The 288,358-nt window shown below is 37.7% G+C and overlaps 1 protein-coding gene across 10 annotated transcripts; it reads right to left on the minus strand.

Moving 5' to 3' along the window:
* Positions 1 to 6,988: 6,988 nt before the first annotated feature.
* On the minus strand, positions 6,989 to 241,550 carry GPHN (gephyrin). 10 transcript variants are annotated; one of them, XM_081937712.1, is made up of 26 exons: positions 241,394 to 241,550; positions 213,103 to 213,181; positions 173,787 to 173,844; positions 142,456 to 142,548; positions 124,871 to 124,909; positions 111,699 to 111,793; positions 108,233 to 108,299; positions 103,662 to 103,934; positions 101,879 to 101,986; positions 93,327 to 93,461; positions 68,547 to 68,603; positions 60,429 to 60,470; positions 42,068 to 42,110; positions 37,448 to 37,585; positions 34,681 to 34,773; positions 33,039 to 33,094; positions 31,256 to 31,375; positions 28,600 to 28,658; positions 28,302 to 28,455; positions 25,893 to 26,014; positions 17,849 to 17,936; positions 16,684 to 16,757; positions 12,732 to 12,796; positions 12,109 to 12,212; positions 10,815 to 10,911; positions 6,989 to 7,991 (listed from the first exon to the last, which is right to left on the minus strand). In XM_081937712.1, exons 1-26 carry the CDS (start codon positions 241,455 to 241,457, stop codon positions 7,858 to 7,860), a joined length of 2,457 nt encoding a protein of 818 aa, XP_081793838.1. In that variant the 5' UTR covers positions 241,458 to 241,550; the 3' UTR covers positions 6,989 to 7,857. The 10 variants fall into 10 exon arrangements, with proteins under 10 accessions (XP_081793838.1, XP_081793840.1, XP_081793843.1 ...); XM_081937714.1 differs by lacking the exon at positions 124,871 to 124,909; XM_081937717.1 differs by lacking the exon at positions 101,879 to 101,986.
* Between the last annotated feature and the right edge of the window lie 46,808 nt (positions 241,551 to 288,358).

The raw sequence follows: 288,358 nt of genomic DNA on the forward strand, positions 1-288,358 counted from the left end.
GTAGGAAAAGCAACTGAAACCATATGATCAAAACTTTGACATTTTTAACCATGTGTCCCAAATGCAATGCACAAAAAAGAGACTATTGCAAATGCCATCTTAAATTTTTGGAACTCCACACAGTGGATGGCTTGGCTACTAAATCTTATTTTTCTCAAGATGAACAGTTAAAAAAAAAACCAATAACACCCTCCCCTCAACAGTTTGTAGTGGTCCATTAAAGGTCCAATGATCCAATAAAGGTCAAGAAGCAAGTGCTCCCTTATAGAATTTTCTAAACAATCATTGGCATTCAGAAGTGAGATAAAGTTGTGTCACAATAGGAGCATATGCAAAACAGGAGAGCTTACCTGATATCATGCAGTAAGGTGTAGCTAGAAATGATAGGTATTGGTAAATATAAGAATCATGGAACTGGTTGTTAGGAAATGGCTACATGTAACCTCTTTTTGGTGCAGTTGCTTTCTTGGTCGATGGCTTTTTAAAATTTGTGTGTGAGAAACTCCAAAAAAGCAACCTCACTGTTATCTGATATTATTCATTAGCCTTGACACAATATTTAATACAATGGTGAAATTCAAAATTTTTAACTAACGGGTCTGTGGGCTTCGCTTGATGGGCATGGCAGGGGAAGGATACTGCCAAATCTCCATTCCCACCCCCTCCAGGGGAAAGATACTGCAAAGTCTCCATTCCCACTCCACTCAAGGGGAAGGATATTGCAAAATCTCCACTCCCATCCCACTCTGCAACCAGCCAGAGGTGGTATTTGCCAGTTCTCTGAACTATTCAAAATTTCCGCTACTGGTTTTCCAGAACCTGTCAGAACTTGCTGAATTTCACCCCTGATTTAATACTAATTCTTTATACATTCTGTTTCAGAACATACACATTTAGTTCAGAGTGAAATACGTTGAAGAGCAGAATGAACCAAAATATCGACATTATCAGTTGTTTTTGATAAATGCTAGAAATGAAGAAAATAAATACTGAAATCCTTGAGACAGCACATAATGTGGTCAGTAACGCATAATAAGCATTATCCCTGCACGTTATCATACTTGGATTGCATTGTGGAATTCTTAGAAGTATACCAAATCCATTGCACAGTTCAGAAATTATTACCAGATACAATTCAATAAAATGATCTGAATAGGGATGTGAGAAAGAGCAGCTGAGGACATTTAATCTCTGGACTATCTTCAGTGTTGAAGATTACAGGCAACTTATCTTGGCCCAAACTGATGATAGTATTATTTAGTGGCAACCTTTTAATGATTAATGGTGAAGAACACAATGAAAAATTGTGTATCTTACCAAGTCATTCAGGGTTCTAAGTCCTAAATATGCTTGTAGAATTAAAATAGCTTGTATTCAAGCTATTTTGTTAAAGACGGACCATAATCAAAAATCTAAAAGTTCACAATATTAAGATTAACAACATTTAGAATGTGTCATAGTAAAATTATTCAATATACAACAAAATTCTTACATAAAACTGTATAGGTTGTCTGCATGTTCCTGGATTTTTCTCTGGACAGGAGCAAACAGTGGATACAAGGAAAAAAAGATTTGAAAAATAAACCAACCTATCCAGTCCCAGCATGTTCTGAGACAATAATGCCTTATTAGCATATTTGTGTCAGACAAAGGAATCACTACAATGTTTGCTTAACCTTTTCATGGTGAGAGAAGCAAGTGTTTTCTCCAAGAATCATAGCAAAAATTAAGTTCCTGAGTATGTTTGGAAAGGTAAACATTTCTGTGTACTAGGCACAGAGTCAGCATCATTTGGCTGGGTAAACTGCAGCCCCCCCCCAAAAGTATCTTTAAAAGCAAATCTGTAAAGTAACAAAGCAGTTTGGTTCTTATTAAATTCATGCTATATAAAAATAGCTTGTTAGATATTAAAATGCATGCTCGAAAAACAGTCTGCTGTAATTGTGTGTTCATCACATCCTTAATTTCAGACTTTCTATTTTCAATAGAAAGTTAGCTCAATTGTTTTTTTAATATGATTTTGTTAAGGATAGTTAAGATTTCCTAGATGAGCACAGAGTATATAGTAATTATAGTGAGTTGTGGGGTGGTCGGTATTGTCCAGAATTCCTAGTAGTGTCTTCCAATCCCAGATCGCTACTGCAAGTTTTTGCAAGAGCTCTGTGGTTTCATTGATGTAAAATATAACTTTACAATTCTTCAACAACACAGCTAATGGAAAATGTCTTGTTCTTGTAAGAAAGTTTCTTGTTCTTGTAAGAAAGACTTAGGTGAGAAATAAAAAAAAACCCTGATTATATCTTCAGTTAGCGTGAATTCCTGGGGAGAGTGGCAAGCAAAAGAGCAGCAGAAACATTAAGATGGTTTTCTGAAGGAATCTCATTGAGGGAACTTCAGTTTGCAGGTCGCAGATTGGCTGCTTGGAGTACATATATTGCTAATTTCTGTTCTTCAATCTCACCTCCTCCACCATCCAATCCTGCAAATAATAGTAATTTCATTTAAACAGAGTTGCTTACTCTGCTTTTCCCCAGTGCTATTGTTTGCTTCCACCTAACAGCACAACTGTTGGTGTGAAAATGGGAGTGGACAGTGACATTCAGTACAATCTTCATCCTGTATCTTATGGATAACATACTACTTCCATCCAGCCATTTCAAGTGTTATAGAATTGACAAGATAATTTGTATTGTTGACTCTTCACGTTTCCTTTTCAATGGTTAAAAAAATATGTCTCTTGCAAATATTGATAGTTATTGATTATATCCAAAAGTTGTAGCTCTAAAAGTAAGCCAATGGTTCTAAAAGTTTGCAGTCCCAGCTTCCTTTCCATCTTTCATTATTTTCCAAGACCCCAAAGCACTGCATAGAATACATCTACTTTTTAAAAAATCTGTTGTTCTTCTTTTCTATTTGTCTTAGAAAGGTTGCGCTAATAATTCTGATTCAAAGTTGTACAGATTAATATGTTGGATCTCATGAGTGCTACTTTGTTTCTTTAGGTAAAAGGTGAATGAGAGCTATGCTGACCGAAATTCAAAATTCATGACTAAATGGTTTTCTTGGTGCAAAAAAAGCTCCAAATGAAGGAAATTTCCCACAAAGCATAGATGACTAACTTTGGTCATGTTTGCCTGGACTTACAACCTCCTCATTTTTCAGAGGAAAGTAGCAATAGTTAGCTTTGTAAATCATTGGCATTCAGGTGTGATGATGGAAGTCAGAATTGATGGAGGAGGACACTGTTCTGCACATTAATATTGGAGGTGTTATACTCATCAAAACTATAGAAGATTAGTGAATATGATCCATAACAAAGAGAAGTGAAATCTTTAATCTCATCAAGAAATAAAATAAAGATTTCAAAGGCAGAATTTAATCACGTTTATAACACATCTTTTAATATTCCATTCAAGATTATGCGTTTTCTTAAGAATAAATGGCTAAGAGCTTGGCTTTCAAATGCAATCAGCCACATTCTATTTTCACTTTTCTCTGACAGATGAGTTGAAGAGTTTATTATGTTAGTAATTTTCACAAAGAGCACTAAACCACTTTCAGATGATAATTTTCAGTTCTAGTCAGTTCCCATAAGGGTTGAACTGGTGACATATGAAAGACTGGCATATAATAGCAAAATTCTTGCCATCCAGTTATCTGAAAATGAAGTATTACTTCTTTTAAATATGACATAAAGGATGACAAAATTTAATATCCTTTTGCAAGAGAAAATGAGAAATATAATTGTTATAATAATGCCTTAGAAATAGGTCTGGGGAAAAAAGTGATTATTCATTCTGTTCACACACAACATATTTATTTTTTCATACATAGGTGACTTCTTTGATCTAGAAAGGATTTTGATACCAACTGATCCATACACAGAGAGAAGGCAGAGTTAAATTTCAGAACTGAACAAGGGATGCTGAAAAAGAACTCTTAAGAGAATGTAAAGACAAAAAAAATGTATGAAAGGACATGTTAGAATTACATTATATTATTTAAAACAATAACAATATACTTTATTACCCTAATAGCACATCATCTAGAAAATGGGTGGAGGACCAATGGTTCCCTACATATTGGACTACCATTCTGTTAAAATTGAACTATTATCAAAGTGTACAAAGGATAGCAGTATTTGAACATTAGTTATATAGTAGTCCTTGATGTATGACTAATTGAGCCCAGAATTGCGGTTGTGAATTTTTGTGATTATAAGTCAAGGCATCATGTGATTGGACTTGATTTCCCCCTCCACTTTTTTTGTGGCAGTTGTTAAGCAAATTCCACAGTCATTAAGTGAATGCCATAGTCATTAAGCAAATCAGCTGTCCCCAATACTTCCAGCAACCATTTTGCTGGAAATTGGAAGTGAATGCCCAAAACCAGCCAAAAAATTACAACAAATTTCAGTAACGTGGTCATGGGATGCTGCAAACAGCTGTAAAGATGAGTCAGTTACCAAATACCCAAAACGTGTTCACATGACTGATGGTAGTCTTGATGGTGGTGATGCAGCTATTGTAACTGAACAATTGTTAATTGACCAGTTGTAAGTCAAGGACTAGAATAGCAATAGCACTATACCGCTTAATAGTGCTTTTACAGCCCTCTCTAAGCGGTTTACAGAGTCAGCATATGGCCCCCAACAGTCTGGGTCCTCATTTTATCCACCTCGGAAAGATGGAAGGCTGAGTCAACTTTGAGCCGGTGAGAATCGAACTGCCAAACTGCAGTAGCCCACAATACTGCATTCTTAATCACTGTGCCACTTTGTATGTACTACCTATATTGACCTGTAGCTATTAAGAAATAACAAAGTCTTTCAGGACCATTAGCTTGTTTGGCATCTGGACCTTCTGCAAACTATTGTTTTCTTCCAGAAATAATTTCTCTTGCTTGATTATATCAGTATTTCTTAACCTCTGTAACTTCAAGATGAGTTAACTTCAACTCACAGAAGTATCCAGCCAGAATAGATTATTATCAGCTAACTATTTTGCTCCTCTCCCTCAATGTTACATCTTTCCTTCCATTCATATACAGTGTTTCCCTATATAGTTTCTCTGTATAATTTCTTTGTATGGAGTAATTGGCCAGTACATAGCTCAACATTATTTCATCAAATTTTTACTATTTTTTGATTTTCCTGATGGCAGTTGAAATATCAAAGCTAATGTGAAGTTAATAAATAGTTGTTTAATATAATTAAGATATTAGTGATAGATGTCTCAAAGGTACTGTTTTTTTTTTAAAGGCAACTGGACTGTTTTTCGTTGAGCAAGGAGAAGACGTTTTGCTTCTCATTCAAGAAGCTTCATCAATTGTGACTGTGTGGTGGGGGGGGGGATGGAAGGATAGCTTCTGACAGGATGGTAGGGCGGAGTGGAAGGATTACAGTCATCTGGTCATTAGCACTCTCTCTGAGAGCCGTTGAGCTACTTGGGAGTTTATCTTTGCTGTGAATATGTTCCCTTAGAACACAATACTCTATATATCTATTCAGAAGTGAAGGAAAGGTTAAAAAAACTGCAGAGAAAGTATAACTGTAGAATATAGATATAAGGTGAAATATAAGCTAAGTTTCAGAGAAGAGATATTAGTAAGCATAAGGAAGAGACCTGTCAACAGGTATAGAATAGCAAAAAACTTACTTTAGCACAGGAAACAGTGAATGAACATGACAGTGTTGGCAAATAATCTTAGAACACTGAAGTGTGAGAACTACAAAATACAAACAGAAAGGAATTTTTGATGGAGAGCAGAAATTTATAGATATACACAGGAAAAAATCAGACTCAGCAGTATCGATGACTGCCCAAAGAATCAATCTGGATTAAAGCCATTTGTAAAATAAGATTTTTGAAATACAAAATGAGATTAAATAGTGATTTCTTTCCAAGAGTTATACAATATCTTTGTGCTATTATCAACAAGTTGTGATATTATCTTCATTCGTAAAAAGATGTTTTACCTAATTTAAACAAAAATGAAAAGCAATGCATTTTCTCTAAATCTGCATTTTTTGTAAGTGTCCTAAGAAAGCACACTTTTATTTCTAATCTGGTTATGATGTTCAGTGAAGAGGGCAGATAAATCAAAGGAGTTATTAGAGGGCAATTATCTAACTCTAACTATTGACATTAAGCTAAACAGTGTTAAACTTTCATTACTCTACTTATTATTCTTCTAGATAAGAAATATTCACAGTCATTGCTTGGCTTATTCCCAAATGGAAATAGGAATGCGGTCAGTCATGAAGTGCCATGGTCAATATCAAATCAGTTTTAAGTTCTACATTCTACATTGCATAGTATTTCTACCAGCCTTAATTCTAGTCTAGAATAAAATGTATTTCTCATTTCACCAGATTTTTACAGCTTATTAGCAACAAATGTTAAGGCAAACTATAATTTATGTACCTCTTTATGGAATTTTAAAAAACAAGTGTCTTAAGCAGTCATGAGAGCAATAATGCTATATGGGGGGAAGACCTAAACTCAAAATATTTTTTCACTATGCAGCATCCTGAAAGCAATCTTGCAGGTTATCTCATTAGTTATTCATACTGAATTTATTTCCTTCACTTCTTACTTAACACCTAGAAGTGTCACATTATGCAAATGACTATGGGTCAATTATACTTAACTGCAATAGTGTTCCTGAGGCATATAATTTTTAAAACATAGAAATATTCCATACAGTTGTTAAACATTTTCGTTCACTTATGTCAGTTTCTTAGATGATTTACATCCTATATTTTAAGTTAATCGGTATTGGTGATGTTCATAAATTGTACTGTTAAAGTATCTTCCAAGAATTGGAGTTTTAATATTACTCAAAAAAATAACACAACCTTATTAAAACCTTTTAAATTCAAATTTTATGCATCAGCAATTTTTCCTTTCCAATATATTTGTGCTCATTTAATTTTTGAACCCTGTGTCCTTTCCCCAAGACTGAAAACAGGCTTAACACAATCACCTTTTAAATAATGATTCAGGATTTTTTTTTATTCATTTAAATTTCAGTATCATTACAGAAAATGTTATGGTACAGAGTTGTTTAACATTAGTTTTTATTTCTTATTTAATTTCCACATGAATGCTGGTAACACTAATATCTGTACAAGATCAGTCTTTGATTTTTTTTTAAAGATTTTAATTCTGTACATTTTAAATGTATTGGTTAAAAAGGCTGTCAGCACTTAAGGAAGCAATTTTTGTTTTGTTTGTTTGTTTAAACAAAAGGTATCCAGTTACTGCCCAATAGTACTGAGCTGGGTGGCTGCTGGGATGACAGGTATCCCTGAACGCGCAGCAAGGAGGAAAACCTTGGGGCTTGATCGGGTTCCCAGGGCAGCCACTCTGCTTTTGGCACTGTGCACATCAACACGAGATACGATAAAGAACAAGCAGAAGCTCTCGGTGAAGCAGTTATGAAGCATACTAATAAGGGAAAATCCAAGTGTTGTCTACACTAGTATAAATAAGCAGACAGCCTTGTTTTAAGAGCATAAGTAGTTGAATCTTAAAGATGAGAAAAAACACAAGTTCTGCAGGCACCTACCGCTGTCTACTAAAAGCTACTGCTATTGGAACTAGCATTGAACACACAAAGCAATTGCAAGAAATGAAAAAGTTGCTTTGATATAATCAGAATAAATTCTTTTAAGATTTGTTTTTGAAGTTTTTTTTAAAAGGTATTTATTTAAATCCATTTGAAATATAGTTCAAGGTGTTTATACTGATCAACTTTTATCCAATTCAGAAAAACTAGCTGTGCCGTTGCATATTACAGGATACAGTCAATGATATGTGGACATGCATCAAAACTTTTCTCCTGCTGGTAACATCATAGTCTTCCAATGACCATGACGTCAACCACCTCTCCCTTATGAAGTTCCACATACTGCTCTGTCTTTGGAGGTAGCATCAACAGTCCATTGGCACTGCGCATACTCATCAGACGACTGCTCATCTGATTCCCTATGGAAAGCAAAAAAAAAAAAAAATCATTAGCAGGGCAAAAGCTATAGAACAAGAAATGAATGGTCAGCCTTCCCCCATAATTCTTACAGTGCAATATTAATTTTCATTATCAAATAGCCTTATAATATGGGGTTGAACTATCCCAATATTTCTTTCATAAAAAAAAGTCTTTTTAATCTTAATGGTTTTATCATCTGAGAATTGCATACTGGCCATCGATATGATAAACCCAGAAGTTAATAGGGCCAAACTACAAACCACCTTTTCAAAGAAGTCTTCTGCAATAAAGCAAATGGCTTAAAAAGTACCAATTGTGGTTAACACAGTCCTGTATTACTACAACTCTACTGCTGCAGCATGGAGTTTATTGGGGATCAGATAAGTATTCTTTCTCATTACGGCTGCTTAGATTTGATAGGAAACCAAAGCACAGTGCTTAACATCAGAACTACTTCTCTCCTTTTAGGGATATGCAATTTTTAAAAATTTTGTAAGCAGCCTACAGATGTTACTGGTAGCCACTGAGAAGCTTACATTATTTTATTTTGGTAACCCAACCTGGATTAGGTTTCATGATTTAGTCTATTGAAAGCTAAACTGATACTTATCTCTTCACCTTGTGGTAATACATTCAAAGGATTAATTATTAATTATTATATTACAGAATTTAAAACCAGATGGTGAATAATAATACTGAAAGTTGTTATAATAAAATGAATGGAATGACATTTCTAAAATAATACTATCACAATAAACTTCTTGGAACATAAATCAACATTTAGATATTTATCTGATTTATTTCTAGGATGCACTGGTGGTAATCTGACTTTTGCATTGGGCAACACATGTCCAGTTTGTCAAGGCGCAGCTCTTCTCTTTTCGCAATACAGTAATGTTACTGCAAAATCATCTCTTCATCATTTTCAATTAAAGACTTTTCAGCTAGGCTTTTCTCTTTGAGAGACACTTGGAAAAATAAGGAAGCAAAACATGATTAAACCATTTTTCTTTTACATGGGAATATAGGAAACTTGTTTATTGGATCAGACCCTTGGTCTGTCTTGTCTAATGCTGTCAATGCTAATGCATTTTTCTAGAATATTATGAGGATTCTTTTCAATTAATGGCAGGTGATGCTGGGATTGAATCTGAGAACTTTTGCAAAATGTGTGTGTTCTACGCTAAACCACACATCCTTTAAGTACAAACTCATTTAAAAGTATTCAAGGGCTGATGGTTAAAGTGCCGTTTTCTTAACATAAATGATCCATTACAGTAATTATAATTTCATATGCCCCTAACAAGACTACTGAAACAGCTTTCCAGAGAAGAACTAGCAACAATCTTTTTGACTGCAAAACAGATTCCATAAATGCACAAAGAATAATTTATTATGTTTTATGGTGGAGGCCTAATTAAAGCTTTAAAAGGTTTACTGCAATGTTTGAGACTTTTAGTCCTTCTGAAGAATCTTCTAACATAAATATGGGTGGAGAAGGTTAATATTGACAGTAAGTCTGGCAATGTGAACATGCACACATTACATTGTTCTTACTTGAAGTTGCATTCTATACATACAAACATACATACATGTATATTTCTAGTGTATATAAATTAAAAACTGACTGTGTCTTATTTTCTTTTGGTCCCCGAAATAAATGCTTGGCCTTATTTTTGGGGAGGTCTTATTATTTTTGAGGTGCAGGAGGCGAGAGCGTGGTCACCTCATGGCTGCTGCTGTGTTGCAATATTTTCGGGGAGGACTTGTTTGAGCGCACATGCTCAAAAGCCCGATTGGGCTTATTATCTGGGGAAGTCTTATTTTCAGGGAAACAGGGTAGCATTTTTATTTCAGAGGGGGAATTTTGGGTGAGGGTGTTAAATAGGAAGTTATGACAGCTATGAAGTCAACCACTTGAAACTATTTCTGCGAGATTCTTACTGTATGGTAAAGCTGTGCAAATCATTCAATGAGGTGCTTTGCTTGTGGAAAAAATGTTCCCCTGCATCTACTACCTAACCCTGTAAAGTAGCCAGGCTCAACTTTTGACTGCCTGTAGGATAGTCTCAAGGAATGGATACAGAAAGATGTTTTCTTCAGAAGCTAAGGGTCTTGATGAATTATTTGCAATACCTACTAATAGTGATTGGAAAAGGAAAATATGGGATATAATAATATAATTGAAGGGTTTGCACCACTCCTCACAGCAAGTTAAGCTTGTTTTAGTTTTCAAAATGAACATTTTCTCCAAGTAAATAATCCAGATGCAAAATTAAAATACCCATTTCATTCCCTAGCCAGACATCTGGTTCATGAATTTTCGTATCAGGAAGCACCAATTTTGTTAATTACTTAGTACTTAAAGGAAATGATGTTTCTGACAGTCAAATAAATCTTTCAATTTTATATATGTAAATAAAATATGTTCTCCTCTCCCCACCTAGATATTTTCTATATACAATGAAATATTTGATGTCAAGACTTCAAAAGGCAAATAGAAGACACTAGATCTAAGTTGCATCAAGCATACAGTATAATTATATATGCATGTAATGGAGACTGAAACAATCAGAAGATGTTCGTGCTTCTTGCTTATTTTATAACTGGGTGAGATTCATGAGCCTAATTTGAAGCACAAAAGGATAAAGGTTGGAGAGGGGAATTCCTTAATAGTTACATGTTTTGTTTATGGTTTTAAATATTGCATGCTATTCAAAATTAGAGAAAATACCAATCATTGTGTTTCATTACATTTCATGTTTCAAACTTGTGAACTCGACAAAAACTGCCAAAAGCAGAAAGAGATTGTAAGCACTAACCTGTACTTTGTGCCCAAGGCAGTGGTTCTTGGTGATGCCAAGTCAGTATGCACCGATGGTATTCTGGACGAGGGTCCAATTTTACATCACATGATAACTGTATAAAACACACAAATTGAATATAATGACATTAAGAAATTTAAAATGCCCCTCTCCAAGGGCACATATTTAGCTCACAGATGCAAATAACGTGTATGAAATAAAAGAGATTAATTTGATTGGAGTAGACCAAATACATGTATGTTGGTTTTGCCCCAAACTTCACTCTTAGTATCTCTATGAATTTATCCTATCATACGTCCTTGCCCTTTCCCCAAACAATATTGTTGCCAAAGCAACTTTTGACATTATAAGCTAAGGAAGGTTTGAGATAGAAAGGCAATGGAATAGATGCATTTACATTTAAAAAGGTCTTAAATATTTACCTATGATCAGTAAAAAAAGCTATGCAATCTGAAATAGTACATTAAACTGATAACTGTAAAATACAGAAAAAAGGAATTTAGGAAGATTATAAGGCACTGGAATAAATGAATAGTTTTTCTGTCTCATTAAAAATCTGTATTTTTTTGGGTGAAATTTGGATTTGTAGTAACTGTATAAATCTTTATAAACTAAGTTCAAATTGCAATGCTATTATCACTTTGCAAACTAAATATTTTTATACTACAGATTCCTGTAAAGAAAGTTAGATAGGCCATAGGTTTTAAAAGGGTTGTTGGGGAGGAAACAGCTGCCCATTACTGACATTCTTTGGGCAAGAGATGTTCAGGGATGAGCTGTTCTTTGCTTTTTATCAGCTGTTCCAGGCCCACAGGGACTTTAATCTTCCTCTTGGCCTAAAGAGAGAAGATTAGGACAGGCAGGAAGGGACTCTTACTTTAAGTCTATGTAAAATTCACTAATGCCTTATGTGGACTTGAAAATGGTATCTAATAATGATTTGAAGGTGTAGAGATTAGCTGCATGACCAAGACTTTTAACTGAGCATCTTTCCTTAGAGGCAAATTTTTTATCCTATCCTTATTTTACTGACAAAATAGAAGCATCCACATTTCATTAAAAATAATACAAAAACCAATAGTAAGATCAATGGTTTACTGATCAAATACTGTCTACTCTCAATAGTTATGATTCATCTTAAATGCCTTTCTGTAGTGCTTTCTCTTTTTACAATACCTCACCTGAATTCTTTGAACTCTAGGCTATTTTAAGGTTATTTCTTCAGCTCTGAGATACTAGTGCAACTAAGCAGAGTACCTCAAAAACTCACCTTTCATTTGAAAACTCTTACCCTGGCTTTTATAATAGTTGGACGAGGATCCAGAATTCCTTGCATCTTCCTCAGTGCTGGGACAACAAAAAGATTGCAGGTAACAACTGCGGACACAGGGTTCCCTAAAGATTAAGAAACAGTTGTTTGATAAATTACTTGAGAATTGTTTCAAGAATAAGAACATTTGTTACTTTTGAAAGAAATTGTGCTTTGTAGCAAGAGTCTTTTCAAACCGTTTTTAAAGGAATATTTGATGAATTGAAGAGCAAGAATGATTAATAGCAGTCGATTAAAAAAAACTTGATTCAGAAAATACAATACAATACAGTAATACAATTCAATAGTAGAGTTGGAAGGGACCTTGGAGGTCTTCTAGTCCAACCCCCTGCCTAGGCAGGAAACCCTATACCGTTTCAGACAAATAGCTATCCAACATCTTCTTAAAGACTTCCAGTGTTGGGGCATTCACAAAAATAAAAAATAAGACCATTGTGATTGTTACATGTGGAAGATATAATGATACACAGCATGACTAAGATATTTGCAGTTAAGGAACATGACGATTTGCACAACATTTGGTTTAAAATTTATTTGGTATGGATGAACATAAATGAAAAGATTTATAATTTAATATATCTTACCTGGGAGCGCGAAGATGATTTTTCTTACCCCGTCAATATCCAAGGTTGCAAAGGTTGTAGGTAACCTAGGAAGTGATGCCAATTGTTAAAATTATGAACTAAATCCTTAATTATAAAATTTGTCAATAACTAAATATTTTTATTGCCTCATTTCTGCTATCTTCAACATTCTTGGAAAATGCAATGATTCTCATAAAATACTACACAGGAAATAAAAATGTGAATTAATAGTATTTCACATGGAATTCAAAATTCCATCATTTTTCCCATTAGAAAGCCAGAGTTTAGCTAATAAATCCCACCAAATTAGCAATATCTTGTTAATTGCATGACTGATTTTTTTCAACATGAATTCATCTTTGTTATATTAAATTGTATATCGAGATAACTATTTTCATTTGTAACCCAATTATATACCAGATGATTAAAGTGTATTAATAATAATGTTCCAAATAGCTTGTTTGCTACATCCTCCAACTTCACTTTCCAATGTTTAAGAATTACGCTCCATTGTTCAATGAGATGCAATTAACATTCCAAAGATGAAGCACTTTCAAAGTATTTTACCTTTTTAAAAATAAAAATGAAGTGCAGCTGTATAATTTGGAAATAAATCAATGGGATGAACTCACAAAAACAATTTACTGCAAAGGGATTTAGTTTTCAGTGGTTTTCGTATGTACAATTAAGAGAGAGATTTATTATAGATCAAAAAGTAATTGGAACTGAAAAACAAAAGGAATTTGAAAATGAATTGTGTACACACAAACATGTGATTGTTAAAATGTATAAACTTTTGCTGAGGTTTGAAGCAAAAGAACAAATTCAAGAATGCACGATAAAATGGGCTAAGAATTCTGGTTTGGACTAATGGGAGAGAACGTGGTGGAAAGAACTGAAATCCAAATGGTGTTACAATTTAAGAGAGAATTTTTACAAAATGATGCACTGTTGGGATATGACATCAGAAAAATAACTAAGATGTATAAAGGTACTTCTTATCAATGCTGCAACTGTGGAAAACATAAAGGATCTTTTTACCATGCATGGTGGACGCGTGAAAAAGCAAAAAGGTATTGGATACTAATACATATAATGATACAAAGAATTCTAAAGATTAACCATTCAGATAAAATAAGAAATATTAGTACTGGGACTTATAATAATTAATTAGAAAACATCTATGGAGGATTGGCTTTGCATATAGTAATTGTAATAAAAATACTACATGCACAAAGATGGAAAAATACTGAAACATCCACATACTGAAACCCCATACATCCCTGCGACCAATCTGCTCTCACAGAGAGGGACTCCTCCGGGTACCTTCCGCTAAGCAATGTGGGCGGGCGGTGCCCAGGAGTAGGGCCTTCTCTGTGATGGGCCCAACCCTCTGGAACGACCTCCCCCCCGATATTAGAACTACCGTTGACCTCCGCTCCTTCCGTAAGAAACTCAAGACCCACCTGTTCCGACTAGCCGGCCTGGCCCATTTGTAATCATAAGTAACATCTATTACTCACCTTCCTGGATGGCTTTTTAAATTTTAAATTTTGGGGTTTTAAATTGGTTTTTAGATTGTTTTAACTATTAATTAGTTTGGGTTAATATACAGACTGTATGTTTACGTTGTTTGTCTGGGTTTTCGTGTGCTTTGTTGTCTTTATATATGCGTTGTCTGTACACCGCCCCGAGTGCCTGCGGGGAGAGGGGGCGGTTTATAAATGTAATAAACTCAAACTCAAACTCAAACTCAATGGAGGAATGGACTGTAAATAGGATAGAATGGTAACATTGACCTGTTTGATCTGGGGTAAGTTAGCAAATACTTTAATTAAAGACTGGACATTTTTTTATGGATGTTTTGGTGTAAATGAAAATAAATGAACTGGTGATTTATGGATCTGCTGATTAAAAAGGGTTGATTATGGGAAAAAAGAATAATGATGAAATTTTAATGAAGAAGAGTATACGTTTGCAACTGCTGCACAGAAGATCAAAAGCCATTTCTTTATCTATTTTGTATTTCTTTTTACACTTATCTTATTTTTTCACTTCAGTAAAATTATTTTTAAAAAAGTAAATAAGTTAATGGGAGCATCTTACTCTGTGTACATGATTAAGATAACAGCCTGACTTCCTAAGTTGCAATCATGTGGTTAATGGAAAAGTGAAACCAAGATCTTCCTGCCCACTTTAAGGAAACAAGACCACCATACCAGCTATCTTTTGAGAGGCCAGAGACATGTGGATTCTTACATCAAACATTAATATGAACTCTGAATAATGGCAGTTTGTTTTGGATTAGTATGTTTAGCATTTGGATATTTAATATATGAGAACACTATATGAAAAAATGCTACCTGTTGAAATTAATTACAGTAGTGTATAATTTCAACAGGTAGCAATATGGCTCTGCTTACTTTATGTATTTATTTATTCAATTTCTATAACCACCCATCTTAATCAATGACTATTTTAGTGGCATCCATTCATTTTCTCCTCTATATTATTAAAGTTTGTTTTATTTAGTGGTTTCCAGTCATCACTGAATGTGTGTTAGCACTAGTAAATGAAGTTATAAAAATATTTGAGGAATCCCTGAAATGTCAATTTATATAAATTAGTACATCATAATACTTGATAAGCCTGAATGAGTAAGAAAAATAGGGGAAGAGAGAGAAGCTGGAGGTAATGTTGCAAGAGGACGAGAAGAAAATATCTTTTCCCACAACTAAACAGGTTATTATATTTAAAACAAATATGCAATGCAAAGCATACTTTGAAAAGAAAAGAAAATGATATCTTTGCACCACTGTGTAGCTCTAAAATGCTCTATTTTTGGGCTGAGGCTACAAGTATTTGCTCTAATTTAAGAACACAAAACCCTTATATTTAGGTAAGATCATCATTCCTCCCAAGGGTGTGCAGTCCAGACATTTTCATATCATCAATCATCTGAATGTTTTAATGAAGGGAAAGAGTGGGGGAGTCAAGTCCTTCCTGCTTCTTGTTTTGTTAAATAAATCTGATTCCAGATTGAAGTTTGTTTCTCCCATGATAAATTTTGAGCTTCCTTTGCTCCTTTCAGTTTTTCCTATTGCTGTCATCTGACATAGGCCAGAACCACCTTGATAAACTTTCGGTATTTACAATATTTACTTAAAAGGAAGACAACTCTGAATTTAAAATGATCCCGCAAAGAAAAAGATACCAAAAAAATTTACAAACATAAGCACACATCATGTATGTATAGTGTGTATGTGTATTTACCTTAACTGAATCATTGCTCATTAAAATGAATTGCCTATAAAAATATCCTGTTTACAAAGCTGACTTATCCCTGTCTGCGTATACCAATCATTCTCTCAATTAAACAATTCCCAATTGTCAGTTGCAAGGAAACAAATAAATGCATCTCTTCCCACTGCTTTCTTTTGGCGTGAACAGCAAAAAAGAAGCAAAACAGGCTGTATAGAACATAGAAACAGAAATGAATGAAAAAAAGAGGATTGGGGCACAAAATTAAATGAAGATGAACTGGGAAAGACTGAGAAAGCCTTGTTGAGGTATTAAAAATGCTGAGCAGGCAGGAAGCCCTCTCAAACAATCTAAGTTAACATTCAAAAGCATCCATGCTTTTTAACAAGGAGATCCTATCTGACTGGTGCTACTTCTTCATTCTTTTGTTTTCAACAGGTTCTTCTATCTTAACAGGAGACGTAGAATTTTCTTCTTCTGCACCATTTACAGTGAATTATATGAAGATATCTTACTAGTAATTAGCATGATTATTTAGCAGCACTTGTAGTGGAATAATTTTGGAGAATAAAGTGGCAATGTAATATTTCTTATTAGAACTTGGTTTCTTGGGTTATTAGGCAAGGCATTAAGCTCTCAATACTGTCCAGATTATATGCAAGGTTAATGCTACATAAGAAATATTACTTACCCTGGCTTCATAAAAACCCTGCCAAAATGTATCTGGGCATGAAGATCAATATCCAGCACCTGTTTAAGATAGTCCTATTTGGAAAAAAAGAACCAAAAGGGGATTGTAAGGTATTAATTAAGATATTTGTAAGATGAACCATCATCCAGTCCTAGAAGCTAAGGAGGCATAGATCAAAGACATAGATAATATATTTGTTTCAAGAATAGGCAACCAGAATTTGCAGGCTAAGATAATGTACTTGTAAATTCAAATTTCAAACCATCTATGCAAAAAACCACATCAAACATCTAATAAATGCTGTTTTCCCTACAGTTTGAGAGAGGGCAAAGTATCATAAAGTTTTTTTTAATTAAAAAAAAACCCAACCTCACCAACTTCCCAATTTTGGTTCTCATTCCACTCAAGACTTCTTTGAACCCTACCAACAGATTATTCAAATCCTTGCAAATCTTGGCAAAAAGAGATTGCGCACCCTAGTTTATTGAATTTGTATATAATTTCCTCCTCAAATGGTGTTAAATGATGTCAATATAAATGTCTCCATATAACAACATAATAAAACTGGTAACAACATGAAAGGGCAGCACAAAAGTGTAATTTTGCATAGACGATAGAATGCTATTGTTCCTTTATTAAGAGGAGTATCAACAGCTCAGATGTTTCAGAACTGATTAGTATATCTGAGTCTTTTTTTATTTTTGAGGTTTATCCAACATATTATTCCTCTAACAACAAATGACAGGTAACATCACGATCCAGAGCATTTAGACTTTGCACAGATGTTGATAGTGTTTGAAGCAGGAAAGACTGCTTTGAATTTGGCATTACCAGCACTCTGTACCTGCCAGATGCTCCTTAAAGAAGCCACATCTTTCCCAAAGCTTGTAGATATTTCTATGGGCTCAGAAAAGTTTGCATTTGAGATAAGGAGATGGCAATAAGCTGTTCTGTAAGGAGAATCAATGACAAGACAAAGGGTACTCATGCTGAATACTGGCAGCGCTACAAGATTGCTCTCTTTTTGATGGCCTTAATATCAGGTCCTTAAGTTCAGTGCCTGAAGATTTCCCTCTATTACTTATTTCTAAAAGAGTTTTCATCCCACTACTTTATTTTAAACTTAAACCATCTGCTTTGATCCAATACCATCCACCACACATACCTTTTCTCCCATTGACACCCCCCCTGATGTGATGATGACATCAGCACGGCTGATTCCTTCATTCAAGGCGTTAAGTAAATCATCTGGGCTGTAGAATGACAATATGAAAATAGATTAATGGTAACATATGTGTAGATTTTTATGTACTTCAAAGGAAGAAATACAAAAAGTTACAACTTTTATTTTCATCAGCAGGAAGACTATAAATTACAAGCGCAAGACAACCGAGAATCATAATAGGAGGCACAGAATTTTGTATGTTTACTGGGAATATTAATTGAATGCAGAAGAGATTTCTGTGGCCTGCAATAAGCTATTCCAGGCTGAATCCCAAGAGGGAAATATAGCTACTTCAAGGTTACTATACTACTATAAATTAAATTGATGGGATATAGCAGAAAGTTAAGCAGCATTCAGAAAAGGAGGAAAAGAAGAAATATTTTTTTTTAAAAAATGGTCTCCAAAAATCTCAGAATTCATACAGAGGCCATGAAATGAGATATATCCATGGTATTTGTGGCTTCTCATTCCTACTCCAGAGCTGTTACAAGATACAAGTATTCTGCTCAGACTGAATTATTCATGAAGTTCTTCTTACTTATGGCTGCAGATTGGTTTTATCAGCACTTGACAAGATCCAATCCACAGCAAAAGTCTGCTGCTGATCTACTAAATCTCATAGTCCAATTTCTTCTCACTTGTTACTCTTAAATTATTAATCTTAAACTTAATATATAAATTTAATTCACTGTAATAGGCGCAATATACCTTAAGAGCTGTTTTGGTTATAATACATACTACTGCAGCTAATTAACAATAGGCCCTGCATTATGGAGGGGCCCCTTTAGGCAGACCATTTTGTATTTTCAGCCTTATGCACCGCATAACTGTCCTTTTTATACCATAACTGCCGCACATAGTCTTTTCATTATGAGATGGATGACAAATTAATTAATTAATTAAATAAAAAAATAAAAATAAATACATTTGTTAGAATAGTTTTATTCTTGCCATGTTAATAGTGTAAAAGCAACAAAGAAAATGAAAAACAAATCTGTTAACCCTGATAAAAAAATATGCTGAGATCCCACAATTTAACATTTTAATTCTTATCATAGCACTACCGGGACTACTGGATTAAAATGGGATTTGCTTTTGCTGTTCTGTTAATTGAACACATTTCCTTGAGAATGAGCACAATTTGATACAAAGAAAGTAACATTTTCTTTTAATGTTATGGACATTAAATAAATGAGCCCATTTAATCATTTAGATTAAATCCATGTAAACTTTTTAAAAATAAAAATCCTGTGATAACTGTCTCCTTCCATTAAAAATATTCAGGAACTAATGCTGACCTTATTTGCCACTGCCCCATCATAAGCAGTCCTCTGGGTGGTCATTTGTCCTTCCTCCTGAATTACTGAAACCTGGATGCCAAGATCCAGATCAATAGTCTCCAATGACCTTTTCTTCATTCCATACATAATGTCAGGCTTCTTCTATCAGCCAGGACTGAAACTAGTTTATTACAAGAAACAACTGTCTCAGAGATCTGATTAATAAGATTTATTAAGAAGACCATAGTAATAGCTCAGCCATTGCTCTCGGGCATTGCTCTGCTTCTACTTCTCTAAGATTCCTTTTTAGGCTGGAAGAAGCTTCACTACTATCTCAAGAGTATAACTTCAGTATTTATTGGTTTTTATTTTGCTTTTGCTTTTCTTCAGGTTGCTCTCAGCTATTTCTGCTTCTCTTTATTTGGTTCCCTGATGTCTCAGCTAATGCTCTTTGCTGTCATCTTCTCAGACTTGTGTTTTCTTCCTTCCTGATAAAATTATAGTCTCCAGCCACCTACCTCAATTTCTGCAATAACTCCCAAACATGCCTACTTTATAGGGATAGGATTTTGACAATTCTGGTGATAATAACATGAAAAAGTAAGTATTCTGTCATATAAGTTAGTACCTGACAACTAGAGAATCTTCTGATTAGATTTTTTTAAAATGTGAAGGAAGGGGAGAAAGAAACTTTATTTCAAACATCTTCCTGGAAAGTCCTATTCAAAGACTGGGGCATTCCAGAATGCAGCGCACATGTGGCAATCTGAGTTACAAGGGAAAGGACTGCATACTGCAGGTGTGTCAAAAAAAATTACATATAATGCTAGCTTTTTCTTTCTGTCATCACTGCCTCATCACATTTACTTCTGAATAAGAAAAATCAGTAGATAGTTTGTGAATCTAAATGGGAAAGTCTGCTAGTACAAACTTTAACCTTACAGATATTGTTGCAAATGTTGCATGGTGTTCAGCTTACATACTTTTTATCATCCTTTACCCAAAATAAAACTATACTGATGAAGAGGGAAAGTAGGCAGCCAACTCAAAAGGTCACCTTAGAAATGTACTGAATTTCCAAACAGCAACATTAGTGATTGCTCCGCATAGCACAAAGCAAATAAAACAGATTGCTAATACAGATCGACATTTAATCCTTCGGTGGCTCAATTCTTCATTTAGTTAAAGTAGTGCTAGAAAGAATTATTTTATATGAAATATTATTTCTTATATTATGTACTATTCATAAAACAGATTTCCAAGACCAAACTGTGATACCTCTAGACAGACTATATCTGAATCAACAGTGATGTCATCACACCTAATCAAAGAGACATCATGTTTATTTAATTATTCTATTGTTCCTTCCCTTAATTTATAAATAAGACTACCAAGCAACACATAGTGAATTATAAATCAGCAATATTATGAACAAGCAATATAGATCAAAACAAACAACAAACTCTGAGACAATGATACAACACCAGAATTAGATTAGAGAAGCTGGTTGTTATTTTCAGGTATCCAGAAGGCTGCAAAAGCAGAATAACAAGCCATCTTGTTCTCTACAGTTTCTAGCCTTCTCTCGTGAAGCATAAGATAACATGCAATCTGCTGTAGATGGGGCTACCTTGAAATGTATTCGGAAGCGTTTAAGCGTTTAATGGTGCAAAATGAGGCTGCACAAAGGAAGCTTAAGCTGGTGCAAAAGGAGGATGGGCACATGGATCATCTCTACTCCATGAATGCCAATGGGCGCCAGTTTGCTTCTGGATCCAATTCAAGGTGTTGGTTGTAGCCTATAAAGCTGTACATGGCATGGAGCCAAGCTACCTACAGAACCAGCTTTGCCTCATTACATTAGCCCATCACATCTGATCAGGTAGGGAAGTTGTGTTGCAGATCTTGTCAATTAAAGAACTCCAACTTTTCTGACAGCCTTATCTGCCATTGCCCCTGTCCTGTGGAATATTCTCCCTATGGAGGAGAGGCAGATGCCCTCACTGTCCTGACTTTCTAAAGAGGAGTTAAAACAAAGCTCTGAAGCCTCATTTGAGGAGCCCAAAGAAGCATAAAGTTAGTTGGTGCCTTGAGAGCTCCCCCTTCCCACTTTTCACAAGGTTTAATTGTTATTCTTGTCTCCTTCCAAAATTTTAATTCTAACATTCTAACATTTATATACTGTTTTCGTATTTCAATATTTAATTGTACCCTGCCCAGAGTCTTTTCGAAGAGATGGGTGATTCAAAAATGTGAAAAACAAACAAACAAACAAACAAATTAGGGATCCAATCTGGGTCAGTCACCGGGACCAGAGATTTTGTCTTCTGAGCTTTCAGATTTGTGCTGGAAACCATCTTCAGGGAACTTCTTTCTAACCGCAGTTTGTTTTCATTCGTGAAATAAAATTTAAGTATCAGCTAAGAACTTCCTCTGTGTGGCAAGGATGTCAGGGAACAAAGTGTTGGCTTGGCCTTTTCTTTGAACTTTAAGTTTCCAACATGGCCATACTGTTTCAAACATTACATGTTTAACAAATCAAGTACCATATTTTTCAGAGATAAGAAGCAACTTTTTCCCTCAAAAAGGGGGCTGAAAATTTGGGTGTGTCTTATACACTGAATACAGCATTTTTGGCCTCCTGACCCTCCCTTTGCAAAAATGGTCGTGCAGAGCCTTTAGGAGGCTTCCAGGTGCTCTTGGGGGCTGGGGAGGGCATAAATGAGCGGAAAATGGGACATTTTTTGCCCCCCAGTCCCCAGGACCATTCTATAAGCCTCCTAAAGGCTATGCATGCCCTTTTTTGACAACAAATGGGCCATTTTTGCAAAAAAAGTGGGCCATTTTGGGAGGTCTGCAGAGTGCAAAAACTTTTTAAAAATTTTTGCCTCTTCAAAATATTGGTGCGTCTTATACTCAGAAAAATACAGTAAGTTTAGTCCACACAAATCTTAATTCAATAAAGCCAAAGTAGAACAGATCTTTACTTGACCTTCATTTAAAATCTCTCTTGGTTAGATTACTTATTTCTGCTGATGTGTTTAATCCCATATGAAAAATTTTCAGTAACTTGCTTATTAAATTTGGCAATCACCCATATTAACCTGATTATATCACTAGTTTAAAAGACATAGCTATTACGAAACAATATGGCATGAGAGGATGTGGGCATTGGGAGCTAAATCACAGTACAGTTCCAATTTATTTCTCTACAGATCATTAACAAATTCCACAGATCACTCCTATAATATCTTCTTGCCTTAATCTTTTTTCTTCAGTTGATTTGGCCAACTGCTGAAATTAGTTTTTAATCATTCAAAAATACAATTCTCACTAAACGAGGAGCCAGTAATCATAAAAGAGCTTTGGAAACTCTGTCTCCAACTGTAACAAGAGTGCTATAATGCCCCCAACCCTTTCTGGCTCTGTGGACTGGCAGTGAGGGCAGTGGGAGATGCTTTTGCGTGCACGGCTGCTGCTTACACAAATGGAGCTTCCCTTGCATGCTCACCTGCGGCTTGTGTGGCCTGGTTCCAAGTGGGTTATAGCCTGGTACTGGGAAATGGACCAGGAATTGGGGACCCCTGCTACAATGAATTGTTTTACAACAATGGTATCATGATGTTATACAAATCATACCCAGAAAAGATGGAAAATAATAGAAATCTGTAATCTATCTGAAAGTGAACAAAACAAAACAAAACAAAACAAAACAAAACCAAAAACAACCCTACGCTGTGGATTCAAGAAAGTTATCTAGGCATGAAAGCATTCTTCCTGCTTATAGTTTTGCAGTCAAGCTCTTATTGTACAGCTGTCATAAGTAAGCTCTGAGTTCCGTGGTGTGGAGGCAAGATTTTATATATGTGGGAAGAAACCTGATCCTGTTTTTGACAGAGATTTAAAGAACTAGAAAGATCAGGTTTACTGATCAAATTGCGTATGTAACCTGCTAGGGAATCTTGAGTTCTAGCACCAAGAGACAGAGTGAATCAAGATTATGAGTAAGTAGGTTGCTCATAAGCCCACAAAAACTCCAGTGTTGCAAACTGCAAAGCAGATGTATGGGACTTGAGCTGTACTTCAGCTTAGCCAACAGAGAAAGAGACAGAGGCAGAATGCAATAAACTACAGACTTGATTTACTGCTTTGAAAACAATCTGGTTTCTGCATATAACAGATTACCCCTTCCTTTTTATAATCAAGATGAGAAATGAATAATGCAATATTCTCTCAGAGAAAATGCTGATAGTGTCTTAAACAAGTCTGATGAATGCAGTGAAAAAGAGAAGTGGTGGAGTTGAATTTATGCCCTGCTACATTCAGTTTCCATCCCTACTTGTTCATCCAAACTGTGCAGATTTGATTCCCAGATTTATGTTGAGGCATGTCAATCAATAGTAAATAAGGAGCCCTCTTGTTTTAGTTTACATTTTTTATCCTTCCAACTATAAATAAACCCTACTAAATTCAGTGGCTTCCATGCCTTAATATGTATACACCGTAGTTTTAGACATATAAACTGGAATGATGGCATATGGCTATAATTCCTAGCATGTATTTTTATATCTTGTACTGGGAGACAACCCCACAGCACTCGATTCTTAATCTGATTTTAATATTAATGTTTTTGTTTGCTTGCTTAGAAAATATAATCTGATTTCAAACTTATATCTGACTTTAAATAAACTAGACAGTGGACAAATATTTAGCATAACTATTTAATTCAGGGATGTCAAACTGGATTTCTTCAAGGGCCGGATCAGCACTGTAGTTGTCCTCCACAAGCTGGGGGAGAGACGGGATGGATGGCAGATGGGACGGACGCCTCCTGCAGCACCCTGCCAGCCAAAATGGGGTGCGGGGGGCCATGTGCAGCCCCCTGTGCCCATTTTCACTAGCAGAGGCACAGTCCTTTGCTATTTCCAGGCTGGCTCCGCAGGCCAAATCTAAGCACCCAGCAGGCCGGATCTGGCTCATGGGCCTTGAGTTTGACACCCCTGATTTAATTGATTAAAATCATATGAATAACATTCGACTTACAACCATTCATTTAGTGATCGTTCAAAGTTACAATGCCACTGAAAAAAGTGACTTACAACCATTTTCACACTTATGACCAGCATCCCCAGGGTCATAGGGTCAACATTTGGACACTTGGCAACTGGTCTGTGTTTATAACATATGCAGTGTCCCGAGGTCATATGATTACATTTCACAACCTTCTGATCAGCAAAGTCAATGGGGAAGCCAGATTCACTTAACCTGTGTTACTAACTGAAGAACCACAGTGATTCACTTACTGAGTGGCAAGAAAGGTAATAAAATGGAGCAAACTCACTTAACAACTGTCTTACTTAGCAACAGAGATTTGGGGCTCACTTGTACCTGTATATCTTGATGTCTTTCCATAAACCATAGGTTTCTTTTCAAATTGTAGGAGATCACCAGGCTGAGCCCAAGGAAGAGGTCAAACGATTTTGAAATTTTAACTTTAAAAGTTTATAAACACTCAGATTGCATTAATAAGTTCACATAATTAATGTAAAATTAATTGTCTTTAAAATAAGTAAAACTCCCACTGACTCATCATTTATATGTTAACATAAGAAAAAGTAGACCTCCACAAAAGTTGTCTATTTAAATGAAGTTCATTGCAGTTCAAGGGAATGTCCTAAACAAAAGCGATGACTATAATGAAGATGAGAAAAATTCCTGCTTCTAAAAATTGGGAAATTGAAGGGGACACATTTTCATATATAATCAAAGAAGACACAACGGAAATAGAAAAAATATTACAATAAATGATATAAGACATTCACCAGATTGAAATCTTTAATCAGAGAAATTAATCTAGTCTACCCCATGTATATCTAAAAGCATTATTTAAAAAATAATATGTTTTGACAGGGCATAATGTCACAGAAACCTTTTTAACAAACAGGTAGCCCTTTATTTAACATCACAATTGGGACTGCTAATCAATGCTTTGATAAGCGAGTCCCACCCAATTTCACTACCTCTTTTGTCATCGTTTATAAGCGAATCTGGCTCCCCCCCCATTGATTTTGTTTTTTAGAAACCCCCCTGGACAGGTTGCAAATGATGTTCACATGATCTCATCACATTGCTGCCATTGTAAATACATGCTGGTTGCCCAAAATTTGTTCACATGGCTGCGGAACACTGTATCAGTCGTAAGTGCAAGGACCAATCATAAAGCACTATTTTCAGTGCTGTTGTATGTTCAAAGAGTTGTTAAATGAATGATAATAAGTTGATGATTACCCTGTACTGATATTTAGCCAATCCAGTTATTCATGCTAGAGATGGCCATTCTTGTAGTCACTGCTTTATTTCTGCTTAGGTTGTAGAGATGGCCAAAATGCTTTTTGCAAAGCAATGCATTAATGCAATAATAGAATTTTAACCAAATCTCGTTCTGGCCATCCAGCGCTACGTTCCTCAAAAGAAGCTAGTTTTGGAAAATTGAAGGATAAGAAATAAGATTCTTCCCATTAGAAGGATGAAATGATTGGTAATAGTGTAACTCTCAGCAGTATACTGGTATGTCTTTCAAAGCAAATTAACAAAAATAACAGTTAAATAAACTTTGGTCCAAGAGATAAAAGGTGGCACAATTTAACAAGATATAAAAATAATAATATTGCGGTAGAAAAAGCAAAGAGTTATTTTGCACATACTTATCTCCTACAATCCCCAGGTTGATTGTCGGATATCCATGCTCTTGAATTGTTGCTAAAAGAGTTGAACGATTACTATCTCTAATCTTTCCTGGTAACAAGTCATCTTCAGGATTCAATAGCTATAAAAATAGTAATAGTATTAGGTGGGAAATGGGTCAAATAACTAATTAGGAATAGATTATAGTCAAATTAATTGCACCGTGAAACCACATTGTTACATATAATAATCTTAAGACTGTGAACAGGTACTCACTTATAATATTTGTGTGCACCACTACTGTGAACAAACAATTTCTTGAAAATTTGTAAAAGTCTAAATTCAAGCACTTTCCCAGATATTAAAAGAAGTTGCTAAGATCTTATTTGAAGTTGTTGAGGAGAAATGTGTAGATGGAATTTTATTAGCAACATTTTGCATGGTTGGGATGCATATAGCCTTGCATGATGCTTTCCTAAATTAAAAATGTCACTCTTATCTCAATTATTCTTCTGCTACTTCTCTTTCGCATCACCATCCATTCTTCTTTAATTTCCTACTGAGATTTTATCTCTGAAAGTATGCACATAGCTTCAGTGGTGATTTTACCTAATTTGGATAATGAAACATCTGCAAGCAAACAACCAAGCTCAGAGAGCACCAAGGACCCCTGATCTCAACCTTGAGCTTCAAATATTCTCCTTTATTGGCACATAGTTTCAAATCTGCATATACTAGATTGCATCCAACTATGTTTATCAGTCATGTGATCTTGCTGATGGAAAGTCATTTTATATCTTTCTGCACATTGTAGGCCTGCAAAGTGGCCTCGTGTGAGTTAAAGGACCTTTTGAAGCAGATTTGTAGAGGGCATGATGGAGAGAAAATTCTACCACAGGGGCATAAAAACCATTTATGCAACATGAAATAAAAGTCATTCCGATTTTGTACTGCTTAACTGTTTGATGAACTGAATGCCATCTCTGGCCAGTATCACTGCCATTTCTGTTTTCCCACTTCATAATTCACACACTTGTGAGATTCATACAGTGATACATAAAAAACTGTAATTCTTTTTGAGTTTCTAATATTTCAGCATAAGTATTATCTAAACTTTAATTTGTCTTCCATAGAAGTTCTACAACTAAATAAATTAAATAAATAAATGTATAAAAACATTGCACTTGTTCATTTGTTTGTGGATGAAAATTATCCAAACCTAATATCTGTGTGGGGCAAAAGTATGTGAACCTTTGCTTTATGTAACTGTTTCCCTACCCCTCTCCTTGGGCAACAGTAACTGCAACAAAATGTTTCCTCCAACTGTTGATCAGTCTTGCACATGGGTTTGGAGTATTTTAGCCCATTCCTACTTTCACAATAATTCAACTTGGGGATGTTGGTAGCATTCCTCTCATATGCTCACATCAGGCACTTCTACAATTTTTCCAGAGGTTTAAGGTCAAGACTTTAACTTGGCCGTTCCAAAACATTAACTTTGTTCTGCTTTAGCAATTCCTTAGTCATAATACTTGTGAATTTTGGGTCTTTGTCCTGATGCATGATTCACTTTTTCTTGAGCATCAGGGCACAGACAGATGTTCTGATGTCTTCTTATAGAGTTACTGACACGATTCAGAATTCATAGTTCCATTAGTGGAGGTAAGCTATCCTGGTCCATAGGCGGAAGAGCAGGCCCAAATGGCAATACTGCTACCATTATGTTTTACAAACTCTTTGGAATTATTTTTTTAACCTTTTCCTGCCTGATGAGGATCAATCCTTTTTATTATTGGAGGTCCTCAGAAATCTCATGTATTCAAGCACGGCATACTTCCCCATACCTGTGTTGTAAAGATAAGACTTTGATAGTGAATATACAGAATTCTTTTCTTTAAATAAGGCAGGATACCCAATCTGACACCTAAGAATCATTCAATTGATTGAAACAATTGACTTTTATTTCCTCTTCAAATGAATTGATAAAGCTACTTTAAGATACTCATATTTTTTATATCTTTAGATCATTTTCCTCCATAAATAAACTAAAAGGAAAGTTTTCTTTATCTAGTTCTTTTCTTTATCTAGTTTTCTTTATCTAGTTCTAAGAGGTGTGGAAAACAGATACATTTTTAGGACGAATGCAGGAATTTTATGCAGGAATATTGAAAATTCAAAAGGGTTCACAAACTTTAAACTCCACTATACATACAATGTAAATATACTTTCTACTGTTCTGAAACCAGATATTTTAAAGCAGTATATTACATCTTTAAAATGTCTATTTTACCAATAAAGAGGCTGCAAAAACTGCAATCAAAGAGATTGCAAAACTATAATCAAAATAGAACTACCGGTATAGTACCATTCTTTATAAAGAATTCTATCATGCTTTTTTGACAATTTATAAATATTAGACATTTTCTTACTTCATTCCCTGTAGACATTACAGCAACTACTGGAAACTTGTTAACTTCAACTTCGGTTACTCCAACAGTTGCTAGTAGACCTATCTCTGATGGGCCCATATGGGTTCCCTTGGCCAATACACATTCACCTCTTTTAATGTCGTGTCCTATAGGTCTGAATATGCCCCCAAAAGAATAAGAGAGAAACTGTTATTAACAAAAAGAACACTTCCTTTATAACATTTCAAAAGCTATTAATATTACAGGTATTGAGTAGTTATTTTTCATTTTAAAATGTAAAGATAAATCATTCACTAACCTGATATCTTGACCCGGTCGAGCCTGCACCAGAATGCGTACCTCGAGTTCTTCAGTGCCCTGTATTTATGGAAATAAGAGAGATTTCAGCTTATATAACAGTATGGTATGAACACATCAGACTTGTTAATGTGGGCTAGAAGTTTAAATCTGTTAAAGGCAATGACTAGCTTTCCATGAAACAGTAAACCATAATATGGTTGAATTCTTTCTAGCTTAAAATGTTATACTGGGTCCCTTTTGCCGTATTTATCAAATACTGATTAAAATCCCAAGTCAGTGTTATTTGTGAATCGCATTAGCATTCAATTACAACCCTGAATATATTATAATCTCACACACACACACACACACACACACACACACACACAATAGATAGATGGATATATATATAGAGAGAGAGATATTCAACAACCTTAAATTAAATTAATAAGTACATTAATCTTAATACATTTCTATATTTCTATATTTCTAAATCTTATAGTAAAGATAGTTTATATGAGTTAGAAGTACAACAGTATTTCTCAAACTTGTTTAATAGACTTTATACTGTACTTTTTCTATATATCAAGCATAAGAAAAGATTGCAAATTTCATTTCTAGTATTTCTCTGAATGTAGCCATCAGTCTTTTCATTCCTCTTTCAAACCAATCAAGGCACCACTAAAATAGATTCTATATTCAATGGAGTTTTCTAGGTGGATGCACACTTTTTGTGGGAACAAAAAATTCCAAATATGATCCAATGTTCCAAATTTGAAACAAAGCACATGTGATTTGAGAGTTTTATTTCATGCTCTTTTGCTCAATGCTCAAAACAAAATATAACCAGCATGAACAGCATTATTATTGGGCATTGTGATTGGGCTTTCTAGTGCTTGAATTTTTCTTTATTTTCTAGTTTTCTCCATTGTACTATTATATTTATTCTGTTAATGCTTTATACTGATTGGGATAAGGTAGGAACAGTAAGTAGGCACACAACTCAGAGCTAAAGAGCCATTGTTGATTCAGTTTTATTGCCTCATTCTGTCAGTTAAAATTTTTTGTTCCTATAGGGAAATCAGAACTTATGTAGGGGGTTACATATCTGATTGGTTTTCTGCTGCTATTTGCAGAAAAGTTGCCCATAACAGAAAGTAAGTAAATAAAACTAACACTAGGTAACTAAATGTAAAGATGTCTGGCTATATTTAATACAGTTTCACATATATAGTGCTAATGCTGCTGAGGTTTTAGATTATAAATATATAAAGACAAAGTACTATGTTGATGTTTTGACTTGAGTTTTGATGCGTATGCACTTTATGTTCTGTTGCTATTAGAATTCAGGGTGTGTCTTAATGCAAATCTTGATTATTTGTAGAACTTGAGCAGTATAGGGCATTGTTTTACTATTGGAATGTAATTATTTCATGAATGGAATGTAATTATTTCATGCGAAGGTAAAAGAGCAACTTATTTTTTTTGCAGCCACAAAACACAAGCAGCCAAATAAGACTAGCAAAGAGCAATAAAATAATTGTTCTTCACTAGACCTATTATGAAGCAGGATGACTAAGTATAGTACTTTAATTTGCCTGCTAAATACTGTAGATAGGATAAAGTGTTAGTCCATAATAAGTGCTAATTTCCACTGAATTCACAAAAACCTCCCAAGGAGATGATTTTTAATTTGTTAGGAAATCATTAAAAATCCCTTTTCTTTAATGCTTTTCAAACAATTTTAAAAAATATCACCTTGTTCAAATATTCTGTACATTTAATGGGAGTCAGCATGAGCTGCCACCCCATCGTTTCTTGTGTGCTGGGAGGGGGAGATAAGGGAAGAGAGGAATCACTTCTTTACCTTTTGTCTAAGACCAATTCCAATGTACGGAACTAGCCGTTGTTTCTGAATTCCCGTTATTTTCTATGGTTGGAATTTAAGCCATTTTAATGTTTGTTCCATTAAAATACAGCCAACTGAAAATGTTCTGAAGGAAGTGGGAAATGTTTTTCCTTTATCTCAAAAATAAACTTTGTGCATATTTATTTATTTACGATTATTTATATGCAGTTTCTTCTTATATGTATGCAGCTTCTTGTCATATATGGTCTATAGCAGGGGTGCCAAAATGGATTTCTTTGAGGGCCGGATTAGCATTGTAGTTCTTCTCCGCAGGCCGGCTTGGGGGGGGGGGGAAGGGATGGATGCCTCCTGTAGCACCCTGCTGGCCAAAACTGGGTGCTGGAAGGTGTGCGCAGCCCCCCCTCCCACTTCATGTTTGGCCTGGATGGCCTCCTGCAGCACTCTCCCAGCCAAAACTGTGCACAGGTGTCCCCTGTGCCCCATTTTGGCAGGCAGTGTGGCAGAAGGCCATTCAGGCTGAAAACATTTTTACTGCCGGAGGAACTGTGGGCTGATCCTTTGCTATTTCCAGGACGGCCCTGCAGGCCAGATTTAAGCAGCCTGCGGACCGCATCAGGGCTGTGGGTCTTGAGTTTGACACCCCTGGTCTACAGTCTCTAGAATGTACACCTGCTGACACTGTTCCTCATTTCAAATGTGTGAATCCAAGTTTGTATTTATGTCGTGGGATTACAGATTGATGGATGATTCCTTGCAGATGCCTTGCTGCAGATATAGCAAAAAAGAATGTTTTGGTAGCACTCACATCATCAGATTCCCTGATAAGCTCTGTGTCTTCCACTTGCACCACAGCATCAGCACCACAGGGTATTGGAGCACCAGTTGTAACTCGCATTACTTGACCAGGCATTACAGTTTGAGTTGGCTAAAAAAATACCAAAAAATGTCAATTTATTTTTTAAAAACTGTAACAAAATTTTATTACACTTTGCAGTTTAATTCAGGATGTTAATGAATAAATATACTACCCCGAATTATGAGATTATAAGGTTGTATCAAGGGGGTTTGTTTGAAGGAGGAACTAAGAGAAGAAGTTTCTTTTGAGTCCAGCACTTTATTTCTGAGAAACACATATACAAAGCATTGTTAATTTATTCTTCTCTTCTATTTCATCTTTTTTTTTAAAAAAATTGACTGCAATAGAAATTTTCAAATACAGTGCATAGAAAATAAACTTCAAACCCCTTTTATCCCCTGAAAAAATATCTCTGAATGATCAAGAACTGCCTAACTGTTGTCTCACAACAGTTCCAGTTCCTTGATCTCAAACCCAATTCCCTGTGAATGGATCTGCAGTGATCCTGTCCTCTGGTTGCTGCTACTGACGGCCAGGTCAGTGTGTAATAGCCCTCCCCCACATCTAAAATTTGATTGTGGATGAGATGCTGACCTATCATTATTAGCAAGATCTGGATATGATCTGTCCTTTCTGAAATTTGCTAAGCTGTATTTTGAGTGTGGCACCAACCAAGACTTGAGTCGGGGTGGAGAATGGCATTTTTCAACAGGAAATCTTTATGGCTTTCAGAGGTCCTGCCTCTGAAAGGTCCCTGGTGGTGAGCGCCTGTTCATTAAGTTGACCTCTAAGGCTCAGTTGGGAATTGTTGCTGTTGCACCAACCTCCTTGCTGCATAGACCTCCCTGTCTGAGTTCCATTTCTGGGTTGGCAGTGGAGTTTTGGAGAAACTTCATGGTTCTAGGACTAAATCTACCCTCCCTAGGAATGGCCTCTGAGGTGCTTGGGAGTTCATGGGTTCCATGACAGCCATGGATCTTTCCCAGATCATCCAGAGTCTGACTTGAGACCGTGATCACACTTGGGATTTGGTCTTCCTATTGGAGCAGTGGCAACGTGATCTGACATTGGGGATCCTCTCTGTGTTTCCTTTGCCTTGATTTCTATGGAATTCTCTAATACTACTATCTACTGGAAGAGAGGAGGACCCATTAGAGTGATTTGCTTGGCAACAATTTAAACTTGTTGTACTTTAAGAAATGGAACGTTAAAAGAGCTTAATGTTTACATGACAAGAGAATGTTCATGCTATAGATCTCTCAAGAACTTAAGACTCTTCTTTTCTTACACTTCTAGTGAAGCCATAAATAAATATCCTATTTATTTGAAAGAATAGGTGTTGATTTTATTAACTTTTAATCTAGAGGCTCCTTATTTTGTTGTGTAATTTTATAATTGCTTTTTATTATTTAATTGCTTTGTTTATTTAAATTTTGGAATTTGTGTCAATGACTGGATTAAACATGCTAATTGCCTTTTTATTTCATGTGCATAGGAACGTAGTTATAGGCAAATGATAAATAACTTTTCTATTAACTACTATTGCTAGATTTTATATGCATGGAGGAAACTATCATCACATTAAAATATGTAATTATAAAAATACAATAATTCATATAGCCTTTGTGTTATTTACAATAGTCATTAGAATGGTTTCATGTTATTTTACGAGATTATTCTAGTTCATAATGAACAAAGAATAGAAAAGGGAAGCAAAATATATTGTACCTACCTGCTCACCAGCTTGGGATTCCCCAATAATGAAACGATCCCCTGGTCCATCAGCAGCTGAAAGTTAATATATAATATTAATATATATATATAATATAATATGACAATTACAGTTATCAATAAAATATGCATTATCAGGCTCTTTATTTTTGCTATGGCTATTTCTGACATATAATTCCTTCTCCCACATATATTTTTGCATAACAATTTTGATTTGACCACTTTCCTAATATACAACGTAACTGTACAAATTAAGTTACTACGTAACATACATTATACATTCTGCTTTATGTAAACACCTTAGTGTCACACTCTAATAATATTTCTTACAGAAATATTCCTTGGGTTTACTTTCTGGGAGCAAAATTACAATTTTTACTTATGGCAAAAGGCAATGAATTATTTTATTGTGCCATTTATGTTTTAAAAAATAATATATATGTAAAAATCTTGTTAGGGTATTATCAGTTATGCCATATTCCTATTGATATGTCCAGCCAATAAATCAGAAATGATCTGGGGTGAGGCTGCCATGGAACGGAGCATATGCTGAAAATCTGATTCTTGCTCATTTCCCCTTTTACAGTACCTGAACCACATCCAATCTTTTCATGAGGATTTCTTATGTCTATGGAGAATGCTTTAGGAAAGCAAAAGGAGGTGGTGGGAGATGAAAACTGTGCCCAGAATGCTTCACTGAGAACAAGTCAGGGTGAAAGGTCTATTGGTCATAGAGTTCTATTCTGCACAGGATATACTAGATATTTTTATTCAGCAACATATTTTTATCTGAATAAAATTATCCTGAAATCTTTAAAAAAAAACAACCAAAGGCCATATTACTACAATAATAGCTAAAATCCTTTATTGGGATGGATGGATATTTTCTTTTATAGCACTGAAAATTAACTTTATTATAAATAAAAAACATATACCGTATATACTTGAGTATAAGCCGACTCGAGTATAAGCCGAGACCCCTAATTTTACCCCCAAAAACTGGAAAAGCTATTGACTCGAGTATAAGCCGAGGCTGGGAAATGCAGCAGCTCACGGTAAATTTCAAAAATAAAAATACAGGTAGATAACAATAAAATTGCTTTAATTGAGGCATGTGGAAAAGAGGGTCAACAAAAACAATATATTATCAGTATATCCAACAAAAACAATATATAACATTAAAGTATTAACAATAACTTTAAATGTACAAAAACCTTAACTCAATAAGCAACCAAGCTTATTGTGAATGGCGATCCCGGAAGCACCGAAGCCTCGGCCGCGCGCAAGTCCTCGGTAAGTTCTTTTTTTTTTTTTTGTTCACTGGAGTATAAGCCGAAGTGGATTTTTCAGCCCAAAAAGTGGGCTGAAAAATTCGGCTTATACTCAAGTATATACGGTACATAAGCAAACTAACTGATTTGTAATATCACTTCCAATTTATATTGTGTAATGATAAATGAAGCTTACTTTAAATACAGTATATATACTCTGTTAGTATGAATGAATGTCATTAAGATAAGGACTAAAATGCTGTTGAGGACTATTGAGCCTGCTTTTCCAGGCAACATACAGAAACCAGCACTCTGCTGTGATACTAAACTGGAGAAAAGTATCCTGGCATATTCAAAATTGTTAACATTCACCTCTGACAGCGTAGCCATCTTTTACTGAAGCTGGAAAAGGTGGAAGGTTATCTTTTGCATAAACATCTTGGGCAAGGACTCTGCCCATTCCATCTAATACATAAACACAGGGAGAAAAAAGAGAGCATACATGAAATTCTGATAGCAAAAACTTTATTTTCAAAAAAGCTATTTCAAGCTATATCAAAATTGATAAGGGAGCATTTAGAAAAATTTCCAAAGTTTGCCAGCCAAATTTCCAAAGTTTGCCAGATTAAGGGAGATGCATGGAACTAAATGCACAGTGCTAAAAATAGTAACTTTAATATAAAATGAGTTCTGACTTCTCTATTTAAGTGTGCCCATATTCCTTTCAAGGACATTTTGAATACTTCTCTTTTTAATTTTATTCTCGATAATCTGTGAAGAGGCACGGAGACATACCACAATAAAAAAAAATAATAATTGAAAAAGCCATTTACAAAGAGGAATATTGGCTATTGTAACTAGACTAAGAATAGAACAGTAATATAATAATGTAGATTTTAGGGGTGATGATGTATTTGCAAAATATTTTGATCTCAAAAAATCCTGATCCTGAGTCAGTTATTTCATACGTTCAAAGACCAAAATATAACATGCATCCTGAGAACTACCATTCTGTTGGAAGATTCTGTCCACTTCCCTCCTGGAAGGCTTGGGCCTTCTCCCTGCCCAACTATGCAGGCCTACTTTCCTTCCCTTTTTGTGCAGCTACTGAGAACTGCAGTGAGGTGCAGCTACTGGAGAAAGCTAGTAAATGTCATATTTCTGCAGAACATTGTGAGGTCTGGTGCTTATCTTGAGAAGTTTCTGAGGCTCTTTCTAGTCTTTGAAAACATTGTGAGGGATGGTGCTCACCTTGCAATGTTCTAAGGTTCTTTCTACCTTTGAAACTTTGCAAGCACCAGTTGGGGAACAATTGCTAGTGGTGGGGCAGGAGATGAAGACCAGCTGTGAAGTGCTCCAATAGTGAATTGGAGAGAAGACCCAGATCTTCTAGGAATGGTTGGGAGAGGGGAAAGCCCAAATATTCCAGTAGATGGTGGGGCAGGGAGAAGACCTAATTCTTCTGGGTATGGTGCAGAGGGGGGAAAAATCTGTGAATCAGTGTGTCTATTGAAAGTCTTGAGGAAGCATATGTGCCAATGTCACCATTGCCTCTACAGACCTTCAAGGTCATGGAAATTTCCTCAGGAAACACCCAAAGTCCCTAAGATGACATCCAGTGTCCTCGGAGGAACTCCAAGGGCAGTAGATGACTATTTCTGTACTTCTTTATCTTATTTAGAGTGTGCCAGCTTGTCTGGGTGGTGTGTGCCAGTGCTTCTGGGTGGAGAAGTGGACAATGTAGCAAACATATAAATATGAGTATCAAAGTGTGTTCAGCGTTCTTCCTTGCTAAGGGAGGCCGGTCTTTATTTAGCTGAATAAACGCATAAAGCTTATGAACGTAAATATCTGGACCTAGTCTTTCAAACCTGAAATCGGCAAAACACTGGGACTGTGATTATTGAGCGAGGCACTCATATGGGCATCTTGTATAGTAACTGCAATGATGTATGACCCAAATTGTGGTCTCAATTGTGGTTGTAAATTAAGGACTACTTGTGCAGCCTTTCAAAATTGTTTGTTTACATTGATTTAGGCTGCTTTCTTGAGTTTAGGGGATGTGTGAGTGGGATACAGTACCTGATATATAGTTGCAATGTTATGTAAAGTTATGTATGCAGTTCTGTACTGATAATCTGTATGTGCACAATATTGTTTCATTTTTTTGGTAAATATTATTACACAGATTGTTGGGAAGCGATTTCCTATAACACAATCATGGACGCCAAATAAATGTACAACTTACTCTCTTTTTTACTTGACATGCAGCAGGGAAAGAAACTGATGGTAAATATGATTAATAACTCTGTTATTGTGATTATTCTTCAATCTGGACTTATTTTTCTGTGAAAGTACTATTACTACACACTTCTGCTGACAAAAGCAAATGTTTTAGCTAAAACTTTACCAAGCAGCAACTAGATAATATATGTAGCTCAGTTCTCATAATACAAATATAATAAATTACTGCTGCTTCTGTTGTTCTTTAGGTTACAAAGAATTCTTTGTTCCAGATTTTAGTTTTTATTTCCCTATCTTTTTTTTAACGCTAGCCATTTTCCTGCTAGAATGAAAATCTAAAGTAAGCTACATTTTTGCAATGAATTTATTAGGTAAATTCCAGGCATTCTACAAGCCATTATCTCTTGGATTCAGCTCTTTTATAAGTAGTAGAAAAATACCCAGCCAAGAGAACTGTTGCTGTAAACAGTCAAATAAGTTATGCATAACTTAAAATATAAAAACTATGGCTGTGCAAATCCTTTCAAACAGCTACTTTGCAATATATAAGTTTATGCATAAAATACCTTTCTCCAAATCATTAAAGCAGCTACATTTTTTTCTAGATGCATGCAGCGGCTTTGTAAACTACTCTTGGCTGTTTCAATATAGAGGGCTGTGCCTGCAGATGGATAGTAAGCAGACAAACAGAAACAGTTGACATTACAGCTATGCAGGTCTAGAAAAAAACATGGCTGCTTTAATGTTTGAGAGAGAGGTACTTTGTATGCATTTCTGTGCATTGTGAAGCACACCTTTCCAAGTATTTGCTCAGTCCTAATAAAGAAAATGTAAATGAAACTTAAACAGTTCTTCCTTTATTCTTCTTCTGGATGCCAGAACTGATACTAAATACCTCGATAATTGATTATTTCTGTTCCAAGCACTGGAGTCATCTCCAGAACTGTAATGAAGGCTTTGTCCATAGATGTTAATGGAAATGGAGACATACGATGTCTTCTTGCTACTTTTGTAATGTCTACGGCACTGTGACCTGCAAAAAAGCATTAAAGTTATAATTAATTTTTAATAAATAATATAATTAATATTTTCCTGGAAAGATTGATAAATTATAGATATAGGTAATCCTCGATTTACAACTGCTTGAAATTATGATGGCCTTGGAAAAAGCGAGTTACAACTTGTAACCGTACTTATGACTGTCACCATCTTCCTATGGTCACATGATTGCTATTCGGGCCCTTGGCAACCAGCTTGAATTTACAACTGGTTGCAGTGTCCTGAGGTCACCTGATCATGATATGTGACTGCAATATGCTTGATTATTATTTTTTTTCACAGAAAATGTTACCCTACTTAGAAAAGTTCTTAGGCTATGCATCAAACAGTTGTAGAACTCATTAGAAACCATGGTTAGCACATCAAACTAAAACACAAATTAAAACAATATTTTTTACAAAATGAATTTTCTTAAGTGTCCATTCTTATTTTACTATTGAGCTGAAAATACTTTCCAACTCTATGAGAAAAAACTCTGCTTCCTTGGAATTATATATTATTCACATAAGATTGTTCTAAGATAACTTCCCAAATCTTGCTTAAATGAAACATCTTCCATTTATTTAAACTCTATACAGCCTTCTTGGTGTTTTTGCTTTTTTTTGTTTGTTAGATTTTTAAGATCAAACTCAAAGAAGCAAACATACTTAACACTGCTTTCTCATTCTATTTTTCACACACCAACAACCCTGTGAGATTAATTGTGCCTGGCACAAAGTCACCCAACCTAAAACAGGAATAAAACTCATAGTCTGCTTTGGTGCCTTAATTGCTAGACCAAACTGCTAATGTGATTGTGAGTTTCAGTAGCTTTATATAAGGCCGTGGTGACAAACCTACGGCACGTGTGCCACAGCTGGCACGCGAAGCCCTCTCTGCGGGCATGTGAGCTGTCACCCCAGAGAAGCTCCACTGCGCATGCACTCGTGCTTCCCACCGGCCAACTAATTTTTGGGTCTCTGCCACGCATGTGCAGGGGGAAAGGCATATGCAGGAGATTCATGTACATGCACGGGGGAAGGAGTGCGTGGTGGTTGTGCCCCCCTTGCACCCCATTTTTGGTCCCAGGAGGCTTCAGGGAGACCTGCTAGGCCCAAAACAGGCTGCGGGAATGTATGGTGCAGCCCCCCCATCCCGTTTTTGGTCCCAGAAGGCTTCAGGGAGGCCTGTTAGGCCAAAATGGGGCACGGGGGGGTTGCATGCACATGTGCAGGGGGCGGGTGGAGCACGGGGGGTGTCACATCAAATTGCATTATGGGTGTGGGCAGACACATGTGCACTGTCACGCACGTGCACATGTTTTGGCACATGATGACAAAAAGGTTAGCCATCACTGATCTAAGTATCTATTTTCTTCCACTTTAGGGCACTCTGGAACGACCTTCTCCTGTGTTTATTTATCATATAAATAAAAGCAATTAAAATCTGAGAGAGTGGCACTTAGGAGACATGCTTACTCTATTGTTGTGCCTGCCCTATGGAGTTGCTTCCCTTCCCCCCATTCCAGGTACTCTGACCCTGCTTGCATTTTGGAAAAGGCTCTAAAGAACAAAATTATTGAAACTTTAAGGACATAATTTCTTTGATATTAACAAAATCAATAAACATATAAAACATTCATTATTAAAAATACAGAAGCAGGAGAGGATGATGTAAGCTACAATAATTGGGTCATCACAAGATCTCCTTGGTCTTCTGAGGCCTGAAGACATAGCCAGGTTTTGAGGAGCCTGCAGAATGGTAAGGGGGATGGAGTTAACCTTACTTCTGGGAGGAGTTTCCTTAAGACAGATGCTACAGCAGAGAAGTGATATTCCCTGACTGATGAGACACACAGCATGCCTTCTTTGTCAGATGTGGTGCGATGGGCAGATGTAATCAGGATAAGGCAGTATATAGCAACAGCACTTAGACTTATATAAAGCTTCATAGTGCTTTTGCAGCCCTCTCTAAGCAACTTACAGAGTCAGCCTATTGCCCCCAACAATCTGGCTCCTCATTTTACCCACCTTGGAAGGATGGGAGGCTGAGTCAACCTTCAGCCTGGTGAGATTTGATCTGCCAAATTGCAGGCAGCTGGCAATCAGCAGCAGTAGCCTACAGTACTGCATTCTAACCATTGCGCCACCATGGCTCTAATAAAACATTGTTACATATAACTCATATACTAAGAATAACACGTTTTGATAAGAGTTCTTGAAAGTTAAAAAAACCCAGGAAGTTAATTTAGGACTTAACATTATTGACCTTCACCTCCATGTTTAGCAACATAAAATTGTACTTATCAATTCTGGTAGGCCACCATGAAGATAATCCATACTGAATTATACTCCAGAAAAATTGTACTTCATGGATTGTAATCTTTTGAGTTCACATGGATTTTAATCAACATGTAAGTTGGGCATGTATTACATTTTTTTTCATAGTAAAAAAGCAGCCTTTTTGGTTTAAATTTTTACATTTCATTTAAAATTAAATTTAATTATTAATTAAATTTAAATTTAAATTTTTGAAGACATTGACAGAATTATTCAATTTATCCAGCTGAGCAACTAATACATTCATTAAAGAATAACTGATAATTATACTGGTGCATGCTATTTGTTGGACAGTGTTGGACTTCAGGGTTTAGTGATTGTGGCAAGGGACAAATCAGAAACTTGTTTGGACAAGAAACTAATCAGACTCAATAGTTCAGATTAATCAACTTGACCCAGGACAAATTAAAAAAAACCCAATCAGGAATCAGGATTCAAAAAATGACCAACCAGAAACTGGAATGAACAAAGAACCAATCTGAAAACAAGACCACCAAAATGACCAATCAAGATTAGGCACAAAAAATAATCAGAGAGCAGCACTCATCAATCTACACCAATTGCAAATCAGTGCAGCTAAAGACAAAAGAGAAGCCAGGACGCTTGGCTATAAAGACAGTATAAAATTAATCAGACAGTGCCTGCTCAGTTGCTAGATCTGTGTACCAAAACATCTTGCCTTTGAATATATCAGTCACAGTTGCTGATGAAAAATCAAGCAATTTATTTCTTAGACCATGATCACTAAAATTTGAAGCCCAACACTGCTCAATAATAATTAACTTTTATAGAAATCCTGTTCTTAGTTTTTTGCAATATTTCTTAAGATATTAGCTATTTCTATATCTAATATTAATGTAACATAAGCAATTGATTCAATTCTTGTGAGGCAATGATTGCTGGGTTTGTTATACTAAAACACTGAAAATTAAACTACATTTTCATTACATGCATGATATCCAAATTTGGGAAATAGCTCTGTCTAAAAAAAACATAAGAAAGAAGTTTGAAAAACTTCTGTGGTGAAATTACTCAAATTTGGTTTCATAAATATTTTGAATATTGTACCTACTTTATTGAAATTATATTTCATTGATTATTTGTGACTACTTTCTTGCATTTATTGTATTAACATAAAAGATACCTCATTGTGTTGGTGCATCTGGTCATTACATTTCACTCTGTCAGCTAGGTTTAAACTTATAACACTCAGATAATAATTTTAACTTTAAGAATTCTATTCCTAAATATTTAACTTTCCCTTTTTTTTTACAGTCAGTCACTATATCTTTTATTATAGCGATTCAGTGGTCCAAGCTTCAACCATTTCATTCATGATATTTATTATAAACTGATTTAATAAAAATAGAACTAAAATAACAAATTATAAAACAACATAGTGAAAACAGAAGCATTAACTAATAAGAATTAATAAAGCTAAAAAGATAATTATCTTATATAAATTATTTAATTCAATAATCTGGATTACATGACTGTTTCATGGGTGCATTCTGATGTGTTCACACACATATATAACTTTGTCATAGTTTATCATTCCAGTCACAGTTTATCATTATTGACAACCTGTTTTAATGACTGCATTAAATGCAATAATAAAACAACAGTCCAGTAATTAAAATTAATCATTGTTAATACATATAATTAATATGCAGTTTACTGAATATAAATGTCAGTTTCTGGTTTGCGTGTCCAAGTTTTCTGCATGTAACCTAAATCTGTATTTCTCCAGTTGTCTCTAGCCTGAAAGCAGAAAACTGTTAACTGACTTCCTTTCCCTGCTTCCAGAAATTTCTGCTACATATCCCGATGGGAGGAGATGTCTTTACAAAATATTTATTTTACATTTTACTATATATATTTATTCATGGCTTTACAAATGTCATAGAACATCTGTCCATGACCACTGGATACAGTATTTTGGATATCTTTCAGTTTGTCTACTAAGATCTCCTCACATATACCCATGTGTACACTGCAGACACAAAAGCCTAGAAAAATAGCTTTAAAAGAAGTTCAGTTGCATCACTTTCTATGGTGACACCAAAATCATTCCAGCAAAACTATACCTTATCATGAAGGTATTATATTCCAGAAGAATACAAAGATGCAACACTTACTTGCTCGGAGGATGTTCTCCTTACTGCTGCACCTGGATTGGACCTGTAGAGAGAAGGACAGAACTGATAAAGCAGAACAAACATTATAAAGTGACTACAGGAATATAGTGGACAAGCTCCTAGGACCTGGAGACAGAGGCTACATTCATTTTTAAAAATCTTCTTACACAACTTATATTTAACAAACTGTTGCTTAACAGTTTGAATTAAATATAAACAAGAGAAACTAAACCAATGTACAAATTTTGTTTAAAGCTGAACCATTATATATATATATATATATATATATATATATATATATATATATATATATATATATATATATATATATATATATATATATATATATATATATATATATATATATATATATATATATTCAATTTCAGTTATGCTTTATCTTTACTACAAATATATTAATGAGAAAATATAATGAAAATTATATTTTACTTCAAATATGAAATACAGAAATAAAATACTGTTGGAAGAACTTGAAGCGAATTGTAATAGATCATTTAAAACAGGACAAGATAAAAACACTGTACTTAGCATTTCTAGCTGTTTCATAATTTGATCAAATATTTCCTAAGCACAAATTTCTTCAAAAGTTTGATGTTATTGTTTTGTCTTAAACATGATATCTCATTATACTATACAGGTGGCTCTTGGTTAATGACCACTTGTTCAGCGACTGTTTGAATTTATGACAATGGTGAATGAATGGTACTTACGAGTGGTCCTCAAAATTCTGGGCAACGCAATAACCGTGCAATCACATGATCCAGACACTTGGCAACTGGCCCAGATTTTTTTTACTATCATGGTGTCCCAGAATCAGGATTATGATTTGTGACCTTCCCTTCTGGCTTCCCACAAGCAAAGTCATTGAAGAAGCCAATAGGAAGTCAGAAGTCATGATCACATGAAGTACTCACTTAACAACCCACAGTAATTTACTTAATGATGTAACTGGGGGTCTGCCGGAACTACTGTTCCTAAGCAACATGGTCACATAACATCATGCTTTATGACTGCATCACTTAGCAATAGAAATTCTATTCATAATTATTACCCTTAAGTGAAGACTATTGTATTATTATTTATCAGAGGGCCTGTTGTAGGGAAATCAATCAGAATGTTTTTACAGAGGACTTTTGAGAAACATAACATCTTTTTGTTTCTTATTTGATATACTGGTTGCACTCCTGGAAACAACGTTTGAGTGGTTTTCAGAGGCGCTAGCCTAATGAATAATAAAAGAATGCGGGGACTTGATTTATTCTGTTTCCAAGATTCTGCATATTATATTATCTATTCTATACCATGTATATAGTATGCATGAATATTAACCTAAACATATTCTAAACTGGGTATGTTTAGCTTAAAGAAAGCATATTAGCAAATACAAAGTACTATCATCAGGAAAAGGGTTTGGATTTATTTGAGAACAGGATAAGGATCAAGGTGTAGAAGTTTTGCAGAGGGGGATCCAAACTTGAAATCAAGAGCAATGTTCTGACTGTGAGAGCTCTTTTAACAGTGAAGAACCTGATTTTTAAGTTGTGGGTACTCTACCATTGGACTTGGTGAAACAAAGATTGGGTAATAATTTGTCTAGGGCAGGGGAGTCAAACTCAAGGCCCAGGGACCAAATCTGGCACATGGAGCTACCATGGAAACAGCAAAGGGCTGGCCCGCAGTGCCTCAGGAGCCCTTGGGAGAGGGTTGTAGGAGGCCGTTGCAGCAGAAAATGGAGCTTGGGAACCCACTTTTGCTGGCAGAGTGCTCGGGCCACCAGAGGCACCTCCAACATGAGTGATGTTGAGCTGTGCCCCCTGCCCCCCATGGTCAAACCCTGAAGCAGCCCTCAATGAAATTGACTTTGACACCCCTGGTCTAGGGTGATATGAGGGATTGCATTAGAAGACCAATGTCCCTTCTAACTTTATGATTCTATGAATCTCTTAGTTCCTTGACAATAAATCTAAATAGTGGTACACAGTGGGATTGTTTCTTGGTAGGTTGTATTTTGTTGAGAGGAGATGAAATATCACATTTTTCATAGATCTCTGAATGAGGGAATAAAATTTTTGCATGCAATATTAATCGCACAACCTACATTTCCAAATACTTGTTTCTTCTAAAAAGAAAAGAAGCAACTTATACTATGATTCTAGTTTTCAGATTCCAGATTCTAGTTTTATTTTGTTATGGCCCACCAGAGGCCAGCGGAGCTGACAGCAGATTCGGACAGTGAGGAGTTTGGGGAGGAACATAGGCCAGTCCTGGAGTCTGGGGAAAGCTCTGATGAGGACTCTGTGTCAGAGGCAGAGAGGGGACCAGAGCTGTATGTCAGTTATCAGCTGCCTTCTGAGTCAGACATCAGTGAGGCAGATGAACAGCTGGAGCCTGTTCTCAGTGTGTGCGTGCTCAAGTTGCCAGACAAAGGAAACAGCTAAAGAACAGGGGTCAGCTTGGGACTAAGGCCACAGGTGGATGAATGGCCCCTCCCAGAGGAAATAAAAGAGGGGCAAAAGGGGAGTGGAATTTGCAGGAGACAATTGGTTCACCTAATTGGCTCATGACTCTCCAAGACTCCTTGCCAAGTTTTGCAGATATCAGCCTGGCAGCTCTCTACGCCAGATAAATCCTCCCTTGAAAGACTTTGCAATATGTGAATGAGCAGAATTCACAGTAAATTAATAAAAGGGTTTTTTGTTGGGATCAGGAGTTTGCTTCATGCTCTTGGGAAGCCTAGGTCAGAACATACTTGCAAATAAAGAACATTTAATATGAAAAGTAATGAGGGAGCAAACAATTATTGAGGTTAAAATAAAGAGACCCGTGTAGTTCTGCAGCTACTTCTGAGTACAAAATTGTACCTTATATAATGTCTGTGGAGATCCTCAGTCATTCAAGACATAGCCGTCTCAAAGGTACTTTTTCAAAAGGCAAATGGACTTTTTTTCTTGAGAAAGAAGAACAAAATGTTTTGCTTCTGATCCAAGAAGCTTCATCAGTTGTGATAACGGGGGGAGGGAGTGATGGAAGGATAGGTTCTGACCAGATGATTGGGGACAGATAGACAATAGAAGGATTATATTTCTTTGCAATCATGTAGTCATTAGCACTTTCTTTGAGAGCTCTTAGAGGCCACTTGGAGGTTTATCTTTGCCCAGGGTCAGGGTCACCTGAATCAGAGTGCGATTGGTTGTGAAATCTTCTTGAAACTGCTGCAACCTTGCAGCAGTTTGAAGAAAATTCCACAACCAATCACACTCTGATTCAGGTGAACCTGAGGGCAAAGATAAACCCCCAAGTGGCCTCAAGAACTCTCAGGGAGAGTGTTAATGACCAGATGACTGCAAAGAAATGTAATCCTTCCATTCTCCCATCACCACCATCTGGTCAGAACCTACAGTTCCACCCCACCCCCACCATCCAATCTCAACTGTCATACCTATTCTTCCATTCCCCCACCCCACTCCACCATCACAACTGATGAAGCATGTGGATGAGAAGCAAAAGGTTTTCTTCTTCTTCCTCAAGGAAAAACCAGTCCAGTTGCCTTTTGAAAAAGCACCTTTGAGGCACTTATATAATGATGAAACAATTATGGGTTTAAAAAACGCAAACATCCCTCTTTCTTCGGTTCCACAGCAGCTTGCCCAAAGAGACATCTACCTCAGGCTGAATTTATGCCTTTAACATAAATCTACTTATTGCAATTAAATAACTTAAGCCAATGTTCCAACCTATGGTGGCTTATGGTTGTCCTTTCCTGGAGAAAAGTTACATTAAAAAAATAAAACAACAACTGAAAACAACACAAACTTTCCTACCATAATTACACAGTAATAATTTCAATTTAAAAAGTGGCTCAGATTTCTTGCTCCCCTCACCTCCAACTTTCCCAGGATGATTAAAATCAAAGTAATAATAAAAGCTAACAGGTTAGTTTTTGTATCCTAGATCTACTATAAACAAAATTCTTAAATAATACATGTCTGCTGTATATGACTGTGTTTGTTTGTGTCTGTGAAGCATGAGAGAGAATGAAGATGGGTTGTTTGGGATGGATAGTGTCATTTTTTAAAAAATGGCTTCATTGCAGAAGTGAAAAAAATAATTGAGCAATATCAAAAGTGTTTAAGCCAAAGACCTATCAGGAAAATATAAGGATAAAACATGGAGTAATCTGGGAAATGATAAAAGAAGAAACAAGTATGATCATACAACACAGAAAATGAGATGATGTTAATGACAATAACAAAGTGAAAACCAAGAGTTTTGAACATAATATAAAAACAGAAGGATCCCCATACCCTAGAACAGATGTTTGTGAATGGAAACAATCCCTTAGAATAGTAATAGTTAAATTAAGTTGCATTCTCTAGTCTGACTGATTATTGGAATTGCCCAGCTAAGCAGGGGAGGAATCAAGCGGGGTGTTAGCTTTGAGTCATTGAACAGCTGCAAGAAAGCAAGGACTGATAAACCGCCACCCTGCCCCAAGTTCCAAGGAACCTTATCTATCTGTTACCAAGTGAAGGCAAGCAGTCTGCAGTAATCAACTTGTAGTCAATTTGAACTCTTCACATGTTGACCTATTGCTTGTATCTAACATTAAATTCACCATTAAGCCCATTCATAGTGAAGCGACTGCAGGGACAAATTAAAAAATGTATAATAACAATGCAGCTGAAACTTGTATAATTCAGCTATTGTTAAAATGACAAATCTGTCGACTGTTTGGAAGAACCTTATTGTAGAACTGAATTATCAGTTTATCACTCATAAAATTATTAGATTAATATTATGAAATTTTACCTTCTGTCCATAGAAGCAGTGATGAAAACTGTATGGGATAAAATGAGTTTCATGGATTTTTTTTAGTGGAAACCCATCTAATAAGAAGCTGTTACTAGTTAGCAGTTCCATTTTAATATATTGTATACCATTATCTTTGAATTTAGCATGGGCTTTATATCAAAATAGTTACACATATATAAGAAACTTCGGGTACAGGAAAAATAAGTGCCTGCCTCCCATGTATTTCCAAATGTAATACATGAAAGAACTTTTTCCATTCTTTTTCTATCCTCATGGACATCCTAGGCATCTTACTGCAAAGCAACTGGCAAAACTTTATTTTTAAAAGTATATATTAAAGCACAAGAGGCAGAATATAAGCAAAGAAAGTCTTTTATTTCCTATGCTTTTCTAAATATCCAAAACATTATGAATCCTATATTAGCAAAATGGTGCATGAACAACAATATGGCTGCCACTTATGTTATTCTACATATCTAAAGAAAAGTGATTATACAGATAACTGATATGATTATTTTTGTCTACATCGCAATGGTTTCTATTTTGAGACATGGCTGAATATAATAGAGCTTTCTTTAAAACAAATATGTACAGGATTCTGCTGGCGCAACCCATTTTTCTATGTAAGTCTCTCCACAGAAAACAACATGTGCATGTTATTGTATTATGATTTCAAATATAATCTTTTCTTTCCTTTGTTCTGAGTTCCAATTAGAAAAAGAGGTTTAGGCAAATTGTAGCTACGTTCTGTTGTTTAGTAAAATATTTTTTTAAAAAAATGATCAACTGTTTTCATGGTTTTGAAGTTACATTTGTCCAGTTTTGAAAATACTAATAACAACTCTATAAAAATGAATATTAAGTCACAGGTGAAATTAAGAAATTGAAGGAGATGGAAAATAATGCATATATGATACTTATTAACAAGAAGGTCAATTATGGTACAGCTGAATTCTGCAACAGTGATAAATGTTAAGTTTTAAAAATCCATTTTCATCTTTCATTTAAAATCAAAGACCCTCTGAGTGCATAGTCATGAAATATTCATGTTAAACATAAAAATTAAAATAAAAAGTTTTACCAGATCAAAACCACAGTATAAGGAAGCTGAGGAAAAATGCTGAACGCGTGCCTATAATCTTTAGGAAAGTTTCAAGAAATTACTTACCTTTACTATATCATAACAAGATTAGCACAGAGAAGTATAGTTAGAAGCTAAGAAGTCAAATAAAGTGCTCTACAAAGATGCATTTTTTAAAACTTAACATAAAAAGCTAATTCTTATAAATAACTTTTAAGTTCATACAATATATGGAACACTAATAACAAAACAAACCTCCCCACTGATTGAAAGCTATTTTTTAAGAACATTAGAAAAAATTAATTTACAGAAAGGGTTACTATTCATCATCAAAATACATGCAATATGTAGAAGCATCACTAGAACTCTTAACTGAAAGGGCCACTACATACATATTATATATACATACATAGAATATTAGCCAAGACAGAGGAAAATGTCATGGATTAGGTAAGCTATAATGAAGGAAGCAAGATAAACCAAGCACAGAAGCAAATATGATGTGAGAGTTATTTTCTTCTAACTAACATCAAACCATTAGATTTACTTTATAAACAGGCAATTCATCTATATATATCTCTCTTTCCAGGTTTGCATTAACCCAGAACAGTTACTGCCTCTATCATTTTGCCTGCGCTGAGAAATTATTAAGGGTCAGCTGTCATTAGTACAGGATGGAATACCACTAGGAAATTCTAGCATTATAGAATAAATTCAGAGGTCAAAAACTATCTTGGAAGAAGGAATGACTATCTTAAGGACTGTGGTAAAGAATATTTTATCACATTAAAAAGAATCGTGAATACTGAACTTAAGAAAAATATAAAATACCTGCTAAAATTATAATATTTTTTCCTTCAGCTTAAAATTGTTAATTTTAATATAAGAGTTTCCTTTTGCAATGACCACATTCATGCTTCAACATATTAATATTTGGGACCACAAAGGACAGCTGTTACAGGAAATGTTCCTGGAGAACTACCAGCTGAAATTAACAGTCCTGAATTCATTCAGCAATGATCTTTGCAAAGCACTCAATGTATTGAAGAAACATTTCTCTAGATCTATTGTCTATGTATATCATGTTTGCAAATTTTGCAAAAAACTTTAAAACAAACTGCTGCCAGTTAATTGGATAATTGATACAAATCAGTCTGTGACATTGCTTTGGTAATGCCCAAAGAGCATTAAGTATAAATTTCAATAATGAATCAGAAATATAACATATATCACATTGTTTACATATATATATATATATATATATATATATATATATATATATATATATATATATATATATATATATATATATATATATATATATATATATATATATATATATATATATATATATACACACACACACACACACATATATATATATATATACACATATATATACATATATATACATATATATACATATATACATATATACATATATACATACATATATATATACATATATACATATATACATATATACATATATACATATATACATATATACATATATACATATATACATATATACATATATACATATATACATATATACATATATACATATATACATATATATATATATATATATATATATATATATATATACACATATATACATATATACATACATATATACATATATACATATATACATATGCTGGTTTTGTTGTATTCGGGTCTTTTCCCATGTAACACGGGAAAAGACCCGAATACAACAAAACCAGCATACCTACACCCGTGAAAATCTACGAAAACATATATACATATACATCATATACATACATATACATATACATATACATATACATATACATATACATATATATATATATATATATATAATACTATAAATATATCTGGTGTGGAGAAACTCATGAGAAACATGTTACAGTTGCTATTGAACAAGATAATCTGTAATTTCTGCAAAAAAAATAAAAAAGTAAGACCCATTGTTTCTTTTTTGTGAAATTCTACCCAAGAAAACATATACTGAAATTATTGGTTGTCTTCCAAAATTATCTCATATGGATGATAAACCAATTTTATACCCATCATCCACTGGACTAATGACAGCATTGCAGTCAGTGGCTGTTTTATATAGAGAATTCTTGCTGATTAATTATAACAAGACCAAGAATATGATCTTTAAAAATAAAGTCTAAGAAGACAAACTGGGTCATTAAAGAACATACGATCAAACAAGTGGCATTTTTAAAGCATTTCTACATGATTTATTAAGCTTCACGTAGGTGGCCTGAAACTGACGGTTACACAAAATGCTCAGGCAAAGTGCTGAGTCTGCTGTCCTATGAGGGACATACTGTAGTTTATTCTAAGTTTCTGAGAAAGGTAGTTCTCAGTGATCCTTCATATGAAGTAGTGATTACTTCCAATCAAAACTGTAATCAAGCATACAATATGACTAATTTCTGTTGTTAGATAATAGATAGAAAACACATGCTTCAGATTTAATCTATAGTTAAACATCTTCTATTTAGTTAATTGTTCATTTTGATTTGATGTTAGACTAACTCTTCTATGCCATCAATGCTTTAGACACTACTGCTTTTTGTTATGCAGTATTTGCTATATACCATGAGATAAAAGTTAATTACTTGATTTTAATGGTTGTTTTATGTGTGTTTTCTCGTGTGTATATCTATCTATCTATCTATCTATCTATCTATCATCTATCTATCTATCTATCTATCTATCTATCTATCATCTATCATCTATCATCTATCTATCATCTCTCTCTCTCTCTGAGTCACGGTGGTGCAGTGGTTAGAATGCAGTACTGTAGGCTACTTCTGCTGCCTGCTGCCTGCCTGCAATTTGGCAGTTTGAATCTCATCAGGCTCAAAGTTGACTCAGCCTTCCATCCGTCTGAGGTGGGTAAAATGAGGACCCAGATTGTTGGGAGCAATATGCTGACTCTGTAGAGAGGGCTATAAAAGCACAATGAAGCGGTATATAAGCCTAAAGTCTAAGTCAGTGATGGCGAACCTTTTTTGGCTCACGTGCCATAAGTGGGGGGGAGCGCAGGGGGGGTCGTGTGTGGGCATGCCACACCCATAATGCAATGCGAGACATCCAGTGCGCATGCGCACACTACAGTTGCGACCCCCATTTTTGCAAGCTTTTTTCGCCCTACCCAGGCTTCAGAGGCTTTATAGGAGCATGGGGAGGGTGAAAACAGCCTCCCCTGCCCCCCTGGAAGCCCTACGGAGGCTTCAGGGACTTTCAGGGGGCTTCCCGGAAGCCTTCGGAGTGCACTTCTGGTTTGCTCGGAGGGTCGTTTTAAACGCTCCGAAGGCTTCAGGGACCTTCCCTGAAGCCTCCGGGGCAGTCAAAACAACCCTCCGAGCAACAACCCTCTGAGCAAACAGGAAGTCCGTTCCCGAACTTCCGGTTTGCCCATAGGGCCGTTTTTTTGCGCACCAGAGGCTTTAGGGAAGCTCATGAAGCCTCCGGAGGGCCTCGGGGGGACGGGACGGGGGAGGCTCTTTTCGCCCTCCCCAGGCTCCTATAAAGCCTCTGGAGCCTGGGGAGGGTGAAAAACGGCTTTAAAAAAGGGTGAACTCAGCTGGCCAGAGCACGCATGCGCGCTGGCCAGCTGACAGGGCAGCGCCTTGCGTGCCCTGACAAATGGCTCCATGTGCCACCTGTGGCACGCGTGCCATAGGTTCGCCATCACTGGTCTAAGTGCTACTGCTATCGTTAAGTGCCAGATCTGAGAATTTTTGTCTTACAAATCTGCTTATATGATGTTAAGTAAATAAATTATAAACTCATCACAAGGACATAAATCAGTAGTGACTCTTATTTTGAGATGCAGACATTTTCACATGTCCGCATGCAGAATATGATATAGACATGTTAGTGTTTAAGCCACAGTGTAACTTAAAGTATGTAAACTGTTGATGGAAACAACTTTCTTCCACATAGAAATTTCAAGCATAGATTTATTTAAATAACTGTAAGAAGTTTCAAGAACTTCCTGCTTTGAATCTGAAAGGGCTTAACAGGCCAAACACAGACTCATGGACCACCCCTCAAATGTAAACTCTGCATCAGTCATAGGATTATAATGTACCCTTTGGAGGGAAAATAAATATATTTTACTTTTTAAAGTGTCAAATGATTCGTACGTGTACCTTCTTTAGTAAGTTGAAATATAAAAAGGATTTCAGAAAGAGAGATATTCACAGAAAGGACTATGCAGAGCAAATAATTGACAGAAAAAAATGATCAAAGACAAATAGTTGCTTTAAAAAATGAAACTAAAGTAAGTTGCATAGTTATTTTTCTTTTTAACAACTTATGGCATCTCCTTCCGCAAGAGAAATAAGGCATCACCTTCTTCATTTTATCGTACTGTTACTATATCCTTCCGAAGAAAACTAGCAGACACATGATTTAATAGCAAAAGAAATGACAGATAAGGAAGTTCAACTTTTACCCTGTATTAGACATGTTTGTAGATGAAATATTTGAATTCTGTTCAAGCAGCTGGAGAAAAGGTTTGATAACTTGTATTCTCCTTGTTTTCTTGTAACAGAGGTCTGCTAAAAAGTAATATAAGATGTTACAGAAAAATGTATTCTCTTTTGGGTTTCATCCTGGGTGCATTCAAACTATCTACTACAGAAGAAAATTTTTAATTGATACTATGAAAAATTAATTGATGAATAACATGAAAAATGAGCTTGTATGCGAAACAATTCTGCCACTTTACCAATGTATTTCTTTAGAAACAGTTTTCAGATTGAAGCTTTAGTCGCTATTAGTACTTCCAAATGATATCAAAATTTAACTGGCATTATCAATGATTAGTGAATGATTCATCTTCAATATAAATAGATATAAAGTTAATGTTTGATCTCAAAAAGAATAACTTTTGAGATATGGACAGAAGTGAGACCAAATCTACCATAAAGCATAATTAAGATACGTCTTGGATTAGATGAACTGGCTAACATATATGCTAGATTTTTGAAGTAATGTATTTTGAGAAGGGATGTGATATGCTAAACTTGCCTAAAATATATACCTGAAAGAATTTGTGATATAGAAAATAAATGTCAGTACAGTATTCCATAAATAGTATTAAAATAAAGTTAAGGAGAAACAACATACAATTTGTTTGCTTCCGATCAAGCAAACCTAGGTTAAAGGCCCAAGCATGGAAAGACAGAGTAAAAAGTGCTTCTTTTTTTAAAAAAAGATTTTTAATTCGTAAAAACAGTCTGCAAATAGTCAAATGTGTTTTAATTAAAAATCTGTAAAATTCATTTTGTACCTTGCTGAAATGTTAATCAGTGAGATTAACAAAATCTCACTACAATCCCTTGTTTCTCATTGAAAAAATATTGGCCAAGTTCAAAGAACTGTACAATAGTTCCATTTGTCTAAGATAGTTAATTTTGGTTAATACCACAGAGCAATGTTCCATCCTCATGAGCTCATTAAAAAAAGCAAATTCCTTTGAAACCAGGAGATGTTCAAAAGCATTTTACATGACACAAGGATGTGTTGCCCAAGGAATAAGCGCCACAAGGTTAAAAATAACCTCACATTAGATGTTTTTGTTCCCATACTGATTAAATATCAAATTAAAAATTTGTACAAAACAATAATGTATTTTTCTAAAAGAGAAATCTTAGTCATTCCTTTCAATTAAAATCATGTTAGTTTAGTTTAGTTTAGTTTAGTTTAGTTTATTTAATTTATAGACCGCCCCCTCTCCCTGTAGGGACTCGGGGCGGTGTACAGACCATTCGTAATCAAAACAATAAAATGACATAAGACATGCAACATAAACAACTCACACACACGGTCTGTTATAAAATCCCAAAACCATTTAAATATTAAGAACAATTTTAAAACCCATTAAAACCCCAATATAAAATTTAAAAAGCCATCCAGGAAGGTTTGAATAGATGTTAAATGCAGTTATGATTATGGTTGTAATTAAGCCAGACCTGCTACTCGAAACAGGTGGGTCTTGAGTTTCTTGCGGAAGGAGCGGAGATCAGAGGTGGTTCTAATATCGGGGGGGAGGTCGTTCCAGAGGGTTGGGCCCATCACAGAGAAGGCCCTACTCCTAGGCACCGCCCGCCCGCACTGTTTAGCGGATGGTACCCGGAGGAGGCCCTCTCTGTGAGAGCGGATTGGTCGCAGGGATGTATGGGGTAGAATGCGATCCCGCAAATAACTAGGTCCCGAGCCATGGAGCGCTTTGAAGATGACAATCAACACCTTGAAACGCACCCGAAAGGCCACAGGTAGCCAGTGCAGCTCGCGCAGGAGAGGTGTTACATGGGAGTACTTAGTACTCCCCATAATAACCCGCGCGGCTGCATTCTGGACCGGCTGGAGCCTTCGGGTGCATCTCAAGGGGAGCCCCATGTAGAGAGCGTTACAGTAATCAAGGCGAGAAGTCACTAGGGCATGAGTGACTGTGCAAAGGGCGTCCTGCTCCAGTAAAGGACGCAATTGGCGCATCAGGCGAACCTGATGGAACGCCCCCCTAGCCACGGCCGTCACATGATCATCTAGCGACAGCCGGGAATCTAGGAGGATGCCCAAATTGCGTACCCTATCCACCAGGGGCAGTTGTACCCCCCCAATGGCCAGAGATGGAACACATTGGCTAAAGCGGGGCGCCGGTAGCCACAGCCACTCCGTCTTGGAAGGGTTGAGTCTGAGTCTGTTGTCGCCCATCCAGACCCGCACGGCTTCCAGACACCGGGACATCACCTCGACGGCTTCGTTGGGGTGGTTCGGGGTAGAAATGTATAACTGAGTGTCATCTGCATACAGATGGCACTCAACCCCGAATCCTCGAATGATCTCACCCAGCGGTTTCATGTATGTGTTGAACAGGAGAGGGGAGAGGACCGACCCCTGTGGCACTCCACACGTGAGCGGCCTCAGGGTCGATCTCTGCTCTCCCGCCAACACACATTGCGTCCGACCGGAGAGGAAGGAGAACCACCGCAAAACGGTGCCCCTCACCCCCATCCCCTCCAGCCGACGCAACAGGATACCATGGTCGATGGTATCGAAAGCCGCTGAGAGGTCTAACAGGACTAAGATGGAGGAACAACCCCCATCTTTCGCCCTCCAGAGATCATCCACCAACGCGACCAAAGCCATCTCTGTGCTGTGGCCCGGCCAGAAACCGGACTGGCGCGGGTCTAGATAAGTAATTTCCTCCAGGTGTCGAGGGAACTGCTGCGCCACCACACTCTCAACAACCTTCGCTAAAAAGGGAAGGTTGGAGACAGGACGATAATTGGCTAACTCAACTGGGTCTAGGGAAGGTCTCTTAAGTAGGGGCCTCACCACCGCCTCCTTCAAGGAGGCTGGCAGGAACCCCTCCTCCAGCGAGGCGTTCACCAGACCCAGGAGCCAGTCACGTGTAACCTCCCAGGTTGCCAGTACAAGCCAGGAGGGACACGGGTCCAATAAACATGTGGTGGCCCGCAGTCACCCGCGTAGCCTGTCCATATCCTCGGCGGCAACAGAGTCAAACTCCTCCCAGATAGGTACCTCAAGACTCGCCTCCGGTGTCTCCTCACGATCACTGAAGGGGACCCATTCGCTCCGGATCTGAGCGATTTTGTCCTGCAGATATTCCCCAAATTCCTCTGCCCTCCCCTGTAAAGGGGCTTCCCGCGACCTCTGTGATAGGAGGGAGCGGGTCACCCGAAACAGGGCGGCAGGGCGGTTTTCTGCAGACGCAATAAGGGTGGCATAATATCGACGTTTAGCCACCCTTAGTGCCACAAGGTAGGTCCGTAAATGGGCTCTTACCTGTGTTCGGTCAGATTCGGCCCGAGAGGATCTCCATCTGCTCTCTAGGCGTCTCTTGTGGCGCTTCATCACCCTCAGCTCCTCGGAAAACCAAGGGGCCAGGGTGGTTCGCTGCCACCGGAGAGGCCGCAAGGGTGCTACCCGGTCCAAGGCCCCGGCCGCCGCACTGTTCCATGCAGCCGCCAGGTCCTCCATCCGGGAGCGGGTCAGGGCAACAGGAGGTGGCCCAAGCTCTGTCTGGAACCTGTCTGGTTCCATCAGACGCCTGGGGCGGAACCATCTAAGATCCTCTGGTTCCGCCTCCCCGCGATGGGGTGTGGTGTCAGGGAAGTCCAGCCGGAGAAGCGAGTGATCTGACCATGACAGGGGAGTGATCACCTGATCCCCTATTCCCAGATCACTCTTCCATCGACCAGAGATAAAAACAAGGTCCAGCATGTGTCCTCCATCGTGTGTGGGGCCCTGAATTATTTGGGTCAGGTCCAAGGCTGTCATGGAAGCCATGAACTCCTGAACTCCTGTTATTGATTGCAGTTATAATCTTAAATTTCATTACACTTATGGAAGCATTCTTCAGAAAAAAGTTGCATTATTAAGATGATGTTGAAAAGTCCACATATTGGTTTTAGATAAATACAATTGCTTTGCACTGCAAGAACAAGATGAAACACTGGATTATAAGGATCTTCATTTTTGGATCTTGCTTATTGTTTCACAAGGCCTCTTTTATAATGTGCTATACTTCACAATATTTGAAAAATATGTATTACCTTTTCAGTGAAAGTTTTAGAAATATAGATCTAACTCCAAATTTTAAGGGCTGTCTGAATAAGAGGTATTAGCACTTTTTAAAAAAAAGGTTGTATGCTCTTTATAATGTATTGTAATTAACATTCTTTATAAATGCCGTACTTAGGAATTGATGCACAGTGCCTACAATTTCTTTTGGTTTGCCTCTTTAATATGACTTTGAAAGAAACATTTACACTATGTATAATTTTGACAGAAGTCCCTTTTTTCTATGCATTTAGGGAACTACTAAATTATTCAAGCATTGATACATGTCTATAAAAAATTATAATAACTACATAACACTCATACCCTTAAGTCCAAATGTTTTTATATAATTTATTATAGTATCCTACAATCTAAACTACAAAATGTTTAATTATGTAGATTAAATGAGCAACCAAGAACTTTTAATAATACAGCTTCTTATGCATTTGCATAAGAAAGTTACATTTCCAAGAATCTGAAAGAACTAATGAGGAAAAAGATCTAAGAAAAATATTAAAAAGTAAGAATAAAGAGAAGTATATGAAAATATAAGAAAAACTAGATGCAAAAGGTATGTATCTAATAATGCAATATTTTTTAAATAATTTTTTAAAATATAAATTTATCGTTCTGTACAAGTCGTGTATCTAAAATGTAACCCATTCTCTATAGACATCTGATGATGCATATGTTCTTTCTTTGGTCTATCTAATGAATATTATTTGAGGAATTTCTCTTACAGAACGATAAATTTATATTTTAAAAAATTATTTAAAAAATATTTTTCTGTTCTAGTTCAAACAAAGCATGAAACTCATTTGAAATGCTTCTTTTCTTCCCAGAACTTCAGTTTCCAGGAAAATCATATTAAAAGATTTATATTCCAAATGTCAGGAAGAGAGAGGAGGGGGAGGGAGGCAGGGAGAGCTGGATTCAAATATTCACTCAAGATGGAACTCAGGTTATTTCTGGCTACTATTGTTTTTCAATGCCTAATTAATTAGGTAAGCTACTGGTCTGGGCACAAAATGAGGGGATATATTAAATATGTCAACTTGAGCCCTCTGAGGAAAAGCAGGATGAATATGTAATTTTTGTTTATTGATACTGACAGATCTGACATTGACTCTTGTGTCCTTTTTAAAATACTGATCTGTCATATACTATTAAGCTCACTCAAACAATGTGTGAAGATTATGGTTTTCCTGTGTTTGTCTTTGGCTTCTATTATTTAGACATATATGGGCAATCACAACTATAAATCCACTAGAGCAGAATGAAATACAACATCATAACCCTAGCTAAATTAATAATAAACTTCCTTTAATCTCCTCATATATTAGGCAACCTATTATTAAGGCTCTTAAGAGATTTTAGGAGATATTTAAAAAGAAAAATAAAGTTTCAGAGTGACAAGATTCAAGTCTACTTTATGAATAAAAGCTGCATGGTATACTATATAGCTCTCCAATGATAGTTCCATTAAAACCAATACCTGCCCATCAAAATAAAAAAAGGGTATTATGTGGCTTCTGCTCTCTACTAGCTGGATGCCAATAATGGATATTTTTATTTACTTAATGTTATGGTCAAAGACTAAAGCAAATATAGCAAAGACAGGAAGAAACTATAGAATGAGACCAAAATATACAATCAAAGTTATTAAGATAGCTGAACAGATGCCTAAGTTATTCAGTAATTTTCATAGAAATTAGCCATCTTCTGATCTCAGGAGGAACTTACAACAGAAAATAATTAATTATTTCAATTGTTCACTGCAAGCAATGGACAATATGCATGTGATGTATGACTAAGCAGTGCATTCCCAGCCATGTAGATGTGTGTATAATGAGGTAAGGGTGTAAGTAGGACATTGGTGACAGAGGCTAAAATATTTTCCAAACAGACTTTTACATTGTTTATGGGCCACTATTCTATACTTTGAGAAGAATGGTATAATGACTTTTTGTATTACAATTTGGTACATCTGCTATATCTTCAAGTAAAAAAAAAAAACAGTATGCCACAATATATAACTAAAACTCAAGAAAGCTAAGGGGAGGTGTTTTATTCTTCCCAAACTATTTATTATATAACACCATTAAACTTTTTCATAATGGTTGGGTTAAGCATCCAACATATTTATTTTTATTTTATTTATTTATATCCCACTTTTATTATTTTTACAAATAACTCAAAATATCCAATACACCTTCATTCTAATTTTCCACACAGCAACAATCTTGAAATGAGGTTTCAACTGAGAGAGGGTGATTGGCTGTAACATGTATCACTGCTAATCTTATGATGCATACACCAGATATAATAGTAAAATTCAAGCACTGTAATAACTGTTGCTTTTATATGAGCATTGTGAATTTCTATGTTGGAATTGGCAGCAAAAGCACTCAAGATATAAAGTGCTATACCATGTTAAATGAAGAGGAGTTAACATAAATTGCCTGGTATTGAACACTGTTTTAATATATTCACTTATGATAGGAACAAATAAACTCATTAACAAAAGATTGCTATTACATCTACAATTAAGAGTTCTAAAATTAGTAGTGTCTGGATAGATGGGTTAAGTTTCATCTCAGTGGGGTCCCAAAATGGTACCTTCTATTGACTCCTATGGACTACTACTAAGTCATACTGGTAGACAATCCAGACATCTTTTTCTAGAGATTTTCTAATTCACTGGAATTTTATATATTATAATGTATCTGTTTTCCATCCTATGGCCCTTCCTGATAATATGAAACCCCACATTTTCAATTCATCGTTACCCGGTGCATCTCCTGACCTTCTCTGTCTCCATAAAGAAATGAATAAGTGAGCAGATATTTAAACACAGGGTAGATTGATGGATAATTTATTGTGACATGGCTAAATATCTTGCAAGATGTCGAGCACGGCAGCAGGCTTTGTTAGAATGAAAAAAAAAAAGACTTGAGAATAATAACTTTGGAAATGTTCTCTGTGTTTGCAAAATTGCATGCAGAAAGTATTTGTATACCTGAAAGGAAAAATGCAGCGAGATCTTCGACATTATTTTTATAGTAATCATTTTGTGACGATGTTGGATGCATGATAAATTTGTTAGTACAAAACTCTTCCAGAACAGTATTAAATAAAAGAAATCTTTCCATTCTTTTCACTCCAATAATAGTTATCCCTATCCCTTCTGGGAGAGGGGGCGGTCTATAAGCGCTAAAATAAATAAATCAGGGAAGCATGATTTATGGATCCTTCTAGAAAATTCCAGTTATTGAAAAGCTTCTTCCAATATTTGCATTCCACTGAATAAGTGTAAATGAAAGAGCAATTCTTTCACTTTTACTCCACTCTCATTTATGAAACAGATAAAACTTCAAACTCATACATGGAAATATAATTATTGAACTCTGTGATCTATTTCTGAAAGACCTGACTATTAAAAAATCCAACAAACAAACATTTAATTAATTAATTTCAGTGAATTATGTGGCCACCCATCTCACAGCAGTGACTGTGGATGGGTTACAAAATGATATAGTACTTATTGACTTTCTGCATAAAAACTTTTCTTTTAAAAAACTGCACAGAATTTTGGTTTGTACGTAATTATACAATATTATTATAAACTATAAAAATGCTGCAATTAAAAATTGTTCTGTGATTAAGTGGTTGATTGGTATTTAGGCTGGACATGGTTGCAAGGTGAGCATGCATAATAAATCCCACAAGGTGATTTTTCTCTCTCTCACTTCTGCATGGGGAAGACCAAATGAAATAAATTAATTAAATCAAAGGGTGATGAATGAAGAAACTGTACTATGAAAGAACACGTGCAAAGTATACCTCAGAAACACTATAGGTGGATGAGCACGAAGGGAGCCGAGCCTGGTTATGCAGTGGGGAAAAGAAAACATTGTTAAAAAAGAGGTGATGACATAGTAAGGGTCTTAAAATGTTTTCTGTTTAGGTGGTTCCTAGATTTCGGATATAAAAATATTTTGAAGACTAAGCCATTTAAGATAGTGAAAAGTCAGGAGTCTGGTAGCAGTTTTTCTGACAAACAATTGTATTAAAAGGCATACATTTTCATGAGCGGCAGCTCACTTAATCAAATACATAAAGTGGTTAATTGGTGCAATTTAGAGTGTTTTTTTTAAATCACAGACTAAGATGGCTTTCCATCTACAATGGCATTTAAAGTAGAATATTTAAATATGAATATTTTAGAACTGTAATTATATATAATTCAATTGTTAATTCATAATTGTAACAAATACGGACTTTCAAAATGTGTGCTAAATTCCATAAAATTTACTTTAAATTTTATTTGAACAAGTTGTGTGAACTAATCCGAATTTTTTAAAGAAGTGAGCTATTAGAAAACGATAAATGAATCTCATTTTTGCAAAAGCAAATCCCACTTATTTGACAGAAAGCATTTTTGGTAAATAGAACAGCAGTTCTAATTTCTCCATAAACTCCTCTTTATGAATCAACCAAAGCATTTTATGTCTTCTTATGTTCAGTTCAGGACAAGGTTCACATAATCCAAAATATTTTTTCCAATAATCCAAGCAACTTGGTTATATCATTGGCTGATGTTTTCTTCTATCTATTTGTGGAGCTAAACAAGTATATTCCAGTGCATACAAACTCAATTCATATATAATCACTGCTTACTATGACATGCCTGGAATTACCATGGTCACATTTTCTTACATGCACACTCGCACTCAAACAAATGCTTTCGGGTACTTTGTGCTAGTTTGTTGATAAAGTTAGAAATAATTGAGTTATCACAATAAGGTTTCTCACAGAAAGAAAGGATGGGCTGGCTTTATAGATGGTGTGTTAAAGGATTCAGTAAGGACTCTGGGCAGAAGAAAGGTAGAGAAAGATTGGAGGGTTGGAATGGAGATAATAGTGAGTAACTAAATCAGATTAGACAACTCTGATTGTTGAAGTTGGGTTACTGATTTTTGTGAAGAACAATGAGCAACACTATTTTGTACTCCTGAGAGTTCTTGTTTGAAAGCAGTTCTGGAAACAACTGCTGAAGGGAGCTGCTGGGCACTGTGTGGAGAATCATGTAGAAGACCAGAAAGGGAAGAACTTCATAGGGACATGTCCACCCAATGCAGGAAACTCTTGATGGAGGTAAAAATGATGGACACAAGGAAGTACAAATGTTTTACTAGGCAGAGAAAAGATAGCTACATGACGGAGAGACAGAAAAATTCCACCTATCTCTGGAAACCCTCCCTTTTTATTATTATTAGAAAGGAGTTAAGGCTCATATTTGTTTTATTTATTTGTCAATTTCAGGTATTTCCCATCTCACCCTTATTATCATGTTAAACTGATACTATAGCTGGTAGTGTGTGTGTGTGTACGTGTGTACGTGTGTGTTTTGAGTTACTTTAGGCTCCAATCTTGAATACAGACAAAAACTTACAATTTAAAAGGCTTTGTTGTTTCATTTTTTCTAAGACTTGAATGAAAGGGAAGAATTCACAGTGGAATGCAATTCTGTTAGATTGTTATCAGGTGAGACTAAGAAAATGAAACTTCTTGCCGCGTATTTAGGCTAAAAACCTCAAAGAGATTTCTTGTATTGAATTTTGTCAAATCCTATAAACCCAAAAGCTGTTCCAGCTGTTTCCAAATATGGAAAGGGAAGAATCATAATGACTAAAATTTACAAACATTGTTCTGTGTATAATTTAATTAGGCAATATAGGAATATTATTTTGTGAAGTCTGACAAAGTTTGAAGCCAGGCTTTGTGAAGTTTGTACAATTGGTGTGACATATAAAACTACATACCAATTTCTGCACCTTTGATTAAATTTTGAGTAATTATATGTTATTTATTTGATCTATAAAAATGTTAGGTGACTAATATGTGATGACATACTTGAATCGAAAAGGAAACATTTTAAGGGATAAGGGCAAAATGTAAAACTCACTACTAGAATAGAAAGGAGACGTGCTCACAGTAATGCCTATCTATTCAGAAGGTATGTGTTTACAAGATAGTGCTGGGATGCTACGGCATTATTGGCTATCTTTCATGCTTGTGAATATCTCAATGTAGTCAGCAATGGATCAATGTTTGATTACATTGGGGACGGGGAGTGGTTGCAAGATCCTTCTGTAAAGATTATTTGAAGCCTCAGTGGGATGAGAAATATACTGTAGGCTTTAAGTTGTGTGGGGGAGATGTATTTCTATTCTAAGGAGGATAAGAGTGTTTTCTTTTTTTTAAGCGAAGTAGCTGCAACTAACTGACAGTTTGGATATGCTTAGCAATCTGACTACTTTTCTATTCGTACATCTGACCAAAATTATATAGGAAAATTATTAAATAATGAAAGAGAAGGTAGTGATAACCAACTCCAGAGATGATTCTGATGAACTCATCCCTCTCCTGTCCACCCCACTCCACAAGATTACTACTACAATCCTGTGGGAAGGATCCCTAAAGACAGAAGGGAAAAGGTAATTTCCCTGACCAAGGTATCTGCTCAGATAAACTCTTCCCATAACTACAGTAAGGAGTTTTCTTATGGGAAGAATTCTATATTTTTTTAAAAAAAACATTTACTCGATTTATAATTTTTATATTGAATGTTAGCTGTCTTGAGAGCTAAGAGTATCGTTATCCTGGAAATTGGAAGATAATATCAATCTACTGAAACTTCTGGGAATTTTGCTTAACCCCTCAAATTATTATTCCCGCACTCCTCTATCTGTGAGGTATAAAGCTGCAGTGAATCTCTATAGGGAATAGCTGAGAGAGTTCATTTTGAGAACTGGATAGAGACTTACCAACAGGCAAACAACATAAATATTCTAAATTCCATTAAAGTAAGGAAATTTATAACACTAAAGTTGACATTTTGGAATGAATTAGGTCAAACAACCTGGATAACAACCTGAATGAAGTGAGGATGGCTCATATACAGTTCATATGATTCCTGAATACAGTGTTGTTTATAAAAGTTATCTCAATAGGCAGAAGCATTCATTCATTCATTCATTTTACCCCATAGTTCTGTTGAACCTTGGAAGCAAACATAATAATAATAATAAAATCTTGGTTAAGGATTAAAAGAAAAGAAAAAAAAGGAAAGAATAGATGGTAAACTAAAAAATCTCTCCAGTGAATGAGATACATCTCACTTCCATTATCATTTCAGTCAGTCAACAAGATAGTAAATTGAGATGATGCCTTCTCAATTTATAAGTGCTCTTGGAAGGGCATGGATTTAAACTACTCTCGAAAGATCATCAGCACATCTAATTTCAACTGGGAAGCTGCTTCAAATGATAAGTGCTGGAAACCTAAGGTAGTGCCTCCTAGTTCATCTCCTCTCATTTTCCAAGAAGGGCATTTTTAACTATATTCTTAATTGTTGGTAGGCAACTTTCTAGTTGAGGAATGCAATTCCAGGATACCTAACTGCCAAATCATATAGAAATCTGGAGTTATCTTAGCTTTATGCCTTAGGCATAAAAAGGAGGCCTCAGCTATACAGAAGTGAGGAACCTTTTCAGACAATTCATAAGTGTTAAAATTTAGTGCAATTTTGCAATCATGAAGAATTCCATTTTTTAGAGGCATTTTTATTTATTTTGTGGGGCTACAGGCACTATTAAAGATACAAAATATGTCCTGGATCCAGATTGTCATTTCAGGACTATTGTGATGCTCTCTTCGATTATTTTTTCTTGAAATAATCTCCAAGTGTAACCAAATAGATAGGCTTCTGTTACAAGTTTCTTCACAATACTCGCAGACCTCTTACTGCCTGGTGATGATGATGTGCTTTAAAGTTGGTCTTAACTCTTAGCCACTTCATAATCTTTTTCAGGATCTAAATGCCTATACATTGTATAAAATTGTGATTTATAACTCTATAAGTATTTTATTTATTCATTCATCAAATTTATATGGCCATGCATTTCACAAACAAGGGATTTTGGCCAGCGTATTGCTGAACTACAATTCCTAGCTTCCTTGACCGCTGGCTGTAACTGTAGTTTTGTTTCCAAATTACCTTAATTGTAGGGAGATGGTTTGCCACCATGTTTTTTCAAAAATTTAAATATACCTTTAAATCTCAAATCTCTGATCAAAATGTGGAGTAGCTTAATATCATTATTTTTATAATTGTTGCTATATACTCCTACCAGATATAAGATTTTGGAGAAGTTCTAACATCAAAATAACATATGCCAAAAATCAGGATCAATACTAAAATTTTCTGTTTGTGTTTATCAATACTATAAATATTAGAAAAATAATTTGGAAATTATATTTCACAGAAGAAATTTCTGACAGAGACTTTTATGATCACATAGAGTTAGTTCAATGTTAAATTAACAAATAAAATTATCTAACACTCACATATTTTCATTACGTTGCTATTCTAGACACAAATCTGTGATGTGATCAATAAATACACAATGAATAAATTGAATGAATGAATAAGATGGGCTTTTTTGTAAAATAGGAGGCATATAATTAGAGGAAATATGGTCCTGATTAAACTAGTTCTGTCCCAGTTTATTTCATCTATGAAGTTAAAATTTTAACTTGTAAGATTTGGGCCACAATGGTAATTACATAGAGGTATGTGTTTCCTTCAGCCAGTATTATTTTTCCAATTGATTGACGAATGGTAAACATAATAGACTCAAACTGCTTTTCCATTGAATAGGAAAAACCTATATAAAGGCTGGGGGGCAATAAAGAGAAATAAAATAATATAGTAGACATAATGTGTAGTAATCAGGCATGACATACTTATTAAATTGTAAAGCTCTAGATGTGAAACATGAAATATCACAAAAGTGCATATGATTTAAGTTTACTTCTGAGATGTTATATATTATCTAGTATTCACATAATCTACTTACTGTCTTAGTCCCATTCAATTATTCTCCAGATATCTTATAATTTATAACTTCAGGGGACATGACTACTGCCACTCCCAGTTAGATATTGGTTTTGGTGCAACGAAGCTGAAGGAAAGCAGCTTCAAAAAAACTGGGCTAGCTTATTTATTTTTGAATTAGGAAATGATTGCACACCACAGTTGAATTTGGAGACAAAAAGTGATTTTTTAAAATAGCAGTGAGCCCAGAAAGTAACTAACGGTCAATCATTTAGGGAAAAAAAATCATTTTATGGTATAAAACCCGAATTAGAAAAGGAAACAGAAAAGGGGAAAGAAAAAGTGGAAGAATGATGGGATGAGAAAACAAACTAATCACATTTGGTATTACCAGCCAGCAAAAGTTTATTAAAAATAATTCACCGAGTGAAATCGTACATTTACTCGGAGAGAGCATCCTTTGACATTCCCATCTAGGTGATCTCTGAGCTCCTCCAGCTTTCGATGGAGCTATATGTAAACATCAGAAAATGAATTGAAAAAGCCACCTATTGCCTTTTCATTTTCTTTCTTTCCATTTTTTTAAAAAAAAGTGATGATACAGGGCAACACATTTCCCATAATGTAATTTGTAATACATGTAGCATAATACAAAAAGATTAGCCTTTTGTTAAGATAAAAATCATTTGGTTAAAATAGCAGCTATTTTTAAAAGTGTAGACGTTAGTAAATACATATATTTATAGCTACTGATACACTTCACAATAATCATATATTGATTTCTAACCATCAGAGTGCTAAACATTTTCAGAACATTTTAAAAATAGAGTCCTCATACAATTTCTATAATAATAAGATTTCTGAGTAATTATCTTTATTTCATCCTTGTGTTTTGGATCTATGCCAATAAATTCAAAAACAAAAATATGAACTTTAAAATACTTCATTCATATTTTAGCAAGAATGTATACATGTCTAAAAATGCAATTTGGAGACTGAGTTCTCATTGGTTGTTTAATGTGGATTTATTTATAATGGCTAACCTATTAAATACACTGTTTGGCATTGTTTATTTATTTATATAAAGCATCAATTAATGTACACAATGTATACCTCAATTGCATTACAGTTTTAATTCTTTGAAAGAAGAATCCCTAGAGAAAGACATAGAGGAATGTAATATTATCATTAGTAAAAGTATAATAGCATTTTTATATTCATTTTCATTTGATTATTTTTTGGAATTGAATATGGGAAACAAATACATAATTACAACTTTGTCTTCCCCCTCCTTATGCTCAGTGCAATGACACTTTTACAGAGAGCAACTCTATTGAGCAGTATTAAGAGAAATAGTAAGATGGCTTGTCTTGGAATAAAGGCGATACACACACACCACACACACAAAATAAAATAATTTTCAAGACAGAAAGCTGAGATGGCAAGAAAGTGCAAAAAACAACAGAAAGAACTTAGTGATCCATGTGGTGCAAAACACAGTTGAAGTAATAAAGTGAAACGCTTCAAAGTTTATAAATAATAATTACCTATTTATACTGCTGAATATTGTCAAGAAAACTATGCTGTGAGCTTTCAGCATTTTTATAATCCAAGATATTAAACATTTTTCCATTACATTCACTGATTTGTTAGCCAGCTCTATAAGAATGTATAAGTTAACATATCTTAATATGATATACCACACAATACAATACAATAGCAGAGTTGGAAGGGACCTTGGAGGTCTTCTAGTCCAACACCCTGCCTCGGCAGGAAACCCTATACCGTTTCAGGCAAATGGCTATCCAACATCTTCTTAAAGACTTCCAGTGTTGGGGCATTCACAACTTCTGGAGGCAAGCTGTTCCACTGATTAATTGTTCTGTCAGGAAATTTCTCCTCAGTTCTAAGTTGCTTCTCTCCTTGATTAGTTTCCACCCATTGCTTCTTGTTCTACCCTCAGGTGCCTTGGAGAATAGTTTGACTCCCTCTTCTTTGTGGCAACCACTGAGATATTGGAACACTGCTATCATGTCTCCCCTAGTCCTTCTTTCTAATAAACTAGACATACCCAGTTCCTGCAACCGTTCTTCATATGTTTTAGTCTCCAGTCCCCTAATCATCTTTGTTGCTCTTCTCTGCACTCTTTATAGAGTCTCCACATCTTTTCTCCATCATGGTGACCAAAACTGAATGCAGTATTCCAAGTGTGGCCTTACCAAGGCATTATAAAGTGGTATTAACACTTCACGTGATCTTGATTCTATCCCTGTTTATGCAGTGTAGAACTGTGTTGGCTTTTTTGGCAACTGCTGCACACTGCTGGCTCATATTCAAATGGTTGTCCACTAGGACTCCAAGATCCCTCTCAAGATGGAGATTAGTTTAGTAATGTCTAATATTTAATTTAAAAGGGAATTCATTCAAAGAAATATCACAAAATCTTTATTTTTCATTTAAATGAATGTAGAAAAATGTGTCCGAGTTTGTCTAATTTATTAATACATAAGTACTTTTGAAGAATAAAACCTAAGGACACTAATAGAAAACAACTGAGTTGACTTTCGAACTGAAGAAAAAATCTTGTGTCCATTTAGATACACTTGAAAGTGCATCCATTTAAACTATCTGTTTCCACTTAAAAGGAATCAGAGTAACTCCTTTACTGCAATTAAATAAATTTAAGAAGATGGTAGATTATGCCTCAGAATCCTTCTCAACCTAGGATGAATAGAATTTGCTACTTTGCTATCTGAAGTGTTCATGATTCTAATCCAAAAATAGGTTAAGGAAGCTAATTACTTTTGCAGAGGTACAGTATGATTCAGAAATAATAGTTTGGCAACTTTCCTTTAGCTAACTGAGTTATGATGGCTCTTGTATAGCACAGAAACAAATAAAAAGTGATCCCATAGTGATTAAAAAAAGTGAAATAAAAATAAGTGGAATGGTGAGAAATATCGAAGCCCCTCCCTCTTCCTTCCCTCCCCACTCCCTGTAAAAAAAATGTGTAGGCTATAGAAGAAAACTTGCAAAATAAAATTTAGAAACATATTTACTTTGAGGGATCCAACTCTACTAGCAACTCCTTTGCTTTCATCCGGGCGTCTAATTTGCTACAATGAGGGAAGATGGATAAAAGAGACAGAAGAATAAAGAAAAAGTAAACTTAAAAAAATTTCCACACAGTCAGTTAGCAGTGCATGCAAGACATTACTTTGACTTTCTGACAAACTTCTAGGGAACAAGGACACAGACTCTTATTTCTGGATCACATGATGACTCGTTTGCTGAGTTCTTTCTTTTTTCTAACGATACAGGTACTGAAATTGTACACACTGTACTTACTAATTATTGTTTTAATAACACATAGAATGCCGCAAGAGTCTGGATTTGATTCATGAAGCATTGACAGAAATGTAGCTGAAATGTATGAAATTGTGCCATATGCTATATAATTTAAGCACAGACCCGAGAAACCTGCTATTGTAGATTGAACACTTAGCCCTGTTAAATATCATGTGTGATAATTGACAGAATAATATACAGCTGCCCCATGTTAAAAAAAAAAAGAAAATATCAGCCACTTAGTTCCCAGTTGAATAATTTTGCTGCCCAGCCAGAAAATTTTAATGCCATACCAAATGCCAAGACACATCTATTTTTTTACTACTAGCCTCATTGTATCCTACACTGTGCAAAGCAATTAAGAAATGTTTATCAAGAAGTTGGATTTTTAACAAGAAAGTTGAAAACTAAATAGAAAAATATGCATACATACATCTATACATCCATCCATACATACATACACACACACACACACACACAGAGCATAGAATTTTTATTGCATTTGTTTTGATAACATTTTGGAAACAACCCTCCCCCTGCAAAGTCTAAAGGCTAACATTTTGTATGGTATATCACAACTTGACGAAGTTAAGCCTACATAAAAATGTTGAAACATTCCCACTGGAATGAGATGGTTAACTAATAAGGTAGCATAATACCAAAACCATAAGTTGATCTTGAATTCTAGAATTTCTGAGAATATTTTGACAAAGTAGAAAATTACAATCAAAAATGAAGTTCATATTTCATAAGAGGATAAAAAGAAAGCTGAACCAGTTTTGCTCACTAATAATAAATAGGGAGATAGGGACTCCAATCATTCAACTAAACAACTTATGAGGGATTTTTTCTGATTTAGTATTTCTGTGCCTTAATTCCTCATTTATAAAACTGAAGTATTTAATCATGTATATCTTGATTACATACTAATAGACTATGGATATATGCAAGGAATAAGATGAAAAAGAAATTCAGAAGTGAAAAGCTTCATTGTTTTATTTCAATACTACTTCCTTAATTTCTCTTGTTCAAGGATAATTATATTAAAGAATATAGAATGGATGTAATTCAATATTTATTTACAAAGAACTATACACTACAATTATACATGTACACAATGGGACTCATATTGAAAGAATATCAGTTTTTAAATAAAAAAATTCCACTTGCGATAAAGCGATAAAAATATATAGGTATTTGCACTGAAGCCTCAAAATATGAAAAGGCTGAAGATTGTATTCCAAAAGTAAATTGATCCATTAATGTACTATTTTTCATTACTAATTTGGATGTATGTCAAGTTAAAAGAAATAACACACCACTGTTTTGATAACACCAAGTTACAGGGCCTCAGATCTTGCAAATGAATGAAAGGCACATGGCCTCTGCCATCTAAAATAGAAAATAAAGACTTCAGTAAAAGATGATTTGGAAAGCAGAGGATGAATTTCCCTAAATTAGGGATAGAAAATGTATTCATAATTTTCTAGAGTTCTGCACTTAAAATGTTACTAACTGCAAATGTACATGAAAACATGAAACTCAGTGAAAGCATAGGGACAAGACAGATAGAGGAAAAATAATGTAAGAATTACTTACCTTTAAGATAAAATTTTATGTTACATCTACTTCTGCATACCGTAGCACTCCTTCATTTTGTATCCTGTTAACTGGTTAGTCTCCTTTATTAGAGTTGTAAACCATTGATTACCATTGTTTTGCTAGCTATGGTCATTTGCTGCTAATTTATTCCAGATGCCACCAAAAGACCGAAAACGATAGAAAAAGTTCAACCACTCTTTTCCTTCTCTGTTGCATCATCAGTGATGAAAATGGCAGTAAATCATCATCTTTCTCTCCAAGGCAATGGATGAGGGTTTAAGAATGATTAATGCCCCAATTGCTTCTTTTCAAATGTCAGTCAATACTAAAATGTATGCAGTTCAGAACAGGAAATCTCAACTAGAAAAACATGGGATTCTGACACATTCATAACATTGGAAAAAGCTAATAAGGTCTTGTAGACTTAGAAACTTATTCTTGTCATTTTAATTTGTTCATTCATAGATTAGTAGAATGTACTTAACATGGTTGTCTGATCTGTTAGAGAAAATCTATAACAGGGAATATTAACCCGAGAGAGAAAGGCAAAATTAAACATGATTAATCTTGAATGACTCTTCTAGATGACCAAAAATACATGTATAAAATAGGATGTTTTCTCATGAAAAAAAGGAACCTATAATTTTAGGATTTTTTTGGTCTTAGATTAAACAAAAATCTAATACAGATAGTTCTCGCTTACTAACCTCTTATTCACCACCATTTGAGATTATAACTGTGCTGAAAAAGAAGATTTATGGGTCCTCAAAGTTGATGCCATTGGAGCATCCCCATGGTCACATGATTGTGATTTGGATGCTTGGCAACTGGCACACATTTACGATAGTTGCAGCATCCCAGTGTCATGCGATTGCCATTGCAAATTTTCACAGGCAATGGAGAAACTAGGAAGAAGTTGCAAGTTGCGGTCATGTGATCTTGCATTATTGACCCAGGTGATTCACTTAATGACTACAGCCAGAAATGATGTAATAAATTGGCATGGTCACATTTCACTTAAGGAACATGATAGTAACAAAGTTGCCAATCGCAATTGCAGTGAATGAGTACTACCTGTATGAGATTAGATAGACACAAGATATTTAAGATTCTATTCATAGTCTGGGATGACTATATTTTTTACTGTCCATTAATTGTTGACATCTCTTGAAATCTTATATTATTATATCATTTTCAACAGAGCGATAGCAACTCTTAGCTCTTATTAATAGTGTGCTTTTGCTTACTTTGCAATTGAGCTTTTTAGAATATAGGATAGTCCCATTTTTTAAATGATATTTTTATACCGGTAGTGCTTCTTTTTTGTAAGATTATAAATACACATTTTTATTATAAAAATAATATGACAAATCTTTTCTTTTTATTTATCAATGGATGTTTTATATTAATCTATATAGCTGAATGGTCAGAAAAATAAACAGATTTCTTTTTACCTAATGTATGACATTCAGATTGGTTATGTGCCATCAAGCTGTCATCAACCCTTAGCAATCACAGAGATAAATTTTGTCCTTGACAATCTATCTATAACCTAGTCATGATCCTTAGTGATGTCGCATCACAAACTTTCTAACCTTCTTTCATCTTGCTCCAAGAAACACTAACCACAATTATATCTAATACATTTCCAGTAGACTAATATAAAAGCATGTCTATTTATTTATTTCCCACTTTATCGAGTATATATCATTTAAAATGGATCTCTTGCCATAATTCTATGAGACCTATGTAACAGTTTTTACTAATCTAGAAAAAGATCTGGTGTTTCGTTAGAATTACACTTACTGCCTTGATATATTTATGCTAAAATTTGACACCACGTTCAAAAACTCTGTTGAGTTTGCACTTCCCATTATTGTCCATCCAGTTAAGTCACATTTTACATGGACATATCAAAGACCTGATAATATTAGATTTTTAAATAATATAATAGTGTTGTTTAAGTTTCAAGCTGTTATTATTTCCTTGGATGAGAAAGCTTTATTTTAATATAAGTTTTTTATTTTTTATTCTTATACATCTCATTTCGTGAATGGTTTGGTTCCTGGGTTTCATACATTTCAATACATCTAGTCATAACAATATTATTCTTAATAATTACAATTCATTTTCATTTTTTATTCTACTAACACATAGTTTCTACTGTCATCTTTCATTTCTAAACCTTCTCATAATTCTACCATACTTCGTATCCTCTTAATATTAATTTTTGCTATTCCCCCCCCATTTTTCTACCTCTATTTTAGCCCTCTTCCCCCCCACACTTCCCTTGTCATTCCAGTAATCAAAGTGATCTTTCCTTTTCTTTTAGCTCATTTATTCCATCTACTTTTAGATCTGTATTTTGACTATGGCCTCCAACTTTCAATTCCCCCATCCTTTCCCCCCATTGTTTTATTCTATAATTGCTTATTATAACCTCTTTTTCTCTCCCCCAACTATCTTCCTGTTTCTCCCATTGTCTTTTCACATCTTCTAAAATATTTTTCTTACTCTAATCCTCTTTTCACCATCAATTTTACTAATATCTTTTTGTTGTTATCTTCTTGTTGATTTTCCAATTCTGCTATCTCCTCCATTCTTTCAGGTACTTCCATTCTTTCTTCATTGTCCTGAAGAGTTGTTATTCTTTCTATTATTTTTTCCAGTTTTTGCTCTATACAAACCATAGAGCCAGATATTTCCATCACCTCCTTACGCTGTTCTTTTGTGCAATCCTTAATGTCTTGGTATGTCAGCTCCATATCATTATCTCCACTTATTTCCATTTTAGTCAATCCAATTTTAAAAGAAAAATCCAGGGGGTTATATACCTTTTCAATGTCACCTCTTCACTTTGAGAGTTCAATTTTTAGACTTAGTTTTCTTTGACAAGTTTCTCTTCTTACATATTAGGCCTTTTATAAAAATGCAGTTATTCCTCTGCTAGCAAATACTTCAATTATGCTTCCCCTTTGTATTTCTTGGAGATACTTTCAAGACAAATTATTCTTTTGCCCAGTTCACAAGCCACTTACTTCCTCTACTCCTGCTCCGTCTTGAGTATTCTGGTCATGTTTAGCTTCATGGCAGCCATGTTTGCTGCTGCTGCTCGTCGTCTGCTGAGGGTGCTTTCCAAGTCAGGGAGGGGAGATGCGGCACCCCTCTACCTGATAGGCAGTCCCCTTTGCTTCACCTCCCCTCAGAGTGGCTATGGTCCAAATTCGAACCCTCCGACAGGCTGCTGAGGTCGCACACCAGGCTTCCGATATCGCCGGAAGTCCAATTGGAAGTCAGAAGAGAAAGCTGTTGAAGGGCCACTGGGAGTTTGAGAGTAAATTATGGATGATTCCTCTGCAAGCTGCTACCTCTTTCTATACTTTGAGTAGTGAAACATAAATGAAGCTTAGTATTTGTATTCTCTCTCTGCAAGACAGCAAATGGGATGAGTCAAAAGAAAAAAAGAAGCTAAGTATTGGGGAATGGCTGATGGAGCAAAATATGAAGAAAAGACAACTGCAAAATAAGGCTGATAGGGAAATAGGAAAATATTATAACATTTATTAATGATAGTACATTTTTTAGGAAACTTAAACTGGATATCATCTACCTGCTTTCTCTCTGATTAAAGAACAGTTTGGCTGTAGAATCTAAGAGTTTGGGAAAAGGTCAGCAGTGATGGGATTTGATTAATTATGGATTTTTCCAAAGTACATGTTTTATAGTGTTAAAGCATCAGGATAGAAACTGGTATCCTCTTGGGTTCTACTAGTCCCTGGGAACAAAGTCAGCTGGGTGGTCTTGGGCAGTCACTTTTTCCAGCCCTAAAATGGAGGCAATGGCAAACCATTTGTGAAAAGTCTTGCCAAGAAAACTGCAGGCTCTTCCACCTAAATATTATTTAATTTTATGGTATCTTATTTCATAGATGTTGAATGTTATGCTATGTTCCAAAAGCTGCAGTGGCTGAAAGTTTGTTTCTGGGTGCAATTCAATGTATTGGTTATCACATTTAAATACCATAGCATGGGTCTTGACTATCTAAGGAACTATCTCACTCATGCCAGCAGAAGGAGCATACTGCAGACACTGTTGGTCAAAGTGAGGAAAGCTAAGGCTCACAATGAAGAAAGGCTTGCCACAAAAGTAAAAAAAAATAACAAAAAAGCTTCTTCCAATATGTTAAAAACAAGAAAAAAGTCAAGGAAACAATTGGTCCATTGCTGGGAGAAAGTGGCAAGAAGATGACAAGCAACATGGAGAAAACAGAACTATTTTACTCATTTTTTGCATCTGTCTTTACACAAAGGGAAAAAACAGTCCAACCTACCAAAAACAGCACCGCAAAAATCAGATTAGGAACACAAGTTGAAATAGGGAAGAAAATGGTAAGTGAGCACCTGTCTACCCTAGACAAGTTCAAATCACCAGGACCAGATGGATTACACCCCAGAGTTCTGAAGGAACTGGCAGATGAGATCTCAGAACCACTGAACTATATCTTTCAGAGATCCTGGATCCTGCCAGAGGACTGGAAAAAAGCTGATGTGGTTCCCATCTTCAAAAAAGGAAAAAAAATAGATCCAGGAAACTATAGACCTATCAGCCTGACCTCAATACCAGGAAAGATTCTGGAAAAGATAATCAAGCAACGAATTAGCGAACACTTAGTAAACAAAGTAATAACTAAAAGCCAACATGGGTTTGTCAAAAACAGATCATGCCAGACTAATCTTATTGCATTCTTCGACAAAGTGACAAAATTAGTGGACTGGAGGAATGCCGTCGATATAATTTATTTGGACTTCAGCAAGGCATTTGATAAAGTAGACCATAACCTACTACTAGATAAAGTAGAAAAATGTTGGTTAGACAGCATCACCCCCAGATGGATTCCTAATTGGCTGACCATCCACACTCAACATGTAGTTCTCAATGGAACTGCATCTACATAGAGGGAAGTATGCAGTGGAGTACCCCAAGGCTCTGTTTTAGGCCCAGCACTCTTCAACATCTTCATCAATGATTTGGATGAGGGGATAAATGGGGAACTCATCAAATTTGCAGAGGACACCAAGATAGCAGGAATAGCCAACACTCCAGAAGATAGGCTTAAGGTTCAGAAGGATCTTGACACACTGGGCACTATCTAACAAAATGAAATTCAATGTAAAAAAGTAAAGTTCTACATTTAGGCAAGAAAAACAAAATGCACAGATACAGTGTAGGTGGTATCTTGCTCAATAGTAGTAACTGTGAGAGGGATCTTGGACTCCTAGTGGACAACCATTTAAATATGAGCCAGCAGTGTGCAGCAGCTGCCAAAAAGGCCAACACAGTTCTAGGCTGCATAAACAGAGGGATAGAATCAAGATCACGTGAAGTGTTAATACCACTTTATAATGCCTTGGTAAGGCCACACTTGGAATACGGGATTCAGTTTTGGTCGCCACAATATAAAAAAGATGTGGAGACTCTAGAAAGAGTGCAGAGAAGAGCAACAAAGATGATTAGGGGACTGGAGGCTAAAACATATGAGGAACAGTTGCAGGAACTGGGTATGTCTAGTTTAATGAAAAGAAGGACCAGGGGAGATAGCAATGTTCCAATATCTCAGATGTTGCCACAAAGAAGAGGGAGTCAAAGCACCTGAGGGCAGAACAAGAAGCAATGGGTGAAAACTAATTAAGGAGAGAAGCAATTTAGAACTGAGGAGAAATTTCCTGACAGTTAGAACAATTAATCAGTGGAACAGCTTGCCTCCAGAAATTGTGAATGCCCCAACACTGGAAGTCTTTAAGAAGAAGTTGGATAGCCATTTGTCTGAAATGGTGTAGGGTTCCTGCCTAGGCTGGGGGTTAGACTAGAAGACCTCCAAGGTCCCTTCCAACTCTGCTATTGTATTGTATTGTAGAATTTCGGTTCATTGGATCCAGGAGAAGAATATTTTCTACTGTGGCTCCTGCCCTTTGGAACATCCTGTTCCTTTGAACAAGAGCGTTCATTATGAAAGCTTCACAACATACAAAACCAAGATTTTAAAACTGCAAGAAATAATTTTAATTAGTGAGATGAATGCAAGATAGCTGTTCTATTCATCTTGGAAGATAACAACAAATTATTCAAGTCAGCTTCCGTAACGACAGCAACAAATATTAATACAGAATTTGATACACTAAGTCCAAAATTTAGTATTTCTCAAATAAACTATTCTGCATGTAGTAAGTTTATTTTCATTATTATCTCACTAAATATTATATTATCATTATAATTTCAGAACAATAAAAACTCTGATAGTTTTTGTTATTATAGAAATGGCTAGTACATATAATATTGAGTATGTAAAAGTAAAAGGTTGAGACCATAATGTTGCCATCTTATTCTACTGCACTAAAAAGAGCTGGAAGTCAGTGTGCCCCCCTCCCCCTTTACCCTATACTTCTTTTCTTTCCTAGTCTTCCCTTTTCCTTTCATTTTCTTTGGCATTTTATTTCTTGATAAACTTAATATAATTATTAAAAGGTAAAAAAAATCTTAACAGCTTTGTTTTTCATAAAATCTAATAACACCTGGAGAAATTTTATTTGAATATGATTGAAGCAAATACAAATTAAGGTAAATTATAAGGGAATATATATTATTATAATTCATACATATTCGTATTTCTGAATTAGTATGGAATTTTAAAAAACTAATAGCTAAAGGAAATTAAGTAAGAAATTAGATAAAGCAGTATGTATGGAATATATGCCATGTAATTTCAGAAGTCAATTAGAGATTATTGTCTCTTATCCCATGTTAATATATTTTAATGTGACTTAAAAAGACTATTCAGAGAAATAATTATTAAAATATCAATACTCTTTCATACTTAAAAACACCTAATCATAAAATGAAACACTGTAATTGAGTATACAAAACAATACTGTTTTGTACATCAATGTTATAAAAATCGATATTCTCTGCATACATAGATACGAAAAGTATTTTAAAATGATTTAAAAATAAATGTTTACATTTATCCCATGCTTAATTGTATTTAGATTCAAAGAATACAATAAAAAGATTAAATTGAAAAATGCAACATTCAATATACTAAATTAATAATTGGACATTTGAAAATGATTTCACAGTTCCAAAAGGGAAAGATTTTATAACCGCTCCAAAGTCTTTTATGACAGAAATATTTTATGATTGTTATTGGTGTGTGTTTATCAAAAAGTAAAGGTAGGATGGATTTTTAATTTTCCTTTTTTGTCAAAAATGAGCACATAATTATTTTAGCAATACCAAGTGAGTAAGCATCATATCTGTGTTTTGCCATCATAAAGAATAATTCTTTTGCTATCCAATGTATGTATATATTTATTGCAATATATATTCTGTTAAGACTCAATAAATTTCTAAATGCAAATCTGAGTTGGGACTCTTACTTTTGCCATATTGAACAATTTAACTGCCATAGAAGCAAGCTGTAAAATTTATATTGCAAAATTTTTATTGGTTTTGAAATATATAGGGTGTACAAGAAAATTTTTTGCAGCTTCCATACTGGTGGCGAGAATCTCCCCTAGAAACTCACAAATTTAACAATCTTAGAACTAAAATATAAAAGAAAGCATTAGAACAAATTTAACCATTATTATCAAACATGTGCTCTACTATTTTTTCTCTGTTACTTTTGTAGTATCAACAATTACAATTATTCCAAATACGTTCATTTTTGTGATCTAAGCCTTTTCGATATTGCTTCTTCCTCCCTGCCTCTTGGGAGGGCCTCAGCGCCCCCCACCCCCTCCTTGTCTTGCGTCTTACTGTCCTTTTCTCTACTCCAGGGACGTGCGGTCAGGGGAGGCAGGGGAGGCAGAGCCTCACCTCTCATCATGAAATAATAATATATAAAATAATAATATCCACGAGGGTCCACGAGGGAGTTTCATATATATAAGAGGAAGGGGGAGGGAGGAGGAGGAGCGCACGCGGGGTGGTGCCAGCTGGGCAACCGGCGGAGGCAGGAGGGTTCTCGGAAGCGCCAATAACCTTCCTGCCTCCGCTGTACTTTGCGCGCTCCTCGCGACTGCAATCGACGTCCAGAAGTGGCAGGGGCTTGATGACATTGCTGCAGCTGCCATGCGCGGACAGACGGAGGTAGCCAGAGTGGCGCCAAGGCAGTCCGGCGGACGAGCAACGAGGATCAGGCTGCCTGATCCTCCATCGCTCGCTCGCTTGCTCTTTCGTCCGCCCGGACCCCTCGGCCACTCTGGTTACCTCCGTCTAGCCGTGCCCAGCAGCGACGTCGGCGACGTCATCAAGACGAAGTGGCTTGGAGACGAAGTGCTTTTCAGTGCTTTTCTGTGCGTCTGGCGTTTAGGTAGATAGCCGGATGTCCTAAACGCCAGACGCACAGAAAAGCAACTGCTGTTGGAGATCGCGGAGCACGAGCTGGCGGAGCGCACTCAGGAAGGCGGGGAATGGGATCACCTTCCTGAGCACACTCCGCCAGCTCGCGCTCCGCGATCCCCAACAGCAGCTGCTTTTCTGTGCGTCTGGTGTTTAGGTAGATAGCCGGATGTCTGTGGTCACATTCCCCGCCTTCCTGATGATGTCACCAGTCTCACCAGCCGTAAACCTCACCGCACGTCACTGCTCTACTCCCACTAGGTTCCTCCTCTGGGGGGAAAGATTCTTTTTTATAAAGGCTTCCGCCTCTTGAATTGTATTAATTCTAATCCTGTTTCCCTCCCAGAAGACCATCATCCCATCTGGTAACAACCATTTAAACCAAGCGCCTAGGAGTAGAGCCTTCTCTGTGGCGGGCCCAGCCCTGTGGAATGACCTCCCTCCGGATATTAGGAATACCTCTGACCTCCGCTCCTTTCGTATTAAGCTTAAGACCCACCTATTCCAAGTAGCTGGCCTGGCTCAACTTTGATCTAACCATATTGCTCCTGACGGGTTTTTAATTGGGTATTTTAATTATATTTAATTATTTAGGGGTTTTTTAATCACTGTATTCTAATTGTTTTTTATTCATCAGCCGACCTCCTCCTTGTGTATGTCTCGGTATATGTCTCTGTTATATGTTTGTTTTGTCCACATATTTATTTCATATGTTTCATTGTACGCCGCCCCGAGTCCTTCGGGAGAGGGTGCGGCTAAGAAATAAATATTTATTTATTATTTATTTATTTATTACACCCCCATGTGATATAATTTTTTTGATAAGGGGGAAAATTTCCTCCTTCTCTCTCTTATTTTTTTTGGGATCTGTTTAAGAATGGTGACCTGTTCCTCTTTGTATTTCAATGGTCTCTCCCTTTGGGTCGCGAGCACCTCATCCCTTGTGGATCTCCTAACAAATTTTACATGTACCTCTCTGGGAACGTTATGACTTCTGGCATATGCTGAGTTTATCCTATACGCCAGATCCATATCGCACCCTAATTGTTTCTTGTCTCCCTTAATATAATCTGCTAAAATTGTACTCATAATCTCTTTAAGATCTTCATTTTCTTCCTCTGGCAAGTTCTGGAATCTAAGAAAAAAAGACATTCTTTCAAATTCTAATTTTGTCAGAAAATTTTCTACATCTGCGTTTCCTTTGCGTGTTATTTTAAGCTCCTCCCCCATCTCCGCTGCTCTCTCCTCCAACACCATAATTCTCTGTTTATTCCCAGCAATGTGTTCTTTAACGTCTCTGAGCTCTTCTTTAACTCTGCCATTTCTTTCTTCATTTCATTCTGCCCCTTCATGAGTTCTTTAAACATTTCCGTAACAGATAGTTCCTTTGTGTCCTCTCCAGCCCCTCCTTTCTGCAACAATGAGGTGATCTTAGACTGTTGCGTTGTGGGACTGGGAGCAGCAGATGACGGGGCAGAGTGCGCCTTGCCAGTCGGTGGTTTTCTTGCCGCCATTGGTTATGTTCAGAGATACAAATCCTTTCCAGGGAAAATGGTGTCCGAGGATTCCACAGCGGAGCTGGCATCAGAAGGCAAATAAATGCAGGGAAACCCAGAATTCAAGTAGAGAGATAATCCAAGAAGTAATTCCACTAAGCAAAGCTCAGAAGAACCACAGAAAGAGGCGCCAGCTTCCCTCTGGGAGAGTACAATCCACTTTTCTTTACTTTCTCTTTGGGAGCAGTTTCAAAGGACCAGTTTCATTCATATGTAGACAAAGGAAAGAGGGCGGGCGCCATCTTGGCCCTCCCTTCCGCAGGGGGAGAAGTCACAAAAAGTTTTTCTTTCCCTGTTTTTTAAAGGCGAGGATCAACTTTAAAATTACATCGGGCAATTGTAAAAAGCCGTTCTCATTCCCATTCATCCAAGTAACTAATCAGTCATTATTCTCTCTCTCTGAGAGAGTCCTTTCAAATGCCGCTTATTCCAAGGGGGGGTAATGGAGGAACCACCCCCCTCTAATTTCCATTTCAAAAGCCAGAGCGCACCAACTCACGCACCTCTGTAGCTTCCTTTCAAAGTAAGCAAAGAGCACCAGGTGAAATACGCGCCTCCAGTCTTCAGCCACGCTTCTCCTTTGTTCTGAAACCTCCCAGGGCCGTCTGGCGAAGAGGCGACGTGATTCGCCCCCCCCCCACTGCTCCCTGACGCCTAGGCGAAGCTGGGAAAAACACCCCCACCGGCTGCCGCCTCTGCGGGGGGTCCAAGCAAGCCGCCTTTCGGCAGGAGACCCCTTGGTCGCGTCTCCTGTGCTCCTTTCGGAGCCCGCCAAGGGAGCTCCGGCAGACTACAAGTCTGTCGCCATTCGGTCTCATTGTCAAAAATGAGCACATAATTATTTTAGCAATACCAATTGAGTAAGCATCATATCTGTGTTTTGCCATCATAAAGAATAATTCTTTTGCTACCCAATGTATGTATATTGGATCAGTATTTGCAATAAATATATAAATATTTATATTTATATATTTATTGCAATATATATTCTGTTAAGACTCAATAAATTTCTAAATGCAAATCTGAGTTGGGACTCTTACTTTTGCCATATTGAACAATTTAACTGCCATAGAAGCAAGCTGTAAAATTTAGTTGCCAAGTCATAGTTTCTGTTTTGCTGATGAACATTTTCAGGACTCTCCCATTCCCCATTTCTAAAAAATACATGAAAGTAGAACATTTCTTTTCAAGATACACAATAATATTCACACATTTCACATCCCGAGCTTTAATTTCTACTTTTCTTAAAACATACTAAATAGCCTATGAGCAGCATGAAGGCTCAAAAGGAAAGTAATAAACTGGAAAGTTAAAAATGGAAACAACGTAACTGTAAAATGGGTGCAGGTGGCACAGAATTGAATAATTATTCTTCTACAGCTGGAATTAACCTGAAGGCAAGTAAGTTAGCATTGCAATTTTAGGATGTTTTAGGAGGTTTAGAGGCATTTTAAGAACATGGAAAAACAACAAAAATGATTGGAAAAGTATTCTTCTTCCACCAATAGCACAGAGTCAATGAAACTCTTCTTTGGCCCTTGGAAGATAGGAGGCCAAAGTAGACTATCTAATAATTTACAAAAATATGGACAGGCAAGGTCAGATTCTGAAACCCAGAAAAAGGCTGAATTAGCACCACATATTATCTGCACTTCTTGAAATATATAAAAGAACTTGGATACCACAATGCTATCGTTCTATGCTAAATATAGATTTGGAAGCAGCTTACATGAATATATATGTAAGTTTTGCATTTCAAGTGTCCTGTTTCAAGTATGTTTCTATTTAAGGTACAAGTAGTCCTTGGGCTACAGTGGAATTGGGACTAAACTCGATTTCATTAAGAGCTGCATCAGGGTTATGTTTGATCTCCGGGAGGTGGAGTGGGTGTGGCCAGGGTGGGTGTAGCCAGATCATTATCACTCCTGTCAGGGGTGCCTGTGGGGTCCGAGCGCTCTGCCAGAAAAAAACGGCCTCCCGAGCACCGTTTTCAGCTGTGACACCCTCCTGCAACCCTCTGCCAGCGAAAACAGAGCCTGCGGCCCTTCCGAGCTCCGTTTTCGCTGGCAGAGGTACCGTGGGCTTGTCCTTCGCTGTTTCCAGGGCAGCCCTGAGGGCCATATCTAAGCACCCTGCAGGCAGGATCTGGCCCCTGGGCCTTGAGTTTGACTTATGGTTTATGCCATAAACCAGAGGTGGTTTAACTTCAATTTTCAGATATTTGTATTTTATGAACTTCTCATGTTTTATCTTCTATTCTACTGTCTCCTAATATTGCCACATCAATTATCCAAACCTTCTTCTTTTCAACCACAGCCAAATGTGGTATGTTATGAGCCAAGACTTTATCAGTTTATATTCCCACAATATTTTTATCTGCTCTTTTTCAACTACTTTTTCAACTATATTCCCAGCAATTTTTCATAACTGGAACATGTTATTTTTACAGATGTTCTAGTGAATCATTTTGGTGACTGTGCTAGGTCACTGTTTATAATCAACTTGTGCAATCTTCTTGCATGAGGTAAGTATTTTACTTATTGTTTCTTTTGTTTGTTTCCACAGTTTGATTTTAAATCATCTGATGATTTTTCAATTCTGACCTTGATTGCATTAGTTCAAATAGTGTGCTCTTGAGCAGCCAAAATCAAACCTTGTTTTTTTAATGTTCCAGTCGTAAGCCATTGCTAGATTTTATCTTTATTTACCTACCCTAAATCATTTGTAGAAATTGATTGCACAGTCCTTTTCCTTGCCAGCATTCTGTTAATGGTTTTATATTATTTCAATATACAAGTTTTGATACCTCTACATTTAGTAAATTACATCAATGTGTTCTGTCCCGTGATTCTAATGAATATGCAGACACAGGCTTGGCTGTCTGCCACGACTAATGACGGAGATAAAGCTACCCCTTGGCTAGGAGCCTAGAACACTATCTTCAAGAAACCAAGATTAGACTTACGGAATGCTTTCTCAACAGCTAGTAAAATGGATTGTTGTTTTCTGCAAAGATTCCCCTCCTGTCGCTCCACCTATAAACTGTTTGGGAAGGATCACAACCATAGCCAGCTGTCCCTATTTCCTTCTATGACATCTTCTCCACAACCCCAGTGAAACGGAACTTTTTTTCTGCAGGAGCCAAGTGAGGGGCACAGTCAGGGAAGCAAAGCCGGGGATAAAGGTCCGATAGTAGTTGGCAAACCCAAGGAGTCGCTGGACATCCTTCACTCTCTGAGGAGGTTGCCAACTACACAAAGACTCCACCTTCCCGGCTCCATTGCAATGCCTTCGGGAGAGATACAATGTCCCAGGAACTCAATGGTGGACTGCCAAAACTGGCACTTCTCAGTTTCGCATACAAGCGATTCTCACGGAGCCATTGTAGGACCAGGCATAGGTGCTGCCGATGGCTCTCCCAGGAGGACGAGTAAATCAAGATGTCATCGAGATAAATGATGACAAACTGGTCCAAAAGGTCCCGGAAGATGTCGTTCATAAAATGTTGGAAGACGGCAGGGGCATTGGTCAGCCCAAAAGGCATGACAGTGTACTCAAAATGCCCATACCTGGTGCCGTCCTCCATTCATCCCCGGGTTGGATCTGGACAAGATTGTAGGCTCCACGGAGATCCAATTTGGTGAACACCTTAGCTTCTCTGAGCCGTTCCAACAGTTGAGGAATAAGGGGCAGAGGATATCGATTGCACACCGTGATAGCATTGAGCCTACGATAGTCACAACAGAGCCTCAAATCTCCGGCCTTCTTTTTGACGAACAAGACCGGGGCAGGCAATGGCGAAGATGAGGGTCTGATAAAACCCTGAGCTAGGTTTTTGTCCAAAAAGTCCCGCAATGCGGTGAACCCCAGGTCTGACATCGAATACAAACAACCCACAGGGAGAGGCATGTCCGGAATCAAATTGATGGAACAATCATATGGCCGGTGTGATGGCAATTGGTCTGCTTCTTGTTCACTGAACACCTCTGCAAAATCTGCTATGTCGGAAGGCAAGGACATCCCGGTGGACTCAGCAGCTGGCCTGCACAGACATGACAGGTGTGGTCCACACATTGCAAGGCTGGAAAGGTGACAAGGTTCTGGGACCAGTAGATCTGTGGGTAGTGCGCCCGAAGCCAAGCCAAGCCCAAGACCATGGGGAAATGCAGATCAGAGATAACGTAGAACTGGATGGCTTCCTCATGAGCCCCGATGATCAAGCGCAAGAATTGCATGGTGACCTTGATAGGCCCAGACAGAAGCACCCGGCCGTCAATGGTCTCCACAAGCATAGGAGGATCTACTGGACACAGAGGGACTGCATACTTGGTCGCAAACACCTCGTTCATGAAGTTTGTGGTAGCCCCAGAGTTGACGAGAGCATGTGCCAGAATCTCCTGCGGGCTACTGGACAGGACTATTCAGGATGCCAGGATGTGATGTCGGGGAGGCCCGCAAGTCACTGTCTTTGAACATGGCTCTGAATTGATGCGCGCCAGACCCAAGGTCTCCCTTAGATCGGGTTTGGGGGCCTTTCCTGACAAATGGTTCTGGGTCTGGGGTGTAGGTTCCGTAACTGATGCACCTCGTCTCTTCTTGGGGCAAAAGGCTGCCATGTGCCCAGGTTCCCCACAATAAAAACACAACACCCCTAAGCGCCATCTGTCTTTCTCCATTATTGACGATTGGGGTTTGGCTGCACCTAATTCCATGGGCTCCTCCCACGGAGTTGGAGTCTCCCGCATGGCCGGAATCACCCTGTTCTCCTGGGATGTGTGGCAAATTCCCCGCCTCTGCAACCGAGCATCAATCCGGAGACACAGGTGGACCAATGTGTGGAAATTCAGTGGCCTATCCACACGCACCAGCTCATCCTGCAATTCTTCCGACAACCCATCCTCAAATGTGTCCATGAGGGCTGCCTCATTCCAAGCTGAATCCTGGCTTAGTAGCCTAAATTCACTATGTAGTCCTGCAAGAAACCCCGGCCCTGCTTCAGAGTCTTCAGACGTCGGGTAGCCGTCTCCTACTTAATGGGGTCGTCATACATTAACTGGAGGTTAATACATACATACATTAACTGGACGTGGTCACAGAACCCCCTAAAGTCATCCAGCAAAGGAGCCGGAGAGTAAGCTAATCATAAACCCCACTTTATCTCGGTCAGTGGGGAAATCCTCTGCTCTCAAGCTGATAAATAGCTGGCATTGTCCCAAGATAGCTGGAAACATGGCTTGGTTGCCATTGAATTTATCAGGCACTGCAACCAGGCATTTCCTCCAAGGTGGGGGTGCAGCAGGGTGAGCTTGGAGCTGTGCCACCTGGGCAGCAACAAAGCCACCTGTTGCGAAAGTTGTGACTTACGGAATGCTTTCTCAACGGCTAGTAAAATGGACTGTTGTTTCCTGCAAAGATTCCCCTCCCGTCGCTCCACCTATAAACTCTTTGGGAGGGGCCACAACCATAGCCAGCTGTCCCTATTTCCTTCTATGACGTCTTCTCCACAGCTGCTCCCTTCTCCTCTCAGCTCTACGCGCACACACATCAGGGACAACCTCCCTCTGTTCCTCCTCACTGCTCCCTGACTCAGATGCCACCTGGTGGCCAACAGTCCTCTCTAGTTCCTGCTCTGACTCCAAACACCCTCCAGAGGCTTCCTCATCCTCCAGAGCAGTCCCATAATGGTCATCGCTGTCAGAGTCCACCAACAGCTCAGTTGGCCGCTGTCGGGCCACAATACAATGCTTGTATGTTGATCAATTATTTTACATAATCAGCCAATACATGCTTTTTTTCTTCAACAGTTTGTTTCTACAGAGCAGGAATGCAACACATACAAGTAGTCCTCAACTTATCGCCACAATTGAGCCAAGCACGTCTGTTGCTAAATGAAACATTTCTTAAGTTAATTTTGCCCTATTTTATGACCATTCTTGCTTATGCGAACTTAACAGTTGTTAAGTGAATCAGTGCAGTTGTTAAATTAGTAACACTGTTGTTAAGTGAATCTGGCTTTCCCCTTGATTTTGTTTGTCAGATGGTTGCAAAAGGAGATCACATGACCTTGGGACACTGCAGCTGTTATAAATATGAGCCCATTGCCAAGTGTTTGAGTTTTGATCACGTGACCATGAGGATGCTGCAATGGTTTTAAATGTGAAAAATGATTGTATGTTAATTTTTCAGTGCTGTTGTAACTTTGAATGGTCACTAAATGAAATGTTGTAAGTCAAGGACTACTTATAGTGAATAGTCATTAGTTTTCTTATTTTTTCAGTCCAGATTGTTCAGTTCAGCCTTTGTCCAGTTGGTAATTGCAGCAGTGTTTATTGAATCACAGGTATGGCCTGGGTATTAATGGCTTTGATGGTGTTTCCACCATTCAATTTTGTCCTTAGCACTTTTCTTATTTTTCTTACTTTTTTACTTGGATATATTTCTTTAGTAATCACATTTTTAACCTACCCATGCTTGATGTTATCCAACTATTAAACGCCTAGATAAAAGGTTTCATCTTGATAGCTCCTGATAATTTGACTATTTGGCATTTCAATTCCATTCCATTTCAGTTCCATTACTGTTCAATTTCATGACTGCTACTGTAGCACATTTCTCTAAATTCCAGTGCTCTATCTATGCTAAAAATTCCTAAGATATTTGACAATTGATTTTGACTTCTGATTTTCCAGAAATCATTAGATCATCCATCTAAAGCAAGTATGAGATTTTATTGATATACTTTGCTGTTGTACAGACAAGATCATTATTACTATGTTTGGTCACACAATCAGATGTTTAGATTGGATTTTGCATTTTTATCCACATATCGAGTCCTTCTCAAAGATCTGGAATAGGCAAATGTTATTGTTTGATGGTGTTAGAAGTATCATCACAGGATGTAATCTGTTTCAAGTAAACCAGCTTTGCAATTGGCCAATTATGATTTTGTCAATGCCAAAAGTATTAAAGTAGTGCTCCAGATGTTTGGGAATTGCATGTGTATTATTGGTATTAACTTTGCCTCTTTTTTTGCCACAGATGTTCTGCTTCTATTTGCAGGTCTTTGTATTTTGTAATTTTCTGTAGTTCTTTTCTCTTTTACTCTTCAGATTCTGCAACATCCACTATGCAGACTTTTTTGTCTTTCTTATTAACAACGATTAATTCTTGGATGTTATGTGGAAGATACTTATTTGGTTAAATTCTTCATTACATTTAGATTCTTCATTTTACATTATGAAATATATCTATTTTTAGGGTGTTTGTGTGTATGTGTGTTCCACCAGTTCTTGCTTGCAGAAAATGATATTTCTTGCAAATATTCCAGTTCACAGGTTGCTATTTTTTAATGCCATGGTTTATGGTCAGTCTGTGCAAACTTCTTGGAGCAACTAACTAGGATTTTGTGTTCTTCTTCTATTCCATGCAATATTTTCTTGATATGTCAGAAAGAATTTTATTATTTTCTATGGCTACATCTTTCATCCCTTTGTATATTTCAAAAGTTTTTTTCAACTATCTATTGGTACTTTTAATTAATGTTATGAATATTTGTCATACTTGATGTTATAACTGTATATTAGCTTTTATTATTACTTATTATTTTACATTAACAATGTAGATAGGATATGGAATTACTAAAAGCAAAAAAGCATATATGTAAAGTATCAATTCTGACCAGTTTACTATGTGAATAAACTGATCAAATATAAAGAGAAGAAAAAACTACAAGGCTTTTCAATTTGCTGAGCTCACATATCAGAATGCTCAATTTTTCATTTTATAACTAGTTAAAATAGCAACACTATGAGAAATTCAAACGTTTGGAAATTAAATACCCCTTTGGCTAGATTAATAAAATGTTTAACACTGAAGATAAAAGCTTAGTCATAATGACTTTTATTGCTGTAAACTATTTTTCAAGATGCACTAAATCTAAACTTTGTATAACAAAACCAAGAACATTCTTTTCCAATACAACTATTTCTTGTACTCATTCAGCTTCCATCACCCCCCAACCCCTTTTTTTATGTTGTTTCTTTTGGAAGGAGAGAAAGGAATGTCAATGAATGTGTAGGTTTTGTAGGATATTATGGCTTATGAGTCAGAATGGTTGGCAAATGTAGATGAGGGGATAAATTAATGTTACACATGGTATGTCAGATTTTATTAATTGCAGTTAATAATGTGATGTTTTTTTGTTTCATCCATTTTTGAACTGTGGCTTCAGACAGGTATGTACACAACACTTATTGGGAGAACATTTGCTTTCAGATCAAGCTGATAACATGATATTAGAAGTTTTGGAAGCTGGACTCTGCATGAAATTTGTCTCTATTTATAATTTATTTTTTGTCTACTTTACTTTTGAGGAATTGTGTAAAATTTAGTGTCATAAAGGGAACAATGATGTCTTACAAATTCATTTACAATACAATAGTAGAGTTGGAAGGGACCTTGGAAGTTTTCTAGTCCAACCCCCTGCCTAGGCAGGAAACCCTATACCTTTTCAGACAAATGGCTATCCAACATCTTCTTAAAGACTTCCAGTGTTGGGGCATTCACAACTTCTGGAGGCAAGCTGTTCCACTGATTAATTGTTCTAACTGTCAGGAAATTTCTCCTCAGTTCTAAGTTGCTTCTCTCCTTGATTAGTTTCCACCCATTGCTTCTTGTTCTACCCTCAGTTGCCTTGGAGAATAGTTTGACTCCCTCTTCTTTGTGGGAATTTGAAGGAATTCAAATTCCAATTTGAAGGAATTGGAAATGTATCCTAATCTTATTTTTAACTTTCAGTGACAGGACAGTTTTTAATATACCTACTTGGAGTTTTAAATCATTTAATATTTTTATGAGTTACTAATGAATGGGAAAAAAGAGATATAATAAGTTAGAAAGAATTTCAGAAAATATTCAATACTTTAGCTCAATAATAATTAGCAAAAATAAATATTAGTATTGCTAGTGGCTACTTAAGCAAAGTAAATGTATTTTATTTAGCCCAATCTAAATTGTTTCAATGACTTGACCAATGACACATGTGGCATTCCCTGGTAATAGTAAGGACACAACACTGCTCATATTGAGCAAATTTGAGCACGTATGTCAGAAATGCAACCAAATTTTAGTCTAACAATGCACAAAACATTTCACAAAAAGCTAGGACCTTGTGATTAATTAGGAAGGTACATGCAGTGAACTGAGACTTGTGAAAGCCTCAGTTCACCACAGCTGTAAATGGCATTCATGAGCTGATTTTGAAATGACTATGGTGTGTGAAAGATTATGATTTGGGATATAAGAGTATGTGATAAAGAACACGAATTAATGAAATGAAATGAAATAAAATGAAGGCAAGGTGTGAATCTAAGAGAATGCTGAAGAAGGTAACATATATGAATGAAAGTCTGAACTTTCAAATAAAGTTAATATGTAGACAGAAGTGAAAATACAAATTTAATTGGAAAAATAAAAGGTCAAAAAGCATGAAGTCAAATAGAAATTCTTATGTTAGTGATAGTTCCATATTATGTTCCAGAAAGAATAAGAATTGATTTTTTTGGGGAAAAACTGTATGGAAAAAATAATTATGCTAATAGATTACAAAGGTGATAGTGAGAATGAGATGACAGAGTACAGAAGAAGTGATTGAGCCCTTCAGAGCTAGAAGAATGAATGAGAATGATGACTGGCAAGTATTTGCTTAGAAAAAAGGACAGCTCTAAATACATGGCTTAAGCATAAAATGAATATAGAAATGTGACTGGTTTGACTATGATGAAAGGCAGAGAGGTGAAAGATAACAGGCTGACAAGAGGTTCTGAATGTGGGACAGACCCTTTTTGGGATAATGACAAGTGTGGATGTGAGGAAAAAATTGAACAAGGAAGGATAGAAAAAGAGGTGAAAAAAACTAGAGTGAGAATAGAACTGGAGAAAGAAAAAGTCCTAAATGAAAAAGTATTGCAAAATATATTAATGTAAGCTTCCAACAGAATGAAAACAAAGTGGCCATAAGAAAGATGATAGGGAAACTGATTCAGAAAAGAACAAAAAGAAATATGGTATAAAGTGCCACACAAGTGTGTGAGGTTATGCTAATTGGAAGTATGAAGGCTTGTAGGAAGATCAATTGAAAAAGGCTATTACGAGAAAAATGTCATTTAAAAGAATTATTGCTGCAAAAAAGGTGAAAGGAGAATTACTGTATAATGCATACGGGGTGTGTGTGTGTGTGCCATTAATGTTGCTCTATGCAAAGAGATGGGAAACAAATTCTGTTTAGCAGAATTTTGTGTGAAAGGAAGAATCATTATTAAAATTTGGAAGTACATCACAACTTTATGCCAGGGATACCCAAATCAAATTTTTACTCTTCAGTAACTCATTGAGAAACATGTGACCGTCAGAAAGGTTATAGTACATTTATCATTTTAAAGAAGGCATATGATAAAGTGAATTGAAAACATTTTCACATTCTGAAACAGAGATATGTTTAATATGTTTAATGGATTAAGGTGCATGAGTAGTGAATGAGATTGGGACATTGAAAGAATTTTTCAAAAATTTAACCTATCAATCTAGGTAAATGGGTAAGAGCATTTAAAGCCCACAAAGATCAAACTATCAGGAAAATCAGGAGCAGGGGAACTCTGTCAGGTAGATTTTTAAATGAGGAGGGAGAAAGGCACATTTTGCTTCCTCTCTTTGCTCTTTATTCACATTGGAACACTTTCTCCAGGGCTTGCACAAAGCAACCTAAAAAAGAATCTCCAATATAAAATCTGGGTTGGAGGACAAGCAATTTTACAGCAAGCTAAACTATTTAAAAGTTTGTAATTGACATTCAATCTAATTTAAAATATATTTGACTATGTCATGGGAAATCATATTCCAATAAAGTATGTATAAAGTGTGGTTGCAAAGAATTTGAATCATTATATTTTAGCTCATTTATATAATTTATATAATTTGTATTCCTTGAAGAAAAAATAAGTATAGATTTTTTCATATTAGGTTGCAGAGCATAGAAATCCATTTTATTTGAGTGTACATGCTCTGTACAATATACTATTTTTAAAATAACTACTATTTCAAACTCAAAAATAAATGTGCAACATCTACTTTTATAAAAAAGAGAAATTAAGGCACAGACCTCAAACACTGTCTACAGTTTTTATTTATCTTGTTCATCCAAACTTAGTACATTTCCAGCCATAGATAAATCCTCATTTTAATGGATTTTTTGTTTAGAGGACTTCAGATACAAAATTTCCCTAGAAAATCATTTGGAAAAAAAAAGACAAAAGCCATTGTACCTAAAGTTGTCCAGAGAAGTCATATTGATTAGGTTATTTGCATCTATTTATGTCATCTATATAATATGGTAACAATGCAAATTGATGAACTGAACCAGATGACAGAAGTTGATGAAAATTTATGGATTTAATAAATATTTGATTCTGAATAACCATTAAACTGAGGGTTTATTATTCTATTATCTTGTAATTGGTCTTAATTAATTTTGAAAAGAAAAAAGGATAATCTCAAAACTAACAAGAAAAACAATACAAAGCTCTAAAGGATTTCTATATCAAGCCTACTTTTGCTATTCAGGAATATATGTATTATCTGACATATGAAATGCATCATAACAAATGTCAGAACATTGAAAAAAATATAAATTAATAGCTTGACATACCTTAATATGGTTTGCAGAAATAAATAAATAATAATAATCACCAGAGATTTGTAATTTCAAAGAACCATGAACCAGGAAACATTTCATTAGATTTATTCTGTTTTCTGTTAAATATGTTAGTATTAAAATGCCAGAAATAAAGCTTTTTCATATAAAAGAGCAAACAGAAGAGAATTCATGTTCCAAGAGAAGCTTTATATTTTACTAGATTTGCCATTTGTCCAAATTTGCTGTGGATATACTGTATTATGCCAAGTGCATTAGATTACCTGCAAAAGTCCTGAACAATCCATGTGAAATAATATCTAAAGCACACACGTGTCATTTCATAGGCTGGCATTAAAACTTCCCATATAATTTAGAGTTTCCAAAGAGGAGGCAGCAAGTATCCAAGTTGGGGCAAAACTGTTGTCTTGAAAATACTTGAAATACAGGTAGTCTTCGACTTATGGCCGTTCATTTAATGATGTTTTGGCATTATAACAATGCTGAAAAATGTGACTTATGATCCGTCCTCAAAGTTACAACCGTCGTATCACCCCTGGGTTCATGTGATCATTATTTGGGCACTTGGCAACAGGCACACATTTATGACAGTTGTAGTGTCCTTATGGTCACATGATCATTGTTTGGGATCTTCCAGCCAGCTTTTGACAAGGAAAATCAATGGGAAAAGCTGGGTTCACTTAATGACTCTGTAACTCACTTAACAACTGTGGTAAAAATGGTTGTAAAATTGGGTCGGGTCATGAGATAACTTGCTTAATGACCATATTGCTTAGTGACCAAAATTCCAGTCCTAATTGTGGTGTTTGTTGATGACTACCTGTACATTAATAGGACAGTGAGGCAGAAAATGCCAGAGCTTAGGTGTAAATGTGTTTACAAAAATAAATTATTTCCCTAGTTCTCTTTTTCAAGAGCAATTTTATGGATTAACAGAGCCCTGTAAGAAATTCACAGCCTCATGGTTGATACTGCAATAAGAAAAGAAAGCATTTTAAAATATATCTTTAAAAATAGGTATGAAAATTGGCAAGCTTAAAGGAAATAAACACCAGTAATGTAAATATATAACCTTTCACACGCACGCACGCACGCACACACACCTGTGTATATACAATAAACCATTATCTTCACCTTTTTGATGATTCTCAACAATATGAAATCTTCCATGCGAACTACCTTTCAGCAGCAGAAAACATTTATCAAGTACAAGCTGCTGTACTTACTTTTGGTGTGGGACAGGAAGCAGTAGAGAGGCGAGAAGTAGCTTGGGCACGAGGGGATTCTGAAGGGGTAGTGCTAAGTGAGGCTGTGTCTCGTGGAAGCACCTGAACACCACGAGATATGATGGAATCTGGAATCTAAACATGAAAATAAATTGAAATTAAATCTATTTGAAATTATGTACATAATTCAGAAAATAACATGTTTCCATACCTAAATATAACTTAAAACCTTTTTGGAGCTGAAATTAGTTCTCCCCTCCCTCTCTTTTTTCTTCAGAAAAGAAGTCAGAAACGTTCTTTTCAGTTAGCATTTTAGAATTATTAATCCGTTCAACTAGTTATAATGTGGAATACATTACCTAATAGGTGAGAAAATATACACCGAAGAAATAAATAATTAAAATCTGTTGTCCTCTGTTCTTTCTCAAAACACATCTTTCTTTAATTCACCAGGAGGCCTAAAAAGTCAGGCAGAAAGCCTCATGATTGATTGGGCAACTTGATTGGCAATTTTAGTCAGGATTGATTTTAATTGATAGAGAAGGAAAATCGGTTTTGTTTAAGAAGCAATAGCTTCCAACTCCGCTTTAATGTAAAAGCAGCAGCAATTTTTTAGTTGTTTGGAATGGTAGCATTAAAAGAGAGAGAGGGAGAGAGAGCTCTTAGACCAGTGTTTCTCAACCTTGGCAATTTGAAGATGTCCGGACTTCAACTCCCAGAATTCCCCAGCCAGCTGGCTGGGGAATTCTGGGAGTTGAAGTCCAGACATCTTCAAGTTGCCAAGTTTGAGAAACACTGTCTTAGACCATTTCATAAATTTCTAAACAGTTAGCCTTAGAGGATTTTTACAGAAGAATATCCCACACATTTAAAAATGATAAATTAATCTGAAAGCAGGGTTACAATACAATACAATACAATAGCAGAGTTGGAAGGGACCTTGGAGATCTTCTAGTCTAACCCCCAGCCTAGGCAGGAACCCTACACCGTTTCAGACAAATGGCTATCCAACATCTTCTAAAGACTTCCCGTGTTGGAGTATCCACAACTTCTGGAGGCAAGCTGTTCCACTGATTAATTGTTCTAACTGTCAGGAAATTTCTCCTCAGTTCTAAGTTGCTTCTCTCCTTGATTAGTTTCCACCCATTGCTTTTTGTTCTGCCCTCAAGTGCTTTGGAGAATAGTTTGACTCCCTCTTCTTTGTGGCAACCCCTGAGATATTGGAACAATGCTCATCATGTCTCCCCTAGTCCTTCTTTCTATTAAACTAGACATACCTAGTTCCTGCAACCGTTCTTCATATGTTTTAGTCTCCAGTCCCCTAATCATCTTTGTTGCTCTTCTCTGCACTCTTTCTAGAGTCTCCACATCTTTTTTACATTGTGGCGACCAGAACTGAATGCAGTATTCCAAGTGTGGCCTCACCAAGGCATTATAAAGTGGTATTAACACTTCACGTGATCTTGATTCTATCCCTCTGTTGATGCAGCCTAGAACTCTGTTGGCTTTTTTGGCAGCTGCTGCACACTGCTGGCTCATATTTAAATGGTTGTCCACAAGGACTCCAAGATCCCTTTCAGGGTTGAGAATGTTTTTGTTAAAAAAACAGGAAGGAAGATATTTTTAACTAAATTTGCTGAAATTTCCATTGATAAACATTACTACATAAAAGTGTTTCTTTCTGGTTGCCAATTTCAGAGCTTTGGAAGGTAAGAGATACATAGATACCCTTAGGCCTCAGGATGAAAATATCTAGCATTTTCGGAGCCTGGTTGCCAGGATACCGTACTCCTTGGTGACACCATGCAACTTATTAATAGTATCTGATCCCTTCTGAACCAATAGCATTTAAAGTATTTAATTCATTTACTGGGAATCTTAATCATCTATGACTTTAAAAATGGTTTTATATTTGCATAAATTTATTAATGGTTACAACCAGCTGCCTAGAAAACAATAACAAACATGGAACATAAAATATTTAAAATAGACAAATTAGGAAAATACATAGGAGTGCAAACAATATAATTAAGGAGAAGATGTAATATTATCACCAAGTCAATTAAGAAATAAAGTTACAGTTCTGCTCTGTAATTAGTTCTATTCAGTTTATTAATGGTAATATGAGTTGCAGTCAAGAAATTTGCATATTTGACTCTTATCCTAATTCAATTAACATAGTTGAATCTATCTCCCTACATAAAAATATATATTATGAAAATATACAGAACACATTGTCACCTATAGTGGAAATTTTTACTCAAATTCCAGATTATTGAATTCTGTTTTGGTAATTAAAGCATGTTTTCTTAGGGATTCTTATTTTTTTGTTTTACAAACGCTTTTAAACATTTCCCTCATAAGATTTCTTTGTATCTATAAGCATCTTACTTACTTATCATATTTTATGGAAATGTTTTTAGTTTGGTGTCTGTGTGTGTATCTAAGTCTGTCTATCTATCTGTCCGTCTATCTATCTCAGTCTCTTTCCGGCCATCTAAATATTTTTTTTAAAAAATCTAGGTTTCTATTTTAAAATTGAAATTAAAATTTAAAATTGTATTAAATTATTTAGCTGGTTATACCATGAATGATAAGTGGAGTCCTTGGTGCTCTCTGAGCTTAGCTGTTATACTTTCTCTGTTTCTTTCATGAGTTCCTTGGATCTAGGTGCTTATTTGGCAAAATAATTCTACTTCATGAATTTATTCTCTTCCTTTTCCCATCTTCATTTTACTCCTTTTCTTCCCTTTAAATTTAGGATAATGCACCACAATATTTTCAACTCACATGACTTATTCCATAAATACAAAAAAAAAAAAAAAAAACCAACCCAAAAAACCAATGGAAGAAAGAAACAACAAACATAAACTAACACAAGCAATATGCAACATTAAAGGGAAATGTTGACAGACACTATATAGAAAGTTGAAGAAGAAAAATTGAAAAATATCTGATCATATGTCTAATGTAGCCAATAATATTATTTCATGAAAAAGAGCATAAAAAATGTTCAGGCACCCCACCCCCCCAAATTCCAGTTAGGCTATACTATCCAGTAACAAAAACCTGCCTTATAAATTACAACTGAGAAATTACTTAGCCTTATTTTGGCAATATTAATCATTTCAAGTTTTTCTGTGTTTTTATTTCAAAAAGAAACCTTAACATCAATTGATCTTGTTCTTTTTCTCCTCTCAAGGCTCAGTGTCATCAATTTAGTTTCTTCTGTTACTAAGGTGACCAACCGTCCTCCTTTAGGGAGGACAGTCCTTCTTTTGTAAGTTCTGTCCTCCCTCGAAAAGTGTCCTCCTACATGTCCTCCTTTTTGATATTTGAAGGCTAATCTGTTGCGCGTTATGTGACGTATTTTATTAAACAGTTTTTAATGGTGTTTTTTTTTACTTCATCGCAAGTATATTGAACAGATATTGAATCTTGTATTGAATTTTTATCTAAAGAAATTCTAGACATTAAAATAGACGACAATAGTCTCTTTGAAGAAATTAGAAGACTGAATGTATATTTAAATTCTGAAAAATTAATACAATGGGAAAATCAACATGTTGAAATTGATAAAAGATGGGTGGATATTTTCAGCCATTTCAAAAATGAACATATTCCATGTGAACATTTATTTATACTTGTTCAATTTACGTTGTGCTGCCCTGGAACTAATGCAGCAGTTGAAAGAGTTTTTTTCAATTGCCAATGATTTTTCGACAAGTGAGAAATCGAGATTGAATGTTGATACTCTAGCTGCAGCACTTGCCGTTAAATTCAATATGAAGGATATTTCTTGTTCAGATATTTCCAATATATTGTTAGAAGATTACATTGACAAAAAATATTAATTCAATGGAAAAGTACTCATTTAAATAATAATTAACAGGCATGTAAGTATAATTACAATATAAAATGTTGCAAATGTTTCATTATGCATATATCATATTTTAGTGTATTATTGTTGCAATGAATAAAATATTTCTTTTATTTACGATATATTTTTTCCAATTTATTTGTCCTCCTTTTCATTGTAAAAAAGTTGGTCACCTTACTGTTACAGGTAAATTATAATACATGCTTCTCCCCTGTGATCCAAAGTTCTTCAAAAACATGAAGATATAAATGTTAAAGAGCCTCCTTTGTTATTGAATTATTCTAATATTAAGTACTCCTAGAGTACAAGAAAACCCAACCCAGGGAAAAAAGTTCGTATAAATTTGTTTGAAGTCTTAAAATTACAAAAAAATTGGAACAGTATTTTGTTCACACATATTTTTAAATGCTGAGCTGAATGGACTGAGTAACTTTTAAATCTAAGAATATGCAGTGTTTTTCGAAACCTAAAGTTAAAGAAACTTTGAAAGACCTGTACAGACTTTTTTTCTATTTGCTATAAATAGATTCTGAAGTCTAAATCTGTCTCTTTAAAAGCAGGAAGATCTCCATTTGTACTTTTTCATGTTAGAGATTTTTGGCCTTCCCAAGTGGGCCAGGCAGGAAATCTAAGCAGATGAGCTAATTCTACTTTATTGCAGGTTAACAGAAACTTGCAAATCTGATCCTACAAATCTCCCATAGTCTCTTTTATAGGGTGAGTAGTTAGGGAAGTTCTTTTCTGGTTGCTTCCTCAGCCCATTACACAGCTGCAGGCTATGCTTCCCCTTATCTGATCATTCCCTAGGCCGCATCCTTTCCTCCATCTCCCAAAGTCATATGCACATAACATTACAGAGACTTTGAATGTAAATAAAAAATGCTTCTTTAATGCTTTAAGAAATCACATTAAAAATCTTTAATTTCCTTAAAGAATGCACATCTCAGAAGCTTGCAAAAAGATACAATTGCTTTAAGTAAAGCTGGATTTATGTTCCCATGCATTCTTGAAGCACTTTTTGAATAATTTCTGAAGCATGCCGAATTCTAATATTTAATTCTGAAAGTGTTGCGCCATTTTGATGGGATTTAGATATAAATTACACATTCAGAGAAAATATAACTTCAAGAATGTACAATAAAGCATAATTTTGTTTTATATTTATTTCAGAAATTACTTTTTAAAAAGTCTTTCACAAATACACTGCTTCTTGATGTAAGAAAATAGTCTAATTTTATTTAAGTGCAATTCTATTATAGTTCTTTTCTCTATATTAGTATTTCAAGAAAGATTAATAGAAATGTATTGATTACGGTACATAAAATATATTCTGATGAAATAAACATATTGTGCTACAACTACCAGTACATATTTAACAGTGATTCTATACCAGTAGGGCATTTCTTTTCTAAAAATCTTTTCAATGTCTGCTGAAGATATAAAAGATATAAAATAGAGCGGTTGAGAAAAAATTGAGTGCTTGTTTATGTATAAAACTTGGAATGGAAGCAAGCAAGCATTCCCTTAAACATAAAACCTAGAAGTGAGATTATATAAACCTATACAAATATCCCTCCTCTAAACCAACAGTGTCAAACTCGCAATGACGTGTTGTCATCACATGATGTATCACAACTTTCCCCCAAGCAAAACTGAAGTGAGTGTTGGCAGCGTGCGACACATCCAGTCCGTCGGTTGCAAGTTTGATATCGCTGCTCTAAACAATCACAGATATGTCATGAGTAAAAAAATCCCTTTCACCTTTCCAATCCTACCTGAGGAAGGATTGAAAAGGCAACAGGCTTACTGCATTTCATTTGTGTTTGTAAAAAACATAGCTCTTCAGTATTCATTCTGGATGTTTCCTTCTGCCAGATCAAAGTTCAATGAAGACTAGGACGCATGGTATTTATTTACCGTGTTTCCCCAAAAATACGACAGGGTTTTATATTTTTTTTGACCCATGAAATATGGCCTTGGGTTTATTAAAGGGGAGGGCTTATTGTTTTTGGGTTGCCGGGCGGCTGCTCCTTTGCGACCGAGCTCCGGAAGAGCCAGGCACAGCCTCAGGGTCAAATGGCTGTGTTGCACTGTCGCAGCAGCAACATAGCAGCCATGAGGTGACCATGCTTGTGAGCAGCCACCCGGCAACCCCCCTTTCCAGCCGGGCACAGCGCCGCTGACTGACCTAGCAGTACCTGGAAGTCACCAAGCAACACAAGCATCTGTTTGCCGCCCTCCATCTCCCGCGGCTCGGCGCCTTCAGAATGCCCCTAGGTGAATGAATGGGGCTCTGCATGGCTGGAGAGGGGGGAGTTGTGTGAGTGGCTTTTCCGCTCCCCGCTTGCACGACTCGCAGGCTTACGATGCCCTGGGCTAACTCTAGAGTACCTGCAGAGCCAGGGCATCTCCGCTGCTGGCGCCGCCCGCCACTTTTTTTTTTTCGGCTTTCAAAGCATGGAAGATGGATGCCGCTCTGGAAGTACGCTCTATGGTAGCATACAACCATAGAGCGTACTCCCAGAGCGGTATCCTACCTCCATGCTTTGGAAGCCGCAACTGAGGAAGGATGCTGCTCTGGGAGTACGCTCTATGGTTGTACGCTCTATGGTTGTATGCTCTGCAGCCCACAACCACAGAGTATACTCCCAGAGCGGCATCCAATCTCTGTGCTTTGAAAGCCGAAAAAAAAAAAAACAACCCAAGTGGTGGGCGGCGCCAGCAGTGGAGATGGCCTGGCTCTGCAGGTACTGTAGAGTTAGCCAAGGGCATCGTGAGCCTGTGAGTCATGCAAACGGGGAGCAGAAAAGCCACTCGCGCAACCCCCCTCTCCAGCCATGCAGAGCCCCATTCAGTCACCTAAGGGAATTCTGAAGGAGCTGAGCTGTGGGAGGCAGAGGGAGGTGAACAGACACTTGTGTTGCTTCTGGGTACCGCTAGATCGGTCAGCGGCACTGAGCGTGGCTGGAAAGGGGGGTTGCCGAGCGGCTGCTCACGAGCATGGTTACCTCATGGCTGCTGTGTTGCTGCTGCAACAGCGCAACACAGCCATTCGACCCTGAGGCTGTTCGGGAGCCCACTCGCAAGATAGCAGCTGCCCAGCAACCCCCCCCTCTTCAGCTGGGAAGAGCACCGCTGACCGACCTAGTGGTACCCTGAAAGCACTCAGCAACACGAGCGCCTTTGCCCCCCACCTCGTTCCTGTGGCTTGGTGCCTTCGGGATACCGCTAGGTCGGCGAGCGGTGCTCTGCCTGGCCAGAGGGGGGGGATTGTCCAGGGGGCTTATTCTGGGGGGAGGGCTAATATTTTTGCCCACCCGAAATATGTGGCAAGGCTTTAGTTCAGGACAGGTTGTATTTTCGGGGAAACAAGGTATTTATTACTTATTTATTGCTTGTAGTTCACAATTTCTTAATCAACAAAATGAATTCATTACACATGGGTATGTTCACAGAATTTTTAGGATGATGAAGAACTGATCTGCTATAACAATAGGAGTGGGACAACAACTTTTTAAAAGCTAAAGGGACTTATTTTAGCTTCTATTTTACAAGAAAAAGAAAATTGGGGCTATAACCAGTTTGTTTTCTGAATCAGCATTTATATAAAAGAAAATACTATATTTTTTATTATAATGAAAATTATTCCAGCTAATTTTATTCTTATGGATGTGCAAGTAAAGTCTATCTGTCTATTTCTTGTGAAGGAATTGTGTTTCAATTCCCATTCCTTCAATAATAAGTTAGGCTACTACAAGGAAATTGAGAGACTTTCCTTTATCCTCCTATATTTTGCAAGGAACTGGGAAAGGGCCTTCTTTCTGAATTGTAAAAAGGGAAAAGTAAAAAAACATACATACACCCATCCCAGCATGGCTCTTCTCCAAATAGAAGCTGTCTATAAAAACTGTAGTGCAGACATGAATATTCTAGCTGCTTGTAGGAAAAAATATTAGGGAGGCAAGCTTACTCGTGGTAATTTTATTTAGCTAAGGATTTTTTTAATGATACTAATCACAACTTTCTAATGCTAGCAAATATGGGTTTTCAGAATTAGAAAGGGTTATCATTCAGATTCTAATTATAATGCAACACAAGATTTGACCAATGATACTTGACCAATTTAGAAGGGAACAATGACAAACATGCAAGGAAACTTAGATATTCTCTCTTCAGTTTCCATTTTGTGAGTGATAAAGTTTTTTTTTAAGAGTATTGGAATATGATGAGCAAGTGGTTTTAAAAAAATCAGCATTGGATAATCAGTAAAAGCATCTACCAGAAATATCTGCATATTATCCAAAGCCAAATAATTTGAAAATCCATACACCGTGGCTCCTTTGAAGTACAGAATAATATTTTAGTTTTATGGTAATAGAAATATGATGTCTAAAATTTCTGAGCAGTCTCCAGAGGTAAATAAATCTAAACCAAAACAAGTCTTTAATCAGAGAGCAATAAAATTTAAAATTAATACTTCACAGCTAAAATAAATGTTAATTATTATCTATTTCATAAAAATTGACAGATTGGAAATTTAAAACTTGTTTGCTCGGAGAGCAACACAGTATGTCATTGGGAATAAAACTGTAGCTCCTTGTAACATACAATGAGAAGGCAAGCAATCTGACTGAAGATATTTGTGCGAAACATTCTGGTAGGTGTGTCTTACCGGTTCTCCTGCACTGTCTGATGAGTGAGAGGGATAACAGATGAGACCAGGAATGGGATGTTCACCTTTTGCCATGATAACAGCAGAACTGGTATAGGATGGATGCTTCTAATGTACAATACATAATAACCATGAATGCAATGGCAGGAAAATAAGAAGCTAAACAAGCAAAATGGTGTACAGGAGACGAGGGTGAAAATAGGTGGCACACCTAAATGCAATATATTTAAATGAGCACAGTTTAGTTCTCAGGTATTTTCTGTTTTTAATTAGCGTCTCATTCTATTAACCAATTCTCCTCAGATATTAAAGAAAGAAAGTACACATTTAAATTAGCACAGTTTAGTTCTCAGGAATTTTCCATTTTTAATTAGAGTCTCATTCTATTAACCAATTCACCTCAGATATTAAGGAAAGAAAGTACACATATGTACCCCCTGGTCTCAATCAGGTTTTTTTCCTGTTACAAAGTAAAGATAAATGCTGATTTCTTTGTGACATCCCTTCGAGTAAAAAGCCTTAACTAGAGGGACCCACAGTCCACATCCACATCCAAGCAAGGAGCTCACTGGATGAATTAGGGCTACAGGCCAGTCATTTTCTTAGACCAAGCTACTTCACTAGATAGTTGTGGGATAAATGTGGGAATACCTCCCCCTCCACCAGCATAATATCTATAGCTCTTCATGGGAAATTATTACATATAAATATAAAAAATGGAAATTAATACAGGTTCACAAAACATTTTCAGACTTCTGTGCAATGCCCAGGAATAAGCTGATTTTTTTCAATCACTTACCTGTAGCATTTTAATAGGACATATGTTTGCTATCCTAAAAACAAGCATACCCGAATTTTCCTTGCCTGAAAGTGTAAAAGAGCTGTCTAGAACACTGGGGTTAGCCTGGGGAGAGCATGATCTCAAATACTATTATGAACTATAAATAAATATTTAGCTTCTACTGTTGTCAATTGATAGGTTCCATTATATTAACATTTGATTATATAATTTAAACTGGACATAATGGTTTCAGCATTTACTTCATACAGTGAGCTGTAACAGATATCATGACCCAAACAACTATTCTACAATTCTGAATTTGGTTACTGGAAATAAATCATAGCTGGGATAGATTTCCAAAAATATATACGAAATTTAATATTTTTAATGAAAGCTTGTCATTATGAAGTTTGAGCAGTGCTCTCAAAATTTATTGAAAATTTTGCAAAAGTAGCAGCAATTTTTTGGTAAATATATAATTAACTTGAGGATTTGGTACTCTACAAGATTTCTACTGCACGATTTCCAGAAAATGATGATAAATGAACTAGTGCTAAAAAGGCCCCACTCCCACATAATTGGTGTTTGACAAGACAATGACATCACTCACAACAGTCTTTTATAAACCTACAGCACATTCTCTCCTCTTTCTCCTTTCTTGCAATTCTGTGAACCTACTGAAATGTCACACTGTATGACTATGAGAACATGGAAATGGCATTCAATGTGGCATAAACATTTCAAATGGAAAAAAAACTAGCAGCAATTGAGAATCTTATTTCCCCTTTTGATAGATGCATAATTGAGTATCTTTCTAATTCGTTTTAAAAAGTGAAGGAAGCATAATATATACAGAAAAAAAATATGACTAATCATCTAGAAATTTTATTGTTGTAGCTACAGAGTGAAAAAAAAACCAGCTTCACTCCTGATCTCTGTCTATATACAGAAAATACCTGAGATAGAAACTTATGTGCTCCTTTTTACAGAACCTCAACTCACCTTTGCTGCAATGGCTGCAGCAGTTATATGCGAGGAGGAACTATCTTCTGTTGAAGCAACTCCACTATCTTTTTTCTCTTCCTCCTCTTCCTCACACTGTACACCTTTGTCTTCTGTCTGCTTGTGAGGGCTGATGGTTGGAGGAGGAGAAAGAGGTGGTGGTGGTGAAGGTAGATCTTCAAGTTCATCATGAACCTCTTTTACTTTTACAATGGCATCCCGTAAAAGATCAATGGCATGAGGTAGGGCTGGTAGTATAAATTGAAAGCATTCCTGCGCATAATGAGAAGAATGACAGTGAAAACTTACCTAGTATATATTGACCAGTTATATTAAAATTGAATAAAGTTCTAAATTAGTATACTTTTGATGTGTTTTTGTACCTTTAATGGAAAATTTTGAATTTACCAGAATGTTGTTCTTTTTTAAACTCCACAATATCTAGGATTTCCTTTTCTTCCTTTTTAAGCATATTTTAGATGGCTTGCAAAATAATAAACATGTTTTAGATGAAGTAAATGTTGCAAAAAGTTAGATACTATCCAATTTATTATTTAAATAGCATTAAATAATGTAAATTATTTTGCTTTGTAGCTCATTTTTTAAAATATTAGTTCTTAGTATTTTTACTATTCATATTAGGAAAGATAAAAATCTAACATCTTAATTTTTTGATCCCTGAACCATTTTTCCTTCTGGGTTCATTTTGATGTTGTAGTGAATAAATCTTCTAACAAAAAGTCTGTTATTAGAATTTCTTGGTTTCATCATTCCACATATTAAACACTTGGAATCCCTGAAATTATTGCAGAAAGTTGTCAACAAAAATCTAGATAAAGAAGTACTATTGTCAGCAGTTCAAGGGAGTTGAAATTATCTCTCAGTGAAATCCTAAAAGATGACTGCCAAGCTTTATTAAGCATAGATTTATACAGGACAGGACAGGACTTTGGATACCATAATTTGCATTACTTGCTTTTAAAATTTAATATTTATTGACAGACATATTAAAGAAATTAGTTTAACTTGGCTTAAAGGACAAGGAAACATTTATTTCATCATTACTGTGATAGGGCACAATAAAAAAAAAACTAAAAATAGCCTGCTGTAGTTGTATTAAAGTCATAGTTACTAAAATTTTAAGCTGATCAGCTTTAAATGTTTTTAATTCTAATATATCACATCTCAATTCTTCATTGGTGGCATTTTTATTGGTTAGCACATATCCTTTTTTAAAAATTCCACCCCCCCTCCCTTGGTGGTGAATATATCAAATATTACTGCCTCGTATTTTTCTCCACAACAACAACCCTATGAGGTGGGTTGGGCTGCGAGAAAGTGAGAAAGTTATCCAGCTGGCTTTCATGCCTAAGGGAAGCCTAGACTATAGTCTCCTGGTTTCTAAGCCAAGATGTTAACTGCTACACTATGGTAACCATATCATACCGAATCATAGTATACCACAGTGCACCACACCACACACTATATCACGCAACACCACACCATTTCTTTCTTCTTATTTAACATTTTCTCTATTATTTACTGTACTTGGCCCGACTATTCTTATAATGCTACTGACTTTTCAGAGACATACTGCCATCTGCTAGCTATATTAGCTTTTAAAAAAAACCAGTTTACTTTGTATTACTAAAGAGATTCAGTTTACACTCTTTACTTAAATGATTGGAGGGAGAAGGCTAGGAAGACATGCAATAACTACCTTTATTCCTTTTCTTTCTAATATATGTAAGGAAAAAAGAATGAAAATTAAGTACTTTTTCTGATCTCACAAAAATGTAATTAATACAGTATTCTGTCTGATGGCTGTTGATAGGTTGTCCCTTGTAAAACTACCTATGATTTCTTTATCTTGCATCTGTGATTTCAGGTTAATAAAAGATATATTAATAAAGGGAAGGTGGCAGAGGCAGCTTCAGGAAAAATCCCTTCAACAGTGTTTTTTATGCTCTTTACTGACACAACATTCTAAAAGTTCAAAATATTATATTTCAAAGAGGATGATAAAAAAAATCAAACTGAACTCTTCTCTGCTTATATACAATTATAATTTATACTATAAGTAAAGAATTGGAATATAAAAAGAAAAAGAAACTAAAGCTCTAAAGATAGCCATTCTATCATATCGAAGAAAAAACAGAATTATGGGATTTTCCTTCTGGTTTGATGAAAATACGTGAAATAATCATATAAAGCAACGGTTTCCAACCTTTATGGCTTGGCAGGGGTGGGGGTTGAGGAGAAGGGAACCCATTTAAGTGGCAGGCTGGTGTGTGTATGCACCAACCCTCCGCTTCCACAAGCCAAGCTGCGCAAGCAGTCAAGCACCAGCTAGCTGCTCACATGGCCCGGTTCCAAAAAAGGCATGGTAGTAGGCTAACAGCTTGAGGTAAAGAAAGAAATGAGGAAACCTTTGCCATTGTTTGCCAATGTACAGGTTCCATTTCATGGATCAAGCTCTTTTAATAGTCACCAGTGATCCATAAAGTCAACCATAAAGCCATAAAGACACCATCCAAAGTCAAGTTATCAAGAAAATATATGTCTAAATTTGAAAATTACACATACTTTCTATACAAATAGAATTAATATATTTCATTTAGACACACTAGCAAATTAAAATAAAAAGTGTTCACCAAATATTGACAATAAATTGTTAGGGCTTCTAAGAGTAAAATTGCTTCAAATCTGACTTATAACTCACAATATCTAAGAAAGTCTAAATCTTCTTAGCCATACTGACAGAGCTGAAAAATTGTTGGTGTAAATTGTAGCTATGAACTAAATATTATCCACTCTACTGAGCTTACAATTTTGTGGTTTTCTAACTACACACAGTTTCACAGTTCTAATTGTGCAGGTTGTGCATCCACGAAGAAAAATAGGAGAAGCACAATAAGTGCAGCAAATTTATCTATTTATTTATCTATATATAATAAGTATAAATAGTGATACCTTCCTCAGAACAAACAAAATAACCTAGCCCCACCTATACGCATGATATTGTCTCATCCATTTTGTATCATCCTACCTTTCCCCCCCAATATTTGTATTGCAAGAATTGAATTCAGATGTCATATTCTTTAATAGTCCAAATTATAGTTTGTAGTTGAGTTGGTTCTAAGTCTAAGATGATGCCAGAGAAACATAGAACAATGATCCCTTCTGTCTGGAGGTCACCCAAGCTGGTATCTAAAAAGTAAATAACTATGTTTGAAAGCCCCCCATAAGCTTTCACACTATACCCTATAATTGCACTGTATCTGAAAGTGTTAAACAGTAAATAACTTTTCATACCATATCTACCAGTCAGTAGATAAAGTTGCAGACATATGTTGGCTGTCAGGCATTTTTATCAATGAAGTTAATCCAGGCATTCGCATTATTAGTATCGTCTAAGTATCCAGGTTCCCTGTAGCTATAGAAGACTCAAAGATGCTAATGAGTGAATCATGTATATACTGTATACTCTTATTCTATTCTTATGTGCTCAATTTAATGTAAAACCAATTTACTGAGATCTGTGATCTGGCAAACTATGCTTTGAGTAATCTTTCTTAACAGGGGGTGAAAATTGTAATAAAAATCTGGTATGCAATCCAATTTTGGAGAGATCACCCAAAACATTGTTTGCCAGTTTAGACTTCACAACAAAGCAGAAGGTGTTCAGCTAAATACGGTTTATGAAAAGAATGAGATACTAATATGTTGTGGCTATGGTTTAAGGAGATTTGAATGCATTCAGTGCCTTCATTTTGAATAATGAATGTCACAAGATGTTAAAATATATGCTTTACTAACTTTATTTCAAAATGGAAGTGAAAGGAATAATTACTAATTAATTGGAGTTTAAAACCTTCAAATGCAAATACTTTCATTTAATAAGTGGAAGCGATGGTTCAGCAAGACACTGAGTTTGTCAGCTGGAAAGCTGACAGCATGAGTTTGAGACCCAAGAACCACACAATATGAGCTCCCATTCTTTGCCTTAATTCCTGCCCATCTAGCAGTTTGAAAGCTTGAAAATGTGAGCAGATTATTAGGTACCACTTTGGTAGGAGCAGCATTCCGAGTGCCTTTGTTGTATAACCATGCTGGCCACATGACCATAAAAATGTCTTCGGACAATGGTGGCTCCCTTGGCCAAGAAACAGAGATGAATATTGCGCCCTAGAGTCAGACACGACTGGACAGGGAAACCTTTACTTTAATAAATGGAAGTTTGAAGGTTTTACAGATTTTAATCCTAAAATGAGATCCAGTGTGGTATATGGATAAAGTGCTGGACTACTATTGGGAAATTCAGGTTCTAGTTCATCCTCAGCAATGAAAGTTCCCTGGCTTTTGAGCCAGTCATTTTTTTCTTAACTCAGCTATCTCACAGAGTTATAGTGGGGAAAAATAGATGGAAGGAGTCTGAATGAAAGGTATTCATTAGAATAATGCTCATCTTTCCTGCTAATTACACTACATTAAAATACGTTTACTACTTATGGAGGTAAATTTTGTAATCATCAACGTATCTTTAGTTCCTTATGAAAAACATTGCTTACCTGTGATCCTTTCTTGCTACCTGGAAGGTTAATTATGAGAGTTTTCCCTCTGATTCCACACACAGGTCTGGGGGGGGGGGAAGAGGAGAAAAAGAGAGGAGAGAGATGAGTACCAAGTCACAGGAAATAAACATTTTTTTAAATAAAACATAATTTTAATCAATCTCAAAAAAGTGAAGACTTAGCATTCATTCAGTGGAAAAAAGTTTTCTTAGAAATAGAATTGATTAAAGAAACCTTCATGATCAAATGAGTTTTATTTAGCTAATCAATGAAATACTAGCCTTTTCACATATATAAATATAGGTAGTCCTGGACTTATGACCATTCTTTTAATGACAGTTCTAAGTTCTGACCGTGCTGAAAAAAGTAACTTATGACCCATCCTCAAAGTTACAATTGTTGCAGCAGTCCCACAGTCATGTGATTGCAATTCAGGCACTTGGCAACTGGCTTGCATTCATGATGATTAGGGCATTTTGCTGTCAGATGAATAAACTTTTTGTAGGTTGCATGTGAATGCTTAGCTGTGATACTAAGACAGTTTTGTGCTTTGCTGTAATGTTTTGTTTCACTGTTGACATATATTGCTTTTGTTTTGGGTTTAAAATATGCAGCCATTTAAATGCTTTAGAAACAGCTCATTTCATTAGGCTTACTGTTGCTCAATGATGTTAAACCTGCTTATGTCAGCTGTCCATCCCTGAATATTGCATTTTCCCTAAAACCCTCATCAAGTGAAAAAGATTGATAGTGGATAAGAATGATCAATTGCTTTTCAGGCCACTCTTATCAGAATTGATTTAGAACAGCTTTCATATCTATTTGTGTACATAATATTAAAAACTACGTCTAAAATACAAATAACTGTGTGTTTTTCAAATACAATGCAACAAATACAAATATATATCTATATCTATCTATCTATCTATCTATCTATCTATCTATCTATCTATCTATCTATCTATCTATCATCTATCTATCTATCTATCATCTATCTATCTATCTATCTATCTATCATCTATCTATCATCTATCTATCTATCTATCATCTATCTATCTATCTATCTATCTATCTATCTATCTATCTATCTATCTATCATCTATCTATCTATCTATCTATCTATCTATCTATCTATCTATCTATCATCTATCTATCTATCATCTATCTATCTATCTATACTGCTAAATCGTAATTCTATTTCTAGTACATATCTACATACTAAAGCAGAATTCCAGCACTCTTGTGGAGTCTGTTTTCTTACTTGGTGTAACTTGAAGGGCTAACAATATGACACAAGAATCATATAAAATGTAATCTTAATTAAATTTGTTTCATGTCACTGTTATATTATGAAAGTACTATTTACTTTCTAGAAGGATAACAGCGTTGACTTACTGTTATTCCAAGAACAGTCTTTCCCCTCCTTGTATATCACTACAGCCCACCCTAGACAACAACTTTACCTTTGGATTTAGTGCTGCTTACAGAAAACCTATCATATATCATGACCTATAGACTATATAAACACAAACACAGGAACTAAAGCCAACAACAAATCCAGCTCCCAAGTTAGTCTTTAAAATAATGACAATAATATCAATCACAAGTGCAATAATTAATTCAGCTAGATCATTTTTCAATGTGATCTATGCCTATCATTTACAAGCCATCCATTTTGTTGTCCTTTTGTGTACTATATAGGAAAACAAACAATCCTGACCCCAAAGAATAAATATCTACGATTATAATATAATGAAATAATCAGCAGAAGAATATTCAATACTAAGTCAGTCTGTTACTGATCTTGTAGAACAAAAAAGATATTTCATGGATGAAGTTCTGAACTACAGCTTACCAACTTATCAATTCTATATAAATGAGACTGACTAGACACATAGAAAAGTTTATCTTCTACTTTTGTAAATTAGACATTTAGTGGAAAAGACTCAGGCAGCACTAGACTCCCAGTTTCTATCCTGATGCCTTAACTAGTACATCAGACTGGCTTTTCCACAAAGTTTCAATACACACAAAAAAGTGCTTAGTGAAAGAAACCAAAAAATAATATGCAATTCCCACTCGAAGGATTTTGTTTCCGTCTATCCTTTTACAACATTGTTATCTAGTTTGGAACATACTTCACATGGTAGTTTGGAACATACTTCACATTAACATTATGTTAACTCATAATTATATATTGTATTACCTCTCCATCAAACAAATATTCATGCATGATGTACTATATCAATGTCAAATATTTATGTAATTTCTTTCAAGACAAATGCTACCATTTTTTTTCATTACAGTCATAACTGAAGTTCAGTCAAGTGCATTACTTAATCACATTAACAGGATAAAAATTATTGTGTTTCTCCAAAAATAAGTCAGGGTCTTATTTTTTTTGACACCCCCCCCCCAAAATAAGTTCTTGGCCTTATTTTCGGGGAGGTCTTATTATTTTTGAAGTACAGGAAGCCCCTTAACCTCAGCCTGCAGCCCGCGGAGGGCCAGAAGTTCTGTCTCTGTTTCTGGCACAGAAGGGGCGTGGTACCTAGGGTTTGCAGAAGTGGCCTATGCGAGGCCATTCCACAGGGATGGCAGGTACATGTGGGACGCGTGAGGCAGGTTCCCCCCCTTCTTCCCAGGAAATGGCGGGGACCGGCTGTGCATGCGGTTAGATATTTTAGGGGAGGGTTTATTTGGGGGGGATGGCTTATTTTAGCGGATGTGCTCAAAAGCCCGATTGGGCTTATTATCCAGGGAGGTCTTAGTTTCGGGGGAACAGGGTAGTTCAGACTCATTTAAACCTGAGATTCATATACATTCTTCACAATTCAAAAGTATTTTCTTGAGCACTATGCACATTTATTTATTGATTTGCAAGATTTTTTTAAAAATGTCTGCTAGTATAAGACCCTTATAGTGAAAACAGGGAAATCGGTGCTAACTGGGGAGAAAAAGGATTCTGAAAAAAATAATTGCTACATAACAGGCAGTTTGATGTAGTGATTAAGGTTGGACTGACACCAGGAATGCCCACATTCTCATCCACCTCAGCCACAGAAGTTCACTGGATAATATGGATATCTCTCCCATATGAAAAGTAGGCTTTAGGCAAGCAGCTATCTCTCAGTGGCTGCACTATGGGATCGACAATCTATTTTAAAATATTGTTGTGTAGTCTACTGAAGCAAAATACGCAAAATAGTTTTGAAACCACTACATAACTACACAGTTACTATGTGAAAATTTTGCAACAGAGATTCAATGTCTTTTCTTTCTGATCTGTCAAAATACTAAACAATAAAAAAGTAAAAGAAATAAAAAACATACAAGAATAAAAGAAGCCATTTGGATATCAAAAGGAGGAAGGAGTGATGAATTACTTTTGTTTATTGCAGCCATTCCACTACCTTAGGTTTTCTAGAGAAAAACTTTTTCATATTTTTGTTAGCATTCTTACCTAGAGAGCATGCCCAGAGGTGTAACATTAAGTGATCCCATCAGCATTGCCAAGGCCATCCCTGGGGCCTCCCGTTCTATTACTTCTTTAGTAGCCTGTAATCAAAGATTAAACAGTAGACTGAGTGAAAACTACAAAAATAAAATATAAAGCTAAATTAAATTTCACCATCCCTTTCTTAAAATCAGTGCAACATGGGATTTGATTGTGAATCAATTTGGGCATATAATTATTATATACTTATCTCACTAAAATTAGCTTATGCCCATATCACATTCTGCCACAATGTCTGAAACTTGTTCTGTATCAGAAACTGCATCTTTCAATCACTCACAGTTTTGCATCTATAAATATTAAATATTTTTGCCTGTTTCTTTAGATTTCTCCTGGAAATCCAAATATGCTGAACATTTCAGAAAATTATTAGAAAGGATTGGCTCATATGGTCCTTCAAAATGGAGATGATTAAGTATTTTCTTTTCATGGAAGATTTATATTTTCTGTCTTTTTCTGTTGATTAATGATATAATAGATCTCTTTCTAATTGGAAGGCATTTGTATACTGAGGCAATCTTTGAGATTAAAATGATAGCTAGCTTTCAATTATACTGTGCTCTTACTTTAAAAAAGAAAAACCTAATTTAAAATGAAAGTTGTATGTAATATAAATATATTTAAACAAAATATAGAATTATAATCTTAAAGTTGAATCCCTGACTTTTAATCAAATGCACAACTCAATACAAAATACATGGCTGGCTGTTATAGTATAAGCTAATGTGAGGAGAAATAAAATTAGACAATTGCATAAGATTAGGCAGGAGAAAAAAAGAGGAGTTTTAAGGCAGAAAATCCCTCCCTATGTAGATGATTTATATTTGTAGCAGGTTAGTTTTATTGCTAGATTCAGGTTCCTTTGCTTTGGATTTCATGACCATCTATTGATCAATATTACCGGATGGACAAAGAATAAAACCCTATTTTTTGTGCAGGACCAGATGGTATAACTTAATTTTCCCCTTTTTTCTAACAGATTTTCTAGAGCATTTATAAAGAATCGGAAATCTGAAATTTAGGTAACTGGAAAAAAAGTACCAGCTACCACAAATCAAGGACAAGATTACTAACTGAAAACATTTGTTGATGACATAACAGCTAAACATAGTATATGGGCCTCATGGCCCATTTTAGCTATTATCATGTACACCTTGGTCCCATATCTTAAATTTCATATCATTTATGCCCCTAAACTTCAGGCAGGTTTTAATGAGAATGCAATATTGGTAGGACATAAGCAGCTCTTAAATTGGGTAATTCTGGTTCCAACTCTAAATTACTTTATTCCCACATGGCAATATTTCCTACTCCTTTCTTCTTTCACTACTTCTGCATTCACTAGGTGGAGAAAACCATGTTATTTAGATTCTGTTTTATAACAAAGAACAGAAACATTTTTCTGTTTCTCTTTCTTTCTTTCTTCTTTCTTTCTTTCTTTCTTTCTTTCTTTCTTTCTTTCTTTCTTTCTTTCTTTCTTTCTTTCTTTCTTTTTCTGCAAGTTTCTTCATTATTCCATCTTTGGAAATAAGAATACCACTTCAGAATTCTATGAACTGGACCAACATTGCTTGGTCTAATTAATTATTACTATCTATTTAATTATTATTGACAAATATATGAACCACTTTAGGAACAATAAATGAATGTTGTTAACTTATAAAATATGCCTATATAATATATAAAATTATATAGCGAAGAATAAAAAAATAATGAGAAAAAATGATTTTTAAAGTAATAGGTATTAAATACAATAAGTTTACAAAACTCAGATGAGAATTCATTTGCCACAAATAAATGATCAAATTAAATTCACTCCACCATAAGTGTTTCTTTACAATGCAAAGAAGCCATTGGGGAGGGGGGTTCCAGCATTAGGATAAATCTCTCCTTTTGTCCCACTTTCCCAAATACCCCCCCCCCCATTTTGAATTTTTTGTTTATCTCTTTTTTGTTTATCTCTCTTATTTTTGAGAAAAATTTATAGACCCCCAAATAGTCACAATTGAGCAGTCCTCTCTCAACAGAGGTGGAGGGATACGACATCATCTATCCAGTCTACAACATAGTCCTTTCAACAGTTCCAAGAAAGCTCCACATCCATTTGTACTATTTAGGTGAATCTGATGACACAGATAAATCTCCAGATAGCCTCAATGACTCTCTAAAAGAATGCAAATGACCAGCTGTCTGCAAGGAGTATAAATCCTTCCATTCTCTACCACCCAATCAGAGCTGAAGAAGCTTTTTGGATGAGAAGTGAAATGTCTTCAAAGAAAAACAAGAAAGTCCAGATGCCTCCTGAAAAAGCACCTTTGGGACAACTATGACCTGGATGACTAAGAATTTCCACAGCCACCCCAAATAGTACTTGTATATTTTTAAGCATGAAAATATAAAATGAATGTAGGACACTAGGCCGAAACTCACAGTTGTGGCTATAACTTAAAAACCAGCTGAACAACTATACCAAAAGGATAAAAGCCACTCGTCAAATGATGTTTTCAGCAATAGTCAAGAAGGAACCAAGTGATTAAAACCCAGAAGGAAAAGAAAATAAATGCCATCGGAACAATACATGAAGCAAAAACCTTTTAGAGATTACAAAGGGTCCTGTGGCACACCAGTTATTTAAATTCTTCTGGGTTAAGTAAGATTTAGGTAAGTGAGGCCTGAATAATAATAACAGTTATTGAAAAGAAGAGAGTCTGGTTCACTGATGTTGCTAAATACAATGATTGTAGGATTGAGGAAAAACAGTTGGAAAAAATTATATATACAGGAAAATGCAGATCAAAGCTAAATGCTTACGGAGAAAAGAAATCCGTTGTTATACCAATCATGATTGGAGCCCTGAGAGCAATACCTAAGACTTTCTTGTAATATGGATATATTGAATTTATTAGACCTAAACTCTAATTTTACAAAAAAAAACAAAAACCCCACAACCCCACACAACCCCATCCTGTTTCAAACTTAAATGCTAGCTGAATAATTCTTAGATCCTTGGTTAAGACTTGAATTATTAAGTTTTAGACTGTGAAGCTAAAGTAAATTACTCACACACAATAATATCCCAGCGAAGCATTACTTTGATGTGGTTGTGAGATTTACATACTCTGAGGAGGATGACAGCTATGGTTCAACCATGTTTGTCAGGGTTCATAGAGGAGCCAGATGAACAAGACCTCTTCCATAAACAATAAGTGAAATGTAATTTATAGAAGCCTATACCAGATCGGCTATTGCCTGGATCAAGAAGGACCCTGTTGGATGTTGGGAGTTCCTTGACATCTGGGGACAAGTGGGCTAGAGGGTGCATTATATAACATCCCTGTTATCTATTAACATTGTTGAAATAAAGATCAAAATGTATGTTTATTAAAATACGTTGAAAAAGTTAAATTCAGTGTGGTGAACTAATTTTTCACAATCAACAATTCAGAAAACTTTCAGTCACTGAGAGAGAAACATAGCAAGGAGCTGAGAGAAAAGAATTCAGTTTTTGTTTGTTATGCGTACTCAGAGAATCCTTTTTGGGCTTATGACATTTGCAATTTGAAAAACATATTGTGACACACTTGTTACATCACTGCCATGGGATATTTGTCTATTTACCAAATGATTGGTATAGTGGATAGTCGCTAATCACAAAATACCAATTTACAGAAGGCTAACTAAGAACTGCTTGGCATGCCAGGTACTCCTTGCGGCTGTGATTATTTTTAATTTATCAGTATGTCCCTTTACCCTCTACCGGTTGTACAAGGTTTGTGTTAGAAAATTGTGCTTTGCCTTCGAGTATGCCAATTGTCTTTTAAAATACTTTATTGGAAACAAATTTAATTAACAAAATTAAATCTAATAAATGTCTCTGAAAATCAGGTGCAAAGGAATGTTAAATTAGGCCCTGCTATTCAAGAAACCAGTGGAAACTGTTTTGAAGGATTCCTTATATTGTTTAATTCCATTTTTAAAAAATTGTCTCAGGATTAATGGAGATTTTTTCAGTTCAGTGATCTGAAAAAATGGATCTATCCCTTAGACCAGGGATGTCAAACTTGATTTCATTGAGGGCCACATGAGGGTTGTGTCTGACCTTGGAGGGTCAGGTGGGTTTGGCTGGGGATACATAGCAATGGTAGGTGTGGCCAGCTCATCACTCATGTTGGGGGAACCTGTGGTGGCCAAATGCTAAGGCAGGACTTCCTGGAGACTCTCATTATAACCTACCTACCTACCTACCTACCTACCTACCTACCTACCTACCTACCTACCTACCTACCTACCTACCTCCCTTCCTTCCTTCCTCCCTCCCTCCCTCCTTCCTTCTTTCCTTCTGTTCTGACCTAAGCTTCCCGAGAAAGCATAAAACACAATCTTAGTCCCCAAAACCCTCTTTTATTTATACGGCTGTGAATTATGGTCATTCACAGCCTGCAAAGCTTCACAAACAGTCTGTGAAGATTCTGACAGATGTCTGATCGAGTTGCCACAGTCTTTCAGGAGAATGTTGATAAGCACCCACTTTATCTCTCTTGAAATGCTGCCAGAGACCTAATTGACAATTGGGTTCGTAATGCCAAACTTATCAGAGTCAAACTAAACTTCTCAAAGCTTGAAATCACCAGATGAACTAATTGCTTTATGCCAAGGTTCACGTCCTGTTTATTCCCCTTTTATGCCTTATGGGAGGGGACAATTCTCTCCAAGCTTACTCCCACGTCGACCCTGTTTTCTTAATTGTTCTTGCCTTCTGGAAGCTCTGCGCATGCACACACTGGGAAAAGGCTCCCACTGTTCTTCTGCCTCCCTGATGTCAGACTCCAGAGGCTCCAGAGGCAGCACATAACTACCAGATGGCCTTGGCCCCCTCTTTGCCTCTGATGCAGAGCCCTCATCCGAGCCTTCCTCAGACTCCAGGACTGGCCCATGTTCCTCCCCAACCTCCTCATTGTCCGACTCTGCTGCCAGCTCTGCAGACTGCCGGCGGACCACAACACCTTTCCAACCCTTCTTTTTCCTTCCCTCTTCATTCTCCTTTCTTCCCCCCTTTCCTTCCTTGTTCACTTCCCATCTTTCCTTCTTCTTTTTGTCTTTCCTCCTTCCCTTTCTCCCTTCCTGTCCCTTCTTGCATGCTGAAATGCAAAAGGGGAAATATTTCTCCTTCTGTTTTGTTTTTAGTTTGTCTGGATAGCTCTCTATCAGCGGAAACGAGGTGCAGGGGTGCTGCATGCAGCCCCCGAGCTCCGTTTTTGCTGAGAGACACCATCGGCTGGTCCTTTGCTGTTTCCAGGCTCTAAGCACCTCTGTGAGCCTTGAGTTTGACATCCCTGCCTTAGACTAATGGATAATAAAGCATTTTTCTTAAAATACCAATTAATTATAATGAACTACTGACACAAAAATGAAATCTGAAACTATTCTGTTCTTAACTGAACATGAATATGAACAAGGAACAGATAAATGGTAACCAAGTATTAAAATCATGCAGCAGTTTAGATTCAGTTTGTTTTCAACCTTGCAGAAATAGGAATATGGCACCTGTCTGCAATGTGCTATATTTCTGTATAGATAACTATAGATATGTACTACAAATACTGTATATCATTCGGCTGTATCAAATATTACCAACCATTAACTTGAGAAAACAAGTAGTATCCACATACTGACCGCTTATTCAGTAACTGTTCAAAGTTAAAACTTGCTATAATAACATCATTTGAATAAAGTAAAGATTAAGATTGATAGAAGTAAAAGGAAGAAATATAAAGTTTATTTCATCAAGGTTAAAATAATATTTTATTATTTCTGGTAACCTTTAATGGACTTTTGCTGACACCAGGACTTAAATGACTACATTTATAGATAAGAAATGGGATATGGGAAGAAGAGATCTAAAAATTAAAATAATGCAGAATACAATATTCTGCTGACAGAGACAGCATCATAATGAATGCATAGATCTAGTCGCTACAATAGGGGTGTAAAACTGGCAACCCAAAGTCCAGATATGTCACGCACAGGCCACACCCACCCCAGCTGTGCAAATGGGAAAAATATTGTGAAGCATCATGTGAGGGCAATATGATGCCATGAGTTTGACACCCGTGCTCTACAGTATTTTGTCCTTACAAATATATGAAACTATAGATCTATAACTATAATCTAGATATCTATTAAATGCCAACTTATAATGTCCTGGGTTTACTGTATATCTTACATTTCTAATACCTCTTTTGCAATTATTAATTAATGTATTTTACATTTTTATCACACACTGTTAACAAAACAATTCTTAAACAAAACAGTTCTCAATTTTAAAAAAGGTAAAATCAAATCAATAGAAAAAAAATAGAAAAGCCCAACCCCACAACAAAGAAACAGAAAAGAGGGGAACCTTTATATATTATATTTATTAAGAGTCATAAATATAATATAATAAATACAAAATATTATTGTAAAGCATCAAAAGGTCTCTGCCATATTAAGGCATATTGCTACATCCTTCGATTAGGAGAAAATAGTGCCTTTTCCAAATAAATAGATCACACATTTCTGACAACAATTCCTTAACAACCGAAATAATATAATGTGCAATTTCTCAATATGATTCTTTTAGCCACCCTCAATATTAATACTCTTTAAATCAAAATATATCCCAATGAAATAGTTTAAAGCATGACTGTGCCAACTTACAACAGCAGTTTTGGAAGCTGCAGTTGTTAGGTGAATCTTGTCACATGACTATCATTTGCAACCTCCTACTGGCTTCCCCACTGTCTTTGATTGCTGGAAGCCAGCACTGAAAGTCACAAATGATACTAAGGTGACCATAGGACACTGAGGTAATTATTATTGTGAATATAATTGTGAATCAGTTACAAAGCACCCCAACTGCAGTCTGGTTATAGGGTGTGTTTATCCTAAGTTTCTTTTGCTGACTATTAAGCTACTGGGGATTCTGCTTCCTTGTTTTCAGGGAACCTCTCTTCCCCTCATTTCCCATGGTCACATTTCATTTCACTATCATTTTTAATATACTGTGTGTGTGTGTGTGTGTGTGTGTGTGAGAGAGAGAGAGAGAGAGAGAGGGAGGGAGGGAGGGAGGGAGAGGGAGAGGGAGAGGGACAGAGGGGGAGGGTGGGAGAGAAAGTTGTTTCTTTGCCTCCTTGGACCACCAAGACTTAACTAAGATTTAAATCATAACATTTCTTTAAAGCCTTCATGGACTTCCCAGTGATGATATCGCCCCCCCCCCCCCCCAGGAGACCACAGATTGAGAATTAGACTAGGACAGGGGTGTCAAACTCGTGTCAACACAGCATCCCCATGTGACGTATGATGACCTGTTTCCCCTTTGCTAAACCAGGCTTGGGCATGGCCAGCATGTGACACAGTCGGCCAGAGGGCTGCGAGTTTGACAGCCCTAGACTAGGCAATCTCTGTTTTTATTTTCAGTTGTTTTATCTCACTTGCTATTTTATTGATATTTAGTTTTTATTTCTACCATGGATGCTTTAATTTTTGTTGTTACATTGTTTAAACGTGTACAATAGAAAACTAGATTTCTGAGGCTCATCTTCTCTGCTTCTAAAAGGATCTGCAGTGGAATGCTCAAGTTTGAAGCAGGAATGCATAGAACTGAATATAGGGTTTGAAGGTTATTTTTGTGGTACTAGCTGTACAACAAAAGAATCTCACTAAATAAATAGTAGCTCCATCTTCCTGGGGTTCAACCTAACCTGGCTCTTCTCATCTAGATTCCAACTGTCTGTAGGTACCAGGACAAGTCTTTCATTGCATAACTGGAATGGTCTGGAGAGGTAAAATACAGTCGAATATCATCAACATACTGAATATATTAATCTGAACCAATATACAACCTCTCCCAGTGGATTTTTACAAAAGTTTAAAAGTAAAAGAAGTAAAAGAATTTTGTCACTTACAACCACCAACTGGAACCATCAATTGAAGAAGGATAAAAACAACTGTTGTGTCCCCAACTCTCCATATAATCCCCCAAAGATACTTAATAGATGTATCAAAGTCAGCTGAGAGGTCTAAAAGGATTAGAAGGAACCTATTCCCCCATCTAGGTCTGAATCTTGACTAAAAGCATTCAATAACCAATGTCTCCAAGTGAGCTTTGAAGTTGTTTCCCTAGCAGACTCCCAATAATCTTCCTAAAATGGGAAACCAGGAGACAGGGTTGTAGTTATCTCATACAGTACTTCCAATAGTGTTTGAAGGACGGCATAGCACAGCCTCTTTCAAGTCTATATGTAATACTCTCTCTCACAATGATGCACTGATTATTTTGGGAATCCAGTTTACCATACCCCTCCTTTTGTCCTCCAGGACAGCCAGAAAGGGTATACATCTAGTCCATAAGTGGTAAGGGTCATAATGAAAATCCTGCCTATAGCACTGGCACCCAAAGGCCTAAAGGTCTCCCACTTAGCATGGTCAGACATCAGCCTCTACTATATAACACCTTTATGCCAAATCAAGAGAGTGAATTATTTTATTAGTGAAATATTCATAAAAGTCACAGCTGCCAAGTGGGCAACCTATTAGCATTTCCCTATTGCAAAGGGAATGACCACTCAAAACAAGGCAGCTGGCCAATAGCCCTCCAATGCAATAGGATTCAGGAAATATGGGTTATATGTACCTGTGTAGTGAGTAGTCATTGACATTATATCCCCTCTTTAGACTGGATTTTTAATATAATCTCAATTGTTGATACTTTAACTTTCAAATGAATCTTGAAACAATATTCTTTCCTCATTACTTCACACCAGTGGTGGGTTGCAAATCCTGTTCCAACCGGTACGGTTAGAACGGGGCCAGCAGCATCCTCATGGATGTGTGCAGCATGTGTGCACATGCGCGCAACGTGTGCATGTGTTCAAGCCCCTCTACGACGCTCCACAATGCTCCAGCTGCTCTGCAGAGCGTCACGCAGGCGCTATACGCGCCTTGCACCTGCACGGAAGCGCAAAAGCCTTTAAACTCTGGTAAGGAGCTCGGGCGGGTGGGCCCTCTGGAGCACCATACCGGAACAATATCCGGTGCTCTGGGCTGGCTCCGGTACGAGCATACCGGGGAGTACCGCCTGCAACCCACCACTGCTTCTCACCCTTTAAATGGCAGGGTTATAATGCAAAGGCTTAATAAAAATATAAAAGCTTTGCATCTGGTCATCTGTGCTTCAAGAAGATGCAAGAAATTAGAGCAACTAAAATGGAAAGGCTCTAGAAGTAAAACAGTGCTGATAATAGCATTATCAATAGATTAGATTAACTTAAGGCAATACATATACCAAATGATTAAGAAGATGAACTTCAAGCAAGTTTTGTTAAATATATCTAAATGCATCAAACCTTGGCTAAAACATGCACTGTACAAAATTTAACATAGCGAGAGCAAAGACTACACCAATTAACATGCCACTGGTACCATGAGATTTGCAGGGAGCAAACTGATAGTGACTGGAAGTCATGGCTTGGCAAAATTAGTTGTACCTAGTTAAAGAGGAAAGAACAGTCTATTAAATTTGATGTACAATTATTTTTATGTGTATTTTTCTAATTTACAAAAGCTATTATAAATCTTCAGTGATTCTATTTATTTGCTTATTTATTAGGATTTGTATTCTACTATGCTCCTAAGAAGAAGTGGTTTACATGAAATAGTAAAAATGTAACTGACAATTAACAGCATTAACATCATACAAATAACAATAAATTCTAAAAATAACATCACATGAAGTTTAAAACCAATCCCATCCATGTTAACATACATGTATTATAATTTTCTCAGCTGCTATCTATATTTCATTTTCTTTTGTATTGTGTTTGTAATTTGGTTTAAATAAATTTTATGGTTGTTCACCACCAAGTATCACTTGTTTGAGATGGCAGCCATATAAAACAAACAAACATTAAATAAACAAACAAAAAAATTAAAATTTATAGGAATTAATTGACTGCCCTATCTTATCACTTATATGTACAAAAACTCACTTTGAGGAAAAATTACAAACTGTACATATAAATAATATGGAATTCTGACAGTAATATAAAGTAATCTTAAGTATTAAGTTTGTAATTTCAGTATTGACAAATCAATTTGCCTATTATATAGTGATCCAGTAATATACCAATTCTACACAAGAGTATAAAACTCAGTTTCAACATACAAATTAATTTTCTAGATGTAATTAAAAATCCTTGCAAATGCAGCCTTGTGTGATTCTTAGACGTTTAGCTAAATTGAATTGCAAAGCTAAAGATAAGGAGATTTTTTACCTGGGAATTTTTAATTTGTATTTCAAAAATATCAATTTAAAAATCTCAACTAAAATGGTAAAACTCTCGAAGAAATTAATATACTGAATCCTTAATTTTGCAGTTCTTAAACTGAGGTGAGGTGGGATGAGGATAAAAAATAAAAATTCTGCTTTAATGGTAAGAGAAAAATGTTGCAAGTAACTCAGTATTCTTGTTTTAGTTTTACTAGAAAGAAATTAATTAGAGTACTGCCAGCCTCCCTCCTCCCAAAATTAAAATCTTATAAGTATAATAGAGAAACTTCCTTGAAAGTGATGCTAAAAGATTTCAGATGAAGAACTGTAATTTAGATTTATCCATTTGAGCAACAGATTTAAAACACAGTTGAAATGTCATACACAAGTCAAAGGGCAAAATGAAGTGTTTTTCAAATAGAAAAGTCAAGAACAGAATTTTATTAAGAATTGAATATCACGAACAACGACAAAAAAGCTATTCAAACTATGAAAGAAGTTGCAAACAGGAAAAAAATGTAAGAAATGATACATCAAAACTCAAGAATGTGTGTTTTATTTAATATCTGAGTTGGAAGCTCATTCTAGTAACTAGGAACATTTGTTAAAAAATACTTGCTCCTTCAGAACACATACATTTTCAAATGATAGAATATAGAAAATTTTACAATGTAGTGGCTGAATTCTAATTCTATCATAATGAAAGCTGTCAGGAAAGCTTCGAATTAAAAGCAAGAATTTTGATATTTGTGCCTTAATTTAGAAAAAATGCTGCAGCAAACAGAAGATTTCTAAGAAACCAGAACAGGATTAGAATTCTTCAAGAGTGTTTCTCAGTTTTACTACATGGAATTTGTGTCCATTTCAAATTATTAATATCAGAGAAAAGCAAAACCAGATGTACAATAATTGTCTTGTTATATTGGAAGTCACTGCTACCAGCAATTTAAATATACTTTATTTAATATGATGCCATCAATACATGGTTCAGGAAACAAGATTCTCTATTAGTTGAATGACAATGTGAGAATGGAAATTTATGTCAAGTCAGAAATTATACTGTATTTTTTAGAAGATTAAGAGAAAAGTTCCCAGGCAATTTCAATTGTGTGAAATCTTAACATTGAGACTAAGGAGAAAGACCTACTTTGAAGTTGGGGTTCTTTCTCAGAAGGTCCTTGCATCTTCTTGGAATACTGCATGGAAAGTTGCCAGAAGATATTTTAAAGAGTTTGTTACTGTCTTTTGAATAGCTAATGCCTTCTAGATTTTTTTCTTAAATAAAATAGAGTATTCAGTAAAAGGTTTTCCTTACAATTCTCTTTAAAAAGGTATATCAAATGAAATAATATCCCTAAGAAAAAAATAGATGATATATGATGGACTTACATCAGCTATTCCATTGAGAGCCCTTTCTAGCTTTTTCTTTAAATGTATCTTAGCATTGCTGGACTATTTTTCTATAGCTTATTTCTGGCTTTTTTGTAGACTATACACTTTGTTAACCAGAACAACAATTAGGACCTGTTCATCTCTGTCACTCATGTTAGTCCAAGAACAGAACTGGCATAAACTGGACATGACAACATATTACACAAATACTAAAGCAAATGTAGTCAATAAATATTCCTTATCCTTTTTTTATATACAGCCCAGTGGAAAGCATCCCCACTTTGCACTATTTCTAAACATCAAATCTCCCTGCTGCAAATCCTTATAGCTAGTCTTATCAGTAAACTTAGCAAAGAAAAAGCTATACAGCAGAAGATCTACTTTAAACTTTGTAAGGGTAATATTCTGACTAAAAAATAAATAAAGATACATTCTAAAAATCCAAGCATATGGTACTGAATAAGGGTAAACTGGAGCCAGATCAAAACATTTTTCTCTTCTTCACATTTTTAATTTTTTGATGGAAGAGTAAGCAGTATATAAACAAGAAAGAGCACACAATCGGCAAATGATTGGGATTGCATAGAAATGGCAGTAGTAATGTGCAGTCAAATTCTAAGGCATCATGTGATCAACATAAGCTAGTGGTCAAACAGACAAGGCAGGAAAAAAAAGGCAGACATAGCAAATTGACAGAGCAGGATCAATTAGCAGATGCACAAATCTTCAGTGAAGTCAGCAGATGCATAATATCATTGGAAACAGTGAAAAGAGGGGAAAGGTTTGACAAGAGGTAACTGGGAGTATCCATCAATAGTCACATACAAGTGGCAGCCAGAACTCATGGGCAAAATGTTAAGTAAATACTACAATCAAAGGTAAAGAAGACCAATTCCAGGCAATCAAGCAGCAAACAGTGCATTGCAATGCCAGGTAGCCAGCAAGTAGGCAAAGCAGAAAGAAAGCAATGAGAGCCATATCATTTTTTAAAAGCAAAGACTGAATAGGGCCATGCCCATGTATGATTAGAAAAAGCAGCTGCCAAGGAAGAAAAACAAAGCTCTTGATTGGGGCTGTTAATACACTATTATTCTGGTAACTAAGATTACTGTAAGTAAAAGAACCCCAGAATTTGGATGCTCTTGTTCTAATAAATAATATAGGGCAACATAGCTATATGAAAATTCACAAGAATACAGAACACAAATGGAGATGAGGCTAAGCCTTAATGCCTGATGGAGATCTGGGGATCCTCCAATAAACAAAATTAAGAACATGAGACTCCACAAGGAAATTTTAAAAATGAGTACGCATCTAAAATTGTTTTTGATAAATGATGCCAAAATAAAACAAACAAAATACTAGCAATGAACTGGATTAGAAATCATTGGCTGGGATTGAAGATATTGCTTACCCCTTTCTGGAGCCCACAAAATGGGAATGTTGGGAATTTCTGCAGCAGAAAAACAGAAGAGAAAAAGGGATTTCTGACTCCCAGATTCAAGGAAAAGCAGATCAGTTAAGGGATGATGATGTGCTTATAGCATAATAAGAACTGGTCAGAACCTTTGCTCATTCCCAGATGCAAACATTTTCTGAGATTTGAGAAAGGTTTGAAAAGCACAGAGCATTTAGTATTGTAATATTCCATCTCTATTCACAAAACGACACCACTTACCTGTAATTAATTTTCTTAGGAGAGTTGCCTCCATAAAACTTACACATGGAATGAGGCAATATCTTTCAATGAAATATGCCACAAATACAAAAGAAAACAGACCGTTCCAAATGAATATTCTGTAGACCGCACCGAATAGTAGAAATATTTTGTAAGCAAATCAGTACATTGGATTAAAGTCAAATTCACATTTTTGCTTTACAAAAATATTGGTGTTTTGCAATGAGACTTGCTTGCTGCAGTTAAACAATGTTTGCTTGCTTATTTATTTATATCCCACCTTTATCATTTTATAAATAATTCAAGGTGGTGAACTCATGCAATATTCCTTCCTCCTCCTATTTTCCCCACAACAACAACCGTGTGAGGTGAATTGGGCTGAGAGAAAGTGACTGGCTCAAAGTCACTTTGAGCTTTCATGCCTAAAAAGGGACTAGAATTCACAGGTTCCTGGCTTCTAGTCTGGTGCCTTAATCAATAAAACAAATTAGCTCTCCAGTTCTTCTATATTGGATAACAAGGATAACAACTTTTTTCATTAAAAGAATAGGAAATATGAACAAATTAAGTGTGAACATTAGAAGAGGTCTCAGGAATCCTTGAATTTAATATCATCTAAATATGATACATTTTTAATTTGAAAGCAGTATAACTAATGAATCAGTTACCCTTTGTGATCTCTTTAAATGATAAATTAATGTGTCTATGTAAAATAATACAAAATAGATGAAACAAGAAAAATATACTAGTGCATATTATTTTGCTTATAATACCCTGTTTTCCTGAAAATAAGACCTCCCTGGATAATAAGCCCAATCGAGCTTTTGAGTGCATGCGCTAAAATAAGCCCTACCCCAAAATGCCCTCCCCTAAAATATTTAACCGCATGCGCAGCCGGTCCCTGCCATTAATAATGAAATTTGTATACTCTTCCACTCTCAATAACTCTGGGCAGCTTACAAAAATTTAATGAATTGCAATAAAACATAAAAGATAAAGACAAAATATGGTAAGAGCAATGAAGCGATTCTCCCTCAGCACAGATCTGGGTGAAGATCATATACTCTCTCTCTCTCTCTCTCTCTCTGTGTGTGTGTGTGTCTGTGTGTGTGTGTATAAAATATATATATGAATGAAACTGATATAAAAAGCCTATTGTTGTTTGGATTTATATAGTAATTGGACAGAAGTATAAAACTATGTATGAATGTACAATGTTGTATCATCACGTTTATATAATTATATCATATATTTTACTTTAAAAAGAATATTAAGAAAAACTACCGTGTTTCCCTGAAAATACGACATGTCCTCATAATACAGCCTTGCCACATTTTTCTGGTGGGCAAAAATATACCCCCCCTGCATATAAGCTCCCTGGACAGCCCCCACCCCCAGCCAGGCAGAGCGCCGCTCACCAACCTCTGCAGGCTGGCCCACAACCATAGACCGTGTGCCCAGAGCTGCCACTGCCGAAAGACTCGGGTTGGAAGCTGCGGAAAAAGCCAGGCTGGGATGGCGGCGGAGGTGCCCTGGCTCCGTAATGAGAGCTGGGCCATGCATTGTGAGGCTGGGAGGCGGGTGAGAAAGAGCGGAACAGCTGCTCGCACAACCCCCCTCTCCAGCCGTGCAGAGCGCCATTCACTGGCATTTGGAAGGCGCAAAGCCGCGGGAGCTAGGCGGCAGCAAACAGGCGCTCATGCGGCTTGGTGATACCTCTAGGTCAGTGAATGGCGCTGTGCCCGGATGCAAAGGGGGTTTGCTGGGTGGCTGCTCGTGAGCGTGGTCGCTTCATGGCTGTTGTGTTGCGCTGCTACGACAGCGCAACACAGTCATTCGCCCATGAGGCTGTGCCCGGCTCTTTGGGAGTCCGCTCGCAAGAGAGCAGCCACCTGGCAACCCCAAAACAATAAACCCTCCCCCCATAATAAAGCCCAACCCATATTTTGTAGGTAAAAAGAAAATAAGACCCTGTCGTATTTTCGGGGAAACACAGTAGTTAGTAAAGTTATGTGCACTGTATTCATTAGAGAAAGAATTAAAGCATGTATCATGGATAAGCATGCGTGTGAGACAACAGATTACTTAGGAATGCATTATATATACTATTTACAAATAAAAATCTGAAAATAAAAAAGGTTGTGGTGTACTATATGGCAGGACATGGTCATGATCAAATATAATTTCCTCTTCCACAAGGAGTGCTGCAGCCTCTGTAACTCATCTGAGATTCTGGATTTAATAGTCTTATGAACTCTTAACACTTCAGTTAAACATTGCCTCCCTATATTTGTTATGAAACACACATTTCTCTTATCCCCATTCCCCATCACTGGCATGCTTAACAATATGGTACTACATCCTAGGTATATTAAAACTGCTATGACAAAAGCTACCATATTTGCTTTTGTTTCCATACATTTAACCAGGCTTTCTTGGACTAATAAACACATGCACACCCACACCCACACTCATACCTCAAAAATGTGTCTAAAGAACAAACAAAATATTTAAACATATGTGTTAGGAATGTGTTAATGTTCTGTTTCCTGGCTGTATTACTAACTGGTCAAAGTATCTTGTTCTGATATTATTCAATCGGGATATTTTTAGTATTTTTTATCATTTTATTGTTTTAAAATGTTTTTTTTAATATTTTTAATTGTCATATTTTTTCTTTTTGAATATTAAGCTGCTTGGAGGCATTGATTGAGATGGGCAGCTATAGAAATTGAATGAATAAATGAATGAATGAATGAACGAACAAACACCTAAATAAATAAGCATTATTGAAAATAAAATATTTGTATATACTCAAATAAATGTCAAGGCTGTTCCACATATATTCTACAACAGCCTTGGATTCCAGAATAGTCTGCAGAGTCAAAATGAATGGATCATCAAACAAATTAACTCAAAATTCTCCTTCAAGGCACAAATGATTAGGCTTAAATTATCCTACTTTGGACTCATTATCTAAAGACTAGCTCTTTCAAGAAGGCTGTAATACTGGGAAAGGTAAAAACAGAATAAAAAGGAGGATTACCAGCAACATGCCTGATGGACTAAGTTTCGGTTGTGATGAGTGCACGGTTGGAAGACGTGAAGTTTAGGAAGAGATGAAATCTACCTATGCGGTCTCTAAGAGTCAATACCAACTTGATGGTACACAATTCATCAATCAATTTTAGACACAAGTAATTTGTCTGCTTAATTTTGAATATCTACATCCCATTAACTAATCCATAACAATTGATTGGTATCTAGGGAATTGTTTGTCTAATATGCTCCAAAGCCGATAGTGGCACTGAAATAAATGATATCAAGTAATAGCCATGTTAATGTCAAAGGTAGCTCTATATACATGAAACACTGATGTAATAGCCAGACTAATAGAAACTGAAATAGTTTGATCATTTCCGCAATTGGAAGGCAAATTTAGCAGTTAGTAACAAGATGGACAGTCCAGAAATAGAACAAGAGTTGCTCATGAGAGTTGAAAACACTGTTCACAGCATCTATCTCCATGAAAACCTATTTTTACAATGCGACCTGTACCTGGGATGAGCAACTTTACTATGTGCTGGTAAAAGGCTGATAATGAAAACACATATCTATTATACAATTCCACTCCAAGACAGAGGTGGCTATGGATATGCCAATCAACAATGGTAATTTGTTTCCCGATTGTTTTCAAAAACTGTCTGTTGCACCACAGATGTACTGAAGCAAGTGAAGTTATCCATTGGTCTACCCACTTTTAACTGATATGAAATAAAGGTCCCTGAAATTAGAAAAATTAGCACTGATTACATAGACATGTCCATGAATATTCTTGGCAAAAAGCAGAAAGGAATAAGCAAAAAAGAAGGAAATGAAGGAATAATTCTGTATCTCAGAGGGAGAAAAAGCAGAGGTTCCTCCCTACAGTGACAGTTACAATGAAACTGAATGCAAAGGTGAAAACATGTCGCTTTCATAGTGGGTTACGACCATTTGCAAAATATCTTTCATATATAACAAAAGTTCTAAATGTGCATTTGTGGAATTGCACAGTGATGACAAGGAAGATCAAATCTGTTCATTTGAGGCAAAAATAGCTGACCTGTAAAAGTGATGGAGGCAGAAAATTTAGAGACTTCAGGAATGTGGTAAAATCAGTCAGCTTTCTTGTGGAAAGAACCCCATGTTTAGAGAAATAGGGAAGAACTTCATTAAAAGAATCTGTATCTTCAGTGGTCAGACAACTCACTTTTTTGCACATACACAAAAATACTTCAAGGAATTGACATTGTAGTTTCTCCTAATACCAATAAATATACACATAAACTGTGTTGTGATCAATCTGCTATTGCAGAGAATACACTTATTTAACCTGGAAATGAGAAATTAGAAAAAAAAGGGGGTTAGGTTAGGCCTATATAATACATCTCATTGAAAATGTGTGTCAGCCAGTCAAAAAGGAAATATCAAGGATTAAAGCAAAACAGAAATAATATTATCTGGATTATAACACAATAAATTAATGAATTAATATGGGTTTTTTGTTCAGAAGGAAAATATGGATATTAGAGCTGTGCATGATATAGAAAAAATATTTTATTTAATGTCTGGAAAAGATCACTTCATTCTACAAGTTCTGCTGAACAGTTTTGGGTCAACCATGATTTAGCAGGTTGAAACACCTTTCTCAGTTACATTTGTATTTATTTACTTTTTATTTATTTACTTTATAGATTACTTCATTCCACATGGCATCATAGCTGTACACTATAAAAAAACCCAAATCATCATAACTTAAAGCAGAATAGAGAGATGATAATGCTTAACATCTCCAAAACCTTTCACAAATTATTCTAACCAGAAATATTCCAGTATGGCATAACCCATGGCATGTCAGATCTCAATCTTTCCAAACCCTTCTTCCATTTGCCAACAAAATCCCAGCTTGGTGTATCTCATTAACTTTCCTGCCTCTCCCATATTCTCAGCAATTTTCTTTCCATTCCTGCTGCAAAGGCACATAGGACCATAATTTATTTTAGATAACAAGAAAACTCAACAGGGTTGACCAGCAGTCCACATAAGTAAAAAATATAAAACAGTCATTCATAACTGATACCTTCAAGGTATGTTGGACTATAGGCTCCCTTATGCTCAGCCAGCACGCCCATATTTAGAAACTGATATTTAATACCTAGAGACTGGAAAATACTGCTATAGAAGAGCTCCCTGCAATTTTCTTCAATGAATAGGTGTTTTAGTCAGTCAACGAAATAATAGAAATCATGTCCTAAATTACTGATTATCAATAAATAATTTCTGTTATCACCTTAAGAAGAAGAAAAAAGAAATCTGAAAGTTTCCACAAATTGGGTTGGTCTACATAAAACTAAAGTGGGAATAAAAAAGTCTTCCTAATATAATCCCATTTTTTAAAAAAAATATTAAGTTCTCTCCTACCTTCCTCCCAACCCAAGGGAGCTATGAGTAAATTGGAAGTGCACTTGGAGAGTAAATGGTCAATACTAAATCCATGGAAGGGACAGAGAAGGACAGGAAAGGCTCTGAAGCAGGATGGATAAAAATTGATGATTTAAAATAATAATAATATTTTTTTAGAAAAAATAAATCGGATTTTTAAAAATTTAAAACAGATTTTTTAAATTTTTTATCAAATTTATTTTAATAAAATGCTTTGGCAGTAAAGATCTATCTAAAGATAGTTTTCAATTTAAGGTACATTAATAATTTAGTTTATTCAGCATGAAATGGAGCTTAGTTATGTAACATGAGGCTACATATTCTGCAATATTGGGACTGTTGGTGAGTCAACAGTGGGTCAGAGGAGGAGCCGCTGCAGGACAGAGATGACAATTGCTCTTTAAAAATGATGATTTAAATCAAGTTGATTTAAATCAAGCCTTTCTACTAGTGATTTAAATCATGATTTAAATTGTGAAGCATAGATAAGCGAAAGACAATGGGACACTGACAGTAACTATTGGTGAGGGGGGGGGGGGAGGAGTGAGGCACCAAGAAAATCAAAGGCTGGCAAGTTAATAGAATGTGTGCCATGTTGGGACAACTGAAGGAAGAAACCTTTTTTTCAGCTGATGTCCTTGGCTTTGTTCCCACTCCTCCTCTATGAACCAGTGTTGCCTAGGACACCCTATTTGTACTTGGGTATTGATTAATCAGTCCCATTTTGTCCCGTGCATAGTCCAAAACATCCAAATTATGCATGCTTAGATTTGGGCAGGGAATACCTAAAACTGTTTTCCCATACACATGTTTTGTACATCCTTAATATTTGTACACTTGATAAAGCTTTAGAACCTATGCATGGTTTTAATATATCCGCTTATAATTCTCATTGTGTTGTTGAGTCAACAACACTATGAGGATTATAAGGGGATATATTAAAATTACTCCTATTTGCTAGCTTCTTATTCTGAGCCATATAGCACCTCCAGCTTTACGAAGCCAAGGTGCACTAGTGAGACAATATAGAAACATTACAAACAACTCACTCCTACTGGTGCATACTGACATTCCACATTTATCAGCCGGAAGACTCAAATCCACTTTAATATCAATTCCCAATGGAACGTCAAATGGGTTGCTGAACGCCCAGACATAGGAAGACATATAAATGAACCCCACAAAAAAGATGCCAGACTTTGAATTACCATATCAGCAACAGATAATCTTGAATAGGATTTGCACCTCACACAGCATCTACAGGGACTCTCTGTATAGATGGGGCATAGTATCCTCCCTTTAGTGTGACTGCGGGGTCCTAGATCAATCTGTAGATCACATTGTGACCAACTGTAAGCTGAAGACATAAACCAGTCCAGTATCTGTTTTTTTTGTTAATATAACACATATCTAAATTCTTGTACGATTTTAGTGTGGTGTGTGGTGATTTTATGCCTGTGAGAGAGAATATGTAGACAACTATTGTACATTTATTTATTTACACAATTTATGGCTGCCTGATTCCCAATGACAATAGTTGGCTTACAATTAAAAATAAAAAATACAAAACACAAAAAATCACAAGTGCCTTCCCTCAAATAATATATAACTAAATAAAACTCATCCAGCAACTATGTTAATCTTTACTCTTTCACAGAGTCTGTAAGAATAGTCAGGTCATTTACAGCTTCCTGAATGTCACCAGGATGGGAGATATCAATCTCTGAGGAGATATCATTCCAGAGGGCAGGTGCTGAGACAGAAAAGGCATCGTTCCTGGGTCCTGAGCACCACCAGTCTACCCAATCACACAGGACAGGCAGAATCAAGTAGAAAGAAGTGTTACATCTCAAATAACCAGGCCCTCTGCCATGGAAGGCTTATAGGTGATAACCAGGACCTTGAATTGCACCCAGAAGCCAAATGGTAACTAGTGCGGTTTACAGAGTGATTATGTCACACTGGCATAATGCTCATGTCACTGCATTCTGGATCAACTTCAGCTTCAGCCTTTCCTGAGGTGACTAGAGTGTGAATGACCATTTGAAGAATCTTTCGATCCAGAATAGGAAAGTAACTAATGAAGGCAAATGTCAAGAACTATGTTTTGTCTTGTTATGTTTGCCGCCGGGCAAAATCTGTTCCAGATGGCTTGCTGCAGCCTCTGAATTCCCCTTTGCAACTTTCAGACACAGTGCCAATGGATTTTATTACCGCTCTATCTCTGAAAAAGAAGTATGCTACCATCCTAGAAGTGGTTGATTTGTTTAAAAAAAAAACAATTCATTTCATTCCTTGCAAGAGCCTCTGATCTGTTCAAAAAACATTACAACTTTTTAGGACATGTGTTTAGGTACAGAGATCTAGTCAATCATATGATCTCATATCATAGATCTCAATTTACCTCCAGATTTTGGAAGGTCCTTTCCCAAATATTAGATGTAAAAATCCATTTGTCATTTACGCAACATCTAGCGATGAACAGATAGGCTGAATTACTGAATCATATGCAAGAACAGCATCCACGGAGTCTCTTTATCAACAAGACAATTGGGGCGAGTTGGTTGCCACATGTAGAATTTGCCTACAGAAACTTTGTAATCCTTACATTGGAATGTCTCTTTTTCAAGTGACTTATAGTTTGTACCCAAATGAAACTCTTGCATCTGAAGTTTTTCATAATCCAGACTTCTTGTGGGAAAGGCAAACTATACTGCATCTCTTAAAGAACAGCTAGATTTGGTAAAGTTTTACATACAGGTGAGTTGCAGATACAGATAAGAAAAGCCCAAGAGGGATTTGTTGTGGCTCTTTATGAAGTTATGAAGACTGACTCTTCAAGAAGCTGGACTCAAATTTAATAGTTCGTTCCCAGTGATTCAGTATCTAAATTCCAACTGAGCTTTCATTTCACATTGCCTGCATTGATGACAATTGATCCCATTTTGTATCAGTTATTGTTTCTGCTGGGACCATATCCCTGCAGTTTATGCCTGAATTTAACTTCACATCCTGCTGTTCTGTTTATGGGGATAGGTTTGGAATTTCCAGAATGTGTTTCCCCTGTTGTTGGCAATCTCAGACTGATCCGGTGGGGGGTGGCAGAATAAGGACTTTGTCCCCCTCTGTATATGTATATATGTATTCATGCTTGCTTATTTATTTATTACCTATTCTTAGGAGGGGGGATTTATTTTATTTATGAAATTATAAACTGCTTCAGCCTAGGCCTAAGTGGAAGCATCAACCTCAGCCTAAGTAATAAGAACAAGAAAATGCCCCAATATAAAACAAAATATATAATTATGGTAAAATAAAATTAATATAAAATTCCCAGGCATTGGGGGTTTTACAACAGTGAAATCTCAAGGGCTTTTGTAAAGTCAAGCTTTTATGAGCTGTTAGAAGGTCATAAAAATAGGAACTACTCTTGCCTTGGTGACCAATTTTTAGAGGACAAGATTCTCCAGAGAGAATGCCCCTCTTAAGTCTCCTTCTGTAGCAGCACTTGTTCAGTGAGGACATTCAGTGGGCATTGTGTGTCATCTATGGGATGAGTTGTCCTATAGATAAGAAGTACTGAAGCCAGAAAGCTTTACACATTAAAGTGCATTGCACTTTGAAAGTATCAGTAAATAGTGCAATGCCCATAATATTGCTGAAGTGATTCTACCTATAAATAAGCAGGCCACTGTATTTGGCACAAATGAAAGCTTTCAAATTATTTTTAAAGCCCATCATAAGTACTGTATGAGTTACCATCACCAGAACATCCTGATCCAAACATTAATTGGCTCACCATTTGTATCTGGTGAACAGTTATTGGTCAAGAAGAAAAGGATAAGTGAGAGATTCCAGATTTGTACCTGAGGTCTGTCAGGGAGATACAGGTAAGGGAGACCCTTGAGAAGGTATTTTGTATGACGCTGAAAGAAAGTCTGAAGTAATTAGGAAATATTTTATTTGAAGATAAGCTCAATTCCTGGAACACAGGGAAATAAAACATTAGAACACTTGTCAAAAACTTTTAATTGGGCACTCAGATTATAAAGAATACTGGAATAATGGGTCCATTTGGCTGGAAATGAATGGCAATGCAATATTTTGACTACAACTAGAAAGTCTATGAAATCCTGTGAAAAGTAATTGGGAACATTATCCATGCTGTTAGTTGAAGATTTTATAGATAAAATGAATACTTGTTAGCTAAGGCTCTTGGGCTCATCTCATTAGCTTTGGAAAAAATCTCTTACTTTGGATTACTTATTTAATTCCTCAATTAGTTAACATATGGAAACTTTTCTTAGGATTAGATCTTGAATCTTATCAGAAGAATAATGTCTCCAAAAGCTTATAAAAAAATAGCACCACCCCTTGTCCCTCAAACGGAAAATGTCATTTATAGAAAACCTTCCTCCTAAATACCTTAAGGAGTCTGAAACTTTTTTGAATTTGATGCAATTAAAGAGAAAAGAGGTATCTTTCATAAATACATGAAAGAGCTAAAGAAGATACTTTCCTGAAACAAGGTCCAATCAACTGAAAACATTGATAAAAATGTACAAAATAAATAATGGGTTTCCATGATGAAATAGCTCAAATGTAAAACGTGCTACTCAGAAATAATGTAAGAATACTATTTTTAATGTAGAGCAAGAGCAAGGCTCTAGTGCTCTTTATGACCCCCCCCCCTTTTACATGATATTTTTTTCATTGTAATCTTAATCTAGAAAATGGATATGCATACTCTCTAGATTTTTTTACTGTGTTTCAAAATTAAATCTCAGCATATTTGTAGTTAGTTTTCTCTACTTAACATCCAAAGTGGTATTCTGTAGCGTTCATAAAACATCTTTTGGGAATATACTGCAATACAAATAATAATTTTTCCTTATCTCAAGTTAATGTCCTTAAACCATTTAGTGTGGAACATTTTTCAGGAAGATGTAAAGAGATAAATCTTTTTTAAAAAATCTGGCAATATTATGTTTAATTATTTATATAAAAGATTTATGGCCACCCATCTTATGAGTCATGACTCAAGGAACTTAACAGTTATAGTAAAAACAGAAAAATAAAACAATCCAACAAACAAGAAATATTGTTGCCAAACCAACAATATCTATCCAACTATATAGTTTCCAGGCTCCAACGTTGCTATCTCAGTGCCTGAGGGAAAAGCCAGCTCTTAACAACTTTCTCTAAAACTAAGAGGTTTTAGGAAAACCTTAGGGGAAAATATCTATAGTCTTCATATAAGAGAAAATTTATCTTTTCTAAAATAGATAATTTAAAATGATAAATTGCTAGGATTGGGGCAGTAGAGGTGATACAAGAGATTTATACTCATCATGTATGATATGTTCAAGAGGATTTCTTATTAACAAGATGGATTTGATACATACTACCGTATTTTTCGCCCTATAAGACACACTTTTTTACTCCAAAAAAGAGGGTGAAAATCTGGGTGCTTCTTATACGCCGAATGTAGCCACCTGGGTCATCTAAAAATGGGGCAGGCAAACACCAGTGAGGAAGAAAGTGATGACAATGACTGCGTGGATCTGTCCTTCCTCATTTCTGATAGCAGCGAAGAAGAGGAATTCTTGGGGTTCGAATAAAAACATTACAGCCTTATTTTTGTTACTTTCACTGTTTACTGACTTTACTGACTGTTAATGAGAGTAAAGATAGTTCTTAATATGCTACATGGTTGACATAAAATTGTTCTTAAATTGCTGTTAACTTTATACAGTTGATATAAAATATTTTACGACAGTATTTGGTTCAGAATCTTTTTTTTCTAGATTTTCCTCCTTTAAAATTGGGTGCGTCTTATATTCCGGAGCGTCTTATAGGGCGAAAAATACGGTATATTTGTGGTTCTTAAAACTAGAAGAGAGCTGATGATTTTGGAATGGCTACTGGTTCTAAAGAGCTGGAGTTGATATAATGCAAGCATATTGACTTGTGTACCAATTATTTTCCACAATGAGCTTCAAGATTTAGCACCTCTGCAAATCGTAGCGATAGTATCTTCATATACTATACAATACAATAGCAGAGTTGAAAGGGACCTTGGAGGTCTTCTAGTCTAACCCCCTGCCTAGGCAGGAAACCATACCATTCCAGACAAATGGCTATCCAACATCTTCTTAAAGACTTCCAGTGTTGGAGCATCCACAACTTCTGGAGGCAAGCTGTTCCACTGATTAATTGTTCTAACTGTCAGGAAATTTCTCCTCAGTTCTAAGTTGCTTGATTAGTTTCCACCCATTGCTTCTTGTTCTACCCTCAGGTGCCTTGGAGAATAGTTTGACTCCCTCTTCTTTGTGGCAACCCCTGAGATATTGGAACACTGCTATCATGTCTCCCCTAGTCCTTCTTTCTATTAAACTAGACATACTCAGTTCCTGCAACTGTTCTTCATATGTTTTAGTCTCCAGTCCCCTAATCATCTTTGTTGCTCTTCTCTGCACTCTTTCTAGAGTCTCCACATCTTTTCTACATCGTGGTGACTGAAACTGAATGCAGTATTCCAAGTGTGGCCTTACCAAGGCATTATAAAGTGGTATTAACACTTCAGGTGATCTTGATTCTATCCCTCTGTTGATGCAGCCTAGAACTGTGTTGGCTTTTTTGGCAGCTGCTGCACACCGCTGGCTCATATTTAAATGGTTGTCCACAAGGACTCCAACATCCCTCTCCCAGTTACTACTATTGAGGAAGGTACCACCTATACTGTACCTGTGCATTTCGTTTATGGAGAAAATACTAACTGGTCTTCCACTGTCTGATTACATAATAAGCAAAAGCTTGTCTGAAAACGTGGTGGAAGAGCCAAAGTAATAATTACCTGGATCTGAATCATAAGGTAGAGAATATTCACAAGGGATTGTGAAGTGGTAGAGAAGTTTTAAAAACTTGCCATGAATCAGTCAGCAGGGAAATATATATAGTTATTGTGCTGTAGAGTATTGTGGAGTTCTACTACACAAATCCAGCAGGGATGTGATTTGGATACTTTGAAATTATAATAATAACACCAGTCCGTTAACGTCTTGACAAACAAAAACAAAACTAAAATATCATATATTTTAAGAAGCAACACCAGAGACGGGTGTAAGCTGGTCTCACTCACTTCACTCACTCACTTTGGGTCTGGAAGCCATCTTAGATGAGAGAACAGAGACTAAGTCTTCACATCTGAAATTATATCGAATTTGATTCTCTTGCACACGTTTAGACCTCTGATGAAAAATGAAGAACATCTCTCTTCTTTATGTCTGATTATTATTGTATTAGAGTATTCAGAAATATTATTTCAAATGCTTTTTTGATTATCATAGAATTAGATAGCTCTTCCAGAAATGGAAAAAGCACTGGAAAAGACAAAAGTGGATTGCTAGATTAATGTCATGGTTAAAAATGCAAATGGCTTGGAAAATATTGCAACTGAATCATGAGGTAAAGCCTTTAGAAAACCTTGAGCATGATATAAGTACTGATTGTGGCATTACTAAATGTATTACTGGTGTGGCTGCCTAGGAGGTTAAGGAAGCTCTCTAAAGATGAAAGAACAGTTTCTTTGGCTTGCTTAACTTAGATCTTGGATGTAATATCTGAAAGGCTAGTTCAACCTGTGGGATATTGGGAATAATAATTTAAGCACTTTAAAAAGCAAACAAACAAGAGAATAAATGTGATTATCCGATTCTGCATCAAATTCAATAAAATAGCCCATAAATATTTGTTGATATTTAATACATAATAATTTTAAAAATTGTTTAAATGATATATTTATTAATAGAAGCAAAAAAGAAAAAAGCCAGTTTGAAAGGTAAAGATAAAATCATCAATATAACTAACCAATCAAAACTTTCTTTACGGAAAAAAGCTCATTAGAAGGCATCAGCCTTTTATTAATTTTGGGTTTACAATATTGGGCATTTTAAAACATTTTCTAACAAAGCACATATACTTTTATTCATTCCTTCAATATGCTACTTTAAATCTGTCTTTCACCAGTAATCCTTTGATTCCATCTTTTTTGTGGAAAGAATACTGCTTTGGAAAAAAAAAAAAAGGAAAATTCTCAAATTTGTCTCCTACTTCACCTTCACCTTTATCTTTGATATTATTTTTAGCATTGTAAATATTGCAGTTTACTTTGGGCATATGTTATTTATTTATTTATTTATTTATTTATTTATTTATTTATTTATTTATTTATTTATTTATTTATTATTTATATAAATATTTGAGTGCTGCTGTATTCTAGAGATTCTAAGCAGTTTGCAATTATTATAAAATCAATGACTAAAATCTCCAAACCCAAGAAAACAGCAAACCTAAGCTAACCAACATTTCAGTTTAAATAATAAAGACAGTTTTGTGGTATCTTTAATCCTAATCAAGTCTTTATAATTATATTATAATTATATTATAAGAGGTTTGGTGGTAGTAAGAGCATCATTCTCTTACTCCTGCAATTTTGAATAAATCTAAAATTATACCACTGGAGCAAACTATCACAAAAATCATTTGATCTGAGGCTCTCTAAATACATAAAAATTACGTCTGTTTTATTTCCTATGGACACACTTCCACGCTGTAATTTACGGAAATGTTAATAGGGCATCACCATCAAACGGGTATTCCATCTACCTCTATCTACAGGACAACATCAGTCTACCTAACTTTAAGTGATTTCCTTACCCAAATACGTAGGGCATTGCAATACATAATTTAACTTTATAGAAACCATTAAACAACAAATGATAGATGTTCCGAAGAAACATAATTTTGTCAGAATATGCATTAAGAAGCATCTAGAATGGTATTATACATAAGAAACATTAGTTTATGGACCATGCCAAATATCTCAAAAGAGAAAAGAGCAGTTGATCACCATACCATAAATATTTCTAAACAATAATATTCTGGTATGAGAGCAAAGTTTGCAAAAATAAAGTGAACAGTACCAACCAAATTAAGACCACAAATAGGAAGGTGAGGAACTTGCCACAAGGATAACAGTGTCCTGTTTATAATTCCCCCAAGACACACTCTAATTTTCCCAATCATCTCTAAATTTGAGGGTGATAAATTTTAAATTTATTACGTTTTAAGAGATACTAACTCTACACTCACATACAAGGTGGTCATAAAGTTATATAATAATGCAAAACATTTAATTATATATGTAGGCATTGCCTCATTGTCCCTGTCCTCCACTCAATAACAAATTGTCATTAAATTATTGTTATTCAGTTGCTCAATTGTGTCTGATTCTTTGCGACTCCATGGACCATAGCATACCAGGTGTCCCTGTTCTCCAATGTTTGCCCAAATTCATGTTCATTGCATCTGTATTAAATTACCCTTTTCTTTTACTGTATAGGCTGATAAAAGATTATAATAGAACTTTCAATTTGATTTGCCTTAAAGATTTGCAATATTTTCTACCCTCAAAATCACTACCTAAGAAAAATCTCCATGTCTGAATTAAGGGTATATGTTACGAAAGATAAACAGCAACACTGCAAAGTAGCCTAGAGACAAAATAGAAACCTCTTGATACAGTCAAGTAAAATAAATTCTATGTTTCTCAGTTGTTTAATAAAGGTATTTTTATTTCTTTAAGAAACAGAATATTCATATTATATCAAATATACAAATTCCAAAGCACTATGTGTGTGTGTGTGTGTGTGTTTGTAGATTTTCACGGGTGTAGGTATGCTGGCCTTGTTGTATTTGGGTCTTCTCCCATGTCTTACATACAGTGGGGCAAAAAAGTATTTAGTCAACTACTAATTGTGCAAGTTCTCCCACTTAAAAAGATGAGAGAGGCCTGTAATTGGCATCATAGGTAGACCTCAACTATATGAGACAAAATATTAAAAAAAAGACCAAACAATCACATTGGCTGATTTGGAAAGAATTTATTTGTAAATTATGGTGGAAAATAAGTATTTGGTCACCTACAAACAAGCAAGATTTCTGGCTCTCACAGACCTGTACCTTCTTCTTTAGGAGGCTCCTCTGTCCTGCACTCATTACCTGTATCAATGGCACCTGTTTGAACTTGTTATCAGTATAAAAGACACCTGTCCACAACCTCAAACAGTCACACTCCAAACTCCACTATGGTGAAGACCAAAGAGCTGTCAAAGGACACCAGAAACAAAATTGTAGACCTGCACCAGGCTGGGAAGACTGAATCTGCAATAGGCAAGCAGCTTGGTGTGAACAAATCAACTGTGGGAGCAATAATTAGAAAATGGAAGACATACAAGACCACTGATAATCTCCCTCGATCTGGGGCTCCACGCAAGATCTCACCCCGTGGGGTCAAAATGATCCCAAGAACGGTGAACAAAAATCCCAGGATCACACGGGGGGACCTAGTGAATGACCTGCAGAGAGCTGGGACCAATGTAACAAAGGCTACCATCAGTAACACACTACGCCGCCAGGGACTCAGATCCTGCAGTGCCAGACGTGTCCCCCTGCTTAAGCCAGTCTATGTCCAGGCCCATCTGAAGTTTGCTAGAGAGCATTTGGATGATCCAGAAGAGGATTGGGAGAATGTCATATGATCAGATGAAACTAAAATAGAACTGTTTGGTAGAAACACAACTCGTCGTGTTTTGAGGAGAGAGAATGCTGAGTTGCATCCAAAGAACACCATACCTACTGTGAAGCATGGGAGTGGCAACATCATGCTTTGGGGCTGTTTCTCTGCAAAGGGACCAGGACGACTGATCCATGTACAGGACAGAATGAATGGGGCCATGTATCATGAGATTTTGAGTGCAAACCTCCTTCCATCAGCAAGGGCATTGAAGATGAAACGTGGCTGGGTCTTTCAACATGACAATGATTCCAAACATACCGCCCGGGCAACGAAGGAGTGGCTTAGTAAGAAGCATTTCAAGGTCCTGGAGTGGCCTAGCCAGTCTCCAGATCTCAACCCCATAGAAAACCTTTGGAGGGAGTTGAAAGTCCGTGTTGCCCAGCGACAGCCCCAAAACATCACTGCTCTAGAGGAGATCTGCATGGAGGAATGGGCCAACATACCAGCAACAGTGTGTGCCAACCTTGTGAAGACTTACAGAAAACGTTTGACCTCTGTCATTGCCAACAAAGGATATATAACGAAATATTGAGATGAACTTTTGATATTGACCAAATACTTATTTTCCACCATAATTTACAAATAAATTATTTCCAAATCAGCCAATGTGATAGTTTGGTTTTTTTTTTTTACATTTTGTCTCTCATGGTTGAGGTCTACCTATGATGCCAATTACAGGCCTCTCTCATCTTTTTAAGTGGGAGAACTTGCACAATTGGTCGCTGACTAAATACTTTTTTGCCCCACTGTATATATAGATATAGATAGATAGATAGATAGATAGATAGATAGATAGATAGAGATAGATAGATAGATAGATAGACATACATACATACATACATACATACATACATACATACATACATACATACATACATATATATATATATATATATATATGTAATTGTGTTACAACCCCTGGTATGCCTAAGGTTCGAATCCCAGTAAGGGTATGGCTAGCTGATGAGAGCTAATTAGCTCGAAATAGATCTATACTAGTCTCCCTTTATTTATTTATCAGTACAAATACAACATATATATATATATATATATATATATATATGTGTGTGTGTGTGTGTGTGTGTGTGTGTGTGTGTGTGTGTGTGTGTGTGTGTGTGTGTGTGTGTGTGTGTGTGTGTGTGTGTGTGTGTGTTTAAGAAATATTAATGGTTTAAAATAGGAAAATGAAGTATCTCACCTCTGGTGTGACATCTCTTGGTGCAAATCCTGTTCCTCCAGTTGTTAAAATCAAGTTGAGTTCTTTTTCATCACACCAGTCTATCAGTGTCTCCTGAAAAATGCAAAACAAAATTAGCAGCTGCTCTTGTTCATACAGTTTTATTTATTGGTTTAATTAATTTAGAAAATGTATTTGCCATCCATCTTATATCCAACAACTCTGGGCAGCAGAGTTTTGCAAAGTTCTCAGGCAGCATGATGCCATGATCCTTTAAAATTGTGTTAGTTTGTGTGATAACCTTCTAAGAATGATTCTGATAGTTGCAAAATGAGCTGAGTGTACATGTCATTTTTACCAGCAGCTACCCAAATGCTATATTTTGGTTACATTTTCTTCCTGGTTCAGAAATGCCCCTGTCCCTAGCTGCATCATGTTGGCAGTGTACTATATAGCATGTGATTCTTCCATCCTGCCTTTCCCAGATGTTAAAGATTCACAGTTACTGGGTTCCCTATCCACCTCCGTTTCAACCTACATGGCTATGAAGAAATATAGATACTACATGCCTCCCATAGATGAGCTGTTTCTAGCCTTGGGTGCATCTGCTAAATTTTGCCAAAATTGAGAAAACACAGTTCCCCAATTCATACCCTAAATAAAATTTCCACGCAATCAGTATTTATCTCTGCTTATTTATCTCCTTTTATAAAAACAATAGGAACCAGGATTTATGCCTCCTTTGTTATTTTTATATTCTCATTAGCACTGTACCATAAACAATGCAATATCTTGCAAATTACTTTTTGCAACAATTGTATCAAAAGCCATCTATGTGAAATTTTAGCAAGTTGGATGGGGCCTCAATTCACTATTGTCATCCGAAACAGTCTTCAAAAATAGGATACATATTGTACCGAAATATACAATATACAGTATATTAAGGGATAGAGTATGTGATACATTTTTGGTTATAAACAACATAAGCAAATATATATTGTTTGTGGTTTTAAACAGGCATCCTCAAACTATGGCACGCAGACCGGATACGGCACGCCAATGCAAAGTATCCGGTCTGTGGAGTGGTGGGATGAAAAGGAACTGCCAGCTTGTAAAATAGTGCTTTAAAAGTCTTTAAAAGTGCTTTAAAAACAGCCTTTCAGTTGTTTTTCACAGCCATGTGATCCAGGGCTGGTGGGTGAGAGGAAAGGGGGTGGTGCTGGCTTGCAAAGCAGCTGTCAGCTTGTAAAGTGTTAAAAGTGCTTTAAAAACAGCCTTTCAGATGTTTTTCACTGCCATGTGATCCAGGGCTGGTGGGTGAGTAGGGAAGGGGCTGCTTTTAAAGTAGCGCTTTAAAAGTGGGTGGGTGGGGGACATGTCTTCACGGCTCCTAGCTTTTTCAAAATCAGCTGAAGTTGGTTAACACTAATTAAAATGCAACCACAGTATAATGCCTGAAGGAGAATTCACCCACTGCTTTGATTCTTCCCATATATAAAGTACATCCACCAAATTGGTTGCTGAACAATTTTGGTAGATATTCATATGCGTATATATACACATGCACAAGTTTGGCAAAAAGCAAATCAGTTTGTGAATTCTCCTCCTGGCTTAAAAGATCGTTAGCCCTGTAATCCCAAATAAGCAGGCCCACACTTCCCATTGAATTAGCAGTATATTTATGTTGGTTAAATTTTTGTTCATTTTAAATATTGTGCTATTTCATGGTTTTTTGCACTACAAATGAAGATGTGTACAGTGTTCAAAGAAATTTGTTCCTGTTTTTTTCAAACTATAGTCCGGCCCCCAACAGTCTGAGGAACTGTTATCCCTCTTTAATTCACCATTGGAGGCTGTGTGTGTGTGTGTGTGTGTGTTGATTCTTTGTCTTCTTCTGCCTGCTTCCAATGTCTCTCACTGCCCATCTTGGGGGTTTTAGTTGCAGTCTTAATTGGTGCAGTTCTCAGTCTGGTTTATTGTGTGGTCATCTGATCAGGAGTTATTTTGAAGGAAATCCTGTTTTTTTTTAAATGGCCTATTTTAAGGAGCATGAAGCTGCTGTTGTAATGAAGTTAGGCAAGTGGCAAGAAAATTTGCACTCTTTTTCCCTTTGGGGGGGGTCTTAATTAAATAGATTCCTTGGGTTGAGCGAGTACAGCAAGGACAAAGGCAAAATGGACTGCTAAATTGGCCACACCCACCCAGTCACATGACCACCTAGCCACGCCCACCCTGCCGGTCCCACTCCCAACAGTCTGAGGGATCGTGAATCAGCCCCCTGTTCAAAATGTTTGAGGACCCCTGTTACAAACAATAATTGTATCTTTAAATATGATTATAAATATTACTTTATTGTGTTAAAAGATGAGACAGAAGTTATAATTCTTCTAAAATTCCAGAAAGAATTTATGGAGGTTGAAAATGTCCTGATAGCAACAGCCCATCCAATACTATCAATCTCCTTTGACTGTATAATTTAGCTATTGCTAAATTCCCAAGAATATATTCCTTTGTTAGCTAGCAATATGACCCAATGTTTCACAGATGGGTAAGAAGTTTAAAAGCTCTTGGGAATTCATAAGCCAAAGTGATTGAACTAGAGTAATAAATATAGAATTTCTATAAGAATCAAATGAATTAGATTTGGAGGCAGCTAGGAAAGTTATAATGCCTCCATCTGAGTACCAGTGACATATATTGATTGACCAAATGGATTATGACCTTGATATTGTCACTGTCTTTCAGCCCAATCTATCTCACAGGATTGTTGTTGTAGAATAAAATTAAGGGAAATATCCATTCACCTTTAGGAAGAAATTGAGATATAAACCACATTTCAGAGATGTGGAAAAATTTCTGAACAGCATATTGTAAGTATCTCAGAAAAGATAATACCTTGGGCCAAAAAAATGTATATGGCAGAATTTCATATTGTGATGGCATATGGGAATAACCTTGGGAGATAGAGAAGGCAGCTGAACCCACAGGAGGATTGTGGGTGGGGCAAGGGGCTCAAAAGAGACCCTATTTTCTTTGTCTCCGTGCTACCTGGATAATTCTCTTGTGGATTGTTTGCTTCTGAACCCCCTGGAGTGAAAAACGACTGCTCTTTTGCCAGGGTGATCAGAAAATTCCCTTGTGCCTGGACTCTCTGCCTCCTGGACTCTCTTGGCTGTTCTATCTATCTGACTGATCCTTCTTTATACTGACTGGACTCTTTATTTTATAAACAATGGCATCTAAAAGACCACCTCCTGGAAAGTCAGGCTTTGCTGCCTCAGCCCCAACATCTGCAACCTCCAGTCCTAGCACACAATCAACGTTAATAGCCTTCAAGCAACCTAAATCTACGGAACTGGAGCTTCATCAAATGTTACAACAACTTTTACAGGGACAAGAGGAAATAAAGAGACAATTGAAGGAGATGAAAGAAGAAATTAAAGACAACCAGGATAAAATTAATAAGAACTCACAGAGACTGGATCTTTTGGAAGATGGGGCGGCTGAGATGAAGGGAGGGATAGAGGGCGTGCAGAGGGGAAACAAAGAACTTGACACCCAACAAATGAAAATAGAGTTTGAGAGAATGTCTTTTTATCTTAGATTTCAGAACGTGATGGAGACAGATGATGAAAATATAAGGGACATCATGACAAACATTTTGGCTGAGTATATTCAGAAGGAAAAACAACAGATGGGGTGGGAAATAGACCTGGCTTATAGAGTGAACTCAGCGTATGCTAGAACACACAATGTCCCCAGGAAGGTACACATTAAATTTCTTAGGAAAACCACAAGAGATGAAATCCTGAATGCACAAAGGAGGCAAGCCTTGATATACAAAGATAAGGAGATAACCATTCTGAAACAGATCCCCAAGAAAGTGAGGGAGAAAAGAAAATTTTATTCGCAATTGGCGAATAAACTATACCAGAAGGGGGTGTGGTTTTGATGGTTATTGCCTGAAGGTATGCTAATATTCTGGGAGGAGACAAGAGTTAGAATTAATACACCCATAGAGGCACAGGCCTTTATGGAAAAAAATAAATTACTTCTAGAAAAACCAGAAGACACTCCAGTAGAGGTACAAGACACGGAGGGGCCGGAGCACTGCCAGCTGGGGGAGATGGGGCGACATCAAGAAAGCTCAGATCACACAAATAAGTAAGAAAATCCACGTGATATAAACTGACCGAAATTACCAATTGAATTTACCACACTGACTATATGATATTATGTAATATTTGAATTTTATGCAAATGTATACTATGAGTTTGGAGGGGGGGGTGCACCTACCGCATTTCGCAGCTGCCAAAATTTGTAACTTTTCCCCTACCTTTTCCCTATGTAAAACATTAAAAAACCAATAAAAAACTTTGTTTAAAAAAAAAAAGAGACCCTATTTGTAATGATATGGAAGAAAGTCTTTAAGTGATGAGGGGAAGAGATGATGCCAAAATAATGATAGGACAGGACCTCCCAGTGCCTTAAAGGTCAGAGAAATGAACTTAGGAAGGACTAATTAATCAAGCTGTTAAAAGTGATGGCGGGAGATTTGTACTTTCAGACTTGCAAAATTCAGTTAAAGTAGCCTTATAATAATGTACAATTAGCTCATCTAGTTGTATTTTTTATCTGGTGTATCTGGGAGGGCTGACATTACTTTCTTGGGCTGTAAAGGAGAAATGAAGGAAAGATGTACTTTCAGACTTGTAAGTTTCAGTTACTATAGCTTTATAATAAAATAGAATTAGCTCATCTACTCGTTTTTCTGTCAGATCTATGTATCTTCTTAGGCTGACATATGCAGAAGAGGAAAAACAATCAGGAACATTCTATTTTTTTTCTGAAACTGTAATATAAACCCCAAGTTTTCCTGTAAGTAATAATTCAGCACTCAGTAGAATAAGAAGGATTAGTAAAAGCACAGAGGAAGGAAGGAATCATGCTATTCCCTCAGAGAACTGAGATCAATGGAAGAGCTAGTGTTCAGAAGTTGTGGGTTCTTCATCACTGGAGATTTTTAAGAAGAGACTGGACAGCCATTTATCTGAAATGATATAGGCAGGGTCTCTTGCTTCAGCAGGGGAGGGGGAAGACAAAAATACCTCCAAGGTTCCTTTCAACTCTGTTATTCTGTTAATGGCAGAGTTAGAAAGATGTACTGGTATGAACTCCCTTTAAAGGCAAAAATGTAGGAAGGGAGTTCATATCACTACATCTTTCTATCTCTGCCATTATCAAAATAACAGAACTGCATCATCTTCATTTTTCTTTCTTTGGTGAACCATGACTGTGAAGTTATTTTAGGGTGCTTAGAATTGAAGAAATAGTCCCACCTCTGCTACTGATTAGGAAACATATTATTTTGTTTATATAACAGCTCAAATTTCTCCTTCATTTTCTTTTTCCAATACTTCACAAAATATTTTTATAAACTCTACCATTTACTATTGTCTGTTTCCAACTTTCTCTATTATTTCTGTCCTTGATTAAGATAGTCCTCAATTTACAACCATTCATTGCTTAGTGACCAATCAAAATTACAAGATCACTAAACAAAGTGACTTATAACTGCTTTCACCCTTACAACCATTATAGCATCCCCATGGTCACATGATCAAAATTTGGACACCTGGCAGTTGGAATGTATTTATGATGGTTGAAGTGTCCTGGGATCATGTGATCATCTTTTGCAATCTTGACAAGCAAAATCAACGGGGAAGACACATTCATTTAAAAACTATTAACTGTAGTGATTCACTTAACAACAGTGGCAAGAAAGCTCATAAAATGGGGCAAAATTCATTTAACAACTGCCTTACTTAGCAATGGAAATTTTGGGCTCAATTGTGGTCACAAGTTGAGAACTATCTATATATTTTTGCCAAAATTTAAAAAAATTGAACCCAAAAGTCTGCTTTTGATGGAGGAAATGCTTTTTTGGGGGAGAAATGGTATTTAAATGCCACTATGCTACTCAGAATTTAAGGAAATGAAGATTTGCCTAGGTTTGCTTAATAAACATATTTCAGTCAAGAGGCAGGACACGTGTATTTTAATACATTTTCCCCACTACTCTGCTTGTCTTATCTCTAGTGTAGATTATCTAATTGTAGCAACTGAATTCTCAAAATGTATTTTCTGTCTTTTAAAAACTGAAAAGAATTTTCTTTTACTTTATTTCTGAATGAAACAATTTATAATTAAAGAAGTGACACAGCATAGTGCACAAATTAAATGTATTATGTAGTCTTCAAAAACAGAGAATGCTGTCTAACACTGAAAGATGCTGATAAGTGCAGCCAGCCCTTTTCTGTTTAGGAAGGGCTAGACAAACATATTGGCCAAACTGCCTTTTGGTGGAGCAATGGAAAAACCAATTTTAGAAACAATAAAATAAGTATGATCCTTGCTTGGAATTAGGCATGTGCCACGGGGCTAGGTTATTTTTCCTTTTCAGAGAAAAGAATCTGCAAAAACAAATTTCATGCAAATTGAGAAGGGATTGTCAAATTATTATTAAAAATTAATTGCAAACTTTTTATCACAAACTCTAAAATTACTATTGCTGAAATGAATGCGTAAAGCCTAAATTCATATTCTTATTCTACGTCAATTAACTGTTGTATAAAAACAAAAGCAAAAACTTGCAAAATAAGTTGTGCATTTCATTAGTGCAGTAATATAAAACAGATTATCATCAGCTATTCTGGAGATGGCCACTCCTTACGTTAAAATACATATATACTGTATACCTTATACAATACTTATTTTATAATATGATTGGTTCAGAGACTACTGTATCAAACCAAACATCACAAATTTATACAAAGTTCATATCTCCTATTTGGAATTTGATTTTCACAAATTAAAACTTAAATAAATTAAAAGACTCCTCCGTGCCAGTTATTTTTCTCAGCAGGGTTGCAAGCATTTGATATACAGCCCTATGATTATTCCCAGAACATTTAGGGCTAAAACAGCAATTATAGATTACAATGCACAAAAATAGCTAGCTTGCTTTTAGTTGGTAACAATTTTTTTCTTGTAAATTTGAGATGTTATTTTTTTAATTATTTCAATATTTTAAGGATATGAGAATGGCTTTGTTAGAACTAAGCAAAAGTCTATCATATCCAGCATTCTAATATCCCACATATCCAACTAGATGCCTAAAAGAATACTACTAGTTTATACTATTATGTAAAAGTAAAAAGTGGGTGTTTGTTGCTTTTATCTTATTCTACTGCATGAAAGGGAGTTGGAAGTAAATGCCTTTTCTCTCTTTTTTTCCTTTTTCCCTACACTATTTTCTTTTGTATTTTATATTATAAATTAATAAAAAAGGAATACTACTGTGAATGAATAATCACCCCATCACACTCTGGTCTTTAACAACTTACATTTAGGTTCAAAATACTTTTGACACTGAGGAAAATCTGCATCATCATAATAGAACCTGATCAGTGGTGGGCTCCTGCCGGTTTGCTTCGATTCTCGCGAACCGTAATTTTCTGAGCAGTTCAGTGAACTGGTTGTTGTAAGAAATCTTTTCTCACTTTATAGGGCTAATCCTGAAAGGAACACAGGAAGGAAAGATTCTTGTGTGCCTGTATTTGTATTTCCTTATTTTAATTGCCGCCCCTGCTGTTTTAAAGTGTTTTCAAAAACTGCCTCTGGGTTAAGCTTTGTTACATTGTAACAGCCTTAATGGTTCTTGGCAGTATGCCCAGACTTTCTGTCTGTAGCTGAGCTTCTCGGGAGTATTCTCCCCCTGCCCTTGAGTTTTTTGTGGTACTTTTATTCCTGGGGCTTGAACAGCTATTTACAGAAGGGTTGGCATAGCCATAAAAGAAATGGCTGAGAGACAGGATACAAGCTTGGCATTGTGTCTGATTTTTTTTACTGCCTTTCTGAGGGCAGATTTTTTCTTAAATCTAGGTCAGTGGTTCCCAAACCTTTTCAGTCCAGTGCTACAAACTGATCCTCAGTGCCCCCCCCCCCCCCAGTGGTGGAATTCAATTTTTTTTACTACCGGTTCCGTGGGTGTGGCTTGGTGGGCATGGTTGGGGGGTCATGTGACTGGGCAGTTTGCACGATGGAAGAAAGATAGTAACAGTAAAATTCAAAACTGTAACAATTGCACATTTATTCAAAATCCAATTTAAAAACCTTTTTAGTTAATGTTAATTCAACAAAATTGTTGAACATGATCCAGTGATACCAGGTTTTCAAAGTCTGATAGTCATTTATCAAGAATCTTAGTAACTAGTAACTTAGTAAACTCAGTAAAATTTAGTAACTACTTCACTGTTCAGTAAATTCTTAATGTGATGGATGGGCTTGAGGAAGTGATACCAGTTTCCCAATGTCTGGTTTTAAGTCACTTAGCAGGAGTCTTAAATCACCACGTTCTGTAATCTGGAGTCGATTTCTTTGCTTGGAGAGAAGTTGGATGACCACACTGAAGCCACGTTCCACCAAATATGATGTTGGAAATGCAACAAGTAGCTTCTTAACCACTGTTCATAGTGCAGGATAGCGATCAGAAATTTTTTTCTGTAACCAAAACTCTTGGTACGATTTCTTAAACTTTGGCTTCAGCTCAATGTCATTTAGCAGCTTTATGAGTTGTTCCTCCACTACCACATCTTCCTCAGTATCTGAAAATGGATTTATCACCCAATTTGGAATTTCCATCAAAAGAAGATCCTGATATCGCTCAGGCATATCTTTATGCAGCATTTCCAAATGGTCACAAAAAACTTGAAGATCATCACCTTGTATCCCACCTTTCTCTTCTAGTTCAGACAAGCTCGGAAATTGGTATAGCTCGCGACGGCCTATATTGCACTTGAATGGAATTAACTTTGAAATAAACGTAGAGATGACAGATTTGGCCTTAATAAGATTGACCTCATTTCCTTGCAACTGCAAATTCACTTCATTGAACTTTGCAAATAGTTCTGATAAATAAGCAATGTCATGCCTGATCTCTTTGAGTTCACCACTGAGCAAAGCATTCTTGTCTTCAAAAAACTCCACAATAGTGTCAAAAAGATTGTAAAATCATCTCACACAGTTGCCTTTTGATAGCCAACGAATTTCTGTATGAAGCACAAACGATCAAAATCTTCATCATTCTCAACACAGATCTCTCTGAATAGTTGATCATTGAGAGCATGTACTTTAATTTTGTTAACTGCAGTAATGACAGTGTGCAATTACTTGTGCAAGCGATCACTGAGGGTTTTTGCAACCAGATGTTGGCGATGAATGACACAGTGAATGGACATTTGGCACTGCTTTTTTCAAGTAAGCAACGCACCCACGGCAGCGACCAGTCATTGATGGTGCTCCGTCAGTTGCACAAGCTAGTATGTTGGTAAGTGGAATTTCCTTGTCTTTGAAAAACTGCTCAACAACATGAAATATTGACTCCCCTTTAGTATCTGTTTTTAGTTGCCTCACAAATAACAACTCTTGAGTCAAACTTTCATCTTTAATAAAGCGCACATAAGCAAGAAGCAAAGATTCATTGCCTGGCAAAGTTGATTCCTCCAGCTGTAATGCAAAGTCTGTTGTCCGTAGTATGCTGCACAATACATCTTCCACATTCTCAGCCATTTCATCTATGCATCTTTGCACTGAATTGTTGCTGAGAGGTATTGTCTTAATTATATCATGTGAGGACTTATGCAAAACAGTACTCAGAAGCTCACTAATGGCTGGTAGGATGAGCTCTTCACCAATAGTATGTGGCTTTCCAGACTTAGGAATCAGCAATGAAATGTTGTATGATGCACGCAAACCATCAGTGTTTTGTTGGGAAGCATTGTAAAACATGCGTGACAGTGTTGGGCGCTTTTGCAAATTGTCACGAAATGATTGAAAAAAAGTTAGGTTTTTGTCTGCCTTGTCAGGATGTGCCTTCTTCAAATGTTCATTCAGCCTGGAAGGCTTCATTGCCTCATTAGAAAATACTTTTTCACATAGTAGGCACCGTGGCAGCTGCTGGTTTGATGGTGCTGGTATAAATCCATACTTCATATAAATCCATTTCACACTATATTGTCTACATTTCTTCTTTGATTTTTCTGTTTTTGCCATTTCTGTTCTGAAAATCAGAATACTTACAATATGTGTGTGTTCACATCTGGCTTAAGGCTTTGCTAAGTGAATAAATAAACCCTACCATCTCCCTGCTTGCCTTCTCTGTGCAAATAAACCAGGATGTTGCTCTTTATTCTGCAGCAAAGCAAGGATTCTGGAGCTTCATGTCTACAGGGAGATTCTCAGTCATCCAGGTCATGGTTGTCCCAAAGGTGCCTTTTCAAGAGGCAACTGGGCTTTCTGATTTTTCTTTGAAGATGTTTTGCTTCTCATCCAAGAAGTGTCTTCAAACAAAAACCAGAAAGTCCAGTTGCCTCTTGAAAAAGCCCCTTTGGGATTCTGAAGCATGATGAGATGACCAATTAAATAAAGTTTCATTTTACAATGTCATTGTGGCCACATTGCTTGCATTGGTGTAATTAACAAAGCACCAACATTTGCTTGAATTATTTGATGAGATTATTGAATGGTACCTAGAGATTTCCAATATGGAGGGTGAGAATGGGAACATTTTAACAGATCTATATGTTCTTGGGTTATAATTTTCACTAAAGAACCATGGGGATGGAAAGGGAAATATAGACAATGGAGTCCAATCCCCTTCCTCAACAGATTGGAAGCAAAGAATAACTCTAGCAAAATGTAGCCTTTTACCTCTTTGGGGAATCATTTTATTGTTTTAATTATTATTATTATTATTTTTCCCAATACAACTCATGCAAAGGGTCATTCACAGGTACATTACATTTTCCACACTTTTAACTTACATATTTGTGATTCCTTATAACTTCTTTAAGCTAAACATTTTTGGTACAAATCAACGCATTGACATATATATCACTAATCCTATCTCTTCCATTGACATAATTAACACCTTTCCATAAGTAAAGTTCAGTTGTGTCTCACCTCTCTTCCTCCCTCTCTTCCTCTTCTCTCTCCCTCTTTCTCCTCTCCTCTTTTCCTCTCTTTTTCTTCCTCTCTCCTTCCGTCCTTTCTCTCCCTATCTCCTTCCCACTCTCCTTTCTTACTCTCCTCTCTCTCCATCTTTCTCCCTCTCACTTTCTTTCTCCCTCACCTCTCTCACTTCTTTCCTCTTTCCCTCTCACTTCCTTCCTCCTTTTCTTCCTCTCCCTCTCTGACTTCCTCCCTTCCTCTCTCCTTCTCTTTCTCTCCCCCCTCTCTGCCTCCCTCCCTCTCTCCTCATCTCCTTGTGAAAAAAGAAATAGCTTGGCAAAAAAGAAAAACTTTTCCCCCTCCTCCTGGCTGCTCTGTTGCCCCCTCCCCCGCCCTGGATTTTAAACTGAATACTAGGCTTAGCTCTGCAAGGGAGAGCCCAGACAGAGGGAAATAGCTTGAGAAAAGAATAGATACCTTGGCTGGGGCATGGGGGAGGTAGCTAGAATAGAAGCAAAGGAAGACTCACCAGGCAGAGATCTGCTGGGCTGTGTGGTTGAGATAAGCGAGGGAACTAGGGAGCAGCAGCAGCACCTTTGCCTCTACGCAGGCAAGGTACGAAAAGGAGTGAGTGGGAGGGGTGAGACGCAAGGGCGGAGCCAGTCAGTGGTGCATTTACCGGTTCTCTGAACTGCCCATAATTTGTCCTACGATTCAGGAGAACTGGTCAGAACCGGCTAAATTTCACCCCTGCCGGAAGTGCTCAGCTGACTGGCAGCCAACAGAGCCCCAGGCAGAATTGCGCCCTGCAAGGGGGCCACCTCCCTTGCCTCTTAGCGCCCTCCTGCTGCCCCCCCCTTGCCTCTTAGCACCCCCCTAAGTCATCCCACTGTCCCCCAAGGAGTGGTATCGCCCACATTGGGAACCACTGATCTAGATGATTACCTTAGGACATGATGGCAAACCTTTTAGCCACTGAGTGCCCAAACCACGTGTGCATGCCCAAACGGAAAGACGTGTATGTGCACAAATACGCACATGCAGAGACATTCATATACGCATGCAGAGACATGCACATGCAGACATGCTCAAACATGCACATGTGCAAATGTGCATATGCACGGACATGCGCACATGCACAGAAGAGACCCCGAAGACCAGCTGGCTGGCAGGAGGCGGGCATCCCAATACCAGCAGCGTGGCAAGAGGTAAGATCTTTTTTGTTTTGTGAGCTTCTGTTTCATTGTTTGCAGGGAAACAGAAGCTTATGAAAGAAACGTTACACAGATCTGACCTAGGGCGACAGTATGTGTGCCAGCAGAGAGGGCTCTGTGTGCCACCTCTGGCACCCATGCCATAAGTTCGCCATCAAGCCTTAGGAATATCCTGTGAAGTGAGTGAGACCAGCTGGTATTTTTAAGTGGTGCAAATGGATCTAATGATTGCTTCTCCTAGGTGCTTTGTCAGTGCACTGAGCACAGGAATCTCTTGTCTATGGGGATTCTTCAGTCATCCAGGTCATGGCTGTCCCAAAGGTGCTTTTTCCAAGAGGCAACTGGACTTTCTTGGTTTCCAGAAATCCAGTTGCCTCTTGAAAAAGCACCTTTAGGACAGGAGTCTCTTGCATTGCTTCAGAGTGGCCAAGCTACATGATTGCTCACTGATAATAAGTGGATCCTCCTTTGAATTTTTTAATAGTTTGCTCTCATGATAATAGGGCATAGTAACATGACACTAATTGTAGAAAGTTACCCACCCTCTCCTAAGAGAATGAAATATTTTGAGAAAATTAAAAAGGAACAATATATTTCCCTGGATGAGAAATAGAGAAACATGTTTTCTCAGAGGGAGGAGCCCCCACCTTCCTTAATAGCCCACAGCAGATGTCAGCCCTTAGATAGCTATACTCATAGGCAAAAATTCCCTGCAGCAAGGTCTGAACAAAAACAGAATGGAATTAGCCCTCACTCAAGATGTTAATTTGTCTCTTTAGCTGGACATTTTGTAGCCCAAATATGCCCACCGCTTTCTGGAGAGCTTAAATGACTTCTCTGCTAAGGGTTTCACTTTATGAGCAGGAGCTGGCTGTATTTTAAGTATTTTAATTCCTCAATGTACTCTGGTGCCTCCCAGATTTGTAACTCTGGGTTGCAGGTATTGCTGAGGAAAAGGAAGGTATTCAAACAGAATGGTTTAGCTTTCCATGACAGCTGTGACTCATTGATCTTCAGTGTGTATTCCCCCATTTCTAATCTAATGATTGGTATTTAGGACAGCTTTTTGCCAGCAAAGAAGCTTTTTGTATTTTTTGTACAGATAATCCTTGACTTACACCCTTTCATTTAGTGACCATTCAAAGTTACAATGGCACTGAAAAAAGTGACATATGACTGTTTTTCACACTTACGACCATTGCTGCATCCCCATGGTCATGAGAGGCCGAGCGAGGCTAAGCGCCCCTTGAGTGACATTAAGTTGGCCATGCCCACTCAGTTACATGAGCACCCAGCCACGCCTACTCAGCTGGTCATTAGGGCAGAGAACCAGTTGTTAAGTTATTTGAAGCCCACCATTGAACCTGATGCTTCACAAATCTATGCAAATCAATTTGAAATTAACTGTAGATTCCTAAACGGCAAAGATGAATAATCATTTTCACTATTTTATAAAGATTCTTAAAATCAGAGAAAGCCCAAAAGAGAAAATGAAAGGTGTCACTGCCTAGAGCGGGGATGGCGAACCTATGGCACGTGTGCCACAGGTGGCACACAGAGCCATTTGTCAGGGCATGTACGAGCTGGCCAGCTGAGTTCAGCCTTTTTAAAAGCCATTTTTTGCCCTCCGCAGGCTCCAGAGGCTTTATAGGAGCCTGGGGAGGGCGAAAACAGCCTGCCCGCCCCCCCGAGCCCTCTGGAGGCTTCAGGAACTTCCCTGAAGCCTCCAGAGCACAAAAACGGGCAAACTGAAAATTCGGGAACGGACTTCTGGTTTGCTCGTAGGCCAGATTATGCCCTCTGGAGCCTTCAGGGACATACCGGAGGCTTCCCTGAAGTCTCTGGAGGACAGAAAATGACCCAACGGACAAACCGGAAGTCACACAGGGCGACACAGGGCCTCCAGGGGGGGGCAGGGGAGGTTGTTTTTGCCCTCCCCAGGCTCCTATAAAGCCTCTGGAGCGTGGGGAGGGTGAAAAAAGCATGCAAAAAATGGAGGGGAACGCTTGTCATGCGCACATGCATGCTGGGGGCATGTCACACATTGCATTATGGATGTGGCACACCCGTGCATGACCCCCCTGTGCTCCCCCCGCTTATGGCATGTGAACCAAAAAAGTTCACCATTGCTGGTCTAGAGTAAACCAGAGGCATTCATTATACTATAATCAGACTGCTACCTAAAAATCTCTGTTCCGTAGATCTATCAAGTAAGGGAAACAAGAGTAAAACATTTAAGTAATATTTTGTGACACAAATGTACTTTTCAAATCTTGCTCCCATCCTCATAAAACGTAGGGATGGTGAAATAAAACTAAAATAAAAGAGTAAAAGTTGAATCCTCAGATCCCAGGTAGAAGTTATTTTATCACACACTTGAGCAACAAAGCCTGCATCTCTTTTAGTATGATTGACTTCTTTGACAGACTTATTCCTTATAGATCTGCCAGATATCTAAACCAAATTATTGTTGCCAAATTAAAGAAGTAGAACATGCTTCCACCAGTAGAGGAGACACCATATAAAAGTATCCCATTTAAACTCAGACTTATGTTTTAAATAAGCCAGTAAATAGCATGTTTTATTATACGGACCATTTTGGGTCAATACTCATCATGAGCTGTTAACTTCATGCCTAATTAAATATCCTGGTCATTCTAAACAATTTTAATTAACATTTTTTACTTTCAGACTCAAATGATTCAATTTCCTGAAGTGTGGCCAAATTTTGTCATGAAATAAATAGGTAAGATGCACAGCAGTTTGGCTCATCTGTTTACCTAATTGGTTAATTCATATCAATTTTATGTATGCAATGTGTTTTATGCACTGATCATAGCAAAGATTATTCTTTTGTGGGAGGCTGAAAAAATCACCACAGCTATCTTTGTGAAAAATTATTTAGCCTGAGGAATGAATGAATTAGATGAAGAAATATTAATGGTGTATCAGAAGATTGACAATTATTTGCCACATTCAGTTACTGAAATACACGTTGGAATACTAATGGCATTAGAGTCACAGGGCTATGGATGGTACCAACAATATTTCAAATCATTCCCAAATGATCTGTTGTTTTCTTCATTTTCTGAAATTTGCCAACTATCTTATTACTAAAAACCTTTCCCTCACCACTGGAAAGAAGATCTTGTGATTACGGGTTTACTAAGCCACTTTCATAATTCATGAAGTAGGACTGCCATGAGGTACTTCCTGAATAAGTAAGCAGCCATGTCTTTTTATAGTCTTATACAGTTGACTCAGAAGCTGATCCTAGCTGTCTTTGCATCAGTACAACATGCACATTGCAATAGTTTCTGAATCAACTATGTATGTCTAGAAAAAGATGCTGCTGTTTTAATGAGTCAGAGAATCAAGAAGTGCTTCAGATACACTTTTCCACACACTTCAAAGGATTTGCAGAGCCCCATTCCTTGCCATTGTATGGCTGATCTATGAGCACCTATTATCCTGTATTAGGGTTCACTTAATAAATCAAGTGGGATAACACAGTCCAGAATCTAAAGCCACTAAAGTATATTTATACTAGACCATAGGGTAGTGAAGTCTATATGTATGGTAACTTACAACGACGAATATATTGGTGGTTTTTTTTTAAAGTATCAGCAATAAAGTGCTAACAGGTTCAGCAATAAGTCAGGAATTCCACAAAGCTATGAAAGATTTGGAGACAAACACCAGTGTCAGATTGTCAGAAAGTTGTTTCAGAGCTCAGATGCTTTCAGGCATACATCTAAATGCTGGAACCTCCTGGCCTCCACCTAAATATAATTGATGCTGAACAGAACTAAGTACAGAAAATGAGATGTTAATGATAACTTTATATTTTCTGCCTTCTGATATTTGATACTTTAAGAAGTCAAGTATTCTCCTTGTGAGAAAAAGTCATCTGGAGCAGACGTGGCTGGTCTCCTGTCCTCTCCTTATCTAGAGGTATCAAAAAACTGGTTTGCTAACTGGTTCTTTAGACAGTTGATGGTTCCACATTTTTAGAGACCACTTCAGTTTGCCATACCTACTCTAGAAGCTTCAGAATACATTAATTTGTAATTAAACTATAATGTTAATCTATTTTTGTGTTAAAATAAATATATGAATGCAAACCAAAGCACTTTTTCTTATACTTTTTGTAGCACCCATATAAGCAACTATCTCAGAATTTAAAACTGAACACAACTTCAACTTTTAATTTCCCTCAGTTTTTTTATGATTATGGAAAGAGAAAAGCCTTTTCCAGAAAAGAATTGGCATTATTGTTGTAATTATTATCAGTAGCGTAGTCCTTCAAAGTACCTCCTGCTTTACAAGTCTATTACACAAATCTCCAAAGCCTGTTTGTATGGTAAAATATAACTTTTATATATTGCTTTTGTTTTAAAAAAGTTCAAATATGATTATGTAAATGACTTAATGACAAACTAGTTCCCAACTGGTTCTTCCCACTCTCAACTATCACCTAATTGCATCTATTTTATTAGGCTAGAGCAGAAAGAAGTACTGAGAGAGGGCTATAACCTGATAGGTTTTTTGGCTCTCATCTTGAATTGTTTCCACTGTGGGTGCTGAGCTTATCTTTTCTTCACATCTTTTTTTTTTTGCTTCTTTTATATTGTGAAACAGAGGGAAAGAAGAAAATTTACAGTTGATCTTTACAGAAGTTGCTTTGGAATACTCTCAGCTTTATATAAATAAGCATAAATAATTATATGCATTTGTTTTTAATTAGTTAATTTATACCATTTATGTTTTATTTATAAATATTCATTTACCTTGGGTGACATATTTGACCCAGTCAAATGTAAAAAGACACAGTTAAACAAGACTTTTGCAGCTATTAGACTAATTAATTTGATTGAATGCCAAATGATTATGGGTTTGTCAATTGGACATAATCCTAATCAGATATAAAATTATTTGAATGATTTCATCAACATATTTAATTCAATAAAAAGTTAAACCATAGACTAATGAGGAAGCTGCTGTTATTTCATTATTTGACAGAATGGAATGAAAACAACAGGGATGGTAAACCCTTTGGAATATGTTACCCCTGCAAAGTCTTGATTTATTAAAAGAAAACTGTTAAGGGGATTCAAGGATTTTATGGCAGTACATTTTGAAATACTGCCTCTATATCATTTTGAGGACAGGAATAGCAAAAGCAAGATAAAAACCAGTACAGCAGCCTTGAAATTGTCCAGAAATGACTATATAGGTAAGTTACATTGAACTAATACTCAAAATGCCTTATACTAACATTAAACAAACTCTGAAGTTTCTTTAAGAAATAGGAAGTTATTAAAATTACTCTGATTATGATGTTTTCTGGGCTGATATGTCTCTTAGTAAAACCCACTTATAGATTATTTGGGGAATATGCTCTGAAACATTTTTATATACTACTGTTTTATAATGTTATGCATACAGTTGTAGTATTTTATAGCATAATATAGTATTGTGTGTGTATTCATTGTGACACTATAAAGGACTGAGTGGGAATCAGCATTTCTCCCATTAGTTACTGTATGTATTTTATTTATGTACAATTTATTTAGGTTTGACACACTTTTCCCAATCTCAACACTAGAGAGAAAATGGGTAAGTTTGGCCTCAAACAGGGGTGTCAAACTCGTGGCCTGCTGGCTGGCTGCATCACACACTGGCCATGCCCACCCTTATTTTAGCGAAGGGGAAAAAGTTGCGATATGTCACGTGACAACAACTTGACACTGTGAGTTTGAGAACTTACCCTGGTCTAGAACTTAGAATGTAGCTAGCTAGCTAAATAAAAATATTTTTTTCTGTTCTGCAGAGGCAAATGTTCTCTATATACATAACTTCTGTCTTGTCCGCAATAAAGTAGCTTGTTTACCTACACTGTGTCTGTGAATTTCTGCTGGAAACAAGTTATGAATACTGGGTTCAATGTCTAGAGACTTGGGATTTAGTATAAAACCTGAAAGAGATAAACAAGTATCTGCATAATATATGCTAATATATGCAATAGCCTAACAACAAGCAAACAATTTCAGACTCGTACAATGAATCACTCTGAACCTCTTTTGCTTTCACTCTGCAAGTGATCATAGTTACCCAAATTCTATAAGAAAAATAAGATCTCAACAGAAGAGCAGTACTTCCTCAAACAGTCCGTGAGATAGGTTTTATGAAGTGACAAATTCTCTGGCCAGTTACTCATGTCAGTATTATGCTGTCCATCACTCTTCCTCCTCCTCCTCTTCCTCAGCTTTGCTGATATTGGATTGAAAGCTGCAGCAGTGTTTGAGAGTCTGCAAACTCTGCAGGAAGTCCAGTTTTCAAAGTGCCTGAATTTCTCCAAACTGACTTAGAAGCATACATTTCAATTAAGTCAGATGTCCTTGAAATTGAATCAGACATTTGAAGGTATGGTATATTAAATGACACCTAAATACAAATGATACATCTTTATGATTTCTTATGTCACTCATAATAGTCTGTACACCTCTCAATTTAAATCAAGTCATACAGCTAGCCTACTATCTTTTCACAAACTGCAGAAGGATACGGTTGGAAGGAGTTATTTAGGCCACTAAATCCATCCTCCTCCTCCATACAGAAACCCAAATTAAAACATCCTTGACAGGTAGCTTTATATCCTTCTGAACACACTCACTGAAGAATAGCTGATCACGTCAGTATTCAGTATTCTCCTGCTCTCCTGACAATTTTTTCTTCACAATCAATCTGAAACTACCTTCCTGTAATACTAAATCCATTATTTCATGTCTTGCATTCTGGAATGATAGAAAATGGTCTTTACTTTTCTTATAGTTAGGACCTTTTCAGTTACTTGAAGATGGCTTTTGTAACCACCCTCAGCCTCTTCAAGGTTAAGTATTCCCGATTCCATCAATATATCTTCACCAGTCTTCTTTTAATTCTATAAGTACTCTCACTATTTTTCTTCTTTCAAAGATATGCCACTTGATCTTAATCCTTCTTGATGTGATACTCCAAATTTGACACAATTATTTGATGTGATGTAAGAATACATCACAATAGAAGTATTATGCAGGACATAAATATTGCACATAATAGTAAATAATAGAATATACACAGCATAATAAATCAAAGTTCTGACACAGATTCCTGACTGAAACGCTTGTTTTTGTTGAGAGAACTACCTGAATTTCAAAGCAGAAATCCAGTGATTCTTTTCTATGAACCTTTCCTAGTTTCTTGGAAAAAAATTAGCTGTTTAAAAGAGATGTCAGGGAGATAGAAAATACCTAGTTTTTCCTGCTCAGATAAAGGAGCTTTTTGCTTCATTTTCCATAGAGATGTGCTTTAATGTTAAGAGTTCAAATCTATTAAATTCACAAAAGGGAAGTATTGGGACATCTGCCTTTATGTGAAAGCAGTCATGGTTTCCCCAATGCTAATTCTGCTTGAGATGAAGAAATGTGTATTCCTAATCTGGTAAGTAGGCTGTCATTCTTGTGAATCCAGGCTGGCATCACAACAATTGCATTTAAAAGAGTCCACACTTTCCAGTGATTCAGAAGGCTTATTGCTGCTTTCTATCAGCTTCATTTTAGGTCTCTGTCATGGGCAATCACAGAGAACTACAACAAATGGACTAAAACAGCTCAGTTTTCACAGACACAGAAAATAGTTTTAAAGACATCAAAATAGGTGGACTAAAACTGAGTATACACTGGAATAACTAATGGGAAAATGATTTGAAAATAATACCAGGACAGTAAAAAAAATCACCAACAGTATAATTAACCTTGAATAATATTGATAATTCTAATAATAACAATGTAACAATGATCAGAATACCAACAAAAGTATCAGTGGTTTAAATATTTAAATGGTTAGGATTTGGAAATAAAATGTTGCCTACATTTTGTACTTTCCTTTCCTGTTTTTACTTAGATATAATAATGAACTAAATACGGAGTAAAAAAAATATAGAAAGCAGTGCATTAAGCATATCTTTACCATGTTAATTTCTGACAATACAATCACTGTCTCAATTCAAAATACTAACCAGGGCCACAAATGAAGTAAAATAGCTGCATGTGTACATGATGGCAGCGACAAATGGAAAAAGCTTTCAGAGCAACTGCATTAACTCTTCAAGAAAATGCAATTGCTTTACTACTTGAATGAGGAGTGCTTCACTCATGCCAACAGATGTTGCAAAGCCCTAATTTAAAATGCTTTTGCACAAATCTAAAACCCCGTTGTGGAGGAAGCATCAAGTATGGCTGCTTGGATATATGTCTAAATTAAAAGGTCAGAAGTAAAGTAAGAACTAAATAGCATGTATACATGAAAGTGGATAAAGGGAAATTCATATAGAAGCTCTTAATCAAACTTCACCCCTAGTTTGGTTGTGAAATTAGTATAGTTGTTATTTTATGTGGTAACCAAAATGAGTAATTTCAACTATTGCTGTGGTGTTGGGCAGGAAGTGTAAACTTGATTATGATTGCCAATGCTCCCTGCCAGCTTCTCACAAGTAAAGTCTGCGGTTATGGGAAACTGGCAAGGTAGGTTGCAAGCTGCTTGGGAAAGTCTCCAACTTGTGCTGTACCTCTTGTACATACTCTTATTGACTGCAGCACATCCCTTGTACACCCTTCCCAATCCACACAGTTCAACCCTGCACATTCTTCTTAACCCATGCCTTTCCTGATTCACATGACACCACTCGTGCACTTCCATCTACTCTTCGTGACCCGTATCATTCCTATCTGCTTTTTATGACAAGTGCAGCATCTCGCGTGCCTCCTTCCTGACCTCTGTAGCACCTGTGTACCGTCCCAGACTTGTGTAGCACTTCTTGCGAACCCCTCACATAAATCAATGGGGAAGCCGGAAGAAAGTCTAAACTATGATTGCTGATGCTCCCTCCCAGATTCCCATAAGCAAAGTCAGTGGGGAAGCCAGCAGAAAGTTGCAACTCTAAGGCCAGTAGGCACATAAATGGCTGCTGTTCAGTTGAGGAGGGAAGGAGGAAGGCAGAAAGGAAGGGAGTAAGGAACAGGAAGGGAGGGAAGGAAGGAAGATTTCCAATGGCCCCTGTTAGCTTCTCACAAATAAAATCAATGTGGAAGATAGCAGGAAGTCGGAAATAACTTCTGCTCCCATTGATTTTTTTTTTTTACTCACCCATGGTCATTTTGTTTCTCTGTTTAGGTAAGGAAATATCTCTGAAACAATGACCATGACTGTTTAGTAGGGACATAAAATTATACTAGTCATATTCTTTTACATATTTAAGAGCTCTAATAGGTTAATTTGGTGTGTCACTACAAGTTCTTCCATCCAGGAAAGTGTACTGACCTGCAAACAATACTCATGAAAAAAATCTGGAATAAATTATTTGAATTGCTACTTTTTGCATCTCATTAAGTTGCTCCCATATAATTCCTGTAGGGTGAATCCATGCCTTTAAAACTTTTTTTACGAAGTGCAAATTATCCTCCTGGAACATTACAGGTTTCAAAATACATGCTTTTCAAAGTGAATGGAAGCAATTGGATGTAAAGAAAAACAATTCTACGTCCAGTCTGAATGGATGTTTTCTATATTTAATGAAGCAAAATTAACATTTGGGAATTATTATAGAGTCTCATTTCCTGTTTTTACTTCTTTCTTCCACTCTCTTTTTTGCCAACATCTACCACTTTTGGCTTTATTTTTCATCTTGTTTTAAACCACAATATTATTTTTCTAATTAATTCACATGAATTGACTCTTTTTGTCCCATTTTAATTCATTCAGATGACTGCATCTTTCTTCCAGTTGATAGTCCTATTGCAGGAGCTGACCAGGCCGAGCTCAAGGGAGGGGTCCAAAGTGGCCATCAGTGTCGAGTCCCTTCGCATCCAAAAGAGATCTGAATCAGACCACCTTGAATTCCATTGATTCTTATTTACCACCTCTTTGCCTTGACCATTAGTTCAGATTCTTGTAGAGACCATAAGGTTGCAATAAACTTATATATTCTTTTGAAGTGCCTGAACTTCCTGATTTTCCCATAACACCTATATTTAAGGCACATAAGAGTTCAAGTCAGAAGCTGATTTAGTCCAGCATTTTGTATTACACACAGCTCATATCCAGGATATGAGAATGATAGCCTTCTTCCAGTGTGGTTCCTTAGCAACTGGTATTTAAGGCATGCTCCCTTATTTAGGGGTTAGTACCGTATTCAGCCATCAAAACTAGAAACCATAATTATTGCTGCACGTTCCAGAATTTGTCTGGGCTCAATTTAAAATCACAACAATTTGCAGCTATCTCCACATAAGTGATTTCCATCATTTTTCTAAGCATAACATAATTTTTTAATAGATCCTAAGTTCTAATTTTTCTAGAACAAGGATAAAAAAGCTCCCATTTTTAATAGCAGGAGTTTTGAAACTGAAGACTCCTGGCAGCATGATCAATATGCAATGGGCTAGTGACAGAAAATTAATAATAAAATGAAAAGTGAACTCTTTATTGTAAATGCAAAATTGCCAATTTTCAAACAAAGACAGCCTGTCTGTTGTGTTTAAAGGCACTGCATTAGAAACTAGGAGATTGTGACTTCTTTCTCTTATCCCTAGAAAGAAGGCAATGGCAAACATCTTCCAAAAATCTTGCCAAGAAAACTGCATGGAGTTGTTCACGCAACTTTGAATCAACACTGACTCAAAGGCACACATGCACACATATAAAATACAAATAATAAAAATAAAAAAAATCTTGAATTCCACAATTATTTGGAATATTAATGCCTAACTAAACAAATCAATGTTCAATTACTGGGTTTGGGTTGTTCTTTGGATAAAAGTACCTGAATCTGGAGCAATTGGTGTTACATGTAAATATAGATTTATTATTTAGCCTATTTCCACACTTGCTTTTTATTGCTGTGTAGAAAGAAAAAGTTATCTTACAAAGAAATGTTGTTGCAAATGGTATACCCAGTGCTAAAGTGGCAATTTCAGTACATCAGCTTTAAAAGCTCTTGCCAGCAATTAATATGTTCTACATTAGGAAATATTGTTTGCAATGCAAAATCAGCTAATTTTAATTTCTTAAAACTTGTGCTATAAGAAGCAGCGACAATATCAGCAGCCTTTGCATTTATTTAGCTTTTTCTACCCCCCCCCCTTTTCTGTACTATTTGCAATTGGACCAGTTTGTAATCAGTTATCCATATCTGGAAAAATATTCATATCATATACATATTTATAGGCCTCATAAAAAGCTTATATAAAACTGATGTGCATGCGCTGAAGCGCACATATCTCAAATCTGTCTTGACAACGTGATTGTTTTCCATTTTGAATGCTTGGCTGAAGCCACTTGAACACCCAATGAATGTTCTCCTGCCAGCTTTCCTTTGGCAATATGATTTCCAGAGGAAATTCAAAGTTAAAGGGATTTGAAACACACATGCAATTCTTTATTAATTCCAATTTATGTTAATGAAGTTTACTCCTAGGTAGGTGTACAGAGGAAGACATCTTATTAAACAGATCTCTTGGAGACACACACACATAAACACAAATACTGTCTGCAGTGTGAAGTGAAGGAAATATTCCCCTCAATTGCTCTTAAGAGTTAGAACTTAGAATGTTTGCTGGAGTTTGGGAACAGACAAGGAGGTGTCTTTTGTGTTTATGTATGTGGAAACAGAACGGTAGCCAGTAGCCTCCTGAATGGATGCTTGCAAATGCGGCTACTGTATAGCAAGTGAGATAGGAAGATCAATCTCAAAGGTAAGAGCAGATGGCTTATACTGTGTTTGACGTTGTTGCATTTTGTTTGTTTGTTTGTTTGTTTAAACCATCATGAGATTTCCTCCCCCCCCCCCTTAGTCCCACAGATCCCCCTTCAAATCTTTGTGGAATCCGAGGGTTCCATGGGACGAAGTTTGGAAACTAATACTCTATAACATGCAGGGGTCAGGCCTGCAGTCATATTCCTTGCTGGATCTTTGGCCTGCCACACTCTCTATTATTTTACTATGCTTTTTCATAGTGGGGAATTGGGAGGGGGAATAGTAAGAAGTAGAATGTGTTGTTGTCAAAATAAGAAATTCCTTTCAAGAAGCCCAAGGTCATATTTTGTTCTCTACACCTCTGAGCCTGACCGGAACTGGATGGGTGGAACTGCCAGCCTGGCAGTGAAAGATTGGACCATGAGATGGACTTATGGGTGTAGGGGCAAGATCATGAACTTTCAACTGGGTAGAAACCCTGGGAAGCTTTCAGATTCGGGTTTCCACAGATGTGCCAACATGTCTCTATTAATAAATTGGAACTTTGAGGAAAGCTCTGCCTTGGACTCTGATTTTATTTTGGATAATGTTTGGAACGCTGACAGCATGATTAACAAACAACACAGAATTTCTACCTATTCTGACATTGTTCAGTTTGGAAATATCATTTCTCAGTAAACAATATATCACAGATTCATATAAGACACTATGCATAAGCAGTTTTATTTTCATAAGCAGTTTTATTTTCAATTCCATTTTTGTGACTCCTAGTAACATACTGGGATAAGTATTTTCATTTTATTGAATTTTCATTTTATTGAATAAGATGCAGAGTAAAAATAAATGAGCCCTTTTCATAACTTCTTTTCCTAGTCCATCTCTTCTATTTAGACTCTGTGTATGTGAAAATTCAGACTTTTTGTTCAAATATATATAACCTAATGTAAACTATACATTGCATTAAATTATACTTACTGGCTCAAATCTTATTCACTCAGTTTGGAAATATGCCTTTATAGTACTCTTCATGGTTGACTTCAAATGCACCACTAGAATAATTTGATGTCGCTAGAAAGCCTAACTAATTCATGTTCACCCTGATGTCAGATAATTTATAAGCAAATTAAAAAGTATTGGTTCCAATTTAGATATTTATGACTCTAAAGAAATTGTACTATGCAAATTATACTCTGTGATTTGGAAAACAGTTAAGTGTGTTCTTCAAATCAAGGCCCTAGTATGTGTAAGTTAATTTATCTCTAATGACACGATGCACTGATATAAACTGTGTTTCGCAACATGTCAGAAATAGTGTCCCATCACTGGTACCTAGTTAAATATTTTGCAAACTGCAGAAGGTAGTTTGCAAATAACACTACTCCAGGTGTTGGCAAAAAGACCCATTGTGGATCTACAGACTACAGCAAACCAGGATACTTTAGGAAGTTTGCAATTGTTAATTCCTGAATAATTTACTATTGAGAATTACATGAGCAGTTCATGCTTGTAAGCACTCTTCCATTATAAGCTTCTCATTCTATATCTGAATCTATACTGTATTCTCATTTCATGTTGCTAAATTTCCCACTACATTTGGAAACTTCATATAGGTCAAAATTATGTCAATGTTGGGAGAAAAGCAGTATGTGGGAGTTGAATTTCTAAATAGGCTTATAGAGAATCATAGAAGCAAATGTTCAGAAAGAGTTATGTAACAGAGCACCAAAACATTCCTTAAACCTAGAAATGTGGATAGTATTAAGAAAGAGAGCAAAGTTGCAGCTTTCCTGACTTACTATGAGGTAACAGGGAGAGGAAGGAAAGCATAATCAGATGTACAAGATTCTGTTGTTATTATCGCCATAAAGTGTAGGTCTAATCTACTTCAAAGGGCTGACAGGCTAGTATTTGGATCTTTAATCTCAGAAGATGAACAAACATATAAGTTTGTTTTGATTCAATTATCATAAAGCATGCTCCATTATTCTGAAAACGATTTTAGCACTGCATTTATTAATTTGTTTGAGATCTGCCTAACACTAGAACAATTTTGTACAGCTCATATTTTTTATTAACATAAAAATAATTATATGTCCAGACAAACCACACCTTAAACAAGCAATCGGGTACTACATGCAATAAACCTTAAGGCTGAGAACAAGAGTCAGAGTTTTAAGGACTTCTGGAACATTATTAGGGCAGAAGTACATGGAAATCTGGGAAAATATCTTTTCAGAAAACATTGTAATGGAATAATGCCATTCAGATAGCATTATTTAATTAAGTGGATCTGGAACATTCCAACCCTGCCAAAATCTTACCGTGGGAAAGAAACCCTAGGAATTAGATGGTATTTCCAATAATAAAGTTCTATGTCATGACAAGATTTATAGGTGATAAAGAGCAGTCTGAACTATAACTGTTCAAAATAGATTGCAGCTCCCGAACTAATTCTGAATCTGTCTAATGTGCATTGAAATCATTTGTCTAGACAAGTAATAGCATGTTCAGGATGACGTAATCCTGAAAAATGCCATACCTTGCATTATCCCATCAAGCCTGAAACAGTATACAACAGGGGTGTCCAAACTTGGCAACTTTAAGACTTGTGGATTTCAACTCCCAGAATTCCCCAGCCAGAGCTGGCTGGGGAATTCTGAGAGTTGAAGTCCACAAGTCTTAAAGTTGCCAAGTTTGGACACCCCTGGTATACAACATTTGTACAATCACATTATTGCAGTTTGCTGCTAAGCTGGTGCTTGGAGATTTACAGACAAAAATTGCTTTAAAACAAAAGAACCTGATAGAAAAGATAAAGTTAATATTTTGGTTTGACTGAAGTAAATTTAACAATTTAGTATTTAAACTGATACAGTGATTATTTATTCAGACAAAGCTGCTGTTATTAAATCTGCCACATAACAATATAAGAAATTATATTTAAAAACCTGAAAATTTATTTATAACAAATGAAGCTATTTAAAATAAACACCCTTGTTCTATATAATGTTATGTCCATCATTAAAACTATTTGTGTCAAAAACTCATACCTGAATAATTTCAGATTAGAATGAAAATTGATTATTCTAGATTTATTGTTGATACTAATCTAGTGTGAGAATCAAGAAATATAGCCTAGTGATCTATTAGATTCAATAAGTCCTATGGATGATAGAAAGCCCCAGAAAAAAGAGATATGAACCAACGTTTTTAGCTAGGATGGTTTCAAAATTTACCAGAAATATTTGTAATCCTGCTGAGCCGTTGCTAACTGTGAAATATGTTTTTGCAAAGTAAGCACTTGGATGCATACGTTTAAAACAGGAAGAACGAACTTGTTGGAAACGAGGAATTAAAAGTAATGCACATAGGTGTTTACAGAAAATGACAGTTAGCGAAGTTGTGAAGTGTGTATGTGGTTAGAAGAAAAGTATAAAGGATAGGGTTCGAGATCAGCTTTGTAGGACCTGCTATACTGTATATCATTGGATTCCATTGCGATGGCTTGCTAATACAAATGTATTACTGCTAATAATCTTTTATATCTATTCATTTATGTTCCAAACAATTAGAAACAATAAACCTCTGGTCTTAAAGTAAGAATTATTGCTTGTGTTGTTGTTTTTATTTCCTATTGGAAATAAAGTCCTATGAGACTAGTAGCTGTGGAATATCTCAAGTTACCTGTGGGGCAAAATAGAAAAATATCTGAATGTTCAGTGCTAGATATTAAGATTACTTTGGTCAATTTCTTGATCAATAAGGGAAATATTTGGGGAGAAGAACTTTTTCTTGCCTTTTGAGATTGCCTCTCGATTTTTTTTAGTCCTTTATGTCATCTAATGTTCAGAGCACATTCAGTCAATATTATGATGGTGTGAGCATAAATCAGCCTTTTCCAAAATAATGCCTTTCAAATGATCTGGACTACAATTCATAATTGCAGTCCAACACACCTACAGGATGCCAGCCTTGAGGATTACTGGTTAGATTGTCCTTCTTCCATTTCAACCTACCTCTTAACTTAGGGGGGGGGGAGCCTACTTAGATTTGTCATTAAAATATATCTCACAGAATTTCTTTTTGACAACACTGGTTTTTGATATGATAGCTTAAAACTTGGATAGCAAGATGGGCGGCATATACATTTAATAAATATATAATTGAAAACAATTCTTTTCAAAATAATCTGCACATATAATTACAATAAAATAATAAGAATTATAAAATTTGGGAGCATCAAATCAGTATTTAAAGAAAGTGAGAGAAATATATGTATTAAATATTGTATACGTATGTATCCAAAAAGGGGAAGAATGGTTAACATTCTTCCAGTTGTCAGGCACATTTGTCAGGCACTTCTCATGTTAAAGATGTTATACAGCTATTTCATAAATAGGCCAAATTCATATGTTAATATGTATACAGTTACAATATCTTACAAACTGAGTCACTGTTAATATTTTATTCAATACTTAGAATGTAACTGATACAGAAGTATAGTCCAAGATGACGTAACTTTAAGGAATATATGATACCTTGGACAACTCCAAAAAATATTACTCTTAAACATGTTGTTGGGATGGATGCCAATAATCTCTGGCAAGACAATATTTTTCTCGTAGGAAGCAGTAATTAAACTAGTGTCAGTTTGTAAAAATAACTTTCCTGTACCATAAAAATAGATAGGGAGAAAGCACATTCTGCTAAATATTAATGCAAGTATGTTTCCAGAGTCAAAGCAACTAAGATAATAATGCCAAATAGATATCAGTATGTCTTGAACTTGGCCTCACTTACTTGTACAAGTTTTAATCAGCTTAATTTTGGCTGTAGTGCATTACCAAACACTCATTAACAAAATCAGTTAAAATCTAGGGTTGCATTTTATAGATTAAACTTGTTTTAACCTTAGTTACTTTTAACTTTAATATTAAATATTATGGCTTAGTTTGTTCTATGAACCAAGCATGCTCAATTAGCTTACAATTTGGTTTACTGAGAAAAGCTCTAGAAAATAAATTAAGGCAGTAACCAAATCAAGTATATGGCTAAACCTAGCGTATCAAATTCAAGATGAGAAGAGTTAATAAAATGTACTACAAGTATCCAACTGCTATTATTTCCTTTAAATACTGTAGCCTGTTTCCATAGAAACAATACAAAACCTCATAGTGAAAAATTGGTCTTACATTATTGTTGCTACTGTTATACTTTTCTGCCTGATAAAATTCTCTCAGTAGTTTACAAAGGTGTTTAAACTGTTAATAATAATATTAACATCAAAAGTCATATGAAGCAAATATTATTAAAATATAATGTCAGTGAAATGAAGAAGCTTAAAATCAAAAACTAATTACAAAACTGTTTGGAAGTAGCGGGGCAATGGCTTAGGTTAGCACTGAAGAAAGAGAAACAGGTGAGCTAATTTTGAAGACATCATTCCATAGGTATGGTCCCACTGTTAGAAAAATATGCTACCACTTATCTATCCATTAATTTCATATACAGTGCTTTAATGGAGGTAACAGGATCTTGTGCACACTTTAAATGTAAATAAGCAACATGATTTAATTAATAAGAATGGTTTTCTGATTTCACAAATGTATATTTGGAAAATTTCTTAGAACTAAGTTTTCTATTCATAAGCATTTGTATGGATCTCTTTTTAAAAAAGCATTTTGATTAGATTATAGAACAAGATACAAAAAATATGAAAGCAAATAATAGGACATAATGGGGACGAAAGGGGAAAGAAAAATGAGGAGGGTGAGAAGGAAGAAAGTGTTGACTTCCGACTCTTTCTGTTGCAGTGTATTTGTATGTATCTCTTCAGCAGCATGTACAGTATGCTATAAAATTCTATACATAATTTACATGATTAGCACTGTTATATTAGATTACTACTATTATATTAACACTGTTTTACTTGCACTAGCACTGTTACACTAGCACTGATGATGTTACCTAGTTTGAGTAATGAAACATCTGCAAATAAACAACCAAACTCAGAGAGCACCAAGGACCCCTCATTTCAACCCTGACCTACAAATATTTTCCTTTATTGGTAATTTATGTTACCTTTGAAGCAAATGCATACTTATTTTGACTGATGTGTAATAGTGTGAACTTTATGGTGAAGACTAGTATGAAATATTTAATTTCAGAGAAAAAAAATTAATGCAAACTATATTACCTAAACTTAACTTTTAAGTTAGCTTACATTTGTTAGCTTACATTTGTGCTATTTAATTGAGTAAAAGGCACAATCCATGTAACTGTTTAAATATACATCAATCTTATACTGGTATTCCAATTACAGGTAGTCCTTGACCTACAACCACAATTGAGTCCCAAATGTGTTGCTAAGTGAGACAGTTGTTAAGTAAATTTTCCCGTTTTATGACTTTTCTTGCCACAGTTGTTAATTGAATCACTGCAGTTGTTAAGTTAGTAACCCGTTGTTAAGTGAATCTGGCTTCCCCCTTTGCTTGTCAGAATATTGCAAAAGGTGTTCACATGATCCAGGGACACTGCAACCATCATAAATATGAACCAGTTGCCAAGGATCCATATTTTGACTACATGACCATGGGGATCAGAGGTGGGTTGCTGTGGATACGGCCCGGTACGGTCATTCTGGTAGTGGCCTGGAACAGCTGAGAGTGTAGAAGCACGGTGGCTCTTTTGGCCTACCTGCCCACCCACGCTTTATACCTGTTTTAATGGCAAATGGCAAAGTGTGCAAGTGCACACAGCGTACGTTGCCTGTGCGAGCCCCAACAATCAGCTGGTTGTCGCAGGGGCAGTGGATTGCACATGTGCGCACAGCGCAAGTCAGGTCGTACGCAAACAGAATGTGCGAGTGCGTGATCAGCGTACTGGTAATGACAGTAAGAGCAACCCATGGGTCGTAAGTGGGAAAAATGATCATGTCACTTTTTTTCAGCGAAGTTGTAACTTCAAGCAGTCATTAAATGAACTGTTTTAAGTCAAAGACTATTTGGAGGAGGAAGAGGAGTATAAATTGTATAAATCAATTGTTCAACTCATTAATTGATATTTAAATCTAATTTTGCAGAAATATAGGTAAAATAAAGAATATTAACTCTTATACCCCAATATTATACTAATTGTTGAAAGAAGCAATTACTTTTACTAATGCAAGAATCGTGATTTCATTAAAAAGGTCTTTAACAGTGTGGAAGTAAAATACATTCAAATACTAAAACATTTACTAGATAAATTAAGAATAATGATATTATGTTCATAATTATATATTAAGATTTACAAATATATTAAAGAATTGAGCAGTAGCATAATTAACACTATACCTTGATTTCTTCTATCTCATCTGGTACTATCTTGTATGCAGATACAGTTCCACCTAATCTGAAATTTGGAGAAGAAAATATTCTCAAAACCAGTAGTACATATGAAGAAATAAACATGTTAATATTAACAACAAAAACAATCTTTGTGATTAACATCTAGGATGAAACTTGGCTGGCCAAGGAATTATGCATAGCAGCAAGAGCATACAACATCTTGAAGAAAATAAGTGAGGCTTATATGTTACCAGATGTAGTGTTTTTTCACAGAAAAGTTTAATGAGGATCTTACTACAATTAGGTTTGAAAAGTTGAATATATATTTGCTGAATTGCTTATTTGCATATTACAAATGTTTCTTTACCATTTTCTTTTTGACATGTGCAAGCAGCAGATGTTAATAAATAGTACAAGCAGCTTGAGTATTATTTAAGTCTTATGTGTGAAAATACATTGTTTGCCATTCCACTCTAACAATATCAAAAAAATGGAGGCTCAACTGTAACCTATTAATAGTACTAATAAAACTTGACTAGAATTCAAATACCACTGTATGTCTTGAATGTTATGCCTTCTATTAAGAGGTCATCCATATTTACTCTATAGAAGATTCATATTCAGATTGTTATCTCCTGTACCTTCTTGGTCAAAATCTATAACTATTCTATGAATCTTGAAGACTTAAAGGATAACTTTCCTAAAATTTCTCCTATGCCACAGATACAGAGCAACATGAGACTTTTTAAGTACTTACGGGTAGTTTAAGAGTTATAGCCAGCATCATATATACTGAAAAAGTTACAAGATCTGTTCTAGTATGTCACATTAAAATGATTTATTTATTTAATTAGCGCTTCTAGACCGCCCCCTCTCCCAAAAGAGACTTGTTTTTCAGAATATTATGCAATAACTCCAAAATACTATTAACCCATTGTTTATAACTTCTAGTAAGCCTATGCTAGTCTTACCTGGTCATACTCCCTATATGCTTAAGTACTTTGCACCTGGAGTGCTATTGCTTCATCCAGTTCACATGGCAACCATCTCTAGTTCTAAGAAACACTTTGTGTTCTCCGAATCAATTCTTGTTAAGTCGTCTTAGTGGTCTTATTCTTGCAATTTTCCATATGCTGAACAAGTTGAAATCTTCCAAATCAAATCCTTGTTCTTTACTACTTATTTTGAGTGAGTCACACATAATCTAAGTTAATACATTTCTTCATATCTTCACTTAAATACATAGCCAAGACACATCTACCCCCCCTTAAATATATATGATAAATACATAAAATAAAGGTATGGTTTAATAGGCTTTGGAGTCTGCTGAATAAGGATATGCCATTGATAATGATGGTTGAGGAGAGTCAAAGGCTGGATAGACTGGGGTAGTTCTGTCAGTGGGATAAGTAGGGAAAAGGAATGAAAAGAAAATGAAAGTGACAGACTGAGGGAAAGAGAGAAAATGCCTTTAGCAAAATGGGATTGTCATTCCATTGTAAGAAATTTGTTCAAGGATTGTGCTATGAGGGTTGTAGTCCATCTTTGCTTTGTAATCCTTTTCTTGCTAAATTAATCTTTTTTTAGCCTCAAGTGATTGTCTCCTGCAAGTTTATGTGATTATTTATTAGATTTCTATCTCATTTTACTTCTAGTCAACTCAAAGCAGCATGCATAATCTAATGCTTCTGCCTTCTATTTTGCTCACCACAGGGGAGATGGTTTGGGTTGGATTGTGAGAGAATGACTGGCTCAAAATCATCATGGTTTTTATATTCAAAGAAGGATCACAATTCATGGTTTACCTGTTTCTAGCCCAGTTCCTTCTTACTACACCATACTGGCTCTTAAAGGTTGCACTTGAGAGTTGATCATTTTTCATATTTTACTGATTAACTGTACACAATACAATGGATGTTAATACTGAGTTTGAAAATAGTTACACAGACTACCTGGTGGCAGGCACCAGAGGATCAGTTTCATCCATTTTGGAAATAGTCAGATGTTATTCTATGAGATTCAAACAGTCTATCATGAATTCAACTCAAGAAACTGTAGTTTGGATGGCCATACACAGTGTGTTGGTAGATTTATTTATTTGCTTTACAGAACTGCCCATCTCACAGCAGTGACTCTGGGTCGTGTACAAAGATTTAAACCTCCAGAACAATATAAGACCATGACACCTTATAAAAAGTAACCTTCCAACCAAAAAGGTCACATGACCCTGCTTGATGATAGGACCTGGAGCATGCCTTCACTGCTGGACCTGGTGTGGTGAGCAGAAACAATGAGTGGCAGGCAAGCTGTCCTGCCAATAGGCTGATCCTTTGCCATGTGGTGGTGTCTTTAGGTGGTGTCTAGTATCTTCAATTAGATCTAGAAGACTATAGGGAGCCAGGGTACCAAAGGCCACTTGGAGACCAAGGACAGCCGGGACAGATACCTTAACCTCATTTTGAGCCTGCCAATGGGAATACTTAAGAAAGTCTCTTTATCAATGCTCAGTCAAGCTAAACCCTTTGTCCTCCTCTAACAGCATTCTAGGCATTTCTTATTCTGTTTCATCATCGGACTTCCTCTGGCAATCAGGGAAGAGCCACATGAATAGTTAATTCACCACAAGCAGGATCCAGTCCAAGGACAAAAATCACGCTCTTATTTCTAAATAGTTACTTTAACACTTTACTACAAATAATAAATATATGAATATTTGATTGAACTTTATATAGGTAATGATAAACGAATAATTATTATTATAGGAAGTCCAGTAAACCAAATAAATACCCAGATAGTAACATGGGTTTTACGGACTTTTCTGGACAGAAGAGAGAGCTAGAGAAGAAAGAAAACACAGACAAACTTCTTGATAAAATGGATAGTATGTTGTTACAGAACAAGAACATGCTGCAATGAATAATTCTGTGATTGGTCTGAAGGGAAATTTAACGTGACAAGCAATGATATGAAAAAAGATATGGACATATAAATAGAATTGATAAATAATTTATTCCTAAAGGAGATGTACAACCATTGAACCAGGAAATGGATTTGGATCATATTTTTTTTACTGGATATATAAAATAATTTTGTTACGGTCTTTAAGGATTTCACTGGAAGGATAAAACATAAGAACAAAACAAATCTGTTAAAGTTCTAAAAGATTTGTGGCTACAAAAACACATGAACATTTTTATTTATTTAACATTTAAGTGTACATACTATCATTTTTAGAAAAGAAATTATCTAGCGATATTACCCAGTTTACATAATTGAAAAGCCTTAGCGTTGTTTAAACCATCATATATGTTGTATTTGTGCAACAAACTGAGCCACTAATTCATTTTGAAAACCTTACTAAATGAGTCACCTCAATTCAGTGTTAACAGTCTAAAAATAACTTCATCCAGCTTTACTGTTGTCATTTACACAAGTCCTCAGATATCACTTCAATTAAATAAATCTTCCTTTGGTTCATATTATTTAAAGACATTTTTACTAACCCAAAAAATGAAAAGAGTTTTCCTCCTAAAGCATAAATCCGGGATGGCGAACCTATGGCACGCGTGCCACAGGTGGCATGCGGAGCCATTTGTCAGGGCATGTGAGGTGTTGCCCTGTCAGCCCCCCAGCATGCATGCGCGCACTGGCCAGATGAGTTCAGCCTTTTTAAAAGCCATTTTTCGCCCTCCCCAGGCTCCAGAGGCTCTATAGGAGCATGGGGAGGGCGAAAAAAGCCCCTCCCAGCCCCCGCCTGGAGGCCCTCTGGAGGCTTCAGGAGCTTCCCTGAAGCCTCTGGAATGCAAAAAACCAGCCCTATGGGCAAACAGGAAGTTCAGGAATGGACTTCCGGTTTGCTCGTAGGGTCGGTTTAAGCCCTCCGGAGGCTTCAGGGACCTTCAGGAGGCTTCTCTGAAGCCTCCGGAGGGCTTAAACCGACCCTAAATGGGAGGGCCGCGCCTCTCATATGCGCATATGCACTGGGGGGGGTCGCACATTGCATTATTGATCCAGCACACTTGCGCACAACCCCCCTGTGCTCCCCCCCTTATGGCATGAGAGTCAAAAAAGGTTCGCCATCGCTGGCATAAATAGACAAAACGCTGCTTTAGATTTGAGAGTGCATACAATCTGCAACTCTTAAAATCAACTGTATCTATTTTCCTGAACAAAGACAAGTTTTTCAAAGATCAAGTTTAATTCAAGGACTTTTAGATACAAGTTTTGGATGTATATTTGTGTGTATGTGTACCTAATCATTCTGAATCACCTTTAGCCTAAGAATTCAAAGAACTGCACAGCTCTAATGCATGCAAACCTTATTTTTCCCAGATGTATCTTATATATGGCACAATCTCTTGTCTATCATATTTAAAGAAAATTAATTTTTGAAAAGTTGGATTAACTCAGAACATTGCAACAATTAACTTAACTCAAACAACTCAACCTTATGGAAGATTAGGTGGAGGGTTAAGTAACCCAAACAGCAATTATTTCATCAGTACAGTACACTATGCTCAGCTAACAACCATAACAAAAGCTATCTTTGATGTAAAGAACCAGGGAATTAGTGTAGAAAATTATTAAAAGGGCAGTGGGAATTACTAAAGGACTTCATGATGGCTTTTGCAATCAAATTTAGTAATCTCTAATTGCTTCATGGTCTGATTGAGGACACAGAGCTGCCACTGACCTAAATATGAAGATACATCTTATCACAGGAAATAGAAAAAATATTTTCAAGGAAAAAAGATATAAATGCTGACAACCATGACTGTCTTAACCATTAGTGAACTGTGTTTATACCTGAAATAGTCATTTGGGAGCTTTCATAATCATCAGAATTGATAGAAAAATGAACAGGAGAGACTCCATAGATGATATAGACATAAGGTTTCTAGCAAAGTCCTGTCTATGCTCATCCTGGAACATAAACTTTTGCACTTCAAAGATGATTTTGTTTATAGGTAGTCCTTGATTTACAACTATAACGGAACCTGGAATTTCAATGGTCATAAGTTGAAGCACCCACATAACCAGATCTGATTTTACAACATTTTTTGCAGTGGTCTTTAAGCATATGCTGCTTTTATTAAGTGAATCATTAAGCAAATTAATGTAATTTTATGAGCAAAAAGGCTGCAAACAACCAAGAAAGCCATAAAGATGAGCTGGTTGCTAGCCACCCAAAATGTGGTTGTGTGACTGCAGGGTATGTGCAACCCTGGGAAGTCTAGACCTGGGTCATATGAAGATTTGGAGAGGGTCCACTGTAACTTTGATGGTCACTAAGCAAATAGTCATTAAGTGACAACCACCAGTAATGAACTTGCTGGAATGTTGGTAATCATAAGAGGCCAACCTGCAACCAAAAGCAAGTCAGACTAGAAACAAAATGCACCACTGTCTTTGAATTCTTTAATCCCAGAGGATGCCAAGGATAGTTTTGGAGTGAGTTTATTCAAAAATATGTCTCACACATAGATAGTCCTTTGGAGTCAAAGAAGATGCAATATTGTGCAGTTCATTTGTGGACACAGGGGTGGCTCTGCACTCCCAGTCTGGAATCACAGACTCTAGCACAGTGGGGGGTATTAGAAATCCATTGCTATAATAAATATGGGTCTTATTCTGTGATGCCACTCCCAGGTTTCTATCAGTTTTTGGCAGTGCCTATCTTCAAAGCCAGTGAAGGTTCTGTAGCACAAGATTGACCAGTTGGTTCTGTCAGCAATCACAGCTTCTAATTCTCACAGTGGCAGAGGATTTCCTTCAGTCTTTGTAGCACTTGGATGGATTACCAGGATTACCAGGACTGGGATTACTTCCCGCTCTCCAGAACAGAGCAGGTAAAGACATATACATTATACATACACATACACACACACACACACACACACACATATATATTTGTTTTCGTAGATTTTCACGGGTGTAGATATGCTGGTTTTGTTGTATTCGGGTCTTTTTCCGTGTAAGATTGAGATTGTCTTTGCAACGTTTTGGCAAGATCTCACCTGCCATCTTCAGGCTTGGGCTTAAAATGGGAACAGAGCTGCCGTCTTTCTGTAAATCTTGGTGGGAGGGGATGGGGTGCTGGCTTTGTTTCAGTAAGTGGAATGTTTGGTTGTGTGGTTGTATCATGATTGGTAGATTGGTGCTGATTGGTGCTGGCTGTGTGTGCATTGTTGTTTTGTATTGTAACGGCTTGGGTGGTGGGTGGTGTTCGTTTGTTGGCTAGGGCTGGTTTCCAGATGTTTGGTAGGCGGGAGGTATCATCACGTTTATTCATGTTGTGGGGGTGTTTCTCTATTTCGATGGCTTCCATAATTATTCTCTTGTTGAGGTGTTCTGTTTTGGAGATTAACCTGGCTCCTTCCAAGTTGATTTCATGTCCTGTAGCTTTAAGGTGCTAGAAAAGGGAGGAAGTTTTTTCTTTTTTTCTTACTGCGTTCTTGTGTTCTGTGATGTGTGCATTTATCCTCTGTTTGTTTGTCCTATATATATATTGCTGGGCAGATTTTGCATGGTATTTCGTAGACTCCTTGGTTTTCTAGCTGGATTTTGTCTTTGGGGTTTCTTAAGATGTTGGCTATTTTTTGGTCAGTGGTGAAGGCTGTCCTGATATTGTGCTTGTGGAGAATTTTGCTGATTTTATCTGTGGTGCCTTTGATGTAAGGGAGGAGGGCGATGCCATTGTCCTGTTCTGTGTCTTGGTTTTTTGGGGGAGTCTCCTTTTGGATTAGGTTGGTGATTGTTTTTCTTTGGAATCCATTGGAGATTAATACATTTGTGAGTTTGTGTAATTCAGTTTTCAGGTGGTCTTTGTCGGCTAGGCGTTTGGTTCTGGAGATGAGGGTCTTGGCTACAGAGTTGATCTGTGCAGGGTGGTGATGGGATTGTGCATTTAAGTAGTGGTTGGTGTGTGTGTTTTTTTGGTAGATGGTGTGTCCTAGGGAGCCATTGGGTTTTTTGTAGATTAGGACATCCAGAAAGGGAAGTTGGTTGTTTGCTTCTATTTCCATGGTGAATTGTATTTTGGGGTGTAGGCTGTTGAGATGTGTGAGGAAGTTGTCCAGTTTTTCTTTCCTGTGTGGCCAAATCACGAAAGTGTCATCAACATATCTAAGCCAGAGTTTGGGTTTGGGTTCAGATTTGTCTAAGGCATTGGTTTCATGTATAAGTTTGCAATGACAGGTGAGAGGGGTGATCCCATGGGTGCTCCTTCTATCTGTTTGTATCTTTGTCCATTATGGATGAAGTATGTGTTGGTTAGGCAGTGGTTGGTCAGGTCCAGGATGTGTTTAGGGGGGTTGTGTTTGTTCTGGATGGCTGTCAAGGCTTCTTTTATAGGCACTTGGGTGAAGAGGTGCCTCTTGTTGACCCAGAGCCACTTGTTGATCCAGAGCCCAGGGTTCACAATCACAGCTCTGTATATTTTCAGCTTTGTGTAGATATAGATTAGAAGTGTCAAACCTGTGGCCCGCGGGCCAGATGCATCACATGCAGGGCACATCCACCCCAGCTCCGGTAAGAGAAACAATGTTGTGAAACATCACGTGATGGCAACATGACACTGCAAGGGTAACACCCGTGATATAGTTGTTAGGTTGATTGAGAATTTAAAATACAGTTGCCCCAAAATTTGGCTAGTCTTATTGATTCTGGGGTAAATTTACTTAACGAAGTCCCTTCACTCAAAATGATGCTTCCCAAGTATTTGAAGTTGTTTGCATTTGTCAGCTGGGTGTTGTCAATAGTAATTTTTTATTTTACTGGTGTGATACTGAGCATGGGCTGGTAAAGTACTTCAGCTTTGTTCAGGGTGCTAGTCTGGTCAAAGAACATAGTAGTATCTGAGAATCGATATAACTGCAGATCACTACCTTTGCACACAGAAGCTTTTGCACCAGCTGCACCTTCCAAATAGCCTTCAAGAATAGTCCCATTGTAGAGTGCATTTCAGTAATCCAACCAAGAGGTGACTAGGGAGTGAGTGGCCATGCACAGGGCCTCAGGATCCATATAAGGGTGCAACTGATGCACAATGCAGTTGCATAAAGGCCTTCCTAGTGACAACTGCCACCTGCTCTTTGAACAGAAGTCATGTGTCCAGAGCCATTAGGCAACACTCTGCAGATGCAATAAGATTGGAAAAATAATGTTTCAGTTGGATTCATTCTTAGCTTTCCTCATAGGGTGCTCTAGCCATCTTTGGAGCATTTTCAGTGCTCAATGGGACTATTCTTGAAGGGTATTTGGAAGCCATGGTTGGTTGAGAATGCAGTAGCAGGCATAATCCTGGGAGCTCCTAGGGTTGCACGTGTGCATTAGTTACCACCTTACTTCTGGATCCAATTCAAGGTATTGGTTTTTACCTTAAAATCCTACATGGCATGGGACCTCAGACAACCTGCCCGCCCCCCGCACTGTTGCTAGTGTAAAAGGCCTGCTATGAAGCCCATCTGCTAATTAAAGCAGGTGGGGTCAAGAAAAAGAATGTTTTTTTCCGGGTGGCACCGTAGGCGTTGGAAGACATTTCTTTGGAAACGCCAGCCTCAAGATCGCGTTTAAGCTGCTAGAACAGTGCAAACCAGCTGTCAAGCGGCTTGAAAACTCTCCCCTTGGGAAAAGAGGGGGAGGAGAGCAGCCGGGCATTAAAGGTAGAGCCCCCCCCCTAAACCCGCAGGAGTAATTCTGTGGTGAGAAGTGTAGCTCTCCAGCTGCCTGACAAAGCTCCGCATCTCGGGATGCTTCTGCTGCAGCAGAAACAAAACGTTGCGACCACCCCCTGCAATCACCCCCTGCTTATCTACATCTGAATAAAAAGCAGGCAAAGCAAGTACGGGAGTTTTTATAATTTTGAGCACAAACCTTAACTCCGATGCAGTTTTACTTCCTTCTGTGAAAATTGAAAAGAACAAAGGGTAATAAAGATGACGTCTGCAAGTCAAAGGGTGTGATCAAAGCGAAACTTAAAAGGAAAGTATTTGTTAATTGTTTGTTATTGTCACTAAAAGTCTCAGGAGCTCATGTCTAAAGTTACAAGATTTAACAAACTTGGGGATTAAGTGGACTTTCTGGACTCAATAAGTTGGTTGCTGGAAAGTGTGATTTGGATATTCGGAAATGCTTTTAAAACAAACCAATATAAGTGCCTCTAAGAGTGCTGGAGCGGATACACAAATGGTGACATTTGAAGCTCTCCGGGGCGCTTTGGAGGCACAAGTTTTGTTTTTGCAGGAGGGGATTGCAACTGCCCTTAAAAATGTGTCTGATGAAATGTCTGAAATTAAGGACTTAATTCAAACCCGTAGTCCACAAATAAGAGAGGCTACAGTGGATGTGTTTAAGGGTTCGTTTGTTTTTGCAACATCATTGGGCAATAGGGTGGAAGAAATCACTCAGTCTAATGGGAATTTGGAGAATAAAGTCGATGAGCTTCAAATCAAGATTGAAAAAAAGAAATTTTTGTAGAAGCTTTCGCTCAGTTAACTGGTGAACTAAAAGTAGAATATGGTTGGCAGACTGAAAAAACTTATCGGGTTAGTTCATGGATCGTCAGACAGAGACAACTATCAAGAGATAACGCAATCTGTTATCAGGGAAACAAGGAATGGAATACTACAACCGTTCCACGATCCAGGATAAATCCAAAAGAAGAATCAGAAAAAATTAACAGGCTGTGAGATAGTAAAAAAGGTTACATAAAATTATGCAAGAATAAAATTTGATAAGACTCTTTATAAGATGCTTTTAGATGGTTTTTAGATCTTAAAAAGTTAGTTTGTGTGTATTTCAACTTATAATTTAAATGGAAATGTGATTGTGTTGATGCTATGTATTATTATGTATGGTGGATTTGTAAGGAAACTAAAGTATTTTGAAGTTCACTCCTCAGTTGTTTTTGCTAGGAATAATTATAGACTGTATATTTATAGAGACTAGGTTGATTTTGAACTTAATAATGGCAACAAGATTGCGGGAAGAAGGAAGAATTGCTTATCATTCAAGATCGGACGTTAAAGGTAGTAAATCTAGCAGAGATGGCGAAAATTTCAGTATATTGGAAAGACTGTTCAGAAGAGAAATACAAGTCGAAATGGAGAAGATGGACTGACTATATTTAAAATAAACATTGGACGAAGGAACTTTAATTAGTCTAGGAATGAATAAGGAATGTTATAGTTTATCTAAATTTGGTTTAATAAAAGGGGAGTTAAAGTACAAGAGGGAGCAAAAATGTTATAGTTAGTTAGCCTATGTGAGTGTATGATTGTTAAAGATTTATACCCTGTATTTTCTTTGGGAAGTTGGGGGGAGGGAGGTTTGGAGGGGTGGTAGGGTTGGGGTGGAGGGAGGGGAGGGGAAGGGGAAAATATTTGTAAAGATTTATTAAAACTTATTAATAATAATAAAAAAGAATGTTTTCTGCTATGGCCTGATCCCTCCCTCTGAGGTCAAGTCCAGGGATGACAGATTGAAGTCCCCCCAGGATCATAAGTCTGGGGAACTTGACCAAGATGTCTTCCACATTGTCTTCGAATATCTGTAAGGCGTTTTGGTCTATTGCTTTGTACATCTCAACAGGAATGCAATACTACCCTGTAGCTTTATTTGAATTTATCTGTGAGATCGTATCTTGATCTCATCAGTAGAGAATAGCCTGTATCCAAGACTGGTAGCTGAAGAATCTGCTATAAGACGACATCAGGGTCAAATGTAGACAGGCTATTAAATAGGTTGGAAAAATGTTCAGTTCAGCGGTTTTTCAATCCTTCCTGGACTTTGATCAGACTCTACCCATCAGAGAACAACAAAGGGGTAGCATTCTGATTTAAAAGGACCATAAATTGCCTTTGTAGCGCTGAAGAACTGGCAACATGCATGTTATGCCTACTAAGTCTTTCTCTGTTACCACTTGTCCTTCATTTCTTGCAATTCCACCTGTACTTTGCATTACAGCTGTTTAAACTTAACTTTCTTTGAGATAATGATAGATCATTCTGCCAGTCTGCATAGGCCTTGTTCTTGGACTGAGGGCTGCTGAGATGGTCATGGTTTTCATCAAACCAGTCTTGATCAATCCAGGTTTTCACTTGGAGTATTGTACAGCTGTTACACACTCTGTGTAATAACATCTTTAAACTGTGTCGATGTTTCAAAACAAGTTCCTACAAGCAGTACATTGCTAGATAATTTTTCATTAAGTACATCTTAAAAACTTTGGACTCGGCCCAAGTCTTGCAGTCTGCTGATGTTGTTTATCTTTCAGGCTCTGATACCTTCCCTTGATCCAGCAACATGCAGGCATTTCAGGCTCCAATGATAAGTTTTGTTTGATTTGTTTTTCTTGATTCTTGACTGATAAGGAGATAAGGAGGCAAGCAATGTTTAGGGAACCTCTTCTAACCTTTCTTTCATATGAGGATAGACAATGCTATCCTAAAAAGGGCTGCCCAATTACCCTGAATGCTGTTGGATGTCTCTGCTGCCCCAGATATGAAGACGAACAACCAATGGTCCAATAGCCACCCATGTGCAAGTTTGTGACTACAACTACCGGTGGTCAACTGAAGTTGTTGCTTACACACACACGCACGCACGTGCACACACACACACACACACACCACTGTTTGGAACTGAGGTGAATTGCAGATGTGTTGTACATGAAGATGAATTGCACAACATAAACCTTTATATGATGGTGTTTTAAGTCAGCCACTGACTGGATAGTCATGACGTCTAAATGTTTGTCATGTTCTTAGTTCTCCACAACACCTGCTGGGCCTGCTTTCTTGCTTGCTGGACTGTTGATCAGTCTCCTTTGCTTAATCTTCCAGGGCCAGGGTTTTCACATTGGGATAGACAAATCCCTTAACTTACCAAGAATTGAAGTCTTGTCAGCAACCTCACCTGGTTTAGCCTATCTGCTGAGATATTTTCCCATAGTATGAATGTTGTGTATGTTATAGCTACTTGGAGACACAGGTGAGACATGAGTACCAGGGAGGACCAAAGGTGAATGAGAAGCCCTAAAATGGCACGACAGGCTGTTCCACACAATTAAATATAAGAAAAAGATTATTTCAATGAAAAGAAACTGAATTATATTAGACAGAGCAGAAATGATTGCGCAAATCATACTAATAAAATTTACAGTTTGTAAACGAATAAATTTAGAGATGTTTGTTCAAAAGCAAACTCACTACAATTATCTTTTCAAATTCATTTTGGATTAAATAAAAAAGAGCTTTGAAATGAATATATAAATGGCACTTAATACCGGTAATATTAAAATAGTAAATGTTTGATATACTTCATTTTAATGAATTTCACTTGATATACTTCATTTTAATGAGTTCACATTCAATTGCAAATGTTGTCTGTACACTGTCTGCTTCTGTGAATGTACGTATTATATGCCATTTGCTATTTTAAATGAGTAAAATGATTAAAATCCCCATTCATAAAGTCTCATGCACATTTAACAGTTTTCTTCCATCATTAATTTGTAAACTCAAGGATTTGCTTGTATGTTCAACAATGCTTGCTGATTGTTTAAAAATTTGTGGCAATTTGTTCCTCTCTATACAGGTGGTTTCAGTAACCTACTATTACTGAACTCTGGGAGACAATTCTGCATATAACTAGTGATAGTAACTAATGACCCAAAATTGCAAAACATTAAATTTTATTATCCATTTTTAATATGAAAAAATAATTTGACTCATAAAATCTTATTTTTTTCATGAATGCTCACACAGAAGTTGCTTGCTATTGGAAAAAGTACATTCTAATAATGAATAGCTAAACAGAATAGGAAATTGCATTATCCAAAACTAAAAAAAAATGAAGTGAAAAATATTTTAACCACACTTTTTTCAGATCTTACTCCTCCTACAACCCAGTGAACTGCGTGGATGACTTTTAAGTACTTATATTGTAGTTAAGGTTTTAATTCTAAAAAATTTCTAAACTCATACTACTTGCAAATATAAATAGATTGTTAAAATGGCTCTACCATAACAAATAAGAGAAAAAAACACCTTCCTTTTGTTTATAAAGTAGTGATTTTAGTTTGCTCCAAATGATTTAACTATGGCAGTCACTAATTTAAACTGACAGATAGGAAGTTTAATTAGATTAAAAACAAAAATATTCTCAATGACTTTGAAAATCCCAATGAGTTATCAGATTTAGGTATTCCTTCATTACAACAACGTGGGACTGGATTTTTTATCACTCAGCAATGTGGTCACAAAGTGTGATGTCACATGACCGCAATGCTTAGCAACATCCCAGCAGTCCCAGTTGTCTTCGTAAGTCCAGATATGTGAGCAGGTATGTGGAAAGCAGAGGATTTTCCAAGTAAGGAGCTTGGGGCTACTGGAAAAGGAGAGATCCTGGGAGGTTCACTTCAGGCTGCACACAACTTCAGGGGATACTGCAGTGCAGTACAAATGCAGGGAGGCCCGAGAAAAAATACACTTCAGCTCAGGGGAGTCTTGACACAATGTAGCCCTGGGGCCGCAAGAAACTCCTGAACTGCAATGCATAGTCACAGCCACCAGTGGATTCCTCAGCCAGTCCAGCCTATATGGTGCATGGCCGTTGTGGCCCAGAAAACACCAAATACCCAGAAAGTCCCAATAGTATGGTGTAAAATAGTTGCTCCAGGAATCCCGAGCCACCTCAACCCAGTCACTTTGCTGCCCTGCACCTCAAGACTCCTGCCTCCCTGTGTGCAGTCAACTCAATGACCTTCATTGTCTTCTTCATCCCGCCAATGAGGCACACCCAACCTAGTCCTTTGTGATACAGCTGCTGGCTACACTAGGCTTTCTTCCTGAGGCCATTCAATACCATTTTCCAAATAGTGTATGGATTTGTCCAAATCACATGCAGCCTTCTCATATGAGTTTGGAAGGATTCAAAGCTTCGTGAGAAGGTGACACACAATTTGGGTGAGTTGCCAAGCACCCAAATTTTGATCACGAGACCACGGGGATGTTGTAATAGAATTTGTGGACAGTTGTAAATCTCAGCACCATCATAATTTTGAACAGTCGCTGAATGTATGATCATAAGTAAAGGACAACCTGTACCTGGTTGGCTAACTCATTAAACAAGAAAATTAAGATAAAAATTCATAATAGAAATATGCAGAACTTGAACAGAAGCTCCCATAAAACATTAATGTATTGTACAGACAAAGAAATATATTCTTTATATATTTCTTTGTCTATAGATAAAGATTTTGAGATATGGTTGGTGGAGTCATGACTCCCCCAAAGTATAAATCCTTATTATAATAGGGACTAGACATAGTCTTTGTTTATGACCAGTTGATCAGCAACTTTCAAAGTTACAACAACATTTAATGAGGACTTAAGGACTGGTTCTTAAAGTTGTGGCCATTGCAATCTTTGTGCAGTTATGAGATCAAAATTTGAGTGCTTGGCAACTGGATTGCCCTTTCAATGGTTGAGGCATGCTGTGGACACACACAGCCATGGTGGTGCAGTGCTTGGAATGCAGTACTGCAGGCTAACTCATTGCTCACTTCAGGAGTTTGAGTCTGAATGGCTCAAGGTTGACTCAACCTTCCATCCTTCCGGGGTTGATAAAATGGGAACCCAGACTGTTGGGGTCAACATGCTGACTCTCTAAACTGCTTAGAGAGGGCTGTAAAACACTCTGAAGTGATATATAAATCTACATGCTATTGTTATAACCATAATTTCCTGCTGGCTTCACACAAGCAAAATCAATGCAGAAGCTGTCAGGAGGTCGCATGTCATTCCAGTAAGTTGTTCCACCTTCCACCACTTTTTCTTTCAAGGAGCCTTCAGGAGGCAGGGTGAAGGTGGGCCCAGGCCACATAGCATCTACACTCTCCACTGGCTGCAGTTGCACTGCAACACATGCATCCTGCCCACCTACACTCGATGGAACTCACTTGCCTGCCAGCCAGTTTGTGAACCATCCAAGAAATGGTTGTTGGGCCCAGGATTTGCAATTTCCTGTCAGATTCTCCACTGATTTGCTTGTTAGAAGCCATCAGGAAGTTGTAAGTCATGGTCATGTGAGGACTTCCTTAAGGATCTGTGATTCTTGCTTAACAATGACAGCCGGGATTGCCATCACTAATTGATACAGTCCTGTGACATCACATTTTACGACTACATTACTTAGCAATGGAAATTCCAACCCCGATTGCCATTGCAACCTGAAGAATACCTGTAGATAATAAATTCTCCCTCTTACTTCAACCTTGAAGAGAATTCAATTGGAGATACAATTTCAAAATAAGTGCTCCTTCGGGATGCCCCAGAAAGTGTTTAGCAGCATAGCATTCAATGAAGTACCATAAAGTTATTTCATCCATCTCTTGAAACTTCACTCAACTTGGCAAGCAAAATATTTTACAACAATTTCTTCTCCTATGTCTTCAGTTCTGTCAATTTATTTGTTTATGGTCCAAGAACAGTCATGAAAAATAAATCAAATACCAGAGAACAAATGAATGAATGCACACATAAATACAGCAAGAGAGGGTGGCAAACCTGAAACAATAATGTATGGAGGCACCAAATGGTATATTTAAACCATAACTCTTGACAGAAATTTTGCAACCTTTTTGGATGTAACTAGAAATTGGTCACAAAAAGGCTGAACACTTAAAATATTTTTCACAATTAATACAATGAGCTTTAGCAGTACATGACAAGTTTACGCTACAGACACAATTGATTTTTGTGAAGGAGGCTAATATAGCTACCAATTCTAATCCTAATGGTTAGAACAAGAGTTGAGACAAGGGAGAAAATACCCTATGTGGATAATGTAAAAATCTCTTTAAAAACTTTAAGGGATTGTCCAAGAGGAAATATATCTGTGATAAATAATATGTATCATTCATATGGATATAAATAAAATATCATCCATAACTCAGCAAAATACAAATGTGATTTTTACTGGACTAGAACTCAGGTCTTCTTCTAGAACAGAGGTCCTTTGTCTGCAGGAGGAATTCTAATTTAGCTGGGATTTCCCTGCTGCTTCTGGTTGTACCCAGTTTCTCAGGAACAAAACTGATAATAGGCTCCAAAACTGACATGATTTCATTCAGTGGGTTCATGTAGTTGTTAAACAGAAGAAGATTATTAAGCCCTGAGTCACTCTACAAATAAAGGATTGTGGGCAGAACCTCTCTCCTCTTGTTAACACCAATGGAACCAATCATAAAGGAAGAGAACCACTGTAAAACACCCGTGCATTTGTAAGCATCCACACATCCAGCCCTAAAGGCCCCCACCAGATTAAGAATCACTCTGACCCCAAAGCAACAGAACAAATGAGCAAAAACAAGCAAGCAAGCAAGCAAGCAAGCAAACATACAAGCAAACTCCAAGCTTTCAAGTTAATTTTCAGGCACCATCTTGTTAAGAAACTTTAATATTCAATTAATAAGGATCCGATGAATGTACTCTGAATTAAGATGCATAGAAGTTAATGTTTTATAACTTCACCAGTCATTGTAACAAAATCAATAAATCAGTAACAGTCTCTGATAGTTTGAATGTTGTCCAGGAGTTTGCAAAACTTTTGACCAGAATATTTCAACATACCACCATGTCAGTAAGCATATTCCCCTCTTGGAAATAGTGTAAAATATTGGAAGTTAGGCACATTGACAAAACAATTTCTGATTGCCACCTAATATATGCATATTCTGCATGACAACAATGTACTCAATTCACATTAATCCCCAAAGCAGTACTATATTTTTATTAGCTTCAATAAACTTTCTTACTCCACTGACTAAAGAGCAAAATTAAACCTGAGTTTTCCTTCCAACAACACTAAAGGCACTCGGACACCAACTGTCAAGACATATATAAAAATAAATATGCATGACTTGAAATTGAAAGAGGCTGGTAGAGACCCAGAGGCTTCTCTCTAAACTTACAAGGCACATTTTATCCATGTACCCTACCAACGACAACTCTTATTTGTAAGCATAAGCATCTCTTCAATGGAGCAATTTTTAAGCAAGGTAGCCTTTTACAATTTGTTCATTGTAAAGCAAGCAAAGCATTAATTCTCCCTAATGCTTATCAGAAAACATCTTTAAAATTAGCAAAAAGAAAAGGACTTTAAAATTTTTTAAATGGGCTGTTAAGTGAAAAGCAAAGCTATTAAGCAAAGAACTTGGAATAGAAAGGATTTTATAAGGAAAAAAACCCCATGCTTTTGTATATTTAGATGAGCAAACAAGATATCACTAACGTGACTGTTGAGAAATTGGAGATTTTCAAACATAGTGCAGGCAACTCTTCCCCCCTCCTCCTCCCATCCATTCTTTTAAAAGCTTTTGCTGGTGATATTCTCTGGTAAAAGAGTGAGCTTTCTCCTGCAAACGTCCCGCAAGGAAAGAGTGGGAAGAAGGTGCCAAGGAGTATAGCAGCATCATATCAATTCCTTTTGGGTACCCCATTGCTTTTTGGGAAGCTGTCAGGGAATGTTGAAAATGAGGATCATGTGACCATGGCTGACTGCAGCAGCTTAGTGGCGAGGCCAAACAGCAGAAAAAAAGAAATAAAAAATCCAAATTTTATTGCCTTGGGAATAATGGGCCCCCGCATTCCATAAGATAGCTCATTTCAGATATCTTTGTTGACAAATTTTTGTCCTATGATGCAGTATTTTGCCCAATTGATGGTTACAAAGCACCAAACAGACAGCTATAGGGGTGTGTGTGTGTGTTTTTGTGTGTGTGCGCGTGCATGCGTTTCAAAGCCTTCTTATTCCTGAAAATATATGTAACTGTTATATAAATTGCTGTAGGGAATATAAAGAAATAATTTCTAAAGCATTAGTGGCATTACCTTCTGAGTTCAGAACATGGTGAACTGAGTTAAATGCTGGGGTTTTTTATTTTATTTTCTTTTTTTTTTAATATAAAAAAATTAACATTAATGGAAATACAAAATGAAAATATATGCATTTAATAGATATAATATTTACTTTAATATATGCAACATCTCTCCAGAATAGTGTAGTGTAAAAGTGGATGTTTTCTTTTTCACCACATCTGAGGATCAGTTTTTAAATAAGGAAATCTAAATTTGTAGAACTTTCATAGCATAGTTAAGTGTATCTCTTAACATACAGTGGTATACTTTCAAACTGTAAAACAAAAGGATGTGGCATTTCTAATTTAGCTAGTAAGACAGTACCAAAATAAACTTAAAGCTATACATATTATTCTGATAATTAATTTAAATAAGTTACATAGCTGCCCATCTAACTGAGGTGACTCTAGTCTAGACAGCGTACACAATTTATAAAACAAATGACAAAAACTCTATTATACTGTAGTAAGCCCCCCGCCATCCCCAATTAAAATGTTATTTATTCCTAATATTTAAAACAGGTAGGATAGAATATTTCCCGTAAAGGAGAAGAGGAGTAAAAATCTTAACAAAGGCAGAAAGCAGTCCCAATCTTCCTGTCATAGGAAAACATCCTCAGGCAGAAGCTTGACGAGGATAGACAATGTGGCGGTTCAATGATTTTAGGTCTAGGATCGCTCTCCAACCCCCAGAAGCCTTTGACACCACAAACAGGAAGGAATAATATCTCAATCCTCTCTGGTTCAAGGGAACCGGTTGGATGGCCCGAATATCCAGCAGATGCTGAATGGCCTGTTCCATCAGAGCCCGTTTGTGAGGAAACTGGGAGATCGGGCATTGCTCAAAGTACTCCTGAGGGGTGGAGAGGAACTCTAGAAAGACACTAAATTTGACAGTTTTGATGACCCAATTGTCTGATGTGGTCTCCTCCCACCGGTGAGCGAAGAATGCTAGAAAGCCCCCTATTGGGAGAAAGTCGAAGTAGTCACTTTCTCCTCTGGAATTGGCGATTTCCCCCACCTCGATAGGACTTCTTGGGGGGGGGGGACACTGGGTGTTTCTATTGGACCTGTCCTGATTTTGGGGTCCCTGTCTGGGAGGCAAAGACTGTCGCTGTGGACAGGGGAAAGAGAATCCCCCATCCGCCCCTTGAAAGGGCGACCTCCTATAGAAAGGGGTAGGGTGGTTGTCCTGCTTTTTATATATGGAAGAGAGGACTTTACGCTTATCCTTGGATTCAGTAAGGTACAGATTCAAGAGGGCTCCGAAAAGGTGAGAGCCTGCAAATAGGGAGGCTGCCAGGTGCCATTTGGTGCAGACATCAGCTTGCCATAGTTTAAGTCATAGCAGCCCCCTGGCCGTGACAGAGGATGCCATTGCCTTGGATGCAAAGTGGGCTACATTCAGTGAAGCATCCGCAGCATATTCAATAGCAGCCCTGATTTTATCCAGATCCCGATGGGATCTGGTATCTCTGGTGGCCATTCTTTCCTGGAGCTGCTGGATCCACACTAGGGCCACCCTGGAGAAAAAGGAGGTGGCTCCACAGGAGGTGGCTGCACAGCCCAGGCACCTGCCTGATAGCCCTTAACTGTTCTGACCTTTTCTCTTTGGGCTTGAGGATCTCTTCAGGAACTCCAGAAACTACCATAGGTGAGGACAAGGCTGCGACTGGAGCATCAACTGGAGGTGTCTCTAGGAACTTGGAGAGATCAGAAGGGATGTTGTAGAAGTGCTTGTCCAAGTTGGTGGGAAGAGGACCTGCTCCTGGAGATGCCTACTGCTGCTGCACCACATTCATGAAAAGTTTTGGAGCTGGAATGACTTCTTTCTCCACCATTGGTTCAGAGAATAGGGCGTTGGGATGTTCTGCAGATGTTGTGTCAGGAGTCGGAGCCTGAGCGGAAGAAGTCAGGTTAGCTGCCTTTTTGGCTTTAAACAGAAGTGATTCAAAGCAATCAGGTTTAAACAAACCAGCAAATGCCGGAACGTCTGGGGTGATGCCCTCATCATCCGATAAGTCCGAGTTTCTGAGGGTATCCTGTTCCCCAAAAATTGAAACCTGACTTGCTGAGATGGAAGGAGGAAGATGTCTTGACCCCTTGGAGGACTTGTGTCTGTGCCTGCTAGATGACCTAGAAGAGGGCCTCTGTTGAAGGCCCGCAGCAATGCCTTGTTTAATTGCCTCAAAGATGACTGAGGCCATGTCAGGAGGGACTGCAGCTGGGGCCTGTGGGCCCATGCCTTGGAGGGAATGAAGAGGACCTGATGGAGCAGAAATGTCCTGTTCAAATGAGCCATCCCTGTTCAGGAGTGCACAAAAAAATTCCCTCTCGTGTCAGGCTGCAGAGAAGAGGAAGAGGAAGAGAGCTCCCCCTCAGAATCAGGAGACATCTCAGCCAAAGAGAGGCAAGTATCAATAGGAGGCAGCTCTGGAAGATCTGGTGCCACAATTATGGGAGGGGAGATAGATCTGGCCCCTTGAGCAGCCTGCCTTTCGGCCCTTTCAAATTCTTTGTCTAGGGCCCTCTGTCTCTTTTCCTCAGCCTCAGCGAAGCTTTTGAAATTTTGGCAGCTTTGCCCTTATCTCCATTATCCTTAGCCATACTTTTACAGATGGTTCTGACCCCAGAAGGCCATGCCTCCTCTAGGTCTCTTTGAGGGATAGGGCCAGAAAGGGCATTGGAATCCCCAGATGAAGCTATGAGGCAACTGGAAGGGGCCACTAAGAACAAGGTTCCAGCAATAAAATGGAACAATCTCACCAGAGCAGATATGAAGGCAGCCGAAGGAAGCCTCTCTGTAGTTCCACTGAGCTCCAGTGAGGCTGATGGCCACAAAATGGCACCCGCTGCTCTCCTCGCCTGAAACAAGCCATTAGAATCCTCAAAATGGCCGTCACGGCTTTTCGTGCCTTCCGTGGCTTCAGCAGCATCCTTTCAAGTCAGATTCTTCAGCTGCAGCTGAGAAAAGCCGAAAAGGGGCAAAGCAGTCTCCCCGGGCGGCCTTTGAGCCACAGCTCGTGAGCCTGGTGGTCAGACCGGCTAGAAACGCGACTCCCTGTGATCCGGAGCAAACTTGTGGGTGCGCGAGTCTGTGGAGCTACGGAGAGTTAGCAGCCAGGCTGAAGGCCCAGAGGCCAATTTTCAAATCTCCCGCTCAATCCGATGGTATGGAGAGCAGGAGAAAAAAAGTTTTAAAAGTAAAAAAAAATGGAAAAAGCCAATTTAAAGTACCTTTGTTGAAAAAATCCTAATTTAGTAAGGAGAGATCAATTCTCACAACTGTACAAGTTGGACTGAGTCTAGAACTGGGAAGAGCCACCAGTGCATGATGACATCACAGATTGTAGACCCAGTCCAATTGGTTACTGGACAAAGCAAATCCAGTCTGGCTGCTGTCTCCAGTGACATAGGAGAATACCCAGTCTTTAACTTCTTAAGAAAGGGCAACAGATTTCAAGGGATGTAGTGTTCCACAGGACAGGGTCAGTAACACCAAATGCTGTAGGGCAGGGGTGTCAAACTCAAGGCCTGGGGGCTGGCCACCCCCACCCCACCTCCCAAGGTCAAACACAATGCTGATGTAGCCCTCAATGAAATCGAGTTTGACACCCCTACAGTAGAGTATCAAGGCAGTGGTGTATTAACCATTAAGCAGACTAAGCACATGTTTACAGCACCAGTCCCAAGGGCCCCCCCACAAAGTTGAGGGGAAAAAACCCAATGAAGATTTGTACAGTATGTACAAAGGAGGGGGACATGAAGATTTGTCAGTGCTTAGGGCACCAGTGAACCTTAATCTGCCACTGTATCAAGGGATGACTTTCAGGAAAATAGGCAGGAAATCATTAGTGTAGACAGTATAATCCAAGAGGACTAAAACATTTTTTAAATCTTGGGAAACAAATTACATTCAGAAGAAATAGGCAGGCTCCTCCTTGTTTTACTAGGATGCAAGAAGGAAGAAATGCAAAGCACAATCAGACTTGTAAGATACCTTTATTATCTCAATAAAATATTGTTTATCCTAGTCTTTCTGTGGAGATTGTTTCCTGATCTGGTCTATCCTTAAAGGCTGATATTATGGTTGAGCTGATATTGAAACCAAAAGCTACTCTTGCCTGAAGATATGTACATTCTCAGTGAGCCTTGGTGGCGTAGTGGTTAGAATACAGTACTGCAGGCTACTTCTGCTGATTGCCGGCAATTTGGCAGTTCAAATCCCACCAGGCTCAAGGTTGACTCAGCCTTCCATCCTTGTGAGGTGGGTAAAACGAGGACCCAAATTATTGAGGGCAATATGTTAACTCTGTAAACTGCTTAGAGAGTGCTGTAAAGCACTGTGAAGTGGTATATAAATATAAGTGTAAGAGCTATTGTTATATTCTCCAAGCATTTTTAAAGCATTTTTTCACTTTCTCACTTTCCAGTATTTTCCCATATACTGTATTTCAGTATGTATTTAAAACTACATTGTTGCTTATTGTTAACATTGATTTATTTCAATGTTTTATAATATATAAATATAAATATATGGATGAGGGAAAAGATTCATGACCATTTTGTTTTGCCAGCACAAAAAACAATACAGGCAGAAACCAATCTGTTCAGTACCTGAATATATATCTCATGTTTAACTCTGAGAACTGAAGCAAAGAAATCTAGGTTAATTTTCTTTCCCTCCCACAAACCTATTCTCAACTGTGACATACAGAAGAACAAAGAAGCTTGCATTAAAGCAACAGCAGAGGAGAAATAATTTGGTTCTTTTCTTTAAAAATCCAGAAGCTGAGCTCTGAGGTAATAAAGCCTTGATACCTAAACTTCAAATTAGACTCATGTACTGTAGAAGCAGAAGCTCTTGGTTTATACGCAAGCATGCCAAGCCTGTGTGACCCAAAGATAAAGTGTTATATGACAGGTTCAGAGACTAAAGTGATTTTTTTTGGAATATCTGTGAAGTGGATTTTTCTCTTCCCTTTACTGAAGGAGAGGATTTAATATATAAAAATAACTGCTTAGTTCCAAATAAAATTGAGGACACAGAATTATAGGGATGGGAGGGACCTTGGAGATATTCTAATTCCTTGCTCAGTGCAGGAATCCTCATACTGTGCTATTATATAGTTTTCCAATATTTTCTTGAAACTTTCCATTGATGGAGCAGTTATGACTACAGGTCACTGGTTGTTCAACTGCCTAATAGTTCTCACAGTCAGGAAATACCTCCTTATTTTAAATTTGGATCGCTCACTAGAAAGCTTCCACTGGTTCTTGTCTTGCCTTTTGGTACTCTGGAAAATAAATCCACAATCTTTGCCCTTTGACATTATTTACGTATTGGAAGACTGCTATCATGTCTCCCCTTAGCCTTTCTTCTTTGGACTAAATATGATGAGTTCCTTTAACCATTTTTTGTAGAATTTAGTCTGTAAACTTCTTGCCATCTTTCTTGGTTTTCCCGGCATTCTTTCCATTTCCTCAGCAATTTAAGTGTTTGTAACAACCAGAACTAGACACAATATTCTAGATGTGGTCCAAGCACTGCAGAAAGTAGAGGAGAAGTATCACTTCCTGTGATCTTAACACTGTATTTCTAATGCATTGGCTCTTTTGACAGTTTCAGCACATTGATGACTCACGCTTAATCCAGAGAACACCAAGACACCCAGGTCCTTTCCATAAGTATTACTGCTAAGCCAGGTGTCCCCTATCTTGTACCTGTACATTTGATTTTCCTGTCCAAGAACATAACTCTATGTTTTCCAAAACTGAACATTTTATTAGCTAGAGCCCAATGTTCAAGCTTATCAAGATCCTTTTGAATTTGTATCATTACACATTTTATGAGAATCTATTCTCTTCTACTCATTTAAAAAGATGAAAATTGAAATTCTGTTTATTTGGTCAATGACCAGCAAACATTTAAATTTAAAAATTTTAAACTACAACTCAAAAGATAAAATACTAACATAATAAGGACAAAATAATATAAAAAATGTGACATATACTATTATAACGTCCATTAATTACCTGTTGAAGCAGAAATCTAAAATATTAGAATCTATGAAGTAAAATATACATCATCTAAACACAAGATAGTATGTATTAAATTTAAAGTGATAAACAAAACATACATGATTATTTCGATAGCTAATTATGCCTTATTTTCATCATAGTTAATACAATTTATTTATTGCACAAGTGATAAAGGGTTTCAAATCTCCACATAGAAATTTTCTGTCCTTCCTAGAAATGTACATAGATAAAAAGACCTCTGTACATACCGGTATATAAGAAGATCTTTGATAAATTTACAGTATAAAATTCAATTTCCTTGTTGCCACACGGGTAGGTACACTTGGTTAATTAGCCTTTGGAGTATGTAACTTGCAGCAGTGCAGATGGTAAGATGTTATATCTGGCTTTGAAAAAAAAGTCAGATTATCTTACTGGTTCCCCAGTGTCCTTATTTATCCAATTTCTGCCATATTGGGACAACCTATTAATTTCTACCATATTGGGACAACTTATTAATTTCAGCCTGAAATTAAGTATCCTTTATTCTTTGGATGAACAGTTATTTCATCATATTCTGAAAAAAATAGAAATAATACAGAAAATCCATATAATGCCAATTCCTGCTCTATAGCCCATTTTCAGAGAAAATGAAAACTAAAACCATAGGGATCAGTCTGACTGGCAAGAATTGAATTTGGAGTCAGTTGTTTATCAAAATCCACCAAGCACTTACCTGGATTGCAGACTTTCTTGTCGCAAACATTAACATTTGCCATTCCATGCAGTGAAGATTGAGCTCAAATATTTTAGAGAAATTTTGAAAACAGTGCATCCTTCTTTGCATAAATTCCTACGTGTACACTATAAAGAATTTGGATTTATGAAGGTGAATATCTACTGTATCTCTTTCAAATCTTATTCACTACAGTTCATATTTTATTATATTACTGTTTATTGCTTTCTATGGTTTACTATGCTAATATCTATGGTTTATAAAAGTTTTAGAAATTTCTATAAACTTCTTTCCCGCACTTTTCCCTCTTCTTTTATAGACAGGCTTGAATTGCCCATTTCTACCTTGTTATCAGGGTATGAATATTCCACTGTCCCAGCTTTGGAAGGCAGAGAAACAAGTTCTTTTCGTCTCAACCTAAGGCATAGTTATCCTTTAGCATATCCACAGTTTGGCTGCCTTGTTTGTTGATTGATGTTTTTCAGACTTTTCAGCCAGATGTCTAACCTGGGTTGCTTGCTGCTGGGACTACTAGCTGTTGGCACTGCTGCAAACTTGCTGGGACTGCTAGCTGTTGGCACTGTTGCAAACTTTGGCATGGTTGCTAGCTCTGCCTCTCTGCTCACATTTCATGGCTGCTTGAATTTATAAATCAACTCCTGCTTCCTCTGTAGATCCAGCTGCCCACTGTACACTTACTCACTAAGCCAGCTTTGTTGAGCTTTGTCCTGAATATCTTTTGGGTGAGTTCAGGTTTCCACTTTGGTGCAATGGTTATCAGGCTAGAAACCAGAGAAATGGTGAGATTGAGGCCTGCCTTAGGCATGAAGCAAGCTGGCTGACCTTGGGGCAGTCACTTTTCTTACCTCTAGGAAGAAAGAACTGCCAAGTCAGTTCTGAAAAGTGTTCGCCAAGAAAAATGCATGGGGACAGTTGCCGGGAGTCCAATCACTTGAAGGCAGAACATTGGATAGTATATGTAATATGCTATTATACATACAAATATTGTATGAACTACGTATGCAATATGTAAATATTTTAATATGTCACTATTACATGTATTTGCAACTTACTCATACTGTAGGGCAGAGATCTGTACTTAATCTGGGAACAGCCACACAAAATCTTTTGCAGGATTCAATCTAGGTCAGTCACCAGCACCAGAGCTTTTGTCGGGGAGGATGCTCGGGGTAGTGCAGGGAAATACACACACACACACACACACACACGCGCATATACTGTGTTTCCCCGAAAATAAGACTTGATCTTATTTTCTTTTGGGCCCCAACATAAGCACCAGGTCTTCTTTTCGGGGGATGTCTTACCCATTTACCTTAAGACCACTGCATCTAAGCCTCCCACACCATGACACCTGTCAGGCTGCTGCCCAAGTTCTTCTGCGGCCACTTGTGGCCAGACGTCATGTGGCATATTGCACTGCTATGGCCGCTTATAGCAGGCAGCTGTGTGGCATGATGTGCCATTGCGTGCGTGAGTGGTGGCACCGGCGTGATGAGCCATGAGGTGCCCTGCCACAAGTGGAGGCACCAGCGCGAAGTGCCACATGACATCTGGCTGGGAGTGGCTCCAAGCAGCCGCAGAAGTCAGGCAGCAGCGTGACAAGTGTCAGGAGTGGAAGGCCTGGATGCAGTGGTCCCAAGGAAGTGGGTGCAGGGCGCATGAGGCACCTCCACCCAAACCCTAGCTTGATTTTTACACATGTGCCTCGCCCCACCTCGTACAACCAGATAGGGGGGGGGGGCACATTTTAACTAGGGCTTATTTTAGACACAGGCATGAAAATCGGGCTAGCGCTTGTTTTCGGGGTACATTGTATTTTCAGGGAAACATCGTAAATGTGTACGTGTGTGTGTATACACGCACACAAATACTGAAAATAAAGTGTCACATTCATAATATTTTTTAATGTTTCAGTTATATTTAGGTCCTGATTGTCATGTTTATTTATTAGTAACAAATTGTGTGGTTTTCAAAGTCAGAATGTAGCCCACAGTGATCTTGGTATATGGGTTAATGGCCCCCATTTCTATTTGCTTTTGACAATACCGCTCTATACCACTTCGCCCATCAGAATCAATTTACCTTCCTACATGTAAAAACAGTCCAGAGAAATAATTACAGGCAACAGTTAAGCCAGGGGTGTCCAAACTTGGGAACTTTAAGACTTGTGGACTTCAACTCCCAGAATTCCCCAGCCAGCCTGGCTGGGGAATTCTGGGAGTTGAAGTCCACAAGTCTTAAAGTTCCCAAGTTTGGACACCCCTGAGTTAAGCGATTCATTCCACCCTCTCTTGATGTTAGCATTTCCAGAGTCAAAGGGCAAGTTGGCCTGTGGTGAATCAGAACTGGAAAGTTCCCCCTCTCATCTTATTGAACGGCAAGTGTCACCATGACTCTAACATGGCAAAAAGAAAGCAATCTCTTTTCTGCCCTGTTGGACTTTTGATGCCAGTTGCCATACCCTTTGTTCTGAGGCTCACTGCTTAGCGTGGCAGGCAGAAACAGATAGAGGGGGCAGGCCACAGGGGCAGTTGTAGTAAACCACACTAGTGTGTAAGGAATGTAACATTAAAGGAGAAAGACAGATGGATATGGCTTTCTCCTGTAACATCTCTGATTCAGAATTGCCTTTCCAATGTCTCCTCTTATGATGGAATTCCAGAAGATTCTTCACTGACAAAAGCAATTATAGATGAAAGACCATGGAATATTAATTTACAGTGTACTTATGTAGAAAACAATAAACTTTGAGTTGAGCTTTATAAATGAGTGAGCAGAAGACAAAAATGTAATAGAAAGCTACACTGAATCTGCTCTTCTTGGCCAAATCTAACTGTTCCATTAAGAGGACCTAAACAGCCTGTTTCCAAGACACAAGGAACAGTGGATGCTGAAATTCTGAGCAGCAAGATACAGGGATGGTACCCACAGACTGCCTATAAGGGAGACATGCCTGTAGAGGAATATGTTAACCGCAGCAAGAATATTATACTTGTCTCATTGCTTAGTTTCAGGATTATACTACAGAGGAATGGAAATGGAAGATCATATTCAGATTTAGCGATATGCATCTGGTAGTCTGTTTTGTAAGCCAGGAATATATCTGGTATAAAAACTGAATAAGGATAAAAATGTATTCCATCTGATCTGATGTGAGGATTTCTGCTTTCTGTAAGCACTCCAAATACTTGTGAGGTGTGTGTACTACACTGGGTGGACTGATCCCTCCCAAAACAATTGTCACTGCTGGAAAGCTGCTTTTATAGCAAACAACCCCTTATTGAAAATACACATTTTTTCAACTGGAAGTAACCATCTGAAATAAAATGTATCTCAGGGGTTGCCACAAAGAAGAGGGAGTCAAACTATTCTCCAGGGCACCTGAGGGTAGAACAAGAAGCAATGGGTGGAAACTAATCAAGGAGAGAAGCAACTTAGAACTGAGGAGAAATTTCCTGACAGTTAGAACAATTAATCAGTGCCTCCAGAAGTTGTGAATGCCCCAACACTGGAAGTCTTTAAGAAGATGTTGGATAGCCATTTGTCTGAAACGGTATAGGGTTTCCTGCCTAGGAAGGGGGTTGGACTAGAAGACCTCCAAGGTCCCTTCCAACTCTGCTATTGTATTGTATTGTATAAAGCATAAGGCAGGAAATCGTTCCTTCTCTCTTCTCATGCTTGGAGAAGAATGCTCTTAAGGTGAAAGCCAAGGCATGCATTTGCACATAACGGCATAAGAGAGATTCAGATAACTGGGTATTGACTGGGAAAAGAAAAACAGCTTCAAGCTTTGAAATGCTTCCTGGTTGTAGGTAGACTATCTGAATTTGACCTACGAAATTAAGGAAGAATTCTGCATAGAAATTGACGAAGTCCAAAAAATGCTGGTTATCTTTCATATTTCTAGGTGCCTGCCTTGAGAGTATGAATTGTACTTTTGCAGGATGCATTTGTATTCCTACTGAAAAGTTTTGTATCCTAAATAGTCCAACTGGGGGAGATCAAACACACATATGTCCACTATACAATACAATACAATACAATACAATAGTAGAGTTGGAAGGGACCTTGGAGGTCTTCTAGTCCAACCCCCTGCCTAGGCAGGAAACCCTATACCGTTTCAGACAAATAGCTATCCAACATCTTCTTAAAGACTTCCAGTGTTGGGGCATTCACAACTTCTGGAGGCAAGCTGTTCCACTGATTAATTGTTCTCACTGTCAGGAAATTTCTCCTCAGTTCTAAGTTGCTTCTCTCCTTGATTAGTTTCCACCCATTGCTTCTTGTTCTACCCTCAGGTGCCCTGGAGAATAGTTTGACTCCCTCTTCTTTGTGGCAACCTCTGAGATATTGGAATAATGCTATCATGTCTCCCCTAGTCCTTCTTTCTCTTAAGCTAAACATACCCAGTTCCTGCAACCGTTCTTCATATGTTTTAGTCTCCAGTCCCCTAATCATCTTTGTTGCTCTTCTCTGCACTCTTTCTAGAGTCTCCACATCTTTTTTACATCGTGGCGACCAGAACTGAATGCAGTATTCCAAGTGTGGCCTTACCAAGGCATTATAAAGTGGTATTAACACTTCACGTGATCTTGATTCTATCCCTCTGTTGATGCAGCCTAGAACTGTGTTGGCTTTTTTGGCAGCTGCTGCACACTGCTGGCTCATATTTAAATGGTTGTCCACTAGGACTCCAAGATCCCTTTCACAGTTACTACTACTGAGTAAGGTATCACCTATACTGTACCTGTGCATTCCGTTTTTGTTGCCTAAATGTAGAACCTTACTCTTTTCACCATTGAATTTCATTTTATTAGATAGTGCCCAATGTTCAAGTTTGTCAAGATCCTTCTGTATCTTAAGCCTAATCAAAGTGATTGTATATGAAAAGTAGTTCCAAAACATTTTTGCTGTCTCATGCAAAGATGGGTCTTCTGAGAAAAAATAAATCGTATATCACCCAAGTACAGCACTACCTATTTTTTCAAAATATTAGAAAATATTTGATTTATGAATCTAGAGAAGATCTTGACATAATTAGTCAATCAAAAAACCCTCACAATACTGTTTATTAGAATTTGCTATTCCTGGAATCAATGGCTATTAAATACTTGTGGTCTTCTTTGATTTTTACCAAATTGAGAGTGCTCAAGTCCAACCCAGTAAAAATGCTTGCCTTTCAAAGACAAACTAGTACTTTCAATAAGAAATTATGTTTAATGAACCTTAATTATTACAGCATATAGTTTATACAGTAGTTTTGCATGGCCCTCAAAGAATGATCTTTTTTTTAAGTGAAAAACATTGGTGCAGAAATGAGGATTGAGAAAGGTACCATATTTTTCAGACTATAAGACGCATCGGAGTATAAGATCCACCAAGATTTTGAAGAGGTAAATTTTTTAAAAAAGGTTTTGCACTCTACAGGCCTCCCAAACTGCACACCTCATTTTTTGTGAAAAACGGGGCATGCAGAGAGTGCAAAGTGCTCCTGGAGGCCTGGGATGGAGGGGGGGGGGGGCAAAAACGACCCTGTTTTTCGCAAAAAAACAGGCCATGCATAGGCTTTTAGAGGCTTGTAAAGTGCTCCTAGGGGCAGGGGGGCAAAAACAAGCCCATTTTCTGCTCATTTTTGCCCTCCCCAGTCCCCAGGAGCACTTTGCAGGCCTCCCAAACCCTCTGCACATCCATTTTTGCAAAGGGGGCAGGGTTTCAAGAGGCCAAAAATGCTGTATTCAGTTATAAGACGTACCCAGATTTTCACCCTCTTTTGGGGGGGCAAAAGGTGCGCCTTATACTCTGAAAAATACGGTACATAAAATCTTCTTTCAGACTATTGTCCAGAAACTCCTCCAACATGGCTTACTCTCAAGGAGACATAGACTACAGGCAGTCCTTGACTTATGACACAACTGAGCCCAAAATTTATGTTGATAAGCAAAACATTTCTTAAGTGAGTTTTGCCCCATTTTATAACCTTTCTTGTCAGAGTTGTTAAATGAATCATTGTAGTTGTTAAGTTAGTAACACTGTTGTTAAGTGAATCTGGATTCCCCATCGACTTTGCTTGTGAGGTCACAAAAGATGATCATATGACCATGGGACATAAATATGAACCAGTTGCCAAGCATTTGAATTTTGATCATGTGACCATGGGGAGGCTGTGAAAAGTGGTCATAAGTAACTTTTTTCAGTGTCGTCATAACTTTGAACCATCACTAAATGAATGGTTTTAGGTTGAAGACTGCCTGTATTGTCTCTTTATCTGGAATCCAAACTACTGGCTTCAAGTTTGATGGTCTAATCACATATCCAATGAGAAGGTAAGGAAGTTGCTTTCGTTTGCCTCCAAAACATCAGCAAAGCCTGCAAACTTTGCTTTCAGGGAAGGGGATTCAGAGAGCAGTTAAGAAGAATAGGAATAGAAAGCCAAAGAGAGGCAAATGATGACGTTACACTTTTAAGAAGGGGCAGAAATCATTTCTTGTTCTTAGTGGACATCTAGGTTATGAATTGTAGCTGATCAATACTGTAAGTATAAAATAGTAGAGAACTGTATTTCTGTTTTTGAAGTTTTTCAGATAATAACAAGGATAATAAAATGCCTTTCTTGTTGTTGCTCATTTGAGTGGGCTCCTCTGCCAAACTTTTGGGGGAGGACTTTTTAAAGTTTCCCGAAGATGAGATTTTGGAGCAATTTGGAAACTTGCTTGCTATGCGGCCTACAGTTTCATAGGTGTGGCACTTTATAAATGACTCAGTGTTCTATAAAGTCTGGGCTGGCTGTCTTGGGACTCCGAAGTAGAAAAAGACTGAGGCCTTCCTTTTTCAAAATGTGGGTGGCAGATGATTAGATAGGCCAAAAGGATGATTAGGCAGCCAAAAGGAGGGAAATGGGCCATACAATGGACTCCCTTCTCTCCTTACAACAGAAGCATCAGGGTTACTATTCTGACAGGAAATTTCCATGGCTGGTTTATAGCAATAGTACTTAGACTTATATATTGCTTTACAGCCCTCTCTAAGCAGTTCACAGAGTCAGCATATTGCCCCCAACAATTGGGGTCCTCATTTAGCCCACCTGTGAAGGATGGAAAGCTGAGTCAACTTTGAACCTTATAACCAGTAAATTCAAATCAGGGGAAGAATGCTTGTTCCATTTCCTGGGAGAATAAAGATTTGTAGTATGAAAGTAATGTGGAACACTCTTTTTTGAGCTAGATGATGGTCAGGGGATAGATTCAATCCAGTTTTAAGTAACCAGTACTAACAGGTAGTCAGATCCGGCAACGGTTATCCCACAGTATGTCTTCTGTCTATCAATCAGCATCCCAAGCAAGAAAGTTTTCTCTAGCATAGGTAATGTAGTCACACGCTATTGGTCACACCTGAGTGCTAACTTGATAGAATAATTTATTTTCTTTGACATGAGCTTCCCCTTGCTGAACTTCCTGAGCTTTCCTGGAAGAAGACTGACAAGTAGTTCCTTGCTTCTTTAGATTACAGGAAGCAATCTGTCCATGTCCAGGTTTTAGGAATAAAATCAATATTAATGACAACCTAATAGCCAGAAGATACAATTTACATTAAATATGTATATTCCATACCGGTATATACAGAGAAAAACATTTAAAATCTATAGGTATAGTAAAAAATAAGTAAAAGCTATATAAAATACAATAAAATAACATAAAAATAAGAAAAATAATAGCCGCAATCAACAAAATTAACACAGTTCTTCAATCAAAGTAAACAAAGAGATGCGTAAGATTGAGTAACCTATCAGAATCTTTGTCACACAAAAGAAGCAGCAGATAAGCTTTGTACTTTCTACCAGAGCATTTCTTTAAAATCAGATGGATATACAGCAGCGATGGCGAACCTTTTTTGGCTCACATGCCATAAGTGGGGGGAGCGCAGAGGGGTCGTGTGCAGGCGTGCCGCACCCATAATGCAATGCGCGACCCCCCCCCCATTTTTGCATGCTTTTTTCGCCCTCCCCAGGCTCCAGAGGCTTTATAGGAGCATGGGGAGGGTAAAAACAGCCTCCCCCGCCCCCCGGGAAGCTCTCCGGAGGCTTCAGGGACCTTCAGGAGGCTTCCCTGAAACCTCCGAAGCAGTCAAAACGAGCAAACCGGAAGTGCGTTCCCGAACCTCCGGTTTGCCCATAGGGCCGGTTTTTTGCGCTCCAGAAGCTTCAGGGAAGCTCATGAAGCCTCCGGAGGGCCTCCGGGAGGGCGGGGGGGGGGCTCTTTTCGCCCTCCCCAGGCTCCTATAAAGCCTCTGGAGCCAGGGGAGGGCGAAAAATGGCTTTAAAAAAGGGTGAACTTAGCTGGCCAGCGCACACATGCGTGCTGGCCAGCTGACAGGGCAGTGCCTCGCGTGCCCTGACACGCGTGCCATAGGTTTGCCATCACTGATATACAGTATGTCTTATAAAGAGAGCAGCGGAGAAACATGTATGCTGATTTGAAAGGTTATTTTTATAACATCCCAACAAGATTGTCGAGGCTAGTGTATCCAATCTAACCGTGGTGAAGGTCTGGAAAAAATATAAACTATAATAGAAGACAGACAGAGCAAAGGCACATTCTGACATTTAAACACTTTAATAAAGAGTTGTAGGATTAGTTATTAGGTTTACATTACTTTAAAAATCAATTCCATATATACTTAAGAAGATACCCAGCAACTTCAAATCCTAAGTAGTTAAGTTGACTTAAAATGGTCTCTGAGAACTAGTGAGGCCAGATCTACTTAGGGAAAAAGTTAACTTTCAGAAGAAATTAGATAAGTTTTACTAAATTAAAACTCTAGCATCTAACTTGTCTTTAAAAGTAAGGTAGCATTTTAAAAACATATTAGAACTGCAAGAATAGTTGAGAAGTAACTCTTATGATGTGCAGGAATAAAACATGCTTCTTTTGAAAAATCTGAAGACAACTGTCCAGATATGGCCAATGGTGAGGGGTGACATTAATTTACTGCCTTGAACTCTGAGGCAGTCACTTGCTCACTGAAGCAAGTCATACTGCAATGAATTTCTGGATCATGTCATTGAAGAAATCCACACTGGCTGATATCACATGGAACACCTAATTGTTTCTTGAAGTCCAAGTATCACTAGTGAGTGAGATGTGTATTGTGAATTTATATACCGTATTTTTTGGAGTATAAGGCGCACCAAGGTTTTGAAGAGGCAAATAAAAAAAGTAGGTAGGTAGATAGAGGGAGAGAGAGGGAGAGAGGGAGAGATAAATACAGTAGGTAGGTAGGGGGAGAGAGAGAAATAGAAAGAGAGAGAGAAATATAGTAGATAGGTAGGGAGAGAGAGACAGTAGGTAGGTTGGTAGGTAGAAGGATAGAGAGAGAGAAGGAGAGAGAGTGACTGAGAGTGAGAAATACAGTAGGTAGGTAGGGGGGAGGTTGAGAGAGTAGGTAGGTGGGTAGGTAGGTAGGTAGGTAGGTAGGTAGGTAGGTAGATAGATAGATAGATAGATAGATAGATAGATAGATGATAGATAGATAGATAGATAGATAGATAGATAGATAGATAGATAGATAGATGATAGATAGATAGAAATACAGTAGTTAGTTAGGGAGGGAGAGAGTAAGTAGGTAGATAGAGGGAGGGAGGGAGGGAGGGAGGGAGGGAGGGAGGGAGAGAGAGAGAGAGAGAGAGAGAGAGAGAGAGAGAGAGAAATACAGTAGGTAGATAGGGAGAGAGAGAGGGTAGGTAGGTAGATGTTTCCAGGTGTATTTATCCATGTGTTGGAGAAGGAAATCGCTGACAATCTGCAGCATCTAAGACTTTGTTTCTGCTGGCACAGCACTTGATCAATGTAATTCTCATCAATCAGTTAAAGAGCTTTCCAAAAGGGGGGGGGGAGTTTTTGCACTCTGCAAACCTCCCCAAAACGGCCCATTTTTCACGAAAATTGCCCCCTTTTTTTTCAAAAAAAGAGAGGCATGAATAGCCTTGGGGGGGCTTGCAGAGTGCTCTTGAGGGGGTGGGGGCACCGAAAAAGAGCAAAAAATGCCCCGTTTTTGCAAAAATGCCCCTGTTTTTTGTCAAAAAAAATGCATGCATAGCCTTATGGAGGCTTATAGTGTTGCTGGAAGCTGGGGGGCAAAAACGGCCCCTTTTTTGCTCATTTCTACCCTCTCCAGCTCCAGGAACTCTCTGAAAGCCTCCATAAGGGTATGCATGGCCATTTTGGTGAAGGGGGCAGGGCTTCAGGAGGCAAAAAATGCTGTATTCGATGTATAAGATGCACCCAGATTTTCAGCCTCTTTTTTGAGGAAAAAAGGTGCGTCTTATACTCTGAAAAATATGGTACTCCTTATAAAATCCAAGTTGCAATGCAATTTATTCATCATCCCTTCTGTGGCTCCCCCATTCTCACAACCTCACTGCCAGACAAACATACATACCCAGTGATGTTGTTTGTCTCCAGTTCCTGAAAGTTTAACTTCAAGTGTATTAGAAAAGCAGACAGTAATCTTAGTTGGTTAGTTCTTGGAATATTTGACTACTACACTGTTCACCCTTGCAGAGTCTCTTGCACTCTTTTCTATGGATTTGGTAACTTCAGTATCTATTTAAAAATGTAAAAAGAACCTCTATTGTGGTAGGCCTGCTAAACTTACAAGTGAATGTTATTAACAGAACTTAATTCTCTTATGCACTGTCGTAAAACAGGTGGTTAAATAAAGGCCGAATAAGAATGCTGTTAGTAGACTCCTGTACTAGGCAAAGAGTTGGATCAAATGATCTGTAAAATACCTTCTAATCTGATATTCTGTGATGTTGTTAGTGATGCAGAAACATGTTTGAAGTTTTTGATTTGATGATTTACTGTACAGTTCTTCTGTAGCACTTCAAGTGTTAGAGAAAGTAAGTACATGACAAACTTTTGTTATGTACATTACAGAGTACTCTGATGATAAATATAATTTATATTTAGGATGGATGGCAGTCAGGTTGAAATTTGTGTATATGTGTGCTTTTCCCAGAATGGGATTCTTTCTTTTCAGATAGAAACTATAATCCTATTTTTGGTGGGTAGCCTGTAAAGTACATATTTAAATATTGGGGTCGGTGTTGAAAGAACTTAATGCTTCCCTCCCAGCAACCACTGGATGGCAGAAAAAGATCAAGACTTTCTGTCTTCTCTCCCTGCTGCCATCTGTATTACACCCCATCTCAGCATTCTACTGTTTGCTACATCTAACCATGACATTTTAGATTTGCTTCTGATTCCATAATGACAAAACTCAGAGCAGAAATTGGATATTGAAAATGAGCTGGAATGGAACGGAGCAACAAAAATTACAGAGCAGTTTATTTCATTCATAAAAAACACCATATTTTCAGTTCTATGCATACCTCTATCCAGCAGAACTTAGTAATACGTTCAAAACAGGCTTTCTCACCCTGAACCAAGTTCAAAACAAACAGTGCTTATTATTTACTGACATTTAATGTAACCTTCAAACCTTAGGATCTGGCACTATAGGTTGTTTGAAAGAGTAGCAAGTGATAGTTCAATGCTTTTTTTCTATTAAAATGACCAGTCTTCATTCTCCTACCATATTTACTTTTGACTGTCACTTTTAAAACTTAGGCCGTGCTTTTCCTCTTCCAATCCAAAGCTCAGACCATGGATAATTATTACTCTACAGACTGTCTATCTACAGAAATTCACTCTTTTTCAGAATACTGCACTCACTTCCATCGACTAAATATGTAGACATCGATAGTAACAACATCCTTACTACTACTATTACTACCATACCTGGCCCTCTATTCAAATATTGGCTGGCTTCAGACCCATCATGTCTATCATCTGGAAAAAGCCATATTGGAAAACACGTTAAAACTAATATGCCATTGGTCTTATTCTAAGCAATTCCTTCAAAGGGATGATTCTCTTTTAGGGCACTACTCTTACCTGTCAGACTTAATCCAAGACTTTTCTTGAAAAAGTCAATGTCTAGATCAGGGGTATCAAACTCAAGGTCCCGGGGCCGGATCCAGCTTGCAGGATGCTTAGATCTGACCTGCAGGGCCACCCTGGAAACAGCCCATTTTCATTGGCACAGCTCTCAGGCCACCAAAGGCACCCATGAAACAAGTGACATATACCTGGCCACCCCTACCCCGCCTCCCGAGGACGAACACAATGCTGATGCGGCCCTCAATGAAATTGAGTTTGACAACTCTGGTCTAGATGCTAGTATTTTCTAGACCATCAACTAGAATGCAGCTGCCAACAAGCAATAGGATCTAGGGGCTACGACAGATCAAGGCGCAGGAAGTTAATGTTACATTTATAAATGTTGCTCAGTACGTCTCCCACCGTTTTTTCCTTCCCATATCTGGATTATTTATCAAACCAGCCTCTTCCTCCTGGTCAAATCCTAGATAAATCCTCCAGCCAGAGCTTAAGAATTACAAGAGAATATTAAAAAGATAACTGGAGAGACACTCTACTTGAAGCAATATATCATAGAATTTCTCAGAGAAAATCTCAATCAGAAAATCCCCATTTTTCTTCTTGCTGACTTGACGCTCATGTGTCTATTGATAAAAATACTAAGAGATCTATGTTCTGACACAGATGGTATGTACACGTCTACATTTTCTCGATCTTAATAGACTGTTTGACCTGGATTCCCTTTCATGAAAGAACATAATTTTTCCCATTCTTTCCCTCAACGCTTTTCCTTCTTGTTCTCCATCTGTTCAGAAGAAACATTAAAGACAGAGGACACTAAAATGTTCTGTGATATTTTTATATCCTTCTATACCAATTTTGTGGTCACAAAAGCACAGTTGAGAACTTATTAACCAATTAATGGGAAAGAAATAATGCACCCTTTAAAATGTAAACAAAGCAAACCCCTTAGAAATACTGAGTATGATCTCTCAGGAAACTGCAATTGCAGCTGTGATAAATCATCAGGTGAGTAATAATGGAACTTTGTCTCTTGTGTAAATGGTCCAAAATATACGAGTTAGTCTTTCATTAGTAGGCAACAAAAGAGTTACAGTCCCAATAAGCCAACTATGTTGGGTTCTATGACAAAGATACTTGGGGTATGATATTCTACTATGTGAGCCTCATTAAATTATATTACTATATATTTAGTTAGGGTTAGAAAGAAGGCTGGTCAATTCTCCGTATAAACATTAGTTCTTGGCTTTCCTGGTTTGTTGAATACCTTGTTGAAGAACCCCCGCTTCTCTGTAGCTACTAGCTGTTCTCATATATTCTTTCAGCAGAGATCTTTCAGATTGAAATACTTGTTCTTTCTCACTTCTACTCCCTACAGCCATGAATTGCCATCCTCCATCAGCCAAAAACCAATTAGCAGCTATATGTTCTGACCTTATATACTATTTTTTACTATAAACAAGGTATTAATATTATAGGAAGAGAAACAGAGTAACAGAGTCATGGCAGTTCAATTCCGAGTACATTTTAGCAAAGCCAGATTTCTGGCCACCCTGGTTACATTATAACCTAACTCAGGATTAATTGAGAATATACATATTACAAAAGAAATGTAAATAAGGCAATGCTTCTGTACAACATCCAAGAAAGAAAAGGAAGATGAGGAGCAGAAATAAATGATACAAGAAAGTATTACTTTAATCTCTGAAAATAACTTCTAGTGAAAAGTATGTTTTTACAGATTTTATAAATTATGCATGGAATCTCATAATAAATTAGAATAAGAAATGTTTGCCAAGATTTCACTGAAAACCATGTCTGAATAGCCAGGTGGTATGCATTCTACTAACTGCTCTTCTTGGCACCTCCCACTCAAGTTCTTTCTGTGATCTATTTACTGCTTACTATCATAGAGAAATAATCAAGCTTTTATCTCCTAGAATCTTAGCATTGCTAATAATTTTTGATGATTTAGACTCAAATATCAGCTAAAGTGTTCCATACTGTTTCAGCTCTATGATGCCTTGGAAAACTTTAATTTCTATGAGACATTCCATGCCATCATTATTTAACATGAAACATATTGGTTCAGATATCAACCTTCGCTCCCAATTTCATAACTGTGTGAAGCTAAAGTCAGAATGAAAGATTGCCTTACTTAAAGTTAACTCTGGAAATGTCTGATGGTGCTTCTTATTCTGAAAGTTCTACTGAAACTTGAACAGGAGATGATAATGTATTATTTTTACATCTTTGCATGTACCTATGTATAATGTTCTTTTGTACAAATATGAATCATGCAAATGTTTTTTTTAAAGTTGCTTTAACAAATGTGTTAACATCAGTAAATCGCCTCATTAAAGCATTAAAAGTAACCACATACTTCAGAAGACTCAGCTGCCTGTATAAGCATATGCATACAATACTACTTCAGGCTATTTTTAAGCTATTCCATTGAAAGCTTTTGTCTATGTATACAAAAGCACCCACAATTAAAGAACTTCATCAAAGCAGTAGCACAAGTTTTTCATAAGAAGTGACTGTTAAAGAGTTTGAGAAGAGCATTTCACTTTGAAAATCAACTTTTTGAGTGTTCCACATAGGCTTAATATATGTGTTCATCAATTAGAAATCTGTTATTCACCCTTGAAAATAAATACTCACAAAGAAGGATCCTGGATGAGGTCTTTAAGGTTTATCCCACTGCGGTCTTCTGCAAGGTTCCTGAAGCAACTGTCACTCACTAAAAAGAAAATAATAAAGAGAAATATAAGAAATAAAAACAAATAAGTTTCATGACAAAATGTTAGCAAAGTGCCCAGGGTTCAAATACTGCAATATACTTTTATTTTAAGGTTTCAATACATTTGCAGATAAGATTATAAAAAAAACCACCCAATGTCATGTCTAAAAACTGGGTAAGAAAAATAATTAGTTATCAATAGTTACATGCTACAAGTTTAACCCCTCAACCCAACCTCCCAAAAGCACACCCTAAATTGTTTAATTCTGAACAAGTCACACAGCTTCCTCAGCTATTAATTAGAAGACTATAAGTATGACAGTGGTGTATCTGTTTTCTTTTTATTAGGCAAACTGCAAAACAGGCTTTAATGGTAAAATATATTCTGGGAAAATGTTATAAAATAGTACTTCGAGGAAATGACATTTATGCATTGTATTAATTTGTCCTTGTATTAATTTGTCATTGAATTATTAATAAGTCAATGATACTTAATTACTTTCAAATAAGTGAAATTACAATATTATACAGTATGAATTTAACTCTTTGCAAAGACTAAATGCTAATCCATTGCAGTATTCTAATTGATTATGCTGCTTTGTTAAACTGTATTGGATGCTCCATCTGAAAAGATACCCATAGTTTCCAGGTATAATAACTAACAAACTATTTAGAGTCTGCAGAAGACAAAAAAAGGTGAACAAATATATTCCCGTAACTCTATGAAAGATAAAATTACATTTCAAAATGTTCTAAATTAATGCCTGAAAACCAGATAAATTATGTGGTGGCTAACATAACAAAATTTCTTAGTAATTCTAGCCAATTGCAGAAATCTATCACAGCTAAAATAGGAGATGATCTATTCAGAGTTTACATAAGGTGAAATGAGTATTTTATCCAGATTCCATTACAAAAAGATGCTGCCAACATTTGCAGAAATCATTATTTAGGCTTAGTTTCTACATTCCAAAGTACACCTAAAAGCAACTAATATAACTGAACATTGTGTATTAAAATGAAACATAAGATATATATCAGAAAGAAATTCACACTAAAATCTTCAAGCAGCAGAAAGCATCAATATTTTTATCCATTATATTGTTTTTACATTTACAGGATTTTTTCAACTTATGACAATAATTGAGCCCAAAATTCATGTTGCTAAGCAAGACAGTTGTTAAGTGAGTTTTGTCCCATTTTACAACCTTTCTTGCCACAGAATTGCTGTTATTAAGTGAATCACCGCAGTTGTTAAGTTAGTAACATGGTTGTTAAGGGAATATGGCTTCTGACTTTGCTTGTCAGAAGATCGCAAAGGATGATCACATGACCCCAGGAAATGCAACTGTCATAAATACAGAGGAGGGAGAGGCAGAGAGCAGGAGCAAAGCCAATCCAAAGAGAGAGAAAGGGAGCAACGCTGACACACACAAAGAGAGCAAGAGCGTAATCAATCCAGAAAGAGAAAAAGGGGGCAACACTGATCTAGAGAGAGCAAGAGAGCGAAGGTAAACCAGAGAGTCGTGTAAGAGACCGAGCCAGTGACCAGAGGGGCGCCAGATACATCAGGAGGCTGAACTGAACCAGATGAGTAGTGATTGGGTGAATGATCGGAACAAGAGATCCTGAGATTCTAGATCAGTGAATGTGAGCTGAAGGACCCCAAGCTACTGGGGAGAAAGGGAACAGGGGCAACTGGACTTTTGCAGCCCCTTCGGGGGTGGTACTACATCTTGATACTTGACTGCTTTCAAACTCCTCTTATTTCAAATCCATCTGGACCTTTAGACTATTTGAAACTTTCCAGAATCTAAGTTCTAATTGCTCTTTTGCTATTTATTTTAAAAAAGTGTCCTTAAGCCTGTATTTAAAATGTATTTTGCTAAGGACTCATAGGAAGCTTACAATATCTAACTGTTGATCCAAAGGTTCCTAATAGCCAAAAAGCAGTTAATTCCCCAAATAATGACCTTATGAAGCAGTTTTGATCAAATTGACAGAATTTATAAGCAAAGAGTGAACACTTCAATCCAAAACTATAAATTCACATTATTATTTTCCATGTTAAGACAATAACCATTTATGATATATTGCTTTCAGATACCTAGGTATGATGATAAATTCCACATTTTTTGTACATACTTCAGAATTAATTTCATCTTTTAAATCATATTATTTCATAAACTATATACATAAAACATTCGTGGAAATTAAATTACAATGGCACAATAGTTGGACAAGTCTATATCACATGTGTTAGTATATCAGCATTTTATACTTCCAGCCTAATGAAGTTGAAATCTACTTCCTGGGATAGCTAGTTCACATGAAATAAAATCTGTTGAATTGTCCTTATCTTAAAAACATAAGAAATATAAAAGTATTATTCAAAGGAAACATATTTGATATTTTTAAGACACCCCCCCCCTCCCATACCATTTATTTTTATTTACCTGAAACATACATTTTAAAGAATTAAAAAGAGAAAAAAATGCAAAAAATATATGAAAACACTAAATAAAAAGATAAAATTAATAAAAATACAAAGGAAAGCATTTGTGGGGGGAAACCGTGGCCCAGAGGCTTAATGATGCTGGAACTGCTCGCCAGAAATAATCTGCATTCTGATAGTTTGAACCCAGGTCCATGAGACAGAATGAGCTCCCATCACGCAGTCCCTAACTCCTGCCCATGCAATATTGCTAGTAAATAAATGGGTACCACCTCGGTGGGTAAAAAAACCTCACTGTGTTCGTGTGTGTGTAGAACAGATGGCACCATCGGACCTGGCTGGATAGGAGGCAATGCAACATGAAGAGAGGTGAGGTGAGACTGGTTAGAGGAGCCCAAAGAGCCAGCAACCAGAGTGCTGCTAGTTAATTGGTGTAAAGCTAGTTTGCCCCCTTCCTCCCCCATGCACTAAGGATAGATGCGCAAGCGCCCAACAGAATGAACTAGCAGGACTGCATTGTGTCTAGCATGTGTAGATTTCCCTGACACGATATGCCATATGCTAAATAAATAAGTATCTATGATCTTCTATAGGCAAAAGAACGCTTTTCCTAATACTGGAAAAATTTGTCAGAACTTTGACAAGAGTTGCTGTTCTGTAACTGTAACAAAAGGGGCTTGTATAAAAGACATATAATTAGCATTTAGCTCTTTTATTGTAAGAGGTGCTGAAAGTCTTAAACGGTTATTAATAGCCACTTGAAAAATCAGGCTCTAGATGCCATAATACCACTAAATTAGATTCTATGAGCTATCTAAAGATAAAATAGCTCATTACTAAAAATATCTTTGTTGGTGGAAATATAATGAAGTCTCTAGCACAAGACAAAATGAAAGCATTCAACTCTAGGACTACGTCGTACTCAAATCATGCAACATATATGTCATACCCAGTTTGGTGTAGTGGTTAAGGTGTTGGCCTAGAAACCAGGAGAATGTGAGTTCCAGTCCACCTTAGGCACGAAAGCTAGCTGGGCGACTTTGGGCCATCATTCTGTCTCAGCCCATCCCACGTAACAGAGTTGTTGTGGGGAAAATAGGAGGAGGAAGAAGTATTAGGCATATTTGCATCTTGAACTACTCATAAAGTAAGCAAGCAATAACAAGGATTTTCATCCACTTCTCTTCGGGTAAATCCAAGCTTTGAAGACAGTATGCTTTTTTATGCATCTGCCCACCCTCCCGCAGCACCATCAACCTCGGAAGGCAAGCAGGCGTGGGGGACTGCCAGGAAAGCCACGTGGAAGGCAAGCATGGCAGGGCCATAGGGAAAGAAGAAGGCTGTTAGCCAGGCTAATGTCTCCCAAAGCCACCGCCTAGGAAACTTGCCAGGCCACAACCCCTCCCTGCGTCACCTTCGCAATGCTGGCGGCTTCGGGAGACGCTAGCCAATCAGGGACAGAGGTGGTGGCCCGACAAGCTTTGCAGCCACACGACTGCAAAGCTTGCTGGGCCATTTCCCTCCCTGCCAGGCTAATGTCTCCCGAAGCCGGCGGCTGCGAAATTTATCAGTCTGCTCCCCTTCCCCACCTCACCTTCATAATTCCGGCAGCTTCAGGAGATGCTAGCTTGGCGGGGACAGGGGTGGTGGCCCGACAAGCTTCGCAGCCATGCAAGCGCAAAGCTTGTCAGACTGCCCCACCTCACCTTTGCAATGCCGGCGGCTTTGGGAGATGCTCACCTGGCGGGGACGGGGTCTCAACAAGCTTCACAGCCATGCGACTGCGAAGCTTGTCGGGCCGCCCCCTCCCTGCCACGCTAACATCTCCCAAAGTTGCTGGCTGCAAAACTTGCCAGGCCGCCCCCCCCCCGCATTTCCTTCGCAATGCTGGCAGCTTCGGGAGACGAGTGTCCAAGCGGGTGGACCGGTTCGTGGGCATGGCCAGCCAGCAATCACTACCGGTTCTGTGACCTAGGCTGGCATACCATTACCAGTTCAGCCGAACTGGTAGGAACCCATCTCTGTCTGAGCTACAGTGCAAAGTCTTTTACAGGGCAAAAATCAGCCCTAGCCTGTCCCAGAAGCACTGTCGTGTGAAGCTGAAAGCCACCATTATGGTGTGAAGCTGCACCACGGGAAGTCACAACACCATAGCATGAAGCCGCCACCCAGCAGTGTGATGTGTACCCATCATCCCTGCCATCCCGTGTCAGCTGTCTCTCCACTCTGCCACTATCCCTGTAGTTTTATACACTTTTTTCTTTAAAAAAACCCACCTTTTGTAATTATGTATCTGTAAAGATTTGAATATGCTAATCGATATACACGAAAATTCAGATGCAACTCTTCTGAAAAATCTCTCTCTCTCTCTCTCTCTCTCTCTCTCTCTCTCTCTCTCTCTCACACACACACACACACACACACACACACACACACACACACACACACTACAAGAGGGGGAAAATGTCACCTTTGAGAAAATTATTTTAACGTTATTGCCCAGAATTTAGAATTTTCTGCTGTAGGCATTTTCATAACCATTTAAGAGGCAATTGAAATCAAATGTTCATGTTTTCACTCAAGGCCTGTTATAATATATTGTAGACTCCTGGTAAGAAACTGATTTAGTTCATATTTACCTGCAACATATAGTATGATAGTATCTGCCATTAGAACTTTTTTTCAAGTGAGAAGCATCATAAAAAGTAAAATTTCTGGGTACAATCCAGACCACAAGTGTACAAACAAGTAGGTAAAAATTATCTATAGACTTGCTTTTTTACTACTTTGATATATAAATGCAGCATTTTATATAATTTGAAATATAATTGTCAAGGTTTCATAATCTAGCAACCATTTCATCTGCAGGCAAACCTATAAACATAATATGAAGGTCGAGTCTTATTTATTTAAATCTTCTCTAAATCTTCAGTTAGAGAATCTTCAGTTAACCTTGACCCCCCACCCCCTTTTTAAGATACTTAATTTTACAGAGATTTCTGTTGTTTTCTTGGTAAAGAAGATGGGATAGATTTAGTCAAATAAAATGTACGGTATATTTCCTAAATTTGTTTGCTGGTCAAGAATGTGATCCCTTTAAACAAGTACATAGAAAACATGTACTTTTTAGCAAGGCTGTGGAAATCTTAAAAAGATGTATTTCAGGATGCACTGCAACCCTAACAATTATTTTTTAATCATTTCATTTACATAACAAATTTGTATGATGCCTGCCTCTCAATAATTTTGTGGGGCCCACAATTTAAGCAAGGAAAATACAACAACCACCATTAAAATTAAATTAAATTAAAACAAAATAAAATAACACAAAATATGGGGAGAGAGACAAAAGTAAAGGCCTTCATTCTCTCTTGTCAAAAGCCTAGGTCTCTAAGGTCCTTCTAAACAACAGAAGAATAGAGGTCATCTAGACCTCAAGGGGAGCCTCATTGCAGAAACCAGATGCTGCCACAAAAAAGGCATACTTTTGTGCTCCTGACACAGTATATTATGTAATCAAGGGGAAGTGGAGTGCATCGATCCTGTAAGATCAAATCAACTAGGGCAGATACTATGGGAGATAAACATTTGTCAAGTAACCACACCGTATACCATGTAAGGCTTTGGTATAGAATAGGTAAGAATAGGTAACAGCACCTTGACTCACATCTGGAAGCAAATGGGCAACTGGTGTACCTCACAAAGCACACGGCTTACATGGGCATATTTAAGAAATTCCCATCACTGCCTAAGCAGCTGCATTCTGAATCAGTTGCAGCTTCAAGATAGGCTTCATGGGAAGCCTCATGTAAAGTAAACCAAACAGGAGGTGACTAAGGCATGGCCAACTGTAGGGAATGCTTCCTAGTCCAGGAATGGACACAATTAGCGCACAAGGTGATTTTATACAAAGGTCCCCCTAGCCATGGCTATCACCTGTTCTTCTAGCAGGATCTGTGAGTCAAAGAGGAACCACATTGTGCACCAGATCTGTGAGGGGGAGTATTATCTCATCCAATCAAAAATATCAATTCTCCTGATGGGGGGGGGAGATGGGGGACAGGACACTGATCCGTCTTTCTTGCTAGGGTTGACTTGCAGCCATTTTTCCCCTCCATCCCCTTATAGCCTCCAGGCACTGAGCTAGCACACAAACAGAATCATTTGCCTGGAATGGGGCAATCCAGCTCTTCTTCCCCATTAATACTGACTGGTATCTGCCAGGGAGAATGGAGGAGAATAACTGTAAACAGTGCCCCCTACTCCCAATCCCCAGAGTTGGTCCAGTAAAATACCACAGTTGATGGTAGCAGAAGCTGCTGCAACATATTTCATCTCTTGTTTTTACTGGACAATCTATTAATAACAATCATTAATAGACAATCATTAATAACAGTTTTAAAAATCAAAATCTGGCTCTGGCAATTTTATGCAAATATTTTTTAGAAGCCAGTGTCTTTGTGCAAAAGTGAGTTTCAGTGTCCAGACCCAGAAAAATTTGCTGATTCTGAATTACTAATGTTCCCAAACTCTCTACAAATGAGCAAAGTTACATTATAACCTCTTTCCAAGGTTATATCAATATGCACACTAGACTTACTAAGAGCCTAGTTTTGGCTGCAGAACTCTTTTACTGCCAATTCTGTTTGCCATGTTCTTCTGTGAACTTGCATTTTTCTCCTATACAAATTTCCTCTTTCTAATATCCTTTATCAACAGCGACAAAACCTTTTTATTCCCCGACACACACCCTTTCCTCGAGACATATCACCTTTTCTTCCAATAGACGTAACAGCTTGCATTTGCTGCAAATGTAATTTAGGTCCCTTCAAGCAGAAAAAAAGGCATATAAACTGTAGATTACCACGATAGCTTCTTTATGGTGCCAAAAGCTCAGGATAAAGCTAATCACCATTTTGAAACTTCCATCAACTTTCTGAAGCTTTTACGCACAACTCTTTGTTGGTTGAGTTCAGCCCAGTCATTCACTCCAAATAAAATAAAAATATTTTCAAGAGCTGACCTGCTATGGCTATTGATATATTAACTGTGTATCCACCAAAATATCTCAGGCAAAATGGGAATACATAGAACCCTCTAAATAACAGGAAATCACATAACTTAGCATTCAAAATATATGCAATGCTTCCTTCCATACCCTAGCTCAATGGCTCTTTTTAGTAGTATTTAGAAACTGAATTAGAGGCAGAATCACAAATCTCAAACCCATAAAAATTCATACAAATACATACACACATTTATAATGTCAAAGGCTTAGTATACAAGTACTATAGCACCATGCAAGTTGCTCATCCTCAGTTGCAAGATGTTAGCATACAAGCATCATACAAGTGTGGTGCATCATATCTTAGCTATGTAATTTGTTACAGTTTGCTGTGTTTGAAAAAAATATAGATAAGCAAGGGGGGTGTTGTTCATGTTCTCCCACAAATAACTTTTTAAGTCTATCTCAGGATACTTCTATACAGTGGAAGATCTATTGCATTTGCAATCACATAGTTTTGCGTATACACATAGTGAATGAAGAATAATACTGGGTCATTTCTAGAGAGTGACAAAATTACCGTAGAGAATCATAAACTTGACTTCCCAAATAAAGAAGAACAAATCGAACTAGTTAATAATTATAGTTTTCAATGCAGTGGAAGCATGATGAAGCAAGACACTAATAACAGTAAAGAAACACAGCAGAGATATATTTAATGTACAGGAAGACCTAACTTATTGACTGCCTCATGCAGCGACCATTCAAAGTTATGGCAATGCTGAAAAATAACTTTTGAGAAGAGAGTGCTCTTTTCTTTGCACCATCTCTCCCCCCCCTCCCTGTGTGTATGTATATGTTTTTGGCCTGCCTATCTCCCTCAAGCAGTTAATGTTGTTCTGTGCTTGACTCTTTTTTCTTCCTTCCTTCCATAGAGTCAAAAGGTGTCTAAAGAAGGGATTTCTTTAAGCAATCTCTCTTGTGCCTGATCCATTCACTGCCCCACTCCCAATGAAGAGCAGGGAAATTGGAGAGGAAGGTATTATAAGAGAGTAAGCAGGCACACAATGGCCAATGCACATTAAAGGAATGCAGTAGCACTAGCAGTTTGCTTCTCTAATGAATACAAACAGAAACATTAATTATCTTATAGCTATTCACTCAAGTGAATATTCCAAAGAGCAGAGGAATAGGGAAAAAGAAAAGCTGAAGTCTTAAGCACAGTCATGATCATGTGATTTTCCACATAACAACCACATTTTAGTGGTTGTTATGTGCTAGCCCTGAGCACTATCTAAACTAATGCTTCTATATTATGAAAATATAAACTATATATATACCAATAATAGAAATATGAAAGACAGTCAGACAGAAAGAAAGACAAAAAGATAAATGGATGGATGGATGGACGGACGGGTGGACATGGGCATAGATGTATATTAAAATTTCATCAATGATTATACTGTTTGGTAAAATAAAGTACATAAGCAGTTTCTGGGAAATCAACAACAGTACACAAGTAGGAATCATATATCACAATCTGGGAGTTTGGGAGGGAGCAGGTGCAGGAGAGACCCTAAATAACATGTTCTGTTAAGAAATATGTCTGATAATTCACCTCTTGTTTAAAGACAACTTAAACATCATCTGGAAGTCCAAGTTTTTAACTTTGTTGGAGGAAAATATAAAAGAGCAAGACACTAGAAAAGGTAAAACGTTTCTGCTCAAAACAGAAGTTCCTCAGAAGAAGCACAAAGAGAAAGGGGGGGGGCACACTAAAAAACATGAAGAAATGTAAAAATGTGACCCAGAGAAACCATAGGTCAGCAGGTATTTATTACCAATTGAACTGTCAAGCCTAAATGATCAGACCCACACAGGTAGAATTCAAAGTAGCTACTTTATTGTTCTGCACCTTCACAAGAATCTTCCCAGACTGGCAGATTCCTTTAGGAAAGATAAGATAAGAGAGAAGACATTTGGGGAGGGAAGGGTCAGACCTCGCCCTCTTGTGTTTACATAAAGAGTCCATGCTAATTCATTTGAGCTCTCCAACTGGGACATTTGCTGTCCAAAATCAGCTCAGCAAATGGTATGAGCAAACCTTACCAATTCTTGCTCCATGGAATAGGGCAGAAGGCACTGTCTCCCCACCACCACCACCAATGGGTTAAAGAAACACCTGAACCGTTGGAGAAGAGGGATCAAGTGTGTTGACCTGACATGAGATAGCAGGAGCTGTTTTGTCTTCCAGGTCTCTGTATCCAGATTACAACAGACAAGTTGCCAGAACTCTTGAAAAACTCATCAAAATTATCCCTTCCTACTACTTGACAACACAATCAAGAAAAAAAAGCAGTACATAACTCCTCTCCCCTAGAAAATAAGGTTAGAGCCTAAAATCAAGGAAACTCAAAGAGAGGTTAGTCAGCTGGTAGAATTGCCAAAGGCTGTGAAGATTAAGTATAAGACTCCACTACTGAAAAAAGTACAAGGGCTTGACTCCATCTGAAGCCCTACAAACTCCTATGCAAAGGCTCATCACACTGGCTATCAGGCTAAGAAGATATACTAGAGAAGCAGAGACCAAAAGGAAAAATGCTGTGTTCTTCGAAGAACCTTTCTAGATGTACTCCCAACTCAGTGACGTGCGTTGAGCTTTATGGCTGGTGAGGCTGGTGACGTCATCAGGAAGGCGGGGAATGGGACCACGTGTGCTGGAAGCTCAGGCTGCCTCAGCCTCCAGCACATGTGATCCCATTCCCTGCCTTCCTGAGCGTGCTCTGCCAGCTCGCGCTCCGCAATCCTCGAAAGCGACTGGGGAACGCCGAGAACCTTCCTGCCTCTGCTGGACTTTGCGCGCTCCTCGCGACTGCATATTGCAGTCGCGAGGAGCGCACGAAATCCAACAGAGGCAGGAAGGTTCTCGTCGTTCCCCAGTCACTTTCGTGCCTTCGTCATCCGGGAGCGTCGACAACATTTCTGCTTCCGCAGCTCCCGGGCGTGGCTGGACAGATGTATATAATATTATAATAATATATATATATATATATATATATATATATATATATATATATATATATATATATATATATATATATATATATATATATATATATGGTATATAATATTATATACTATTATTTCATGAAGAGAGGTGAGGCTCTGCCTCCCCTGCCTCCCCTGACTGCACGTCCCTGTCCCAACTACAGGGCAACAACACAGAAATACCACAATAACCAACAGCAGAAATTGAACAGTACTGGAAGAAAATATGACAGAAAGAGAATGCAATATGGCTGTACGACCTGAGAACAGACCACAACAATTACTCAAGACAAGTACTAGTTACCATCACAATAGCAGACATACAATCGTGGGTCAAGAACATGAAAAGCTGAACACCTGGCTTGGACATCACCCACACCTGATTAAAAAAACTAATAGCAGTACATGAATGCCTTGCAGCAAAGATGAGCCAGCTGCTGGAAGCAGGTTCAATCTCAAAATGGCTAATTCAAGGAAGAACAGTGCTGATCATGAAAGACCCCACAAGGGGACAGCACTGCCCAACTATCAGCCAAAACCTGCTTCCATATAACGTGGAAAGTCCTATCAGGCATCATAGTCATCAAGCTACAGGATCATATGGGTCAGTACATGAGGTCCACTTGGAAGGTCACTGGAAACAATTACACCATATATTCACACCATATATTCATTTCATATTTGAAATATGGTTGGCCCTCTCTTAGGCTATTTGTAAAATGCATGACTAAGTTATAGCATATATCTGTGATGGTGAACCTGTGGCACGCGGAGCCATTTGTCAGGGCATGCGAGGCGCGAAAAACCAGCCTACGAGCAAACCAGAAGTTCAGGAACGTACTTCTGATTTGCTTGTGGAGCCGTTTTTAGGCCTTCAGGGGCCTTCAGAAGGCTTCCCTGAAGGTCCAGGAGGATGAAAAACGGCCCTACAAGCAAACAGGATGTGACTTCCAGTTTGCTTGTAGGGTCATTTTTTGTCCTCCCGTAGGGCTGGTTTTTCGCGCTCAGCCTCCGGGGAGGGGGGGAGGCTGTTTTCACCCTCCCCAGTCTCCTACAAAGCCTCTGGAGCCTGGGGAGGGTGAAAAAAAGCATGCCAAATATGGGAGGGGGAGTGCTGGTCATGCACGAATGCATGCTGGGGTCATGCACATTGCATTATGAGTGTGGCACACCCACGCACAACCCCCCTGTGCTCCCCCCGCTTTTGGCACCCGAGCCAAAAAAGGTTCGCCATCACTGGCATATATTGAAACATAATTTAAGTAAAACACATTGTAATTTTACAGTAATTTCAGCTTCACAACAACCCATATGACCTGAGATGTTCTTGCCATACTATCAAAGAAAACTAGAACTGCTTTAAATTATTCCTTTAGCAAACATAACACAATCAGTTTAATTACAATCAAAGCTTAGTAAACGTACAGTTACTAAGTTAGTACGTACACTTACAACAGTAAACTTACTGTTGTAAGAAGATGAAACTATACATCAACATGTTTCTTTTGTCTGTGTCACATGGAGCTGTTCCGCTACTTGAAAAATATATGTTTTGAGAGAATCTGTAGATTCAATAATAAAAAATAACTGTGAGAAATCCATTAGATTTAATATATTTGATTATTATGATTCCAACATGAATTATGGTTGTCTTGTTTTGGCCTAATATTCACAATAGTGTTAATATGATTTAGGGGAAAGTATACATAGTCCTCGACTGACAACACCTAGTGACTGTTCAAAGTTACAACAGCACAGAAAAAGGTGATTTATGACTGTTTTTCACACTTGCAGTATCTCCATGGCCACGTGATCAAAGTTTGGATGCTTGGCAACTGACTCATATTTATGACAGTTGCAGTGTCCTGGGGTCATGTGATCTTTTTTCAACCTTCTGACAAACCAAGTCAATGGGGAAGTCAGATTCATTTAACAACTATGTTACTAATTTAAGAACTGTAGTGATTCACTTAACAACCATGGTAAACAATGTAGTAAAATGGGACAACATTCACTTAACAAATGTCTCTTAGGAATAGATAGTTTAGGCTCAATTATGGTTGTTAGTCGAGGACTACCTGTAATACAATTTATCAATGTCAATGCGATGTTAAACAATATATAAGGAATGGAGAGCTTTGAAATTCTCTTTCTATAACAAATAGAACCTTGTGGTTGGAAAAAAATAATTAGTTCCATCATAATATTTTAGATGGATGAAATGTGTTCACTCCCACTATTTGAAATAGTCTTTTATAAACATAATTGAAAGATTGGTCAATATTATTCTACGTGGACTAGGTTTAATTTGCAGTTAAAAACTCTTACATATCAATCTTTTTTTGGGGAGGTGAAGGAGTAGTGGAATTTGTTGTAGCTATGGGGAGTTTCCTCCCCATTTTAAAAAAACCTTTATTTTGAATTATGGCTATTGTCTTTGTCATTCATTTATTTATTTATCAAATTTAGATACAACCCATCTCACCCTCAGAATGTCTCTGGACAACTTACATATACTTTTATACAATGTGTATACTGTATGTTTATACTTAGCTTCTTGGATGACAAGTGAAACATCTTCAAGAAAAAACAAAGGAAGTCCAGCTGCCTTTTGAAAAGCACTTTTGGGACAATCATAACCTGGATGACTAAGAATCTCCATAGATGTTTACTTTTATACAGTATTTGAAAGATTAGCAAAAGTAAGAAATCTGAACATTCACATTTCAGGAAAATTGGACATATAGATTCCAAATGTTGAGTCTTTATTTTAAACTGTCCAAGTCTTTTGTTTGAAAAAAAATGCAGGTGGGAAAGGAAAAAAGGTGCATTCTTAGCTAAGACATTATGGAATTTTCTAAAACCATATTTAGATGGATTTTACAATCTCTCACTAGAATAAAAATAGTAGCAATAGGGAATAATTTGCATATTTCAAATGAAGCAGCAACATTAAAACCCAGTTAGTTTACAAATATCAGTTCAGAACAACTAACAGAAAAAGGACATAAGGTGAAACCACTAGGATCCAAAGACAAAAGAGAAGTCAGAAAATAGATACGTATTCAAGATAAGAATTATCAGGATTAAAAAAATAACTAACATTGGATCACATTTTTGTGACAGTCATATACTGATAAACCAACAGTAAATTAATCTATACTTCAACCTGATCATTTTTTACTATAATGCCAACACATATTATTCCTACAAATAGAAGTAAAATGAAGCTTAACATTTCATTTTGCCGTGTTGTGATCCAAAGTTGAATTTTTGTAATATTCAACACTTAGAATGATTAATCATATATATGAGGTATTGATTTGTCTTTCAGCTCCGTAAGTCAACTTTCTTACAATATCAATTTTCATTTGAAAACACTAATTTCTGACCTTTATAGGGAAGCCTTCATATGTTTGCTAATTAGGACCAGTGCTTTTGATCTTTTGTTAAGATGTTGAAAAGCCCAAATATTTTTCTTTTACAAAGTCCAAGGAGATAAAATTGGAACATGTCTTTCATGTCAAGTTAACTCTGGAACAGGCAGATTAAAAATAGAACTTTGACAGTGAAAACATATCAGTATTTAATTAATTTTCCTCTTTCCTTCTTTTGTAATGCAGAAATTACCACAATTCATCCCAACCAGAGATGTATATGTTTCCTGAACATTTGCCTGTTGGACTATAGCTCAAAGTAATAGAATGAAACAGGTGATAAACTTGTTCACTATTACACAGCATAAAAAATAGATTTTCCATTATTCACTGGTCTAAAAATAAGACAGTCAATTATAATTGAATCATAAACCTTAAATTAAAATAAGGCTACAGTTCTAAACGATCTTATTTGAAAAGTTAACATTATAAAAATCAATGGTCCTTACTTTAGGAAAAATGTGCTTTGAATAGGAGCACTGTTGAGAATATAGTTATTTTGTTATACAAATTAAACATGGCCACGTAGTCTATATTGCCAATGGAATTTGAGCAGCCACATACCGATTTGCCAAGTACTACAATCTCTAGAATCTACTAATTTTCAAAGAATAGTAGGTTTGGGTTAAAATTGGACTTTGGTTGCACCAGTGGCATACAGACAAAATGACTAGCACTCTCCAAAATTAATTAAGAATGTGGAAATGTGGAGAATACTTGAAATATTTTATTTATTTGTTTGTTTAGATTTCATATTTTTTAAATTGCCTATCTCACTCAGAGAAGGACTCTGGCGATGTACAATATGATCAATAAAATTAGCATTAAAATCAGAATAATTTAAGATTAAAAAGTTTTAAAATTATAAAAATAAAAAAAATTCAAAAGATGAGAATATATGTAGTATAGAGCACCTAAGATTGGTGATATACTATACACCTTCTCAATCCTATGAAAAATATGACAGTCTCAATCTTCCTAGTAATAAGAGAAACAACTAAAAACATAAGGAGATAAATATTTATAAGTAAGTTCCTCTAGCAATAACCATGAAATATGGAAGATTGCAACTTGGTAAGTAAGAGAAATAGATGGTGGAGTGGACAGGAGATGCGAAGTGAGATATGAAGAATGTCATACTTAACTTAGACTGGAAGACGAGAAGGCAGAGATTCAAGCGCACAACTCTTTGATATTTTAATTATATTACTAATACAAAATCCATAATTAAAGGAGAAAACAATTGCCAAACATAAACCAATCTCACATACACATACACCCACATATTTCATTGTGCCATTGTGTTATTAATGCAATTACTATTTGTGTTATTAATATGTTACCATTGTCCATTAATATTTATACTTAGTATATGTGTGTTTCCTTTTCCTTCTCTCAAATCTCTCAACAGATTTAGAGCTCATAGTTTCTCTGCAGGAGGTATAACAGACAACTGATCTGAAATAAGAAATCCTTTGGTATTATCAAAATATTTTTGAAGTACGTTTCGTGTCACTTGAATATTTAACCCTTTAAATTTATCAACTTTGCAAGGTTTATTTTTTGACATATTATGCACCACAGTAGCCCTTGACTTACAACCACAACTGAGCTCAAAATTTCTCTTGCTAAGTGAGACATTTGTTAAATGAGTTTTGCTCCATTTTATGAAGTTTCTTGCTGTTATTAAGTGAATCACTGCAGTTGTTAAGTTACTAATACAGTTGTTACTAACCTAACCCCATTAACCTTGCTTATTAGAAGGTTGCAAAAGGTGATCATATCACCTTTGGACATTATAACAATCATAAATATAAGTCAGTTGCCAAGCATCTTAATTTTTATCATGTGACCATGGGATGCCTCAACAGTTCTAAGTGTGAAAAATGGTCATATATCACTTTTTTCAGTGCTGCTGCAACTTCAAACGGTCACTTCTGTTATAAGTTGAGGACTACCTGTAATTCATTATACTCAGAAAGCCTTTTCTTCCAAAATGAAGCATTTAGCCTTTAGTTCAGTGTAATTAAATAAAATATTGATTTATGATTTTACATATACAAATTCATAGACTATATATGTGTTTGTGTGTGTGTGTGTTGTATTTGTGCTGATAAATAAATAAAGGGAGACTAGTATGGATCCATTTCAAGGTATTTAGCTCTCATCAGCTAGCCATACCCTTACTGGGATTCGAACCAGGGCTGTATTATATGTTAGGCAGTTATTTTAGCCACTAAGCCACAGGCTCTCCTCCTTTATCAGCTAAGCCAGGGAAATAGGTATGCATTTGGGCATACCAGGGGTTGTAACACAAATGTATGTATGTATGCATGTATGTATGTATGTATGTATGTATGTATGTATGTATATGTGTGTGTGTGTGTGTGTGTGTGTGTGTATATGCTGGTTTTGTTGTATTCGGGTCTTTTCCCGTTACACGGGAAACCAGCATACCTACACCCGTGAAAATCTACGAATATATATATATATATATATATATATATATATATATATATATATATATATATATATATATATATATATATATATATATATATATATATATATATATATATATATATATATATACACACACACACACACACACACACACACACACACATATATACACACACACACACATACATACACACACACACACTTTATTAGTCAGATTTTACATTCATTTTATGTTGTTCACTCTTTCTGAGAGTGCCTGGCCCCGAAAAAGTAGTTCAGCTGATTATGATACCACATATTGGATTATTTTCAGTCACTTTCACAGTTTTAGACTTTCAACAAGTAATTGGAAAGTGCTGGACCAGATCCAGAAAAACACAAGCAGAAGAAAGTAAAAAGAGCTACTTTCTCATTTAGCCTTGTCTTCCTTCTTAGAGACCTCTGAAAAGCCCAATAGCCTGCTGAGCTCTTACTGGCAGGACTGAAATAAGAGAGTAAGATATTTCTCCCTTGCCATTTTTAGACAGAATTTAAAACCAGTTGAAATAGATCACATGCTGGTTGGGGGACATTCCAGGGAGGCAAGAAAATCTACAGCTCCTGTGACATATTTCTGACCAGCCACACAATTTGCATTTTTTCCCTTTTGATAATACTTTTTACAATTTTGGGAGAAGGAAAGAGGGGAAGAAACTGAAGGCTCAAACTAGAATGGGAGAATATTTCTGCTATCAGTATGATGTCACAGAATTACCACATACAAATTAGGATCAAAACTTTCTTCCAGGTTTTCTCAAACTTTTCTCAAAACAGCAATAGTAATACCCAAAACAATGAATTATACTTTGGTTATTTCCATTTTTTAAACATTTGTGTTGTGGTGCTCCAAATAATGAAAACATATATAAAAAAACCCACATATCCTTGTGAAACTGCCTGGCTGAAAGAAAGCACTTAGGTCATGGACTTTTTTTTTTTAAGGGAAGGCAGATAACAAGCACATATTTTAAAAAGGGAAATGCTGGGAGGCACTTGTATAGCAGTAAATATATTAGCTGGATACAGCATATTGAAACAGGCAGAAAAAGCAGAGAAAGGCTGGGGGTGAGGGTTTGGGGGGCGGCGGTTTATAGTAGATGCTGTAGGAGAGGATGTTACCTGTTACATGCGGCATAAAGTGGAGCTTGCAAGTCCAGAGATTCTGGCCCTGAGACAAGAAGGGAAGAAAATCCTTGTAGAACATGTGGCGAGACCTGGAGAATGGACTGTGTCATATTATGGAGTTTCAAAGTGTGTCATCATTACGGTACTTCAGATATTGAACAGTAGAACTTAGAAAATTAAAAGTTTTGGCAGAAAGATAGCCAGGAGAACTCTGGTTATTAAGCTGAAATACAGCACAAATGAAAGTAAGAGAAGGAATGGAGGCATTGAGAAATAAAGTACCGTATCTTTCGGACTATAAGACGCACTGGAATATAAGACGCACCAAGATTTGGAAGAGGCAAATTTAAAAAAAAGTTTTTGCACTCTGCAGAACTCCCCAAAACGGCCCATTTTTCGCAAAAATGGGCCCATTCTTTGTCAAAAAAGGGTATGAATAGCCTTTAGGAGGCTTGTAGAGTCCTCCTGGGGAGTGGGCCCCCCAAAACGAGCAAAATTGGCCCATTTTTCACAAAAATGGGCCCATTTTTATCAAAATAAGAGCATGCATAGCCTTAGGAGGCTTATGGGGTGCTCCTGGGGGCTTGGGGGGCAAAATTGAGCAAAAAATGGCCTGTTTTTCACTCATTTCTGCCCTCCCCAGCCCCCAGGAGCACTCTTGAAGCTTCCTAAAGGTTATGCACAGTCATTTTGGTGAAGGCGGCAGGGCTTCGGGAGGCCAAAAATGCTGTATTCAGTGTATAAGACGCACCCAGATTTTCAACCTCTTTTTTGAGGGAAAAGGTGCATCTTATATTCCAAAAAATGCAGCATGTGTGAGTGTGTTGGTTGTTTTGTACTTATTAACAATAGTACTTAAGACTTGTATACCATTCATAGTGTTTTACAGCCCTCTCTAAGCAGTTTACAGAGTATATTGCTCCCAACAATCTGGGTCCTCAGAAGGATGGAAGGCTGAGTCAACCTTGAGCCAGTCAAGATTGAGCTCCTGGCTATGGGCAGAGTTAGCCTGCAATACTGCATTCTAACCATTGTGGAACTATGACATTAGGTTTTCCAAAGTATATATTATATTTTCACTTGCATACTGTATATTAGCTCACACTACTGTATTATTACCATCTCTCCCCGAAAATAAGACAGGGTCTTATTTTCTTTTGACCCCCCCACCACAAATAAGCACCTAGCCATATTTTTGGGGAGGTCTTATTATTTTTGAGGTGCAGGAGACAGCCAGCGTGGTCACCTCATGGCTGCTGCTATGTTGCAATATTTTAGGGGTGGGCTTATTTTAGCGCATGCGCTCAAAAGCCCAATTGGGCTTATTATTCGGGGAGGTCTTATTTTCAGGGAAACAGGGTATAATCATCTTAGAATAACCTCCTCATTAGTTTAAATGCTGTATTTGTGTGTGTGTGTGTGTGTGTGTGTGTGTGTGTGTGTGTGTGTGTATCAGGTATTATCCTGGCATTCCTCTGACACTTCTTTAAAATATATACAAACATTATATTAAATCCACTTATAATCTACAAAAATATTCTAGGCAAATATTAAAAAATTCTGATATCTGGTATGTCCAAACATATGCAGCAATAAATTGAAATGAATATAAAATTTGAAAAACACAAAGTTAGGAGAAACTCAACTAACATACAGACCTTCCTTATTTTATATATGTAGAAGACCTTATGGGAAAAACTGCAATATTATTTCATGATTGGTAATATTCTATAAAAGCAAAATGAGCTATTTTATAAACATGCAAAAGTGTGCTGCAATGTGCTTTACACTAACATTGGAAAAATTGCTTTGGAGCATAAGGGAAGATGATCACAGCACCTATTATCACTCATTGAAGGAATTGTGCTTGTTTTAATAATTACATGCTCATCTGTTCTGAACCACCATTTTCCAATCAAGTTCAAAGTACTGCACAGTCTTACTCTTATATTTACTATCTTTTAATTGCAAATGATGAAAAATGCAAAAAACTAGGCTGAGGCAAGGTCTAGGGATCATTCCTATTTATAACTTAATTTTAACTTAAAGGTTAATTTCTAACGTTTAAACTTTTAACATTTTATCACAACTCTATTGGATCACCTCTCCAGGCATAAAACTCTTCAGATGTCATGACCTGCAGGAAAATCCATTGTGAAAAGCCTATCTTTTTTGCATGTGGAAAAGAGCCACTCATGTATTGCTTTTCAGTTATGAATTTTTTCTCAGAAATTACATTCAACTCCCACGTTTTCATGGTTTAAATGTAGAAAAGATGTAGAGATGTTAATTTATTTTTATATTGATTTTATTAATAATGTTTATATTTTGTCTTGTTATATTTGTTATTTGCAAAATACAAATAAATAAGTCAATTAAAACCTCGGCCACTGTCACATCTGCTGTTTTATCTAGGCAGCCAGAACAGAAACCAGGCTATCGTCTGGATTAAAGTGGAATTCCTACCATATCATCCATCACTTACAGTTCAAGAACAAAAATGAATATGTATATGCAAGCATACATGTATTGAATTGGCAGAAGCTTCCTTCAAACTAAAGAAACTACATATCATCACCTTCTAGCTAAGGTTCTGCAAGCAACTGAGCTTCATCATATCAAGTGTCCAGACCATTCCCCCCCCCCCAAGCCTTTCACTTCCCACTTCCCACACAACTACTTGCAAATTTGCCTCCTTCTGTATTCCAGCCTATCTAAAGCAAGAAATTAGCAAAATGCTTTATTGAGAATTCAAATCAGGTGTTACTTTATGAGAAGTGTTTCTGAACCTTTTAAACTGAAAATAGCACTGTTGTGAGCGTGAAACAATTCTGGAATAGCATTAGCACACTTCCAGTAAGGTTGAAATAACGGATTTCAAAATCAAAACTGCACAACTTTCTCAGACATCTACCTCTACCCTGAAATTTTACTTATCACATGAATGAACAGCAAATGAGTCAGACGCTTTCTCTTAGGACACAGTGTTAGGGCACTGATTCAGTGGAATACTTACATCCTTAATGCTCCATGGACCTCACTGGCTGTGCACTCACATTACAACATCTACCTGGACAAACTTGCTGACCAGTTCAGAGGCATCAATATGCTTCTGTTGCCTTTTTGGGGTCTGAAAAACACAGCATCACTGACTGCAGGAAGTTTTGGAAAACTTTTAATCATTCTCAAAAGGCAAACTGTATCTCATGTTTGCTCACTCTTTGTATGCATATGGAATGAACTGTTTGGGGTATTTTTTAATGTTTAACACAACTCCTGATTCAAATCTGCTCTCAAATTATATTAATCTTATAAATCTCTTACAAATATATATATTTGATGCTGGTGTATGTATGTGTGTGTGTGTGTGTGTGTGTGTATGTATCTGAACTATATGGCAGTGAGATCCAAGTTCACAATTAACTCTTTGGTGGCTTGTGTGGTAGGAACCCAAATGTTATCATGCTCTACAAAATGTAGAGCTTGTATTTCTGAACTCTGCTTGATCGTTGTTTAAAGTTTTGACTATAGCAGTCTAATACTCTTCAGTAGATAGTGGTACCAAATTCAAAAAAATCGATGTGAATCATACTATTTGCATCCCCCCAAAACATGTAACTAGGAGTATTCCTGGCAAAGCCTGGATTTTGATTTTTTCAAATGAAGCTTTGTAATGATATTCCACTGAATGATGCTTCCTTTCTGGATCATAAAGATAAGACAATACTGCCTCAGTTGTCAATTTGCTGTAATTAAACTTCTCACCTTCTTTCTCAGAGAATGAAAACTGATGATAAATTTTAGACCTGAATCCTATACTTCTGTCATTACCATGTAAGGATCCTATGTTGCACACACATTCTGATAATAACATCAGAATTACACATTAATGTGACTTAAAGTATTTTTTTTAGTAATCTGCCACCTGTCTTTCAACACTTCATCAAACTTCATTATATGACGTTGGTTTCTATCATAGCATATTCCCCCATTTTTAGTCATACATATCAGCTTTCCTCATTTCACCATCCTTGAATTTTTTTGGTTTCTCAATGCACAATACTCATGTCAACAGTCATCGCCATAAATAATCTAAATTCAGAAGTAAACTTCAAATAAAGGAATTCCTTCAGCTGTCAAAAGCTGTCAAAAAAAACCAATCATTGTGCATTGCTTAAAGTACAATGATGAGTATTCGATGCAAGCTTCCATTTAATAAACAATAGCAATACTGTAGAACCTTTTCTCACAGCAACTCATCAACTGAACTGAAAGTGCACATGCCAAAGAACACATCAAAGTTTCTGGCCCATCAGTACTGCTATCTGTTGGCAAGTTACAGTGAAGTGAGAGTGAAGGCACTATTCAACCTTCATATAAGCAATTTTTTTCAAAAATCCATAACTATTTCTCATCGGTATGGTAATTATTGAAGAGAAGTAATATCTTTTACAATCAAAAGCCAATAAATCACAGAACACTACATCACACATATGTAGAAAAGTGAACAGGTACTTATTTTAAAGTAGAAATGCTTCTCATAGCAATATTAACGAAGGAATTTTGGCCATAAAAAAATTCTGACTAAATGTCACAGTATTATTTTGCTGATGGACTGTCTATTGATTTACAGACAATGTCACTGGTTTATACGTCAATTCAGTTATGAAGTGACCTCACAGTCTTAAGCAAAACATTCCCAAAATGCATTTGTTTCCTTCTCCATATATAATACTGAGAAAATGCAACCTTATTGGGTTGTCTTACCTATTTTGGAAATGGATTAGATATATTTTGAATATTTACTAGAGCACCTCAATTTCCTGTGAATGGAACTACTGTATTTTTTGGAGTATAAGATGCATGGGAGTATAAGACACAGCAAGATTTTGAAGAGGCAAATTAAAAATTTTTTTGCAGACCTCCCAAAAACGTCCTGTTTTTCACAAAAATGGGCTCATTTTGTGTCAAAAAAGGGCATGCATAGTCTTTAGGAGGCTTATAGAGTGCTCTTAAGGGCTGGGGGAGCCCCAAAATGAGCAAAAGCCAGCCCATTTTCCATAAAAACGGGCCCATTTTTTGTCAAAAAAAGGGGCATCATAGCTTTTAGGAGCCTTTAGGCCCATTTTTTGCTCATTTTGCCCTCCCCAGCTCCCAGGAACACTCTGGAGGCCTTCTAAAGACTATGCATTTTTGCAAAGGGAGTGGGGTTTTGGGAGGCCAAAAATGCTGTATTCAGTGTATAAGATGCACCCAGATTTTCACGCTCTTTTTTGAGGGAAAAAGATCCATCTTATACTCTGAAAAATATGGTACCTGTACAAGGTAACCCACTGACAAAAAGAAAGGGATAATTTTGCTCATTCCTGTTTCCCTTCTAGAAAGCTGAAGAACCTAAAGCAGGGGTGTCAAACTCATGTCGTCATGGTGGTGTCACGTGACATATCGGGACTCTTTTCCTCTTTCCTAAACTGGGCACAGGCGTGGCCCAGCACGTGATGCATCCAGCCCGTGGGCTGGGAATTTGACAGCCCTGACCTAAAGCAGCAAGAAATATAATTTTGGGAAGCACAGGAGGAATTGGTAAATAGGAAGCTCACATTAAATATGAATTCCTTGGATAAATTAACAAGTGACTTAGAAACTAAGCTTCTACCAATTGCTCACATTATACAGAAGTTAAGACAGCTGATTTAACTTTTTCATTCCATTTATGATTGTGCAAGTAAAGTAAAATTAACTGAGATTTAATATATACTCATAATCATTTAAACAGATATTATGTTTTTTTTTCAAAATTGAATTGATATTATAAAGTAAACAGTTAATATTTTTATATCATCAATATTCTTTTCATTCTCTTATCGAATCTGATTAAGCAGTACAGTGCTTCTACAAGACATTTTTTTACAACTGACAATCAACTGTATGAAACTGCAGATTCATTAAATATGCACAACACAGAACAGCTTTTCATAAGCAACTTGAATTCTGAGAACATAAATGTTCTCTGTTTCAGTTCAATAATCTTTATTAAACAATATCATACTATTATTGATCTCACAGTTAACAGCATCTTTAATAACTTTATATTTAATAATCATATTTTGGTATAGTTTTCCCCAGCAAATGAGGAGAAGTGTCCATAGTCAGGACACTTTCTCTCAGATACAAACATGCACACAAACCAATAGAGAGAGTCTCGTATGCACTGACATACAGATAGCACCAATCACCTAATCATCTAGGAAGGAGTGTGAACAGCAGACTGATGCTGGAACAGCTGAGGAAAACACCAATTAGTCAACTCTGTCTCTCTTCCTAACACTACACATTTGCATTTTAGGAAAGGGAGAGACTAATCAACAAGAGAGCATGAAATGGGGGAGGGTTAGTTTTGTAGACTCCGCAGAAGAGAGCCAAACACCATAAGCACTGTCTATATGTAACTAGTAGCATTGACTGCAATAAATATTTGCTATGAAGGATACAAATTGTCAATTTGCTCCATGCAATTTGCTAATACAAGTCATTTAAAGAGATTATAATCTGATTTAAAAAGAAAAAAATGCTTGAAAACCTATTAAGGGTAGAATAAGTCTATACATTAATATATTTTTATTATTAGTTATTATGTGATAATTTGGATATCTGAGCACTAGTATGCATTTTCTTTTATCCATTTTTGTTTTAAAATATTTATGACATACCTGGACATGTAAAAGACTTTTTTAAAGTGACTTTGCCTCATTTTATTTATTTTGAGGAACAGCAGATAGATAGATAGATAGATAGATAGATAGATAGATAGATAGATAGATAGACAGACAGACAGACAGACAGACAGACAGACAGACAGACAGACAGACAGACAGACAGACAGACAAGCACTTTATGTACTTAAAAGGGAATGGAACAACTACCTTTTGAGGAAAAGCTATAAATGTTGCAGCCCAAATGCAGTAACCTTACTAAAGGAGATCATGATAGAAATGCACACTGTGGCAGCACTTAGCCAACCTTGGATGAACTCATCCAAGGCTAGTTTAATGCTGCCACATGCTAAAGCCCAATATTTTAATCATTTTTTCCCAATTTAACAGCAAATCAATGAGCTTGGAATATATAGCTTAAACACTCCCTATTTTTTGAAAAGTAGATTAGAGCTAAATACTCAGTATAGTAGTTTACATTCCAGGGTTAAAGTAAGAATGAGCTATCTTAAGAAAAAATATGCATTTATCAATTTTATAATAACAATAGTTTTGATTGGAAATTCTTAATATTTGTAAAATAAGTTTGTCAAGTATTATTAATAATACCAATGTAAACTTATACAAGGAACTCCTGCAATGAATTATTTCAGGAAATAATGCTATTCATTTTCCTTTACATTAAAGCAAATTATTATTCTATCTTCTGTAAAAATGAAATTAAATATGTTTATTATTGTACCATATTACCATAAAAGTGGCCAATGCTCCTACCCAGTACGGAGACATAATGAATATAAAACTAAAATTCTAGACTTCAGGTGCCCCGCTTTTCAGGATCTAGGGCTGAATTCCTTCAACAGTTACTTATACAGGAATGGGGGTTAAGAAAACACTAACAAATATATTTAATTACTTCACTGATATCATAATTTTAAAATGTAAGTTGTGTGTGCAGTTTATTTGGCTACAGTTATGACCTTGTCAGATTACTCTATTAAGCAAAAAACAATGCTAGCCACTATTTTCTTATTTGAAACTATTATTGTTAAAATCTCAGTATGCTTATAATACTATAAGATCACTGACATTTGCAACTATACAAGAGCACTTTGATTTTACTGGAGATAACACATATAAAATAGATTTACGACTTGTTACAAAAAAAAGACCAACTATTCTTGCTTTAGTCTCAAAAGTCATATTAAAAAAGCAGTAAATATTAAACTGGCAGGGCAATATAATGTAGTATAGTGATTAAGACAATATTTCCTAACTTTGACCATTTCCAGGTGTGTGGCTTTCAAATTCCAGAAATCTACTGCCAACATGGCCATTTATGAGAATTCTTGAAGTTGAAATCCACACGCTTGTTAGTTGCCAAGATTAGGAAACATTGGTTTAAGGAATTAGATTGGTACTTGGGAGACCCAGTCTACAGAACTGGAACCTGCCTGGTGACAGTCAAAATCTCTGTTGTGAATGATGCCTTGTGCTTCTGTATGAAAGGCAGAATGTAAACTAATTGAGCAAGTAATGCTAAACTCCAAAATGAAATTTGAAATATATAAAGATTCCACATTTATCTATTTCTTCCAATATGGCTATAGTCTCTATAAATAAACTTGCCTCCAAAGACATAGGTGGAAAATCCAGAAATTTGATTTTGGGTTCTTGCCAATTTCTACCTGCTATATTTATGTTTATGCACACAGCACAAATGGTTAATATGGTGTACATTTCTTCCTATTAGCAACTTCGATAGTTTTATATTCTTTACTACAATAGTAAAGAAAAAAGAAGGAAAAACTACCCTACTTCATTAGCAGCTACTGATAATGAATATCAGAAACTAGTAGTTTCAGTACTAAAGGGAGAGAACAGCGCATCATCAGACTCAGGGATTTCCCTCTGTCACATTCAGGCTCAGGAAGGTTCCAATTAGCTATTCATAGATAGACCAGAGACTTCCTCAAAATCTGGGACAGCCAAGCATGCAATACAGCAACACAGAACACTCTTTTTAAGAGAGTCATTGATTTCATACCAAAGCTACATAAATATATTTCCAATTAGCCATTCAATTTAGCTTCCCACTATTTTATCTTCTTTCATTCTACTATTTATCTTCTCTCATTTTTCAGTACAAACAAAAACAAGTCTCATTGCCCAGTTTAGAAAAATGTGTTTAAAGTGCAGAAGAAACAACTCACTTTAGGAAGAGAATTCCACATCTCCAATTTATTTAATAGTAAAGCCATTTAGCTTACTGTTCACAAAACACCCTAAAATGACAAATGGAAGGAAAAATAAAAGCTTTGTTTTATAACTCACCACAGAAATAGGCAACATGCTGGAAGTTATTTTCCATCTCTAATCAGCACCCAATAGGTACAACTAACAATATTTCAGCATCTCAATAACACCTTCACTTCCAGCCCCTGCCACTGAAGGGCATCCTGCTAGAAGCCTTCCTCCTCCTCTATACTTCTGCTCACATTCTCCTACCAAAGTGACTAAACAAATGGCAGTTCAAGGATATTTATCAACTCAAGAAGCAACAATGAGAGAGAACAGCTACTCACTCACCCTTTCTCCCCTAAGGGATCAGCTAGGCTCAGCCCCAACTATTATCCAGTCCAGTGCAAACATAAGAGATACAAAAGGCAGAGCTCTTTATCACCATCTCTTCTACAGAACCACCCAGGCAAGGGAACACTGGTAAAAAGAAGGGGCCACTTACAGCCACTTGGCTCACATGCTGCCTCTGAAGAGATGCGACCAGCTATTTCTACAATATTGCTCTGGGAGAGGAGAACAGCTCCTCATTTACCCTGGTGGCTACTCTTTCCCAGGTTGAATGACTGTTCCTTGATTTGGGGGCTGCTTCCACTCACTTGTTATCTTTCCTCCCGGGCGGTGCAGCTGGAAGGACCGAACACACCGGGCCCATTCCCAGCTACCAGTGCCACCTAAAGATAATGTGGAGGCGTCAGTAAACTGTCCCTGGTTGTTCCGCTCGCAAAAGGCTTCAGCGGAGGAGAGGTGGAGGAAGCTAACGGAGCAGCGGCTGCTGTTTCTTCCTCCCCCCCCCCCACTCCCCAGCAACGTAACTGGGAACGTGGGTCCACCGCGGGCAGGTTGCCGAGGGCTTCCACCCAAGACTCGTGATCGTGACTTCCCCCACTCCTCCCCACCATCCTTCCTCCCTCTCTCTCCACGCTTCAAACGCTCGCGGCTTCCCCCCAGAGTGGGGAAAGAAGGGAAGGCTGAAGTGCCTTCCACCGAAAGCGCTCCCCCCGAGAGGGGAGGCAGTGGTTATCCCACTCCGCTTTCCTTCCCGCCGGGATCGGGATGCCGAGCTCGGAAGCCTCCCGGGCTCGACACTAGGGGAGGAATCACGCTGCCCGTCCAGCAAAGGTACTTTTCCGGAGACTCCCGGTTGTCCCTCCGCGCCCCAGGGAAAGCCGGTATCTCCGGGCTGGTGTGTCGCCCGTCCCCCCTCCCCACACGCCTCGTCCCCCCTTGCGCTCCCCCAGGTTATTTACGGGCCAGTCCCCAGCGGGAGCGGCGAACTCGAGGCTGCGGCACTGAAGAGCCTCCCGCCCGCATGCGGCAACCAGAGCAGCGCCCAATCCCCACCGCCGCTACGGTCGCCCGCCAAGGCGGCAGCTTCGCCCGCGCTGCCTCCTCGTTGCCTCTCAGCTGCCCGGCCAGCCCGAGCTCGGAGGGAAGTGCGAGAGAGGAGCCCGGCTAGCGGCGCTCGGGGTCCCGGTGCAGCGACGGCGGCGGGGCCACAGAGGAGAAAGGTGGCAGCGGCAGCAACGTCGGCGGCGCGGCGCCCGCGGCGGGTACACCCTGCACGGAACGGCCTGGCGGAGAGCCCCAACCGCCCTGGCCACCTCTGCCCGGCTTCCCCGTCGCTACCTGTGAGAACCCCGACGCGGATTTGATGGTCGTGGTTCGTTAAAATCATCCCCTCCGACGCCATGTTTCCCAGCGCAGCCACCGCACTGACAGGGAGGCGGGGGGGGGAGTTGGGGGGAGAAGGAGCGCGAGAGCGAGGAAGTGGGGGGGGAGGAGGAGGGGAGTGGGAAAACGGGTGAGGTGGAGCGAGGGAGGAGTGGGGGGGCGGAGCCGGCCTCCAAAGAGGCGGTCCCTGGGAGCGCGCGCGGTTAGGCCCAACTGCACGGAGGGGGCGGGCCTGGAAGGGGAGAAAGGCGGAGCCTGTGGAAAGGTCAGACGAACCAGAGCTGCCCAAAGGAGGAGCCAAATGCAACGCGGGCGAGATTTTAGCGAAAAAAGAGGATTCCTTTGAAACGCTCGGGTTCAGTCGAAAGCAATCGAGCGCCGAAAGCTGGGTTAGGTAGTGGCTTCTCTTATTCTGCTTCGGTCTTACTCCTTCAGATCCGATTGGGTTGCGAGAAGAGTCGGGGAGGTCCTGCTGTAGCGGTGCGGAGGGAATACGAAGTTGATGGCTATTTTATTTTTTTGCGCAGGAAACATACCAATTTCGCCTGCCGGCAGATTCCCCAGTAGCTCTTTTCAATATTCATGAAAACAGCAAGACTGTGTGGAGGGATCACGTCCTGACTTTAAGCTGGAATGTGCCAGCATTCTGTGGCGTGCACTTACACTGCGCCGACACATGCATCAGTCACCATTTTTACATCCACATGTAATTGACTGCAACGCGAAGCATTGGCATATACCGCACTGCATTCATACGTGCAAGCTGCCGCCTGCACCTATTGCGATTGACGGTTACCCGGCACCTCTGCAAACTGGTTGCATTTATTCACATTACACCCACGTTTACTGCTCTATATTGTATGCACGGCATATGCACCCCACGGGAATTTCTTGGTATGGCGAAGCGTGAAAATGGCAGTGAAATGGAAGAAGGTCTGTGTTCGGGCAAAAGCTATTTGAGCATTTAATTGGCGTGTCAGATCAAGCCTAATACAACGTGTTCTCTTACTTTCTGTTCACATTCACTGCCTCGTGTGAACCCGCCAATGCAGTTTTACACACCTGCACGGCTTGCAAATGCATACGGCAAATAGTACCTAATTGTACTGTACCATATTTCATTTCTATGCATAGACACAATCTTTGCTACCATGTGGATAAATGCCTTGATGCGAGCATGGAATTTAGCATTACCTGACAATGTGGTGTCAAATCCGAACTATAACAAATCCCCCCCCCCCAAATAGAAAAAAATATTATTCCACAAAAGTCCACAGATTTTAAATAGATACATCTTTCCATGGGTACATTGTGGATCATTTTAGTTGCTGCTTCACTAAGGTCAATGGTTGCACACAGATTAAATGAAATATAAATTCTTTATATATTATCTTTATTCAAGTTAAAATAAAAAGAATATTTTTTTACAATTGGGCCAAAAGCTTTATTTTCAAATGTAATAAAATGCAAAAGTTGTATTAAAGAGTTGTTAATGTATCTGATTTTTTAAACTGTGTATTTAATCTTACTCTGTTCCAAGAACTTGGAGCATAATTAAACAGGAAGGGAGAAAATGGAAGTACTCTGGCAAAAGATGTCAAACATCAAAGCAAAAGCTTAAAAGAGCATGAGGAACTCCCACATGCAGAACACAAATGCTCCAGCCATTTAAAAAAAACCTATACATCAGGAGCTTATCATAGCGGAACCTATCATCAAAAGAGAATCCTTTTCATACCTCATTGTATGAAGTCCATATAATATTTATAGCCTAATACTCTGTGTTTACTTGAAAATAGCTTTCACTATGTTCATTGAAGCTTATTCCAGGGTACATATTTATAGAATCCTAATTTTATAGGTACATATCCAACGTGTTGTTCTCTTTCAGAGTGAGTAGTGCTGTACAAAGCACAAAAAAATCGGTAAGCCAAAGTAATTAAAAGCATGAAATAAGGAAAACTATTGAAGCATAACTTTGTCTTTTCCATCCTCTCTAGTCACTTTCTTTCAATACATTTGTTCTGTTATTCAATTCTCATTCATTCTCTCTATATGGCCAAACCATCTCAACGTTCTTCTTTCTTACTGATCACTCACTTTATATCCACTCCATATTCATATTTGATCCTATTTCCTCTTGTTTTAACCATACATGTAAGTACCTCATTCCTACTGTATTCAATTTACATTTATGTTCTTCCTGGTGTACCAAAGTCATACATCCATGTAACAATTGTAACACTGTGAACTTTAATATATTACACTACAGAGACATTTTTGTTTCTTTCAAGACTAATAATACCGTAGCATGCTGCATGCTATCCATCATCTTTCTATCAGTGTTTGCACATCTTTAAAAAATTCTCTATCCATTTCCCCATCTTTAGTAAACATTCTAACACAGTACATAAGTTCATATGCTTTGTCAAATTCACTTGCTTTGATGGACTGTACACCGCCCCGAGTCCTTTTTGGGAGAGGGGGCGGTCTAGAAATGCGAAGAATAAATAAATAAATAAATATAAATCTTGTTTCTCTTCCATATCATCTTTTAGACACAGCTTTTCCATAAAGGCAGATGTTTTTATTGCACTATTAGTGATCTATTACTATGTTCTTCTCTTTTAATTATAATTTTTATTTACCTCTAGTATCCCATTTTTAAAACTTTGTTTTTTTAAAAAAAATCAAACAAAAGCTAGGTCCATATATATATAAAAATGCACCATTCAGCAGTTCATAAAAACATTGCATGGCTTCAGCAGTTTATTGACTCTAGGAAGGACAATGCTGTCTGCTATTTTTAGTAATAGACACCCCATTTCAAGTATGTTTTCCAACTTCCATATACATTTCAGTTAAAAACAAGTTAGGAATGGAATTCATTCTTAACTTAGAGACTCTCTGTGGTGAAGGGCAATAATCTGGTCTGCACCCTCTGTACCAAATATAAACTATAGTGCCCTTCTAAAATATTGCTTATTGTTAGCCCATTGTTATCTTTGTATCAGGATCACTAACAGCACTACTCCAAACATTAGACACAGATGCACTCTTCATGCACACATTAAATAAATCTCATTAGAATTCTATAAATAAACAATATCCTACATAATTGCCCAATAATGTCAGGACCCATGTCATTGTGGCTTACTATACACATCTCTGAGTTAAAATATTAGGCATCAATTCCTTAAGTCAATTTTACAGGCTCTTACTTGTTTTGAAGAAATTCTTACTGCTTTAAAACTTTTCCCTTTGAAGATATAGTGTTTTGCAATCAATAGTAGCAAATAGAATTTTATTTGTTTTCATTAGTGCACATTCAAATTTACAAGATTTTTACTGCATCCAATTACCACAGTTGATTATTAATAGAATTCTGTTTTTTGTTACCCAAATAAACCAAATAGCTCAATGGATCATTAATGCATGGACAATATTTATTTCATTTATCGCTGAGATTTTTTTTAAAAATTAAGTGTTACTCACTAAAATTGTAACATCAAAGATAGGCAACATATCCAAGAACATTCTGCCAGTTAATACCAACTAAAGCTACTGTTATCTATCATTTTCTTAAAATACAAATGCCTGAAACAGGTATCTGAATGTCTGAATATATTAATTGACATTAATTTTTAAATGGCGAAGTATCATTGAAAGCAAAAGAAGACAATTTTGTTTTAATTCCAAGAAACAATTGTCTACAAATAATCAGTTCATATTTATTTAGCTTTCTCATAACTCTATTTCCGAAGAAAAATAACTATAACAAACTGCTGAAATAACAATGCCTGTTTTAATTGATCAGAAATATATCAAGAAGCAAAGATTAAACTACTACATAGGGGAAGGATAAGATTATAGAGGCTAAAGATGAGTAACCATTTCAAAGTTTAAAAGTATATATTGAAATATTTTGCCAGATAATGGTTACTAACTAAAATCAAAATAGGTAGTCATCAGTTAAACATGGTAATAGGGACTAGAATTTCCATCAGTGAGTGATGCAATCATGAAGCAAGACATCAAAGCGATTATATTGCTCAGTGATAATAATCCCGGCACTCCTCGTGCTGTTATGTGAGGGTGATGGGTTGTTAAGCAAGCCCCAGGTTGATTACTAGTAGGCCATCAAGCAAGTAAGGCATGCTGCAAGCATGGGGGGGGGGGGGGGGCTCGGGTAGGTGCTACCAGGAGGGAGTGGATGCTCAAGTGATTGGAGTCAGCTCAGTGGGGTTGGGGATGGTAGGGGAGGGTTGAATAATTTACCAGCGTGATCTGTGACTTCCCTCATTATCTGTACAGCTTTCAATAACCATTTTTAAAACGAAAATGTTTTACCAGAAGATCAACATTTTTTTTATCACCAATTTATTCACTTTCAATACTTAGTGATGAACTAAATGTACTGAACTAAATGTACAGCCATATTTCCCAGTACAGACCATTGCATTTGGAGGGTATCAAGTTTGATAAAGTTGATTTAAGAACTTGTTGGAAATTATCAGAATTTCTTTTTTTCTATTTTTTTATTTTGTTCAAAAAATTAAAATACAAATTCTAAAAAAAATAAAATTTAACAATTTTTTATTTTGTTCAAAAAGTTAAAATACAAATTCTAAAAAAATAAAATTTAACAAAAAAATGGACAGAACATTTAAAAAGTGCATTAAAAAGGAGAAAAACAAATAAATATTATGCCTCCTAGTTGATTACAGATAAATATATTGCAACAATGTTAGTTTCTTCCCTTGCAAAGAAATCCACAATCCATAAACTTCTACATCTATTTATAACCAACTTAACCTGTCATCTATCTACTATATGTAACAACAAAATAGTTAACAGGTAAATCAGTAGCAAAGTTAAACTTCAAATTCTTCTGTTAATAATCTGTCATTGTATTTAACTTGTAGAAAGTCTACAATGGCTTCTTATCTGCCACAAATCATCACAATCATTATCTCTGATCCATCTGGGATCAAATATATGTGTTCGGTTCTTAATAATAAAACTTGCCCTTAAGATTTTTAGTGGAAGTTTTCCCAACAATATCTCATCTTCCAATATCCTAAACCCCTGCTGTAAATATCTTTACCACATCTGTTGTTGAAGCAGTCTCACTAGGTATAAAGGCTCTTGTCAGCTATTGTGTATTTAGGTATAATAAATCCATTTTCCAAAATTGATTCCTCTACACAGGAAAATCCACTCCAAATCGTTTACCAATTGGATGTGATCTGTCCATCTTCTTAAAAGAGTCCACTTCATCACTAATTAAATCTACTAATTCTAAGTCTGTAAAATCCAGATCTTCAAATTTCTGTAAAATGCCTTCTTCAAAGCTTTTTCTTCATATTTTTCTAGAGTATTTTGGTTCAAAGAGCATCTTGTACTACTATAATTTCACTCTGAAGCCAGGAGCAGGGGCAATCTAGGGGAGCCTATCTTCACTGCTATTGCCTAATCATTAATTCCAGATCTGAGCATGTAACTCAGTTACAAAATACATTGTTGCTGAAGTCTTGTGCATATTTACTCAGAACAAAGTCCTAGTCATTTGTCTGAAAATAGACCATCATGCGAATGATCACACACTGAATCAAACATCTGTGGAGATTCTCAGTCATCCAGGTCATAGTTGTCTCAAAGGAGCTTTTCAAAAGGCAACTGGATCAATCAAATGAAATAAATCAAATGGTGTCTATACTTTATATTGATAGAACTTTATCTAAAACAGATGTATAATGCTAAGAACTTTATGAATATTCTGCTGACACAACAATAAAATGTTATAAATATGGAGTGTCATTTCCTGGAATGCTTTATTTGACCAAAAATCAGTCCATAAGAAGCCCAATATTGTTTAAACACAGTATATGTAGTCAGATTTTAAAAGCCTACTTTATCTTAAAACTCTACTTTTTCAGGTAAATTAAAATGTCCTTTTATGACCTAAGAATCACATTTCCCTATAGTTGAGTGCTAAGGAAATACAAGTGTGGTTATTATCATTAAGACCTAAATTGCCAGAAATTGTTAGAAATGTTATCTGATGTGGAACAAATGTTCTTGTAATGAAAAAAGATGTTTTCAACATATTATGTTTCTTTATGTAAGAAAGAATGTAAGATCTTTTGAAATTCATGATTTTTAAGGCACACCATTCATTTCATTTATTCGATTTATAAACACCACACTATTAAATATGAGATTCTGATATACGTAGGGAACTACTTCTTTATAGTATTTAGATGTGGGACTGGGAAGCCACCTGAGGATATTAGAGCTGCCCTGAGGAATTGAAAATCATCCTGGAAAAAAGCAGTGGCAAAACATTTCCGTAACATAGAAAGAAAACTGCAGAGATACTTGGATGTGTACAGATAAGTCATCTGGAACTCAGCTTGACCCAAAGATAACTTGATTTCTTTAGAAAATCAAATCATTTATTCCCTTTATTGGTTAGATTAACACATTGTGATTGGCAATGTTGAATTAGTTATATTTTGCTAGTAAATTATTCTTTCAGGAAATTGTTGACTTCATATATAATTCCCTTTGCAGTCCCCCGAAAATCTGCTTCTGGGGCGTTGGGAAATCTTGAAAAATAGTTTTTGGGTACAATGCATGGTGCTGAACGTGAAGGGGAAGTGACATAACCCTGACCTATATGTGAACAGAGGAGCAACTCGAGGCAGTTTTAAGAAGATCCAAACTTGTTAACATTCAGGTGACATATTTTTCAGAGCTGGGTTCAGAGGTATCCACGGGATGTCAAAAACATCCAGATGGCTGCTATGACCATACAGTTGAAGCCTCTCTCCTTTTGATGTTTCTCATGCACATAAAAAGTGGCAAGGTCCCCATCATTCAGAAGTGACTACCTTCCTCACTTTGAGGGATGATCAAAACAAACCCCCCAGTGCAGATTCAAATGAAAAAAAATCTGTCTTATCTTTAATGTTGTTTGCAAAGCTACAGTATATAGGTCTTGAGCAGACTCTAGCTTTGCCTTTATACCAAAGCACCAAAATTGTAGTGTTACATAACAAGTCATGTTTTAACAAGAAATTATATATGTATAAGGACACACTGACTTTTACATCAAAAACACTCACTGTGATTCTTCCAGTAATGCACTTCAATACAAAGGTGGGTAATTGTAAGTCTTTTGCAAGCTGATTGCCTTTCAGCTGAGCTTGGTTGGGAATTATGGGTATTACTTCCCATAGCACCATTTTGGTAAAGGTGGGAGGTATGTATGAACATACCTTACTTTAAATGAACTTCATTTCCTCCCTTCTTCCCAAGTAATAAGATTAATTACAGTGATAAGTAGTCTCCCTCCGCCTCCCTCCCTCCTTTTGGTTTAATGGTTAAGGCACCAGTCAAGATATCACTAAAATGTGAGTTTTAGTCCCACCTTAGACATGAAAGCCAGCTGGGTGACTTTGGGTAGTCACTCTCAGCTGTTGATGTTAGGCTTGGATGAGAAGCTGGTCAGTCAATTCCTGTTGCAACCAATAGATCAACACTCAGTTGCTCCAAACAAAGAAAAGAAAAAAGAAAATTCTGCATGTGTAGAAAAATGCTAGTAGAAAAATGCTAGGAATAAAAAGTGATAGTTTGATAATAATCTGCTCTGTGGGGCAGCATATCTCCAGAGATCCACTTGGCCTTCATCTTGGCCTTCTTATGTATCTGAAGAGTAGAGGAGGTCATAGACAATTGAAAAGGGGGACAAATGAGAGGGGTGAGGAGGAAATCCTAACTGCTTAACTTTCTTGGCATTCACAACAAAATTTGCAGTGAAAACCTGCCCCACAAAAGTATAGAAACATACATGTACATGAGGTTACATTTTCCAGCATCAGAAAGACAGGTTTTTCAGTTGCAGGAATGTGTTAGAACTGGTTAAGAGGCAAAAGCCTTTGACATGTAACTGATTAAGGTCCTGTCAATTCCAGGCAGCAGGGCAAGCCAGAGGGTACTAATCAACTAATTAAGGTCACATTGCTGAGCTTATTAACTTGCCATTAGCACTTATTAGGGAAGCACTGCCACACAGAGAAAAACTGCTCCAGAAGAAGTACTCAAAAAGTCGGACAATATTTGATTCTAGCTATGGCTGGTGGACAGAGGATGTGTCCTCCTTTTGCCAGACATCTATCAAATCCTCTCTTCAGGCCATCTTTAAAAGCCTACTTCTTTTCCCAGGCTAGGTTTGGGGTTGGTGTTTGGAAGGATCTTTCTATATCTATAATAGAAATATAATAAGAAAAAAAGAGATATATAAAGAAATGACTTCCAACCCCCCCCCCCAAATATAAACAAATTTAGTGACTCTTTACTCTCTTTAATGTTTCAAACAGTTATCTCTTCATATCCCATAGCCCATTATTATCTATAAACAAATCCATAAAACATCATCTTTTCAGTCATGATGTCCGCAGAAATTCTATAAAGAATTTCCAAAGGTAACATTACAGCTTGTTTTAATCTTAACCAAATAAACCAACTTTATATTCCTTCTTTTTTACTTCTAGCAGTCCTAATTTTTAATTCATTCAAATATTGTCTCAGGATTTGATTTCTCTTGGTTTCTTCTTTTCCCATTACATAGAATTCTTCAAGGCTTTGCCTATAAGCCTCTTTTGTAAAGCCTACAAGCTTCTTTTGTAAATCCAGTAGAAAAAAAAATCCAGGTCACTCTCTTTATTTGTCATTTGTGTTTCCTTTTTAAGTTTTAAAATGTAAAGCAGTTTCTTTTGTAGATACATTGAAACATCTTTCTTCCCATCTCTTGGCTTGTCAGTTATAAACCCACTTCTGATACCAAGTCTATTTTATCAGCTAAAATCTGTTGTACATCTGAGATTTTTTCAATATCTATCCATAGAAGCAGGCATCATTACTTATAGTGTTGCTATGATGGTTACTATTTTCTGTTTCTATTCTTCAAAACTCTCTTTCCATATTTTCATTTTCATAACCATCTTGTAGGTCTATATATCTACTAAAATCTTTTGCCGATTCTAGCATTCACTTTTTGAAATCATGAAATTGTTTTGTAAAACCAAAGCAGGATCTATTTCCTATGAGTAATTGTTTATACTTTTTAATTAATTCCAAAACTTTCAATATTCCATTTTTTCCTGGAGTCTTAGTCCATTTATAACTTTCTGAGATCAAAATCTTACTTAGTTTTTTGCTGTTTATTTTGGATTTTTTACATTCTTAAGTTTATAATTAATTTTTTATTTTGATCAGGATTAAAGACATTTTTCAAACTTGCCATTCCAAAGTTCTCTGATAGCTTAAAGGTAATGAACAAATTCTGCTAATGATTAGAAAGCTAGGTTTGCAAATTTAGAGACTCCTTTAAAAGTCTGTGCTGCAATTGTGAGCAAGATGGCCAATCCTATCATTTGTTGGCCCTCAAACTTATGAAAAAAACACTGTCAATAGCAGTTCTCCAAAGCAAAGTAATCTCCCATCATCTCCTTATCTAGAAAGATTTTTACTTATTAGTTCCTTGATCTTAGCTGTGATTCTTGGCTTCATGCTTGCATACCTCCTCAAGAAACCTCTGGATGGAATATTTTCTAGTGACTGGTGAAGTGGAAGTATGTGGCATTCTTTTTTCTTTTTCTTTTGTCTGCTTCACTTTATGCTGTATAATGTTCCTATTTTATTTTACTGTGTTTTGTTTCATGAAACTATCCAGAGTCATCTAGGAGCTCAGCAGCCTAGAAATATGGTGATTAAATTAAATAATTAACATGTGGAAAAGAGAAGCAATTTTTAGATCTTCCTTTCAAAATATTTCAGTGTGCTTCCGTGTTTTCTGATTTTTCTGCTTCATTGCTAAAATGTACGTAGTAGTCTGGTTGTCCCAAAGGTGCTTTTTCAAGAGGCAACTGGACTTTCTGTTTTTTCTTTGAAGACATTTCGCTTCAGCTCTTCAGAGCTGAAGAAACTTCTTGGATGAGAAGCAAAAGATCTTCAAAGAAAAAACGGAAAGTTCAGTTGCCTCTTGAAAAAGCACCTTTGGGACAACCATGACCTGGATGACTGAGAATCACCATAGATATTTAGTAGTCTGGTTCCTCATGGCCACCGGTTTCAGCAGTATAGATGGCTTAATTTTGTCTCTGGTAAAAGGTATTATATAGCCTGACAAAGCATGCTCTTCTCAAATGCTTGCTTAAGTTTCTGGTTTGTTTCCCAGTGCTACACCTTTCTTTAATAAACATGCCAAAGGATTTGTTCGTTACAAATAGGTCAAGTAGAAACTTTCCCGCAGAACTAAATTACAGCTGGAATGAGTCTCTGTAATCCGTAGTAGTCTTATCACTTCTTAGCTAAATATTAGGTTCATAGGAAGATATTTTGTATGCTAAACTATTTATTTGGATTTTATGAAGTATGTTTTTAAAATAGTTTCTTAAGTTGGATGTTTATGGCCAAAATAAATGTTTTTCAGCACCTGTGGACTTAGTTTCCAATTAGCACTGGAAAAGATACTGCGAGAGAGCCATGCTAGTCAGTAGTAGTCAGAAATCAGAAAACATCTTTTCAGACTAACACATTTTATTAACAGGCATACATTGTTGTAAGTTACAGCTCACTTCGTCAGATCATGGAACGCCACTCCTCAGTCTTCCCCCCTCTTGCAACCCTGCATCAGTTTAGCCATTCCGTGTTCATGATGAAGTGAGCTATGAGAGTGTATACCTTTTAAGAAAACATGTTAATCTGAAAAGGTGTTAGCAGCAGTGGTGGGATTCAAATAATTTAACAACCGGTTCTCTGCCCTAATGACTAGCTGGCTAGGCATGGCTCGGTGAGGTCATGTGACTGGGTGGGTATGGCCAACTCAATGTCACTCCCGTTGATGGGCGCTTTGCCTTAGCTGTTACAATGTAATAAGGGTTAACCGGAGAGGCAGTTTCTGTAAGCAGGTCAATAAAGATTAGGCTAGAAACAACACCAGAATGTTTCCTTCCTGCCTTCCTTACAGGATTAGCACTGTAAAGTGGAAAAAAACAAACAAAAGGAGATTTCTTCCAATAACCAGTTCGCCCAACTGCTTAGAAAGTTAACAACTGGTTCTCCCAAATAGGTGCAAACTGGCTGAATCCCACCACTGGTTAGCAGGCTTCCTGATTTTTAACTAGCATTGAGGTGATTGCAACAAAACAACAGATGGATGTAGGTGGAAGAAGCAAAATAGCAGCTAGGGAGAGGGTTATACCAATCTTTTCAGCCTGGGGGTCTTCAGGTATGTTGGACTCCAGTTTCCCAAATTCCTAAACAGCATGGTCATGGGAAGTGCTTGCTAAAATTCTGGGGGAATCCAATATTTAAAACGAGGTTAAAGGAACTGGGAAGGTATTGGGAGCAGGATGTTGTCTCACCCCTCTCCTTTCTCTAGTACAATCTTTTCCTTCCACTGGGATTCTCAGAAGTGTTTGCTTTCTCAACAGCAAAATAAAAAGTGCCAGCCATTCTCACAAGAAATGTTCCCCCCTCCCCAAGTTTGCAGCTATTAGGCAGTAACCGAGATTGCCAGACTAGTGTCTGCTGTTGTACATTTAATTTGGTGTTCAGGTGATAAATCACATCGCTTCTATCAGTATAAATCTGATGCTCCCATTCAGTAGGGTCAATGGCCTGTCTCTCTCAAATGGAAAAAGGCAATTTTTAAAGCCTTGTTACCTAGCCGAGTAATGAGATGTCTGCAAGAAAACAACCAAGCTCAGAGAGCACCAAGGACTTCACAAAAAGGCTGTAGTCTGATTTCTTACTTTATGTGTTTCATACTGATTGATTCATACTGCCAGTCATTAAAATAATGTTAAAATAATAAAGAAAAAAATAGGAAGAACCATCTGAATATTTCAGCCTAGGTGAATGATACTATTGCCAATGAGCTAGATCAGTAATGGTGAGCCTTTTAGGCACAGAGTGCACAAACTGGTAGGTGTGCGTGCCTGCACACACACACACACACAAACACACACATGTGCATTTCAGAGCAGTGGAAACCTGACAGCTAATTGGCTGGCGCACATATGTGCATCAGAAACCTGACAACCAACCATCTGAGCTGGGGCGATGGTGTGCGTGCCCACAGAGAGGGCTCTGCGTGCCACCTATGGCACGCATGCCATAGCTTTACCATCACAGAGCTAGATTGTATAGTACAGCGATGGCGAACCTTTTTTGGCTCATGTGCCATAAGTAGGGGGAGCGCAGGGGGGATCGTGTGTGGGTGTGCCACACCCATAATGCAATGCACGACCCCCCCCCCATGCACATACACGCATGACAGGAGCTAACCCCCATTTTTTGCATGCTTTTTTCGCCCTCCCGAGGCTCCCCCAGAGGCCCTCCGGAGACTTCAGGGACCTTCAGGAAGCTTCCCTGAAAGCTCCGGAGGACTAAACACAACCCTACAAGCAAACTGGAAGTGACTTCGGGGAAGCCTCCTGAAGGTCTCTGAAGGCTCCGGAGGGCTTAAACCGACCCTACGAGCAAACCAGAAGTTCGTTCCCGAACTTCCGGTTCACTCATAGGGCTGGGTTTTTGTGCTACGGAGGTTTCAGGGAAGCTCCTGAAGCCTCCGGAGGGCCTCTGGAGGGGCGGGGGAGGCTCTTTTCGCCCTCCCCATGCTCCTATAAAGCCTCTGGAGCCTGGGGAGGGTGAAAAATGGTTTTAAAAAAGGCTGAATTCAGCTGGTCAGCACACGCATGCGCACTGGCCAGCTGACAGGGCAACGCCTCACGTGCCCTGACATATGGCACCGCGTGCCACCTGTGGCGCACATGCCATAGGTTTGCCATCCCGGGTCTAGTAGATCTCATATTCTCATAAACACACTCGGATACACAACCCTGAGGTACAGGTAGCCCTTCATTTATAGCAGTGCATTTAGTGACCATTTGAAGTTACAACAGCCCTGAAAACAGTGGCTTATGACCGTCGTTCACACTTACGACTGTTGCAGCAACGCCATTGTCATGTGCTCAAAATTCAGATGCTTAGCAACTGATTTATATTTATGATGGTTGCAGTGTCCTGGGATCATGTGGTCATCTTTTGCGACTTTCTGGCAAGCAAAGTCAATGGGGAAGCCAGAGTCAGTTAATAACCAACCATGTTATTAAATTAATAACTGCTGCGATTCACTTAACAACTGTGGCAAGTTCATAAAATGGGACAAAGTTCATTTAACAAATGTGGGTCACACACGATGTTACTTGAAACGTGTTTTTTGTAGTTGGGTTGCATTGGCTAACTAACATGGATTTTCTTGTATTTTAAATTTGCTTTTTCAATTGTATTGCTAATTTCCCCTAAGCCTTAACTTTCAAGAAAAGCCTCTGTTTAGAAACCTGGACTGGCAGGAGAGCGTTCGATATGTTTCTACATAAGGTTCTACATTTAGGCAACAAAAACGGAATGCACAGGTACAGTATAGGTGGTACCGTGCTCAATAGTAGTAACTGTGAGAGGGATCTTGGAGTTCTAGTGGACAACCATTTAAATATGAGCCAGCAGTGTGCAGCAGCTGCCAAAAAAGCCAACACAGTTCTAGGCTGCATCAACAGAGGGATAGAATCAAGATCACGTGAAGTGTTAATACCACTTTATAATGCCTTGGTAAGGCCACACTTGGAATATTGCATTCAGTTCTGGTCGCCACGATGTAAAAAAGATGTGGAGACTCTAGAAAGAGTGCAGAGAAGAGCAACAAAGATGATTAGGGGACTGGAGACTAAAACATATGAAGAACGGTTGCAGGAACTAGGTATGTCTAGCTTAAGAGAAAAAAGGACTAGGGGAGACATGATAGCAGTGTTCCAATATCTCAGGGGTTGCCACAAAGAAGAGGGAGTCAAGCTATTCTCCAAGGCACCTGAGGACAGAACAAGAAGCAATGGGTGGAAACTAATCAAGGAAAGAAGCAACTTAGAACTGAGGAGAAACTTCCTGACAGTTAGAACAATTAATCAGTGGAACAGCTTGCCTCCAGAAGTTGTGAATGCCCCAACACTGGAAGTCTTTAAGAAGATGTTGGATAGCCATTTGTCTGGAACGGTATAGGGTTTCCTGCCTAGGCAGGGGGTTGGACTAGAAGACCTCCAAAGTCCCTTCCAACTCTACTATTGTATTGTATTGTATTATGTTGTAGATCACAGTTTCATTTTTAGCTGCCCTCAAGCCTCCATGAACAAAGAATGTAGTCAAGCTCAACCTTGGGAAACACTGAGAATGCTCTTCTTACTAGAGGTGATATTCTGATGATTCGCCCCGGACGGTGGCAGGAGGCTCCACCCACCAATGTTCCCTCTAATTTTTTTTCAGAGTGAGCGGAAAAGTATAGTGTTTGAGCGGAACATTTTCATGCCTGAGCACCTAAGAGAGCAACAGTTTGAACTGCTCTCACATCTGCTGGATATTTGCGCAACGTTCCAAGTGTCAAGCGCCAATTGTGAGCGAGGTTTCAGCCTGATGAATGCCAGGCATGAAAATGTGCCGCTCAACACTGTACTTTTCGGCTCACACTGGAAAAAAAAAGGCTCTCTGCTCAGCTTTTACATTGTTAGACTGGCTAGAGAGAGACATGGCACCAAGAGCCTGGGTCCTGGCATTTTGCAGGCAACCTGTCCTCTCACATTCCTTTGGAATGCAACCCATCACATCTGAATTAGATTTTGCCAATTATCCTATTAAAAGATAATCCTATTATTCTAAAATATGACTAACTCAATATTAAAAACTGTAAATATTTAATGCTGATAAATAATAGCAGTCATTGTTATTTAGTATGACTAAAATCAGTATTGATATATCAATATAATATCAATCAAAATTGACAATAAACACTAAAATAACACTACAAATATATAATGTGGAGTATAAATGTAATAAATATAATATATAAATGCAATATAAATGTAATAAAATAATTTATCATGAAACTCTCCCCCTTGCCAAAACTATTTTGAATAAAGATATGAAATTAATCAAGTATTGCATTTATTTTTCAAAATGAATGTACTATTTTTTTATTATTTCAGTTTTGTACCCCCATCTTTTCATCTCCAAGGCATTCAAAGCAGCTAACAGATTTTTAAAAAATTGAAATCTACTTAAAAACTGGTGTTAACATCACCATAAACTAATTCAAAAAGCCTGGCTAAAAATGGAATTATCCTTTTCTAAAACCAAAAAAGAAAGAAGAACTGCTGTAGGATTGTATTCCATAGTATTTAATCCAAATTATATATCTAAACAACATTATAAATCATTTAAATATCAGAAGATTAGAGCATTGTTTTTTCTGATCTCTTGGCAGAAAGGATGTGTACTGGCATTTAATGGAATTTAAAATGATTAAGTCCATGGTACAAATTGCACAATAGGAAATCCAGGCCAGAATTTAGCAGGCCCAGGGGGAAATAAAGTAGGTAAGGCCACTTTATAGCTAAATTTGATACCATTAAAAATTAAATAGGATTAAAATCTGTGGTTTATAATTTACCCACTTGTGCCATGCCGTCTGCCCCACTCCTTTCGCCGGCGTTAGCCTGCTGCACCAAGGGGGCACGTAAGAGGGAGGAAAAAAAACAGGAGGAGATATGCATGCAGCTAAGCAGGCAGCAACCTAGGCGTCTAAGCGGGCGAGTCCACAGCATGCGTGCCCACCCACCTGCACGTCTGAGACAGGGCATAAAAAGGGAAGAAAAGGCAGGGAGGAGACGACCGGACTCAGCCCTGTTTGGGGCGCCGGCTTGCACACAAGCGAGTACCCGGCGCAGGATGGGGAAAGGCTTTGTTGACAGGTCCAAAGCGCGGAGAATCAGGAGATGCCATCCACATGCAGATGCATAATAAATCGCACCAATTCCACCCAAACTTTTTAAAAAAATGTTGTCAAGACTCCTGTTTAGCTGGAGGGGTTTTCGTTCACGATTCCGCAGCTGTTCTGCAGAATGCAGAGACTGCAGTCCGTGTCCGGCAAATGACACTGCGCGGCAGTGGGAAACTACTGCGTGGTATTTACTTGCCCATGTGCACGGCCGTGCGGCCGCGCAGCCGCGCACCTTAGAGGGAACATAGCCGCCCACCCGCCCAGATGTCATCACAGACACTCTGTGCATGTGCAATAGGACATGTTCCTGGTTCCAAACAGGTAGCGAAGGTAATAATACAATACAATACAATACAATAGCATAGTTGGAAGGGACTTTGGAGGTCTTCTAGTCCAACTCCTGCCTAGGCAGGAAACCCTATACCACTTCAGACAAATGGCTATCCAACATCTTCTTGAATCCTTCCAGTGTTGGGGCATTCACAACTTCTGGAGGCAAGCTGTTCCACTGATTAATTGTTCTAACTGTCAGGAAGTTTCTCCTCAGTTCTAAGTTGCTTCTCTCCTTCATTAGTTTCCACCCATTGCTTCTTGTTCTGCCCTCAGGTGCCTTGGAAAATAGTTTGACTCCCTCTTCTTTGTGGCAACCCCTGAGATATTGGAACACTGCTATCATGTCTCCCCTAGTCCTTCTTTCTATTAAACTAGACATACCCAGTTCCTGCAACCGTTCTTCATATGTTTTAGTCTCCAGTCCCCTAATCATCTTTGTTGCTCTTCTCTGCACTCTTTCTAGAGTCTCCACATCTTTTCTACATCGTGGTGACCAAAACTGAATGCAGTATTCCAAGTGTGGCCTTACCAAGGCATTATAAAGTGGTATTAACACTTCACGTGATCTTGATTCTATCCCTCTGTTTATGCAGCCTAAGAGAATACCATTACTGCTTCTTTGCCCACATTTCTTTTATTTTTATTCAGAATACAATGCTCTTTTCTATGGTGATTCTCACATATTATTAGATGCTTTCATTCTTTTATTGTAACTGGACAGATGACTGTTTCTAAACCAATCAGCTTTTGCTTTGAAATTCTTTGTTGTGCTAACCATAAAAGTAAATTTAAGCCATTTTTCCTTCTCATAGGGAGACCCCTCTTTATCAGAGCACTCTAATGAGTTACTTTTAAATGATCTTCCGACTTGGTTGCTTATTGGAAAAGGTAAAGCAAGGAATAACCTATGGACAGATCTGGCCATCATCACAACTATCTCACTTAGCAGCAGGAATTTTGGGCTCAGTTGTGGTCACAGATTGAAGGCTACCCATATTGCGTTTTAAAATACCAAGGCGTGTATGTGGTAGGTAAGATTGGTGGTCTTAAAGGGTATGGAAAACTGTGAGTACTTGAGGAATAATGTTGGAGTGAAAAGTAAATTCTAATAGCATACAGTCATGATTATCAGCTGTGTTATCATCCTTATCTGTAACAAAAATGAGTGCTGTGGTTACTCTTATCCAACTGAATCTTCCTAAGGAACCTGATAAATATTCTTAGATAGACATTACAAGGAGGTGTTGGACTTAAAAGCACCAATGAAGCATAAAAGGTGTAAACATGCTGAATTCACACATCAGTGCTAAACTACAAAGTGATTACCTTAATTTTCAGTTGCTGTTGTTGCAGCTATTATTATCTTTATTATGCTTTCTCCTGAAGAAGAAGAATAAATACAATCAACAATCTCCCCAAACAGTAACATCTTTCTCTCTTGGAGGAGTTTGTAATAATAAGGCTGCACAGAAAGCAGTTTTTGGTAAATAACACCGTGAACATGAGACTCAGTGAGAAATCTAGTAGCAGTTTCCAAAACTATCAGCAAGTGCAGATTGACCTGTCTTCTAAAAAGAAAAGAAAAAGACAGTCCTCCTCCATTTTACACCAGAAAACCACGAGAAAAGAAGCCAGAATATTGCTGCCTTCAATTCTCTATATATAGGTTCCTCATTTGAAAACAGAGTGTTTACTGGAAATCTTGTGTTGTAACCTGAATCCTCTGCCTAATAAGTATGATTACTCAGAGTTCTGAGAAGCTTATTTGTTGGAATAACCTGGAATCTACTTCAGGTTGCTGCAAGAGACACCTGTGTTCTTCCGCATGCTACAGTAGGTGGCATTAGACAAATCAAGGAAAGTATATTTTATTAGATGTATGTATGTTTCTCCATCTAAGGAACGTAGTGGCTCAGTGGCTAAGACATTGAGCTTGTCGATCAGAAGGTCGGCAGTCCAGCAGTTTGAAACCCTAGCGCCACATAACGGAGTGAGTTCCCGTTACTTATCCCAGCTTCTGCCAGCCTAGCAGTTCGAAACCATGTAAAAATGCAAGTAGAAAAATAGAGACCACTTTGGTGGGAAGTAACAGTGTTCTGTGTGCCTTCGGCGTTTATTCATGCTGGCCACATGACCATGGAGACATCTTCGGACAACACTGGTTTTTCAGCTTTGAAACAGAGATGAGCACTAGAGTTGGAAACGACTAGCACATAAGTATGAAGGGAACCTTTATATTTACCTTTTATGTTTCTCCAAAATGGTTATTTGACTATAATGGAGCACCTTTGTACTAGATTAAAGGGGGAAAATGCTTTTTATTTATGAAGAGCTGAGATGTACACTACAATACATATCTGGTATTGAAACCAAGAGAGTTAGTGTTATCCCCACCCAAGACTGGGTTCCTGCCCACAGTGCTTAAGCCCAATTGTACATATCAAGGTGGAGATTTGCATTACACAGCTTTACTCTGCATGGGGGAGAAGGACCTGAAAGGCTTTGTGCCCACCCCTTGATATTGAAAGTTTTCATAGGTAAAAACAATGAACCCTTTATATCATGTTCGTAGGTTCATTTTGTAATCTTAGTATAATTACTTTTCCAGTGCTCATCAAATATTTCATGTCAGCAAAAAGCATGAAATATATGTTCATGTTCATACCAATAGGTCAGTGTTGACCATTTGCCTTCACAAGCCTGTTTTGTAAACAACTTCCTCTTGTTTACTCATAGCTAGCTGTACATCCTGCCGTTTTCCCTTGCAGATGCTATATTTGGGATTATTTTATGCTGAGCCAGGTCATTTGAAACTTCTGCTTATGAATGCAAAGCTATTCTATTGATTGACATATCCTATGTGTAATATCTTTTTGATTCTCATTATCATTAGGAGAGAGATTACGTTTGGCCACGATGCAACTGTTTGAGAAGCCACAGAGAAGTATAAAAACTAGACATATCCAGTCCATATCCAGTGGGTCTGAGTGCTTTTTTAAGTACATTAAAAAAAATCAAATACATGTTAATCAAATTTACTGAAAATAGATTCCCATGCCTTTGACATTTGCTGCTGGGCTGCCCCTGGGATTCCTTTCCTTGTCTCAACCATTTACTGTTCACCACTGTTCTTGTTGTGGCTTGCTTTGCTTCCTTATCCCACTAATTCCACATAGAGGAACTAATCAGAAACAGGCAATTACAACCAACCTATCATAATGGAGGTTTGATTTATTTGTAAGCAAATGCCATCAACACTCTCTCCCTTGTTCTGACAAAGGTACCTATGGGCATGTGAGTTCGTGCATTCGACTTCATATTCCTAAAAATTGCATCTCCTTGATGTTCTTCATCTATAAAGTGGATGGTGAGACACTGCAAAAGCAGATTTCAATAAACGGAACTTGGATCCATTCTGGAAAAATGAGCAGGGAATACTGCTTAGTCACCCTTATTCTATTCTTCTTCTCATTTTCTGCTCTGGTTCTCTTTTGGCTGTTTCTTCACTGCCGTTGCTATCACCAGGTCAACGGCTATCTGCTGCAGATACAGTGTTTTCTCCACTGTGTAAGTCAAGGGAAATCATTCTGCCTTTTAGATAAACGATGTGCACCCCCACTTGTCTCACTTATTAACATATTATGGCAAGAGGGTGAGGCATGGTGGGCGAGGTCATGACTCGGTAAAACAGCAAACAGGTGCACTATAAAGAGCTTATAACACATCTGATGCCCTTATGAATAGCTAGGTCTGCTGATGCTCCAGGATGAAAGTGAATTCTTGTATTTTTGGCAAATAAGTACATTGAAATTCCACGAGGAACTGTGAGAAAGTTAAAATTCCTATAAGACTTTGTTGCAAAGTGATTTACTTTATTATTATTTTTTTCAGTTAGATCCCCATCATTCCTCTAAAACAGTGTTTCTTAAGCATATTTCTCTCAGGGTCCCTTCCCACTTTTAAAGTGCCGTCGAAGTGATGTCCCGGTGTCTGGAAGCCGTACGGATCTGGATGGGAAGGAACAGACTCAAGCTCAACCCGTCCAAGACCGAGTGGATGTGGCTACCGGCACCCCAGTTCAACCAGTTGATTCCATCACTGGCCATTGGGGGTGAACATCTGGCCCCCGTGGATCGGGTGCGAAATTTGGGCATCCTCCTAGATGCCCGGCTGTCAATGGACGACCATGTGACAGCCGTGGCTAGGGGGGCGTTTCACCAGGTTCGCCTGGTGCGCCAACTGCGTCCCCTACTGGACCGGGCTGCCCTTTGCACAGTCACCCATGCGCTTGTGACGTCCCTGCTGGACTACTGTAATGCTCTCTACATGGGGCTCCCCTTGAGATGCACTCAAAGGCTGCAGTTGGTCCAGAATGCGGCCGCGCGGGCAGTTTTGGGAGCCGCTAGGTACTCCCATGTAACACCTCTCCTGCGGGGGCTGCACTGGCTACCTGTGGCTTTTCGGGTGCGTTTCAAGGTGCTGATTATCATCTTTAAAGCGCTCCATGGCACAGGACCTAGGTATTTGCGGGATCGCATCCTGCCCCATACATCCTTTCGGCCGATCCGCTCACACAGAGAGGGACTTCTCCGGGTGCCGTCCACTAGGCTGTGCCAGCGGGCAACGCCCAGGGGAAGGGCCTTCTCTGTGATGGGCTCGACCCTCTGGAATGACCTTCCCCCTGATATCAGAACAACTACAGATCTCCGCTCCTTCCGCACGAAGCTAAAAACCCACCTGTTCAATTTAGCCGGCCTGGCCTAATTCCAGCTTCCCACCCTAAGCCTGTATTTTTAAATTCGATGGGTTGGTTTTAGGCGTGTTTTAATTTTTAACAATTTGTACAGGGCTTTAGGTTTAATCTGGTTTTAAGGGTATTTATTATGTATATGGTTTTTTAATGTGGTTCCTGTACACCGCCCCGAGTCCCTTCGGGGAGAGGGGGCGGTCTATAAATCAAATAAACTTAAACTTAAACTTAAACTTAAAAATTATGGCGGACCCTAAAAGAGCTATTGTTTGCATGCAATAATTAGTATGATATCACCATATTAAAAATCAAAATGGATGCAGCCACTTCCACTACTCCTTCTCAGGATTATTCGATTGGATTTTAGTATCATATTATTTTTCAACCTAAGCTGGCAAATAATTATGATTTCAAATACCCCTGAGAGAGTATTGGGGACCCCCAGGAGTCCGAGAACCACATTTGAAGAAACACTGCTCTGAAGCAAAAGGTGGAAATCCCTTTTGTTCTCACTATACGCCCAACTGGTAAGACAGGTAGGACTGAAGTAATGATTAGTTCAAAATCAGCCAGTGAGTTCTCATAGCTAAGGGTGGATGGGTGCCTGGGTCTAGTTTGGCAAAATAACGGTTTAGTGTAATACATAATTCAAACAATCATAGATCTTATTTCATATTAGTTTTTCTGAATAATTTCAATGTAAATGTTAAGACATTTGGGGGGAAAAACAAAAGTTCTTTTGTTTTTACTTGGAAACCGCTTCTGGACTTTGTGCTTGAGGTGGAAAAAGATGAAACTATGATTTTAGGTTTTACTGATTAGATAGATTTGTTGTTATAGAAATGGTTAGTTTATACTGTTATGGAAAAGTAAAAAATTGAGGTTTGATGTTACTGTCTTATTCTACTGCACCAGAGAGAGTCAGAAGAGAGTCCCCTTCTTTTTCTATTCTTTTCTACACTTCTCCCTTCCCCTCCCTTATTTTTCCTACTGTTTGCTTTTGTATTTTTTATTTTTTATTATAAACTAATAAAAAACTGTAAACAACAAAAAAAGGTTTAAAACTTTTTTTTTTTTTAAAAAAAAGACATTTGCCTCTTTGCTCTTTTAATATTGTAGAGAGAATCATTTCTGAAAGCCACTGTGGTATAGCAGTTTGGTTGTTGAACTAAGACTTTTAGCCAATTACCTATCAATGAGAGAATCAGCATTTCATGTACAAGTACTAAGCTTATTTAAAGTTATTTTTTGTCAGGAACTCTGTCAGAAAAAAATTTGAAAATCCAATTCTAATGTAAACCGGATTGCTTCTATTGCATACCTGTTCATATGCTCACATTATATAATAGGCACCACTTCTCTTTTACTTTCCAGTCACGATGAGCAATAAATGGGATGATCTGTGCTGCTTACCTTACTAGTAGCAAGATCTCTCTGCCTTGGGCAAAGAGCAGGGCAACATGTCTTTTAAGGCTCTTTCTTACAGCTGCATTAATATGCACTCCTCCAGGCCTTGAGTTGGTAGAAAAAAAATATATCAGTGTAATTTGTGCTGTCTCAGCAGCCAAGTTGGTGGGAGGAAGGAGAGGTATGTGGTGAAGTGGGAGGATGCTTCCATGCCCTATTCCCCAACTCACCAATCTGTCAGCCAGCCTATTTCTAGACAAAGATTTATCAATATCGCAGAAGCTAATCCGTGCATTTTATAATCTTATGCAATAATCTGCATAACAAATCACATGCCTGGTGCAGAGATTGTAAAGAGCATTAACTTGCTTTTTTACTGACTGCTTTTTTTAAAAAAAAGAAAACAGGTTTATCGGTCTTTCAAAAGATTACTTAATATATGTTGAAAAGCAGGCCTAAAATACTTTTCTGATGAATCATAGAGCCAGGGATGTAAGGAGCCTATATAATGCCTGAAAAACTCTAAGCAAATCTCCTTTCAGGCATTATGCAGGCAGATGCTTCCACGGAAGCCAAGTGCCCGATCTCTCCATAGCCCAAGACATGGAGGACCATTCACTATTGCCGGACAAGAAAAGACATGCCATGGCAATCAAAATGGTCAAATGTCCTTATCATGCATCTTTGTTGCTCTTCTCGGCACTCTTTTTGGATCTCAGCATCTTTTTTGCATTATGGCGGACAGAACCAGACCAGCATTCTAGGTGTGGCCTCACTAGTGCAGCATAAAGCAGTACTATCAATTGATGTCTAATGTATTATATACAATCTTCCCATAATTATAATTATAAAGCCTTAGTAAACCACACCTGGAATACTGCATCCAGTTTTGGTCACCAATTACAAAAAAGATTTTGAGATTTTGGAAAAAGTGCCAAGAAGAGCAACTACGAAGATGAAGGGCCTAGAGACTAAAACATATGAAGAATGGTTGCAGAATTTGAGTTTGGCCAAGTCTAAAGAAACAAAGAATTAGGGGGGACAAGATAGCAGTCTTCCAAAATTTGAGGGGCTGCCACAAAGGGGAGAGGATCCATTTATTTTCCAAAGCACCAGAGGGCTGGACAAGAAACAATGGATGAAAATGAATCAAGGAGAAGCAACCTGGAATTAAGGAGAAGCTTCCTAACAGTGAGGACAATTAACCAGTGGAACAATTTGCCTCCAGAAGTTGTAGATACTCTATCACTGAAGGTTTTTAAGACAGTCACCTGTCTGAAATGGTATAGGACCTCCTGCTTGAGCAGGGGGCTGGACTAGAAGACTACCGAGGTCCCTTCCAGCTCTATTCTGATTCTGATTCTAATCTAATGTAATCTAATTATCTAATCTAATCTAATGACTGTGTAAAGGAGTGCAAACATAATTTTGACAAAGAAATAGAAGTACCCTCAGCAGTATTGTTCCATTATAACAATCCCAAGAAAGGAGAAAGCATCCAAAAATGACTCAACATAATCCCACCTTGATTCTATATAGCAGTGTTTCTCAACTTTAAGATATGTAGATGGCAACACCCAGAATTCTCCAGCCACCACTTAAAGTTGCTGAGCTTGAGAAATACTGTCAAAGGGGGCAGACTTTCAAGTTTCTCTTACATCCTACCTACACCAATGAATTGGCATTCCAATAGTCCTTGTGGGGTCTATTTTCTGAGTAGTCTTCTTTGCAGGGCTGACACAATGCAAGTCCATTTGTTTTATTCTTCCTATCTGAAGAGGTGGAGGCTGAGTATATCTATTTTCAGCATTTTATGCATTGAAACAAAAAACAGAGCTAAAGAATCCAACCAATTCAGGATATTATTTAGATTTTTGGGGGATAAAGGGTATGCCTGAAAATAATTCATAAACTAGTGCTGAGAAATCCTGAACTTCAAGTTATGGGAGACTTATAGTTACCCCCAGACAGCATGAGTTGCTTGGAGTTATTGTATGTATATGTCAGTACCTGAACAGATCTCTGCCATTGACTATGTTATCACCAAGATAGTGTCAGCCTTTTGAGGTAGTCTGGATGAGAAACTGATACCATCACACTAACTTTATTCTAAGGCTATAGTAACAGGGACTATAGAGGGACGTGGTGGCTCAGTGGCTAAGACACTGAGCTTGTTGATCAGAAAGGTCAGCAGTTCAGTGGTTTAAATCCATAGCGCCATGTAACGGACTGAGTTCCCATTACTTGTCCCAGCTTCTGCAAAACTAGCAGTTCGAAAGCACGTAAAAATGCAAGTAGAAAAATAGGGACCACTTTGGTAGGAAGGTAACAGCATTCTGTGTGCCTTCGGCATTGAGTCATGCTGGCCACATGACCACAGAGAAGTCTTCAGACAGTGCTGGCTGCTCAGCTTTGAAATGGAGATGAGCACCGCCCCTTAGAGTTGAGAACGACTAGCACATATGTTGCAGGGGGATCTTTATCTTTACCTTATAGCAGTGACGTGTGGTGAGGTTTATGGCTGGTGAGACTGGTGACGTCATCAGGAAGGCGGGAAATGGGACCACGTATGCAGGAGGCTGAGGCTGCCTCAGCCTCCCTCCTGCGCACGTGGTCCCATTCCCTGCCTAGGATTTCCTGGGTCCCCATCCCAACTGAAGATTAATCAAATCTGACCCCCCTTAGTTTTCTTGGAATCAGCCATGGCCTTCTAAGCGCTACGTTCAATATCGTATCACAAAATAATAATTGTAAAAAAAATACATCTGCTTTTTCTCTCTGTCTCTTTCAGCAGTGCAATTCTTAACAAGGCGCCGGCCACGACTCGGTTTCCAGGGTCCTTTCGCGAGCGAGCTGGCAGGGAAACGGTAGCCGCCGGTCCAAAAAGTCCATTGCACTTTCCGCTTTCGTGAGCAACTTCCCGTAAACCCGCCATTGCTCAGTGTGAGAAAGGGAGCCGCTCACGCATGCACATTCGCCCTGGAACCATGAGCTCCAGCGTCAGAACCCAACAGAAGGCGGGGAATGGGACCACGTGTGCCAGAGGGAGGCTGAGGCTAGAGGAGCCTCCTGCACCTCCCTCTGTCCTGCACACGTGGTCCCATTCCCCGCCTTCCTGAGTCAACATGAAGGGGACTGGGAGCCGCGGTCCCCTTCATGTTGACTCAGGAAAGCGGGGAATGGGACCACATGTGCAGGAGTGAGGCTGAGGCTAGAGGAGCCTCCTGCACCTCCCTCCTGCACACGTGGTCCCATTCCCCGAGCCTCCTCAGCGCCTTTCCCCATTTTTTTCTTTTCATGATGAGAGCAGTCAGGCTCTGCCTCCCCTGCCTCTCCTGACCGCATGTCCCTGCCTTATAGTAATAGAATCTTGCAAATCTGAAGGCACATCCTTCTTCCCTTGCCTTTACTTTCCAGGAACTAGAGAGGATCTTTTCTGAGGCACTTTCCACATCTCCTATTCCTTCTGTGGGCTGAAATGTCTCTTATCTGACTTTTGCCATGGCTGTGACTCTTCCTCCCCCTGTCTCTCAAGGATATTCCCACAGATCATTAACAATAGTCAATGAGGTATTGTTGGCAAGACTTACACCAGGAAAAGAGAAAAAGCACTATTTGAAAACGAGAATAACACATGACTAACGTAAACTAGGGTGGATTGTCAAAAATGAAATAAAAAGTGAAATGGACTCTTATCAAGATAAATCACAAAGGAAATAGAATCACCTGTGACTCTCAGAAACAACAAGCGTTAGTAGGTTTGTGCACAAACAAAAAAGAAGATGAAGAAAAAATTGCTACATTTTCTATGTCATTAATCTATGATATTCTCTCTCTTCTCTTGAAAACAAAAATCTGTGAACAGCCTTATATAGGGTGGGAAGGTAGAGAAAGAAGGTTTTGGGTGATGACAGCCTGATGAAAATTTAATGTTGGTGCTAAAATAACTATCAGAGGAATATTCATTACTGTACCTTTATATTAGCAATTATGTGAATTCAAGAAGGACTACCACAGGAGTTCCCAACCTACTGGACCATGAGCTGTTTAAAACTGGGCGTGGAAGCGAGTGCGTGAGTGTGCATGCCCTCCGTTTGCATGAGAGTTGGCTGCATGTGCAAATGGAGCTGCACGCGTGCTCTTTCCAGCCGCTCTTACTAGACCATACCCTCCCCCCCCCCCCCCCGGTATGCAAAGCTGGAAAAGTTGAGGAACTCTGGACAACCACATTTGGGCTGTAAGGAGATGCAGAAAGTACTAGCTCTTTGCTGCCATTTATAGATCATCTGCATTACTGCAATCTTTATCTAATAGCTCTAGATCAGGATTTCCAAAGCATTTTGGCATGTTGCCTACTTTCCTTTTCTTTGTAGAAACCTTCTTGCCTCCCTACATGAATGTCTATTAAATGTGTTCCTCATTTTACACGTCAGACCTTCACATCCTTCAATCAGTCTCCAATCAACCCATCAGCTCAGCCAGCCCTGAATTTCCCATTGCATGTCCACTAATCTTTCTGGCATACTTGCCAGCCTTGGCATTGCCTCCCCACCCCCAGCTCTTCCAATCAGCCTGCCATTCACCACTGATCTTCCCTCACTGTTAGATCTTCATGTGAATATTAGTGTATTTTTAATGCGATTATTTAGTAAAAACAAACAAACAACCAAGACGCTGAGCTTGTCAATCAGAAAGGTCGGCAGTTCGGCAGTTCGAATCCCTAGCACCGTGTAACGGAGTGAGCTCCCGCTACTTGTCCCAGTTTCTGCCAACGTAGTAGTGTGAAAGCATGAAAAATGCAAGTAGAAAAATAGGAACCACCTTTGTTGGGAAGCTAACAGCATTTGTGCGCCTTCAGCGTTTAGTCATGCCGGCCACATGACCACGGAGATGTCTTCGGACAGCGCTGGCTCTTTGGCTTTGAAACGGAGATGAGCACCGCCCCCTAGAGTCGTGAATGACTAGCACATATGTGCAAGGGGAACCTTTGCCTTTTGAATCTCTTAAAATGCCTCTCCCGGGAGAAAAAAGCCTCAATTTGAAGCCACTGTTGAAGAACAGCCACATTTTCCATCCTTAAAATGACAACCCCATGCGAGATTGGCAGGGTCAAGAGCTTCAGCAGATTATTGTTGGATGACATTATAAAAGTGTCTCTGCCAATTGCAGCTGGAGGAGACTGTTAGGAATGTCAGCTTACTTACATAACAGAGACCTTGCCCAAAATTGTACTCAACTTCATCTTGTTCGAGAGAGAAGAGGCATCTCCTCTTTTCTCCTGTTGCTGGCCAGAAATTTGGCAGCCAGAGCATGCCTGGTCTTTACTCTATTCATTTTATTAGGCCAGCAGTGGATGCTGTTATGCCGCCATCACAGTTCATTGCTTTGAGGGATATATTTCTACCAAGGACGGTTCAGACATTATTTATAGCAGGCTTGGGCAACTTTTTGTGGCTGCCAGCAGCACTTTGTAATGAGAGCTATGGGAGCCCAGCAATGATGCAAAAGCATTGCAGGAAAGGACGGGGCTAGAATGTTAGGCTTCTTCCACCATTTTTGAATTTTTTAAAATAATAAAAGCCTCATGTTACTGCTGCTGGGGACGAAGTACATTTATTTTATTTATAATGTTTGCCGTTCTAGTTATTTTCAGTCTGGCAGAACATTGAGTGAAAACCAAGTTGCTGTTATTTGGGAGTTTTCTGCCAAATTTTGGCGGCATGATGGATGTTTGGGTCTGCAGAAATGGGGCTCGATTACTAATGGATGAATATTCAATATGCAAGGGGATAGAGAGTCATGGCAAGAACGTTCACCCTACGTGCCACATAGCCCCCCCCCAGTTTTTCACACTTACTATATAATGAGTTTTGCATGTTAAGTGGGCAGCCAAACTGTTAGATCGGGTAATGGAAAGGCTCACTCATGCTAAAGGCAACAACAGCTCTTTATTGTAACAGAACAAGTATGTACAATCCAGCAAAGGTTCAGTCTGACAGCAGCCCTTTTATAGGGAGTTGTCAGACCCTTCGACCAATGAGATTAAACTTCTGTTCCCACCGGAACAGAAAACCTTGGTGGAAACCATTATAACAGTTGCTAGTATCTAACACCCCTCCCCTTTTAGATGGAATCATCCTAATGGTAACGTAGTCACGCAGTAGGCGGGCTTTTGGGTAGTTCTGCCAGACCTGTGCAGTTCAGTTGGAGGGTGTTCTTCTGACAGGTCGGACAGACCTGTTTGCTCTGCAGCTTTGCTTGGTGGAAGCTCCTGGAACCTTTCACAGGCCGCGGCTGGAACTTCTAGAGCCGGTTCACTTGGAGCTCGCTGCGGACCTGCAACAAAGTAGCTAAGTATTCCAGTGTCTTTGGGTTTGAGTTGGCTGTGGAAGGAGTGACTTCGTGCTCCTTTTGGGTAGGGCTTTGGCTAACTTGTGCAGGAGTTACCTCTGGCTGTTTAAGAGTGGAGTTGGAGAGGTGACCACAGAGTTGGTCAACGTGCCTTCTCCAATTCTGACCATCCTCAAGCTCTATGAGATAAGAGCAAGGCCCGGTGATTCCTATCACTGTGGCAGGAATCCACAGAGTTCCCCGGGCATAATTGTGGGCATAAACTGAATCCCCTACGCTAAAATTCCGAATTTTGCTTGTGGAGTCTGGGGGCGATGCGACAGAATAGTTTGGGTGTAGCCGGTCTAAGTGGGACCTTAGCCGGTGATCCATGAGAAGCTCGGAGGGGCTTCTCCCTGTAATGGCACTTGGCGTGATGTGTTGAATTAAAAGATAATGGTCAACCCATGTTTGCCTATCTCCCGGGCCCATCCTGGATAGGACCTCTTTTGCAGATCTCACCATTCTTTCCGCTTGACCATTGGTGGCTGGATGGAATGGCACGACCAGGGCATGTCTGATTCCCTCTGCTGCTAAGAAGGTCTCGAATTGCATGGCTGTGAATTGGGGCCCGTTATCAGAGACCAGGATGTGGAGAAAAGTCTCCGTAGTACCATGATGACCGCTTCTGCCATAGTGGAGGTCATCACGACTACCTCTAGCCATTTCGAGTAGGCGTCACAACTACTAGGAATGTCTGGCCATGAACTGGGCCAGCAAAATCAATGTGCACCCTAGACCACAGTGCTTGAGGTCGCTCCCACTCCTTAGCGGGCACCTCTGGGGGAGCTGGTCTGGACTCCTGGCATGGTGTGCAGGTAACCACCCATTCTTCGATCACCCTGTCCATGTTAGGCCATTACACGTAACTCCTGGCCAAAGACTTCATCCTGACAATTCCAGGATGCCCTACTTGTAAAGCCTCTAATACTGCAACTCGCAGTTTGGGTGGAACAACGACCTGGTCCCCCCACAGCAAACAGCCATTAATTCATCTCTTTTACAATAGTACATTTTGAAATCAGACCCAACAGGCCTCTTGGGCCACCCCCTCCACACCCAGTTCAAAATTTGTTTGATGGTGGAGTCTTTTGCAGAGTGGTGGGCAACGTCACTAGATGAGACAGGACCAGTCTCTAAGCAGTCAATCAAAATGACTGGCATCTCAGGAGTAGGGTCTGCAAGAAGTTCTGGCAGTGGGTAGCAACTCAGGGTGTCGGCATGCCCCAAAGTGGAGCCAAGTCAGTGGATGAGACGATAGGTGTAGGCTGCTAGGAAAATAGTCCATCTGGTCATCCGCGGCGATAATAACACAGGGGTAGGTCGGTCCCCAGCCAGCAAGCCCAGTACTGGTTTGTGGTCCGTAATTAGCTTGAAATCATGACCATAGAGGTACTCATAGAACCTTTTTACACCGGCCACTGCAGCCAAAGCCTCATGGTCCAGCTGGCTGTAATTCCACTCGGCAGAGGACAAGGTCCTTAAGTAATAGGCTATGGGAGCCTCGGTTCCATTGGGCATGCGGTGGCTGAGGACACCAGTCGACACCAGTGCCAGGGTCTGGCTTTCATGCACAAGGAATGTATCTGCTGACAGAAGTCTTTTTACCGCGGCAAATGCAGTTGCCTCGGCTCTGCAACAGAACCATTTCACTTTCTTCATCAGGAGACGATGTAAGGGCTCAGCAACGGTGGCTTTCTGTTTAAGAAAGATGCTGTAGAAATTAAGGAGCCCGAGGAACTCCTGCAGCTTGGTTTGATTGCGAGGTGTAGGGGCTTGAATTTTTTTAGTGGCCAGGTGAATCCCAGAGCCGTCAATTAGGTACCTTAAGAATTCAACACTTGGCATGTTAATTTGGCATTTTTCTTTTTTGAGACAGAGGCCTTTGTCTCGAATTCTGGTCAAAACAGTTCGCAAATGTTTGAAAAGTTGTGCCTCATTTGCAACCAATACCAAGATGTCGTCAAAATAGGGGACGACCCCTGGAATCCCCTGCAAAAGCCACTCCATGATGCTTTGGAACATCCAGGGGCGATACTAACTCCAAATTGCAGGCGGTGAAATTTGAATGTATCCCTGTGCATCACAATGGTTTGGGCCTCTGCCGTAGCACCTTCTACAGACAATTGTTGGTATGCCTGCACCATGTCCAATTTAGCAAATACTTTGCCAGGGCCTAAGGAATGTAATAAATGCTGTATAATGGATACAGGGTAAGCGCTTTGTTGTAACGCTTTATTGATTGTGCATTTATAGTCCGCACAGATGTGAACAGACCCATCAGATTTGACAGATGTCACTATAGGGGTCTCCCAGCATGCGTGATCAACCGGCTCTAGGATTCCCTGGCCTACGAGTGTGTCAATTTCCAGATCAATTTTGGGGCAGAGAGCGAAAGGTACTCTCCTGGGTTTTAGCCTTATGGGGGCTATGTTGGGGTCCAAATTAAAAGAGATTGGAGTCCCCACATATGTACCCAGATCAGTGCTGAAGACATCCTCGAACTCCTTAAAAATTGCTTCAGCGCTCTCGTCTTTCAAGGTGTTGATACCAGTCACTTCTAGGCCCAGGGCTTCGAATCAGTCAAGCCCCAGGAGGCTCTGCAGGTCGCCGCTGACCACCATCACTGGGAGCTGTCCTCTGTAGTTTTTGAATTGCACCCGGAAGGTGTCCTGGCCCACGATGGGGACTCAGTTCCTCTGGTAATCGTGAAGGCGGATGTCAGGGGTGCGTAGATGCTGCTTCTTCAGGCTAGGGATAGCCCGCTTGAGTGTAGACCATGGCATGATGGTCAGTGATGACTCTGTGTCAATCTCCATCTTGCATAGAGAGCCCTCGATGAGGACTGTGATCTTCAGCTTTTTGGGCCGCCTAGTGCAGACTTGGCCGATTGAGGTGTGGTAGGTGACTCTGGTGTTGCCCTCTGAGTGCCATGGTGGCTTCTGCCATGCCCCTTGGTTGGACCTTTGCTGGCAGTTAGGTCGGCTTCTTGGCTGCCAGTTCGTTGTGGGGTGCTCGCTTCTGCAAACCTTGCGATGTTAACCTTTCGCTCGCAGCGCAGGCAGATAGTGTCGCAGAAACGGCAATACAATCTGGCATGGTCACCTCCGCAGCTTGCGCAAGGTGGGAAACGTGGTTCGAATTTGTGCACCGGCTTGGCGCGGCTACTACGCATGCGGCAGCTGTCATCTTCTTCGCCTTCTGAGCTATCGGCCTCTGCAGCCTCGCGATGTACCCGTATGCTCTTTCATGTGTCTTGTGGAGTGCTTTGGTGCTGCAGGGTTTATGTAGACTTAACGGCTGATTCTGATGCCCTGGCTTCTGTGCATGCAGCTACTGCGCATGCGGCAGCTGTCATCTTCTTCGCCTTCTGAGCTCTGCAGCCTCGTGATGTACACGTATGCTCTTTCACGTGTCTTGTGGAGTGCTTTAGCACTGCAGGGTTTCTGTAGACTTAACGGCTGATTCTGATGCCCTGGCTTCATCCAAGGCAATCTGTAAAGTGAGGTTATATTTGGCAAGTAACCTCCTCTGTAAATTAATGTCCCGCACACCGCAATATGAATATTAAATTTGTGCCGGCGGATGTGCTTAGACGGCTTGGGAGCGTACTGTGTCCTCAGCGTCTGTTGGAGCACTGGCCAAGCGACCGATTGTAGCAGCGTTGTCTCAGAGAGGTCTTTGGCTGTTTTGAACACTTCCCGTCCACGGTAACTGAAGAACATGTTTTCCTCGGCCTTCAGAAAGTCCCATGAGGTTGTTGGCTTCGAGGAAGCATTCGAACCTCAGCATATGCGAGTCCTAGTGCTCGGTGACTGGGTCGTATGGAGTCGGTGGGGCGTGCATGGCTATTTTGTGTTCTGAGGGCGTTTTGAGTTTGCCGCTCAAAAATGGCTGCTTGAAGCCGCGCTGAGCTCCAGGCTGGATTTACTTGCTGGATTGCTATGTGCTTTTTGGTTCGCCTAGTTGCCTTCCAATCCCACCCTCATCACCAGTGTTAGATCAGGTAATGGAAAGGCACACTCAGGCTAAAGGCAACAACAGCTCTTTATTGTAACAGAACAAGTATGTACAATCCAGCGAAAGTTCAGTCTGACAGCAGCCCTTTTATAGGATGCTGTCAGACCCTTCAACCAATGAGATTAAACCTCTGTTCCCACTGGAACAGAGGACATTGGTGGAAACAGGCTCAAGCTCAATCCCTCCAAGACTGAGTGGCTGTGGTTTCCGCCTCCCGATTTGTGCATCTTGTTCCATCTTTGACATAGGGGGAGAAATTTTAGCCTCCTCAGAGAGGGCCCGCAATCTGGGAGTCCTCCTGGACACGTGGCTTAGTTTCGAAGATCACCTGACAGCCGTGATCACGGGGGCCTTTTACCAGGTTCGCCTGGTACGTCAGTTGTGCCCCTTACTGGATCGGGATGCTCTATGCACAGTCACTCGTGCCCTCGTCCTTTCTCGCCTGGACTACTGCAATGCTCTCTACATGGGGCTGCCCTTGAAGAGCACCTGGAGGCTTCAACTGGTTCAGAATGCGGCCGCACGTGTTATCATGGGGGTACCTAGGTGCTCCCATGTTACACCCCTTTTAGGCGGCCTGCACTGGTTGCCGGTTGTTTTCTGGGTGCGATTCAAGGTACTAATTATGACCTTTAAAGCACTCCATGGTTTAGGCCAGGGTACCTGCGAGACCACCTACTGCCACCAGTAGCCTCCCACCGTCCAGTCCGATCCCACAGAGTTGGCCTCCTCAGGGTGCCGTCGTCCAAACAGTGTCGGCTAGCGACCCCCGGGGGAGAGCCTTCTCTGTGGGAGCACCTTCCCTCTGGAATGAGCTGCCCCCGGAGCTTCGCATAATCCCTGACTTCTGGTCCTTCCGACGCGCCCCCAAAAGTTGTCTTTTCCAGCAAGCCAGCCTGGCCTGTTAATTTTATCTATTTTTTTAAATGTTAGTGTTATATTAATTGGGTTTGTTTTTTGGATTGTTTCTAATTTCCTTTTAGCTTTTGTCCCCCTGAGTCCTTGGGAGAAGGGCAGCATATAAATCCAATAAAACAAACAAACAAACAAACCATTATAACAGTTGCTAGTATCTAACACAAACAAATTGAAATGCAAGTAGGTTTTTGAAGTAGATTTGTAGGTAGAGCTGTACAAAAAGGCATTTTACGCACAAGGTTAGGACATATTTGTGGCTTCAGGGCTATTTTTATGTTACAGTCCTAGGTGCCAATCAAAGTCATGGCTGATGAAAGATAACACCATATATGCAAACTGACCTTAGGTTTTGTGTAATTACATGATCTCATGCTGTTATTTTTCTCATGTGCTATTCTTTCTGTGAGTTTGGATGGCTTTTGTAAGGCCCTAGGTAAATGTACAAAAAACAAGAAGCAGTATCCTGATCTCTTCCAATATAGAATAGAATAAGAGAGTTGGAAGGGTCTTTGGAGGTCTTCTAGTCCACCCCCTGCCTAGACAGGAAACCTTATACCATTTCAGACAAATGGTCATCCAACTTCTTCTTAATAACTTCCAATATTGGAGCATTCACAACTTTTGGTGGCAAGTTCTTCCACTATTAATGTCAGGAAATCTCTCCTTAGTTCTAAGCTGCTTCTCTCCTTGGTTAGTTTCCACCTATTGCTTCTAGTTCTTCCTTCAGGTGCTTTGGAGAATAGTTTGACTGTATGTCCTTATATTATTTGTCACTATTTACAATTTGATTTGATTTTTATAATAATCATTGTAACTATATAATTAAAACAATGGCAATAAAAAAAGAACTTCCATAGAATCAATCAGAATACAGAGTGCTACAAATAACCATAGAGTGCACTAAACACAATAAATAAAATCTAACTTCTTACCTTCTGGAGTCAATACAGGTAGTCCTTAACTGATGACCACAATTGAGCCCAAAATGTATGTTGTTAAATGAGAAATTTGTTAAATCAGTTTGTCTCATTTTACAACTTTCCTTGCCACATTTGTTAAGTGAATCACTGCAGTTGTTAAGTTAGTAACATAGTTGTTAAGTGAGTCGGGCTTCCCTATTGGCTTTGCTTGTCAGAAGATTGCGAAAGTTGATCACATAACCCCAGGATGCCGCAACCATCATTAATATGAACCAGTTGTCCAGCATCTAAATGTAAATCATATGACCCTAGGAATTCTGCAACGGTTATAAATGACTGGCTATAAATAAACCGGTAATAAGTCACTTTTTTCAGTGCCGTTGTAATTTTGAACAGTCACTAAATGAACTGTTATAAGTCAAGGATTACCTACATACTGTAGAAGTCAAATCAACATAGATTGAATGATGCATGACATTTGTTAGTTTGCACAGTTTTAAATCTGTAGTCTCAGGAATAGGGAAGGAGAGCTCTTGAGAGTTTGCTGACATATACAGTAACTCCAAGCAAACCTTACTCATGCTGTCTACTGGCAACTGTAAGTCTACAGTGACTGGAAGTTCAAGATTCTTTAGCACCAGTTTATGAATTACTTTATAGCAAAAAAGGACCTATCCCCAAAACAATGTCCTAAGTGTAGTGGGTGCCTTAACTCTGTGTATTGTTCGCTGAAATGCTGAAAGTAGATCTACTCAGCCTCTACATCTTTAGGCAGGAAGAATAAAACAAATGGACTTGCATTGTGTCAGCCCTGCAAGCAGAGGTGGGTTGCTCCCAGTTTGGTTCGGATCAGACGAACCGGTAATGGTGGCGGGAGGCTCTGTCCACCCACCTAGATGCTTCTGCGCACGGGCAAAAGAATCACACGTAAGCGCATGCACGAGCACGAGCGAACCAGTAGCGCTGGGATTTGCAACCCACCTCTGATTGTAAGTAATTCTACTCAGAAAACAGACACCACAAGGACTATTGCAATTCCAATTCATTGGATTTCACCACTCGCCTGGACTACTGCAATGCTTCTACATGGGGCTGCCCTTGAAGAGCACCCGGAGGCTTCAGCTGGTCCAAAATGCGGCCACGCGGGTTGTCATGGGGGTACCTAGGTGCTCCCATGTTACACCCCTTTTAGGCGGCCTGCACTTGTTGCCGGTTGTTTTCTGGGTGCGATTCAAGGTATTAATTATGACCTTTAAAGCGCTCCATGGCTTAGGCCCAGGGTACCTGTGAGACCACCTACTGCCACCAGTAGCCTCCCACCGTCCAGTACGATCCCACAGAGTTGGCTTCCTCAGGGTGCCGTTGGCCAGACAGTGTCGACTGGTGACCCCCAGGGGGAGAGCCTTCTCTGTGGGAGCGCCTTCCCTCCGGAATAAGCTGCCCCCGGAGCTTCGCATAATCCCTGACCTCCGGTCCTTCTGACGCGCCCTAAAAAGTTGGCTTTTCCAGCAAGCCGGCCTGGCCTGTTAATTTTATCTCATTTTTAAATGTATTGTCCTATAAATTCGTTTTTTTGGGGGGGATATGTATTTAATTTCTTTTTAACTTTTGGGATGTGTGTTTTTAATGTTGTACGCCGCCCTGAGTCCTTTGGGAGAAGGGCGGCATATAAATCCAATAAAAACAAAAACAAAGCAAACAAAAACAGAATGCAGTATTGCAGGTTAACTCTGTCAACTGCCAGTTGTTCATTACTGACCAGCTCAAGGTTGACACCATTCTTCAAGGTCAGTAAAACATAGTAATGTTTGCCAACCTCAGCACTTTTATGATTGTTGGGAGCAGTATGCTGACTCTGTATACCACTTAGAAAGGGCTGTAAAGCACTATGAATTGCTATATAAGTCTATGTTATATAGCAGTGATGGCTCAGTGGTTAGAATGCAGTACTGCAGGCTACTTCTGCTGCCTGCCAGCTGCCTGCAGTGTGACAGTTCAAGTCTCACCGGCTCAAGGTTGATTCAGCTTTCCATCCTTTCATCCTTTCGATGTGGGTAAAATGAGGACCCAGATTTTGGGGGCAATAGGCTGACTCTGTAAACCACTTAGAGAGGGCTGTAAAGCACTGTGAAGTGGTATATAAGTCTAAATGCTATTGCTATTGCTAAGTGCTATTGCTATTGTTGTAGGTTATAATAACAGAAAAGTGAAAGCCTTTTCCTTCTGATGCTACATAACAGTATTTTTCAACCTCAGCAATTTTTGACTGCTCACTGGGAAATTCTGGGTGTTGATATCCATGCATCTTAAAGGTGCCGAGGTTGGCAAACACTATTATGTTGAATCAAGATGGGATTCTGTTGAGTTGGTTTTGGATGCTTTCTCCTTTCTTGGGACTATTTTAATGGTATAGTACTGCTCATGGTTCTTCCATTTCTTTGTCAAAGTTACCCAATGTCTATCCTTTATACATTGATTGGATTAGATTGGATTGGATTATACGTGGATTGATAGTACATCTTTATACTCTACTAGTGAGGCTGCATTTGGAATACTGATCACAATACAGAAAAAGGTGCTGAGACACTAGAAAGAGTGTAAAGAAGAGCGACAAATATGATAAGGGATGCAGCCTAACAAAGAGAAGACTTAGGGGTGACATGAAAATTATCTTCCAATACTTGAGGGGCTGTCACAGAGAAGAGGTAGTTGACTTATTCTCAGTGGTGGGCTGCAACTGGTTTAGATAGACTAGACTAGACTATAGCATCGTTTTGAGGGTAGGAGTTGAAACAATTTATGTTCAGGATGCCTGGGGTCTGTAAATATTTTCATGGCCCTTTTTTTTGACTCGTGCAGTGTACAGGTCTTCAATGGAAGGCAGGTTGTTTTTTCTGCCGTTCTAATGATCCTCTGAAGTCTGTGTCTTTGTTGGGTTGCAGAACCAAACCAGACAGTTATAGAGGTGCAGATGACAGATTCAATATTGCTGTGTAGAACTGTATCAGCAGCTCCTTGGGCATTTGAGCTTCCTGAGTTGGCGCAGGAAAGAACGTTCTTTCTTGTGCCTTTTTGATGACATTTTTGATGTTAGGTGTCCATTTTAGGTCTTGAGATATGATAGAACCTAGAAATTTGAAGGTCTCTACTATTGATACTGTGTTGTCTAGTATTGTAAGAGGTGGTAGTATGGTAGGGTTTCTCCTAAAGTCTACCACAATTTCTACGATTTTGAGTGTGTTCAGTTCCAGATTGTCCCAGTTGCACCACGATGCTAGTTGTTCAACCTCCCATCTGTATGCGGTTTCATCGTTGTCTCGAATGAGACCAACCAACCAGTTGCAGGTAGTGGTGTTGGTGTTGGGCACAATTGCGGAATTTTCTTCATGCCCTTAGCATCTCTGGATGCAACCCAGGCTGACTCCAAAAGACATTCCTCCCCCTTTTTGGCTATGGGCTTGTTCTGATTTTCTTCCCACTTTGGGTTTTCTATCTAATCAGGTAATTACCTCAATAGGAGTATTATAATTTACATTACCTAAATTTAAAGTACCTAATTACCTTAGGCATAATTACTTAAAAGGAAAACATTTCGTGTTAGAAGTCAGAAAGGACATACTTTTTAGTTTTCCTATTAATGGGGATTACGTGATTAGTTCAGCACACTGTGTTGCAATAATTTTGGCATTCATCTCTAAATCTAAACCTAATGATCTATGTTTAGCAATATCCATTTCCATCTTATTATAGAAAATGGTGTTGCTAGCTAGTTGAAGACAAGGATGTGTTTTCAAGAGTGATAAAGTAGCCTTTGCAGCTTTCATGTGTGTACAACAGTGGTGGGATTCAACAGTCACTACCGGTTCTGTGGGTGTGGCTTGGTGGGCATGGCATGGCTTGGTGGGTGTGGTGTGGTGTGGCTTGGTGGGCATTGCTTGTTGGGTGTGGCAGGGGAAGGATACTGTAAAATCTCCATTCCCTCCCCACTCTAGGGGAAGGTCACTGCAAAATACCCATTCCCTCCTGATCAGTTGGGACTCAGGAGGCAGAAAATAGATGGGAGGTGGGGCCAGTCAGAGGTGGTATTTACCGGTTCTCCAAACTACTCAAAATTTCCTCCACCGGTTCTCCAGAACTGGTCAGAACCTGTTGAATACCACCTCTGGTGTACAAGTAGCCCTCGACAGTTCATTTAGTGACTGTTGGAAGTTACAATGGCACTGAAAAAAGTGACTTAAGACCATTTTTCATACATATGATATGATATAAGAGAAAAACTGACTGTGTAGCTTTTTACACTTTGGCAGGTGATCTCCAATTATTAATGAGCTTAAATATGCAGTTTTGAGAAGAAGGATAAAATTGGGCTTCTTGTGGGAAGAGGCTTGTTACATGCTGAGCTCTAGAGTTTTCCTGTACTCTTTTTTCCACGCTTCAGTGAAGTGTATTTAGCAGCGCTGGATTGGATTGTTGATGGTCTCAATGCAGCATTCTGAATATATTAGCTTGATTTCAGGCAGAGCTGCCCATATCAGACACGAGAGTCCTACTCCCTCTAGTGCAGCAAATGTGCATCCAGGAGGCACTCTGTTTAAATCAGAATCCTCAGTTGTTCAGCAATTATGCAGAAATAAAAAATATATTTTTAAACATTAAAAACTTTGGAATCAAAGTAAATCTAAAACCAAAATGTGTAGCATTAAAAAATCTCACGGGCACGTTTCCTGTTATTTTACCATCTAGTCTAGTGAGTGAAGTATTAAAAGTCTCTAAATAAATAGAGAAGCTGAGATCAAATATGTATTTTATCCGTAGGTCCGCATTTAGGCTTCAACATTAGCTTGTCAATTCTTTTCATTCTCTGTAAAGTGAAAAAAACAAACAAACGATGAATTGCCCTTTGGAAGGAGTTGGACCTCTCTCTGTCACAGCTCCAAGTTCTTCCAAAGGGCGACTCATGATTTTTTTTCTCCTTTCACTTTAGAGAGACAAAAAAGAATTGACAATCTATGGGTATCTTTTGCAACCTCAAGGGGCAACAACAGATAACATTACAGAAAGAGAGAAATGGCTCTTGAAGATGCAAACCTGAACCACGCGATCTATGCAATCAAATCATTTCCTAACCTATTACACCTTTTACTGAATTATTTTTACCCTTGCACACCTAATGAGCATTCAAGACAGCTGAGAATAGCAGTCTCTAGGAACAAAGCCCATCCTGGATGATTTCTCTTTTAGGACTTAGTCATATGAACCAGGATTGCAGATGGGCTACAGGTAGTCCTTGAGTTAACAATCACAATTCGGTTCAAAGTTTGACATCTGTCAAAACATCTTTTTTGCCCCATTTTACGACCTATCTTGCCACATTCGTTAAATGGATCACTGCAGTTATTAAGTTGTTAAGTGAATCTGGCTTCCTCATTGACTTTGCTTGTCAGAAGGTTGCAAAATGGGGCCACATGACCCCAGGACACTGCAACTGTTATAAATATACACCAGTTGCTTAGCTTCCAAATTTTGATCATGTGACTTTGGGTGTGTGTGTGCTGCAACGGTCATAAGTGTGAAAATCAGTCTTAATTCTCAGTGATGTAACTTCAAATGGTCACTAAATGAATTGTTGTAAATTAAGAAGTACCTGTAGTTTAGTTTGCTATGGGGAGGAAGTAGGGATGGAAACAGATTCAGGGACTGCTGCCAAACTAAGATAAGAAGGATTTGCACTTCAGGGTTGAGGTCCATAAGCAATCCTCCCCACACAATGTAATTTACTATTTTAGTTGCTGGGCCCTGTTTGGGATTAGGGTCCCTCCTATTTCTCGTAAAATGGAAAACTGAGCTGCATTACCAGGAATTCTGAGAGTTATCACCCAACATGTAAGTGAGCCCTCATCTATGCTTTATCCACAAATGTGTTCTATTTTAGCTCTGCCATTTTGGTGTCTATTGCTGCTAGAATTTCAGATTTAAGTATAGCTGTCATGGCAGGGGCACTTGTTGGAAGAAATGTCCATCTGGGTTTGGTTACAAGTGGGGAAAAAGACACTGAAAACATGGAGGCTGTTTGGAAAGATGGTTTAGTGGTGGGCAGGATCACATGCCTTGGAGCTCCTGGGTGAAAAGGGAAGAGATGCTGAGAGTCCCTGGGTTTTATGCCGTCTCTGGAGTTTGAACTTCCTGGGGCACAGGAAGAGTATCCTGATTGGTTGCTGTCAGAGGTCATAGCTAGCTCCTTAGGTTGTCTGTGTGCTAGGTTTGGTTGAAATTTGGTGGGTGGTGCAACAAAGGGCAATGAAATAGCTTTGCCTGAAGGGGATAGATCTTTGTTATGTAGAATAGACTGTCTCAGACCTTAATCGCCCATTGACAAAGGTGGAGGGGGTTGGAATATTAAGAATGAGTCTGTTTCCTGCCTAAAACATGTTTCTCCATTTCTCATCCAGGGAAATATAATATTCTGCCCTTTTAATATTTCCTAGGATATTTCATTTTTCTATGAGAGGCATGGGTGCTAACTTCCTACACACTCCTTGTATCCTTCTTTTCTGGAATTTCCTTCACTACCATTTCTTGTTTAGCAAACACCTCCGTTAGCAACCATTTGCAGTTACAACATTGATGAAAAAATAATTTTGCAACCAGTTTCTAGCATTCACAATCTTCACAAATCTGTGAAGGAAAGAAAAGCTGAAGTAAGATCATAAGCCCACTCACAATTTCACTTGGCATTTAATGACCGAATTGCTGATCCCAATTTTGTTTGCTAAATGAGGATTATCGGTACTACTGATTCTTTACCCAGTATAGAATTTTAATCTAAATAATCCAATAGAAAACTTGACAATTGCCTTTGGGGAGGGAAGCAATGTTTAAAAGATTGAAAAACCAAACAATAGTTTTATACTATGCAGAGTAATGGCCAACGTGAAGACAAAATCAGACAATAACATCTGATAGGACAGAGAGTACATATAACTATGGTACTTAACTAAAAATAAATAAATTTCCTCGGACTTGGAAAATAATGTTTGTTATCATTTCATGACTCAGTTAAAGCAAGTGTCCCCAGCCCCTGGGGTGTGGCCCACTACTGAGGTGTAGCCCACTTGAAACTGGGTCATGGGAGAAATGGGCAAGCATGAATGTGTGAAGCTCCACTAGCATGACCAGTGACCAATCATGCACCCGTGCTCGAATCGCCTTTAGCATGAGCAGCGGCAAGCACATGCATGCGCGCAAAGCTCCTCTCATGCAAACAGAGGGCACATTGCTTGCACACAAAGCTCTATTCCCGCAAATGGAGCTTTGCATGTGAACACAAGCAACCTCCACTCAAGCACCTTCTGTTCACACGAGTGGAGTTTCACGTGCGAGTGCAAGCACTCTCCACTGGTGCGCAAAGCTCCATTCGTGCAAGTGGAGGGATTGCACGCTGCTCACCCAAATGGAGCTGTGCATGTGTGGAAATGCGACTTCCACTCACATGCCCTCCTGCTGGGGCAAACCACCAAGTTGCAACGGTTGGGGACCGTGGAGTTAAAGGGTTCATTTGCATGCCAGATGATTTCCTCAGCTGCTTGTAATCACTTGGACACGGTTTTTTTTTTTTTTGCTTTGAAAGATGGATTAACCTTTTCCATAATTAGGAAAACATTAAGTAGCAGCTGTGATTAGTTTTAAAAACCTTCTTGATTAGTAACAACAGAGAAATGCCTTTTGCAACTTGTAACTGTAAAAATAATTTAGTGGAATTATGATAGATTTCCTAGGATAAGAGACAACAGCACTATAAATTAAAACAACTAAGTTTAGATTGTGGGTTGGTAAATCCAGGAAGAGGAAAGGAACAGACTGGTCAACACTACACAGTGGTGAAGAAAGAACCCGTAGTGGAAATTTCATTTGGAAGAAAGGAGCAGAATGAGAAAATGTCATCAGCGCAGTATTTCTTATTTCTCAGCCCGCTTGTTTATCACAGTTCCAAGTACTGTGACGTCTTGTTTTGTTGGATTCTTTTGCAAACAAGTCCAGGCCCAGCACATGGTTGGCATCGAATGCCTGGCAGAGATCCTTGATCTGAGCCTTCCTAGAAAAAAGATAGAGATATAGCGATGAGTGCCAGATACCTGAATCACAGCCATGTGAATTTTCCAAAATGCCTTGAAGCAATGTTCTTTCAAGACATTCTGGGAAATTGTCTTTTCTCCAAATGTGACTGTATTGCAACGATGGAGACATAGCTGCTCGTGCTGGTAAACATGCTGGTGTGGTGATCTCTTTGCAAAAAAAGACTTTCTATTAGATCTATATCAACTTGGTTATAAGAGTTAACTCAACATTCATTCTTAATTTCAATGGAAACTCTGATATTTCATTGTTCACCTCATGCAGGGGTGGGTTGCTCCCAGTTTGGCCTGGATTGGCTGAACCGATAGTGGCAGGGGCAGGAGGCTCCACCCACCCGCCCCAACGCTTCTGCGCATGCGCGCATGTGCGAGCTGGTAGTAAAAAAAATGAAAACCCACCACTGATCTCATGGAAACTTGCTCGCTTGGCTTGTAGGCGATATACTCAGAAGAGTGGTTAAACAAACTGGATATGTTTATCCAAAAGTTAAAGGGGGACACGATAGCAGTGTTCCAGTATTTAAAGGACTGTAACTGGAAGACAGGGTAGATTTTCTTGTACAAAGCTCTCAAGGGTAGGGCAGCAACCAGTGAATAGAAGCTCTACAGAGGGAGATCAATGAAATAAGGAAGAGTTTCCAAACCATGAGAGCTTGTCTCTTGGAATCATGATACTCCATCATTCATTAGACAACCATTTACTTTAATGAGTATGTTTTTCATTTTTGTTTTGGCATGTTTTTGTTTTTCTTTGCTATAATAAATTAAATTTGAACTGATTCCTGCACTGGGCATGGGTCTGAACCAAAAGAACTCAAGGTCCATTCCAACTTATGTTTCTGTGATTAAGATTCAGAAGGATCTTATAAGATGAAACATTGGGCAAAACTCAGCAAGGTTAATTTCAAAACAGACAAATGAAAAGTCTTGTATTTGGGTGGGAAAAATCAAATAGGCTGGGGAGAACAATATTTGACAATAATATTACGAAAAGGATAAGTGTGATCCAGCTCTAAAAACATCAAATGCAATTCTAGACTGCATCAATAGTAATATAATATAAACATTTTGTTAGTTGCTACATTATGCCCATGCACTGGCATTTCATTTTAGGAAGGAATGAACAAATTATAATATTTCCAGAGGATAACAAACAATATCATAAGGGGTACAGAGAAAAATATTTCTGAAGAATAGTTGGAGATGTTGGTGTTGGGTGTTTTTAAGTTAGAAAGCAGAAGATTGATATGAGACATAATAACTGAATTCCAGTATCTCTCATACAAAATGAATTGTTCAGAATTGTTCTATAAGACAGCCCAAGAAGCAATGCATTTGACATTAAAGAAGCTGATTTGGGTTGGACATCACAAACAAACAGACCCTAATAGTAAGAGCAATTCAACAATGGAACAGATGTATCCTGGGAGACGGTAGATTCTCTTTTGCTGGAGATTTGAACAGAATCTGTTAGTGATCCTGTAGTATTAGATTGCAGGCTAGATGATTCCCATGGATGCTTTCAACCCTTTCATTCTATGAGTGTGAGATGGATAAATCAGTCCCCTTAGTTTTTCCCATCTTAAAATAAATTTTGTTCTATTTATTAATGACTTTTTAAAAAAGAACATGCATGCAATGTACATTTTTGCAAGCAATTCCTTTAATGTATAATAAGTAGTGTATGTTAAATACAACATAATTATATATAACATATCATATATACAATATTATACACACACATCTGATAAAGTATATATATATATATATATATATATATATATATATATATATATATATATATATATATATATATATATATATATATATATATATATATATATATATATATATATATATATATATATATATATATATATATATATATATATATATATATATATATATATATATATATATATATATATATATATATATATATATATATATATATATATATATATATATATATATATATATATATATAAAGTTGCCATTCATTGCAACTTTAGCAGGGCCCTTTTATGCGATATGAAGCCCTGGGGAATCCAAGTATTTTAAAGAACTAACCAATATAGAAAGTTGACTTCTGTTTCATTCCCAAACAGCCTGAACTTTTTAGCTGAGAGACAGAAACCATATCTATCCTGTTCAATTGTAGCTGACCTGTGGCAAGAAGGCTGACCCAGAATTTAAAAAGAATAAATCAATAGCTTTTTTAAAACGATGCAGTCCATCAAGCCTTAGCAATGTTCTCAGGGAACTCCTGAGAATTTCCAAAAATAAACAAAAATGCAGTTAACTGTCAGGTTTTCCTTAAAGAGAAACTAAACGGAAGAGGAAAACAATTGTGCTAGATTTCCAAAAGGATTGGAATTAAAATAACTTCAGTAACTTGCGGCACAGCCTTTCTCTAAGGACATCTGTTCCTCCTACCAGGTCAGAAAGTGTGGGCATGCTCCTAGTCCTGTCCCTTAACTATTGCCATCTTACAGCTAGAAAGCATGTCGTTTCTGTGGCAGGCCCTGCCCTACGGAACACGCTTTCCTCTGAAGTTCAGCAGATCTCCACCCTTCCAGCTTTCCGTAAAAGCACTGAAGACCTGGCTTCTCCCCACAAGCCCTAAGGGAAGATAAGATGAGGTTGTTGCAGAAAATGACAGGCTTAGACTTCTCAGGATACAGGAAAAGTTTATTTGGCAGCCAGGTTCAGAAAGCTAGCACGTAGCTAACATTGGAAATTCTGAACAACCTTCATTATCGAAGCACACATTCTTATACATTCTCAAAAGCAGCGCAACACAGAAATACTTAACTCATTTCTTATTAGTTACCTTGAGGAAAAAGCCTTATAAGGAGATGGGGTCTTACTTCTCCTTTTGTCTTGGGCCATAGGTACTGACTATGTGTCTTTATGCAAACTTTAATTGAACCTTGTGGTTTTGGACTTTTGATATAGGGACGTTTGCTGGAACATGTTGTGGTTGAAGGCTGATGACATTTCCCTGTCCCTTTAAGCAAGCTTCTAACTGTCCCTTTTATGCCACATCTTCATTCTTATATTTTAATCCCTATTTTATTCTACTTTAAGGTGATTGCATGTGGAAAGTTTGACTTAGTGTGAGTTTTTGTTTTTAATATGTTTGTTTTTTAGATTTAATATGGTTTTAATGGTTTAATTTATGATTGGGAACTGCCCAGAATTTGTTATAAGATAGGTGGCTATGTAAATGTTTTAAATAAATAAACTTTGTCATCAGCAGTGGGATTCACTTGCCTTCCCTACCGGTTCGCAAATGTGAGCATGCGCAGAAGGTCACGCATTATGTCGGGGCGGGTGGGCAGAGCCTCCCGCAAGCCGCCGCTACTAGTTCACTTGAACCGGAAAGAAAAGACCGAATACCACCTCTGTTTGTCATACATGTTGCAAATAGCATAAAACTTTTGAAACAAACATATTTTTCCACCATTGAACAAAATAGGGATAATGAGTTGAACAGAATTTGGATTATTTTCTTGATCAATGGCGGCAACAGAAATCAATCAGTAAATTACTTAGTAAGGCTACACTGTACATCAGTCATTAGAATAGGTTCTCTGGATAGAACTGAGACAAGAGCCATTAGGGGTAATAGGATGTTGGGGTATCTCCCATGTATATTGTTGGGTCGCCCAGAAAGTATCCTAATTGGATGTGAAAAAAGGGGCCAAGTGGCTCTAGGGGAGGTGGGACTAGGAGGAAGCAAACCTGAGGAGTCAAGGCCTATATACAATACAATACAATACAATACAACAATACAGTACAATACAATACAATACAATACAATACAATACAATACAATACAATACAATACAATACAATACAATACAATACAATACAATACAATACAATACCAGAGTTGGAAGGACCTTGGAGATCTTCTAGTCTAACCCCCAGCCTAGGCAGGAAACCCTATACCGTTTCAGACAAATGGCTATCCAACATCTTCTTAAAGACTTCCAGTGTTGGGACATTCACAACTTCTGGAGGCAAGCTGTTCCACTGATTAATTGTTCTAACTGTCAGGAAATTTCTCCTCAGTTCTAAGTTGCTTCTCTCCTTGATTAGTTTCCACCCATTGCTTCTTGCTTTACCCTCAGGTGCCTTGGAGAATAG

This window comes from Natrix helvetica (genome assembly GCF_964273705.1).
Source record: "Natrix helvetica genome assembly, chromosome: 1".
Classification (NCBI taxonomy): Eukaryota; Metazoa; Chordata; class Lepidosauria; order Squamata; family Natricidae; genus Natrix; species Natrix helvetica.

Bases quoted from the DNA above. Each gene is read 5' to 3' on its own strand.
- GPHN (XM_081937712.1), bottom strand. From the start codon at position 241,457: ATGGCGTCGGAGGGGATGATTTTAACGAACCACGACCATCAAATCCGC. The intron at 213,182-241,393 runs GTAGCGACGGGG...TTTTCTTTTTAG, and splicing joins CCGCGTCGGGGTTCTCACAG to TGAGTGACAGTTGCTTCAGG. The intron at 7,992-10,814 runs GTTAGTGCTTAC...TGCTTTCCATAG, and splicing joins GCCTTGGGCACAAAGTACAG to GGAATCAGATGAGCAGTCGT.